This window comes from Ixodes scapularis, unplaced genomic scaffold (genome assembly GCF_016920785.2).
Source record: "Ixodes scapularis isolate PalLabHiFi unplaced genomic scaffold, ASM1692078v2 PGA_scaffold0__279_contigs__length_252992795, whole genome shotgun sequence".
Classification (NCBI taxonomy): Eukaryota; Metazoa; Arthropoda; class Arachnida; order Ixodida; family Ixodidae; genus Ixodes; species Ixodes scapularis.
This window is the reverse complement of record NW_024609835.1, coordinates 215,316,680-215,605,037: the sequence shown is the minus strand read 5'-3', so window position 1 is coordinate 215,605,037 and position 288,358 is coordinate 215,316,680. Positions and strand designations below refer to the sequence as shown.

Sequence of the window (288,358 nt, the reverse complement as noted above, 5' to 3'; positions counted from 1 at the left end):
TCGATCCCTGTTCACGTCTACGCATTTCTGTTGACGCTGTCATGTTCTGGTAAATTTGAGAACCGTCTTTCTGAGTCGAGTTTAGTATGTTTTCCGCACCGAACCTTGTACGCCGAACGTTCCAGAAGTCTACGCGTGTACAAAAAAGGCTCCGCGTGGCAAGCCGCTGTCAGTTTCGCCCCAGCGTTCGACTCTGCAGTCACGCCGACTTCGACGGCCGGGACGCTCTGCTTTCTTCTGTTTTGGGGCACAAGTGTGCCCATTAAACGATTAGTTTCTTCAGTCATTAGCGCCTCATCAATTATATATGTATATATATATATGTATGGCAACTCATATTCCCCACTCCTACTCGCGTGTCCGATTTCACATGACAAAAAGCTGGTGTTCCTGCCTCCCTGTTTGAATCGATATTTAACCTTTTCCCGTAACCTTCGCAATCGTGTATCTCCTGTGCGCCTTGATGACCAAGTGTAAAACCATGTAATTTGATGCATTTTGTAGCGAGACTTACCACACAGTTGAAAGAAAAAAAAAATCAAAAGTGGCAATCCAAGCTTTATGCGTACTTCATGAGGTCACAATTCGTAACCTTCTACCTGAAAACCCTCTTCCTTCCCTGAGATATATTTTTCATAAGGAGATCAATTTTGCGATGAATGTTTTGTTTCAAACTTAATTTATTCCGCATTCCCTTCTTGCTCGTCTTATGTTTTGAAATGTCTCAAGTTAACGAAAGCATACATATTGTACATACGAGGCGGAAACTTTGGTATTGAAACTAGGAAATGGTGCCTTTACAAAAAACTTGAAGACTTGCTCATCTAGGGCTATGGCGTCGACAAGTAGACCCGAGACAGTGAGGCTAGGTGCACTGCAATAATTACCTGAGCCTTTTTTGCAACAAGGTGGATGCAATACTTTTGTTCACGCTTCCACTAGTGAGGATTAAGATGCCCAAGTATACCTGAGGACATAAAAAAATAATGTGACTCTTAGCAATTAAACCTGGGAAACCACAAAAAAGGCGAATGCAGAACAGTGTTTAGGACAATGTCGTTAAATAATTTATGCACAAATAAATTGTTTTTATAGAGTGGTAAGGTCTTACTGGCGTAAGTAATAAAAACCGAAAATTTCTGTTTTTTATTTGTTTTCGAAACACGTGAGTTAAAGTATCACTACAGAGGAGCTTCAGAATAAAAAAAATCGCAGACACAACGTTAATGATATAGCTAACGTTCAATTTCTCTAATAAGTTGACGGAGAGCCGAGCATACCGCTATAGCCAATTTACATTCTGCTGTTTTTAATCCCGGTACATTTTTTTCAGCTATAAATGAGAGCACAAGCATGCGTGTAGTTGAGAGTCGCTTCTATTGTTAGACTTAAAGTATTGCCTAATATTCTTCGTTTTTTGCGATTCAAAAGAAGTACTCTAAAGTTATCCACTGAATAAAAGCTTGGCTTCTGTCATCTGTTACCCTCCCGTGCCAATCATTTTCTTAGAACACTCAAACAGCAGAACAACGTCGCAAAAGTATTTAATACTTATACTTATATTTATTAATTACTCATACGATGCATATATGCCCCAATACTAGGGTCCACTTTTGTTATTGAGAGATATATTCTCACGCTATGTTCTAAATTCGCATTTCCTCTAAACCACTCAATCATCACTTAATGTTTTGTTTGCACAAAACATGAGGAACGCAGAGGCGTGCACGGATTCCGGATAGTTCTCCCCCGTAGGCACGGGCTCCTACTAGTCAACCTCTTGAGCACACAAGGAAAGACAAAGAAATTACGAAGAATGGAGTTCAGATTAGTAATGAAAATGGAATAACCTTACCCTATACAAAAACATACTTTAGATAGCAAACCCCAGAAAAGTCATTTAAGATATACTGATTTTTACAGCCATGTGTTATATCTGGAGAACAGAGACAGCCATTTCATTTTGTGTATTATCGCATACGCATTTCCAAATAACAAAATAAAGTGAAAGTTTGTATTCAAAGGAACACCTTTCTGCATTTAAACAACTTGTCTTTCTGAATTAAAAAAAAAGTTTTCACAAATTGTTTAAAAAAATTAAAATTAAGTTTACTTTCAAATTGTCGCTATTTCATGGCTGTACCTCGCAAACTCTAAGTAAGGCCGTGGCCAAAGAACCATCAATCTGCAGGCTTCATTAATTTAATTTGATTCTTTTGCCACACCTAAAGAGAGAAAAATGTGGCCAACTCAAAGGCGACCGTTGTGCATTTTATAAAGCTACACCAGGGTGTTAAACATAGTGGCACAACGCGGCATATTCTGGGGGCTGAAATTGGCGGTTGTGCTAGAAATAACGAGAAAGTGAACGATAGAAGACCCGACAAAAAAAAAAGTAGTCTAAATGTTCGGTGTGTTCGTTTTGCCGCGACGAGCTGAAGTTGCTGATGCGCTTGCCAAGTTAATTCAGTTTCATACCATGCTTGATTTCTGTGTTTCCCTACAAAGGAAGCTAGAAAACAAAACAAAAAAAAGAATAGGACCCTAACAGGAGAAGTTTTGCTGCTTCTTTGTGAATACTAAGGTGTCGCCACCGGTAGGGGTCCATCGAGACCGCAACTGGTACCGCTACTCCGCTTTTCACAAACGGCTCCAACAGAAGACAGAAGGAACCTTCCTCCACAGATTATTATATTTCCTCTATGAACTACAGTTTATTTGTTATAATTACATACATTTTTTGGCTTTAAAGTTCTAATCTTAAGTATCAGAGAGAGGAACTTTTGTTTACTTTAAATAATTGCAAAGAAGTCTATGCCTCTCACAAACAAAAACAAAGCGTAAATTCAAGTAAAAAATACAATATTGATGTTCATTTTATGTCTGGGTATGGAACGTAAAGCTGAGCACGGAGGGATGTAAAAAATTCTTAAGATGTTGGCAACCAAGAATCATAGACGCCTTCATCGCAAGAGCAATCTCTGAAAGGGTCCTCAGGAACGTGATCTTCTAGCCCAACGTCTTGTGTTCCACCAAAACCTAATGGCTCTGTAAACATGTTTTTCTTCGCCACTAAAAGCTTCCAGATTGATTTATTTCGTTTGCTAGGATACTTTATTGCGTTTCAAATAAAGATAACACAACCATCCGATGAACAAGAAAAAAGAAACAATGTCGCTATATTCAGCGCACATCCGGACTCCTTTTCAAACAAGGGCCCTCCAGCTTGGTAAACATTTTTGTTTCCCGCCCTGAGACCTCTTGCTTTCATCCCCGTCATCGCCACCTCCTCCCCCCCTCCACCCCGTGTTACTCAGCCGTAGGACAAAAATCTAATAAGAAAAATCATTGAAAAACAGAAAACGAAGAGAAACTTGGAGTTGCTATTGTGTTTGGTGTTAAAGCCGCAACCTACAAACGGTTTCATTTCGCCTAGCGCTTTGTGTGTGCCTGGAGCTTTCAACTAACATACTGAGTGAGCCAACCAACGATGGCTGACAACGAGACTGCAATCTTGTCATTTATGGTTTGCATTTTTTACTTTCCTTCAAACAACTGATTTGTGATAACTCTTAAGCACCCCGTTATTTGGTCAATACAATATTTTAGTCAAAATATTAAGTTCTGTGGAGATAACGAAACCTGGTAGGTCCTTCGTCAGTCGAGCAGTTTCTTCGGGCTGGGCTCACGAAGGACCTAAAGGGTTTCAATATAATTTCCATAGCCTGCGACTGCCAAAAAAAAAAAAATCCTGAGCCTCCGAGGGCAATATATTGGTTACTTTTTCACAACCAAGTCCTCATTTACCTTAAGCAGTTTAGTTTGTTACATAATTACGGCCTAGTGACGTGCCCCTGCCGTGTCCGAGGCGAACACCACGGCATTTGCGGAAACTTTCATGACTTATTATTTGCACACTTTTTATTTCTAACTGTAGCGGCCCGACAGTTCTTTCAAAGTCTGGGTGAGTAATTTGTGACTATTACGCTATCGTAGATATCCTGTCCCGTCACGTCGACTCTATTTTTAGCGATTGGGCCCAATTGTATTCGCCGTTTTCATCACTTCCAGTGTACCGTTTTATTTACAACGTGATTTTACATTTTCAGTATCAAAAGTCCTGATGCGATCCTGCATATTTCTAGCGTTCTGCCCCATTTTGGGGATTAATTTCAGACTTCAGGGACCGTGCTAGTTCCGATGGATCAATACAGAAACCGCACAATTACACACTTTTTTGTTCAATATTTTTTTTTGTTAAAATTTCAGTTAATTTTAAAGAAATTCGTGAACGTTTTTGTTTTATTATTTCTTCACAAAAATATTTTCTAAAGATTTATGTTCTTCAGCAGGACGAAGAAAGACCTTCCAGGTTTCTAAACATTTTGTTTTTTAGTCTGAGATCACCACAGAATTTGTAAACCATCTAAGATCAATATTTTATTGATCTTATCACTCGGAAGAGCTTATTTTTCCTAATCAAGTAATTTTAGTGTGTGTTATAGCTGAGTTTCGCAGCGACCTTTAAGTTCAAAGTTCTATCGCGTATAAAATGATATTTGTAGGAGTGATTGTTTCAATCGTGTTAAGGTTTTTAAAAACTTTTTCAGGGAGTGAAGGACCATGGACGAGTGCCTAATATTTTTGTCAATCTTGGGAAACCGAATTTGTGTGATACGTAAACAGAAAGGGTTAAAGCAGAATTGAACCAAATGAAAAGTGGGAAGAAAACGCCCTGTCGGAGGGGAATTGGGAAGGGGCGAAGGCGAAAGATACAGACAGAAGGGGGAGAGAGAGATGTAAAGCGGGAGAGAAAACTCTAGAGGTTAAGGGGAGGTATTGGGAGGTGGATGGGAGGAACCGGTGATGGAGAGAGGGATTAGGTGTTTCACGGAACGTATACTTCACCGCTGAATATAGCTTGGAAATGTATTTGATGTGTCAAATGACCAGTGTGGGTGAAGGGGAAGAACGGTATCGTAGGAGAGTGGAGGACGGATGGGTGAAAGGCTGGGTGAAGAGAGGATAGCGGTGGGGTGGGAGTGTTTGTTTTTCAGGTGACCTATATTTTACCTTTAAATTTAGTGACTAAATTAAATTGTTTTATCGGAAAAGCCTGACAAGACAGTGGCGCCACGGTTCGGCCCGTTGGTCAAGCATTTACCATTCAAGAAAGGCCGAAATGGCATACACAACCTGTGTAGCAGCCACCCTCGTTTTTTATGCATGTAAGTTTGCCTGTGTGCAGCACTGTAGAGACCCTAGTACCACACTTCCGAGGCTCATACTAGGGCCAGTATGGAGCAAGCTTGTGCCAGCCTTGGTTCAAGTTGGCTCTAGCTCGCACCAGTATGGCGCAAGTCTGGGCCGAGGAAGTGTGCTACTTGGGAAGCATGTCGGAACTCCGGACCACATTCGGAGCTAACTTTTTTATACATAAGGCCTGGAAATGGTGCCACCGTCTCTATGTCCGAACGGAGGGACGGATGGATGAGGTAGAAACGTTTTGGATTGTGGATTCTGTTAGAAAAGCATTTTGTGCTTTAGTACTTTCTCAATTAAAAAACTAACATTCGTAGAGAAAACAAATATTTGGTATGAGGGAAATGTGGGTTTGATTCACGCCAATAATAAATTCGTGCACACACAAAACTGATTTCGTCTATGTAAAGCGAACAGGTGCACTCAGTGCTCATAATATAAAACGACAAAATACACGTATGTACGCGTAATTAAAAAGGAATTGCTGAAAATGGAATTACCAATCCATCTCTTCGTTTTTTATCACTTCATTCAGGGTTGACTAGGTGTCAGCCTTGGGGTGGGGGCGGCAGGGTGGGAGGCAGGCTGCAGAAAGTTATGCATGTCAAGGGCGATACGTTACCTATATTGGTTTTGTGGACCTAATATTCTTCATGTTGGCAAAATTTAGCCGTTTTTTTCCAAAAATTATTGGTGGCGTTTGGTTTTCTTGTAAAAACAGTTGTTCTTGTGTGGTTGAAGAGGATGGGTACCCCCCCACCCCCCCATTTAAAATCCGCCAATGCCTTCACCGACGTAGTACAAAGGTCACCTTACTCATCTCTGAAATCTAAGCCGCCAAGAAAAAAAAAAGACTTTTTTTTTTCAAAACAAAATTTTTGTATGATAACAATAAAAAAAAGTTTCTGGTCTGCCGGAAGAAAGAGCACCTCCCTTTATCTGGGGGCAAAGTCGATGTCTTCCTTCGTGTCGTCGCCCTCGTAAATCCGCTGTTCGCCGGCACGTCATTAGTGCTCGGAGAAATGATGTCGATGGTCGTTCATCCGAGCGAATTGGCACAGCTTTCGTTTCCGGACAAAAGTGCGGCAGATTACGGCTCTGTCGACTCGGGTCCAGGAGAAATTGATCCTCTGGAACATTATCGGCCACCCGCCGCGCACGGGACACCCGACGCTCTCGCACAAACTGCGTGTCCCGATTGCTCTGTCTCTCCGGTCGGGCCAAGGACGCTTTCAATCGACCTCGAGGAATCCTTATGGCGCGACTGTTTTAGGATCGTATCCCTAGTTTTCGTTTCCGTTTTTTTTAAATTTATTGTGACATAGAAATATCACTTTGGACGCCAGAGACGCCAGGAAGGTGGTCTTATGTGGAAGAGTCAAATGGAGTGAAACCAAGTACCTGCAAAGCGAGAGCAAAATTGCCGACAGCTTCGCATTCTTGGGCCAAAATACTCCTACAATGGTTTGCCACCTCGCTAAAGATTTTGTATAACCCAAGATACGGGTATGATGTAGTTATGAACTTGGAATTAGGCAATGGAGGTCAGGAAACAGTTTGTACGTTTCTATAACTACGAATGTCCTTGGCTCAAAAAGCCTGAGTAATATTACTGTATTCATTGATCCTCAGATGCTGCAGCAAATTGCCACTTGTGTCTTACAAAACTGAGATGATGTATAATATGATAAAAGCCGGAGCTATGAATATGACATCTTTTTACGTAAGCTGCTCGGTTCTTAATTACCACTCGTCATTTCCTATGCAGAAATTCCTAAAGCTTAAGAAGACAAGAACGCACTCAATAGTGCAAGCGCTCTATGAACGGATAAATGCGCCAAACAAGTTATACGAAAGATTAATTAAGAGAACAGAAAAAATAGGCGTTCTAGCGGAGCATAAAAACAATGAGAAATAAAGCAAACTCTGACAATAAGAGAGCTCGATTGTATACTACAAGCATAAGTTTTTTAGCATTCAAAGCCATCCGAAGAAGATTTGGGACGCAGTAGAAAGCCTTACCTTAACAACGATAAATAGATTTCCGGACGAATTAGCAGTTGATGATGTCTTGTTTTCAAATGAATTACTAGCAAATAGTTAACCACAATATAGCGAAGTATTTCGTCACCTAAAATGTTATAACCTAATTTTTTTTTGTTCCCTACATGTGGGACCGATATATTTACCATGATTCACGTCTTGACTAACCGTACCTCAGCTGGCGAAGATGGGCAAAAAACTGATCCAATTACCGCAATATTTCTCTTGATATCAGCGCCTCTTGCTCGCATCTTTAACGCCGGAATAAGCACTTTTTTCCGGAGAGAATAATATTTGCAGGTGTCTGCGTGTTGCATAAAAGGGGATCCACAAAAAATCTAAATAATTATCGACCAATATCGGTTTTGCCATTGTTCTACTGAATTTTAGTTCGACTTGTAAACGTGAGACTTACCAACTTCCTTAGAGCAAACATCTGACACTGCACTTGCAATATGGGTTTTAAAGAAACAAATCAACAAACATTACGTTGTTGAAAGTTGAAGATGAGACAATCAGCAATATCGAAATTGAGCCCTTTACAGTCGGAACTTATTTGAGTTTTAGCAAGGTTTTCGACACTATCAAGCGTGATATCCTTTTAAGGAAACTGTCAAGGTATGAATTCAGAGGTAAGGCGTGGGCGCTAATTCGAAGTTATCTACCGCAACGTTCACAGTGTAAGGTAATCAATGGCCTGCAGTTTTAGCTTGAAACTATTGCTTACGGGATATACCTCAGTTTCCCTGTTATTTCATCTCTACATAAACATCATAGTTTATCTGCGATACCCACACGACATTCCCATGTTCGCTGACAACATGAATGTTTCTTTTTTTCACATTCGAACTTGATGAGACCAGAATCCTTGTTTAATTAGTGACTAAGTAACTTATAACTATTCTGGCAGTCTAGTGAACTGAAGCTGAGCACTGGTAAAACAAGATAAATTCAATAAACAAAAAAGAAAGGCGTGTACGATTCCCTGTTACGCGAGAACTAGAGAGCAGATCTTGAGGAGGAGGAGGAGAAGGGAAAGTATGCCCGTCTGATTTCACGAGATTGACTTCAATCGTAACCCTCGCGACGTCGCTCGTAACCCTTGTGACGTCACATGTGACCCTTGTGACGTCAATAGTGACCCTTTTGACGTCGCTCGTGACGTCACTGGTGACCTTCGTAAACGTCACTGGTGATCCTTGTGGCATCACACGTGACCCTCGTGAAGTCACGAGTATCACCAGTGACGTCACACGTGGCATCCTGTGTGACATCACGAGGGCCACCAATGACATCACAGGGGTGACGAGTGACGTCACAAGTGCCGCCAGTGACGTCACGAGTATCACCAGGGACGTCACGGGGGTAACCAGTGACGTCACGAAGGCCACGAATGACGTCATGAGGGTAACCAGTGACGTCACGAGGGCCACGAATGACGTCACTGGTTACCCTGATGACGTCGTTCGTGGCCCTCGTGACGTCACTGGTTACCCTGATGACGTCATTCGTGGCCCTAGTGACGTCACTGGTTATCCTCATGACGTCATTCGTGGCCCTCGTGACGTCACTGGTTACCCCCATGACGTCCCTGGTGATCCTCGTGACGTCACTGGTGGCACTTGTGACGTCACTCGTCACCCTTGTGATGTCATTGGTGGCCCTCGTGATGTCACAAAGGATGCCACGTGTGACGTCACTGGTGATACTCGTGACGTCACTCGTGGCCCTTGTTATGTCACTGGTAAACCTCGCGACGTCACTCCTGGCCCTCGTGACGTCACGTGTGACACACGCGGTTACGCCTACGCCAACGCCACTCAATCTGGAAACGGGTACCTAACAGCTGCTCTCTAAAATAAACACGTTAATTATGACATTGGTATCACGTTTGAGGGAACTATTATCGAAAACGTAAGCTCCCATAAATTTCTAGATCTCTGGTTCGATGAAAGCTTGACTTGGTCTTGCCAGGTCGAAGACCTCAGATCAAAACTTTGCCAATCCATTGGAGTATTACGAATGCTTAGGCTACGACTTCTACGTTGCTTAAAACGTCAATTATATAATTCATTGTTGTAGTCTCACCTAAACTGTTATCTACTGATCTGGGATACAAAAGGGAAAGCAAATATTGACAAGCAACTTGGCCTACAAAAGAAAGTGGTTCGATGCTTAGAAAACTTAGACTTTTGCACTCACACAGCTATTTCTTTCTCTAAACTAAAATTTTTTACAATTTAAAAACATTATAACATGAAATTAACCTTATTAACTTACACATAGATGAACACTAGCGATTATATATATATATATATATATACCCGAATGAAAATATGAAGTATTTTTTGCGGTATGCAAAATACATTCCGGAAAGAATCCGCACCAGTTACGGGTGACAAATGATGAGCCTTTTGATTCCGAAATTTTAACCAAGTTTTGAAAAGTTTCCTATTATTCAGCTTGCTGTTCTTCTGTGGAGAGGTTTATAAAAACGATAAGAGTGTACATTTTAATGCTCGAAAGTTAAATATTTAGGCCACTGTTTATCTACTCCCAGACTCACAGTGACTGACTATATGTGTCTCTATTGATTTAAAGGTAAGTCATCTAACTTTATGTTTCTTTCCGCTGAATTTGACTCAGGGTATTTATTTTCAACTTAAGTGAGAAGAGATCTACTGTATCCAGATGCATGAGGTATATTTATGTACATTTTGACCTGTATGTGAACTTACTATTGCTTCTGCGGCTGATCTAACGCAGTTAAGTGGACTGGAGCCTCGTCAGGTAGCTTCGGCAACATTTTGCTCTTTTCTCCCCGACATATTTTGGATGTCTCAAAAACTTTATTCATGCACCCCTTTTGCACCTGCACTGAGTTGCGCACATAATTTAAAAAAAGATCCGTCTTTTTACAGATTATTTTTTTTTTCATATCGCGCAAATGCTTCTGCTTTTTTTCATTCCGACATTACACCGGTTAAGACGATGCACAATTGGTCAGAACAAGCCATTATTGTGCAACGTTAAATATCTTAAGACGTTTGAATAGTGGGGAAGTATTCGTATCATTCAATTTGTTTATAACGGCTGCTAAAATAGGGATGCTTCATCGCGTTTATAGATCATCTCTAAAATATAAAACCGTTTTTGTGGGAAATTCGATTACGTCCAAAATTACCCGCCAATAGGGAGAAACACCCGAGAAAGCACGGGAAGTTCTCAAATAACGCAAGTGCCGGTTCTGTGGTTCTGTGGTGCCGCCAATAAACCGATACCAGAGGATATCTAGACGTCCCATCTATTAGTCTCGTACCTGTTTTGAGAAACACTGAAGGGTTTCAAGAACAGAAAACTGAAATTTTTATTTGCAGATTTATTCTTTGATCAACAGCGTTTCATACAGGTTGAGGTGGCTGTCTTCCGAAGGTGCCAGCAATCTAGCAACCATGGTTGGAGTCTGCCAACCGGGAAATCGTATGCTCCCTCCGTCACCTCGAGTTGCTCACGCTTAATGAGGCAAACGCTTTCTTTCGATAACAAAGTACGCCATATTTGGTTCTTGTTTTATACTTCTACAATCCGTTTCACTCTCTAGTTCCGAAAACTGCCGGAACTTTGATCCAATGAAGCCAACAAAGCAGCTTCCAAAACTGTAGTGTCTTGGCTGTCGTCGTCTTAGGGAGGTAGTCATCCACGGAAAAACCAAACACGCACAATTACTGTCCCATAAACTGGTCTTTTTTTATTTTCTTTGTCTGCCTGATATGTATATAGCCGGGAATAGCAAACCAACGAAGGCTATGAGAGGTGTGAGGGCGCAATTTTGATGTTTTCTTGAGTGGCTCGATTGGATCACACCGGTAACGGTCCGGGTGTAAAACGGAGTATAGACCTTTGCAATAACCGCATTCTGCGCGGCTGTCTTCCTGTACTATACTTCGTTTCAGCTTCGGTCCGAGCGCGACCAATGTTGTGAGCCGAAGGGCCAATCGAAGAGAGCCAAAAGCGCAGCGTCATGGCGTGCTCTCTGCGCTTGATAGGACTAGCCGGCGGAGGAGCGCGCACAAAAAGACGGCGAATACCGGTTGGTCCTATGAACTGTTGAGAGCACGCCATGACGTTGTGTCTCATTCGCTGTTTGATTGGCCCTTCGGCTCATAACATCGGCCGCGCTCGGACCGAAGCTGAAACGAAGTATAGCCTGTGGAAGGCATTCTGAGCGTACGCAGTAGCTCCCTTCCACGAATACAAGACTCCGCGCATGCGTCAAAAGACCAGTTACGCCGCACCGCTTGCCTGGGTGATAAGCGCTGGAATGATCTAGAGACACTTTTAAGCAGCTGCGCATGGGCGCCGACATAACGGTACTTCATGTTTTGTTCCCCTTATTACGTTTACTTAATTTTATCATTACCCTAGCACACCAGGTTATTGCCATTTTAGATTCTCTCGTGTCCTTCCTAGCATTGGTCTTTGTGGAGGCTCGTTGACGCCCGTTTTAGTGGCTAGGTATTACGGTAAAACGAGGGAAGGTTAGCAATAGCGGCTGCAATCTGGTGCGTGTTTCAAGCACTATAGGTGGTCACAAGTTCCCACCTTCGAGCAAACCACGTTTTGGTATTAATGGCGGTCCTCTCATCTATCAAGGCTGCCTAAAGAGTATTAGGAACAGCGAATTCAAGTCAAAGGTAAACCCTGGTTCAAGCATATATCTGCATACAACGAGCCAGCCACAACGGAAACAGATCTGCGCAGTCACGTTTTGTCGACGAACTCCTGAGACAGCGCGGCGGCATTTTGAAAGCACGCTTACTGACCGGATGACGTCTACAAATCTTCCGCGTGCTGCGAATATTGTAGTGGTCTCGCAATCTGCTTCCCAAACTATTCGAGCGAATGCACCCTCACGTGCCGCGTCTTCGACGGTCCGGTAGTCGCTCGCTTCTGCTCACATTATCTGGAGTATGCAAGTGCCGGTTTCCGGATCACCGCAACCTTAATTGTCCTATTGATTCAACCTAGACAATAAAAGCATGCCGATTTGTGGAAGTTGTAAAAGTAGAATAAGCAACTTAAAACAAAAAGAGAATACAACAAGAAAGTTCGTTTGCTTTTCGCGTACATTATGACTTTGTTTATTCGCTATATACGGCCACGTGATTTTGCTTCCCTCCGATCTCAACGAACCTATGATAGCGCTTGTTTTGCTACTGTTGTAGATAAAAGACCATTGGAGCCAGCCTAGAGCACGATAACGCTTGAACGAATCGGTGCAACTTCGTTTTCATCCGATTAAATGAACACAGGCAGTACAGAGCGGTCCTTGTCCGTTATTTCAACACGCCGACAGCCCAAGTCCATGGACCGTCTCAAAAGAACGCGCGTTGTCGTTCGGTAAGCTCTCACTCGTGCGCTTAACCTGGTGGCCTATCTTCTGAAACGACCGGATCCCGACTTCACAGACGGGCAGGCACACCTCAAGTTTCTCGTCCAGAAGGAAGTTAAGCTGACGAACCTCGATAAGCAGATCAACGGCCTCGTGGATGAAAACGGCCTGAAAAACGAGATTCTTGGCACGCTTGAGTACCACATGAACCTCAGCCGTTGGTGATCGGAACTACAGTCGCTCTCCTTTCGATATTTACCACGCAACACACTGCCATCACCAATTAAGAAATACAGGTTGATACAGATGCCTGTATTTGTTGATGCCAGGACTCACGTATACGGTGCAGCAGTCTACTTACGAACTGCTGTTGAGCAGGGGTGTCATACGACAAGCAAATTGATTAGCCGATCCCGGGTCGCACCCATCAAACCAGTGGTGTTACCCTGTTTGTAAGTGTCAGCCTGTTTGCTGGGAGCCTGACTCTTGGACAACGTGATCAAGACACTAAGTATTGACCGTCTCCAAGTGCGAGTTCGGATGGACTCTGAGATCGCTCAATGGTAGATTTCCGGAGATGCAAAAAAATGGAAGCTGTTCGCCTGCAAACGCGTAATCGAAATCAAGTATATCACCAAAATATTTTTGGACGCACTTCCCAAGCAACGATAACCCTGTAGATCTCCCCACGCGAGGAGTTTCACCTGCTTCCTTACGTCATAGTAAAATGTGGTGGAACGGAGGCTCCTGGTTCTCCCAGTCGTCAGCGTATTGGCAAATCAAGGAAACTCGCAGCAATCTTACCGTTCTTCCAGAGACAGTGACATTATCAATCAAAACCTGTCCGGCAACGACTTGAATTGTCTAATCAAGGATCACTTTCTCATGTATTTCAATTGGCTGCGTGGAATCAGCTCTTCGTGTATACTGCGTCGCGGAGTCGTACTTTCATCTCATAAACTCAAGCCTTCGTGGAATTATTCTCTGCTGAGAATGAGTCGATTAATATCGTGCAACTCGAAGATTTCCTGTTTTACATTGCATCGCTACCAAAAAAAAAAAAAAAAAATCGACCACCACCTTCATATCTAAACATCAGTCAGCTACCTCATTTTATCGGCGCACAATGTTTGCTGCGTGTGAGAGGACGCCTGCAGAAACTAAACGTTTCTCAAGAGTTGAAGCACCCGATCCTCTTGCTCGCCAAACACAGTTTTACCGAATCATTAGTGTCGGCCCCACAAGCCCTATTTATTCATGTGGATTTTAGGACAGAATGACTGAGGTACGGGACGGCTTTGTATCCTGAAGTTGCAACTAACCGTCAAGAGGGTTTTGAATTTCTGTCTGTCATTTAGTCGGCGAAGGCGGCTGCCTAAAACTGCTCCAATGGCTCCCCTCCCACGTGACCGAATCACAGAAACTTGTCCATTCATCGTGGTTGGCATCGACTTTTGCGGGAGATTACACGTTCGTATCACCCCTTCGGCTGATGCCGTGGCATACATTGTTGTTTTTGCATGTGGAATCGTAAGAGCCACATACATGAAACTTAATTCTCGCACCACTTCTCAAGCCTTTTTTTGGTTTTTCATTGCTTCCTTTCTCGCCGCAGAGTGCAATATATATTCTACACAACGTCCGAACGCTCTATCACTGAGCACGAAACCTAAGCGTTTTCACCACCGCCGAAGTTCAAAAGTATATGAGTGGACTTCGAATTCAATGGCAATTTATAGTGAAGCGTGCGCCTTGGTGCGGCGGTTGGTGAGAGCGGGTCATACAGACTGTGAAGGCTTCCTTGATACGATGTCTGGAACACATCAGTGTGTCGCTTGAAGAGCTGAAAACAGTGCAGGCCGAAGTCAAAGCCGTTTTTAATTTTAGCCCACTTACTTACATGAGCTCAGAGCCGGTAGATCAACATGAACTGACACCGTCCCAGTTCCTCTTGGGAAAGCACGATCACTCTGCCACTGGAAGCAGGGTCAACATTGCCGCCCTCAGGACCTGAGGATTTTCTCCTGCATGCTCCGCTTACGAAGCGGACAACGGAGCACCTTTGGAAACGGTGGAAAAGAGAATCAGCTGCAATCTGCCCATCCCAACACAAGAAAAACACTCCATTATTTCCGTGGTGATGACGTGGTAATCGTCGAAAACAACGACATGCATTCTCTCTTGAAAACATGGATGAGTGAAGCAAATGTTCTCCGGCAGGTATGTGTGATTCGAGCATTCGCGCTTCGCCTTTCCAGCGGCTCGGAATTACTTCGACCGGTTATACGTCTCTAGCCACCTTTAAGTTGGATCATCGTATTTAGCGCCGCCGGGGCCAGGATGCTGGAGTTAAAATACGGCGAGTGTCAGCCTGAAACACGAGCAAACCTCCACGAACCCGCACAACCATGTTTTCGTTTTCGTATAATGCGAGGAAGGCGGTATGGAGTAGGGCTAGTCCCGTTCTTCACAATAACTGCCTTGTCACTAACCGTTCCCTGGTTTTCATTTATATTGTCCCTTAATTGGCGTGCCACTTCTTTCGTTATGATACTCGAAAGACGCATTTTTTCACACTTACTTGCAGTATTAATTTTTGATCGTGCTTGAGCTGCCTTAAATATGTCGCGTTTCTAAACTTTTGCACTCCATTCTAAAGAAAACGTTCGCAGTGCACTACTGAAGAAGACCTCAGAGTTTTCACTTATATTTTGTCTTCAGCTCCCTCACCCCGAACACTGTGCTGCAGCTAGAACTCATACCCCCAGCACTCGCAGATTTGTATCGCACTCCGGAGGTCATGAACAAGGATCAGATAATTTGTTTTCAGCTTCATCCCTTTAAAACATCGCGACCATGCATTCAGCTCTACTGACGCTCACGGTTAACAGATATCTAAAGCGCGGCGAAAAAACGAAACGAAAGTGGAATGTTTCCTTGTATTCGTTGCTCACGCAGCATGTGAGCGAAAATCCATTAATTTAATTCGGTTAAGTTGCGCGACATATAAACTTGATCTAATTAAACCTTGAAGACAATTTTTTGACTCTTTCATTAACGTGTAGAAAATACAATTTGTAGGTGTTGCTTTTTTTACAGAGGCGTTAAATTGACAACTTGCTAACTCACCCCTCAAGAACGTAACACTGTGGTTTGTATTGTAGTCAAAATTCTCAAAAGACCGCCTTTTGCGTTCTGTCGTTTTTGACTGCTGAGCTTTAGGATGCATTCCAAACGAGCCCTGTAGCTATCTAATGCCCAAAATGAAACCCGTCAAATGCGTCCACTGCCCACTAACTCGAAATTTTCGTCCAGGGTGATAAAAATCGGACGGGCTATGCGCTGTTGCCCATTTTGCTGTTGCCCATTTCCTTTTAGGATCTAGTCTGCGCCGGATTTTGTTCGCGCATTCAACACTCCGTGGTGCACGTCATGGATGTCAATATATATGTCGTACTGCGCCGCTGAAATTTCTACTTTACAAAACATTAACAATAGACCTGTCGCAATCTATTTGGAACTTGCACCTGACATCACTTCCAGTTAAATGTTTTTGAAAATTAAAAATATTTAAGGAAAATAGGCAGTGCGGAGCCTCGCCTGTGGCACTTTCCGCTACATTCCTCATTCATTTACACGCGAGCGATTCTTCATTAGCAGCGTATTTGATATTTGCAAAGCGCAGAGGCAAGCAGATGCTCTTTATTTACGACAGGATCCTGGAAGCGAAATGAGGTTATTGGGGGCGTAATTGGGACTCTTCAACCCATGCTTACTCCGTGTTTTTCCTACCTGAAACACATCTACAGCATCCTCCGGGAGAATTTAGTCGACCGGGGCACTCAATTCAAAAGCACCGGCTGGTCTGAATCCCGAATGAGGATCGGCGTGTAGAGAAATGGATTAGCAGTCGCTGCTCTTCTATGTCCCCGACTGCTTTGGCGAGAGCAGTCACAGGACGCGCGAAAAAAACTCGAGCTATCTGGACAGCAGCCTCCGCAGCGCCATCCTACAATCCTAAAAGCTTCTGCGCGTCTACTTACCCGCAAAACACTTGAGCAGCCAATCTCTGCGATCTGCGAAACCATCTCAGAGAATGATGAGGGGGAACATCTGTTTAGGTCCTCAAAATTAAGCCTGAGCTGTCGCATTACGCAATGCAAGTATGACTCTTTGCGTTGCGTAATACCACAGCGGAGACCTCAGTTTAGGTGTAATCGGATGTTCCGTCTCATCATATGCTGAGCTGATTTTGTAGAACGTAGAGATTGTCTTTTCGAGTGTTTTGCGCCTATGTAAACCCGCAGGAAATTTTTAGAGTGTTTAGAAAGACCGAGCACAAAACCAGACGACAGTTCCACACAAGTATTGCGGTGAGATTTTGAGGGTTAAGTAGCGTTGCATTATGGAGTCGTTTAAGTATCCGCATATTGACCCCGTAAGTGTGACGCCACTGCTCCAGGCAAACCGTTGCTAGGGGCGTTGCTAAGGGCCAATACATAGGATTGGATTTCGTTTCGAAAAGAAACGATCGGTCAAAAATTTGACGCCGGGTTTAAACGTCTAAATATAACAGATACATGAAGCCTCGATCCCAAACTCACTGCGACAGGAGTTTGCCAGGCATTTTTGTTTCTTCCTTATTTGCGACTGCAACTTCCGGTCATCGAGACGTCTCGAGATTCCTGCAGTACACAAGGAACGCAAGCGGATTGACTTAAGTATATCGTCTGCAACAGCTTAAATTGTTTGCATTATGATACAGTTTTGACAGTGTACGTAATATTGCATTTCTCAGGTTTTATGAAAATGAATAGCGTTTGCATGCGATACGCGTTGCTGTATGACAAATATTATCAGAATTGTTGTTATCTGCTAAAAAATACGCGAGCGAAGCATCTGTTTTACACAATATCAAAATCAGCGTGCGGGCCTCTTTACGATTTTACAATGGATGTGCATTGTAGTGAAAAATAAATGATCTTGACTCTTACATCAGCGACTCAAGACCCTAGATTCCGTTTGCATGCTTGCAATATGGGAGCGTGTTTCTTACCTGCTTGTAACCATCACAGCTTTAAAAATTCTCCTCCTGATTTTTCCGTTTTCAGCATAACCCAAATGCCGAAAGGACTGGGAAAAACATCGGGTAAGTGCAAATTTGTTGCAGACAGTCTGTTTTTTTCTTACAAACGAGCACTGAAGCAAATATGTGTCATCAGAACCTCTAAAACCGATTGCTGGCCAGCACACCGACCATGATACGCTTCTCGTCGTCGTTGTGAGATACCACCACAGCAAGTGATACAGCTTTACAATGTTTTCGCTTTCTCAAATATCGCAGAAGCCTCTACGGGCAGGCGTTCCGCGCACCTCCAGCGTCGATCAAGGCTATGAGCGGATATTCATCGCTTCCGAAATCCTACAGAAAGTTGACACCAAGAATAAAATTTTCGTGACTCGTCACCAAGTTCATTCAACAAAGTAGCCTGCTTCATCAGAGATGACCACAGGAACCAACTGGTCTCGCGAAGTCCTTGAGTCGTCTGATAGCAAGAGAAAATTTGTCTTAAAACTTTATCTCGTTCCTTTATTATCGTTGTACGGCGCTGAAACGATATTTTAATATTAGCTAGTGAGAAAACACAAGTAACAATAAGAAAGCACAAAACAAACAGAGGGACAAAAACAGACATGTACAAGCTTTCAGTTTACAACAACATATATTTGACGCCAGCGAAGTCTGCACCAACAACCGTCGGTGGGGAAAGGGGGAACGAGCAAGAGGGAGAAAAGAAGGTAGAGAAGGTTGAGAGGGAAGAAAAGGGGGGAGGGAAGGGAAGATAGCGTTTCCGCATACGAAGCTGATTGACGGCCGAAGGCCGAGGGGGGGTCTTGTTGTTCAAGGTTGTGCAATTGGAGTCCGAGGAAACGCCGGCCTCAGAAACACCAGTTCTGGTTTTGTCAACGAGAGGGATGGGGAAGCAATGTTATTCTTGGTGGTAGTCATCCTATAAGCTTCAATTATCTCCCTCCCATAGCGCTCCCGGTGTCCCCCAACTACTTTGGTCTCGTTGAACAAAGGCGTGCATGCCTGGCACTCCTTACCGTGAACTATAATAGGATGCAATGACCCCTCTGGCTGTGACGCGCATTCAATGTGGTGTTCTCGGAGGCGATCATTTATGCATCGGCCTGTTTGGCCGATATATTCCGCACCGCAGGTCAATGGAATCGAGTAGACTTTTTCTTTTGCGCATCGAACGAAATGAGAGCCGTGTTTTTTTGCACATGCTGGGAGGAACTGGCGTTGTTAACCAGTTTGCACATGGAACCCAGTTTGAACCTGCATTTGAAAATGACCTTGGTGCCAAAGCGGGACGCGAGAGACTTGACGCGGTGCGCCACGTTATGCATGTAGGGAATGCAGGCGATCCTCCCGCCCGGAGCAGCCCGTGAGGTGCGGGGAGTTCGATTTACGATGAGCCTCTGCGTGACAGAACTGAGTAGGTCCATCGGGTAACCTGCCTTGAGAAGGCGGTTAAATTGTGTTTTCACACTCGAGGTTGAGTGGTGACTGCACGACCTGCTGCGTGCAGAGGTGATCAACGAAGTGACCACCCCCGTCTTAACGGACCTGGAATGGGAGCTGGAAAAGAGAAGAACTGGTTTCTCCGAACGTTGCCGAAACGCCCAGCAGATACCCGTCGCAGTCGTATTCAACCTGATGTCTAAGTACTGCAGTCCCTCCTCCGTGGGGTCCTCTCTCTTAAAGTTGAGGCTGCCTGCCGCGCTGAGAAAACAAGGCGAAATAGAATGGACCGGGGTTCCTGTGGGGTGAATTACAAGATAGTCATCCACATAGCGCACTACCTGACACCCGGGCACGATGCTCCGTAGTTCCTCGTCGATTGTCCTATCAACGAAGGAAAGATAGATTTCACTCAGCACTGGTGCCAGGCAAGACCCAGTGCTGAGTGAAATCTATCTTTCCTTCGTTGATAGGACAATCGACGAGGAACTACGGAGCATCGTGCCCGGGTGTCAGGTAGTGCGCTATGTGGATGACTATCTTGTAATTCACCCCACAGGAACCCCGGTCCATTCTATTTCGCCTTGTTTTCTCAGCGCGGCAGGCAGCCTCAACTTTAAGAGAGAGGACCCCACGGAGGAGGGACTGCAGTACTTAGACATCAGGTTGAATACGACTGCGACGGGTATCTGCTGGGCGTTTCGGCAACGTTCGGAGAAACCAGTTCTTCCCTTTTCCAGCTCCCATTCCAGGTCCGTTAAGACGGGGGTGGTCACTTCGTTGATCACCTCTGCACGCAGCAGGTCGTGCAGTCACCACTCAACCTCGAGTGTGAAAACACAATTTAACCGCCTTCTCAAGGCAGGTTACCCGATGGACCTACTCAGTTCTGTCACGCAGAGGCTCATCGTAAATCGAACTCCCCGCACCTCACGGGCTGCTCCGGGCGGGAGGATCGCCTGCATTCCCTACATGCATAACGTGGCGCACCGCGTCAAGTCTCTCGCGTCCCGCTTTGGCACCAAGGTCATTTTCAAATGCAGGTTCAAACTGGGTTCCATGTGCAAACTGGTTAACAACGCCAGTTCCCCCCCAGCATGTGCAAAAAAACACGGCTCTCAATTCGTTCGATGCGCAAAAGAAAAAGTCTACTCGATTCCATTGACCTGCGGTGCGGAATATATCGGCCAAACAGGCCGATGCATAAATGATCGCCTCCGAGAACACCACATTGAATGCGCGTCACAGCCAGAGGGGTCATTGCATCCTATTATAGTTCACGGTAAGGAGTGCCAGGCATGCACGCCTTTGTTCAACGAGACCAAAGTAGTTGGGGGACACCGGGAGCGCTATGGGAGGGAGATAATTGAAGCTTATAGGATGACTACCACCAAGAATAACATTGCTTCCCCATCCCTCTCGTTGACAAAACCAGAACTGGTGTTTCTGAGGCCGGCGTTTCCTCGGACTCCAATTGCACAACCTTGAACAACAAGACCCCCCCTCGGCCTTCGGCCGTCAATCAGCTTCGTATGCGGAAACGCTATCTTCCCTTCCCTCCCCCCTTTTCTTCCCTCTCAACCTTCTCTACCTTCTTTTCTCCCTCTTGCTCGTTCCCCCTTTCCCCACCGACGGTTGTTGGTGCAGACTTCGCTGGCGTCAAATATATGTTGTTGTAAACTGAAAGCTTGTACATGTCTGTTTTTGTCCCTCTGTTTGTTTTGTGCTTTCTTACTGTTACATCTGTCCCAACACGCTCGTCAAAGTCTTCAGAAAACACAAGCTCAAAAATCTTTATTCAACATTTAAAAGTGACATTCTAACCTCTCGACGAGCTCCCATGCATGAGTTCATAACAATTAACAGTCCCAGATATGTTTGGTTTGGAGAATACAGCCACGTTTTAACGTCATCACTTACGTGGTCAATTCAAGGCAGAGTTTATGTTGCAGTTGTTTCCTGAAGTTCCGAACCTGATATCCTTCAGTGTCACACTGAGGCGTGCAATTTGAAGTGCGCGGTGTAAATAGACGTACGGTTTGAGCTTGCTTCAGGTATATAAAAGTAGTTTGCTTTAGCAAGCGAACGACATCTAAAATGAGCTCCGCTTCGCGTCGCAACAGGTCGTCAGCGCCACCGACGGCACGTACGAGGTTTGAGTACTACTTTGCGTTCAGAAACGCCGTCTGCTCTTACACATTACAACGAGAATGCCTCGTCCGATTCCTCCCGCGACTGGGTTCCTCAATATCCCGCCGGACAAATTAATGTTCTTTGGTAGTGAACATCCTACCTGCGACCAGCGTTGCATGGTTTTGTGTTTTCACGTGATTCTTACCTTGCAGGGTGGACTCCAGGGTCGGATTCCGTAACGTCCATGAAGTGTAACTGGAAACAAGATTACACAACGTCATGTTTTTTTTCGTTTTTTTTTTGTATTTTGCCTTTTTGAAGTGCTTGTGTATTGGTCGACTTCCAGTTAACTGAGAAAGAACAAATTCACCATAGTGAATGATTTAAAAAAAAGACATCAGAGGCATTTTTGTTTCTCAATTTATCCTGACGCTGTTAGCACGCTGGCAGATCGAGCACGGTGACGTAGGCAAGAGATGATCGTTAGAGTTTTCTCGAACGAATAGAGGGAATCAAAGTTTTAAAATTTAACATCTAGAAAGAGGTGGTATTGCCGACTCTGGCCCAACACGTTTTGTAGAGTGCGATGTAAGGTATACATACATTACTTAGAAACGACTGAAGCATTGATGGCTTTTATTCCAGAACTGCACACGATATGCACGCAAAATGATTCTAACCGCGTCCCTATTGTCTTGTCGGACACATTAGATATATCCTAGCAAATGGGCGTCAACACACACGGGCCACTAAATCATAAGCTTATTCAGAACCATAGAACTTTGAATTCCCGCCGTTACATTGGTCGTTATGACAGAGCAATGACAGGGCAATGTGCAATGAAGCACATGTTTAAATTTGAAATCAATTTCTAATTTGACGTACTAATTCTGATTGCTTTGAAACCTCCGAAAAGAAGGGGTTTGATTGGCGCCTTTTAGCCTCACTTCACGATTGGCGCCATAAAATACCAATAAATAAATAAATAAATATACACAAAACAAATTCGAAAGGATGTTCTAAAATCAAATTCGGAAATATGAAATTGTTTGTGCTAAGCTATACTTGGTTTCAGCTTCGCTCTGAGTGCGGCCAATATTATGAGCAGAAGGGCCAATCAAACAGCACAAAAAGCGTAACGTCATGGCGTGCTCTCTGCAGTTGATAGGGCCAGCCGGTATTCGCCGTGTCTCAGTGCGCGCTCCTCCGCCGGCTAGTCCTATCAAGAGCAGAGAGCACGCCATGACGCCACGCTTTTTGCGCTCTTTGATTGGCCCTTCGGCTCGTAACAGCGGCCGCGCTCGGACCGAAGCTGAAACGAAGTATAGACAACGATACAAACCCTACGTATGCTATGTTGCTGTTTGCTGATTGTTGGGTGAGTTGGAATTGTACGTGAGAAAACATGATTGCGCTTTATGACGAGGACGAAGAAAGAATAGGCACCAGATAGCGCTCTGTAGTGTCTGTCCTACTTCTAACCTTGTCTTCAAGCGCAATCATGTATAATATGTTCCACTCTATTTAAAGACTTTGGCTTCAATCATAGGTGTCGTGAATGATGATTCATCCTGCGCATGAACTGCCCAGAACAAATGCCTAGCGCTGGCATATTTCGCTCCGCCTTCTTTTCAGGTGATGCGAAGTACATAAGCAATTCTGTCTGACACGCACAGAGGTATGAAAATATTTTAACACGTCAAGTTGCATCGCTGTCTCTACATGAAAACGTTCTTGCCGGTTGCAGAAGCGGATTGCATGTTATCACACACTAAGTGTTCTTGGTTACGTTCGTGATCATTGGCCCGCTCGACGACATGGTGCTGGAGTGGGCGATCATCGGCGATATCAAGAACGGGGCTCAGATCAAGCTTCTCGTCGCCGGACCGTCATCGGCGACGAATAGCTCCGACTCGCTTTCCTCTCATCGGCTTACGGTTGCGCGTGCCTGACTGCGACCATTTAGCATCAAGTGGAGCCAACGTCGGGATCATTCGACTACAAAAGCAACTGACGGGGAACAACGTATCGCAGACCAGCGGAATGCATTCTACCAGACACAAACTTTTCTTGCTTACGGAGATAAGCCTTGCTACCACCCACTACTGCAGAGGTCGGCAATCTTTTGAAGAAGCGGCCTGAGCCGTCACGTAGCCGACACGGAGGGTGCCACACGGCCAGTCGCCAAAAACAGGGGGGGGGGGGGGGGGGGGGACAGAAAAAAAAAAGGAAAAAGGTTGTGGGCAACCTGGCGATTCCAAGCGGTTGGCCCAGGCTGCCCCTCCGACAATCATAAGTGGTCATCTTGACCACGAGGGGGCCAAGGGCAACTGGCCACGCGAGCGGCGCTCCGCCCCTGATAAAAGGCCGTCGCAGCGGATGCGCGGGGGCGGTTGGGATCGCGGCGCAGGCGATAGCGCTCATTAAATGTTTACGTGTTGTTGAACCGGTGTGCTGTGTCATTCTCCGAGACGGGTAGCAGCAAGGGAAATCCCACACTGGCGCCCAGACGTGATATGCTGCTCGTCTGGGAGGATGGCAGCAAACTGGGTTCGTTCTTACGTTTTACATAGTTAATTTTGCGTTCCTGAGTTTGCCCAAAGTTGAGGGGGCGTTTCTTCGGAAGCCCACGTTCATCGACCTGCGCAAGTCTCCACTACAACACGATGCTGTCTACAGAGGACGGCGACAGAAACGTGAGTAAGGACGACCTTTTGACGCTCGGTGCACTCGCGGATAACGCCGCCAGTGACATAAAACCAGACGCTAAGCCTGCAGTATCAGTCCCGGTAGACGCATCATTAGAGGGTGGTCTAGCAGAACTAAGAGTGGCCATGACCATGCTTCTTAACATACAACGAGAGCAGATGATGCGCTCAAGACCCACTCCTGCTGGAAGTACGCCCCCCAGGGACTTCCTAAGGCTCTCGTTTAGCGTTCCGGTTTTTTCGGGGTACGCAGATAGAAAGTCAGTTGCGATGTTCGTCTCGGAACTGCGGGACTACCAAGCTGCGTCGGGAATTGACGACGAATCCATCCTCACCCGCCTTTTGCCGGTTGCACTGACAGACAGTGCAGCACTGTGGAGGCAACAACAAACTAAATTCACAAGTATGTCAGATTTTGAGGCACGATTTAGGATGGAGTTCCTGCCTCCGGATTACAGCGTGCGGATTAAGGACGAGCTGCGCGCGCGCACACAGCACCCGGAAGAGTCACTTATTGAGTTTGTAAGGGCTCTCCAGGGCCTGTACGATATCGCCGACGCCGCGGCACCGGACGCGGAGAAAGTACAACGCGCCATCCGCCAAAGCCACCCGCGTTTCCATCCCCATCTCAGGGGACGTACCTTTACGAATTTAGACGAGATGGCACGGGAGGCGATCACCATCCAGGCTGACATCCTCGCGGAACTAAGATACCGACCCCCTCCACCGCAGAACATGACTCTGGAACCATCATTTGCGTGGTCTGAAAACGCACGTGCACATAGACTCGGGAGAGAACAAGACGATTCCAATCAGGCGCCCGTCCCCCGAACCCTAGATCCTTGTGCATACGAATCACGAACCCTAGATCCTCGTTCATACGAATCACGGAGGTGCAGCGGTTACGAAGGCACGCATTCACAACGCTACAGCCCCTCCTTTGGTCACGATGAGTTCTTGTCCTCTGGACCGGTAACGCGGAGCTTGGGAGAGGAAAAAGAGATCGGGACACCGCACGAAGCCGACGGGCGGGTCACGCCCCGTTGTTTTCGATGCGACCAGCCAGGACACATACACCGGGACCGCAGCGAACGGCAGCGGCCGCCTCAGACACAGGGAAACGGCTACGGCCGGCGGTGGTAGGAAATTTCTACTCTCCGCCGGCCGCGTCAAAAACACAGTCCACGAGATCGAGTCGCCGCAGCCGCCTCCGGGCCTCCCGGAGTCTCACACGGGCTCCGGGGACTGACGCTTTTCTATCGACCCTCGGTGGCCCTCCATCACTTTTTCTTCCTCATAACACTCCTCGTTGTGAGACTCCCGGCGTGTCCGATTTTACATGGACATCCGGGCGCCCAGCTCACACCGTTCGCGGTGTTGAGACTCCCGGCGTGTCTGCTCGTGCATCGACAACCGGGCGGCCAGCTCACAACACTTTCCGTCATGAGACTCCCGGCGTGTCCGCGTTCGCGTCGACAACCGGGCGCCCAGCTCACACCGTTCGCGGTCTTGAGACTCCCGGCGTGTCTACTTTTGCACAGACACCCGGGTGGCTAGCTCATAACACTCTTCGCCGTGAGACTCCCGGCGTGTCGGCTTTCACACCGACACCCGGGCGCCCAGCTCAAACCGTTCGCGGTCTTGAGACTCCCGGCGTGCCTGCTGTTGCAGTGACAGCCGGGCGGCCAGCTCACAACACTCTCCGTCATGAGACTCCCGGCGTGTCGGCTTTCACACCGACACCCGGGCGCCCAGCTCACACCGTTCGCGGTCTTGAGACTCCCGGCGTGTCACCTTTTGCACAGACATCCGGGCGGCTAGCTCATAACACTCTTCGCCGTGAGACTCCCGGCGCGTCGGCTTTCACACCGACACCCGGGCGCCCAGCTCACACCGTTCGCGGTCTTGAGACTCCCGGCGTGCCTGCTGTTGCAGTGACACCCGGGCGGCCAGCTAACAACATTCTCGGTCATGAGACTCCCGGCGCGTCTGCCTTTGCACTGATCCCCGGGCGTACAGCTTCCACTGTTCCCGGTCCTACGCTACCCGAAGCAACTGCATTTGAGTTGGACCCTAATGCGATTACCTTTCAGCCAAAGGCCGGCACGATCCCCAGCGTCAGAGCCGCTTTGAAGTTCTCAACACCAAGTATGGTCGCTCTGGATGGCCGGCCGCTAATGGACTCGCACCAGTCGACGGGGTAGGAACAACCTCACTAAACGAGGAACCGACAGTGCTCATCCCAGCTGTGAGTAGAATCGAATCTACACCCAAGTCTCTTGAACCTCGTATGACTGTGAATGTACTAGGTATACCAGTAGCCGCTCTTTTAGATACTGGAGCAAACATATCGCTTATTGGGGATGCAGTATTTGCGGAATGTAACAAGAGAAAGATACATCTTCGGTCAGCAAACGTGAAATTGCAAGTAGCATCGGGGTCTGTACTGCCTGCTGCCGGCGCAGTCAGGTTTCGAATTTCCTTTCATGGTAGAAAACGAAGACAACGGTTCGTATACCTCCCAGAACTGCCGGTGCCCATGATCCTGGGTAGAGATTTTATTGCAGCGGAGCGGGTTTTGCTCGACTTTGCCCAAGCTGGATATTGGTTGGGTGGCGAAATGAAATTAACGCCGTTTACCAGACGGCAGGATTGTACTCGCGGCCAAGCGTTCTCGTTAAACTTTGCCGGGCAGATGCCTTTACTTCCAGACAGCGTGCTCAAAGCCGTGCAAAAGTGTTCCGGTGAAGACAAACAGAAGCAGCTCCAGCAACTGCTGGAACCCTTCTCGCCGATGTTCACGGAAAGACCTGGGAAAACCGATCTCCTACAGCACCGCATCGAAACCAAGGATGCACCTCCCCGGAGGTGCAATCCGAGACCCATAAGTGCTCACAAGCGCGAACTTCTTGATGCGGCGCTATTGGAAATGATCGACACAGGCGCAGTACGTCAGTCAAAAACACCCTTGGGCTTCCCCGGTACTCCTTGCTCCAAAGAAAGACGGCACAGCAAGGCTTTGTGTTGATTACAGGCGCCTAAATGAAGTGTCAGTCAGAGACAGTTACCCGTTTCCTAGTATTTCCTCAGTAATGTATGCCCTTGGAAACGCGACTGTTTTCACAACCCTCGATTGCAGCCGCGGATTTCTTCAAATCGAAGTTCATCCGGCTGATGTAAAGAAGACCGCATTCATTTGCCATAGGGGGTTGTTCGAATTCACTCGCCTTCCCTTTGGTTTGTCCAACTCTCCCGCCAGCTTTCAACGCCTAATGGACGTTGTCCTCGGTGACGCGAAGTACGAGTTTGCGATGGCGTACATGGATGACGTAGTGGTCTTTTCACGAACATTCGAGGAGCATCTCGTGCACCTTCAGATCATACTCGAACGAATGCGTCAAGCCGGCCTTACGATTCATCCAGATAAAGTCCAGTTGGCATCGCCTGTAATCAACCTTCTCGGATTTGTTGTGGATAACGGAACGCTGCGGCCGAATGAAGATAAGCTGCGCGCAATAACGGAGTACCCACCCCCTTATGACGTCAAATCCTACAGAGATATCTCGGGACGATTGCGTTTTATAGAGATTTTATTCCGCAATGCGCTGAGATAACTGAACCTCTGAGCCGATTGCTCCGCAAAAAAATGAAATGGTGCTGGGGGCAAGAGCAGCAAACCGCATTCGCGTGTCTTTCAAGGGCTGTGACTGAAAACGCGTGTTTAAACCTGCCCGACTTGAATCGTCCGTTTGTCTTGCAGACCGACGCAAGCGATTACGGATTAGGAGCAGTCCTTCTGCAGGAACATGACAGCGTTCTTCGTCCCGTAGCTTTCGCCAGTGATACGTTAACCGGAGCGGAGCGAAACTACTCAACAACCGAAAAAGAGTGCCTGGCAATTATTTTTGCGCTTAAGAAGTTTGACATGTACCTTGACGGCGCTTCGTTTAGCATTCAAACTGACCACATGGCTCTCTCGTGGCTCAAGGGGCTTCAAAACCCTGCAGGACGACTCGCTCGATGGGCCCTTTCGCTCCAGCGCTACAAATACACAATCGAGTACAAGCGTGGAGTGGCTAACCACGTTGCAGATGCGTTGTCCCGTGCTCCACTTCTCGGGCAGGAAATGCAGGTGGATCCCGAGTTGGTGGCACTGGCCAATGCGGCGCCCATCACACCAGAGTCGCGGTGGGGAACCCTGGTGAGCAGAGAGGAGCTCCGAGCGGCCCAGATGTCCGATGGACTTTGTGAGAAGGTGATGCACCAGCTCGCAGAAGAAAACTCAGCCGACGCTGAGAATCCCAGAGACTTGGCTCATACCTGCTCAGCAGCGACGGCATCCTGCTGCGATACATCCCCCAGGCGGACGATGGGTCCAGCGGCCCGCCATTCCGGTCTGTAATACCACGTAAACTGCGTAAGTCATTTATAAGATATATGCATGATCCCGCCTTAGCAGGCCACAGCAGTGGGAGCAAAACTTACGAAAAGTTGTCCCAAATTGCAACGTGGCCAGGTGTGAGGGAGGATGTGATGAGGTACGCTCGTAGCTGCCCGGTTTGTCAGAAGGCAAAACCCCGAGGTGGCCAACCACCAGGTTTAATGCAGTCGGTCGAAAGCAAATACCCCTGGGAGTGTGTTGCCTGCGACGTTGTCGGTCCCTTTCCCCGTAGTCCACGCGGCAATCAGTATTTGCTAGTAGTGACCGACCATTTCACAAAATGGGTCGAAATGTTTCCTTTGCGCAAACTAGACTCTAAGAAAATCTGGGACTGTCTTCTCGAGACGTTCGCGCGCTTTGGCTTTGCCGCAACGCTTATAACAGACAACGCTTCTTATTTTGTTAGCAAGGTGTTCGTGGATGCGTGTAAGGCGCTAAGCATACGGCACAAACGGACTTCACCATACCATCCACAGGCGAATATCACGGAAAGAGTGAACCGTAACCTGAAGCAGATGCTTGTATCGCATACAGAGCGACACAAAGACTGGGACGCGAAATTCGCAGAAATGGCATTCGCTACCCGCACAACAATCAACCGGTCCACGGGTTTTACTCCGGCCCAACTTAACTTTGGAAAAGAGCTCGTGTTTCCCCTGGGAAACGGCCTCCTTTGCACAGATCCTGGAAGCATGCAGCGCACAACCACGCAGTTCGCAGAAGATCTCCGGAAGCGTTTCACGGAGAACCTGCGTGAAGCTCGAGAGAGCCTCGACGTCTCGAGACTGCAGCAGGCAAACCAGTACAACAAGGGGAGGCGAAATCTGCAGTTCAAGGTAGGAGATCTGGTACTGAGGCGAACTCATCCGCTGAGTGATGCTGCTAGAGGCTTCACGGCCTCTTTAGCAAAGAGGTGGGATGGCCCCTACCGTGTTAGTAGCAAGCTCTCCAACCTGTCTTATGAGCTGGTGCATTGTGAATCTGGTGAAGTGTGCGGGTCTACTCATGTCGCCGACCTAAAAGCTTTCTATGAACCCGAGGAGGTAGATGTGTCGCTGGTTCCAGATGACGACTATCCGGACCACCTCTCGGAAGATTCCACACCGTCTCTACCGCGGTACAACTTGAGACGGCGGTGAAGACGACCGGGAGTAGCACGAGTTCTAAGTGTATTATCTTCATGCCCTCTTCGGTGTTTTGGGGGGGGGGGGGGGGAGAAGAGAAATGGTCCGCACTCCCGCATGCACAGTGGGACAGGCATCTTTCGTGTGCGCGGCTACTTTTTCCTACCGCGCCATGGCCTCATGTTGTTTTTAATTTCTAGTTCCTCGTGCCAGACAGCGGCGACGCAGCTCCCATCATCAGACCACCCCCCATGGCTGCATCGGTACTGTCCGGAAGTACTGACGTCGGACCCGTGCTCGCTCATCTGAGAAGACCCTTGCTGACCAAGAAGGAAGGCCCCCCCCCCCCCGAAGACCATCAAAGACGTCCTCTGTTTTCGTTTTTGGAAGGGGAGAGATGTGTGCGCAACCTGGCGATTCCAAGCGGTTGGCCCAGGCTGCCCCTCCGACAATCATAAGTGGTCATCTTGACCACGAGGGGGCCAAGGGCAACTGGCCACGCGAGCGGCGTTCCGCCGCTGATAAAAGGCCGTCGCAGCGGATGCGCGGGGGCGGTTGGGGTCGCGGCGTAGGCGATAGCGGTCATTAAATGTTTACGTGTTGTTGAACCGGTGTGCTGTGTCATTCTCCGAGACGGGTAGCAGCAAGGGAAATATGCGGGCTCCGGACAAGGCCAGTTGGAAGGGTTCCTTGTTGCTCTCTAACTCCATTTGTAGTCCTAGCTTCCGTGTGGTTCTGGGTCTGTGAGGAAGCTACAAACAGTTACTGTATAAAAAAATGTGTGGGCGTCACGAAAAGTTTCATGGAGGCAATGACTACAAAAGTCATAGTGGTGCAGTAATTGCAAATTATATTCGGGACACCGGTCTGGCGCCCTCGGAGGAATCAGTTGGGGCAGTGACACAGACTTCCAGGAAGAGAGCCTTCAAATATTATCGAAGCGAAATAGTGCTATAAGTGGGAAGCTGACTGTTGTCTTGTTCTGAATAAAACTCAGATGGAAAGTCTCTTGCGCCGCAGACTGGTAAAAGTGACTTTATGATGCTGAAAGTAGACAACCAAGCGAAAACAATCGAGGGCATTGCACATTCAATGAGGGCGGAGTCAGTAAGTCATGAACAGTTAATTCCAAAACTGTACAGTCAATAGAAAACAATGAAAAACTAAGCTTGCGAAAATATCTTAGCAGGCTGCAGAAATCGGTGGGATGAGAAAGGCTTTCGAAAACGCGGAACAGTATTCAAGACAGCTGAACATCGAAATTCAGGGCATTCATCCACAGTAAAGGAAAACATCTGGAACTTCTTAGTAACCTGAAAACTAAGCTCGCCCTACGGAACCCGAAAAATAAATATATCGAGGCTACGCATAGGCTGAAAGCAAAAGAAGGCACTCCTCTACCTGTTCTGGTGAGGTTCGCTGAGAGACACACGAGAGACCTTTGTGCAAAGAAGCAGGCGGCTCGTCGTAGCGAGAGCATTCATATCAATGATATCTTAACCAATGTTGTAAAGAGCTCACTATAGAAACCAAAGACATCCGCTAGGAAACAAGCGTTCACCTTTATACGAATAAAAAATATAAATATTGTTGTGCGAGCGAAGGAGGGATCGGACGCTACACATAGTAAAAGTAAAATAAATCTAAAATTAAGTTATCATGGAGTATTCTTTTGAAAGCTTTGATGAGTGGGATGCTTAAACAAAACAGGCGGTGGTGAAAGGTGGCTACGCTAGGACAAAACTAAGTCAAGTACACATAGAATATCACAAGCATCCAAAAACATTCCGATCTGTTGAGGGTGCTATTTGCTGATAGGTTATACTCTTTGGATATTCCAATACCGAGAGAATTAAACGAGGACGAAGCAACTAGTGATTTAGTTGGTTTACCAGCAGTCCATTCGAACTGCCACTAAAGAGGGGCAGAACGGGCGGAAGAGTAATTTTGTATGTTAAGGACAAATGTTTGACCGAAAAATAGAATTCTCAGTCCTAATCTCAGATGTCTCTCATGCAACAATGCATAAAATGGATTTGTCGGATGTGGTATGTGGAGTTTCTACAGCTTCTAGTACAAAGATGCACTTTTATTTTAGGAAATGGCGGTGCTACTTCCTAAATTTGATAAAAATAAATATTTAGTTATGGTGTATGATTTTAACATCAATGTTTTAAACGACTCAAAACATTGTGTTTTCGTATCTTGCAGCCCGTTCTTGTTTTAGACCGAAAATGTAACTCAGGATTATACGCGCGGAGAGTTTTACGGCGATATTAAGAAAATAATGTATTGAGCACATTGATGTTGTAAAGGTGTTCATTATTACACGACCGTCCTCTTAGTTTTTGTATAGGATATATCAAAAAGCCCGTTATTGGATAGGCGGTGAAAAACCATTTGATATAGTAAAAGGAACTACTATTTAAATGAGAGATTTGAATAAATTTCCTTCTTAGAATTTGACCATCTAACAACCTACGACAAAGTTGTAAACAAAGTTTGTGCTATTTATTTTAATGCTACCAAGAAAGCAGATTTTAAAAAAAGGTTCGAGAACGCTAGGATAAATAACGAATTTTAGAATTATCCGATTGCAAAGAGAATTTTCGATGATATGTAAGACAGATCCCGGAGATAACTTGCTAAAAATATTCCTGAGGTTCATAACCTACTAATTGCAAAAATACGTTAAGCAAAAAAAAAAAAAAAACGTATGTAAACAGTTTACAACCTCGATAAAATATCTACAGAAAACGCGGAATCTCGCAAATCAACTAAGTGATCGGAAAACTAAAAATGCAGGTGACTAGGTGATTTAAAGGAATTGTTCGGCAATTTTTCCTGAAGGTCCTTAGCAGAATGTTCTGGCAAATGTTTTTTTTAATCCGTAAGGGCGCTAAAAAGCAATCTACCGGCTGCGAGCCCAGAACTCTTCACCAGATGTCAGCCGCGCGAGTTCAGAGCATCATCCAGACATGAGAGAAAGTGACCTCTTCAGGATCATGCGTTTAATGTTGAATTGAAATTGAAAAACTATGTGCAGATATTTGCTATAATTTTGATAAATTAAAAAAAGCAGTTCACTTAAAACATGTGATGTCATTCTTTGTACCAGATATATCCTGAAGGGATTAAAAGTCTCAGAAATATGGTGAACATAAAAGGTGAAAAAATTAATTTGGAAACTCCAAACCGATAGCTATTTTTCAAATAATGACGTACATAATTTAAAAAAGACGATTAAAATGGTGAAGAATTATTTTCGCGACACTTTCTTCCTAGTAAGCAACGCGCAACTTGGCTTTCAACCAAGAAGTGCAATCACTCTTTTTCTAAACTTAGCAGATTTCTTTAAACACTCAATATTGAAAAGAAAGCACAAGCCCTTTTTATTCACCTGTATAAGGAATTTGATAGCATTGATCATTCATTATTACCAGAAAAGTTCTACAAATATGATTCAGGGAGTCATTTTAGCGTTCTTTCAAAACTATTTTTTGGTTATAAATCAAATGACAAAGATGATGAACAATATTAGCAGCTCAATTTCTGCTACTTCGGTGTTCCGCAAGGTAACATATTGGTTCTAATTTTATTCGATGTTTATATTGATGACTTGGAATTTTTTTCATTGAAGTCGTCTTCATATTTTTTTCTAAAGGCAGACGGAACTGTGCTAATATTACCAAGTAAGTATCATTATAGATACTTATTTGGAGTCCAGAGTTACAGAATAAGGATAATTGTGGATACTTATTTGGTATACACGGAAATGACTACGTTATTTCCATGAATGAGGTGGAAACAAAACGCATCCCTACTGAAAAAAAACATTTGAAATTCAAACTGGTCGACCCGTTTGAATCAAACCTGTCGATCCGTTTGAATCAAATGTGATTATGGGAAACGGGTATCCGTTTGAAACGGTACCCGTTCGAAACGGTACCCATTTGATACGGATGCCCGTTTGATACAGGTGCCGGTTTGATACGGGTGCCGTTCGACCTGGCACGTGACCACACGTTTGAACGTGCCATTCGGATTCGCTAGCCCCAAATGGGTATCGTCTGGGAGGTTGGTTATTTTAAACTTATTTAAGACGTCCCGAAACTGAAAAACGTATTTATAACATGGAGAAAACACGTAGAACAAATGCGCTCGCGTAGGTGCATACAAATGGACAGGAAAACAGACACAAAACATTGTTTTCAATTCTCCTCGAAGTTTATTACCTCTGCTGACGACAAGTACAAACGTGCAAGCGATCTGTGAAATGTGCGAGGCACTTTAAGCTTTTATACAACTGAGGAGATTGCAAAGCAGACAAGAATCGAGGTAATTCTAGACTATACAGCTGGACTTTCGGGGAAATTACTCTCCCGGCTGCCGCGTGAATAGGCGCTGCGTAATTCTACGGATAACCTGGAAGAGTACGCGTAGAAGAGCGGTCAATCGTTGCCAACACGTAGGTTGCAGTGCACTTACCATAATAATAGCGGACTTGAAAGATGTAATCCGTAATATTTGTCGACACGGTCAAAACAGGACAACCACACAAACACTAGAACGTGAAGGAAGGCTCCTTGAAGTTTCAACACGATGCGGCGCACAAGCTGCCATTTGCCGAACCCAGCCACACCGCAAGAATTCCTGACTTCTTTGAAGAATTGCTTGTTGCCGATGTACGCGTAGGACTTTTCGAACATTTGGTGCACATCCCATAAGTTGTCGAGAGACATTCTTATAAGACCGCAGGAAAAGGCGGCAGATCGAAGCAGGCAGGACAAACGAAGTTGCAACGGAAAACAAGCAGACAAAAAACAAACGACTGTCAACGCGCGCGCAGCCGGATCTGGCAATGCTTATCAGCGTGGAGCGTGCCCTACCCTCTCTCTGGTCAGGTGACAGAGCCGACCAGAGAGGAGAAAGGGAGCGACGGCGAGGTCAAGGAGCAAGACACCGGGACACCCCACCCCCCTCTCTCGCAACCCTCTCCTCATGCATTCCATAAAAAAAAAAAAAGAAAACCTGCGGTTGGCTTTTTGTCCCAAATGCAGTCAATGGTAGGGGGGAGGGTGCACGGACCGCTGTACCAACACCGCTGTACACGCGCTTTTCTCCTCTCTTGGAGTTGCCACTGCACGTCGCGTTTGCAGCCTTGGAAAGCAGGCGAAACGCGCGCATTTCAGCACGCACGCTGGAACTGGCGTCGGCCTTGAGCTTAGCTTGCGCCCGAGCCAAAGAAGCACCCAGCACGAGCTCGTAATTTGACTGCTGCAACGGCGGGCGTGCTCTCGCAATGCTCGATGTTCTTGCAGCCAGGTGTTCGCGCGCTACCTTCGCTGCGTCTTGAATTAAAGTGAAACGGACTCTAGAAGTACATTCTTTCATGCGGTCGTGTCTTCTGCGAGAGAGATTCGAGCTGAATAAGAAAATTGAGGCAAAAAAGATGGACAAAGTTTTAAAGTTTTGTGAAAAATATCGGCTCACCAACGTCGCGCGTTTACGTGAAAAAAGAAAAAAAAAGTGTTAGTTTTAGTTGCAGTATAAGCGCACATCAGCGCACTTAAAATATAAATACAATTACTTGCATTACGCGGACGATCTGAAATCAATGAACCGGCGCTCCCAGCCTTCCGGAAACATTGGCTGCCACGGCTGAAACAGCTAGGCGTGCCCAGGCCGCCGATCTGTACGTTCAATATCAAACGGGCTCCCGAGAGCCGTTTGATTAAACCGGTACAGTTTATCGGTCAACGGTCACCCGCTTGTGCAACAGGTTCACCGGTTTGAGCAAACGTGCGACAACTTTGCCCAAACGAGTCGCCCATTTGCCCCGACGAGTGACCCGTTTGCCAAAGAACTGACCTGTTTGACCAAATAGGTGACCGTTATGGCTCATACGGGGGACCCTTTTCAGCCATACGGACGACCCTTTTGGCAAACTGGTGACCGGTATGGCTAAACTGTTACCGGTATGGACCCGTTTATTTTCATACAGGCGCCAAATGTTTTTTTTCAGTAGGGATATGTTTTCGAGATCCACACAAACGCGTTGTATTAGCGCTCAATGTTTTGTTATATTAAACACAATGTAGAAATCGAAACTGCACACCAAAACCATATGACAGGTATGTTAAATATTTAGGTTATCGCGTTGTGGCGTTGTTCCGAAGGAACAACGAACACGAAGTTTTGTACGCAGCCAAAAAACCCTCGTTTATTATTTTTCATCCCTTTTATAGCTCTCTGCACAGGCAGCATTGCGCAGCGATACGCTGGCGCGTGGCCTGTGGTGTAAGATTTCGATTCGTCCATTTTTGTTTCTCAAAATCAAAAGAGTACTTCTAATCAAAACACAGATTGTGAAAGTAAAAAAAAAACAAGAACATCAAGAAATGCTGTTAAATACACTACACAATTATATAATTACTCCATCAAATTTTTAACAACACATATTACTGAAAAACAAATGAGTGCTAAAATTGTCCACTTTAGCATGTTGAATATCTGCAACAATGAGCGGTAAGTGAATATCTCAAAATATGTGCCATTATTAAGGTGTGTTTATTTTATCAGACAAGGCGAAGCATTCATAAAAAAAAAACAGAGAAAGTCATGTTTTCTAGCATTTTTGGTTACCTAACCTCGATGAAAACGGACGATACAATTGCAGTCTTTGTTTATGCACAAGCGAACATCGCACTTAGTGCAAGCGACGTAGCAGCAGCCTCCTGTGCACAACTTGCATCTGTTGCGGCGGTCCATCCGAATGCCCCGATGACGGCTACCATCGCCTCTTATGTCGCGTGGAACTTCTGGTGACGCCCGTTTCACCACGGGAAGATTCTCTTGAGAAGGGCGGCCAGGTGGACGCTTCCTGTACAATACCAAGCTCGTGGCCAGGTCAGCAAGAAATTCTGGCAGAGGCTTTGAACATTCCCTTTGCTGTAGTGAGTGACACTTGTGCAGAAACCATACATTCACAGCAGCAATTTCGACACTGCCAAAATATGTTCATGCACCACCGCTTCGAGCGCATGAAAAACCTGTACATATACTACATCTTGTCTAGCAAGTCAACGCCACTCATCGATTTCTTGTACTCAGGTGCATTTGCTGGACATTCAACTGAAATGTGAGACTTCTCTTAAATATCCCATCTCTTTACAGAGGAGACTGGTTCCACACCAGTGCAGTTACAAAGAAGTGTGACCGGTGTGTTGTCGATCCACTTTACAGCTGTCATGCTTCTGTCACCACATGACCCGACACGTGAATCACAAGCGCCACAATCCTGCATCGTCATTCCCTTCTACTTCCTTAATTTGCACGACTGGGGTCTGCTCTCTCTCATAGTTACAATGTACGAAATACCCCTCCGTGTTAGCTCGCAGACTAACTGCGGTCCCTTGAAAAAGTTGTCGGCAACAATGAGATTGTTGTCTCGGTCAGGAGACTTGAACACAACTGAAGCACCACTCCTACACCAAAACCTAACTTATATCCTTCTTGAACCCCGTAGACTCCCTTGCTGCGTGCCTGGTAAACGTCAAAGTCGTAACAATGTTCAGACTCGCCAGCACAAGCCAGAGCTTGAGGCCCCACTTGCACTTCTCTTTTTTAAAAGGTACTGAAGAATTCGCGACCTTCCTCGAAAAGGTATCGAAATTTCATCGGCGGATATCTTGCATTCCTGAGGTATTTTTAGCATTTTTCCCACAGTTTCGAGAGCCATGGTCGCAGCCTCCAGCATTTGGCTTGTTTCACTTCGTCTGTTGCACCGTCGGTGTCAGCAAAATGCAAGGGTTGGCAATCTTTTCAAATTGATTGCGCAACATTACCTGCGCAACCCGCTAATAGCGGCTTCCATGTTTCTTGTAGGCACGTACATCGTTCATGTCCACAAGTCCCATGCGACGGAAAAAAAAAATTCCTAAGACCGAGGTGACTCTTCGACTGTCATATTTAGGGGTGTTCCATGCTTCCCAATACAATAGTTGTTGGTTTCCTGAACAACGTGTTCTAGCTTGCTCCTCGAAACATATACCTTAAACAGCTGCTTCGCTGCCAGGGGTTCAGCAGGAGGCAGGCGGAAGTCATTTTTGAAGACTTTGCCAACTTGGTCAAACGCGCATTTCTTCTATCTGTAGCGTTTTTTTGCGTAGGTTCTTTCCAGGTCCCCCTTGGGAGCTCCCGTCTCGACATTAGCGTCAATGCTCTCGACGTGTTTATCGCTGCTATCTTTAATGATTGGTTCGCATTCTTTGCTGTTTTTTCCACCCGAGAGGTCACACTCGTTGCAGCCGATGTTGTCCAACAAGTTATCCTTGCCAAGGAATCGCTTTAGTGTTGTCTTTGGCGCATTATAGAAGGCTGAAGATGCAATGACGGTCTGTAAATGGGAAAAGAACAAATTACAAAGAGTGTGACAACATCCCGAAATGACCGTTGAATTGTATTACAAAAGAAATAACAAAATTGTAGAGAAAATTAAAAAAAAAAATATCCTATGTTGCATATATACACCAACCGTGTGAAGTTGCACTCACTGTCCACTTTTGCACATTTACAACATATCAAAAATAAAAAAAAAATATAAAAACTATCCAGCTTCATATAATATTGGGAATGCGAGAGTCTGCATGCGATCCATGTGAAGAACATTGCTAGAGGCTTCTCAGGAAATATAGAGCTCATATTTTCAGTTTGAGATGCTTCGGGGAAGTGTAAACATACCTTGTTTGGAGAACTCCTGCACGGCGGGGGGGACGACATTTTCAAGGAATTCCTGCGGGCACAGCGCTGCTCCTAGTGACAAAATTCTTAACTTTGTGGATTGAGAAATGCCCACTGAGAAGAGCTCTGGCAACATTTTTTCTCAGAAAATGGGCCCGATGTTTGTTTCTTCAGCTGTCAAAGTCTGCGTTGCAGATATGCAACATGGGGCATTAATGGGTCTGTATTCACATTTTTAACATAACCACCAATACCCAATCTTTCACGTGTTCTAGTCATTCACCCATGCCGCTTCATTACGACAGAATGCTCACCGGACTCTCTTGACGTTACACGCGGTTGTCGTTCTCTATATTTATACTGGCTGGGAAATCGTAGCTTTTTCCCGTATTTTTTTTTTTTTTTTTGTTTTGTGGATATAACCACCAACTCTTCCTGTTCCGCACTCCGGTTACCCCGGATGACGTTTGTATCTCGTAGGACCTCGGCCTTCTGACTGGAGCCACAACCTCTGCATTCGCCTTCACGTCCGTTGCACTGTGGACTCTTCGGATCGGGTCCGCTTCACTCAGGTTCACTGGATGAAGTTTGTCGGGTATTATGGGCAGTCTCGTTCGAAGCAGTGGACCCATCGGTATCTCAGCGTTATATCCGGAGTCCGGAGTTACCGATGGGTATTTCCGGACTCCGGAGATACCCATCGGTATCTCCGGAGTCGACCTGTGAGCCTACAACGCAAGGTTCGCAGCAGATGACTTTTGTATCAATCATTTGACTGTTTGGACCATTTGGTTTGCATCCCCATCGGCCTGAGGGTATCGCGGGCTTGTTGTTCGGTGGGAAAAGTTGTACGTTTTCGGCGAACCTCTCAAATTCTGACGACACAAACGGCATTCTGCATTTGGAAAAAAACTGCCGTTTCCGGGACTCGATGACGCGCAAAAACGCTCTTCAACTGCTCGATCCCCGCTGCGGTCATCGTTAAGAAGGCGCAGAAACTTCGGGATTTTTGGAGAGATAATCTAGCAAGAACAAGAAGTCTGACCCTTTTATCTGACGAAGATCGATTCCCAATTTCTCCGACGGAAAGTCGGGAGTAGACAATGGCATCATTTGCTCCGAGCTTTGATTGCCGAATTGGGCTTATACTTCACAGTTACGGACCGTAATGCAAATCTGCTTATTCAAGCCTGGCCACCGGACGCACTCTCAAGCACATATCCGACATCTGTTGACGTCTTGGCTGCCTTCGTAAAACTGCGACAACATTTCCGACCGTGGTTTTGTGCATATTTATCTTGTTACGATTCCAAAAAAATACATTCCCTTCCCTTATCAGAGCTCCGTCCTGCCAATATAGCTGGAAAAAAAAAAACAAAAAAAAAAACAAGGCAGTGAAGACATTCTTGGCCAACGCTCTTGACATAGGCGTGTTAAAAAATCACAAACTTCGTCCATCTTTTGATACTTTTAGTTTTGTCAAAAAGTTATCTCCTCGCTCTAGGTCCCACCAAGCAACCTTCCGTATAGCTTGCGACTTCCGCTACTGAAAGAAAACTGTTTCTGTCTGTCTCGGTGAGCGATACACGGAACAAATCATCTGCTGTGGCAATCAACTTGCCGGGAATGTATACATCTTTGAATCTGTACCGCATGCGTCTCATGCGAAACCTTTCTATGCGATGTGGTAAAAGGTCAACCGGCGTTTGCCCCACCAGCGCCACAAGAGGTTTATGATCGGTTTGGAATACTGCATCAAGCCCTCTTAGGGTATTCGTCAAAATGTCCTGCTGTCCCCGCTTAGGTCACTCTCTTTCTCAACTTGCCCGTAGCGCGTTTCCGCACGCGTCAGTAGTAGTGGTCGCTAATTGTGATAATCAGCTAGTGGCGCCCTCTTAGTGTGAAGAGGAGCGTGCGTGCTCTTTAGAGGACGTAAAATAGGGAGTTCTTCACGAGCAGCCTTCGGTATCAGATGTCTTTTACTGAGCTCAGTCTCACAGGGTGAGTGGTAAGCTCTGAACCCTACATGGTATAAGAAGTGGGGTATGACAAGCTCTGGTGGCACAACCCATTCCACACCCTGAAGGGGCATCGCTTTACGGCAGACTGACGGCTTTGACTTTTCGAACGTGGAACTCTGGCCCTCCTGGCTATCGCAGTATGAAAACTATGCCTTTGTATCTGGTATTTCCGCGGCATTTGGAGATGTGGAGGTACGTCTGCTTCTCTACTGCATGGTCCCGGAGGCCCAACGCTTGCTGGAGACCTTTCGCTGTCCGGTGAGGCGCCATACAACGTCGTGGTACGGTGTTTCACCGAGCACTTCGTCCACCCCGTGAACGAAGTATACGAATCGTCGCGTTTCCATCGGCGGGCTCAACATCCATGTGCATTCCCGACTATCGAAGGCAGGCATCACTCTCAACAAAGGCAAGTGCGTGTTCGGGGTGTCCGAAGTCAGCTTCCTAGGAGTCGTCGTATCAGGAAAAGGCGTGAAGCCGGATCCTAGCAAGATTCAGGCTGTCCGCGTGATGGAAAAGACTGAGGACGTTGCAGCGGTGCGAAGGCTTCTTGGCATGCTAAGCCTAGGGTGCCTTCATGTGCGTCTTGCGTAGGGTGGAGAGTGCCAGCCATTTTGACCCCTACGCTTATTTTTCTTTTTTGTTCAGAATCGCGTGAAAGCTCGTGTCCCTGCATGTATTTGTGGCACTGACTGTGCTAGGCGACATTTTGTTTTCGTTGATTTCTTTGTATTTTACCTGTGAGCGCGTGCTGCCGGCATCGGTTACTACAAAGGGTAGCATCACCCTAAACAGAAGAACATTGAGGCACCCTAGGTAAACCATGTTGCGCGCTTTGTGCCGCACATCTCCGAAGTCACCACCCTTCTCCGAACACTTTAGTCGAAAAGCAACCTATGGGCCTGGGGTCCTGAACAGGCGTTGAGCTGTTGAGCTTAGATTGCTGTCTCGCCAAGTACAATCCAGTGTACACCATGGAAGTTTCGGCAGGTGCCGCTCCTTCGGTATCAATGCTGTACTCCTGCAAGACCAACCTTCTTGAGAAATGATGCCTTCGCATTTAGGGCCCTAGATGCCTTCGCATCTCGGGCCATGACCCCAACAGAGATGCGCTTTAGCCAAACAGAGAAGGAGGCTCTGGCAAGGGCATGGGCCGTACGAAGTTTGGACGAGTTCGTACGTCGTCAGCAGCTCAGTGTGGAGGCTGACCATATGACCCCGGTATCTCTATTTTGCAAGATGGAGTTAGACATGTCGCTTTCTCGCACCCAGCGCCTTCGTTTAGAGTTGATGCAGTACCACTTCCGCATGCTGTATGCGCCCGGGAAACTACTGGCAACGGCAAAGACATTCTCCTGAGCTCCCCAGAAAACGGGATCTAAAGACAAGGAAAAGGACTTCCTTGACACATTTGCAATCGCAGCACTGGAGGACACGTTTGTGACCTTTCACTCCTCCCCGAGGAAGTCAAATCTGCGGAACAGACTGACGGAGAGTGCTGTGCGCTCAAACGGTATTGCGAGGTTGGATGGCAGACGAAGCAGAAGCTGCTTGTCAAATTGTCAATGTATTGGACTGGCCGAGGCGAGCTATCGCTGTGCAAAGGAATTCTTCTCAAGGGCGCAAGGCTCCTCATACCGGCCGCCTTACGACGGGCAATACTAAAGCTGATACATGAAAGGCACCAAGGAGTTTTCAAACGCAAGGCCAGAGCTCTTGTCTCTGTGGGGTGACAAGGCATCAATTCACAAATCAAATACCTGGTGAGCGTCTGTGAGAAATGTGCCAAGACAACAGTGCAGCCGGCAGAACCTTTCATCTCGTCCAGATTTCTTACTCGTTCATGAGACGTCGTCGGTGCGGGTCACTTTCATCGGAAGAAGCAGGGCTTCATCGTTATTGTGGACTAATACTTGAGGTACCCGGAAATCCTGACGTTAAACAGCACCTTGAGTGGGGCTACGATTACGGCCATGAAGACAGCCTTCGCTTGGCACGGTATCCCGTGATCTGTAAGAACAAATAGCGGCCCCCAGTTCGCATCGGGGTTTTTGCGAGGTTTGCACAGGATTCCGGCTTCGAGCACCAAACAAGCAACCCCAGATTCCCGCAATCTAACGGCGAAGTGGAGCGAGCTGTCCCTACCATCATGGAACTCTTGACCAAAGCTGAGGAACCATATTTGCAACTGTTGAGCTCTTGAGACACCCCCGGTGTTTCTGAAGACAGCCCCGCGCAACTTCTGTTCAAAAGTCGGCTGAGGACACGGCTTCCTATAGCTCAAGATAAGAGTCGTCCGCGGCCAACATCGCCCGTTCGTGTGGCAAGAAGGAATGAGTTTTATAAACGGAAACAAGTTCAGGCCTTCAACCATTTACATGCTGCCCGGCAGCTGTCTGGTGGAAGCTGACCACAATGGAGCAGTCCTTCAGCGCAACCTCAGGGGGCTGGTTGCTTTCGCATCCCCACCACCGCCGGTTGAACAACCCGCAGCCGACGGCGTGCGTCAAAGCCCAATAGCGGCTCAGCAGAACAGTAGTAGCGCCCAAAGAGGCCCGCCGGTGTTGACAAGTCTCTATCGGACTCACAGCGGACGAGCAGTGACCCGCCCCAAAAGTTTAGACTTATAAGGGCGGGCAGTTTGATAACGTTGCAGTTTATGGGAGAATTTAGAACAATAAGTGGGTGCGCTTGACCACGAGAGCTATTTGGCGAAAATGCGACCACTAAAAAGGGGGAATGTAGTGGTCGCTAATTGTGAGTCATCAGCTAGTGGCTCCCTTTTAGTCCTAAGGGGGTTGTGCATGTTATTTAAAGGAAGGAAAAGAGAAAGTTCTTCAGGAGCAGCCGTCGGTGTCGGATGTATTTTACTGAGCTCAGCCTGACAGGGTTTGAGAGGTAGGCTCTGAACCCTACATCAGTGATAGAGAAAACTACGCCAGAGTCTGGCGTTCACCCGTTTTGTGGTCTTGTAGGAGTACAGCTCTGATACCGAAAGATGATGCTTCTGCCGAGACTGTTGTCTGTAAGCTTGAGTTGTACTTAGCAACGCATTCCGCGGAGCAGATAATATCTTTAACGCTAGCCAGCGCCATTTCTTGCGCCGGGCCCCGCGCCCAGACCGTGTTTCAATGGAGTAACTACCGTAACGGAGCTGTTTTTGCTAACAGGTGTGGTAGAAGGCGACTGAGGTGATTGGCCATTCCGAGGACCCTTCTCATCTCAAATACATGGTCGGAGACTTTAAATATTTGACGGCTCCAACTTTATTCGCGTCAAATTTTATGCCTTCTCCGCATATGCTTTAGCCAAAAAACGTGACTTCCTTTATGCATAACACAGATCTCTCTTTGTCCAGTTTAACGTTGTACTCTACAGGTCTGTCGAAAACTTTCCTTAATCTTTCACCGTGTTCCACCTGATTATTTCCGTGCACCATAACCGAGTCCATGAGATTGGCCGCACCAGGAATGCCTTCTAAAATTTCCTACATCTGTTTTTGAAAATATTCCGGAGCTGCCGTTATTTCAAGGGGCAGCCTTGTGAAACAGTACCTGTCAAATGGCGTAATAAATGTTGTCCGTTCTTGGCATGGTTTCGATAGTTTAGTCTGGGGAAAACCCGACTTTGCAACCAGATATGCAAAAACTCGTGTTTTGTGGAAGCAGGCCAAGCGTTTATTCAACTGTTGTCAGAACATGCCGTTCCCCACGGACACTCGCAGCTTAGCGCCTGTTTCCAGCTTCAGCGGCGTAGGCGTTGGCGCTGCCATCGCCGTCGGCGTAACCGCGCGGTGCATTATGGGAAATGTCCCATAATGCACCGCGCGAGAACCTCGTGACGTCGCTCCTTCGGGGTGTATTAGGGGACATTTTCCATGATGAAACGCGCTGGGATAAGGAGGAGGACGAGGAGGAGGGTAGAAGAAGCAGGTGATGTCGGAAAGCACCTCCACTATTCGGAAGGGCCCACACCAACTTGGGGAGAGCTTCCCCGCGGTTCCCCGCCTGTGCGCTGCCACCTGCACATAGACTGGATCTCCCACTTTGTACCGAGGGTCTCTGCTCGGTTTTATCATGGCAAGACTTTTTTTTTTTTTTTTTTTTTTCTTGTTTGCGCTGTTTCAACAAGCGCGTCCAATGCCAGCCGGTGTGATATCGCCAGTCGCTGTACGAGCTCGGATCTGTAGTTTTCCAGTGTCCCGTAGTTCGGCGTGGGAGCCGCGCGAGCCAGGCTGGACACAACTGGATTTCTACCGTAGAGCAAAAAAAAAAAAAAAAAGGGCGATTTTCTGGTCCCTCCATGGGCGGCAGAGTTGTAAGCGAACAGCGCGAAGGGGAGCCACAGGTCCCAATCACGGTGGTCATGCGCCACGAAGTTACCCAACATCTTGATAACGGTGTGATTCAATCTTTTGACGGCGCCCTTACACACAGGATGGTAGGCGGTCGTCTGCAGCTTGGAGACCCCCAATGACCCGTACACCTCTTTTTTTAGGCGCGATGTAAAGTTTGCGCCCTGATCGTTTAGGAGTTGGTCCGTCACTCCGTGGAGTAAATCTACGCCCTTGATGAACATCCTAGCCACAGTTTCTAACTTTTGATCAGGCATGGGGAAACCTTCTGCGAATCGAATTAAGTGCTCCACAAAGACCAGGATCTATTCTCTCCCGGCAGTGGTGACGGGTAGAGGCCCGACGGTGTCCATCGCAGTGCGCTCGAACGGGCTCCTGAGCTGCCCGAATTCTCGAAAAGGTGCCGGCCTTCGACCCTTGGGTGTCTTCCGTAGACTGCACGACTTGCATTCTCTGCAGTACTCCAAAAGGTCTCGCCTTATGCCGCGCCAAAAGTAGAGCTTTGCAACTCTTTGTCTCGTTTTACTGGCGCCCGGTGGCCGGGGCAAGGGGCATTATGGTGCACTTGCAGGAGGTCGCCAACCATCGAACTGGGGAGCACCGTCCTCCCAGTCTCTCCTGGTTTTTCTGTTTCAATCTCAGTAGCCCACCCTGGTCGAGGTAGAACTCTCCGTTGCAGTTTTTTTCCGAGGCCACGCAGGCGGCAATCATAGCGCGGAGGCAGGTGTCTTTCCGCTGCTCTTCCTTCACTCTCCACCCATTGGTTGACGGGAGGAACACGTTCACCTCTCTCACCACTGCCCGGCTCAGCGCGCCAGCGTTCTGGTTTGTCTTCGCTGAACGGTGCACGATTTCGAAGTCGTACTCCTGTAGACGTAGGTTCCAACGCGCAAGCCGTGAGTTCTGGTCTCTCGTGCTCATAAGCCACTTCAGTGGCTGGCAGTGGTCAAGATACGGAAATGGCGTCCGTAAAAATAGCAGCGAAAGTGTCTCACGGCCCAGACGACAGCGAGACACCCCTGTTCTGTAGCCCCGGAGGCGTGCTCCGCTCCGTTCAACTGCCGACTCGTGTATGCCACGGGGTGTTCCTGGCCGTCGAATTCTTGGGACAACACCGGTCCCACGGCGAATTCAGAGGCGTCTGTTCCCAGTGTGAACGATCACGAGAAGTCCGGGAATCGAAGAATTGGCGCCTCCGTCAATTTCTGCTTCATGACCTTGAAGGCCGCTCCGGCATCTATTCCCCACGCGAACGGCTTCCTGCCGGCGAGCTGCGTTAAGGGCCGCGCTACCTCGGCGAAGTGCGGCACGTGTCGACGGTAGTAGGTCATGAGGACCAGGAACCGACGCACCTTCGTCTTATTTTGGGGTACCGGAAAATCACGAACACATGCGATTTTAGCGGGGTCCGGCCGTACGCCTTCTGCCGACACAAAGTGACCCAGGTATTTGACCTCGGGTTTCAGGAATTGTCATTTCGACGGCTTGAGCTTGAGACCAGCGGCCCCTATCCTCTGGAAAGCAGTCTTTAAATCCTCGAGATGCTACTCTAGGCTGTTCGTGTAGATGATGATGTCATCTAGATATACATAGCACATCTTACCTAGCAGGCCCGCGAGCACGACATCGGCCGTGCGTTGCCACACAGCCGCGGTGTTCACCAGCCCCATCGGCATTCTGGTCCAATGGTAATGTACCGACGGCGTGTTGAAGGCCGTTTTTTCACGGTCACGAGGGTCCGTTTCGATTTGCCAGTAGCCCGAGGTCATGTCAACTACCGTGAAACGTCGTGCAGATCCAGGCTGGGACAAGGTCTCCTGTATGTTCGGCAATGGATAAGGATCCACACGGGTGACCTTGTTCAGGTCGCGGTAGTCAACAACAAAACTATATTGACCATCGGGTTTCTCAACCAGTAAGGCAGGGGCACCCCAAGGAGACGTGGAATGTTTGATAATCCTTTTCGCGAGCAGTTGATCGTCTTGCCCCTCCATCTCCTCTCTTTTAGAGTGCGGGATTCTGTAGGCTCGCCGGTAAACGGGTGCTGCCTCCCCTGTCAAGATCATGTGTTTCACGGCCTCACAGCGACCCAGGTCCGACCGACTCGAGGAGAACACGTCTCGGTGCTGGTCGATGAGTCTGAGCAGGCTGGCCTTCTCCTCTGTTGTAATATATGACAGGTCAAAATCATTCAGTAAATCTATCTGTTCTATCCGGTTGCATGCCCAAGCATCCGGGTCGACAGGACCAAACTCGTAAGCATCAACGAGCGCCCCCACGACCTTATTCTATGGAAGGCGTATCTCCTAGCACGTGACGTTCACCAGGCGTACCGGAACCGTCGCGTCCTCCCGCATCTTCACGAGTGCGTGAGCGCCGACGACGCCATTTACCCCTAGGTCGTGAGTCTCGAGCACACCAAGCCTTCCCACTACGCCACCCGAGCTTACCTTTCCCTGAAAAAAAGCACTCGCTCGGGGGGGGGGGGGGGGGGGGGGGGGGGGCAGGACGCAGGGCCTCAAAAGAGCCACTGTCCCCTGGGCCCCTCCTCCCTCCTCCAGCTTCTGCTCGACCGTGTTCATATGGTTGGCACAGCTCGGGATCTCCATCCTTTCATTCCCAATGCGCAATTCCCAATGCCCCTCTCTGAAAACCGAAGAGAAGGGGCACTGAGGAGCAAGTCGACGTCCTTTCTGCGGAAGACATCTTGGCCGATGATTCCCGCAAAGGCAACACGAGCCCGTCTGTATATACGAAGCACGCGGGTCTAAACTCATGACCGCCCAACGTGAGCGGGATCTCAAAACATCCGTCCGTATCTAATGCGTCGCCCGTGATTCCTACCAGCTTTCCCGCTCTGTCTCTATTCGGAAGAACATTCTGCCAGTCCTTTAGAATGATCATCTAGGGTTCCCTTCCTCACGAAGCTTACCCTTGACCCGGTTTCAACAAGACAATGAACCTTGGCGCCACCAATTTCGCATGCAGCAATGGGGCTCGTTTCTCCCCAAACATTTACCGCGAGCTCCTCTACTGTCCCTTCTCTGGGGTTTTCAGAGAGGGGCCGCTCTAGTTTCCCAGTTGACGGGCAGCCCGTGTTCCGAGAGGTCTTTGATCTCCTGTTTGTCCCTGGTCCCCATCCTCAATCTGCCTTTTGTTGGCTCGGCCGTCGCGCTGCCGATGAGGCAACGACCGCGCGAAATGGCCAAACTTCCCACATACGAAACAACTTGCCTTGGTCTTTGGCGGTGTTCTCGGTACAGAACGCTTCCGACTGGTTCCAGCCGCACCACGAAGTAACAATCTCTGTTCAAACAGCCTCTTGAGCCTGTCCAAACGCTCGCGCACTTCGTCCTGACTCTTATTGGGCTTCTCAACCCGCCGTACCGGCTGTGTGCCACCGTTAACGATGCGTTCGTCGCGCTCTTCCTTCACCGCGATTTCTATCGCCCCGTCAAACGTCTCGGGATCTCGCGAGAGGGTGAACCTCCTAATTGGGTCTCGAAGTTGTCCAACAAACTGTGATAGCATCTGTCCACTGAGCAGTTGTCTCCGCATTTCCCGTCCTCTTGGGCATCCTCTAACGTGTTTGTTTCCAGGGTGGCATTTCCTAGTACGCGCAATCGACCGGCTAACGCACACACGTCCTTTTCCGCATTCTGCTTGGCCGCTAAGAATTTTGAGAGCTTCACGTTCTGGGGCTCAGTGTCCAACCGCTCGAGGGCCAGAGCTTTGAATGCCGTAAAGGTCGTGACTGCGGCCACACACTCATCTTGCCGTGCGAAGGCGTACGCGGACCCAACCATCTTACAGCGAGCAGTCCCAATGAGCTGGCTATCCTGCCACCCCCCTCCCCCCCCCCCCCATGCTATCGACTTGCTCTAGGATTTGAAAGAATTCCCTGGCGCACACCGTGGTCCCGTCGCCAGTAAACGAGGGGACAAGACCTCCCAGAGCCAACGTCTCTGCACCCAGGGCATTCGGCTGAGCCACCGGTGTCTGAGAGATCGTCTCGCCTCTCGTCTCGGGTGAGGGCAGAAGGGTCTCACCGTTTTCCTCGGCGATTTAAGTTAGAGGATCCCACCGCTGCCACCAATTGTGACGACCCCCGTAGGGGCAGCAGAAATACCTCATGGTAGGTTCACGCTGTGGAGAGGAGAAGCGAGAAGACGATAATTAGTCTTAACGGAATAATCGGGATGCTAACATCGGTGCTGGGGCCGCCTGTTGCTCACCTCTAGCCCGGTGTGTTCTGAGTGTCCCGTCGCAGGGGTCTCTTAGGAGACGAGACCTGGAAGGGCCGGGTCATCGATGTGGCTCTGGTTCGACGGGCAGGGTTACCGAGGAGGCTCAAGATGCGGAAAATCGGGATTTCGCGGATGTCCGTCAATGCACGCCTTCAGCTTGCTCTCTTGCGTTGGCTCTCCCGTTTCACACCACACGTCGCGATCACATTCCCGCCTGTCCTCTCCTGGCCTCCCAAAAACCCATCCTCGCCCTTCGACTCGCTTCCGTCCAGGACCCTCGTCTTTTCCCACGTCAAGCCTGGCTCGCCTCTCTCTCTCATATTCCCTGATGGTTTCCAGTTTTCGCAGGCCCCTTTTTCACATTTCCTGTCCGTGCCCTCCCCGCTTCCGTGTGTCACCCCCAACCGCGCGCGTCCGGACTTGCTCGCGCCGCGTTGGTGTCTCCAACCACCACCTCGGACGACGTCCCAACTCCTTGACCCCCAAGTCGGCACCAAGAGCGGGAATCCCTTTGTTGGGCTTCCCCTTTTAAGACGTGTACTATTTGAGCGTGTTGGTGCGTTTTAAACATTTAGAAAGTGGAGACACATAAGGGACAATACCGACAGGAGAATATTTCAACTTCAACAATAATGAATTTTCGCCTTCAAGCCCAAAGCCCTTTTAAAACTTTCCTGGCTTTGTCCTTTCAACCGTCCACTCTGCAACCTTGCCGCGAGCCGACCTTACGAAGTCAGCGCTGGGTGAGGGGGCGCTTGCCCCGTCCCTCCCGGAGGGCTCGCACATTCCACGACAGGTCGGCGGCGGGAAACCGGAAGGTCACGGGAAATGGGGGAATGCCCGGACAGGACGGCGGCGGAAATCGGAAAGGTCACGGCGGACGGAGGGTTGGGGAGAGGGTCTCTACAATATAAGCTGTGTTTAATGATAGTGGTTTAATAAACCTCGGGGAGCAACTAAAACAGTTTTGTACGTCCGGATATGTGACTTGTATGAAATAATTGGCATGCAGGGACCTACACAAGGCACACTTGATCCACGTCCGGCCAATAGGGACCAGACGCATCGTACAGTTTTCGGACCAATAAAACCTGTTGCGAGTGCGCTCTTGTCTGTTTACTTCCTCGTCGTTGTATTTTTTGCGCTTCTTTAGGTGATTATGAACCAATGGCCATTTCGTTACGTTATTGCGCCAACGCTAGGCGGCGGCAAAACGACGGTACACAAATACCTACTGGATATCAAGCGATGGTAGAAAACTAGATACCTGGGCGATATGGGAACCAATCTTCGGCCGGTATTGGCTGGGCACGGCATGCACGGACAATAAACTATTGTTTACTTTGGCAGTCTGGCATTTGTTTTGGCACTCATGTGGCGGACCAGAGAAAAGTAAAAGCTTGGCATGGTCCGAAATCCCCAAATTAGGCGTTACTTTGGCAGTTAAGGCTCAAGTTCAGCACGTAGTTTGGCACTCCTGTGGCAGACCAGAGAAATGCAAAAACATACAGGCCTATTTGGATACGTGGTTTTGTGCAAAAAAGACGGACACAAGAGAGAAAAACAAGCACGAGCGCAACTTACAACTGTATTGAGGAAACCTTTAGAAAACATACAGATATATCGGTAACTTCAATGCGTCCACGCATGCGTCGTGTCACTATCACACGCTCGGCACAGAAACTTATCAAGGAAGCGTTTTTCAGCATTATACAAACTTACCGAGCTATCGTTCACACATAGGTCGCCTTTCTTTTTCTTAAAGAAGGCTTCCAACAGCTAACGTGCTTTTTGTACCTTACTTCCGCCGAAAATTGCAGTGTCAGAAAAACGTGGCTCACACTTACAGTTCCTGCAGTGTGCAGGCAAATTTGCGCCGTCATTAGTCTTTAAATTTTGAGCATGCTCCTTCAGACGGTAGTTGGCACACCTTCCCGTTTGCCCCACGTATGTCTTCCCACACGTGAGTGGGATTTCTTAGACGACCTCTGTTTTGCAGCCAACAAACGGCGTGGCATGCTTTGTGCTGCATCCTCGCTTGTGTCTGCTTTCTTCAGTAATGCAGGGGCAGAGTTGGCCTAGTTTTGTCGCAGATCTAGATGCAGCCCGAAGAATGCCAGGCCGTTTCTTGGCTGCAAAACAGAGGTCGTCTATGAAATACCGCTCACGTGTTGGAAGACATACGTGAGGCAAACGGGAAGGTGTGCCAACGACCGTTTCAGGGAGCATGCTACAAATTTAAAGACTAATGATGGGGCACATTCGCCTGCACACTGCAGAAACTGTAAGTGGGAGCCACGTTTTTCTGACACTGCGATTTTGGGCGGAAGTAAGGGACAAAAAGCGCGTGAGCTGTTGGAAGCCTTCTTTATCAAAAAGAAAGGCGACCTATTGTATGAGCGATACCTTAATAAGTTTGTATAATGCTGAAAAACGCTTCCTTCCTAAGTTTCTGTGGTGAGCGTCTGATAGTGACACGATGCATGCATGGAAGCACTGAAGTTAACAATAGATCCGTACGTTTTGTATGGGTTTCCTCAATACAGTTGTAAGTTGCGCTCGTGTTTGTTTTTCTCTCTTGTGTCCGTCTTTTTTGCGCAAAACCATGTATCTAAGCGTTCACCAACTTGCCCAACAACAAACTATATTGCAACACAGGCCTAGTATCGCCTAACTAGGTGTATATTTAGGCAACATAGTTTGGCAGTGACAAGCACCATGAAGCAAATCATAAATAGGCCCAAGTTAGACCCTTACTTTGCCACACTTTCGCTCAAGTTGGGCGTTTCTTTTGAGTGCTACTTGCGAAATCAAATGGGGCCATTTTCAAGTCGTTGTACTATTGCAGAACGCGCGAAGCTATCGAAAGTCTAAATCCCCCCGGTCCCTTCCTTCGTTTCCTGTTTCTCTTTTTTATCTCTAGGTTTAGTTTCGCAACGTTTACCGGTTGAGTAGCTAGCTGCCTTATGTTTTGCCGCGTGTCTTTTCTTAGAAAGTAAATACAATAAAAAAGAGAAACCTTCGGTGGCAGATTTATAAAACGATTCTACTGCAAACCTTCTAGATTTTTGTGGTTGCGTAGTTTTCACTGTGCTACAGCCCAGGCTTCTCAAATATTTTGCTCGACAAAAGCGTTTGAAAACATCTTTATTTTTTTCGCAACGCTTCGTGATCTTGGGTTTGGCAGAAAGCTGGAGACAACGGCGCCATTTATTTTGGAAATCCCGGATAAACGTTCCGTGCAAAGTGCGCTAACAACAATATCTCGGGAAAGGCACAGGCACATTTTGAGGGCTGTTGTCAGTTGCAAACCAATCCGACGTGAGAGCTCTGCGTGAAAGCGTACCACAAACACAAACAAAAATAATATTAGGAATCTATGGGTTTCAGAAAGCGCAAGGCTCGTTCGAAATGCGGTATTTAACATGATCAGGAAAACGATGACGTCAACTGATAGAGTCTCGGTTAAATATCACATTATTTCATAAGACTTTATATGTAATATTTTGTTTTTTGTGGTTCTGCTGAAAATTAAATGCGAACTAATAATTTCATTATTAGTGGGAAATTTATCGAGAACATTTCTTCCGCTAAAGATAGGGGAGACATTTTTTTCTGGTAAATGTACCGGAAAACTTTCCCGTTAAATTTAGCTGAAATATTTCCCCGCTAAGTTTAACTTAAAAATTTCACCGCTACATATAGCTGAAAAATGTCCCCGCTACATTTAGCCGAAAAATTTCGCCTCTAACTTTTTCGAGAAACTTTCCCCGCTAACTTAGCGGGAAACATCTCATAATGCAACGCGTGGTTACGCCGACGGCGACGCTGCTCAACCCGGAAACGAGCGCCAAAGAGCTGTGCACTGAAAGAAGTCAATCTGCTTTCTTCATGACGCGTGCACAGAGCTGGCATTGCCACAAGTGTAAGGCAAAATTAAATGGTTTGTAAAAAATACTAGTACCTGCATTACTTTTGGTTAGATATAAACGAATATTTTCTTTTGAAGGCTAAGTGTTGGTAGCGCTGAACACATCATTTAAAACAAACCAATATTTATACATACTGCGAACTCGTTTAAATGGTTTCACGAGCGGAACTACAACAATACAGTCCTCACGCAGGAAAATTAGGCAAAACTGTAATAAAAGCAACCAAGAAAAAAAAAAAGAGCCAACATGATGCGTAGTCATACACCGGTTGTACGAAAACAATTCCGAAATATAAATTTATGTAAGAAGAAGGATTTAAACAAATATTGAAATTTAGAACATTTTAAAGAACTTATTTAATTCTTTGAATACTAAGAGTACGGGCCACGTTAAAACTCGAGTACAAATGTCTGACTACATGAGAGTGCTAATATACAACACACTAGCAAAAGTATATGCGTACTGGATTGCAATATGACCCAGATTGCGCAAAAGAAAACCAGGCTGCGCAAACCGCGCTGCAGCAAGTCTACCGTGCGTGCGTCAGAAATAGTGGGATATCGCGCGCGGCGGGAGGGTAGACGCATTTAAACACCGAGACTACGGGTAAACAACACAACACTAAAGAGTCTCTAACACAGCTGAAATTTTCATTTTCCGAAATCTGGTTATATAGGCACTTCGATACAAAAGAAAAAAAGGGGGAGAGGGTGAGAACCCCAAAGAATGCCACTTTCCACCAATGTAACCTTTGACTAAATACAAGGACAACGGACTCTGCGTCATGCACCTCTCTTATCTTTGACCCCACACTACCCGACCGCCAAACACACTGGAAAGCCTAAGCCCATTAACACGCACACGCGCAAAAAACAAACGACTTAACTTTTTTTCTACCTGAAAACCTACATTAACACACATACAAAAAAAAAAAAAACACTTAACGTTTCTTTTACCCGAAAACCTACAAAGATAAGCCTTAAAGGTCAGAACTTTTCGCAGCCTAAGAAAACGCCGATGTTCGTTGTCCAACCCAAACGACGGCTTATTCACTGCGTTCCCGTGACCTAGTATTGTTAATGACTCTTTTATCAATCGCTTATTGTCATATTTTTCCCGCAACACTACTGAAGTTAAATGCCACAACGGTGCACAGTTCCTTCATTCGATAACATGTTTTGACACTTCGGAGTACGGGTCTTCTTTCATTATACAACGTTTGTGTTCCATCAAGTGCTCATTTATACAGCGTTTAGTCTGTTCAATATAACAGTGGCCACAATCAAAGGGTATCTTGTAAACGACACCCGACGAACATTCTACATCCCTTTGTCTGTGTTTTATCGTGACACCTGAAACAGTCGAGGCAAAAGGGGTCGAACGGCTCAGTCTATAATCTGTAGAAAAGGCAGTGCCAATATTAAACCTGCTAGCTAACGCTTTGATGCTGTGCGAAATTTTATGAAAATATGGAAGGACTACTCGCTTTGAAGGTCTAGGATTTTTCCGAATTGACTTCTTTGGACATACCATATACATCAACTGCCTTAAAATATGTTCCTGAGGATATCCAGCAACCTCGAAACGTTCTGTCAGTCGACGAAGAGAAGAGCCAATAAAATGTGAACATGATTTCTGTACTGCTGAATTAACGAGATTCCGAATTGTTCCCAGTTTGACATGTTTAGAATGGCAGCTATTGAAAGGAAGAAGAGGTTTTGCTGCAAACTTTCCGTAATCTCAACAAAGGCCTGAACTGTTCCTAAGTTGAATATCGAGATACTGTAAACGGTCGTCATTCGGTCTCTCTAGCGAAAAGTTTAATTCGGGCGCTGCTTCGAACGCTACTTTCTCCAAAGAATCCGCTAAGGAGCCATCCGTTGAACAAATTAAGATATCGTCTGCGTACCTCCTCACCATATTTTCCTTAGGGGACCTATGTCTAAAATACTCTATTATATTGGACAGACTAAACGCTGTATAAATGAGCGCTTGATGGAACACAAACGTTGTATAATGAAAAAAGACCCGTACTCCGAAGTGTCAAAACATGTTATCGACTGTAGGAACTGTGCACCGTTGTGGAATTTAACTTCAATAGTGTTGCGAGAAAAAGATGACCATAAGCGATTGATAAGAGAGTCATTAACAATACTAGGTCACGGGAACGCAGTGAATAAGTCGTCGTTTGGATTGGACAACGAACATCAGCGTTTTTTTAGGCTGTGAAAAGTTCTGACCTTCAAGGTTTATCTTTGTAAGTTTTCGGGTAGAAGAAACGTTGAGTGTTTTTTTTTTTGTATGTTTGTTAATGTAGGTTTTCGGGTACAAAAAACGTTAAGTCGTTTCTTTTTTGTGCGTGTGTATGTTAAAGGGCTTAGGCTTTCCAGTGTGTTTGGCGGTCGGGTAGTGAGGGGTCAAAGATAAGAGAGGTGCATGACGCAGAGTCCGTTGTCCTTGTATTTAGTCAAAGGTTACATTGATGGAAAGTGGCATTCTTTGGGGTTCTCACCCTCTCCCCCTTTGTTTTTTTTTTTTTTTTTTTTGTATCGAAGTGCCTATATAACCAAATTTTGGAAAATAAAAATTTCAGCTGTGTTAGAGACTTTTTAGTGTTGTGTCGTTTACCCGCAGTCTTGTTGTCTTTTCAACCATGTGCAATGTACACCAGCTCGTTTGCGCCCTTACTTTTTGTTCATTTACGGTATAGCTTCGCCAATACTGGAAACTCCTCCGAAAACCTATGTGAGCGTCGGCGAACGTAACAGTGGCGCCTCTAGCGGACTCGGAGTCTACGGAAGCAGACGTCGCAATGGAAAAGTATAGGCTCTGCGACGTCGTCGAGCTTTGCGGGCCCCGTTTCTTCGGGCGGCGGAGAAAAGCTCACCGGAGAAAAGCTCATTGGAGATAAGCTCGCCGGAAAAAAGCTCACCGCAAAACCGGCAGATGCGGAGAGAAGCTCACCGGCCTTTGAGCGGATGCGAAAAAAAGCTCACCGTTTTTTTTTTTTCTTTTTTTTTAACTCAGCGGATTTTCCGTCAAATGTTGCAATTTAACACAATTCGCACTTGTCGCTTCATTAACAATGTGTCCACTTTTTTGTAATATTCTTGAAGTTCATTCGGCATATTTACTAATTCATCAGAAATTAGTAATCATCCATTTTGTATGTTAATGAATCCGCAAGGGGGGGGGGGGGGGGGGGGTATAAAATCAGAACATCTTACGCCGTAAAAAGGAGACAACCATTTATTGACAACTGGCAGTGTGCCGTCGGTAGCTCTATCAATAAAGAGGTTTGTTTTTTGCGAAAATAGTATGGAACAGCGGTGTGTGAACCGTTTCAGTTCCAAATAGTGTGTAGTGCCTAATCGATGAGTAGGTGTTTGTTGATGTAATCAGTATCGGCTATGCTGTTTTCTTTCTGTTAATTTCACTAACAAAACCTTAGTTGCGAGACCAGCTTTCTCCTGTCGTGTTTGTTGTCTTCACTCCGTCGTTGACGTTTGAGCGGTTTTCATAATGTATAACGTTTACCAACTCGCCCGATTCACTACCTTACAGAAGACTACTTCTTATATAGGTCACGAGTAACAACGGTGCCAGTGTGGAGCTCTGAAGGTCATGGGTGGCTCGCCATAGAAGGGCACTATCACACGAAGACAACGTGCGGAAACACCAGCACGAACGGCTAGAAAACGTGCTTCTCCGTGAAAAAAAAAAGCCTTAAAGGGGCCCTGCAATCATATTTAAGCATCTACCTTTATTGCGGTTTCCACGTCTCTTGAGGTTCGGGCAAGCCAGCGGGCACGGAGAGAGTAACTAAATATCAATGGGTCATATTTTAACCGGACGACGCGGAAACCTCCCCCACCGACGAGGGCGACCCGCGTTGCTGAAAGCGTGCAATATTTGACGTATTGGGTCCTGGGGTTACTACTGGTCAGAGCCGCTAAAAACTTTTTTTTTTTTTTAGTCGAGATACAAAATATAAGTGTCGCGAACCGTTTCAATTATGTATCAAAGTAGTTTTTGTTCAGTACTTTAGATCAGAAATGAAACAAATGCATTTTCTAAAGTACGCAAACAAGAAAAAACCCGTCGACAAACTCGCCACCAAGCGGCGGAAAAAACGACGCATAATAGAAAGGGCTACTGGGATGAGGCTCCGACGAACGAAGAGCGTACAAAGGTCCCGGATGTACGCGGCGGCGCTGCGGTCGTATACCGGCTCGAGGATCCGACCGGATCCAAGCGTTCCGAAGGCTTTCGGCGCGGGCTTGGCTGGCGATTTGGGCATTTGGCGGCGTGGCAGCGCGAAGTAGCTCCCGTTCTGAACTGATCTTTACCCCGTGTTTGCTGTTGTTTTTGGCCAATGAAGTGTTATGCCGAAATGGTCTTTAATCGCGCAGCAAATGCAATACGAGCCGCCCTGGCCGTCCGCTTCATACAGCCTATAAAACACGTCCTTCAGTGGCGCCCTCTCGAGCCGTCGACACGGAGTGTGGCAGCCGTGAGCGCTCGATGTGCTCACTATCCCTCCTCTAGTTCACGGCCACTCAAGCCAGGACCTACGACGTCATGAAGGAGGTTATTTTCGCTTGTTTTTGTAATTCAAACTTGCCTATAACTTTTAAAATAAACCGAAATTTGAGAAAAGAAAGGTTTCTTTAAGTTACAACGTTTAGTGCGCTCAGGTTGGGTGCAAATTAAAAACCAGTCAAAAAGTTGTTGCAGGGCCCCTTTAATATCCTACGTACGGACTGTTTTATCCAGTTTTCAAAGGTTAACAAAAGCGTCAAAGAGAATTTGAGGCACCGCGTTGTTCCCATGCACTTTCGGATTTTCGGCATCTACAGTTTTGATTTTTAGGTTTTAGGCAGACATTTTTAAGTTTTCAAACTTTTTCCTGTTCTTCAAGTTCATCAAGTTTTGAGTTGGGCTTTCGTTGCCTACAGAGTAAGCCACAGAAAACACTTCCCCGCAATTATTAATTTGGGAGAAATATACCCAATAAGCATAACAGATAATACAAAAAGGACATTTTTTTTTTACAAAGCTGACGAATTTTAATGATAATAAAGTAGGGCTGGGCAATTGATCGATTAACCTTCCTATTAATCGATTAAGGCTTTAATCGCGATCAAATTTTTTAACCGGTTATTCGGTTTTTTAATCGGTACTCAAAAGAACTCCGTTCCCAGCCAGGTGCTATGAGCAAGGTTCAATTCTCGCGCTCGCGAAGCGTCACGTGTTAGAGGATATATATTACAGTTCTGCCGAGGCCAGACGAACAAGACAGGCCCGCAATTAATCCCCACGTGACCGCGAAACTTCACGTGTTGAGGACCGATTACACATCCTGCCTAGGCAAGACAAACAAGCAGAAAAACAACCTGCGAAGCTAATAACGCCATGGTTACTTGTTCCAGTATTCGGCACGTAAAATGTAAGAGTTCACGAGTATGGAAGGCAATATCGCTGGATAGTTTTGGTTTAAAGTAAACTCCAGCGGTGAAGTTTTTAACTCGAAGGAAGTCCACTGCATCATCTGCAAAAATCCGTTTTCGTACAGTGGAAGCGTAAGTTCGCTTTAGTATCGCCTACGAGCGAAGCACCCATGCAGCAAAGACCATCCGCCAAAATGCAAACAATCAACGCCTTCTCCATCGAGGTTCCTTTCTCTGAAAAAAAGAAGAAAGCATCGCCCAACCCCTAACTTCTTATCTTCCTGTCGGAGAATGTGGACACACTTCTTTGTCTTCGGAGCTGGAGCAAAAATATATGAGTCTTTGAATCGTTGAACTATATGTATCCTCAATTCTAAATGTCCTTTCCGCCGTGTAACAGAGAGTAAAATAAGTCTTTAAAGGCAAGACGAGTTGTTGCCATTCTTTTTAATAAATTATTTATAAAAATTAACGCAACCGATTAATCGATTAATTAATCGATTAAAGGGTGACGATTAATCGGGTTAAAATTTTTAATCGACGCCCAGCCCTATAATAAAGTGATATAAGTTACGCATGATCCAACAGCCTACATATAACAATAAAATAATATTGGTGAGCTTTTCTCCTCATACGCTCAGTGGCCGGTGAGCTTTCCTCCGCATCCGCCGGTTTTGCGGTGAGCTTGTCTCCGATGAGCTTATCTCCGGTGAGCTTTTCTCCGGGATTCCGTTTCTTCACCCCAACAGCTGAAACAATTCATTACGGTCAGTTCGCTTGTAAAGCGGAATCCATTGATCGCAGCTCCAACGACAAACACATAACAACGCGCGCACAAACAAAGACTGAGCAGTTTACTTAGAGATCTCAAACTCCACTCAGGAGGATCTCACGCGCGTTTGAAGCGCATCTTGGAAGCGCAAAAAAGGCTTTTAGCTACTCGAACTACGTCGGAAGAGGTTACTGTTTATTCGTTACAAACTGCGTTGTCAAAAGTTCCTACCTGAATAGGTGTGTATTAAAACATGCCCAAACAACATGTTAAAATTACCAGAGCAAGCGCACCAGCTTCTGCAGCATTACAAAAACAAAAGTAACGAGGAAAATGACCGTGAAAAACACTTTCCGATATTTGCAGAAAACATGGGGTTCCTATTCCAACCGAAAAGAAAAAGAAATTGTAAACAGTCGCGAACAACGGCGAATGAAACAAAGAAGTTAGGAGACGATACAAAAGATACAAATCACCCAGCAAAGACCTTCTTCAACAACGACGATTGCACGGGGCGTCGGTTGGAGCATTGAAAATTAGCAGGTGGTGCTCGCCGTTGGTGTTGAGTACACAACAAACTCGAAGCAACACGACGAATCTATTATAAAAAAGAGCTTAATTTTGACGAAAGTAATCCCTGGAGAAGGGGAACAAGAGGGACATAGTCCCTCTTGTTCCCCTTCTCCAGGGATTACTTTCGTCATTCTTGTCCAGCTCGCTTGCACCTTTGCATTTAATTGCTTTATAATTATAAGCTTAATTTTGTTTTTCAGCTGCACGTTACAGTTTTTTTTTTATTTTCTTTCGTGGCATTGGTAGGAACTAGGAAGAAAAGAGAGGAAAGAAATAATGTAGTCCAGTTCACACTGCCTGCTAAATAAGAGTCGCACGCTGGAGTCTGCTTTGTGCTAGCAGTGTTTGACCTTTTTTTGCTTTCCCATTTCTTTTCCCAGTGTTTTTGGAAGGTTGTTTGTTTGCTCGCTTGGCACAGCAGTTCAAGATTACATTCTAGTACTTGTTAACGTACATGTCCAGGCAATCATTGCACATCGTGCTTTTGTTTTGAGTGTCGATCAGCAGCCTCAAGTGCGTTTTCAGCTAAACTAGGGTCAGTGGCGATTTTGCAGCCAGACTTGGATAGTTCTTCCAGTAATTAATTTGAAGTAACTTATTTACTCACGTTTGTTCCGTCTTCGGGAAGTGGAAGAGGGATTTTCCACCATATCACAAGAACTTGTTTTTGCATTGGAGATGGCAGGCTCATGGCTATCTCCAAGCATGCGCTGGTGTATGCCCGAAGGCGGCCGGTTGATCAACCAACGATGACCCATACCAGACGTGACCGCGTACTCAAATAAAATCCAAATAGAAATGCATAACGAGCGCACACTTCTTAATATATTTATGAAGTATCAAAAAGTACCCATATGAAGATTTCGGATCAGAAACTCAATCGAAGGCGAACACGGGAGGTTATCACAGACGACAGTGGAAAAAAGCAAAAGCAATAACAACAAAGTTGCAAACGGCCCTCCAGATGTCCGGGCATGCGTACCAGACTAACCGGTGATAGTAAGCGAAGCAGCGAAGGAAAGGAAGTAAAGACTAAGCCAAACAACGCAAAGCAAAATACGCGATGGTTCGAACGTCAAGTAAACAAAAAAAATAAAAACGTTAAAAAAAAAAAAAAAACATATACGCAGGAGGAAGAAAGACCGCGGTGGCGTAGCGTTGCCTGAAACATAAAAAAGAAAGTAGGCTTTAAAAATAGAGGGAAATGCACAACCGTACAACGAGTGCTTCTTTTCTTTTTTTTTTTTTGTAACTTCGCCTTTATTAGTTTTTGTAATAGCTTCAGATATGCATGTTCACAATCGACTTTTTCCAGAGCCTACTGGCATCGCAGTAACTTGCGTGGTTCGAAATTGCCTTTTGCTTCTTCATCCGGAGACGATCGGGACTAGCCAGCTCACCTATTCGACGAAACGGTTGTAAGCAATTCATTTATAAGAAATTGAAATTTCAACAACAAAACAAATGGACCGATCTGAACAGTAAAATTGAAAGGTAGCAATGTTCTAGAATTTTTTTTTTTTTTTACATTGCCCTTTTTCATGAAACAGGCCGAAGGTACATTAATGTTTTGTCTGGCTTACGTAAGTTCTGACAGAGTGTTTCTTGCGGAGAGCTCGAAAATATCACTCTACAAGTTGTAACATCATTCCCACGTGCAGAACATGTCCTTGACTCATAAAGTGGTACCATTTTTTTAAGATTAAAAGCAGCGAATACTCGTCACAATTTTGTTTTTATTGGTCACCCCGGACGAAGATAGGGAAAACCATAGAGTTGTGGAGAATTCGTCTGCTAGTGGAAACTCCAAGCTCGCCAGGGGCGCTGCGACCACTTTTCGCCCGCAATCCGCTGGAGTTGCCAGTATTAGCTTACATGGTATTTGCCTTTACCGCCGTTTTGACCCTCCACTCGCTGTCTGCAAAAACGCGTGAACTGTACTGATTGGTCACTGTTTGCGCATTCTAAATCATATCGCTGGCCACTCTCTCAAAAGCCTAAAACTCATGGAGATTGAAAGCAGCTCAAACATTATTTATATCCAACTTATTGCAAATAAGTCGCAGAGCTTGGGATTTACTATAATTGAAGAAATTAATATCACCGCCTTCAATGTGCAAAATAACCAACTAATATATCAAAACAGGCATAATTATGCGTTTATATTTCACAAGCGGTGTATGGAACCCCTGTTTAAACTTTATTTAAACTTAGCTCGACATGCAATATCAGAGCGAAAAGACAAGGACATTTTCTTCAAGGTAAGCTGACCTAGAACTTTCTTTAAGGGTTACACATGTGGCTAAAGTATTACACTGTGACGGATCTCACCGTTTTGTTTTTATACTGGGCAAATGCAATTATCTCGAACCCATTCTGCGCTGCGCATCTTCTTACTTCTCGTGATGCGTGACGCAGCCGTCGTGCCGGCTGCGTCAAGAATTAAATACTGACATCATCTTGAAATCTCAACATAACAGCTTTCAAGGGCAGTGCCCTTGGTAGGCCACCAGCTGATCCGCATGGGCAATACCGGCTGTCCGTCAACTTTGCCTATCTCAAAGTCGATAATTATTGCAACCTATTCGTTGCGAGAAAACATGTGGTTTTGACTTTCTTGTTGACAGCTTCTCTGCGATTTATCGGCTGTCCTCAATCAAAGTGTCAGGATCGCTCAACGTAAAATTGCCGACATTTTGGTCAACGGGTACCTTTTCTTTTTAGCAAGTTTACGCTGGAGCTCTAGCGCCTTTCTGTGATGCTTTACTACAAACGCGTGTGCATCTTGCAACCGTGCGATTAAATCAAATGCAAAGGCTGGAGTAGAATTGCACGAGGGTGCTCCACTGACTCGTTCCACGTGTGATTCCCAAGAAAACTGGAGTTCTTTATTGCACGCGTGTGCTCCATTGTGACGCTTACACAAATCCTGATGGAAAATACCGCCTCTGCGATTCTCAGGTCCCAATCCGTGAGCTCATGACAGTGGGACATAAGCGGGATAATGCCTCTCAGAGCGCACGACGCAAGAGCCCCGGCGGGAGAGCGCGCAAACACGAGAGCGCAGCGACACGAGAGCGTTTGCGATTTGACCACGCGATACGAGGTGGCGAACGGGCTTGGCGCGCGTCACGATTGTGTTATCAGGCCCGATGGGTAAATTGTAATATGGCAATCGTTTTTTTGTTTGTTTTTTTTAACAAGAAGGAATTGCTACATCCAAGACAAAAGTTTACGACGCGTTTGAAAGGTGGCCAAATACAACCATATGCTCTAAGTATCATCCCGTTACTCAAATCTCTCCGGGACTATTTTGTACGGGATGATTTCGACAGTTTTCTTTTTTCGCTTTATGCCATTGTCGTGGCAGGGATAGTCGATTGGGCTAATGTAGACAAATTGTGATATTTGTTGTTTGTAATGGGCATAAAAACATGGTGATAGCCATACCTTGGGTTTATTTGGGGGCATTTTCATGTCGTTTGCTTGTAGCACGCAATCAGTACCCTAACACAATTCGGCTAGCAAAAACATAACACGAGGCTTTATTTTGAGTATACTAAATATTATTATAATTATGGTTTCTTAACGTAGCTTCTCAGAAGAAAACAGGAACATAACTGCCCCAGGAATAGCATGGGGCCTACAGAACACGATCTCTTGAATGCTGCTCTCTTCTTTGACTAAGGACGTACCCCTAGGTAGCTGTATGGTTGGAAATGTCATCCTCTAAACTTTCCACGGCGCATGAATGCACTCCCGTGATGCGCGCTATAATGTCACGAGATCTCGTGTCCCAGCGCTCTTGTGTCGCGGGCTCTGCTGTCGGTGCTCTCATGTCGTGCGGTCTTGAGTTATTCGGCCACCATGAGGCGCTTCTTCACAGTTGCATTGTGTCGTTCAACCAGCTTCACGGCTGATCGGTATGGTACAGTGTATCTGTCCTTGATTCCGAGATGTTTCATGGCGGTCTTCCACGAAGATTTGCCTCTTGTCCCTTGAAATAGTTTTCAGCAACCCAAGGCGAGCAGAGGACCCAACCATTCGATTCAATATAACCTTGCCGGTAGGAAATCTTAAAGGGACGAGATGAACCTGTCCACAACCGTCAGCAGATACCCGTGCTTTTGGGGTGAACGAGACTGCAACCGTACGAGGTCAATACTCAGTTCAGCCATATCTTCACGGCCAGTTTGCTTGCTATCAACAGACCCCTCAGGTGTATGACGACGTGGCTTCAGCATCTGACAGGACTTGCAGCAGTGCACATAAGGTAGGTATATCAGCGCATTCCAGGACATATATATTGCGCTTGTACAAGCCTTAGAGACTTGAGGTATTCAATTAGGCTGCTTAGAAGATGGTCGTGGTAAAGTTGAATTACCGCCTGAAGCATATATGCTGGAATCCATACAAGCTGATTTTCCGAGGCCACCTGGTAAAACAACCCGTCTGGTTGAAGTTCACACTCAGCCATGGATTGCACGTCATGTGCCTCCGCACAATTTTGTTGAAGTGCTCCCTCTTCCAAGTTGTTGATCACATTGGCAAAGTATGGGCCTCTTCGCTGTTTTTTGGTCACTTCATCAACTATGCTTAGTTAGGTGAAGTCCAAGTCTTGTACCAGAGCACTTCTTTAAAAATAAATTTCGCCATCGGCCACCGGCACATTGAATAGAAACCATTCCTCAGCCCCGTCTACAAACTCCAGAAAGCCTCTTTCAGTTGCCAAGGATGACATATTCTTTCTCAAAGCATTGCCAGGTATATTTGCCGTACCTCAATGGTCTTTGATGACACAGTTTAATCCTGGGAGCCGTTCAACTCAACAGTGTATCCTGCTGGATGTGTGCTACCCAGCGTAAACATCCTCTTTAAAAAGAGTTGTTGGCCTGAATTTTAATTTTGTGTGCTGCAGGTACCGCCTGAATGTGTTCACTGCCCACACCACCGTCAAACACGCCCATTTCAGGACTGTGTAGCATTTCTCCGCCTTCTTTAGAGTGCTGCTGATGAATGGAAGTTGTAGAAATTTCCCACTAATCTTCTGAAAAAGTGCGGCTTCAATTCCCATAGCTCTGGCATCTGTCTAGACCACAAAAGTCCTGTTAAGGCCTGTAAGTACCACCATAACATTGTCGGTAAAAATGCATATAAACTTGTGGAAGGCACGTCTCTGAATATCTGTTCAGGTCCACCGGATGTTAGTTTGAAGAAGAGAAAACACGGGCCACGCTCCTCCAAAAACATGGGGAAGATCAAATATTTTTTTTAGATTGCAGGAATTAATTACAATAGCATTTTAAATCGCGCAAATGAATATATAGTTTACTTCAATTAGAAGGGGAATCTTAATAAGATTGTGATTAGTATATTACCTCGTTGTTTGTGCGGGATGTTCAATTATAACTTGAATAGCTAAAAAAATATTGGAAGCGAGTTGGACGAGTTGTATGTTTGCCATATATTTATTAGTCTCTCCCAACATTAGACGAGTAGATAATCGTTAATGTAGGTGTACGAAATATTTAAAATATCTTAACTTCGTAATGATTGGTTTTAGAGGTCGGAATTGCAGTATTAACGGCAATCACTGTTAGAGGAAACCCCCATACGAAAAAAAAATGTTAAAAAAATGGTTATCATGTTTTTTTTTATATTAATCTACAAACTTCCGCGATTTTTCTCCCAATCTGAGAATTTCGCTTAAAAAGACGTCGCAAGCCCTGTACGCAAAGACGCTTGGAAGGGTGACGTCGTTTCAATCATGTCGTCACCATCTCGGCAGCGTCTCCCTGGTGGGTGCAGAGACGACACAATTTGCGACGTGAGCTAAACGACTGCGTTAGTAAGCGCCAAGGTAGACAGGGCTTTATGCGCTCTTTTTATGCGGTATTTCTAATTGGGAAAAGAAACACTGAAATTTAATTAATAGTATCTAAAAAATCTCCAAGCATTTCGCACGATCTTTAAATTGGTGTAGTTTCTAATGGTAGTTACCGTCAATACTGCAATTCTACGATTACCCATAAAACCATTATTTCGAAAGCGGCAAATATTACAATAAACCAAAAGTGAAAATGATTAAATAGCATGAGGATTATACTTTCATTTAATAGACACCAAACCTGACAAATACTCGGTGAAAATGGGACTCGTCTAACTCTCTTGATTTTGTGTTTTAAATTTGTCCGAATTAAACTTAAACAGCCTTTGACGTAACATTTGTTTTATAGGATTGTGATATGTATAAATATTTCGTTAGTGTTCACATAATTCTACATCAGTATCATAAATAATCCAACATTATGACACAACTTTTAAACCATGATCATGGTTGACTTCGACGTAGCGAGCTTTAATTTGAAGTTGTTTTTTTTTCGGGATAAAAAAAATATTGCTCCCAAAAGAGTTTTACATAATTTTGTACTTCTTGAAATCAAGCGCTCGGACAGATGCTAAACGCCTCACAGGGAATGGAACGAGTTGTGTGCATACAATTTAAAAACATACAGAATATCTAGAAGACTTAGAAACTTGCAAATGAAACTCCACAAAAACACAGCGGAGAAATGAGTTGGAAGTCTTCGTGTCCGTTCCCCCTTTCTATGTATCTTCCTCATGTCTATTTACCGTTACCAACACGCTCGTTTTGTACTTAACTGAAATGAGTAGGTTTCTTGATTTACTCTTCTCCGGAGTAATGTAAGGAATGAGAGCTGTAGAGCAGTGATAATTATCACCATTTAATATGTATGTATATATATCGCATGAAATCACGTCAATGCCAGCTTTCAGTCTTAATTTAAAATATTATAAAAAGTTTTAGATATGCGCCGGTTGCAAATTTAAAAGAACTAGCATTTCAAATTATTCCGAATTTAATTTTAGCGGGAGAGAGGCGCGATACTGCTAAAATAGCAAAATTGTCTTGAAATAGAAATAACATCTTAGAAAACTGCCTAGGCTTTGATCGCCCATTGCAAGATGGGTGTTACAGCTGGAAGTGTATCTCTAAAACACAGGCCAGAAAGAGTAATCATATATATATATATATATATATATATATATATATATATATATATATATATATATATATATATATATATGTGCAGATGAATGAACCGTACTTAATCCAATGAATCAAAGAATCAAAGTTTCCAGGAACCCGCCGAAAGCCAAAAATTGGCGGAAACTTTAATTCTTTGATTCATTGGATTAAGTACGGTTCATTCATCTGCACATATTCGTTCATATCCTCCTCGGAGACCACGTACGATGGTGTGAAGTGCCCGTGTTGTATATATATACATACACACACATATATATATATATATATATATATATATATATATGTGTGTGTGTGTGTGTGTGTATATATACAGGTGAGGCCGATTAGTTTCAGAACAATTGACCGGGAAAATGTAACAAGTCAGAGATCCGTACTCTCGGAGTTGCTATGCTAGGAGTTTACTGTATGTGTTACGACAGTTCCGCCGAGAGGCTCGGCTTCGTCAGATGTGTGCCATCTCCTGACGAAGCCGAGCCTCTCGGCGGAACTGTCGTAATGCATGCCATAAACTCCTAGCATAGCAACTCCGAGAGTACGGATCTCTGACATATACATATATATATATATATATATATATATATATGGGTGATTTCATCTCAAATCGGGCAGGCTAAAAGTGTCTAATTTTTAATTTTCACGAAAATATATATATTTTGGGGGTATTTCTCAAATGAAGCAGGGCGCAAACCGCATGTTCTCCCGATTATTTGTTCTCGAGTTACAAGCCGTAGAAGACGCAGTGGCAGAAACTAGTGTTTTTGCCTGCCGTCGCAGGTCGCGTGTTTGACACCCTCTGCTGACGCTATTGTTTTCTCTACACCCTTTTAACGTTTCCCCCTCATTTAATAGGTATTATAAAGATACCTTGATGTATTCAAATATTTTTAGGAATTTTATTGTTCTCTAAAACACATGTCAAACTCGTCACTCCGGTCGCTTTTTGGTCAAATTTAACAGGTCATTACTTTGTCTGTACTTAAGGTAAATTTTCTTTATTTGGCTCTAAAGAAAGCCCAAAGCAAGCCCATAATAGACCATAATAGATATAATAATATCATTATGATCTGTCGTATAGCCGCTCCGCTACCTTCAGGTAAACGTTGTAAGAAATAACAAATGTTGAAAATATTGAGGACGATTCTCTGAAAAACCCCATTTTTGTAAATTTTTATTTTTTAAATTCTTTTAGACATATTAGTCGACTACAAGAAAAAACAGTCTAGAAATGTAATATTTTGGTTGTATGTCCTCTGTTTGAGCCGCAATCGCGTGAAATGTGTGAACCTTTGTTATTTTTCACAACGTTTACGTGAAGGTAGTGGAACGGCTACTCGGCAGATAATATTGATATTATTATATCTATAATGGGCTTCCTTTGGGCTTTCTGTAGAGTCAAAGAAAGAAAATTTACCTTAAGTACAGACAAAGTAATGACCTGTCATATATGACCGAAAAGCGATCAGAGTGACGAGTTTGACATGCGTTTTAGAAAACAAATTCCTAAAAATATTTTAATACCGTCAAGGTATCTTTTGATATCCATTAAATGAGGGGGAAAAGTTAAAAGGGTGTAGAAAAAACAATAGCGTCAGCAGAGGGTGTCAAACACGCGACCTGCGACGGCAGGCAAAAACACTAGTTTCTGCCACTGCGGCTTCTACGCTTCGTAACTCGAGAACAAAAAATCTAGGAAACTTGCGGTTTGCGCTCTCATTCATTTGAGAAATGCCCCTAAAACATATATTTTTTTTCGTGAAAATTAAAAGCTAGACCCTGTCAGCCTGCCCGATATGGGAAATTTTATCTCAAATCGTGCAGAATAAAAAAGTCTGATTTTTAATTTTCACGAAAAAAAAAATATTTTGGGGGTATTTATTAAATGAATGAGGGCGCAAACGGCATGTTCCCCAGATTTTTTGTTCTTCAGTTACGAAGCGTAGAAGCAGCAGTGGCAGAAACTAGAGTTTTTGCCTGCCGTTGAGGTCGCGTGTTTGACACCCTCTGCTGGCGCTATTGTTTTCTCTACGCACTTTTAACTTTTCTCCCTTATTTAATAGGTACTGTAGAGATACCTTGATGTATTCAAATAGTTTTAGGAATTTGATTGTTTTCTAAATAACATGTCAAACTCGTCACTCCGGTCGCTTTTTGGTCAAATTTGACAGGTCATTACTTTGTCTGTACTTAAGACAAATGTTCTTTCTTTGGCTCTACAGAACGCCCAAAGCAAGCCCATTATAGATATAATAATATCATTATTATTTGCCAAGTAGCCGCTCCTTTACCTTCACGTAAACGTTGTGAAATATAACAAATGTTCACAAATTTCGCGCGATTGAGGCTCAAACACAGGACATACAACCAAAATATTACATTTCTAGACTGTTTTTTCGTGTAGTCGACTAAAATGTCTAAAAGAATTTAAAAAATAAAAATTTACAAAAATGGGGTTTTTGTGGAAATCGACCTCAAACGTTCAACCTTTGTTATTTCTTACAACGTTTACGTGAAGGTAGCGGAGCGGCTAGTCGACAGATCATAATGATATTAATATATGTATAATGGGCTTGCATTGGGGTTTCTGCAGAGCCAAAGAAAGAAAATTTAACTTAAGTACAGACAAAGTAATGTCCTGTCAAATTTGACCGTAAAGCGACCGGAGTGACGAGTTTGACATGTGTTTTAAAAAACAATCAAATTCCTAAAAATATTTGAATACATCAAGGTATCTTTGTAATACCTTATAAATGAGGGGGAAAAGTTAAAAGGGTGTAGCGAAAACAATAGCGTCAGCAGAGGGTGTCAAACACGCGACCTGCGACGGCAGGCAAAAACACTAGTTTCTGCCACTGCGGCTTCTACGGCTCGTAACTCGAGAACAAAAAATCGGGAAAACATGCGGTTTGCGCCCTCCTTCATTTGAGAAAAAAACCCAAAACATATATTTTTTTCGTGAAAATCAAAAATTAGACCCTTTTAGCCTGCCCGATTTGAGATGAAATCACGCATATATATTCAGTATGCGTAAAATTTGTTCTAAGTTTCACACAAGCCATATGGCACATAATAGAAACTCGTATCTTGGCAGAAATTCGGCAATCCTAAGTGCCTAACTTATGCCTAATGCGGTTTTGCTTGAGGCGTCAGTTACTGCAAGGGGATTTTTCTTTGGCGCACTTTCATGGATTTTCTTTGACTTACATTATAAATCGCCAAACAGCCAGCCTTGAGCCAAAGATGCCACGTAGGAACAAAATACCCAGCAGTGCAACCTAAATATTGCCACTATAGCGCTTTAGGCCAAAATTTTCCACATGAAAACCGACCCAGGTAACTCGATTACTGGATTCAAAACTTGTTTTTTTTTTATCTGAGAATCTAGGATCTTGAAAAAACAAAACATGCCACGCTTGAGCCCAGCTTGACCTTCTTTGGCCAGAGTTTTGATAGCTTGGCCCTAATACACCAAAAAAGTGCCGGATTAGGACAGCTAGCGCCTTAGTTTGGCTCCACTTCTGGTTGTCTCTTTGCTCTGTGGCAACTCTCGATTTAAATTGCTAGACAAGTTGCAGATTTAGGCTTTTCTGCTTGTTCTTTGCTCCATCTATAGAATAGTTGGCTCAAGGCTGAGCCTATATCTTCCTGTGAAACGTGTCAAAGAAAACTAATTAAAAAATAAACAAAAAGTAGTCTGGCACTAACTAAACTCATGGAGCAAACTCTATTGGGCCTGAGTAAGACCCCTTTGATTGCCAAGCTTGTGCCATGTCAGGTGTATCTTGAGTGCTACCTTGGGAGCAATTAGAAGTTAAGCCGAACTCTGGCACTTTCTTGGCGATTTCGGCCCGAAATTGCCAGTGACAGCCAAACTACCTGTAGTAAAGTGCAACTTTGGTACTTAGTTGGCAAATAAGGGCTTAGATGCCCACAAAATGGGCAAGTAATGCCAACCTTGACTCTAACCTGGCTTTTTCGGACTTTATAGGACTCTAAATTTCTCTAAATTTGAGACTTTTTAGTGTCGGGTCGTTTACCCGCAGTCTCGGGGTTTTTTCAACCATGTAAATTTCTAGACTGCTGCGTCGCATAAGCCACCGTGTGCGGCGTGAAGAAAACAGAGGAACAGCTGGTGACAGCGTATCAACGTCTTTATTCGGTTGTATTCCGCAATATATAGTTTTCTGAGCGGGAGGGGGATACTGATAGGGAGAGGGAAAGGGGGAGGAGGAACGACGGGGGTACCGACTATCTCTGGTGTCGGCGAACGGAAGAAACGAAGCCAGCATTCGCGGGAGTGACAATGCAGAGATAAAAAGCTAGTGACAATACAACATAGACAAAGAAAGTAGTTCTGACATCTGGAAGCTCCACTCTGGATAAGTCCTGCTGATGCCAGGAAACAGGAGAGCAGGATCAAGGCAGGAAAACAGGGACAGCGTTTGAGTCAACACTTTGACAAAGCACGTGAATCTCACGATGTCATACCACTTTCTCTTTAATATGTCCAAGACTCCTAGGCGTTTGTTTTTATTTCATCTGCATTAGTTATGAGCGTGCTCCACCGAAATGGCACAGCAGAGCAGCGAGTGGACGTCCCTCGGGGCCACTATTTTGGCGAACAGGGCGTCCCGCAGACCGGGGTTTTTGCGTTGCCGACGTCAGACAGACAGAGGATCTCGGCCCCTCCCCGCCATCTTGTCAACAAGGGCGTGCGACAGGCTGCACATCTCTTGCTGCTCGTAGCATCCCAGGTACCCCACGTAGGCTCTCCCAAGTACCTTTGCCTTTGGCCTTCGGCCGGGAGTGGCATCCGAGCAGGCGTCCCTTACGGGTGATGTGCTTCCCGTCCGACAGTGTCTGTATGTTGATCGTGACTCTGCTCTATCCGGACCCGGAGTCCAGACAAGCGGCGAGACCTTAATTGCGACGCTAGATGTCATACTCTCGCTCACCGCTTGTCCGAAGAAGGTGGCCAAATCGGGATGTATGCTGTTTATTCTTCAAGCCCGGTGCTCGGCGGCTTCCACAGCCATGGCTGAACTGACCTGTTCCCCCCGCCACGCGCTTGTGCCCATTTCCTTCACCCCGCGCATGCCCTTCGATCACCCTCCACATCATCACCAATGTTCGGCATCCAAAGTCCTGACAATATGTACAAATATAACCATTGTCCTCCCCTACTGATTTTTAAATACCAGTCCTCTCCCAGCCCTTGATTGTTATGAAGGAAGACTTTTGATTTAAGAGGTGATAGGATCGGTGTTCGTGGTGCTGGACCAACCGCTTATTTTGAAAGATGAGGTCTCTGCGTGCGTTTCGAGAGGTCGTCACTGCAGTGGGAGGAGTTACGAGGGAGAGAAATAGGATGATTACTTGCATGAGTCGTATAAATTTATTGTTTGCCTTTAAGTATGAATTGCAGTCTCTTACTACTAATATTGGTGAGGATCCAACAGTGCTTAACGCAAGTCGACCAAAATGCACGGAATCTTTAGCGAGTACTATAAGCGAGACATATAGAGCCACCACTAGCAAGCCATTGTCGAACTTGGCTGCACAAAGTAATCCAACTTCGTCTAACATGCCACATATATCAATGGGTAAAGCAGACAGACCCGTACGCATGTAACGGCCACTTGGCATACCAGTACACCACGTTCTCATACGCGTCTGCCTGTGATTTATGATGGGGGATAGCACTTGCCTGCACAACGGATAGCTGGCATCTCCTCTGGGAATCCTCCTCCTCCACTCATCCTTCTCTTCTATTTGAATGTTTATTGATATATGTCTTACTGGTTCTTACATGTCCGTTGTTTAGTTCAGAAAAATTATTTCGTACATAACATGCCCTCTTTGAGGCAGCCGTGTGTCCAATTTCGTTATCACTCGTTTAAATTTATTCTATACAGGTATTCGACGAAATAACCCTAATAATGTTTGCAGATATCTGTTTTGTTCGCTAGTGCAGGCATTTATTTAAAATTCGCTTTTTTAACTCAGATTGCTAAAGTTTCACAAGTTTGTCCCACGCTTCACGCTGTGCAATAATCTAAAGCCAACTAAACGCTGAACGGTTTTCATGGGTGTCAGCTGGGCTTAGTGAGTTAGCGCAACGATCTGGAACTGGTTTCTTAATGTATCGATATATCTATATCTATATATATATATATATATATATATATATATATATATATATATATATATATATATATATATATATGTATATATATATATAGGTGAGGCAGAGTAGCTTGAGAACAATGGACCGGGAAAATGTAAAAAGTCAGCGATCCGTACTTGCGGAGCTGCTATGCTAGAAGTTTATTGTATGTATTACGACAGTTTCGCCAAGAGGCTCGGCTTCGTCAGGAGATGGCATATATATATATATATATATATATATATATATATGTTGTGCACGCTTCTGCAGTGAGCGCTAAAAAAAATTATCACGACTGGCCAAAGGCTGAAGCTAAGAAATTACTACGCAAAGCGCAGCGTTGCTCCGAATGTACTGAGATCGGGAGAGCGAAATTGACCGGACCGTTGCAAATTTGGGAAATCGAAGTGCGCTCTCGGCAGATATCGCCTGATTGCCTTTTTTATGTAGATACTGTATATTATGATGCCTTTCAGTTTCGCGTCCTAACGCACCAACGACGTTAAAGCCGCGGATAAAAATATATCCTTGATTTTAATCAGTAGACCCATCGGGGTGGTTCTGATTTGAACCCGTTCGCATTTCTACCTTCTCGTTTTTACCTTCTCATTTCAACCCAGCGTAAAACAACTTTTGCGTTTCTCCCTTTCTCATTTAAACCATTCTCAAAACAAACTTTCGGGTTTTGACCCTTCTCAAAACGACTTTTCTCATTTTAACCTTTCTCATTTCAAATTTTCTCAAAACATACTTTCTGGTTTTGACCATTGTCAGAAAGACTTTTCTTATTTTAACCTCTCTCATTTCGAACCCAAAATAATCCAACATCACGATCTCGCCATCTTTCTTCAGTATTTATGGCGAATTCGGGTAATTAATTGCCTTCGAGCCCTTGCCAGTGGCACCGGCGACCAAAAACGCGCCAGCGGCGCATCACGTGACCCTCTCCACCCGAATGCAAAGCACAATGAACAGGCGTTTTTTTTTACTGTGTCGCGAGTGAGCTCTGTTAACTTCTTCTTCGATCATCCTATGGTACCCTGAGCACGCTGCATACGCCAACAACATAAATTACGACTCTTTGAGATGTCTGTATACAGAAGCGGCTTCACAAAACTTTTCAAAATATTGGCATTACCACAGTCCATACAGCTGATAGAATATTTCCATAAACTTCGTTTGGATTTTCGATTAACTGGTGCCACGGAGGCTTGCCAGCGTCGCTTTTCATAATCTGTTTACTGTTAGTAGAGTGTTTTAGTAGATCGTTCCCATGACTCCGATAACGATTCCCGATACTCTGCCACCGCCTCCCTTGCGCCTGCATTGTATCGTTATCGGGGCTATCGGGGGTATTAGAACGATCTACTAAAACTGGCTAGTACCTTTGTTGGAATCCTCAGTCTTCTCATTGCACCCACCCTCCTTGAAATCGTAATGCGTGTTCAAGTTTCAAACTGCATCACTATGCATACTTTTTTTTTAGCGGTGTAATAACTTGTTATTACAGAGTTGTAAAATAAAGTGATGTATGATGCAGCCCCTGTCTCAGAGCAAACACACCTTGCTGAGGCTGGATACATTCTTCCAAAAATGTTGACTTTCTTTGAAGCATAAATTATCTTTCTATTCGTTTTTTTTGCTACCTTGTCTCAGAGCACAAAAGGGTGCCTGTCTCGATGGCTTCCTTTGCCACTCGAACCCACTACTTGCCGCCTCAGCGAGCATTGTTTCGTTTGGTTCCCTAGCTCGATTCGGATGTGACGATACCGGATACAGTCTGGCAGACAAGCTGCCCGACCTCTTGGCGCTCGGGAAAACCTCGGCTGGTAAATTGCCGGTACACGCCTGAGAAGAGCAACCCGAAAAGCTTGCCCCCTCCAGCTTCTGACTACGCGAACGCCCTTGCCGAAGATATGGGAAAACTTGTTGTCGGGGAAAATGACCACCCGATTTGGCCATTAGAAGCAATAACACACGACTAGCACAATGATCCATCCGCTCCACACGACGACATCTTAACGACATACAGCGACAGAGGAGTAATGAAGTATCGAATCTGCGCTAGCACTTTTGAAACCACGTCACAATGTGACCGCGTAGCTACGTCAACAGATTCGGGGTGGCACGCAGGCATAAGGAAAATTGTTTCATGTGGTATGCAAGAGATGGTGCCGCTTCGCTTCATCTTCAACCTTCATCCTCAACTGTTTTTCTTTCTTTCTATGCCTCACTACGGTGTTGAAATGACAACGGGCTCAAATGAGAAAGGGTCGAGACGCGAAAGGTTAAAACGCGAAGGGCGTTTTGCGAATGGGTTTAGACGAGAAGGGTTCAAATGAGAATGGGTTCAAATGAGAGGGGTTTAAATAAGAAAGGGTCGAAACGCGAAAGGTCAAAACGAGAAGGGTGTTTTGCGAATGGGTTCAAACGAGAAGGGTTCAAATAAGAATGGGTTCTTTCGAGATACACCCGACCCATCGTACACAGTCATGCATGAATGACGAAAGCGGGAATCGGAAATTCTTTCGATTGAAAGCACGCTTTCTGAATGGCTGCCGCCTGCCGACCTCCAGCGTGTGTCAAACAAAACTGTACCTTAGTGGCAATGTTGTTCCCGCTGTGTTTGCGCGTCTGCAGCGCCACGTGTCACCCCCCTCGCCGGTCTGGCAAGTGCTCACTTGTGAAAAGTTTTTGCACCAAAGACTTTGCATCGATATTGTTTCTGTGTGCTGCCAAATTTCCAAACGCAAAAACATCAGCGATCTTGAACTATTTGCGATTTTTTATATATATTGATAACGTGCACTAATTTTTTCGCGACGCAGAGGTGGCGCGGCTTGTGTCATGGCCTTAGGACGGACATCCACGTCAACGCCTAGCCCATTCCTTACCGGTAAGGACGTCCTCGCAATGTCGTATTGAGCTCCGTATTCTTGCAGACAGTTCGGCGCGCCGCTCAACTTTTTGGAAGTATAAAATACAGCAGTCTTATTTTATATAATTTGTTTTCTTAAACCTTCTCGTTAGCTATAAGCTCAAAAATTTACTCTATATGCGGGCTGCTACGTTTAGCATAGAATTATAAAATCCAATCTCCTTGCTCTGAAGCGTCATTTTTGCAGGTTTCCTGTTGAATGAGTATTAGGTTTAAAATTAAAATTTTAACCTTGGAATAAACTCAAATAATAAAACAGTGGTTACCGTTGTTTTCATAATTCAAATTATAACATTCACAACTCAGGTAATTTATTTCCAAATATGGGAAATTGTTTTCGTAGTGGGTTATACTAAAGACGAACGCCGAAAAATTGATAAAATATTGCTCTTTTTCAATGTATTTTGATTATAAGGTAATCCAACTATACATCTAAAGATGGCTCATTTTTTAATGAATCTACGGTCGCTTTTGCCTTTCGTTCATGGTGTTTTTAGAACACAAAACTAAACCTGTGCTCTACCACATGCATATGCACAGATAAGAAATAAAAAAAAGTAAGGCAAGGTTTGTAAAGCCGATCGGCAACTATCAAACAATTATGCTTCTTCAGATTTTCCACAAGCCCTATACGTCTTTCTCAACACCATTTCGCCAACTAAAATATGCCCGCAATAATTATCATTCAATAAACACGCAATATTTCTAAAATTATTTTTTACATTCGAAATTTTTTGTTAATTGTCAATACTTTATTTTCAAAAATCTGCACAATTACAAGAATAAGTGTGTTGTCTTTTTTTCTGATAAAAATCGAGAAATGACTGTTAAAGATTGCTGTGTTCTGCATTATTCTAAATAGTTAAACCTTTTTGCGATGCTCACTTTTGGTATGGGCGGTAATAAGCAAAAAAGAAAACATGCGCAGGAAAAACCTTTTTTAATATTATTTATATCATGAAAAGAAATCATAATAATCCTTCTTTGGCTGTCCATTTTCGCCCCTACTTTTATCTCGGCACACAGCTCTCGCTAGAAAAGAATCTAACAATTATTTAAATAAGCGAAACCAAAAGCAGCTCATTGCTTATTCAAGCCCAACACCGTCACGCTCAAAAAAAAAAAAGTCCCATGTCCTGCACTATACTTGGCTTCACACTGTCTGAGCGGAGCCGACGCTACTATCTCATGGACCCAATCAAGCACCATCGAAAATGCGCAGTCAAAACGCTCCTCGTCTGTCGGGGTTTTCTATCACCATTTCACACAAATAACGCACAAACTAATGTCAACGATAACGACGTGCTTGCGTCATTATCAGGGATAATGACGCAAACACGGAAAGAAGACGAACGTCTTAAGAATGCACATTCGGCGAGCTCTTGATTGCCTCCGTCGGATCAGAGCGTGGGCTAAGCTCACATTTAGAGTGAAGGGAATATGTCCTAATAACGTTACCTCCGGTTTAGATGATTACCCGTGAAACTACAAATTCAGGCCTTCGAGGTCTTTATGAGGGCGCAAATTGAACTCGCTCTAGGAAGAAATGTAGTAGGGCCAGTAGACGAGGTTAAAGGCCAGGAAGAGCGCCGGAAATGCAACCCGGCTCAGTTGGTCGATCCGCTTGGCATTCACTTTGCCGTTGGGCCGCAATCCATGGACCGTGGTGCGCACTTCCGCATGGCCCGATTTGTCGCACAGCAGCTGAGCCTGAAACGAGAACGGTCGATCGGGCGTCAGCCGGAGTGGAAATGCTTATCGGAATGAGAGCCGTTGTCGAAAGTGAAGCCGAGGGTTTAATTAAGCTGTCCAATAGTAGCCCCAAAATTCCTGTTTTTCTTTGTTTCTTTTTTCTTTTCTGTCGAGGACGTTGTTTTTACAAAGTGGATAATAAAATTGTGTGTGTGTGTGTGTGTGGGGCGAAGAGAAGGGCATCCGACGAAAGAGAAAACCCTAGCGGAAGTGCATTATTCGGCAGAGACGTCAATAATGATCGACTGTGAAGCCAATCAACTTCCCCTGATCCTGTTCAAGTGAGCTGTTTTTCACCTCGTTTCGCTGGATTGAATGGTTAATAACTTTTTAGACCATTTTTGATACTCGTAAGTTCAATAGATAGATTGTTCTATTACATTACCATAAGAAGTGTAGAAAAAATGTTCAAAAATAATAAGTTCGATCAAAGTGGCAGAATTGCTAAAAACTTAAAGGATTACATACCACAAAACATGATGAGATTTACTAATATTTAACATAAGAGTTATTCAGAAAAATAAAAGCCATGTTGATGTTACACCAGGTATAAAGCAACTTGTTAGTGGAGAGAGTTAAAATCGAAAGTTACTGGGACAAGATCTGTTTCATTTGACGTGTAAAGAATAAAATGCAAATAAATATATTATTTTACTACCTTTGCTCGCTCAACAATAAATAAATTAGCCAAACTCAAAACGCCCAACCCATCCAGGATGAATTAGCACACACACGTGGATTATTTATTGCGAGAGTCGAGCTTACGAGTATGCTTAAAAAAACAACAACAATTGTTTTGTGTACGTACAGCGGTATCAATCTTCGGGACGTCACTCGAAGCTTCATTCGAAGTTACCTGGAGCATAAACAAAGAAAACAAGTGCGTGAAAGACCAGCAAAACAAAACAACTCTCCTAACATTCCGCAGGGTGTGCTCGAAAGCATTATTGGCGTAAGAATTTCGAATAAATAAGACAATACACTGAGTGCAATAAAACGATGTACAAAGGCACCTTTAGGTGTTTTAATTATTGTATTAAAATTGCTGATTAAATTATTTTTTTTTTGTTTTTGAAACTTACACAAGTTTCAAGAACAAACTTTATAATTTAAAATCGTATTTTTATGTGCAAAGGGGGGGGGGGGGGGCCGATGATGAAATCTGTCTGGTTGAGGCTGCTACTCATACATGATATAATATAAAAACGGGAATGTTTTACTTAGACAAACACCAGAAACAAATCCTGCAGTTCCAACTGCATGTGGTAAAAGCTATGAGAGTCAACATAAACTGAAAGATTGGTTTCAGTTTTCCTTTTTATGCTTAGGAAACGTGAGAAATATTATGCTTCTTTTTGTTCCCGAAAACCCCGTGTCATAAAATTTGAGAATTATAAATGCACCAACTAAAGACGCTTTTGTGAAAGTTGTCATTGCAATCTGTTAGTTGTTTTTTTACACGCATTTCTTTACGCCCAAATAGCTAGCCGTCAGTAGGACCCTGTACAGAATGAAATAAATGACATAATTTTTTGTTTCCATTGAATTACGTTTGCTTTAAAATGCTTGGCAGGAATATTAGCGTACATGTTTGTAGCCTTATTTAAATATCGATTTCTTTACCACTGTATTATTTGGCAGCTCCATAACTGCCGATGTTTTTCCTGCCGTATGGTAAAAATCCCCATGATAATAGTGGGGTGCTGTCATTGTAAATAGGAATATATGACTACACGAGATTGCAAGGACGTTCATGCTTGATTTTGGGAACACGTCAGTCAGTGAACAATAGCCCCCCCCCCCCCCCCCCCCCCCCCCCCGGTACTCCCCGCGGTGACAAAAATGCATTTTGCAATCCACGGGTTCCGAGAAAGGTGACGTCATTTGACATTGCTGCCAATTATTGAAACCTCGGCTATTGATACGCTGATGAATCATGCCCACTCATAATATCACTGTAATCTCACAATTTTGCTAGCCAATGGATACAAAGCCTTTTTAAAAGTCCATATATATATCACCGCATTTGACGCCTCTTCTCCACGACAAAAACCTCGAGAATAAATGTTATCAGCACATAGCGCTATTATTAACACTATTCAGAAGATTGCACAATTCAGTATGAAAAAGCATTGTGAGAAAGGAATAGGAGCGAGAACATATGCATCCTCTTTAGCCTGAGACTTTACTGCAAAATGTAGGGCGGGCATCGAGTAAAACTGTATCGCGATTAATCGCCACCCTTTAATCGATTAATTAATCGATGAACCGCCAGTGTTTATTTCCATTCATAATAGTTTAAGAAAAGTAAAAGTTAAAATGCTTGTCTTCACTGAATTTGGGAACTGCAAAATGTAAGATTTCGGATTTTACAACAAGCTTGATTTGTACTTGAGAACAGCCAAAAACACCCACACTCACAAATTATTCGTTCGGCACCGCAGAGGCCAAGAGCTTCGTTGATATTCTCCGGCAATAGTGAACTCTTGATTGTTCACATATGTCTCTGCAGTGCTAACCGAAGAATCACACGGCGTTGAGGAAGCTAGGACACGTATAACGTTGTCCGCTTATTTGGAGTGGCAAATCTAGCCCCTACGGGCTAGATCGCCACCTCAAAATTTCCCCCAAAGTACGAAAATTCCGAAATTTCACCTAAAGTTCGCCCTCATACAGGGATACTTGTCCACGTCACCGAAGTGAAAGCATTACTTTTTTTACCTTTTTTAAATAAATTTGATGAAGCGGCTAAAATCTTAATCGCGATTAAGCCATTAATCGATTATTCACTAGGTTAATCAAGAGCCCACCCAACAAAAATAAGAAAAGGGAAAACATACGTTGGCTTTAGCTTGTATCTGCCTTATATACAGTGACGGGCAAAAATGTAAAGTAATAGTGTTTTGGCAGGGTCACGTGGAGTGCAGTAAAAAAAATCGTTATTCCTTGAAACAATGTTTTTTTTATGAACACACATGCAAAATACAAAATTAATTTTAATTCCAATAATCTTTTATGCTCAACTTGATTGTTACATTACAAAGCTTTGTGCATAAAACATTTGGCAACTTCAGAAAAAGGGCCAGAAACAACTTGCACAACAAGGCACAACGCGACGTCCATCGCGTACCCCACCCCCTCATCCTAATATACTGCACAGACCTCGTGTGCTAAATTTACTTACGCACTAGGATTATTACGAAGTGCGGATTTACATGTCACAATGTACATCATCGTGGTCACCTGGCCTACTTAAAATTACCCTTTTCTGGAAAGTTAGATGTGAATGGGCTGTCAAGCTTGCTTGAGCTAGAATTGAGCCATGGTTTTATAAGTAAATTCAGAAGGGCAAAGTTTCTTACAGATTACTTATTTTTCGCACGGAACGTATACAAGCAATTGTAATAAGAAAGACATAAAAACGCTGTCCAGGGTTATATAAGGTTGAGCAATCATAGAAACGACGGAATTTTAAGGTTGCTTTGACTACTCGAGAAGCGTTTTTGTCAATATCAGTCACAACTGCTACGGCAGCAGCCGCTACTGGAATTACACAAGAAATAAAGATATACCATAATGAATAGAAATCCAGATTTCACAATGTATACTCGCGAAAAAGGCCAAGGCTGTAAAAAAACGGTTGTTAAAAAAAAAAAGAGCAATGAAGGTGACGCAACACTAGATGATATCGCGAGAAAAGTTCATTCTTCAAAGAATTAGAGGGCAACATTATGCCACGTCCTGAAGTCCCGAGTAAGAAATTACTGGGCTCAAAGGGGAGCTCTGATGATCGCGTGAGCTTGAGAGGTTCCGCGATCCAAAATGTAGAGAGAAATGTCACCCAGAAGTACGCCGGTGCACCACACTGCACCAATATTGAGTGGGTAAAAGCGGGATATAACTTGAGTGCAGTTGTGTGACATCTATCGTCTTAACAATGACAGCTCTTTATGCGGATTGAATCGCAAGGTCACTCTTTGCCGTTATGCAAGTACAGCACTCATCACACCTCCCTTTCTTGACCAACACCGTTATTACCACAAAACACAGGATGGACGAAAGAAAATACATAAATGAAGTATATTCAACCGAGAACGCGCAACGGTGGTGAGATGTGTATCTCTGCTCCGATCGGCGTTTCGAGCAACCGAAACGACAGCGACGGCAAAGTCACCGTGAGAGTTGTTCGCCGTGTATAGCGTACCAAGCGGTGGAAAAAAAGCTTCGTGAAGCAATCATAATTTAGGTCTGTTCGATTTGGCCAGAAAGTTCGGAACTAGTTCTGTCCGAGTTCAGAGGAGTGCAGGAGTCGTGCAGCAGCGGCTCAGAACCAGTGCAGCCGCCGCGCTAGGACTGGCACTGTGATCGGCTTTCCGAGTGGAAGCCCAGAGTGTCGTCTGCATCTGTTGGCTCTTGTTTCTAAACGTCAAGTTGTATGCTATATTTATTTGTTCGTGGGTTGATGAGACAATTCGTGTTTCCTTAGTTTTAAAAATAATAAGGGAACCTTTTCTGTGATTATTTTTTTATTCGCGTGTACTAAAAACGTTTTCTGCACGAAATCTGTCTCTGTCTGCGTTTTTAACGGCCGTTCTGTTCCTCTCATTTTCATAAGCGTTCGTGTCCTTCACTTTCATTTAGCAATAGTAGATTCATTCCTAGTCTCTCGAGTCTCGCATTTCTACGATATGTTCGTGGCATCGGGATGATTTTGCGTCGGGAGTCACTGGCGGCAGCGCGCGGTCGATAGCGGTCACATCGAAGACGAAGGCCAAACGATAGCGCTTTGGCCAATGCAGTTATCGACGGTAACTTTGGCGTCAAGCTAAAGCGTTTATGCTGATTCTCAAGAAAGAACTGCGTGGAACTACCAAGGCAATGCCGATTCTCGGCGTCGTTTTTCCCAGGAACGTTAGTGCGCGTCCAGATACTAGCGGACAAAGCACGTACTATTATGCTCAGCTACGGGGCATCCGAGGGCCAATGTACTAAATCCCAGACCTCTGCAATGTATCGGAGTCGTCAGTACGCATCCAAGAGCAACTGAAGGCGGGGACTATCAAGAGTGAAATACCTTTCCCTTGCCGGTAAGGAAGAATATCAACACTGTGCATCCCCACATAGCATCAAAAACAAACAATTTACGTGATCCAGTATTTCAACACTTACCACAGGGAGCCAAACATACACGAGCAGGTGCCTAAAACGCTTTCAGAATATGATCTCAATTCCGCGTCCACTGCGGGTACGTTAATATTATAATTGGGAGGAAATGCAACCTCCATATCGGCGTTATTGTTAAACATCGCAGACATTTGAGTAAGAGCTGCGAAAAATTGCACCGCGAGCAGAGACGGACGAGGAGTGTCGTCTGCTATCGCCGTCTGCTCTTGTCATCTGCTTCTACACGGACGCTGAACTGACTCTGGAGCCGGTGCAAGATTTTGAGCAACTGGGTCTGAACTCGTTCATAACTGGGATGAATCGAACGCGCCAGTGCAGCGGCCGGGCAACTTCCGGTTGAATCGAATGCACCAGTTCCTGCACTGCTGAACTAGTTCAGCCAGTTCAGACGAATCGAACAGACCTACTGTCTTTCTTGCAGTGTTCCCGTCGTTGCTCTCGCATTGATTGCTCTGGACCCAACCGATACATATGTGGCAACCAGCCTTACAGAACAATAACCTGAATATTTCTTTGCACAGCGGGGAACTGAATGATGTATTGAAAATACAAGTGTCTCCAAGCGTTCTTTTAAAGTATGATGAAGAATTGAATAAACAAAATTGTAACAAGGATGGCTTGATAATATTAGTCTTTGAAGCCGGATTTGTGGTTCCGAGGCAAAACCTCGGCCCGCGGATCCCTAGTCGCGATTTGGAATCTCAGAACCTGTCAGACGCCTATTGCCATCAGAAGGCTTGAACAGAAGGTTTATTGAAAGCCTTTTGTTTAATCCAGAGTTCGGCAGTACGTCCAAAAGATTCCTAAGTAGCCAGAATGTCGTGTTTCTGCTCACTTCGTGGTCAGCGATGGAAATATTTTTGTTTGGTACTTCAAAACTCCCAAATCGCAAACTTGTTTTTCTGGTAGTGCATTATATGGACTCGATGGTTTGATTTTTCTTGTGCGGCACATTCTATATCACTTACGACGGGGGAATATATTTCGCCTTGAGAACAAAGATATTGGGTATGTTTGACATGGTCACAGCTGTCAGAGTTCTGAATGGCATCTACACTTATTGACTACATAAAATGTAAACTATCTATAATAGTATATTTGTTCTAGAAACTCGCCGAGAAAAACTGTTCGGCAACTTATGGGTCTAACTTTACGTCAAGTGTCACATTTAATAGTGAAATCGCAACAATGCTGTCCCGTCTTATTGGCTCAAAGCTTCGCGTAAACTCCCATAAAAATATTGTTTTCTAAACAACAATAACACATTACATGCTCATACATTTAGGTCGTGGGATAACTAAAAGTATTCCAAAACGCTCTTATTTTCCAAATACCTTTTTTTTTTTTTTTAAACGATCAAATTATGTTATGATTTCCTGGACGACTGTTTCTGCTACAGTAGGGAGATGAAGAGACGTTTTTAAAATGCTTCCGAACAAAATTTTACAAAGTCCCTTATTTAGTTAGAGATACTATGAAGATATTTTGGAAATTCTTTTTTTTTTTGTTAATTATTTCGCAACTCAAAACCGAAATGAGAAATCAAGTAGTGGTGACGTGCTTGGGAACCGGAGTGATGACTCAAAGTTTCCACCGTGCTTTCTTAGCACACCATAGAATGGAAAGTTGGGCTAGTTGTTTCGAACCCATTTTGAAAAACAGCCGTCCTCGCGTGATTTTTTCTGTATGTCTTCTTAATAGATAGTTGATAGTCAGCGGCTCGTCCTGTGTATTCTCTCCTTCTTGTCCGAATGTTATTTGCGCTGTTTTTAAAAATGAACACCATAGAACTTGTCATTATCAATTGATATTAAGTGTGTCACTGCACTCGTTGGCCACGAACGTGAGCTAAAATATTTGTCGACGAATTTCTAGTTGACAAAAGCATACCCCCGAGTTACGCATTGCTCGTGTCCAACGCGTGAGCTGGGTTCGGCTCACGTGCTTGGGGATCGCTGATGCATCACAGTGAAAAGGCGCAGAACTTTCGAGAGAGAATAGGTACCAACTAGTTCACTATATTTTCAAATTTTGAACCGAAAACGAGGCTTTAGGTTTTATTGTGATCGGGTATCAGTTTTAATTTGCCGCACTAAACGATATGCGATTTCTAAGGTTCGAATGTATCCAAGCCAAAATTTCATTTTATATTCCGTTTAAAAATGCAAATAGACTTCAAACATTATTCATCACCACAACGATGCTTTGTGGAAATGTCTATATTGTAATTAGATGCATCTTTAAATATTTTTTGAGTAATATGTGATAATTTCGAGGGCCACTCTAGCTTATTCTGGTGAGATTTTTTTTTTTAATTTGGTGTAAGAACAACTAATAAAAAAGAAAATATGCATGGGTGGCAGACAACGTCACACCGGACAGACAAGATACAAATGAATATTCTGCTTCAAAGAGCAAGCTAGAGATCATCCCATGGAATACTGCATACATCATTTACACACTCAGAATTTTAGCACAGCTCGTTGCTATTCCAGCGTCCTTTCTTTAGGCGTCTTTGAACACACAAAATCGTTACTTGCGGTATTACGATAAAAACAAAATATCCTGAAATGTCCTAAAATCACCGACCGATGTCCTCAAACAGCATAGAGTTTAAGCTGCCACTAAAAGATTCACCAAAAGGGAGGTGAAATAAAGATCGCAATATTGTGCGTCAAATAATCCAGATAATAAAAGAGTTAATCAAATATATCGTACCTGGGAACAAAGAAACTTGTTCGGTAGCCGCCTCCAGAGGTAGTTAACAAATGTAAACTCTAAGAGCGCAGCGAACACGAAGGAAGTGCACGATCCAATCCACACGTCCATGGCCTTGATGTACGACACCGGAGGCAGGTTCCCCTGAATGCCAGCTCCTTTAGACGAGATGGTCAGCAGCGTCGTCACCCCGAGTGTCACCCTGGCTGGGATGGCGTCCACGTCGAGCCAGAAGGACACCCAGGAAATCACCACGATCAAGGTCGTCGGGAGGTATGTCTGAACCATGTGGTAGCCCAAGGAACGTTGCAGGAGGAAATCTGCCTTAAGGCAGCTGTATTCCCCTAGATGGGGGAAAAATAAGGAGTGACAATTGAGTGTTGAATCGCTTGAATGCACAATGCACAGCTTACATTTAAGAAGGTACGTGACCAGAAATAACAGAGTGTTCACAACAATATCCTGGAAAGTATATAGTTGCCTGCTTTTTATGAGGAGGAAATCATTTTGGTCATATGTTCCAGTGTCTGCAGATATTATGTCGGAAAGCATTTCGCATATTTTTGTAGCGTCTCCATTTACCTACATTCATTGAACTTGTATTATTCACATTCATTACTTGTCCTCGAGAATTATATGCCGTTAATAACTTAGATTGTATAAAGTTTCTAGCATAACGACTTTCATTGTAATCGTAATATGTAATCAACTATAAATGTATGGTTTCACGCTGTCTCTGTCTAAGCTCTACGAGCTCCTATTGTGAGAACGAAAATAAATAATGTTGAGAGTTTAATAAGTCAACTTGCTGGGACGTTCGCTTGAGACTCACTGAAAAAAAGAACGCCATGGGATTTGGTTTTAAATATTTCTGGAGAACTACGCTGACCATGATATAAGTGTAACTAAAAATGTGTAGGCTCCACAAAAGTTACTGAGAAATGTTCAGCATTTGTGTGATTATGAGAATATGTTTCAGTGTAGGAGGAAGACTAAATTTCGTTACCTTAAAGGGGCCAATCCATGATATTTGATAGTTTGCAATTTTATTCAATCACCTTATCAGTGCTTCGGGCAAGAAAGAGAAACAAATAGTATCCAGGATGTATTAGCAAGTCATATTTTAATTCGATTAGGCAAAAACAGCTCAACACCACGTGGCGCTATTATCTGTTGAATACGCGCTACTGCGAATACAGTCGCAAAGTTGAAAAACATTGCTGTGGCTTAGCTCGGCTATGCCAGGATATACGTAGCGTGAGCTTAAGCAGCTCCCGTGCAGCGTCAGGCTTGGCTACTGCGCAACGGAGGTGCACAGCTGGGCACGCGGCGGCGCCAGTGCGTCTGCCGCGGCTATGACGTCATTCTCTGGAATGCGAAGACCGTCGAGGCGCGCGCGGTGGTGACGGCGGAGCCCGCGGCGGCGGCGGCTCCGGCACGCCAACTGTGCGCTGTGTGACGTCACTGCTCCTCGTGCTTGCGCAGCACGGAGCATGGCTCATTATGCGAGCCAGGCGAAACTGGTCAACCTCGGCCAGTGTAGCACACGCTCCAAAAGAAATCATGATTTAGAAAAGTCGAACAATAAAATGTATTTGATTTAAACAATATCGATTTTATTTATAATAAAGCTATATATATTTTTAAACCAAATAAATTTGATATGAACCAAAGGTATTTATTTAAATCGCTGTTTTAAAGATAGCAATCCCTTACTGCCGTATCTAGAGAGAGTTTCCGAAAAAAGACAACCGTGTTTTTCGAGCTAGGAAAATAAACTATCAGTCGCAGAATGGTCAAACTCCCTGAGATGGCGACGCTAGAGATTGGGATAGAACGGAAAAGTTTGAGAACAAGACGTTATTTTCATCAAAATTAATTTGAGAAAAAACTAAATTTTGTTATGAGCGACGACGTCAAAACAAGAACTGGCATTATATATGGTTATAGTCAGCGAGGAACGTCAGGAAACTAGAAGAACACGAGACACATGAGATATACTGATCTCACAACTCGATATTTCTCCCGAAGAGAAAAAGAAAACAAAATTACATAAAACCAACAGGCACTTGCACGTGACACGATAACTCCAGAGCGCGGTGGCGACGGCCCTACACATCTAAACGCTTGAAAAAAAAAAAAAAAAAAAAAACTTTCATTTTGGGAAGAGTAAGAAAAGGATGGCTCACGCAGTGCTCTCCCAAATCTTGTAACATATACGCGTCAGAAATTCCTCTGGAGATTTTTTTTCTTTATATCAAACAATGTCCTAACTTACATGATGTGAGATTGCTTACATTTATGTAAGCAATCTCACATCAGGCACACAAATTTGTTTGTTGAAAAGGACACGAAGAGGAATTTTGAAACGAATTAAGCAATTAGTAAAGAGCCCCAGGTGCATGTCGCTAAAGCCTTGTTTGTAATGCCCGTCTAGGAACCCTGACTGTTAGTGACGGTGCCTGTCTCGCCTCTGGCCACCACGAGAACAGAGGGGAAGGAGGAGCTCCCCTTTAACTGGGACTCTTTGTTCATGTCCCAGAGGTCGCTAGTGTCCATTTACAAGACAACAAAACAATAACCCTTCACTCAAAATTTGTACAAAAGCAGCTTTGGAGCTAGTTGCGGTGGCTCGATCGCTAGCGTACTTCGGTGGCTGGAACCGCTAGGACATCCCGTTGACGTCAGCCTCGCCGCAGCTTTCCTCGTCCCGAAACAATCTACGTCGCATTGCGCCAGATGTCAAGTGCTCTAGGCTAGCCGCTCTCCGAGTGCTTTTCAGGGTGTGCCGTTTATAACAAAAAATACAGCCATCAGGCTCAAAATACAAACTTGCGATTGTAATTTACTGATATTGTGGATCAAATTCAGCCCATTTATGAAAATAACGGGTATGTTTTAGGTTTAATCAAAGTATCCCTTAAACGCCTCCTCGATTGAGCGTGCTGCTTTGTGTCATGTTTTCCGCTTAAGAAGAAAAAAATATAAGTATATATGTCCTGCGGGAAATGATCGACACGAAGCAAGACAAGCTAGACGGAACTTGCAAATCATGCAGTCTTACCTATATGAAACTTTTCCTTGCACAAAGAAGTGTTCACTTTTTCAATTTCGAACTGAGGTAACTTCAAGTTGTCAAAGAGAACCACCGGTTGGCTTCCGGACCACTCCAGCAGCAATTCCTCGGTCGTCTTGGAAACTGCATGACAATGAGCAGGGCTGTGCGTTTCAGTAAAACGCTCAGGGTAGGGGTAACAGTGGAAGGGCCTCAAACCATTGCGTACATGAAGCAATCTCGATGCTGCAAACTTGGGAGTCCATCGGGTACCGGTACAGATCCATCATGCAGGAGAAACGGAGCTTAAGCCTGTAGACGCAAATGAAAGGGATTATTCAACGGCCTGCTGCAAGACCCCCAAAAGCTTTGATTGAATCCGCATTTGTATACAATGAAATCGATGGCTGCGCAATTCATTGCGTCTTTCCTTTTTTTTATTTTGTCTGCCTTTCATACAAGAATTGTTTACAGGCTTGAAAGAAGAAGTCGTAGGCACTGCAATCCACGATTCAGATCTATAAAAACATAAAAAAAAGGAAAATTAAACCATGCCGATAAATAAAAATATACTTTTCGTTTAGAATACGTTTCGTAGTTATAGACCGAGTACGATTTTTTTATTTAATGAATTGTAGCAGGATCTGAATGCATGTTCAAAATGAACGTTTTTACTCAGAGAAAACGTAATTTCCCCAAATCCTCCTGAACCCTTTTTAAAGCATTTCTGACTACAAACCATTTTTATTTTCAATTTCAGTGAGCCTTTTATTTACTTTTCTTCCCGCTGTTTGGAACAAAAAAATAGCGAAATTTTGAGCCGCCTTTTTCAGATACAAAATGACCCTCAAGGACAAATCTCCTGTTCCGAAAATTTGATGAGCTTTCGAATCGTTCGTTTTAAAAATAGTTAATGCTCATATTTTTTTTTTATGAGTTCCTGTTGTTTTAAGTTTGTGATATATTTGCTATTAATTAATGACTGAGTTCTGTCGGTACGTTTTTTTGCGAGATGTGGATTCAAAAAAATCCCACGCTTTTTAAATTACCATGGAAATGAATGCAATGCCCTTAAAATACTTTTTACGGATGGCATTACCTAGATCAGAAAGCCGTCAAAACGGCGATATTTTGAGCTTTACAGGAGTATGTTCTGAAACAACAATTAATAAGATATATTTTTTTTAAATATAAATATATCATCTCTTCTCAAAACTTAAAAATGGTAGTACAACGGCAAGTCAGCCTTTTGAATTCATACCCTGACTGGTCGAGATAACCGAACCTAGGTTTTCGGCCGCCATAGATAAACAATTGATTTCAGAAAGTTGAAACTCTGACGGACTCTGACGCTGGCGGTGGGGAAAAGATGCCAAACTTTGAGAACATAACGTTACTTCTATATAATATATATATATATATATATATATATTATGAAATAACTTTTTAGCTTCGGCTTTTCGAGTAGAACGGGATGTCTCAATATAAGCGTTCGCTTGTTTCCGAGCCCTGCAAGTGTGTCTCCGTGGCTTAGTCCTTGGCGTGTCTGACTCACAAACGAGGGGTCGTGGGCTCGATCCCGCTCCGCCCGATATTCTACGATCTTTTTTCTTTAAGGCTAATTAATTATAATGCAATTAAATACAAAGGTGGAACCAACCTGGACAACAATGACGAAAATTAGTTCTGGATAAGGGGAACAAGAGGGACAAAGGCACCAGCCACTAAGCTGTGTTTGGAGGTATGTGTTTGTACTTTGTCCCTTTTGTTCACCTTCTTCAGAGGTTATTTTCGGCAAATGAATAGCTTATCGACCAACCAGAATTTTCTGGTCCCACCGGCGCCTGCTTTTCAGCGACATGATCTCCCTAAAGCTAACGCCTTATTAAATATGGTACCTTTTTAGGGGAAGCGTCCACCGCAGACTAATCGAATCAAAACAAGACATTACATTGTGGGTACCTGTGGCATTTATTACATAAAAGAAACAACTAGACAGCAGAGCCAGAATAATTTCGTTTTTTGGTGACAAAATCGATGCACTAATCTGTGTGTCATTCTACGATGAACTAAAGGCCAAAGCCAGAGGGCACCAGGTTTCATCTCGTTTCACGTTAAACTATGGTATTGAGTTAGAGGTGGTCTAATAATATTCCTTTTAAGAATCCCAGTTTTCGGGGCTTTTTTTTTTGTTGCAATGTTAAAGGTGTCAGTCACTCTGTGCTGTTCAATTTGAACCACTGTCCTCCCATCCGCACCAGTGATCCAAGACGCAGGCACCGACACGTGCATCTTTACGAAATGGCTCGTGATTTGATCTGGCGGTCCCTAGCTTTTGCCGTTAGTCTATCGTAGGTTGGGACGAAGTATAAAAAAAAAATTCCACGGGCACCCTCGATAACGTGCCTTGGTTTATTAAAGTTAGATTTATGTTGACGTCGATTCATAGACGCATTTCGTTTTTCGCTTTTATAGTTGACCCAGGTCAATCCATGATTCAACAGCTTTCGCATCCCTTTCCCGACGCTAGTTCTTCGAGATTCTGACAGAGTTTTAGCTTTCTGCAATACGCAGCAGCTTCATTATTCGTGCTGAAGAACAGGATTACATTTTCTTTAGTAAGCATGGTATACTATGTTAATTATATTTTTTTTGTTATTTTAAATAGCCTAGTACGAGAAGGCGGTAAGTTATTTGCTCATTATTAACAGCAAAATATATATGAGAAGAATATGTGCGGTAATATAAATACGGGGTTTTCAGTTTCCGCTATCGGGATGGTATCTGAGGAAAATTGTTTGTAACATCATTGCCTTCAGTAAAAATATTTGGGATCGAGCGCACTTAGTCAAAACACACAATAGAGCAACAAACATGGAGACAACTTCGAAAGTTATATCTCCCAAATAACGAGAAAAACTACCACTTTGAAAGACACCTTCGTTCAATAAGTTTGCTATTTTTATTCAATGTAACGACGCTCATAATATAGAATATCGGATGGTTCTTCGAACTAGATAAGTAAAGCGGATCATAATTGTTTTTTTTTATTATTGGCGTTCAGAACCGGATTTTGGCGCTGTTGAAGAATGCAAGACGTTTTTCATTTGTCTGGTGTCATTAAAAAAAAAAAAGATATTGTAAGAAATGAACGCATTGCAGTTCAGCGAGTGCGTTTAAAATTATACAATATTATGTTATGTTTATAAAAATAGAAACTATCGACAAATGCCGTGGTTTGAAATCTTCTCAATATTGGTGTTGAATTTGTTTTGAATCCTGAGGGGTTGAATAAGGTTTTTATTTATATTGTTCTGCCACCATTAGAAAGGCATCAGCTGTTAGTAAATGCGACCGAATTAGTAACGAGAAGCTTTACTGATCAACTTATCGCCATATCAAAAAACAAATACGTATAATGCACTTCTTTTTTTGGAAGAGAAAAACACGGTAACAAGGGACAGGCATGAGTATTAGAGAAATCATAATTTATATTCTTAGTGTAATATCGTTTAAGTATGGAAATGTCTTGACCCAATAAACGCTTATTGCCAAATAAGGTCACAAAAGAACATGTCAGGACCACACATGTGTATATAAGAAGTATAATGCACTGATAAGAAGTTTCTTATAGCTTCCTATATCATCTTATATCACTTTATACGCCCTTATAAGGTTTGTATGATATGTATCTGAAGCTACTTAATCATATGCTTTAAATGAGCCAAAAACTGTATATTACATTTCAGATTTTAAACTAGAGGTTCTGATGTAATATGATTGTGTTTTACAGCTCACTATTTATCGGCTTCGACATGCTAGACTCAGCGTCCTGAAAACGATGCTCGTCTGCTATTCATAACATCATTAATATGGTATAATGACGAAGAGGGTGTTGTTGATATTTGCATAACAGAGTGGGGTGGTATGTTTGGTCGTATGTTGTGATGAATAATTAACACCAAATTATGTTACTCTCGTCCACTGTAAAGACGACGTCAAAGCTATTTATTTCCAAAAACTTCACAGGTATCTAACAAGGAACCCAGATTTGAATATTTTGTATATATTGAAGAGCACGCCGAAAGATAATGTGGCGAAAACCACCATTCCACATTCCATCGAGTTTCAAGTAAAACAAAAAAGAGAGGGTATATACTAAACCTCGTTGCCTATTTCACCTGTAAATAATAATGACACGATATCCTGTAATGAAGGTTTAAGATGCTGGAAGTATGCATTGTAAGCTAAGCAGCTTGCTCCAATACTACTGAAGTGACTTTTCTTTTTCTCAGTGTACCTTGTTCTGGCACCATTCGGGACAACTATCATCGATTCTCATCGTCTGTCAGATGCACATAGAAAATGTAAATTAAATAACTACCAGGGCATTAAAAATTACATCATAAGTGAATGGCAGTAGAGCACTTCATTCGGCAATTGAAAGTTCAATCCTGAAATTGTTTAGTTAAAATCATTGAAAAAATAACCAGATATTCTAATTTAGAATTATGGACTACTGAGTGTATAAAAGCTCACGAATTGTCTTGTCCACATTCTAAAAATGTGGGAAAAATATCTATAATTATGTCTTCCCTCACTCTATTGTGCAATTGTGTTTTCACTATTCGTGAGGAAATAAGACTACAACCCCATCGGCCCCCCTTACATTTTATTTCACATTTGTGATAAAATATATCCTTTCTCGCCAATATTGAGGACCAAGGATGTAAAGGTTACCATCGAGATGCACCTGCGATACCACTTCCAGTTACTCATAAAAATGTAGTTGAGGTGCGTATCTAGATACACGCTGAAGGAGCCTCAATGCATATCTAGATACGCATTGAAACTACAGTTATTTAAAAAGACATGTTGTATTTTTTTATAAAAACTGCAAATAGTAGCGAATGGTACCAAGACTTCGACAAAAAAAAAGGTCGCGAGGGACGTCGGTTGGGTACGAGCAAGACGAAGCTTTATAGATAAGAAAAGTATATTGTGGGCTTTACACATGATAAAAAATAAACATGTGATTAATCATGTACTTGATAGAATCAAGACTGGATTGAAAGATCGTCGTGAAATATGCTAATATACTTACGATCTATATAGGGATAAAGGGAAAGATAACATGGCCGTTTAAAGGCCAATGTTGCAGATGTGGAACTTAAGATAGCTTGGTTCAGCGAAAATTGGAAAAGCAGACAGCCGGTTGCATCCAGCAACAATCAACAACCGACGTGCCAAAGAAGGTCGATGTATGCCATGTCTTACTAGTTAGGTTAACCTGACAAATTGTTAAAAATCGCTTAAGATATTCTGTTTTACAAAATCATAAAATATACCGTCTCCGTGTCGAAATGTATTTTTCCAAATATTGAAAAAAAGCAAAATAATGCCTATTCATTTAGTAAGGGGATACAAAAGCACAATTTCGAAACAACTGCTTTATTGATGCGTTACAGTGTGTAAAATAAAAGTAAAATCCTCTGGTGGATCTTTAGGGAACGCGTTAGCATGACATTTTGGAAACGCAACACACTCCCCCTTCGGTAAAAGCTAACGCTGACCGCTTTACTTTTCTGTTATGGCTTATTTTTGGCTTTCACTTTTGCAATATTTATTTTTTACTGCCTATTATTGTTTTTTTCCGGCGCCAGTGTTAGCGTTTCTCAAAGGGGGACGTGTGTGGCGTTTCCCAAAGGTCATCATAACGCATTCCCAAAGGATACACCAATAGATGTTCCTTAAATGATTTGCCGCCTATTTGTAACACACTCCATGTGTGCACTAGCCAAGACATACGCGCCCCGCTCACCTGCATGTTCAGACTCGCCCCAGCATCCGTACGCCCATTGGCTTCTGCCCCGTGACGTCACATCCCTCTACCCTTTGTCCCTCACTACTCTCCTCCTCACTACGCGACGTGCTTCCCCTTCCACTGGTTTGTCCAGAGACGGACGCCGTCAGTTTTTCCCTGTCATCTGAATACTAGCGCTAACGCACTCTGAAAAAAAAAAAAAAAATGCAGTCCCTTATGGACCTTTAGCAGCCTGTTATCTTTTCTTATTTCCCTTCTCTATTCGCCTTTAGAACTAGTACCTCGTCCAAGTTTTATCTGTTATAGTTTTTCTTTTTTTTTCTATGCTCTGTTTGCCTTTAGAACCAGTGCCTATACAAAGTGTTTGTCTGCCATCTTCGACCGCAGTTTAGTGATTGCGGAGGTGGTGCACGCGAAAAGCGCGCGCCACTGCCGCAATGCTCGGAAGTGCCAATTAAATATTAAGAACACGCGTTTTAATGGCGGCATGAGTTTCAACTCGACTTTTAGTAGGCTCGTTGGTTTATAGTTGACCAATAAAATAACGCAAAAAACAAGGTCAAAAAGGCACACAAACGACAAGACTCGAGCTGACTTTCAACTCTTTTTTTGCAACATCAAAACAACGATTAGTATACCAAAGCAGCGAGAGAAAAAAACAAAAAAAAACAAATAAAAAAGTAAAAAAATGAAACAGCTATTTACCACGTGTCAATCCAATGAGGTATCACCATAAAGAGAGTACACTTTTGTTAATGAGGCACACCAAAGGCACGCTGACGAACTTGTCTCCAGCCTTTCTGATAACAAATCGCTTCCATTATTTATTCTCATGACATGTTATGTGCTCTCTTCAAGAACTTTGTCATTTTCAAAAGCGGTTCACACACACAACGCTTGCAGTGCTCACCAGGATTACTCCCTAGATAGCTTCGTACCGATAGACTATGTTCGCGAGCTCTGTTATTGGAATATTGACCTGTTTGTCAAGTTGTAAATGCGGGCACGACTAAAAGGAACTTCATACGCAACCCCACTTTTGCAGTCAGCGTTATAAAGGCACGTTTTTTTTTTTTTTTTTTTTTTTTTTTACGGTTTGAATAATTTTACGCCCAGTAAGCGATAGACATCTTTTGCCAAGTTTGCAAGGAGATTTTTCTTTCAGCACACCTTCCAGCTACCTTTTCAAGATTCCGCGAAACGATAAACATATCAGGCAAAAGTGTACTAACTTTTTGTTGATATATGAGTTCTGTTTTTTTTTTCTGGGACCCTTTAACGTGAAAGGGGAAGCGTTAGCGTTTACCAAATTGAAACGTAGGTGGTGTTTGCAATGTTATTCATAAGAATTCACCAATATCTCCTTGAAATATTTTAACAAAAAACTGATCATGAATGCTGACAACCATTGACTTCGTGTTGAATTCCAGGAGGGTTAGCAAGTTTTCACAAATTAATGCCAACCTATATTTCAATGCTTAATCAGCAGAAAAAAATGTCCAATGCGCGAAAACACACGCCTACATGTATAGTGACTGACTCAAATTAATTTTAGCTGTGGCCGCATTCATAATGAAAAAAATAAAAAAAAACAATTCGGCCCTTCAATGACGGAGCTCGCGAGCATAGTGATTCGGTACGAAAAAGCCTAGGTGGTCATCTTAGTAAGCACTGTAAGTGTCGTGGGTGTGAACCACGTTTGAAAATGACGATGTTTTTGAAGACAGCAAAGGACAAGTCAGATTGAGAAATGATTGGGGCAATCATTATGAGGAAGGCATGAGAGCAACGTGTTAGCATGTCCTTAAAATGTGTCACTGAAAAAGAAACACCTTTTCTGTACGTTCTTATCTGATGCAATTCGCACGCAGTGGATAAGTATTTAAATGTATAATTTTTATATTTGTTTTATTTATTCCTTTTTTTTCCTCATCCGATGGTATATATTGGTTGGTTTTACGTTGCAATGAACTCAGTTGGAAGTAAGCACCACTCCTCTCGTGTGTGTGTCTTTTTGTCCTTGTCAGTTTGCGCTATTATACTTGTGTCAAACTACAACCTTGATACATTACAATTTTTTTAAGACAGTTTAGTGTATTGTATTAGCACTTGCTCCCACAAAAAGCTTAAAAACAACACTTGAAAAATAAAAAAAAGCTCTCTCTCTCTTTTTAAAACCACTTTGCTCGTCTCACAAGGCTTTTTTCATACTCGAAGCTCACATGCGTTCCTTTTAAGTGTTTACACTTGTGTTTGCCTTGCACCCCCCCCCCCGCCCCCCCCCCCCCCCCCTGTTTATTCACTCAACCTTAAATTGTCGATGACAGACGGTAGAAATTATGAAGTTCTTTTTTTTCTTATTTCTTAGAACCTAACGAGGAATGTACTTCGTTTCTACTTTTCGGTAGCGCCTACGACGCTGTGTTGAGTTGACGATCACATGCTGTATCGTGCTGTCCAAACTAACGTGCTGGTTCAGAAAGCACGGAAAGCAAATAAGACCGCCTGAATATATCTCAATGTTATTACCTCTGTCTGACTGTCGCAGGCATAAATTTGTTTCTGGGTCACTCAATATAAACAAAAAAAAACTACATAAATAAAAGCATAACAAAATAATAATTGTGTCTCTAAGGAGGCTTTAAGTTGTTTCCAGGTAACTCAAGTTCAATTAATAACTAAATTAATGCATAAACATGTGCCCTTTGGCTCTTCCTCAGAGCATGATGACCTAAATTTCTTACTTGCTATAGTTCGGCTAAATAACCAAAAAGGTAATTGGGCGCAGAAACTAATTTCACTAAGTTACAACTTGTTGGAAAATGTACCTCAACTCCAGGTTGACGGAAGGAAAAAAAAAAAGTACCTCGCTGTGAACGTTAGGTACAACAAAAGTACCTAGTTACCAAGTTGCAGTTGCTTATACCTCGGTACTTTACAACACTGCAAAGGGCCATACATTGCAAATATTGCAATGTCTCAAACAAACATTGTTTTAATATATTTGTTTTATCATTTTCAAATACATGTATAGGATCATTCACCTGAGCATGTAAAGAATTTCCCCGGAAGGATTGATCCGCACAAGGACATTGGGCACAGTCACATACTGGAATTCGGCGTGTTTGGCGTTGGCAAAGAACACTTCCGGCTTCCAGATCATTTGCACCAGTTTCGGGTCATTCAAGTCGAGCGGACGAGATAGCGTGGACTTCCGAAGCCTCTCGTCGATCCACGCCTGGCGCAAATATAGATCCACCTCGTAATCCTGCAAAAAAAAAAAAAAACACACTTCAACCGTAATCCCTGTCTTGCCGATTCATGCTAATTCACCCGCCAGACAGCTTTATGAAATTTAGTGTAACACTAGTGATTGAAAACCTTCGAACCGGTAACATCACACGACTTAAACTTTATAATTCCCATCCTTGTCTTCGTATCGTTAAGGAATATGCAAATTACTTGTGGTTTTCAGGAAGCAATTCACGAAAAAAGCGCAATCAATGCGTCAGTTGACGCATAACGGAATGTTTTGAACCTTTTAAATATAGTCTATCAAATGACAATAGATTGTAATAATTCCTGCGAGCGGTCGGATGAACGAGAATAAATTCTCGAATTTAGTTATGAAAATCACTGAAATTAAAATATGTTAAGAAAATCATAATGACTGTCAGGTGAATAAAACAAAAAACAGGACTCTTCTCATTATGTTTATTATGCCTGTGCCTGAATGGTTCTACAGAGAGGTAACTGAAATAATGATTGTAGCCCTTCCATAACCATATATGACTGTTGCGGGATGCACATCCTCCACGTCTGTTCTATGCAAAAGGATATTTTCGCTATATTCCTAACCCCGAAAAAGGACAATCTGCGAATGCGTGTTGTGCCAGCATATATAAAAGTTTCGGTCTCCACATAAAGACACGACAATGTATCATATGCGTGAATGCTATTAATAAAGTATGATAGCAATCCGGTGGTAAAATAGTAAAGCTTTTGTTCTGTTTAAAAAAAAAGAATAAAAAATAAAAAAATAAATAAATGCAGTGCGTTCTGCTTTTTGTTCCTCCGTCAAAAAGGGGTTTGTTAGCAAATACACTGAAAAATATTGTTGCATATTTTTACATCCTGTAATATACTTGTTAACAACATCTGTGGTTAGGGGTCCAAGAGTTGCTTGCTTATCGATGTATAATAAAAAATACTGAAATTAACCAATATAAGAAGTATTTTTATAGATGCTTCTTCTTGTATATATTTCTCAGAACTATTAAATTTACTTTTATTTATTAATTAGTCAAGGAATGTTATATTGGTTTGTCATTTTTTTTAACCTGGAAATGACATAGTCTCTAATACACGATACACGTATAGTTGGTAAGAGATCTGACTTCCGGCAAGCGAAAATTAAAGAATTAAACTTCGAATTTTCAATGAAAGTGTATAGATCCCGGTTCCGTTATTACCAAAAAACACGGAGCCCCAACGACAGCCCGAGGATGCTTCTTGTAAACATTTTGCTATCAGAGAAATACCTCTAAACAAATGTCATAGTAAAATTTGAATACTCAACTTTTAAAATGTTCCCGAGGAATAGCTATTATAATGCATATGCGGCTTCAGGCCGAACGTATAAAATGCAGTATAATGCAAACATTTGCATTGACTGTTGCACAGCGGAATGACATGCTTGAGCTTTAGAGCGGAACTCCTGGGCGCCCATTCCCGGCTTGATCGGCGACGCCGTCGGCGTAACCGCGCGTTGTATTATGGGACGGTTTTTATAATGACGTCACACGTGACGTCACGTGTGAGATTACGAGGGTCACGAGTTACATCTACGTGTGACGTCAAGAGGGTCATGAGGGTCACGAGGTTTACGAGCGACGCCACATGGTGCCTACATTTGGTGGGAAATTTTCCCCCTAAATATAACGGGGAAATGTTTCCGCCAAATTTAGCGGGCAATTGTTTCCGATAAATTCCACACGGAAATTTATCCGCCAATTTTTCCGCTAAATTTAGTGGGAATTTTTCCCGACAAATTTAGCAAGGACATTCCCCCCCCCCCCCCCCCCCCCCCAACTTAGTGGCGAAATCTCCCGATAAATATAGCGGGGAACTTACAGAGAAATTGTCCCACAATTTCCCGTTAAATTCTTATCTTTACCCTTCCCTCCTTTCCGTACCCTTCCCTCCTCCTCCTCAAGAGCTGCGCTCTACATCGACATTACTGTAGATAGTAACCGTCTTTCATTTTTTTTTTCAAACGTCTAATGAGAAATCTTAAGATAACAACAGAAATCTAGTTTATGGCAAAGTTGAGTGCCATAAATTACTAAGTATAAAATCTTGATTTTAGGAAAAATTAGGCCTATTATTTTAGAATCATGAAATCAACCGTATATTACAAAAGACATTCTGCGTTATTAATACAGCATTGATCTTTTGAAAAAAATATAATCAAACCAACAAAGAGTATATGCAGTCGTAACAAATCTAGCTACTGTTTGCTTCTAATTCACCCACCAGTTAATTAAAAAAGGGGGAGGGGGGTAGAGGGGAACATAAATAGCAATAGGCAACAAATACACTAAGATATTAATATAATAAAGCGCCTTGAGGAATGCGTGAATGAGAGCTGAAAACATATGTTGAATTATCTTACTGGCTATAGTTTTCCTGATGCGATATTTTTTGTTCAACTACTCCCTCCTATAGAGCGGTTAGACGTAGACTACGGCGGTCTACCTCTCCCACATTATCAAGTTTCTGTTGTTATTAACGTAAATTCAAGTTCGTGCATTCTGCCGGAGGCGCACTATAAAGAATCCCTCGATCTTGTGAAATTCGTATATCGGGTAGAAGGGCAGGTTTACGTACGATTAGTCACGGAAACAACAAAACGCGCTCAAGCAGTTAGAGGCCCCGGGAAATTTGACGGCCCTCTCGGTAGGGCGCAAGTCTGAGGAGCAATTAGGAAGAATGCACTCAAAGTCTTTGTAGTGCATTGGTAATAGGATTCTATTACGCTCAAAACTACTCCGTTTATAACTAGCAGGGGGAGGCGCACCACCGGCCGGTTTCACTCATTGATCTGTGACGGTATTACTGACCCTCCACGCGTCTACTGAAGCGTGCGACTGACATTTCACCAGCTATTTATATTTTACTGTTCAACTCTTTGCTAACATATATTTCTTTTTACGAAGCAGGAACGTGTACCGATTTTGTCAGCTCTCTTTATCTATCGTCTAGAAATGAAAGTAAATATTACATAAAATATTTGTTATACCACTGACACGTCAAAACAGGTACGAAGCCATATCCATTTAGTTCTTAGCCTATAAAATATATGCCATTTTTGCTCGAAGTTCATTCAAAATAAGCCGATAGTGAAAAAGGGCCAATAAGTCAGTAGGAGTGCGTATCTAGGACCGGCGACTAATTTTCTAGAATTAAGGTATTGTAGAGTCGCAGCTCTTAAAACCTGCTTCACTCAAAAAGAAATCATTCGTGCTCAGAATTAAAACAATGGTCGCGCCACAGAACCGAGCACAGTGAGCGCGAGTTGCTCGTGCAGACTCTCGCTCTGGCTCGCTCAGTGGATCTCGGGAGCCGGTACGACAACAATAAAAAGAAGAAGAGATGCCTTTCGCCTAAGCTCCGGGCCGGACGTCTCAAATTCTTTTCCGGCATTTTCGAACACCGCCGACAAATTGGTGACCCGGACGTCCGACCAACATGGACCGGAACACAGGCAGCTCTTCCAACGGCGATGGAACCTTTTCCGCCACCCAGCTCCGCCTTCCAGCTTTTTGGGCGAAGAATCCTCGGGCCTGGTTTGCGCAAGTGGAAGCCCAGTTCCACTTGCGCCGCATAACCACACAGGAGTCCCGCTACTACCATGTGGTTTCTGCCCTACCCCCCGAAGTGGCCGATGAGCTGGATGACGTCCTGGCGCTACCTCCTCCGGAGAACGCCTATGACCACATTAAGGAAACCATCCTCGCCAGGAAGACAGCATCCGAGGCATCGCGGATACAACAGCTCCTGACCACCGAGGAGCTGGCCGACCGGCGACCCTCCCAGTTGCTTCACCGCATGCGCCAACTTCTAGGTGAGCAAGCTCCCGATCAGAACCTCCCAATTCTACGGGAACTGTTCCTTCAACGCTTGCCTCAAGGAATCCGCATGACCCTTGCACCAGCTACGGACCTACCACTAGATCGCCTCGCCGAGATGGCGGACCGCGTTGCCGAATATGCTGCGCCAACCTTGTCAAGCGTTGCGGACAACGACCGCCAGTGCTGTTCTATCCGAGCCCTTGAGGCCCGCGTGGATGCTCTGACAACCGCCATCGCAGAACTCAGCACAACGCGTAGACACCCACATCGTCCGCCACGTCGTAGTCCGTCTCGACGCCGCAGTTCTTCTAGACGACGCGATTCTTCGCAACAACGCGCTAGCAATTCCTGCTGGTACCACCAGAAATTTGGCAACCGAGCTTTGAAGTGCCAACAGCCATGCAATTGGCAGGGAAACGCCCCGGCCAGTCACTAGAGGCGGCGAGTGACGTTGGCCCAACAGCAAGCCGTCTCTTTTTCATCACCGAGAAAATCTCAGGAATACGCTTGCTAGTTGACACCGGAGCGGAAATGTCCATCCTTCCGCCAACGCCAGCTCAAAAACGACACCCATTACCCGGCCGCCATCTAGTTGCAGCAAATGGCTCAAACATCCCTACCTTCGGAATGCGCTCTGTGACTTTGGACTTGGGGCTACGCAGAATTTTTCGGTGGATCTTCACCATCGCCGACGTTACGTACCCTCTCCTAGGTTCAGACTTCTTGTCGCACTTCGACCTAGACGTCAGCGTGCACCACCGATGTCTCATTGACAACAAGACTCGTCTCGTTGTAAATGGCGTAGCCACAAACCAGACTTCCCTTGGGATCAAAAACATCCTCCCAGCTTCAGGATTCGCAGACATCCTCGGCGCATTCCCGGAAATTACAATGACCTCCAACATGGCAAAGCCACCGCAACATGGGGTGACGCACCACATCATCACCTCTGGCCCGCCTACCTTTGCACGCCCTCGACGCCTATCTGGCGAACGCCTCAGGATAGCCCGCCAAGAATTCGAGCATATGCTCGAGTTAGGCATCATCCGACCATCCAACAGCGCTTGGGCAACGCCTCTACACATGGTGCCCAAGAAAGATCCGGGCGACTGGAGACCCTGTGGGGATTACCGGGCACTCAACTCACAAACTCAACCTGACCGGTACCCATTACCCCATATCCATGACTTTACTGAACATCTTGCTGGAACGTCCATCTACAGCAAGATCGATCTAGTCAAGGCTTACCATCAAATTCCAATCCAACCAGAGGACATCCCGAAGACGGCCATCACTACTCCCTTCGGCCTATTCGAGTACATCCGGATGCCTTTTGGATTGCGAAATTCCGCCCAGACATTTCAAAGGTTCATCCACGAAGTTCTATCTGGGTTACCTTTCGTGGTTGCTTACGTGGATGACCTGCTGGTGGCGAGCAAGTCACACGAAGAACACAGCACACACCTGCGCTTGCTCTTCGAACGACTCCGCGACTACGGTCTTACCATTAATGTGACGAAATGCGTTTTTGGCGTGACATCCTTAGATTTTCTGGGGCACCGCATCACAACCACGGGCATCGAACCCCTTCATTCCAAGGTGCAAGTCATTCGTGACTACCCACAACCGCAATCTCTACGCAAGCTGCGGGAGTTCCTAGGGCTCATCAACTTTCACAGGCGCTTCATTCCACACTGCGCTCAAACCATCAAGCCCCTTACCGACTTGCTCCGCGGCCCCAAGAAATCTTCGACGCCAATACCATGGACGCCAGATGCGGAGGTTGCCTTCACCGCGGTCAAGAATGCCCTGGCTGAGGCCACACTCCTTGTGCACCCCATGCCAAACGCACCAACGCGTGTCATGGTCGACGCGTCCGATGTCGCTGTAGGAGCAGTGCTTCAGCAATACGGCGATCATCAGTGGCTCCCACTGGGTTTCTTTTCACAAAAACTCAACCCAGCCGAAACACGGTACAGTACGTTTGGACGCGAGCTATTCGCAATCTACGCGACCATCCGCCACTTCCGGTACTTCTTAGAAGGCCGAGCTTTCCACGTACTCACCGACCACAAGCCACTGATCTACGCATTCGTCGGCAATCACCACTCCTACTCCACCAGAGAAATTCGTCACCTGGCCTACATATCCGAATTCACTACCGATCTCCGCCATGTCGCTGGATCCCAAAACATGCCAGCAGATGCACTTTCCCGCATTGACGCTATCTCCTCATCTCCTGTTGTCAATTTCCCGGAATTGGCCTGGGCTCAACAGGAAGACACCGAGCTACAAGATCTACGGGTATCCTCCACATCCCTTCAACTACAGCCCGTCAGATTACCACTGGCCACCTGCGAGATCATCTGCGATGTATCTACATCCACACCACGACCCTACATTCCCGAAAAATTTCGGCAAGCTATCTTCCGCACCGTACATGATCTAAATCACCCGGGTATCCGTGCTACGCAGCGTCTCGTTACGTCACGGTACGTCTGGCCCCGAATGAACTCTGACATCCGTCTGTGGACGAAAACATGCAACAAATGCCAACGCTCTAAAGTGTTTCGCCACACAAAAACACCAACGCACGCATTTCGCCCACCAGATGCCAGGTTCGATCATGTACACATTGACATAGTAGGACCCCTACCATCATCACACGGATTTCGATACATACTCACATGTGTGGACAGATTTACGCGATGGCCAGAAGCCGTTCCGCTCGCCGACATCACAGCGGAAACAGTCGCTCACGCCTTCATCTCCATCTGGATCGCGCGTTTCGGCTGTCCGTCGACCATTACAACCGACCGCGGCCGGCAGTTCCAATGTGCCTTCTTCACAGTCCTCACCAAGATATTGGGTGTCAGGCACGTGCACACAACAGCCTATCATCCCGCTGCCAATGGCATGGTTGAAAGGCTGCATCGACAGCTCAAAGCAGCGCTAATGACAAAAGAAGATCGAACCCATTGGGTTAATCACCTTCCTCTTGTTCTTCTCGGCATTCGTGCCACTTTCAAAGCCGACATCGACTGCACCTCAGCTGAACTCGTTTATGGAACCACACTTCGATTACCTGGAGAATTCCTAACCTGCATACCATCTGAACCAACGGACATCCCATCATACCTTCAGGAGATGAAGACATTTTTCAATTCCCTGCGTCCAGTCTCACCTAGACACTCAAACTCTCGGCACATATTTATTAGTGACGATCTCAATACATGCAAACATGTATTCGTAAGAAGGGACGCAGTACGACCACCTCTCACGCCACCGTATGATGGTCCATTTGAGGTACTTTCGCGAACGGACAAGACCTGCACCATCGACATCAACGGGCGCCACGACGTCATCACGCTGGACAGGGTCAAGCCAGCATACTTGGCCTCTACAGTGACAGCCCCCGTCATTATCCCCGTTCCACCACCTAGTGCAACAAACACCACCACCACCTCCCGTCCTCCACACCCGCCGAACAAAATCGTTACGTGGAGCTCAACAAAACTTTCTGCTCCACGCAACTAGGGGGTGGATTCTGTAGAGTCGCAGCTCTTAAAACCTGCTTCACTCAAAAAGAAATCATTCGTGCTCAGAATTAAAACAATGGGCGCGCCACAGAACCGAGCACAGTGAGCGCGAGTTGCTCGTGCAGACTCTCGCTCTGGCTCGCTCAGTGGATCTCGGGAGCCGGTACGACAGCAATAAAAAGAAGAAGAGATGCCTTTCGCCTAAGCTCCGGGCCGGACGTCTCAAATTCTTTTCCGGCATTTTCGAACACCGCCGACAGTATATATACGTATATTAAATCGCCCGTTGTTGCTGTTTTCACTAAGGTTTTTTTCTTCTCAGTTGTATATATATATATATATATAGTGTACCCCTGACATTTCATTTGTTTACATCCGTTCTTTAAGCTAGTGTACTGTTTTTTTTTGTAATCAGGTTCGTTAAAGTGTGGAGGAGCAGAAAAAAAACATGAAGGATTTTGACAGCCATCTAAATTTGTTAACAAATGAAGGCTTGGCGTACTTACCAATACGGCGCATTACATACTACCTAAACAGGCATAAAAAATGAATACTTTTACATATTTGTGTGCAGTTACCTCCATCATTATGTTCTCTTATCAATGAGAAATAGATTATGATAGCTGGAAGTTATTCAAATTATACCCCAGTCACAGAAATGTTTAACATTTCGGAAGCATGACCCAGCGGCCGACGTCTTTGGCGATATGTCGGACACTCAGGATCGCAAAAAGTCCATAGTCACTCAAAAGATGACAACGGCAGGGAAAGGTTGCAATGATAATGCAATTAATGCAAAGGTGCAAGCGAGCTGGACGAGAATGGCGAAAATACCCCCACCCCCCCCACAAACACACTCACACACCTTTGTCAATCTTGTTCCCCTTCTCCATAAATTATTTTCGTAAAATGTTTCAGAAGTTGTTCTGCTTTCCAGTGCGTACCTTCTTCCTTCGGTAATGCTTGGGTGTCCTGTGAGCCTCAAGCGCGCACGCGCTGAGAAGGAATAACGAAAGAAAAGCAGCACGCGCGGAAGGAGGGCATTCAAACAGACGTCTTGACGTTATCACCTTGCGAGTGACTACACAAATATACATTTGTAGCCCACTCCACTAATGTAGCAGGGAAATGTGAGTACGGGTTGTTGGACCTCTACAATGCTAGGCCTTAAATTGCTTTCAAGGTCGATATAAATTAACGATATTCCCATAGAGATATTAGATTCCATGCCTAAAAAAGTTAGGTATTTTTATATGAGCATAAATGCAATAACTGCATATATTGTTGTTAAAATCTACTGGGAAAACTGTGCCTAGAGAACGTAGAGAACAGTTGCAAAAGAAAGAACGCGAACACGTTAAATTTAAAAATAAATAACTTAAGTACTGGGTCTAAAAATGAGTAAATGAAACCAGAGATGCAAGTTGAACTCAATCACTGCTTTGGGAGAAGATAACATCACAGCAGGAAAGACCCTTAAATCCCAGCGGATGTTTTCCTTTTATTATAACGACTGTATCTCTCTCTCTATATATATATAATTCTTATTTTCACGGCAGGACTTTTTTCTATCCAAACAAGATATGCAAAAAATATTTCCTAACAAAAAAAGAGATGCTAGATAGGTTTTCGTGATGCTGTCGTCTTACCCTCGGAATGCATCTTCCGCCTCTGTCGCCTCACCGATAATATTTTCAACAAGTCAACAAACGGGTCCCCTATGTTTACATGTTCTTTATGTCAACATCCCAGCTGTATAGAAGGAAAGGCTGCAATCCTTGTTACTCTAACGAGGCACTGAACCAGAATCTTTTGAAATATGACATGCGTCGGGATATCAAATATCTGCTGAATTATCCTGCACCCTCAAAGCCGTCTGTTTATGTTATGCCCGAAATCATAGTTTACAGTGTGTGGAGGACGAACAACATCTGAACATAGCTGTTCGGGTGTGTTTCCTTTAAAACTCCTGTGACTCATTTTGTCAGTATTTACGCCAAAGGAAGTTATCACGCTAAATTACGGATTTTTGAACCAAAACGGGTCGAAATGTTGCATTTTTTTTTGCGCTGTTCGTTTATTGAACACATAATATATTACACTTGGACGGTGGGGTTTGTGAAATGTTTGAATAGAATAAGTAAACAAGGCCAGAGAAAAAAAAATAGCCAATTCTACAGCAACTACACTTGCAGCAGAACTCTGGTTTGCTATTGGCGGTTGATTACATAATTAACAATCAGAGGGCAGCAAATTTACGGTTGAGGCAAATTTGTAGAAACAAAAGGGGTGATCAGCTATGAATGCGATATCACTGATTGTTGCACACCGCCGAATTTAGCGGGGAAACTGAATTGGTGCATAGTTCGTAATGTCAAAATTTTCGCTAAAGTTTGTAAAGAAACTCCCCACTAAATTTAGCGTCGTCCTTTAGGACGACGTTAAATCCTTGTCGTTCCTGAGATAACATTAGAGGTCGTCCTAGACGTCGTTCCTCAGGACGTCGCTCAAAATAAAAGACGACGAGGAATTCGTCCTTGTCGTCCTCCGGGACTTTGTCCTCGACGTCGTCCTTAACGTCTTCTAAAGCGATGTCGAAGACAACGTCAGAAAAGACTTCGTCCTCGACGCAGCCTAAAGGACGACGTCCTTAAGCGCGACGTCGAAACATTTAGAACGACCTCTCATACGACCTCTGGGGCGACCTCAAGGACGATCTCTAGGGACAACCTGTAGAAAGACCACAAGGAAGGCGTCAAGGACGACGTCTTGAACAACCTATAGTACGACCTTTAGCGTGATCTCAGGGATGACCTCTGAGACGACCTATAGGATTACCTGAGGGATGGCCTCTAGGACAACCTCAAGGACGACATCTAGGACGACGTCGAGAACGACGTCGTGGGGTACGACGTCGACAACGTCTAGGAAGACCTCTATAATGTCCTCTAGGACGACGTAGAAGACGGTGCCAAAGTCTTTTGAAGAGATTGCGGATGTGAAGGAGTGCGTACAGCCGCTCCGCATACGGGCGGCGCAATGTTGTGCAAGAACAGTGAGCTAAATTGGCCTACTGCGCATACCTACTGCGTATTGGGAGGCCAGAATATACTTAGCTCAAAATTTTGATCAGTTGTTCAATAATGGTAACGCTCTAAAATACGAAGAGGGCTGCACGCGATGTGCATACATCCAGACCGCGCGCACGCGTGCACGGCTCTGAAGGTGCCAAGACATTAACAAGTAAGGTTGTCAAACTTGTCTCCATACGTCTTAAGGCTACAGAAAGTAAGAAATTTATATTTTTATGGCGGTTTAAAAAACGGTAATTGATTTTGAGCCATTTTATTCACTAAAACTAAAGTTCTTAAATGTTTTCATTGAACATTGTCTGACAAGAGTATTATAACAAGTTGGTACCGGATGATCAATATGATGAGCTCTAGACGCACACCCGTTATTTGCATGATGCTTTATTGAAATAGCTCTACACTGTATCTTTGATCATTGCATTTTACAGAAAAGCGCGTAGGATTGTTCAGCGTTATATAAAGAAAGATTCGTATGCAAGCCTGTAGTTTTTTGTTCTGAAATACAACTTAATGTGTCTTCCTCTCTCGTTGCAATAAAAATCGCTGAAAAACCGATAAGAAACGCATATAGGTGTCTTTTGTTACTTTTACTTGTTTTCAACTTTTACTAAAATTGATGTCCCGGTAGAACATCATCTACTCCGCCTAGGGGACAAGACATTCGTCTCTTTTTTTCTTACGTTCATGACTACACTGTGGTGCAAGTTAAGAAAAGCAGGACTACCTCCACAGGCAGAGCTTTCTCTCTTCCCACTATGCGCCAAGAAAATGTGGCAGAGAAGGATACGAAAGCACGCAGCAACATTATAATGCCGAACTCTGTTTCGAGTGATTAGTGGGTAGGCCTAAAGCAAGCTACCTTTGTTTCCACTGCACTCGTCGAAGGCATAGAACGCGGAACGCCGCCGTCCGGAGTTTGGCTTTTGCATTCAAACGCGTTTGACATGTGCAATAGAGACAAAGAAAGCTAGCTTTAGGCTTACCCACTATTCATTTCGACCAGAGGTCGGCGTGTTAACATCCCCTCCTCTCCCTAAGTGTCACGGCGCATAGCGAGAGAATAAAGCAGGCAAGGCGAGAGAGGAGGCAAATCCACTCGGTTCTTCTCCAGAGTGTGCTGAGCGAGAGGTAAAGAGCGGATGGCTTTGCGGTGGGTGGCGATTAGTTGTTCGAACGACGTTTTAGCGAACGCCTTCTTCATCCAAAGACAAGTTAGCGAATGGTCGGCCACTGCAAAGCGACGTTTATGTGTAGGCCAAGGGTGGTTAATACTTCTATAATAAGACGCCGCAGACTCTCGCCGCGAAGTGGCGTGAAAGGAGGCGGGGGGGGGGGGGGGGGGGGGGGGGGACCACGCACAACCAGCAATTCGCTAAAACGTCAGTTCATTCAAATGACCGCAATTGGCTAAAACGTATTTTGCTTATGTGATATGAACCCCTCGGAGTGTGAAGCTTGTCCTGCGCTTCCTAACCTGCGACCGGGCATGCTGCAATGAGTTCAGCAGGGGGCTGCAAAGCCGTCGTGTGTAATAGGGCTCTTCTTTTGAACCTCCGTTTACTTGGACAAATTAAAATATTTTCATATTCACAATATGCAGGCAGTGTTCGTCGAACTTGTGCGGAGCACGCGAATTGTCTGATCAATTGGAGGCGCCATTAAGGTAGCTGCCGAAGAATGATAAAATAAAACACTCCTCAATAAAAAACAGTAAAAAACTCAAGTGAGCTAGGCCATGAGAGCAACCCCAAAATTTCCGTTGGACCGTGGACGACGCGGTGATTTCTGTTTTCGGACGGTTTGTACTTTTTGCTGCTTCTCGCGCTAAGCCTCACTGATAAACATTTTTGCTTAAGGAATATTCGTTGGCTTCTTATGTCAAGATTGTACAGCATCGAGTTTTATTGAAGATGTGCGAATAATAGTGATTTAATGCGAATAAAAATGGGCCATCTACACCCTTCTCAGTTAAAGAAGAAGTAACGGGATATTGGGGCTTTTGAGAGTGTTGGAGTTATAGAATGGATAATGCACTATCTGATTTACAACAGTATTGGCATACCTGCACTTCTTTTGAATACAGACATTTTTAAAGTGCCGATTGTAGAGGATGTAGGGTTTAGTAAGCTTATAGAATAGCACAGCAGGAGTAGCAACAAAATAAATTCTAACAAAACTATTTTGTTCCCACGGATTGTGCTTCGTCTTGCGTGTTGATTGTCGTCCCTTCTTAAAGAGTGTAGCAAGGGACTTTTTCCCCGCACTGCGCTAGATAGAGGACCGTAAAAATTGTAAAGGTTTGTATCGATTGTTCATTACAAGCATAAAGTTTCAACTGATACAGCCATTCAGTGACTCTTGTGTTAGCAGTCATCGTGGAACCTTCGTGTGAAAGGTCGCGGATAGTGCATACTGTTTCGGCGGATCAGCGAGCAGTCTATTCTTCTCGGATTATTCTATTGAGTGCTTAGTCACAAAGTTGTTTCTAGGCTTCCGCCAGGATAGTGATCTGATCAACTTACCACGAGTTTGCCCCTGTACGTATGCGTTTGGTTAAAACAGTATATGGTGTAGGTGCATTTCTATATAGTGAAGAGGTAAAGGCTATTCATGCCTTCTTCAAAGAAAGTTTCCGCCTGAGTTCCCAGCCACTTCATTACACCCAAAAAACAATCAATGTCCACAAAGGTTTTTTTTTTCTTTGTTTTGCCGTGCACATAATGAGCGCCTGTTCGTTTATGTGTTCTGAGCATCTTAACTCACGGCGCTGTCGCTCGTGCATTTGTATGCAGACAACTCATACCGTCCCAGGTTAACTTAGGCGGCAATGAAGAGTTTTTAGGGAACCGTTTTTGCACGTCCGATACGGTACTAGGCCCTCCGGTATGAACGGCGCACGCGCTACCGCAGAAGACACGCATATGCATAGATAGTACCGGGGGGCCCGTCGTTCCGTATAGAATATGCAAATCCTGTTCTCTAAAACTGTCCTTTTTTTTCTTTTCGCTTGGACATATTGTCATTAATGAATAGGTGAGGAATCAAATATTAAATGAGAAAACTGGAATGTTTAATGGGCCGAACTTGTGCTTAAAACAAAAAGGGAACAGAAGAGAACAACAAAGCGTCGTGAGCGTCGAAGTCAGTGTAACAGCAAGATCAGCCCCTGAGGCGAGACTGACTCCGAGTTGCCACGCGGTGCCCCTTTTGTGCACGCGTGGGCTACCGGAAAAATCGGCGTAAGGGTTCGGCGTGTACAACATTTTAACCTCGAATCAGCAAGACGGTTCTCTAGTTTGCCAAAACATCACATTACAGAGTCAGCAAAAACTGTAGCCGCCGCCACAAAGTAAACCCTGGCATTATGCTTGGAAGCAAGCGCGATAATCGTTAGGCCACGGGCGCCTTTTTCAAAATTTTTTATTACAATTGAGCCACGGGCGCGGTGAATTCTTGGTCAGCTGGGCGCGCGGCAATATATAATCACGCATTGTACCTCGCACGTTTCAGTAACGCCGTTTGAACGCTCTATATTCGCTGACACACATTATACAAATTGCAATGAATAATTGAGACACCACCAAATTATAGTGAGCAGCTGAGTGCGTTTCTGACTAAAGGGATTCTGTTTTCGGGCTATTTAAGGATGCAAGTTTAAAAAAGCACCCTTGTCTGGCATTTTGCGAGAAGTTGCTAAGAAAGTTTTATAGTATTGTCTTCATTAAAAAGGACCTGCCTACACTCTAAAGTTAAACATATTTAGCAAAATTGAAGAAGTCTTCCTAGACAGCATGTTGAAAAACAGCGCGACTGTGACGAGAACAAAAAGACGAAGAGAGCACAAGACAGCGCATGTCTTGGGTTCTTTTCGTCTTTTTGTCCTCGCGCCAGTCGCGCTCTTTTTCAACATAAACTCTTTACAACTTGCCGAATTATCTATCCTTATCCTCCTAAACTGTTTCCTGCTGACCATTGCAGAGAAAAAATAGGGGCACCGGAAAAGCCTAGGAATATATCGGCATTAAGTTAATACATGTAACGTTTGTTGGTTGTGTAGAGGTTATCTGAGGCTTATTGTTTTTCAACTTCCAATACCAAGGCTGCCTTCAATTATAAAATTAAGCTAAGCCACAGCTGACGAGGAAAAGAACACCAAATAGCTCCTTTTTCTTTAATATTATGTTGTCGGCGGGACTTGTCGCTTCACATAATCTTGAAAATAGGAGTACCACGGCTGTGGTTGTCGCATCGATCATTGCCAGCAGCACTCGCACAATACAGCATGATATATGCGATGGCCATAGCTCTCGAAGCAATACAGTCTGGACATTTTGGTGTACTTCGGCGGTCTTATTTGATGGCTTTTGAACGCTACAATGTCACTGATTCGTTGGGAATTCAGTACGAGTATTCCATAAAATTACGCCTTCGCAACAAGCTCGCATTCCTTGCGCGGGTCTTCCAGATTAACACTTTTCTTCTGAAGACTTTTCATATCAAACACGTAAAACGTAACCCCGGATTAAACTTACAGCCAAAATCACTAAGGCTAAAATGCATCCAAACGCAGTTCAAACAGGTGGAATTACGTATTATAACAAATAACAATAATTGAGTCGTGCTCACGGAAGATAAAGCTCAAAATATAATTTAATTATGTTTTTACCTTAGCTTCTAATGTAAGATATTTGATACTTTTTAACTAAACAGTAAGGTGTTTGTTTGAACTACATGTTATAAATGAGGTGATGTGTTAGATTTAGGATTTCGATTCATTAACAAAGAAAGCTATCTTAGATTAATGTCCCCGAGCAATGTTTCCAAGCACATAGGCACTTGTTGCCCTACATAACCTTTTACGGGTACCCGTTCAACGGTACGGGTAACCGGTTGGGAATTTAGCTTAGCGGTATAACCAAACTGTTAACCTGTTTGATAAAATTGCTCATCTATTTCAAGCATTACCTTCGGTGCTTCATTTAAAATTGGCCAGAAACATTGGCGACTTCCCGTAATAAAGACGGACTTCCACCGGAGGTGGTCTTTTAGTTGTACATTAAGCCTTGTAAAATATAAAGGTGTAGCTCCGTTCGTTTGAAACAAAAACTGAAACATCCCCTTAACATCATTAATAGAGGACGCCAATAAAGTTGACAATGTTGAGTAAAAGTTTTCCTTACGGCGTCATTTCCTGATTGACGCAGCAAGCAGACGATTCCACTCAGTCAAAAGTACACGAAATGTCTTATTCTTCTTACGCCTACTTGGAGATAGCACTGTAAGCTCAAAACGTAGTTGTCCCTATCATCGGCAACGACGTCCGCAGCCAGCCATATGAAGGGAAATCTTCTAATCAATCAAAAGGCACGCAGAAACGACAGGAAACTTCACAAGCTATGATTCGTCGACTGAAAGAAAGAGCGTTTGAAATTCAAATAGGTTCATACGGGCACCCCTTCAAAGGTACCGCTAACCGGTTTGAAATTTCGGTTAGCAGTATGGCCAAAGTGTTCACCTGTTTTATAAAACGGCTCACCTATTTGGCTAATTCATCAAACCGGTAGGCCGTTTTGTTATATCGGTGCCTTGCCGCCAGGGGAGAGAGGGAGAAAGAGCGGGCTCGCTCTGCGGGTCACTTTGCTGGGACTTGATGTCGCTTGGATGTGTCACCGATGCGCCGTGCCGACCTCCTTAAAGAAGACTCCCGGGACATACTACAATGTAAGCCGCTCTTTCTCCTGATCGTCACTATACTCCGTTTACCTCTACGACGGACTTCAGCGGACGCTATGTTCCATCTCAGCCAATCCAGCGCTGTAAACGTATCGCGCAACTAAGCGTCACTATGTCTCTCCCAAGGGTCATACGGGACAATCGCATGGCTTTCGATTGCCTCCGATGAGTTGTAGCGTTCGATGTGGTCCTCCCTAGGATAAAACACTGTATATTGTTATTTTTATTACATGTAATCGAACCAATAAGCACCTCAGCTTTTCCTCCACTTGTTTTTTGCCGATGTGCTTACATGCGAAGGTTGCGTAAAGTAGGGGCTGCAGGCATTCGAACTTGACCCAGCTGTTAAAGGTGATCTGCTGTGGGGTCGCGCTTTCGAGGTCAGCCGCCCCGACCAGCTTCCTCTCGTTACCTTCAGAACTGCGCAATTCAAACCAAAACAACCCAACTCCTCTCCGTGGCAAAAAAAAAATAATAATAACACAATATAAACATGTGAAATGCCGCGCATTTACACAATATTGGCTTATGCATACGCGTATACCCTTCGTGTATGCATTATGGATTCCTGCAGTTAACTCTAAGCTGGCTGTTATATTAAGTTTACCCGCTGTAAAGAAAGAAACCTCAGAAACTCGTTGCTTGCGTGCGGTGTGTCGATCCATTTTAGATTTCATCCACTTGGGGCCAGAGCCGTGTATACAGAGAGGTTGGTCAATGGGAGGCGCGGGCAGAGCCAGGGCGTGCACCAGACGCAGAAAGTGGGCTTCGCATAATTTCTTGGCCAACCAGAAGCCTAAAAGAATTCCCTAGCGGTGGTAGCGAGCAACTGTTTTACTCAAATGTATCTGTTCGTATATGGTTTTAATAAGCTAGTAAGAGTGAGGTGTAGTAACACTTCGTGGTTGGAAATAGGGTGCACGGGACGTTTTGATTATAATCATGCATAAATATGTAAGAAACGAATGCGCCGCACAACTCTGTTTTGCTTGGACAGAGTGTGACAATTAGACGGTAGATTCTCGGCCCTCGGCACTTGGTGTACGAACTATGTCGATCGTTCCGCTAGTCGCACTCTTCCAGCATGACTTTTGGATGACCGTGATTGAAACATCACGTGCACCATATATTCAGTCACCGAGAGTTACTCCGATGCACTTACAAAGTTTTTTTGTCGCGACCACCGCCAGGGGATTATTTTTGGCTTCTGGTTGGCCGCATTCAAATTTCTGAAGACGCCCTCAAACGCGGCCAGCCCGCTTTCGGCTAATGGCGGCCCCTCCTCTGTCTCCTATACGAACCAACGAATGGCCCAACTCTCTGTATATACTTCTCTGCTTGGGGCTAACAAGGGTTTTGCACAACCCGAACAGCCTGCTAAAACGGGTGCCTTATCAACCGAGTACACGTTTCGAACGGGAACCCATATCAAAAGAGTACCTGCATACATAATACAGTATGACCTGAACGGGAGGGCCTGTCTGCAAGCCATTCAAATTTCCAACGGTGTCTTTCGGAAAAGCCACCACTAAAATACAATAATACTTAAAAAACAAGCGAGCTGGTGATGATTCATGGTAATAAAACTCGAGACTCAGGAACACAGAAGAGAGACGTTGTGTTGTGTTCGTCCCCTTCTGTGTTACTAAAGTACACCTCTGGCGAAACTTGCTGATCTCTCCAAGCAAGAGAGCCGAGTTTGCGGCCAATTTAGAGCGAGCCCTAGGATTGCTAACACCCTAGAAGCATAGCTAACCTCCACTGCTCCGCAATTCCGTCCCTGACATATTTGCGAGCGGCTTCTCGCAACCAGCAGGTTGCTGACTTCTCCTTATTAGTTGCAGTCGCATCACAATTTTTAAACGGCTTTGTCAGGTGGTGTTTTTTTTTTTTTCTTTCTTCAGTATGCTTCTTTTTGTTTTTCTGAGGCAGATTGGGGGTCTATTTGTGACGCGTATTTTGCCTTAAGTTCTTACTTTCCCTTTTGCTAGTGTATCGGCTTGCTGGAAGTCAAGTGTCCACATATATATATTCCATCACCTTAATCCTGCGCAGCGCAATCAGTCCCGTGCATGAACTTACGTCTGCAAAAATTGTGAGTGTAGGAGCACTTAGTGAAAAAGACATACAAGATTAGGAACGACCTTATATTCAAAGTTACTTTCAGCACGAAAGGCAGTGCTTAGGACTGATTGCTTTAATAGCAATCTTTCAACATGCATAACCAACTCGCCTGCATCGCCACATTAGTTTGCTTTAATAGTTTCGCAGACATTAAACAGTCGTTCCGAAAGTAAAGACACACAATGTTATAAATTTTGAGAAAACTGAGCTTGTGCGTTTTGTGATGAGCGAGGGGAGAGAGGGGGGGGGGGGGGGGGGGAGACAACTGCGGGGGTAGAGAGGGCACTCTACGACGGTGAGGAGAGGGATTTGCATGATAAGTGAGAGGGAAGAGATGAGAGAGAAATGTACAAACTGAATGGGTGTGTCACGTGACAAAGAAAGGGGAGGTGAAGGAGGGAGAGGAACGGCACCTTAGGAGAGTGTTTGAGATAAGCGTCAAGGGGGAGGGAGGAAGAGGTAGATAACTATAGGAAGCTGGAAGGCACGGTTTGAGAGAAAACGGGAGGAAAGGGAAAAGGAATGGAGCGGGAAGGGCGGAGAGGAACGGGGTAAAATTGTTGTTCTGGAAGGTGACCTGTGTTTCCCGCTATATTTAAGTTACAAGTTAAATTATTTTGCAGGTTACGTGTGATCAGATTATGTGACGTGAATTTCTCCCACTAAACTTTGCAGGGAAACAAGATTGCAGTTTAGGTCAAGCTACCTCAATTTCCCCGCTTCCTTTCGCTGTCAAACTGTGTTTGTGCTTTAGTTATAGGACCTAAAGTTTCACTCTAAATTTAGCCTTGGAAATGTATTGACGTATAGGTCACGTGACGAAAAATCACTACTCGGTGTATATGTCACGACACGTTAGGTCACGTGACATGAATTTCCCCGGTAACTATAGGGGAAAATACGCGGATGGCCAGACTGACAGGCCCACGCCTTAGATTGGGAGCTTCCGTAAAAAAACACTTTATGCTTCCAAAAAATTGCGCTTCGATCTCTGTCCTTTGCACCGCGACATTGCACCTTTACGACCAAGTATGACAGTTTTGAATTTAGTTATAAATTTCTAAAGTGAGCATGTGTAATGCTCTGTTTCGCGCTGAAGTCCCGTGCACCAATTCACCGGGCGTCTAGAAATTAGACAACACTGCGCCTTGCTGTGGCATCAGTGGTTAAGGATAAATAGGAATTTAATCGTTTCACAAAAAGGGCCAAACGCTAAAATTTACGACAACAAAGTATTATAAAATTATTATACTTTAAACGGTTTTATTTTTGCGGAAGTAATATTTCTCAAAATTTGCGAAGTAGGGAGTCCAAGAATAATTCACTGTCACACCATTTAACGATTCTGAGTTAAATTTTACGTGTTCGGTACCTTGAGGTAATATATTCTCTTGAATGTATTACCGCTAGGATTTTTTCGTGTTTTTATTTTTTTTCAAATTCTAATTTTTGCGAAAAATTAGATCACAGCAATCATTACAGTTTTTACAATTCCTAAAAATATATATATATGTATTGTAAACATTTTGGGCGGCAAATATATAAAGGAATATTAATGGTGTACTAAATATAAAGAAAATCGGGATATTATCAAATTGGTCCTAGCATGATAACACTTAAAAATGCCTTTCACGATAAGTTCACGATATGAATATTAATTAATCAATATTCTAAACATAATATAAGTATAATCCAAGCCAAAACAAAACAAAGAAACAATAAAAAATATTATTTCAGTTGTGACCAGTACTTAGAAGAGCATGACAGTATAATCTCACTTGGGCTAAGGCTGCTCGAAGTAGAATGGAGCTTGCTCTAGCGTACGTGGCTAAGTTTTTATTTCTTATCAGCCCCCTCTCGATGTTCGTGCACTGGAGGGACTCTACTACAGGGGAGGCCATTTCTAGTTTACCGGCATGACTATGTACCGCCCGTATGCCATACAGCTGCCAGAGAGCTGACGCCAATGGCAGACGAGAAATACACTTTAATGCCGGAAAATTCTGTCATGCCAAAACAACAGCAAATTTCTGAAGAAAAAAAAATTCGGAACGTTATACCGAGAAGGCGCATGCGATATGCCCAAATCTATTTTTAATTTATTCAAGCAATCTACAACACAGAGGAGAGCGAAACCCGCGGTCTTTCTCCAATACGTACTCCATCTTTTCCACTTTTTTTGTTTGTTCTGTCCTGTCTTGAGGACATCTTTTTGTCGTCACCAAGGATTGTTAGCATACAAAAAGCGATAGCACCCCCCCCAAAAAAAAAACAAAAAAAAAAAAAGTGGAAGCCGTTTACAAATCCCTGTAACGCCGAATTGGAGCGCAGCTCTTGAGGAGGAGGAGTGAAGGGTGCTGAGGGGAGGGTAGACCCCTCCCCCTTCTCCTCCTCCTCCCCTCATTCTTTAATATGCTCCGGGGGGGGGGTGTCACGTGACTTCGGGGAGGGGGTCACGTGACCTCGGGGAGGCGTGACCTGGGGGTGACCTCAAGGCCACGTGACCCCAAAGGTGACCCCCACGTGACCTTGGGGTCACGTGACCTGGAGGGGTCACGTGACCTCGGGGGGTCACGTGACCTCAGAGGGGTCACGTGACCTGGGGGTCATGTGGGGTCACGTGACCTTGAGATGACCTTGGAAGGGGTCACGTGACCTTGGGGGTCACGTGACCTCGGGGGTCACGGGACCTTGGGGAGGCGACCACGTGACCTCTGGGGTCACGTGACCTCAGAGGGGTCACGTGACTTGGGGGTCACGTGACCTTCAAAGGGTCACGTGGGGTCATCTTGGGGTCACGTGACCTTGAGATGACCTTGGAAGGGGTCACGTGACCTCGAGGGGTCACGTGACCTTCAGGGGGTCACGTGACCTTGAGATGACCTTGGGGGTCACGTGACCTTGGGATGACCTTGGTTACGCCGACGCCGACGGCGACGGCGACGGCGACGCCGACGGCGACGCCGCTCAAGCCGGGAACGGGCCCCTAAGAGCTGCGCTCTAAAACGCACTAATAGCATCAGCGTTCAGTGCGGAAGCTTCAAGACAGCAAGCAATGTAGCCTCCAATTTTTGCTTCCGCGTTTAACAATACACATTATATCCGGTCCTGTAAGAAAACTGAAGCCTAAACTGCGGGTGGATAAATCAATAGCCATGCCACAATGGGTTCTGTCGGGATCCATATTTACAGCAACAGTGACCCCCTTGTCTAGAGCGAGCGTGATCATTGAGCCTCAATCATCGGAAGTTGTTAGAAAGGGGACTCAAGTGAAGTCTCTTTTTACCTTTTTAGGGCCGCTGAGCCGAAGGTCTATCAAGACTAATGTAAAGCATCATGTCATCTTTTTTGTTGCCATTACCTGGATGGCGAATCTTCCATTCAAATTTATATCTGGCAAATGTTCTACAGGTAGGTGATATATATTTTTTTTCAAGGTGTAATCTAAATGCACGGAAGGCTAAATACAACTCTGCAAGAATTTCGCGTTTCGCGTGTCTATTTTGTCGAACCTTAGAGGATGGTCTTCGAGGATAATTTTTATTGTAAATAAAATTTTTTTGTCTGGAGTGTAATTTTCTTATTCTTGAGTTCTAGAATGCGCCGTCTATCGGAATTTAATATTTTCCTATATTTTCGTAATAATTCGTAAAAATTTAATCTGCCTTAAAAACTCTTAAAACCTCATAAAGTCATCTTAATTAGGAGCCATAGTGTTAGAATTCTTAAAAAATAATAAAAAAAACAGTTTCTCCTTTTGTGAAAACCACAATAATTGTGGTTTTCACAATTATTTTTGTGGTTTTCACAATTATGTTCACAATGTGAAAACCACAGTTTTCACATTGTGGTTTGTGGTTTTAGGCTTATTATTCATAACAATAAATAATAAGCCTAAACTTTAAGCCGAAACTAAAGCTGGTGCAAACGCATATCCTTAAATTGGTAGTATATAGTGGAATGTTTTGGTCTTACCTTCCCTCTCCCCTAAAAAAAGACTAATTAAACACATCCAAAATAATCTAAAATAAAAAAATAACCGGCGGCAACTCGTCTGATAAAATAAAAGGTCTAAATGAAGCTCATTATTACAAACTTGAATAAATCACAAGATAGATTTTTTTTCATTTCTTTTTTTTTTTGCGAGGGATACAACGTTTACAGCCAATAGATCGTAATATATTAAAGTACAGGGTGATTCACGGAGCCGCCAGGCTCTTTAAATCGACCCCGAAATTCGGTTTCTTAACCTATCACGCAACGACTTTGTGCAGCGTTGCCCACAGATAGTGATTTATTTTTTTTTTTTGTGAAATTTGCAAAGAGCGAATTTACCTGAGGAAAAAGTAAAGAACGAAAAAAGGCTTAGCTCTTATGGAAACGCTGCGAAGCCACCGGTCTTCAAGCAACACGGCGCCGTTTCGCAAGGGAGACAAGAGATGGCGCAAGTGGTCGCGACGCCAACTGCCACCAACGAACGAGCATACGACGCTGAGAGCCGGCGTTTTTAGCAGACGAGGAACTGCACTTCCTTGTTGTTACCGCGCCTGTTTTTGTTTCTGCGACTGTCACCGCCTGCGGAACGCGCCCCACTTTTGAGTCGAAAAGATTGTCGGCTAAAAACGCCGACTCTCGGCGCCGTATGCTCGTTCGTTGGTGACGTTCGTTGCGCCATCTCTTGCCTCCCGTGCGAAACGGCGCCGTGTTGTTGGAAGACCGGTGGCGTCGCTGCGTTTCCATAGGAGCTAAGCTTTTTTCTTTCTTCACTTTTTCCTCAAGTAAATTCGCTTTTTGCAAATTTTACACAAAAAAGAAAGCACCATCTGTGGGCAACGCTGCACAAAGTCGTAGCGTGATAGGTTAAAAAACCGAATTTTTCGGTCGATTTAAGGAGCCTGGCGTCTCCTTGAATCACCCTGTATATAAATTCGGTGCACTGGATGGGACGAACCTCCTGACCCTTAAAACCAGTGATGTCAAAGTCATCTAGATTCTGTGGAATCAACTGAAACGAAATATTTCATTTTCTTTGAGCATAAAATTCATATTAGGCAAACAGCGATAATTCCATAATTTTTCTCGCGCTTCCGTTCATCCGGTTCCCCGCAATATCTAGCGGGGAGATTTACCTCACAATAAGATGATGGTATCACAGGGAACCACAACTTTGCGCCTTGATGTCATGCCACGTGGCTTTATGTTACGCAAAATTAATATCCCCCAAATTTAGAGGGAAGTTGACGTCGCATGAACTGATGTCATATCATCTTACATGACGTAATGCTATGAAATGACCCGAAAAATTGATATCCCCTATATCAAGTTGTGTTATGTCGCGTGTCATATTGTCATAAATGACAATTTATGAGGCGACAAATGGATAAAGGAAACCAACCATTTAAGGGGGCTAACTTTTGCCCCAAAAACAATAGAACGCTAGCGTTGCAGGCGGCGCAACAGCAGACTCGAGCGCTGGGGCGAGACCGACTGCGGCAAGCCACGCGAAGTCTGTGGTCTTCAGGAACGAATCCCGGAGAAAAGCTCACCGGAGAAAAGCTCACCGGAGGAAAGCTCACCGGAGATAAGCTCACAGGAGAAAAGCTCACCGCAAAACTGGCGGATGCGGAGAAAAGTTCATCGGCCATTGAATGTATGCGAAGAAAAGCTCACCGCTTTTTTTTCTTCTATTTATTCGGAGGCAGTTGGATTATGCGTAACATATAAATTTATTATTATTAAAATTCTACAGCTTTGTAAAAAAGAAAAAGTCGTTTTCTGTAATATTTGTTAAGCTTATTAAGTATACTACTCCCAAAATATTTATTGCGGGCGAGTGTTCTCCTGTGGCTTACTGTCTAGGCAACGAAAGCCTAACTAAGAACTTTATGCCATTGAAGAACAGGAAAAAGTTTGAAAACTTAATAATGTCTGCCTAAAACCTAAAAGTCAAAACTGTAAATGCCGAACATTCGAAAGTGCATGCGCAACAACGCGGTCCCTGAAATTCTCTTCGAAGATTGTGTGCCCTTTTGAAAACGGTCAGTAGGAAATCAAGGCTTTTTTCTTCCACGGACATGCACGTTTTCTAGCCGCTCGTGCTGGTGTTTCCACACGGTGCCTTTGTGTGATAGTGCCCTTCTACGGTGAGCCACCCATGACCTTCAGAGCCGCACACTGGCACCGTTGTTACTCGTGACCTACATAAGAAGTAGTATTCTTCAAGGTAACGAATAGGGCGAGTTGGTAAACGTTACACATGATGAAAACCGCTCAGATGACGACGACGGAGTGAAGACAACAAACATGACACGACGAATTTGTTCTCGCCACTAAAGTTTTGTTAGTGAAATTGACAGAAAGAAAACAGCGTACACTGATTACATCAACAAACATCTACTTATCTATTAGGCAGTACACAATATTCGGAGCTGAAACGGTTCAGACACCGCTGTTCATATTAGCTCGCAAAGAGCAAACCTCTTTATCTGACAGAGCTACCGACGACGCACTGTCAGCTGTCAATAAATTGTTGTCTTTTTTACCAGTGCATGATGTTTTGATTTTATACTTGCGGCATCATTAGTACACAGAATGGGTGATCACTAATTTCTGAAGAATTAGTAAGTATGCTTATGAACTTTAAGAATATTACAAAAAAAGGACATATGTTTAATGAAGTGACTAATGCAAATTGTGTTAAATTGCCTCGTTTGACTGAGAATCCGCTAAGTTAAAATAAAATCGGTGAGCTTTTCTCCGCATCTGCTCAAAGGCCGGTGAGCTTTTTTCCGCATTTGCCGGTTTTGCGGTGAGCTTTTCTCCGGTGAGCTTATCTCCGGTGAGCTTTTCTCCGGTGAGCTTTTCTTCGGTGAGCTTTTCTGCGGTGAGCTTTTCTCCGCCGCCCCTCTGGAACAATGGGTGTAGAAATTGCGGCGCGTAGTACATTCGGACCTCGAACAAGCCCCCAACAGGGTTCTCGAATTTTCCAGAACGTTACATTTACAGAAACAATAAAAAGGTTCATTCGCGGCCATCCATCTAACCTCGAGCCTTTGCGTGAGAGCCAAGCGCAATAACCATTGGGCCAAGGGCGCGCTTGGTCGGAAACACGCGTGGCATTCTTCCCCCTTTAAAAAAAGCATCGTCTTGATGCAGCGTGCAAGGAAACAAAACAAAGCAAAACAAACAAAATGAATGATAAAATATGGAGTGTGGTAAAACAGTCCTATCAAGCGTAGTGAAATAGACCAAGAGACGAAAAAGAAAAACTATTAATACTTTTTGTCTTGATTTCTAACATAAACATAAGAAAGAAAAATCGGAACACGTATATAAAAGTAAAAGGCTAGCCGTCTGGGAAAAATTGGAATACAAGACTGGGTCGGGTTTAACAAGCCCAGTAACTCTCTCTTCATTTATGTGGGTGTTTTTGAAGGATATATACCTTTCATCACTGAAAAGCAAAAAAACAGTAATACAATTCGAAAGGTGAACGACGTGATCCAAAAGTATTCGTTTTTTTACGATTTCCATAAGCTTACAGCGGCTAGTAAGCAGTATTGTATTTCAGTTGTAACCATTTAGAAGATTCAAGGCGACACTTACCATATTGGATGGATTTATGGATCCGAAACTTCTTATGTATATCTCGCAGGTTACTCTGGTAGCAATGCCTGCAAGGCAACGCTTCACTATTAATTTCACGAAAGCGTGCAAACCTTGCTAGTACGGACATATTGAAAAACTTACCCAAGTGACTGCTTGGTAGTGCTCTTCGGTCGTAATTCCTCAGTAGTTCGTCCAAAATATCCAGATCATCGGCTTTTGAATGGGAACTTCCTCTGTAAGCAAAATTTAATATGTAGAGTTAAAAAACCAATAATTATTTGTAGTGGGAAAATTGTATTCATATTTCTCTAACGAATTTAGAGCAATATTCGTTGCATGTTAAGGTATAAAAGACCTATCTGAAGTAATGTCTGAAGCATAAATAAATATAACCTCTTTTAAAAAGAATTGATGACTATTTCACATGTATATTTCTAAAACAGTGCATTCTCTTGAATATTGATCTTTTGTAATAATGCAGGACACATTTTCACCCTATCATGTGCATGCTCTTTTGTAAGGGTATTTAGTGGCTAAATCTATTCTGCAAAACATTCTGCTTGCAAATCTGCTGATTTAGAATGGCTACGCGGTGATTGCCTTTTAGTCTCAAATTACGGGAAGGCCAGGAATGCACACTGCTGGCACGTAACTCCAAAAGAGCTTGAACCCCAATTTTTAATCCAGGACACAGATGCAATTGAATCTTCTGGTACACAGCGAAATCGCATCCCAGAGCTTGTTCCACCGCCTCTTAAAATACGATTTTCTGCCAGTAGACCTCGAGCAAAGGCCCACCTAACAGTTATTAGACAACCAATGTCAGAAAATTGTCTTCATGTAACCAACAACATGAATATGGCTTATATCATTGTACGTGTACGTTTCTATGCTAAAAGAACTGAGCGAATAGTAGTGAGACTACTTTCTGTTTTTTGCATGCGAGGAGGCAGAGGGGCAGCGTTGTGTTGATGTGAGGGAAGGTAATACATTCACGTGTATGAACCTGCACTTGAAGCGTCTTAGACATTTGTGTTATATCGCTGCGAGTGAAGGCTTCTCATACATGTGGTCATGGCGGATGAAGATTCCATAGAAAATCATGGCAGAAGTTCGTTATTTCATTTTGAATTAACCTTTAAGAGCAGTCACTGCACTGATACACACGTCATATAGCTCGGATTTATCCCGGTGTGAGTTTTGGGAATTTTTAACACCACAAAAAAAAACGAAAAGCTACACCCAGGTATGCTCTCCTCATTTAACGAAGCAAACAAAGTCGCGGCTGCACTGCTGAAATTGAAGGCACGAAGCATTCCTTAATATATTTGAATATCTTTTTAAAGATTGAAACCGATATATTAAGTCTGAAGGATGATAATTAAAATGTGATTAGCGCTCGTAGAATCACGCAATTCTCAATAAAATATCGGTCTCATTACATTTTATTTGGCCCTCGTACAATGTTAGCATGCTGCGACATCTGAGTGTACGTTTAGGCGCACTACAACAAACTAGATTAAATAACTTACATGCATGCCTGAAGCATTCAAGTTTTTCCAGTGTTGTGCAGTAGCGCGAAACAAATGCGTCATGTCAGTATTTTAGAATTATATTTTATATGTATTCGTGCATTGCAATATAATCTATCAATGTTATTTGTATTTTGGTATTAATATACATAAATGGCCGTATTCCTTGTATCCTGAAACAATCAACGGACGTTGCATCTCATTATGATTTGTGGGTAATTCTTTATGACTAAAAAATATCAAGTAGGCATTTTTTTTAGTAGGCTGGTGGAGGGTGAAATGAAGGGCACGCCTGTGCTTTCTTATCATGTACAGAAAGATCAGTTATGTTATAATCGTTACGTGTGACCCCTCCTCTTCCAACTAAATTAACACATGCTTCACGAGATGATTCAGGTGGCATGCAATTGTAGATTTTCAAAGTTCAAAGAGTCCGACTAAACGTGTTTAGAGTACAATGCGGTGGTGCGATCAAAGCAGTGATTCGAAAAAGGCGTTGCACCGCGACAGTTAAGAAACAAATGATGTTATAAACACGCACAAATAAGAATTTAGTTTCCTCCAAATGTGAAATAATTGTCCGTGGGCCAAAACAAAATCAAGCAATATCGAGTTTCTGAAAGCGTATGCCGGCCGGATCGCCGGACGCGGGAGGGCGCCTTTAAGGCTCTGTTATACTCCGACGTAACGCGCGCGCAAGCGAACGCTGGCCGATGTCGGCTACGTCACGTCGGTCACGCCGCGCGCGTCAAAAATTCGACCTCTCTATTAGCCCCGTGATGTTCGCGTGGCGCCGTCTTGCGGCGAACTGAGATGACGTCACGGCGAGGAGAGAATGTTTCCCCGACTCGCCCCGCTCGCCCTGTGGAGACTGTGACGACGGTAGCTGTCGGCGCACTTGTTTCTATTGAATTTTGTTGTGCGTGTTTTTCGTAGGAAGTGTAAATGTTTATATGTGCCTTTATTCAGGCATGGCCTGTAGCTACAGGCAAAACTGCAACCAACATTTTAAGCATGGTTGACAGGGCAGGCAACGCATGAATCGCAGCTGGTATATGAAAATAAAGAAATATGGCCACATTTGCAGGAGCATCACTATAGATTTACATCTCGCACAATAAATGCTGCTGATGGTCTGAATGAATTGGCAAGTTATGTATGCTATTTTTTGTATTTCTGTTTTTAAACAAGATCGCCGAAGCAGAAAAACTGCATGCTGCTCGAGCAACATGGTAGATTCAGTCTGGGCCATGGGGAGAAAATCACAAGTAAGACAGCCCAAGTGCAGGTGCAAAGTAAAAAAAAAACAAGGAACATTTATTATATACCTTGCTCGCATTTGACCTTTGCTGGATTCGCGTAGTATTTCAATGGACTACACGGGTGGTATCTGTGGGCTTGTTTATATCAACCCTCAAGTAATGTATAACAAATCTAAGCGAAGGTGTCTACCTCGTTATTAGTCTTTTAAGCCCTAAAAATGAGATTTTACTTAAATAGAATTGTCCTGAGGCTAATATACCAGGAGCTTTTCTCACGCAGACTGTCGCCCTTCACAGGTTCCACATTTTCTGCTACTAGTGCTGCATCTACCACTGGACGGACGTTCGAATGCTTGCTTTTACTCCTGTTTTCCTTTGTTGTCAGAGTGTCCAGCCGTAGGGAGTATAATTGGAGGCTGAGGAAGCTTTTGGGGACCTGCAGCAGCGTCTCTTTTAATTGGGAAATCACAAATCCCCAATTGTGCGTTTTCTCTTTTAATTGGGAAATGACAATTTCCAGTAATTGTGCATCTTCTATGAACTATATTTGCATACGTGTATGAACTATATAATTAATTCACGAAAAAGCTACATTTATTCAAAACAACCCTGTTTTACGAATGTTTTAAAGATCATCAGACGCAGGGCCTTTAAAACAACTGCGAACCAGCGCATGCAAAGTGGCAGCGCAGAGTCGAAGTCGCGAGCTAATTTGCCGACCACCCAAAGGCCCATGATATAAATGTCACTTTAAATGCCTTGAAAGCGGGATGTAATATCGTCCTAAATCATGAACATCCAAGGAACAGAATTCCAGCGTCTGAAACACTTGCGCCACCGCTTCACCGACCCCTCGCATGATTGCGTTGTGTCGTGTGGACGGGCGGGGAGGTTCATCGGTGGAATGGCCTCCGCCGATAGCGTTCGCGATTTGTAACCCAATTTTGAAGGTAAAAGGGACAAGCAGGCTTATAAAATGTACGGAAGCACGTCAATATCGGCCTAACTCAACGTCTTGTACACCGGGTAAACGAAGTCCAGCTCCTCGAAGAGCTTGCGGCACACAACGCCAGCCAGAAAACCGGTGCTGGGAAGCTAGCCGACGCGAGATTGCGGAGCGGAGTCCTCCTCCTGACGTGCCGGTATACCTCACCCAATCAGGGCGCGGCGACCGCAGCGACGCTTGTGTTCGCTCTCGGGGCTAATAGACCATTCCATTTAGCGCTCTCTGGGCGGCACCATTTCGTTCGACCGCAGCGCCCTCTCCACACATCCGGGAAGTTCAGCGGGTTCGGCGGGGTAAAACGAGAGAGAGGGCACGCGCCCGACTCCACTAGCAGACGACAAACCGGGAGGTTGCCGTTCTCCATCTTCGGGCTGTATCGGCGGGCTCTACCGAACATCGAACTCTCGCTCGTGGCCGCCGTTGTGAAGTGGTTCGCGTTCTTACAATAGTTGTGGCTACTCCAAAATCACCCTATAGCTCTCTGTTGTTCTATTTTGCTAAATGATCAACTAGCTTATCTTTTTTCCGTTACTTAAATAGCAGTTGAGTCAGCCGGCAGTACTACCCTCAACGACTGCGTGTATTGCGGCAGGAGAGCACGTTTTATTTATTATTTCAGACTTCCACTCATGGTCGCTAAAGGCCTACACCAGTACGAACTTTGTATAGTAAAAAAATACAGCAACCAGATTTACTTTTCGTCAGCTGCGCTGGTAACAGCGCAGTTGAACCCTGTGAGTCTTTATCTAGCATCATATTACACGACAACTGGCATACCGAAATCAGTGCATCTGCGCTTGAAAGTTACACAATGACGCGATTTTAAACAGAGTTTGCACGCCAGCCGGACGCTAGCTACAGCCCACTCGGCGGAGCGGTCGACATGCGGGGTGAGAGGAGGAGTGCATTTTTTTTTTCTCTTTTACCCTCTCTGCTATGACCCTAGTGGAACGGTCTATACTCCTGCGGCCCTGGCGGCTCCTTTGGCGCGCGTTGGTGGGCCGCCGGCGCGGTGCATGCGCAGAATCTGAATACGAGGGCACGTTTCCTGCGAGGGTGCGCCACTTCCGGTTCCTTTTCGTTTCGAATAGCAGACGAAAATTCTCGCGCTTCTTGAGTGCTGAGCTCGAGCAATGGCGTGGACGTTCCTTGCGCGACGAAAACTCGCGCTTGCACTCTTAATGTACCGCACCGCCTGCGCCGCAAGCGTAGGCGGTCAATGTACATAGGTACATCTTTGACAAGCTCACGGTCTACGGTACTCAAGCTTCCTTGTGTCGTAGAAACACGGGTGAGGAGGAATTCCCTCGATCAGCTTCTCGACGACCCAGTCCGATTCTTCAAACATGACGCCACACAGAGTGGTGCTCCTGTCGTCTGCTATTGCTCGTATTCGCCGCACTTCCTGCGCGAGGGCTGCGGGAGCCAGCGCGTGAAGCATCCTGGTCCGGCTTCGCTGGCGCGGCCGGCGCGGAATACGGCATGCTCCATTTTGGCGTCGAGGCGGTCAGGCTGCGTCGAACGCCGCCGGTCGCGTCGGTTACGCCACAACGCCGGAGTGTAGAGCGTGGGGTTTTCGCCAACGTGACGTCGCTGTGACGCGCTCGTACGCGCTCACGCGTTACGTCGGAGTATAACAGAGCCTTAACAGATCCTTTAGAGCGCGCGACACTACAGCGTCGACGTTAGAGCGCGCGACACGCGGGCGCTGCGACTGTAGTGCGCTTGACACTAGAGCCACGGCCACTCGATCCTCCCTGTTGGTGCGGCCTGGCGATGTCTTTCCGAAAACAAAAGAGCGCGCGTGAGAGGAGAACTTCTGCCATTTTCCGTGGGGGCGCTGCACATCGGTGAGCGGTCTTGTGAGCTGAAAGCTATACATGTTGTACCGCAGAAAAGGCTGTAAGCGCGAGCTCCTTGCTCTGGGGCAGATCTCGGTGGCACAAGCTCTCGTGCAGTAAGGGCAGCTGTCAACGCTATGAGCTCGCGCTTCCATCCTTCGCTGCGGTACAACATACCGCTACCCAGATAAAATATCTGCCTGTCATTGGCGTCGCCGATACCGAGGCGCTGCCGCGGTTGCAGAAAGCAGCAAAACTCGTTTCCCCCCCACCAATGCACTGCTGTGCTCGGCGAAAATATTGTGTCACTCTGCGCTCGCGTGTGTGGTTTGTGTTGGCATTTTGGAAGCTGCCGGAAACGTAAATGCGCGTTCTAGTTCTGAGTGCCAGACGGCGATGAAATGTGCCAACTCCACTCGTGAAACACGAAATCCTGCAGCTGATGAAGTACAATGAAGTCTCTTCCGAACTTGAGTTCGCACGGCTGACTTACATGGCTGGCTACTTGGCCTTCGTTTGCGAACAAAAGGTGACCATTTTTATTTGTAGAAATTCTAATTTCAAAGTAATTAGCTGAAACATTCAACCTGGCAAAGCAATAAGAATTTCTCAGTGAAAGCAAGGAAGGCTAATGTGTAGAACCCGCTAAACTTTGCAGGTGACGTGTCCTGAATGCAAGCGCAACTTAAGGGAAATGCATCACATGACGAAGCATATCAGTCCATGTTTAGCCTTGACCAAGGAGGACTCAGCTATCCACGACCTGAAGCTGTCTGGCTGTGCAAGCTCGTCTGCGCCTTTGTCGAGGGGGCTCTATGTCGGCAGAGATTCGTGGTTGTGGAAGGATTTGCAAGGTCCTCTCGAGCGCTGTGCTTCCACACCTTATGGACTGCCCGCTGATGTGGTGTGTTAACTGCCGAGACCCCTACTACGGCGAAGAGCTATGCGAGCTCTTCCTCGGAAAACTCCTCATACCTTTTTTTGGCAAACTGGGCTGGTGACCTAAACAGCCCACTAGAGAATATATTGAGGCTTTCGCGGAAGCCTTTCCCGAAAGGTACTCCGCTTGTGAACTATATGACTCCCTTGGTCTGTTTCGTGTGAACAATGAAGTTTATATTGCTGAAGTTATGCACGCGGAATTTTATTTTATATTGTCCTTCACAGATGAATAAATGGCACAGCTCGCGCGTGCTCGAGCATCGGTTAAAACCGGAAATCATACGGCCTAGCTATATCTAACTATAACTCCTATATTACAGTGGTAATAGAAACGGTGCAACAGTTACGTTAACAAGAAAACGAAAATTCTTTCATAATGCCAGCAGAATGGAGCTTTAACACGCAGCCTCCAGGTGAGTGAGCTTTTCGCAGAAAGAATCATGTGTTTTTATTCTACACAGATTTGTCCCATCATTCGTGCAATCTGGCACTCGTTTCAATTGAGACTTGCAGCTTCACGAAAAAAAAAATCTAAATAGCCACACCGGGCCGGGCCCGGCGTACTGCTCCTCTCTCACTATATTTCGTCTTACCTTAGCATGGACTGACCGCGAACGCTGTGCTAGCGCGAGCGGCTAGCCTTTACTGCCTTGACTGCAGCACTCGCTGCACGAGCGCTTATGCAGCCGCCGAGGCTTCCTTCGAAGCAACTATCTCGCGCTTTTAGCATGCGCGGCTAACAAGTACATACTAACGTGAAACGAAGTATAGAGTTCCTCGATATGCTCCCCCGAAAGGAACTCTGTCACCGATAACGAGCGCCACCGCTGGCGCTGCGGGGTAAAGTAGAACTATCGCTCTCACCGGCGGAGTGTAACATACGGCAGGCCGCTCCCAAGGGGAGTCCTAATCGAGTGGCCGTGCTAGAGCGCGCGACACGAGAGCGCATGACCAGTTGAGTGCGCGACAGGAGAGCGCACAACCAGTTGAGCGCGCGACACGAGAGCGCACAACCAGTTGAGCGCGCGACACGAGAGCGCACAACCAGTTGAGCGCGCGACAGGAGAGCGCATCCCATTTGAGCGAACACCGTGAAACGTGTGATGTACCCCGGCTCCACAGACAGAAGAAAATTGCGCGACTTATCGGATTGAAGCATTGGTAATTTTTGATTGATTGAATATGCCTTTAGTAAGAAATAGGAATAAAACGGGTACGACTCTCTCTAACCAATTGTTAACTGACATCGGAGAGAAAAGGGGGCAGGGGAGTGGGCTGGGGCATATAGGTATACCGAGAAAGTTCGCAGTTGAGGGGAGCAGCGAGTCTAAGATTTCTTCACAGTGCTGCGGTGCACCTCTTGGATATACTATAAATAGTTTACTTTTTGCTATATTTCCTCTATTCTTGACAGCCATTTGGGCTGCGATCTATTTGGTGGCTATTTAGACGTCCCTCGCATAAGATTAAATGGTATTCCCACGTCCATGTCCGTAATGAAGACAGCCCACCGCTAAAAAAGTATCAGTTAAAAACTCATCGAAGGATAGCTCAGCGCCACTTTATCAAATGCGCATCTTTCCAGTATTTTGACAGATACAGGGAAACCTACCCTGCAAATGTGTATATACAAAATCAAAGAGCTAATTAAGCTAGGTCAGCGGAACTGTTTTTTTCTGCAAAAATGCACCCTAAAGATTTTTTTCGTCAGTTTTTTGTAACGTTTCTGGGTTTGTCGGACGCAAACATTTCGTTGACTCATTTCGTAATGTCATTGCTGAATTCCGCGGCATAAATCCCTGCCAATTTTACATAAAACACGCGATGCCCGAACAAGTGGTCGGTCCGGTTGGGCCACTTCCGCTGGACCGCTTCAGCGCTCTCGTGACGGGTGCTGTAAGGACACTCGAGCTAATAGGGAGTTTTAGTAGACCGTGTTTCCCTCTCCGCTAACCCTCCGCTACGAAGAAGCCGCCACTGCGCCTGCGTGCCGATGGCCTTGACTGTAAAGTTCAGGGTAGTGGAGGGGATTAGCGGAGCTGGAAGTACGGTCTACTTAAACTCGGTTTTAGTAGACCGCGTTTCCGCCTCCCCTACCCGGAACTCTACAGCCGAGGCCATCGGCACGCAGGCGCAGTGGCGGTTGCGTGCCGATGGCCTTGCCTGAAGAGTTCCGGGTAGCGGAGCGGCTTAGCGGAGAGGGAAACACGGTCGACTTAAACTTGGTTTTAGTAGACCGTGTTTCCCCCTCCGCTACCCGGAACTCTACAGCCAAGGCCATCGGCGGGCAGGTGCAGTGGCGGTTTCTTCGTAGCGGAGGGCTAGCGGAGGGGGAAGCACGGTCTACAAAAACTCCCTAACGTCGCTGCGCTCTCGAGTCGCCCGCTCTAACGTCGCAGCGCTCTAACGTCGCGGCGCTGTAGTGTCGCGCGCGCTAACGTCGTGGCGCTCTACTGTCGGCGCTCTGGTGTCGGCGCTCTTGTGTCGTGCGTGTTGTACAGCCGCCGGACGCCATGCAGTCTCGATTTGCAGGGACCTCTTCAATGATGATCGTTGCACTCATATTGTAGCTAGACTTCTACGTTTATCTACGTGTAACACAGAATAAAGTGGATGATCTCTAATTTTCGCCGGGTTCGCGTTCGAAATTGCTGTGCTTCCCGAATAAACATTATAGGCTTAACTTTCTTTTCATCGCACTTCTGCTACCATAATTTGAACTTGGAATTTTATGTGCTGGCACGTCCGACTAACACATCATCATACATACTTCACACGCGAGGTCATCGTGAAATCTGATTAAATCTACATTTGGCTCGTCGTGCAACTTATCGCTTTTGCCGGTACGCGATGAAAGATCATCCTGCTCGTCAGACCTACGGAGCTCGTCGGTGTAGCGCGTCGTCCGAAAGCCGTGTGCGTCCACGTACAAAGTCGCCCAATCGAGCGTTGTGGCGTGCAGACGGAAACAAAACTGAACCACCAGAACAACGCAAGCCACACCAAAAAGAACGGCACATTCAAATCATAGAAATTCGTAGATATAAAGTGTCCCACACGCAACCCTTCGGATCTCAAAATTTCGACTCCCAAAAGAAGCGTTCGCGCGAGGGCTACCGCTCAATGCCCTCGTGTGCCTGGGCGCCGCTTCGGCGGTCTGACTGGTTCCGCCGCAGACAGGCAGCCCTGTTTGTATTATATCAGTTTTTTTTCTTACCTTTTGCACATTAAAAACATGTTCTTTTTAAAGGGAAAATTCCTATTTGTCCCATTACGCGAAGAAACGGCGGCATTGTGTCCGAATGATGGTCACACCATTATGTCATCGAGCCCGCGCCTCGGAAATAAAACACGTAGAAAAGCAGAACAACGCAGATGCTTGGTCATGGAAGCCGGGGGGGGGGGGGGGGGGGGGGGGGGGGGGGGGGGGGGGGGAAGCCGTCGTGAAGCCGGCGGGGTTCGCAGCGCCTGCGCATTGGGGGTACCGGGATGACATCGCTGGAGCGCCGTGTGGAAGACGTGGTGCACCGCTTTTAGGAATGCGGTGTGTGTAGGGATGCTTCCGCATTCCTACATGTAAGAAATCTCAAATGTCTCTGCCAAATTTTAGACTTGCAGCATATTTTTTAAAATTTTTTCTCGCCTAATGCTTTTCTTTTAAATTAATTACGATAGTTTACGGAGTAAAACATTTTATTTCGAGGGCATAAAAAAAGTGAAGCCGTTTACAACTCCTTGTAAAGCGGAATTAGAGCGCCGCTCTTGAGGAGGAGGAGGGAAGGCTACTGGGAGGGGTCAAGTGACCTTGGGTGGGGGGTCACGTGACCTAGGGGGTCACGTGACGATGCCGATGCCGATGACGTCATCAGTAACGATGACGATGCGGATACCGATGACGTCATCAGTGATGATGCCAATGACGATGCGGATGCCGGTGACGTCATCAGTGATGATGACGATGACGATGCGGATGCCGGTGACGTCATCAGTGACGTCACTGATGACGTCATCAGCGATGATGACGATGACGAAGCGGATGCCGGTGACGTCATCAGTGATGATGACGATGACGATGCGGATGCCGGTGACGTCATCAGTGACGTCACTGATGACGTCATCAGCGATGATGACGATGACGATGCGGATGCCGGTGACGTCATCAGTGATGATGACGATGACGATGCAGATGCCGGTGACGTCATCAGTGACGTTACTGATGACGTCATCAGTGATTATGACAATGACGATGTGGATGCCGGTGACGTCATCGGTGATGATGACGATGACGATGTGGATGCCGGTGACGTCATCAGTGACGTCACTGATGACGCCATTAGCGATGATGACGATGACGATGCGGATGCCGGTGACGTCATCAGTGACGATGACGATGACGATGCGGATGGCGGTGACGTCATCAGTGACGTCACTGATGACGTCATCAGTGATGATGACAATGACGATGCAGATGCCGGTGACGTCATCAGTGATGATGATGATGACGATGCGGATGCCGGTGACGTTATCAGTGACGTCACTGATGACGTCGTCGGGGGTCACGTGACCCCGGGGGTCACGTGACTTGAGGTGTCACGTGACCTTGGGGAGTCACGTGACCCCCGATGACCCTTGGGGAGGGGTCACATGACCTTGGGATGACCTTGGGGTCACGTGACCTTGGGATGACCTTGGGGGTCAAGTGACCTTGGGATGACCTTGGTTACGCCGACGGCGCCGCCGACGGCGACGCCGACGCCGCTCAAGCCGGGAACGGGCCCCTAAGAGCTGCGCTCTAAAATAACCTAGCAGCTCTTGCCTACCCTGGTAATCGAACATTGAGTCTTCTGAAGACGCCGCCAGCTAAAAGCGTTTAACACGCAATGGCACCTTCATACGCTGAGCTGCATTTGCATAAACGGAATAATCTATATTTCGTGGCAACAATTTATTTCCTGAGTATCTCGAACGACTAATGAAGTAATCACATTAAAATTCCATGAGCTCAAGTGTCGTTGGAGGGCTCTTTAAAAATAAAATATTTTTTTGTTTTCTCTTTTCAGACTTCTGATGTAATGCGTTACATTTTGACGGATTACTTCTAATTCGTTGCATACGAAGTAATTTTGTAAGTGCCGCGTTACTTTCTTGCGGCAGTAATTTGGAATGTAATTTCGTTACAAAATATGGTAAAGGATTACTTTTTTTACTCGTTAGTTTTTATAAATATGAACACAACACAGAAACTGAAGTATTATGAGCACGTAATTCAGCAGAATAAATATAGCAAGTTGAACACATTTAAATAGAGATCGTTGTAAAAAAAAATATAATCCAAAGAAAACAAAAACAATGTTTTGTCTGACCGGTGACTAAAACATTCCGAAAAACGTGAAAAAAAAAAAAAAGAACAACAAGACTACGCCGAGCAGACCCAGTCTCCTTTCATCGCCCTCCATTGTGTTTTTCTTCCTGGGCAGAAGACAGCTTTTTTGTTTACATGCTTTTCCGTTTTACACCGCTTGATGTGCCTGTTTCAAAAGGGAGCTTTTGTAAATCGGTTCCTTAACTCCGATTCTCCTAGCGGAGCTATACACTGATTTTAAGCATGCGCACAGCTAGCTTTATCTGCAGAATTTCAGGAATCATTCCCTGTCGCCATAAGCTAACGGGATGGCGGGTTCCTCTTAAATGTAATACAGCATTTTTTTTATAAAAATGCCATGAGAGCAGAAAAGGAAAATAGCCTAGCTGCAAATTATGTGAAAACATCAAAATTGTTTTTATTCGTTATAAGTGTATCGATAAAAAAAATAACGTGAAAGTAATTTCTAACCTAACAAGTGAAGTAGTAAGTTAATTTTCAGCGAAAGTAATTTGTAGCGGTAATCTATAACTTTTAAGATTCGATCATTTGTAATTGTAATCCGTTAAATTTTTTTTTTATGTAACGGACTCATGTCGGCCTCGTTTACCGTTTTTTTTTCTAAGATTGAGCTTTTCTTTGTGATTTAATGCAATGTCCTTTTAATTTGATATAAGATACGTATATTTCTGAACTTACAACGCTTTCAAATATTAGGAGCTAATTCCATACACATGCACAAAATACTTTTAGATTCGTTCAAATATAAAATTTAGAACGATAAGTTACATGTGTGCCTCATGATTAAGTAAATTTCATTCGAACGACACAAGCCAATAAAGGGCAAAATACGCGTCGTTATTTCGCGTACTTGTACATTATATAGATAGCAATACTTTCAGTATTGCATACATCTTTATTTTGTTCTCTTTTCGGCTTGACGTGACAGGCGCCATATGTATGGTAATGTGCAGTCAGAACAGGGCTGAGCTGAGATACTCCAACAAAGTATTCTAGAATATAACTGCTGATATTCATATGTATTTATGCCAAAATGCAAATATTAAGATATATCTGTCCTTCATGTGTTGGAATATCCTTGAGATACTTCGGTAAAAAAATGGCAAACAAGTATTCCGGAAATGAGACACAAATACACACAATAATTTTTTTTTTTTTTCGAAACGTGTGAGAAGTGGAGGATGGAGTTTGTGGCGAATGTAAATTTAGTGCTTGTATTCCCCTCCTTGTGTCGGTTTGTGCACCTGCCTTTGACTGAACAGGTTTTGTGCCGGAAAAAGTTCCTTCTAAGGTTCTCTACTCTCCATGACTAGTGGATTCCTCCTCTCTACTGGCCTGTTTTAGAGCGTTGCCTTTACGACAGCGGAAAAGGAAGAGGGCTGTTACGGAAGATAATATCCTGCTACTCTCAAAAGTGGCATTATTTTTTTTAAATCGCTTATTATTTTATTGGCATTGACAGTCTGATATTTCATGCAACCATATCTAAGGACATGCCTATATCTGGCACACTATTGCGAGACAAGCGATACAGTGCAAACGTACTTCACTTCTGAAATACCAATACATTTTTCTAAAGTAGCTCGATCCAGAGGGATAAACACACAAAAATATCTCAAATATACTCTCGCAATGCATCGCGATACAGCTGCTGCCTGCATGCACGGTTTGAAAACGCAGTGCAAATTTTGTTCAAAATATATTGTACACGGCTAACTTCAATGCTCATCGAAAGGTGAAGCTTGGAAGAGGAATAGGAATATTTACACAATATAAAACCACCAACTTCGTATATCTCTTAAAATTATAATACCAAACGAGGTAATTGATTATCATAATTGACGTAAATGCGCCAGATTACATTTTCCTACCTTGTGCAGAGTTCATGTGGTGCACCTAACGCGAACTGTGGAGAGCTTTTCATAATACATGGAAGATACGGCTTGGTTGCGCTGCACGCACCTAGTACGAAAATAAAGTGTTGAAGACGAGATATTCGAATCGTATACTTGCGGATTTCGATTATTGTAATCTTAAAAGGAGGATACCCCAACTAAAAATAAAACAAAGTTGAAACGTATAGATGGTGCGTGCAATTGTTGATTTCTAGGAACGAATGCAATTGTATGTGTAGCCCATTAAGTTTGCAAACGCCTTTAAATACTTATTGTGGGTTCTGATTAGCCAAATTTCCTTGCTGGCATTGATGCACATTGCTAGGAACTTTGCCATGGGACAGCTTGGCAGCAGTGCATATGAATAACAGGCGCTACTCTACTGCGTATTGATCCAGTTTCCCAGACCAACGCTGATATCTGGTGTCGTTTGTAAAGCATTTGCTGACAGAAGAAATCAGCTCTTTCCTAATGCCGGCAAGTACACTGAGCAACATGATTATACGGATTATTGCACAATGACTACTAATCCATCTGCATTCCTAATGCTAGCTTCGACGACGCCAAGGAAAGTTATTACAATTGTTGCCAGCTAAAAAATAGTGTGGCCGCCGGTGTCAACGGAATGAAGACACTGTCGATTAAATATGCAGCAGCTACGCTATTACTATCTGATGCAACAAACGCTATGCTTGTAAGTGGTGACTTTGCTGACGAAATAAATTAGCAAACGTTCGTCCAGCATATGTGAAGCAACAGATTATCGTAATAACAGACAAATTTCTTATCTGCGAATATTCTCAAAAACTTATGAACGCTGGCTCAATGATACGTTAACTTGGTTTTTTCATAAATATCACATAAAAACGAAAAGCAATATGGCTCTCAAAAACATAAATAAACGGAGCAAGCACTTCTAGACTTTAAGGACAGAATTGCAAGAAACATTGAAAACAAAGAGCACACGCTTGGTTTCTTTTTTTTTTTAGATTTTAAAAAAGGGCTTCAATACGGCTCACCATAATACCCTACTAGAAATAGCTGGAGAGTTACGGTATAAGAGGAATAGGGCTAATCTGATGGAAAATTATCTAAAAAGGTGTCACCAGTACAACACAATTAACAACATAACATCTACTAAATTCAGAATACGGCACGGCATTCTTCAGAGCCCCAGTCTAGGTCCTTTAATATTTATAGTTTACGTGAATCACATAACAATAACAACAGGCTCCGCCGGGTTAATTATGTATGCGCATGACACAAATGTCTTTTTACTGGTTTGACAGGCGAGTGCCTATAAAATGCTTGTAATGCCTTCCTTATTAAATTACCAAATTGGTTACGACTTACATATACTGAAGCTAAACAAAAGCAAGACAAAATGAATCATATTTAATCCTGCGAGTAAGAGAGACAACACCTCTATTAATATTATATCTGAAAACACCGTTATAAACCAAGTTGTAGAACAAATGTTCTTGAGCGTCTGGTTTACCGATGACCACAAAATGTCCACCCATATCAATACACTGAAGACAAAGCTGCCTCGAGTTATTGGTATGTTATACAGAATGCACAAGTTAATAATTACTTGAATTAAAATGACGTTATATTATTATCTCTTCTATTTTAAGATCAGTTGTGTTTTGTTGGTTTGGGGTACGACCACCGTATCTAACTACAACAGAGCAGGGTTGGGCAGAAATACTCAAAAATGTATTTGGAAATACAACTACTAAGATACATTAAAATAGTAGCTAAAATACTGATACTGAAATATAACAGTAAAAGTGTATCGCGATACGTATCGGAAATACATTATAAATAGAGGCAAAATGTATTTGGAAATACAAATACAGGAATACATTTTAGGGAGGGCAGAAATACAAATACTGAAATACTGATACTGCAATACATTTTTAAAATTTGTTTGAGACGCCAAATGAGATGAAGATTGAAGTTCGAAGTGGAAGTTTTTGATGCTTAAATTACTTTCCCGTAGGCTTGGCACTTTGCCTTGACGGGAGTGATTTCGGACGAGGAGTAGTCTTCAGAGGGCTCAAAAAAAAAACGTTCCATCAAAGACTGACCGCAGTCCCTTCCCTGACATCCTGTCTGTCTGATGAGGAATGCGAAAAGATTTCGACCTCTATATAAATTTTATGTTAGCCAAAATTCCATCAAAATGTCACCATACCCCTGTCCAATAAGGACGCCCCTGTCAACATTCATCAAATGACGTCACGGTGGAATGAACTGGTATTCTTTATCTGTAGTGTGGCCTTGAACATGAAACTTTACCGAGCTGTTGTACGAAAGGACGATACGTGCAATTCGTTGTAGGTTACCTCGTTGAAGATTATGCAGGCAGTGTCATTTGGAATTTTCGAAAAAAGGGGGCTACCTGAAAGCATCCTGGAACACATGTCTTCTGTTACGGTTGATAAAACGATACGGTGGCATTCCTGCTGTGAAGTCCTTCCTACCCAACCTCCGCCACCGACGCATGAATTGCAGTCCTCAAGTTTCGTCTTCCATACTCCAGATAGAGACCTCGTGGATTGCGACCTGATATTGCCGGCACAGGTGCGAGCTCTCCGAGAAACAGCGCGCTCGAGACGAGTCGCAAGTGTACAAAGTCTTGGTCGGCACAGCGAGGCAACGTCTGACCTCCGTCCTGGGTTTCGGATCACCAGAGCAGCGGGTCACTTTCACGTCGGCTGATGACGTACCCCTGAGCCGTGCAATATTACAAGCGCAGCTGCAGACGCATTCGAATATGTGTTGAACTTCACTGCGTGAGTCATCCTACTATTTTAAGTCAACCACCGCCAGGCTTGTGCTGCAATGGATTGTGAATCAGCTTTGCCGGCTCGGTGTACTGTGCACGCCAGGGCGAGAGAGACGGTTAGCAGCGCCAATTGGATGCCAGCAAAGAATGACTCAAGAAATTCCTACCTAAAGACCTGCCGCAGAAGATTCTATGATTACACTCCTGGCACGCCGCCTGGTTCGAATCCCCGACTACGCAACGCTTCTTAGAAGAGAGAAGAGGACGCCTAGAAAAATAGTTTGGAGAATCGGAAAGAACCTTGGTCAGCATGGTAACAATGCCCCAGCATCTCCTTGACCCTAGTGCCCTCAAAAGTAAAAAAAAAAAAAAAAAGCGCGTTCGAGTATTTTTTTTTTTTGAGGGGGGGGGTGTATTTCTGAAGAAATGTAACGAAATACATTTTACCCGGATCGTATCGTGATACAAGAAAACATTCAAAATGTATTTCGATACAGGAATACAGATACTGGTGAAAAAAAGGTATCGCGATACAGAAATACAGATACAAAATGTATTTCTGAAATACAATCGCGATACATTTGTATCGCGATACTGACCAACAATGCAACAGAGGTAGTGTAAAAAGAAACCCGAGTACTTGACCATTCTTTGTTAAGTATATTATATTGATCTTAAAAAGCAGATATATCGCTTCAAATTATTTCAATGGATCAACAAAAGCAATCTCTGTTCTACACACAGACCTCATTCTAGCGCCTACAAATTAGAACACCCCAAACGTAGAATCCCAAGCATACGAACAAACTATGGCCGGCAAATGTAATGGTACATGAGTACCAAATTATTACATTTCCCCGGTGTTAAAGTGAATTTCAGTGCCCCTTTTCCAAGGTTCAAAAAAGACTGCAGGCGAGCTCTGGTGGGCACTGATATCGCATATTTATCTATTTGAATCCTAATGATTGTCTATCTATTCATACGTATTTTGAATGAGAGCAGCTTTGTTTTGGTTTAGCTTGTTTTCCTTTGCTTAATAAATCCTTGTTTAAAAATTTTTGTAGATATGTAAAAATTCGTGTCTATTTTAATTTTAATTTTAATTTGATTTTGTTTCCCGGGTTACGAAAGGCATGTCGCGCCACATTCTTCAAGACTGTGACGCGTGTGTAGTTGTTTGAGTTGCATCATTGTAGTTTCATGTGTTTCTCAGATATTTATATACTGATTGTTCCTATTCGTTTTCATGACAAACGCTGCCTTGTTATTTATTATCACTGTAGTTTGTTTGTAATGTGATTTCTGCTGTATGAACTGAAGGGGACAGAGGCGTTGTCAGGCACCACGCCTTTATCTCTGCCCCCTCTGCGGGTAAATTAAAGCCTCAAAACAAACATAAAAAGAAACTGAACGCTCGCCGATTGTCTGGCTGTTATTCTGGAGTCGTGAGACCTAAATCTCGCTCTCATATGTACAATGTAGTTATATTTTGCTCTGCCTTGCTGGGCTCAAAAAAATATGTTGCAGATGTCTCGGTGACCGAATTCAACACTCTCCTTGAGATGGAAAAGAAAATAACCAGGAAATGGCAGAGCTATGCGCCGTTAACAAATATCAAACTAGGCAGGGGGACGTAATTTGAGGTGTTGCAGAGAAAAACAATAATAAAACGGAACATAACGTAGACGAGTGACCTTATGCCACTACCGGAAGACCAACCGCAACACACCAAAGCAAGAAACGCTTCTTCGCGCCGTTTGCACATTGGTCGGGTTGTGTTAGCAAAGTACGTAAAAAGGAAAACTGGAGGCCATCAGAAATGCAATTAAGAAAGGAGCATGTAAAGCAACAGTGTTGTGTATGTGCTTACTTTATCTCTCCATAAAACTTGAAGAACGAAGATTGCAGTTCGACGTTTAAGTAAAAAAAAAAAAAAAGAAATGTATATTTTACTTGTTTCGAAGTTCGAAACAAATGTACCTAAATATATACCAGAAATATTTCGTTAACAATTCACAAATACGGTGTCGGGGTGCATAACCCTCAACCTTACAACCTTTGCGTTATATTTACGTTGACGTGTCATCTGGCCCCAGTTGTTCAATATGCAGCAGTATATTTTATCGAAAAATAGAATTTCGTCCTAAATTATTATGCTGAGCAAACCCTGATCATATATGTCGGAACAAAAAACCCTCAAAACAGATGTCAGGATGGCTGCTGGGAGTGAAATATCCGAAAAGACGCACAGTAAAAAAATGTCGTTTCAAATGCAAAAAAAAAAAAAAAAAAACAGCCAGCGGAACACGCGAAGTCGGTAGTTTCTCCGAAACAAACACCATTCGAGAACCTCGCTCGAGCTTCAGGAACAGACGAAAGCCGTACGTCAAGCAGAAGTGAAGAAAAGAGGGCTTGTAAAATGGAGGACATACGAAGGGCGTGTGCTTGTAAGAGGCAAAAAAAAAACATTTTGGGGGAACTTTCCAGGCGTGTTTGTTCCGTTTTATTTCCTTTTCTAGCAGCCCCTGTCATGACTTCTCGTAACTCACAGTGTTATCCACCAAGGAGCTCCTTGAGCTCGAAAGCCCAGAAACGCAACTCGGAGGGGAAAATAAATAATGCAAAGATCGAGTTTCAGCGGCAGCTGTCCGAATTTCTCGTAAAGAATATAAATGCGGTTTTGATCCGTAATCATAGTTTAGCCTTGACGATTTTTCTTATAGAAAACATCAGTGTTGTATATACTTGTCTACATTGTTTAATGTGCAGCTCAGAAGCAAACTCTGGCCGTATTGCTTCGTCCAAACAAAACATACAAAACCGAAAAAAAAAAAACGTTGGGGCGTAATTAGCATGAACAGCGACATTACATGCAAAAAGTGTCCAATGAAGAACCGTCGGTACCTAGATATATGAATACAAAGAACGTAACACTTTTAGAAAGAGCTTTTGCCGTATCAACATAACATCATTCAAGATAATTAATGCTCGTCTAATTATTACATAGGTCATGTTATTTTCAGGAAATGATAGAAAACCATAACGAACAAGGAGCTTGGTTTGGTTGCCTCTTTAGTTGTATTTTCAATAAGTAGCCACGCCTTCACTTTCAACTATTTTACTATATCAATTGTCATGTAATAGATTGGAAAGTCAGCAATAATTTATATAATGCGCGTACTAATTCACGATTTAGACTAAAACTAATAACGAGTGTAATAACTAGTCTAGAAAATATAGTTTTTTACTCATTTTATGGCGTATTGGGGCGACTGGAGCCTTCACTTGAGTTCGCCGAAAGCTTGCTCTTGCTCCTCTCCCCACTGGAACTGCACGCCGTCTTTCGTCAGATGCGTCAGCGGTGCAGAAATTTGTGCAAGGTCACGAACGAGACGTCTGTAATAGGCGCAGAGCCCAAGGAATCTTCGAACTGTCTTCTTGTCTGATGGCTTCAGGAACTCAGCGACAGCGGACGTCTTTGCGGGATCAGGGCTTACACCGTGAGCACTCACGACGTGGCCCAAGAATTTCAGCTCACCATAGGCGAACCGACTGTTGGAAGGCTTGAGGGTCAGCCCAGCAGCCTTGAAGGCCTGTAGCAAGGCTCACAGTCGCCTCAGGTGCTCGTCGAATTCGCTTGCGAACACCACAACATCGTCGAGGTAGCCGAGACAGTTTTGCCATTTTAAGCCGGCAAGGACGGTGTCCATAACGCGCTGTAAGGTTGCCAGCGCTGTGCACAGCACGAACGGCATTACTTTAAACTCACACAGTCCATCCGGCGTGACGAAAACTGTCTTCTCACGATCTCGTTCGTCGACCTCAATCTGCCAGTGCCCGCTCTTCAAGTCCATCAACGAAAAGTATCGGGCGTGGCGCAGCCGGCTCAGGGTGTCGTCGATGCGTGGCAGCGGGTAGACGTCCTTTTTTGTTACGGCGTTCAGTCGGCGATAGTCCACGCAGAACCGAAGGGTCCCGTCTTTATTTTTCACCAGGACTACCGGTGAAGCCCACGGACTGCTTGAGGGCTGGACAATGTCGTCGTCGAGCATTTCTTGTACCTGCTGCTGGATGGCTTCCCTTTCTTTCACGGAGACCCTGTACGGCGACCGATGCACAGGAAGTGCGTCGTCATCAGTAATTATCCGATGTTTCGCAACCGTTGTTTTGCGTACCTTCGACGACGCGGAGAAGCACTCACTGAACTCGGCGAGAAGGTCACGAAGTTGTCGTCGTTGTGGGGCTGGGAGGGACGGGTCGATGTTGAGCTCTGATGGCGTTATTCTCTTGGGCTGCGTCGGAGAGGCGTCTTCTGAGATCACGGCGATCGCGGCTGAGTCTTAAATTTCCTCGACGCAGCCCACAGCTGTACCCTTTGTAAGGTGCTGCGTCTCTTGCCAGAAGTTGGTGCAAGGGCTACGGTACGCCCGTCCTGGAGCTCCGTTACGCCTCTTGCAATGCCAATCCCTCGTCCGAAGAGAAGTTGGACGCTTCCTTCCAGCAGTGCTACACCGCAGGTGGCTCCTTCGGTCCCAACGGGCACAAAGACACTCTACAGCGGCGGCAGGTTTACGTTGCTGGCGAGGACTCCCACTGCAGCTAACGCCGGTTTGGGATTTTCCACCGATGGGACAGGCTTCCGAAGCGTCAGCTTCTTTACCGCAAGGTCGATGATGGCGCCGAATTCACACAGGAAGCCCATTTCGAGAATAACGTCCCGCGTGCAGTCTTGTAGAACGACGAACTTCACAGGCCATGTTTCGCCGTGAATCTCGACGCGAGCGGTGCATCTCCGGACTGGTGTAGTCAGGTGTCCTCCGGCGGTTCTTATTTGTGGTCCATCCCACGGCGTCATGACTTTTCAAAGGCGGCGGGAGAGCCTCCCACTCAAGACTGAGTAGTCTGCTCCGGTGTGCACGAGTGCCGATGAGTCGAGGCCGTCGATAACAACGTTTAGGTTGTTGGACACCGAAGCAGGAGCGTCGTTGTGATGCGTAGCGTCGGGAGAGTGGGAGCGCTCTGTCGTTCTTGGAGGCTCTTTATGTCGGTCGTCTTCGGCAACTCCACCTCCAAAGGTTGCCGCGCCTAGTTTCCTCGGCGAGGAGCGAGGGTCGACAGGCTTTCACGTCAGGGGTCGGTGCATCGGCGAAGCTGGGCGTCGTGGCGAAGGCGATCGGAACTCTCGGCGGGATGCAGGCTCGGCGGATTGAGGTCGTCGCAGGTACTCATCGATCTCCCGAGGGCGTTCACCATACCGGGGGCGCGGGTCGCTTGGGTGGAATCCGCGCAGCCCCAGTCGTCGGTAGGGGCATCGGCGGTGCACATGATCGGCCTCGCCGCAGTGATAGCACCGCGGTCGTCGATCGGCCGTGCGCCACACATCCGTCTTCCTTGGCGCCGGTTGTTCAGTGCGGAAGAACTGGGGTTGCCCTTCCACACGTCGGAAGGTTTGTGGCTCTCGTTGTACACATCGAGGTGGCGTCAAATACTGCTGGGCAGCTGGCGCCGGTCTTCGAGCTACCGCGGCGTAGGTCAAAAAGGGCTCCTCGGGTGCTGGTACGCTGGCAGGAGCCTCAGGTTGGAATGCCCACTGGACCACCTCGCGGACAACTTCGGCTATTGACACCCAAGCAGGCTGGTGGGTAGCTGGCAGGAGCTTCTCGATTTCCTCCCGGACGACGTCCCGGATGATCTCGCGTTTGTCCGAGGTGTTACTGCTGTACGGCGAGGGGGCAGAGAAGCCAGGAAGTCTCTGATAGTGGGAGGCGCGTGCTTGAAGGGCACGTTCGATGTTAGTTGCCTCGGTGATGAAGTCTCAGACGGTGATAGGCGGGTTCCGCACAAGGTCTCCGAAGATGGTCTCTTTCACTCCTCGCATCAGGAACCGCAGCTTCTTCTCTTCAGGAGCGTTTTTGTCGGCTCGGTTCATGAGGCGGAGAGCGTCCTCGACGAAACTTGTGACGCTCTCGTTTGGCCCTTGGCTTCTTGCTTGAAGAAGTTCTTTGGCCCGCTGATGTCGCTGCTGGCTTGCAAAAGTGCGTTGAAGCTTCGCCCTGAAGTCTTGCCAGGACGAAATCGATGATTCGTGGTTCTCGAATTATGTGCGTGCCGTGCCTTTCAGAGCGAAGTAAACGTTCTGAAGGCACTGCTCCGGAGTTCATGCGTTATGGCGAGCAAGCAACTCGTTCGTAATGTTGCAGCCAATCTTCAACGTCCTCGTGGACCTCCCCGTGGAATGGCGTCGGAGTCCGGAGTGCGACGGGAAGGTATACGCCGGCGGCGGCGGACGGGTTCTGCGACGACTGGTTTTCCATCGTCGGCCTCGTTGGCTGCCTGGTCCGGGGTGGCAGAAGTCCGTATTCCGGGGGTAGACCTTGGGTGCGGCGACTGGATCGGGTCTCGATCTGCTCTTCGCTTGGTCCTCGGGAGGCTGGGTACGGACTTGCACTGCGGGAACTCGGATGGGAGCGCTGCACGGGCATGCGATTACCCCGCACCTCCACCAAGATGTAACGGGTGGTGACCAAACAACAATAGATAAACAGGAAGAAATAAACGTTTAATGTGGCGAACTTGTGCCAAAAATAAAAGAGTACAAAAGATAATAACAAAGCGTCGCGGGCGTCGAAGTCGGCGAAACCGCAGGATCGAGCGCTGGCGCGAGACTGACTCGACAAGGTCGCGGGCGGCCTCTTATCTAAGGTGAGTCACTATCTCGAACATTCGGCGGAGAAGGTTCGAGCGTAGCGCGCTCGGGGCGAGAATGAACACACACTTTCTGGAACAACAAAGGCAGGGATAACTGATAGATGTTACGTCTGGAACAAGAATAAACGAGAACTTTCTAGAGGTTCGCGATCGAGCGTTGCTTTCTCAGCCCTGCGCGCGGCGATATAAATAAAATGTAAAGCACTTAGTTAATGATAAGTCACCTGCTTCCCGTTACGCCAAAGGCTCGCACGGTATTGAGAGCCTTTAAGACTCCTTCTTAATAAAACATAAGCACAGTCTAAGCTTGAATATTCCGCCTCCATCTGGGATCCCGATACAACCTACCATGTCGACTTACTTAAATTTATTGAGAAAAAATCCGCATCTTTCATATGGGCTAATTATAACCGCGAAGCAAATGTGACGTCAATAAAAAACACTTTATGTCCACCAAATCTTGCACATTGCCGGACAATTGCTAGCATTTGCTGTTTTCAAAACATTTTCCACCACTACTCCACTTATGGATCAGCTAATAATCTCACCATCATTCGTTTGAGCTCGTCCTGATTACCATCACAATGTAGGCGTTCCTTTTTGATGCTATAACAAATATTTCGGATATTTTTAGTGCGGAGCTTTTAGGCGCCCGTTTCCGGCTTGAGCGGCGTCGCCGTCGCCGTCGGCGTAACCGCGCCGTGCGTTATGGGTAAATCTTTCCGAAGGGACCCGAGGTCGTCCCCAAGGAACCCGAGGTCGTCCTGAAGGAACCCGAGGTCCTTCGGGAGGACCTCGGGAGGACCTCGGGAGCACCTCGGAAGGACCTCGGGTCCCTTCGGGAGGACCTCGGGAGGACCTCCGGTTCCTTCGGGAGGACCTCGGGTCCCTTCGGGAGTTGGTTTACAGGTCTGTTCGTAGTTGTCTACCTTTCACATTGGCAGAGGGTCAAACAACTGCACAACGGACGATATTATATCTTATGGTCTGAAATCTGTAACGCTTAAAGGGACAAATTTCAAACAAAAAACAACCGCACAAAACACTGTTTTTTAGTAATTTCGTTGAGTATTTCGTGTATAGCGTAAATTACTTAGGGACGCTCCCATTTTTTTTAATATTTAAAATCATATATTCGTTAATAATCGATGTACAGAATGCACCACGCTGCAAGTGCATGTACATCCAGTTGAAGCGCTGGTGCATTCGAAAACGTTGTACTGAACACCGGCAAAGTGAATCTTACGCTTTATATTTCAAGAACATTCGGTATTGACTATTTTATTAATTTTATTTATTTCGGCTATTTTTTTTGTTTCGTTTTCATTTTTGTGGCATTTGATTTTTCTTTTCGATTCACGCACGTAAAACAATGAGCAGGTTTAAAATTTCGCAAATTATTTGTTTTAAGTAATACGAATTGCTTCTCGATTTGCGTAAAATTTAAAATCCCGTGCAGGTGTCTCCTAATTTGCGCTGAAGAAACCCGTACTTAAGTTTTCAGTTGTGTGAAGCCTTTAAAAACTGACTTAATCCTGCATTTCAGAAAATCTGCAGAATCACATTTTTTGTATGGCTTGGGTAGATAGATTGGGAGTTCAAAATCATAGTCAACGAACACTGTCTTGGTGCTCCTAGAAAAACCGTTCGGTTGTTGAATACCTTAAATAGGTTTTATTTGTATAAAATAGTCAATGCACCTTCGGTTTTCAGTGGTTCAATTATTGGTTGCCACAAAGGAATGTTACATTGCCACTTTTTACCAGCTAAACATTGACGTCGTCTCCAAGTGCACGGGTCTACCTTTCCTAAAATATTGTTAACTTGTGTTTAGACAGAGGCATTCCCGTGGTAGTATTAACAAGGAGGTTACCCGCACAAAAATGTCAGATATCGCCCTGACATATTTTATTTATGCCTATATAAGACATTACAAGGAGTCAAATATGACAATATACCGCTATATATGGGAGCAAATACGGACAGGTATCGCCATATAAGTGGGCAAATACTGCCACATGTGGCCATATAAGTGCGTAAATACGGCCATATAACGCCATATAAGGTTGGGCAGTATCGCGATACAAATGCATCGTGATTGTATTTCAGAAATAGATTTTGTATCAGTATTTCTGTATCGCGATACCTTTCTTTCACCAGTATCTGTATTCCTGTATCGAAATACATTTTTAATGTTTCTTTGTATCGCGATACAATTAGGGTGAAATGTATTTCGTTACATTTCTTGAGAAATACACCCCTCCCCACAACCCCCCCCCCCCCCCCCAAAAAAAAAAAAATACAGATCCGAAAGCTTTTTCTTTTTTTACTTCTGAGGACATTAGGGACAAGGAGATGCTGGGGCATTGTTACCATGCTGACCAAGGTTCCTTCTGATTCTCCACACTATTTTTCTATGCGTCCTGTTCTCTCTTCTGAGAAGTGTTGCGTAGTCGGGAACTCAAACGAGGTGGCGTGCCAGGAGTGGAGGCAGAGCATCTTGTGCCGCAGGTCTTTAGGTGGGGGTTTCTTAGATCATTGTTTGCTGGCATCCAAAGCCCGCTGTTAACCGTCTTCTTTGCCTTAGTGTACATAGTACACCCAGCCGGCAAAGCTGATTTACAGTCCATTGCGGCACGAGCATGGTGGTGGTTGACTTGAAATAGTAGCATCACTCACGCAGTGAAGTTTAACACATATTCGAATGCGTCTGTGGCTGCGCCCGTAATATTGCACGGCTCAAGGGTACGTCATCAGCCGACGTGAAAGTGACCCGCTTCTCTGGTGATCCGAACCCCAGGAAAGAGGTCATACGTGGCCTCGGTGTGCCGACCCAGACTTTGTACACCTGCGATTCGTCTTGAGAGCGCTGTTTCTCGGAGAGCTCTCACCTGTGTCGGCAATATCAGGTCCCAATCCACGAGGTCTCTATCTGGAGTATGCAAGACGAAACTCGAGGGCTGGAATCCTTGGGTCGGTGGCGGAGGTTCGGTAGGAAGGACCTTCACAACAGGGATGCCACCGTATCGTTTTATCAACCGTTACAGAAGACATGTGTTTCAGGATGCTTCAGGAGGCCCACTATTCTCGAAAATTCCGACTGACACTGCCTGCATGATCTTCAACGAGGTAACCTACAACGAAAGCACGTATTGTCCTTTCATACGACAGCGCGGTAAAGTTTCATGTTCAAGGCCACCACCTACAGACAAAGCATACCAGTTTATTCCACCGTGACGTCATGTGATAAATGTTGACAGGGGGGTCCTTATTGGACAGGGGCATGGTGACATTTTGATGGAATTTAGGATGACATAGAATGTATATAGAGGTCGAAGTCTTTTCGCATCCCTCTTCAGACAGATAGGATGTCAGGGAAGGGACCGCGGTCAGTCTTTGATGGAACGCTTTTTTTGAGCCCACTGAAGACTACTCGTCGTCCGAAATCACTAGCTTCGAGGCAAAGTGCGAAGCCTACGGGAAAGTAATTGCAGAATAAAAAACTTCCACTTCCAACTTCAAGCTTCATCTCATTTGGCGTCTCAAACAAATTTGAAAAATGTATTGCAGTATCAGTATTTCTGTATTTGCATTTCTGCCCTCCCTAAAATATATTCCTGTATTTGTATTTCCAAATACATTTTGCCTCTATTTAAAATGTATTTCCAATACGTATCGCGATACACTTTTACAGAGATATTTCAGTATCAGTATTTTAGCTACTATTTTAATGTATCCCAGTATTTGTATTCCCAAATACATTTTTGAGTATTTCTGCCCAACCCTGACGCCATATACGCGTGCAAATACAGCTTATATCATTGTATAAAAGTTAAAATACTGCCATAAACGACATATATGGGTAAAAAATATATGCCCTGATAAATGATATCTGGGCCCGTTTCGGTCGTGCTAGCAAAACTTCATATGTACTCGCAAAGACACTAGTTGATTGATCTCTATTGAATCAGCGTCATGTGATTGGTAAAATATTGTTAACACCCTTAAAGTGAAGTTGTTCCAGATACCTGGACCAATTGATCAATTGCTTGTTTTGAAGATCGAAAGACAAATGCAATTCGGTTGTGTTTGACTTTTGACATGACGAAGTGCATAAGATCGGAAAACGAGTTACCCAAATAATGAAATTTAGATCGCAGCTCTTAGGCGCCCGTTTCCGGATTAAGCGGTGTCGGCGTCGAAATCGCTGTAACCTCCTAGCTAAATTTATGGGGAAATTGAACTGGTACTGATGTGATGTGACGTCAAGATTTCCCGCTAAATCTAGCAGTGAAACTAATTTTGTTCATGTTTCCCCGCTAAATTGAGAGGGGAAACACAAACCGTTAGCTTGCTGAAGATGCAAAACGCTACTTCGTCGTCTCGAATTCTTTTCCCTTTGAACGGCTGCGAACCCGGTGCGCTCGGAGTATCCTATGCAGCATCTTTCAGAAACCGTTCGCGTAGCATCGCAACCTTCCGTTTGCGAGCGTCGGCAATTCATGGTGTGTTGAAAGTCAGAAGATGTGCTGTCCGTGGTGTCTTTAATGTGTAACTCTTTCGTAAAAAAATTGAAATTTAGCAATGCGAACCTAACAGTGTACACATAATTTTAAATTTATTGGTAAAAAATATATATACATATTTATTTATATACTTATTTTTGGACATCGTGCGCAAAAAAATAGCCGCGCTAATTTTTTAAATTAAAAATTATAATTCGCATCGTCTTGGGTCACTTTCGAGCTCGACAGCTTGTTTGTAAGTTCAAAAGCAGGACTTCATAGAGCTGTAGTTCACTTGGTATTGACAGCAGGGTAGACGCTATGCATGTTTTAGGCCAATCGTGTCTCCGGTTAGGGTCACGTGACTACAGTCTAGAAACTGATGATAAGGCAGAACACGGCACCTGCTTGGAGACCAAGGCCACACATAGCATTCACTGCAGTATCAACCTTTGGTACAAGTGACAAATCCGCTCGTTGTGGTTCTTGATGACCCCCAGAAGATAAGCCTTTTGTGTGTGCGCTCCCGTTTCGGCTTTTCCTCCTCTTCCTTTCTCTCTCCCCTTAAGTTGAAATCGTGGTAGAACGTGCGTGGTCGCCTGGTTTGACGGATGACGCATTAACCGTTATAAATCTCGGAATGCGTTCTGCCGGACCTAGTTTGGGGTGTGTTGCTCCCTGCGTTGCTGATGCGGATTTCTGCTTCTCCAGTAAATTCGAAAACTCCTACCCGTATATTGGCAACAAACGATTTCTTCAAAGAAGCCCAAGAAGTTTCTGTGACGCCTTTAGTGTTCGGTTTTACAAATGACAGCTTGTGCTACATCGTCTGGAATCTTCACGGACACCTTCCTTCTCGTTTTTTTGTTTGAGATATGGTTTTGCTGTGGCCGTGTCGACATATATCTCAGATGACACAATTCAAGACCCGTCTCGTCACCGTAAGTGCGCTGCAACCTACTTCGCGACAATCGATCGTTTTCCTAAAGGTAGTCTTCCAGATTACCTCGAGAATTAGGCCGTGTCTATTTCCTGGCAGCTGGGAGAATAATTTCTCAGAAATTCTAAAATCATGTCACAATTGCAGGTAAAATACTGATTGTTTTATTCTCTGGTTTTTCGTGATAACACGTACCACCGCCACGTTATCGTGGATACACGTTTCATCGACATTCGGTAAGCGAATGTCGACAATCCTGCTTTCCCTGGGAATTAAATGTTGAACGAAATCAAGAGTGGTGTAAAGTGCAGCTCATACAAAAATTAATAAACGTTGGTACATGCTCAATGTCCAATAGGTCTTTTTTTATACATATCAGAAATCATTTTTCATAGTTATATGTAGAAAACAACAATACATATATAAAGGTAGCCTTATTTGATTGGGACAAATCTGGCCTGATAGGGAGGCAGATATAGCCCTTTTTGGCGGACTCAGAAATCGGTATATAAAAAATTGGGCATATCTGGCTAGATATGCTTTAAATAAGCTGATGTGCTTGATATGGCTTGATATGCCCAATTTTTTTATATAACCATATTTTTTTTATATATATGGGTCCAGATATGTCCTTTTCGTAAGCATATCTGCACTTGTTACGACACGTTGTTAGGTTTTGTTCCTACCTAAAAATAATATTTTATATTGTTAGACCGACCTTTTTTTGCCTTTTATGTTCGTAAATGTGCTCTAGAAGCCGAGCGAGACACGATGTAATGAATAATAAAACAATTTAGCGTTTCGGCTCCTTTGCGGTGTGCATCTTCAGTAAGGTAAAAACCAAAATGAGAGCTGCTCTATTTGCTCCAAAGTTCAAATATCGAAATATAAAATTTGTATGCCAATCCGACAGGGGACCAATTTTTTTTTTGTTTTTTTTCGCCAGCGATGAGTCTATCTCGCGTTGGTCGCTCCGGATGAACGAGGACTCTAGTAGCTTTCTCAGTTCCCTCCTTCGCTTCTTCACCAGGGTTGACGCACTGTCAAAGTCAAAGGTGTGGCGGGTGGTCTCTGCGTTGTCGACGAGTTCGCACTTGAAACGGTTTGCACCCGTGGCATCGCTTCTATTACGTAGGACTCGTTACATAATTTGCACTGTATACATGGTAAATCACCTGTGTTAACGTCTGCCAATTTCGTTTTTGCAGTGACCATGCTTATTTTCGTGCTATGCCCAAACTTTAATGAAAAATATCTGTTTGCGCGCCCGGTGTACTTATTCCTGAACAATATAATCGATTGAGTCTAGTATATCCATATATTTAATAGGATATTGTATATGAAAATCGTCCCATGCATTTCGGCCTATTCAAAACGGCGGGGCATAGACGCTGACATCGGTCGTCCCAATAAAACTATATTTCTGGCGACGCTTTGATGTACACGAGGAAGCAGGTTAACATATCACTGGCAAGGTTGGTATCTAGTGTGTTGTTTCCTTTTGTGTTTTTGCGCACGGAAATGTTGGTGTAACGCATAGAACAAAATAAATGAGTTTAGTTGACAAGAACTTATATAACTCAACACGTCACATGAAAGTGAACACGACTAGCCATTCGTGTCCATTCTTTCTCCGCTTTTGCGTTACTCTTTCGGGATCACCCATCTGATTTCTTGCGATTTTCCACTTTAGGCTCGCGAAATTCTCTCCTTCCCCTGACAATATATATTGCAATGTTAGCGTTATGAAAATGTCCTTTATGAAACTATTCAAACTACTCTTAAGGGGATGAATTACCACACCAACAGAATTTCAACTTAAAGCATTCAGGGCTTCTTCGGAGCCATTATGAATTCGCTCTATTAATCTGGAATTCACAAGTGAAGATGTTGGACCTTTTCTGAACTGAGAATTAGCACGTATAGCCATTGAAACGAAACAAAGCATACAGCAACCCCAAACCGGAGTATCCGCTTAGGTTAAATGTATTCGAGACTGAATCATCTAACGCTTGGTCTCTGTAGGGCTGTCATTTGTGGATTTTATCACGACCTAATATGCATTGTGCTGAATTGTATTAGGTTTATATAATTACAAGAGCTAGGGTCACTGGCTTTCACATGTCGCACATGTTCCTGTAAAACAAAAACGCAAAAAAGGTAGAAAAACAACGTATTCGACTTTTCAAATTTGTTTTCTACCGAATTAGCTTGAACTTATTTGCCAGTTTAAACACCCTGGTGAACTCTTCGGATGCGGCGCTTGTATTTACTTTGTGGAAGAAAAAACGCGGAAACAAAGAAAACGTGAAGAGTACCTAAGTATATACCATAACCTTAAGAATTTTCTTATTTTCAATCCTGCTTTATTTCCCTATAAATCATCTTCAAAGCACCGCTTCAAGCAAATTTAGACACTAAAGATGCAAAAGAAAACTAACGCTTATTTCAATTGAAATAGGGAGATAAAGATCCGTTGCTATGGTTCTAAAATATTTTTGTCACCAAACCAGATCTTCAATGAGATAGACATGCTTGCTAGCTCTGAGTCAACATACATTCTTTCATAAGTTAATGATTGTGCCGTTAAACTGATAAAATGTTCGTATATTATTACCAATTTCTTGTTGGTGGAACAAACGAAGGAGCAGTCAAGAAAAAACATTTCATAAGATAAATAAACAAAAATGTAATATGGTTCCACCGGGACGAGACCCTAATTCTGAAAAATATCGCAGTTGCGCTACGGGCTGCTCGGTCGACCGATGCCACCCCAGCGAGCGCTCGAATTACTTTAAAGCAGACTTGTATCGTACGCATTACAAGTAATCATATTACTTGTAATCAATTACTTTTTGGAGAAATTTTGTAAGCAGTAATTGCAAGAGTAATCTGAATAATTTTTGAAGTAATAAAAATTACTTCTTCTGCCCGTTACTGTTTTCCACGAAAACCCGATCCCCCCCCCACACGCCTTTTTTTTTTTTTCTGAAACGACCAAAATAATATTTGCTTCCTTTTTCGAACAAGGGAAAAAAAAATTTTTTTGCTCTTCTGTAGGCAACGAGGTCAATCCTTTGTATGTATAATTTCAGTGGAATGTCCGTTTTTTTTTTTTTTTCCGAGCTGGGACTGGGATTGGGAAGCTTCAGGGAAGCGCCAGTGCGTGACAAAGGCCCTTCAGGGCGAAGTTTGAGGGAGCAGAATGTTCGTTCAAACCGCTATCCAGTAACTTTAGTTCAAACTAGCCCCCTCGCACAGATACACAGAAATAGAAAAAAACAATCCTGCTTACGGTACTTACTCGCAGCCCATAGGAGAACCAGAACCGAAGAATGTCTAAAGCGGATGCAAAATACAACAAAGCCAGTTCAAATACACGTCACGATCCCATATTTCCCCTGCGTGGTCTTTGTGACGAGCAAGGTTTCGAGGTTGGAGGTAGTTCATTGTTATGATCGCTGAAGATGTAAGCCTTCAGACAATAAAGTAATCGGAAAAGTAACGGTTACTTCTTTCAGTAGTGTCCAATTACTTTTGCTGTCGAGTAATCAAGTAATCTAGCCGTATACTCTTTAGCGCACAGTAATAGTAATTGAAATCGATTACTTTTTCTTACTAACGAGTACAGGACTGCTTTACGTGAGTTCAGTTTTGGAAATTCTTAGTTCTACAACAAAGTTTACTGATGTGCGGTGTGCGTAAAATATAAGCAAAAGGATAACAGTAAGCGTGTTTTTCCTAGTATCTCGTTTTTTCTTTATTGATTTAAGGCAATGAAAAATGCTGTTGTAACTCTGTGCATAGAAAATAGGTATAATACGTTTTATTTTTATTTTCTCGCAGGCAAAATTTTACTGTTCCGGAGCACATTTTTTTAGACCTCAACGTCATCTAGGTGCACATATATCTGCGTACGCGGAACAACATTGTCAGGTTTTTTTATAAATCAGTTCACTAATTAATAATTTGCTGAAGTATAGGCTTACGGCTTTTCATAATGTATAATAGTGACGTTTAACTTGCGATCAGGGTATATACATGGGTTATAATTGGAATTTAAGCTACTGGATCTACAGCAAGCGTTGAAGTTCTAAATGTCAATAATTGATGGTAATAACATAATGTTAGAGTACTGTTCTACACCATTTATGCCAAGAGACTGCACGTATAACGCGAGTTGATAGGGTAGCAGAAGGTTCAACCTGACCTGCGTGCTGATGGCTTCATGGAAAAGGAGCACGCGGGACATCGCGTTGTGCGCTCGAAATAATGCGCTCGAGGCAGTGTTTCTTTTTTTTTTTTGACGCACTGACATGTTCATAGGAAAAAGTCGGCTGATTGAATAGCCTTTTTTTCGTTTCTGAACAAATTGCAAGCAACCTGATTTAATACGTTAATAAATAACGAAGTCTTATCGAATATATGCATACTACATTTACGTGTACATGTCCAATGCTGACTCATGGCCCTTGTGGAATAAACAATTCACAATCGAGGTTTAGTTTTCGATAAACAATTTAATATACAGAAAACGTTGTATTTTCTGGTAAGTTTTCTTTTTTTTTTTAACCTTGAAACAGTTAGTTTATTTATCGAGTCTTCTGAAGTAAATTAAATATCTTGTCCTCCAGAGCGTTCCTATTCATAGTGAGGTGCAAATTGCTCCAGACAACCTCGTAACATCATACAGATAATATAAAGAAAGGAATCCTGTCCTTCGATGCACCGCTTAAATTAGATTTCCGCAATCGTCGCTTCGAGCACAAAAGAGTAAAGTTTACTTAGAGTAAATAGAGACTAGTGAAAGACTACAAAGGAGTTCATCATTTCCCGTCAGTGTTCTGTTTGAGACCTCTTACTGAAGGAACTGCTCGCCCATGTCTCTTTTAAGTGCTCCACCGAGAAATCGGAGATTGCTTTGGCAGTTCATTATCTTGTTTTGCAAAAAGCTCCCATGATTTCATCAGTCTATGTATCTGGCCCCGCGGGTGCCCGGGAAAACTTCCACAAAATATACGGAATGACAAAGAACGACAGAACAGGACAAAGGGTTTCGTCCTGTTTCAGCCTACCTCCGTTCTTCTTCTTATTTCGCTGTAGTTTTCGTTTACGTGATGAACCAACCGCCCCCCCCCCCCCCCCCCCCGCTTTACCGCTGATGCCTTCTGTTCTATTGCAAAAGCCACCTCGCACTGCACTGTCAAACTGCAAGAATAATTCATCACATGCTTTACATATTTATAATAGTTGATTCCTGATCAAATAATAATAATAATAATAATAATAGCTTTATTTACCATGTATAAGCATGGTGGGGGCTGTGGAAAAAAGCTGTCCAAGCAGCTTGACTGGTCCTCAGCCCCCCTCGGGTACACACAGTGGCGACAAAGACATTTAAATAGAGCACAAGAAATTATATAAAAATACAAGGCACTTTCATCATAACAATGACCAACAGACAACTATCAGCAATGCATCAAGCAAGAGCAACACTTGCCTATAAAAGAAATCGGGAAGTTGTACACAAGAAAGGGAAAACTGTCCAAAATATTCTAAGATGCTTCAACACAGTATATATATATATATATATATGTATATAAATATATATATATATATATATATATATATATGCATAAATACATACATACATCTAGTTGGTTAATCGACATACAGTCATGTCTCGTTAATATGGACCCCGTTAATCGGGACACCCCGCAATATGGACGAAATTTTCGGCGACCGGTCTCCCGCTATGCAATTCTGTCCCGATAATACAGAAACCCGCAGTCCGGACTATGGACGGCTATTTTGGGGACGAAACGGGAAAATACACGCATTTTTGTCTCGTTAATATGGACACGTGCCCACGAAAAAAAAAATATTAGTGACCCCAGTGTGTACTACTCGGAATTCACCATTGCCTTTTTGTTCCCCGTCTGGTTACTTTGAAGGCGAGTCCACATACCCGACAGAAGAAAAGGTTAGTGAATCGTAGAGGTCACAGTTTGTACCCGGAATTCACTATTGTCCTCCGCCCATGAGATAAGACCTGCGCGCCTGAAGGTGGTCGTTTTTTTTTTTTTTTTTTTTTGTTTCTTGTCTTTCAAGTTTAAACGTATGCCATCTCCTTCCGGGTTGGCATACGTGATGAATCACATTCGTTGTGCATAAGAGGCAAGAGGCAAGGCTGGACGCTTCTCCGGTCATTTCGGAGGTGGAGACGATGACAGGTGTTAAGCGTAAACGGACAGAGCTTTCTGCTAAGCTGAAAAAGGAGATATGCAAATTCAAAATTGAAACCCCTTCAGCGTCTGTTCAGTACGTGAAAGAGTGGAGTGGAAAAAACCTTGGCGTTGATCTCGGAAAATCGACAGTCCACGCAATTCTAAAAGAATCAAAGAAATGGATGAGCGTTCCCACAGCCAGCTCCAGTTCCTGCCGGCAGCGACCCCAAAGTTTGAGAAGTTGGAGGAGGCCGTCAACATCTGGTTTGCGGAAATGCGCTCCAGAGGGGCCGCCGTCAGCGACGAGATGCTGCAAGAAAAGGCGAAGGAGTTCGGCACAACGATGGGTAAGTGAGTTCTGAGCGTATCTTTTTAAGCACTAAGTTTGAAAATGTTTTCTCAGAATGTTAGGCATTCCTCCCCAAAAATGTTGTTTCTTCTAATGATTTTTCTAGTTGCTCGTTCTTGTGCAATTACGAATCTACGTTAAAATAACTGTTCTTTATTCAGTGATTTTATTTTAATGTCTGCAATATTCACGTCTTTATGCAGACATTCATGACCTGAACTACTCAAGGGGTTGGCTCAGCAGGTTTAAGAAAAGGCATGGAATTTCAAGCCACCGTATTCATGGAGAGAGTGGAAGCGTGGATACAGCCGCCGTTGCCAGTGCTCGGAAACAGCTTGCGGAATTTCTTGTTCAGTATCTTCCTGATGATATTTACAACTTCGACTAGACTGGCTTTTTTTACAAGTTGGGCCCATCTTCGACTCTGGCATCCGAACCTGTGGCTGGAAACAAGCGAAGCAAAGAGAGAGTCACGGTGGGATTCTTGTGCAACGCGAGCGGCACCCACAAGTGGAAGCCCATTGTCGTGGCAAAAGCGGAGCGACCACGATGTTTTGGAAATACATTTGACCCGAACATGTATTGCTCTTACAATTGCAACAAGAAAGCATGGATGACAGGAAAGATATTTGAAATCTTGGCAAAATTCGACCGCTTCTTGAAGGCTGAGAAGAGGAGGGCTGTTTTGTTGGTTGATAACGCATCATGCCATTCTGTTCGTGCGGACTATGAAAACCTTACCTTGAAGTTCTTTCCACCCAACATGACTGCCAAAATACAGCCCTTGGACGCAGGAATTATTCGCGCGGTTAAGGCACACTACAGAGGTGAACTTGTGCGGCACTACATCGTTTGCGCGGAAGACAACGAACCGCAAACTGTTGACTTGAGGTGGTTCCTTCAAAAGCTGAAGAGGGCGTGGGACGCGGTGAGGCCTCAACCCATTGTGAACTGCTAGCGTCACGCAGGTATTCTTGTTAACAGCTCTGCTATGGAGGTGGAGGATCCGATGGATGAACTTCCGCTCGCGGCCCTTCGTGAAGCTCTTCGACAACTCGGGGAGAAAAACCCAGATGAAGAGGCATCGGCATTCTTGGATATAGACGAAGAGACTAACAGCTGGGAGCCTATGAGCAACGAGCAGATCATGGAGCTTGTCAGCGAATCCGCTCAACAGGGCCATCAACTTGTCGAAAACTTTGCGCCGACACAAACAGACGATGAAGAAGAGAGACCAACCATTACTCGATGTGAAGCTCGCCGTAGCTTGGAGACAGCGATCGCCTACCTTGAGCAGGAGGGGGACGGAGAACGTGCACTTCAAGTGGCCGAAGTGTGACGCTTTTTGGACACTAAAGTGGGATCGAAAGCGTCAGTGCAAACTCATATCTCCTCGTTCTTTGGCGAAATAAACAATGCTTTTTTTTAACAATTGTTACCTAATGTTTGTCTTTTTGACCTTGATTCGTTATTATGGACGATTCACATTATGGACGACTTTTCTGGGGAACGGAGGCGTCCATATTAACGAGAAATGACCGTAGTAAATACAGCGCAACATCAAAAGGAACCCAATCATTTTGCTTCTTTAATACTTTTAGAGCTTAAGCGGCGTCTTGTTTATTAGACATGGTAACAAGGTAATTATTGTTTAATATATATATTTTGCGTGAGAGTATAGAACAGAACCGTGATAGCAGGAAAGTACGACTGTACGTTAGGAATTTCACTCACGTATCTTACAGCCATTTGGCAATCAGAATTTTCGGCATAGCACACACGTTGTCCAGCACCTTAGACGGTAAAAGTGTGTTATTCGACAATAACCATCGTTGTCAAGTGAAAAAGTAAAACTTCTTGTTCACACTGAGCGTCACGGGCCTTGCACTTTTTGTAAAAGAGTGTAATCGTCCGGACACCAGGTAAAATAGGATTATATTTTAAATCCAGTTTCCTACGAGCAAGGCACTATCAATGGAGTACATAAAAGGGGAAAAGGCAAGGTGACGCGCCAAGGAACGACGTGCTTTTGCGAACTTGCGGATTCGTCAACCAAATATCTTACTCAGCAACTTTAGACGTTACTTTGTTATACAGACTCTGCTCAGGAGACAGTTTATCGGTGCATAGTTAAGTTTCCAGAATTTATATATGGCTTAATTACTTGTTGCCTCCAAGTGTTTCATGAAAGGTAAATTTTCTAATATTATTTTAAAAAAAAACATTAAATATGAATAAACATTGTTCAGCAGATTTTTGTTTTTTTTACATTATTTGTAATTCTTTAATACGATTAAATATTAGTTGTTTTAAAGGGCCCATGAAACGATTTCTGGGTTGGTATAAATCATTTTAGATTGGGATTTTACTAATAGCACATCGTTCAGTGGGCCAAAAGAAAAAAGGTAGAAAGTCAAAAGCCTGACTTTCAGTGCGAAAATTTGAAAACACAACGGACTATTTCGTACCTCCTCCCCTTCGTAACCTCTTTGCCTTTTCACTGTGATACATCCGCGGTCCCAAAAGCGCATCATCGGGTCCAAACTTACGTCACAAGAAAACGGACCTCATTTAGTCCGTTCACCCCTAAGCTGACATTGTGTTGGAAGCTACGCGCTTGCCGGACCAATCAGTCACCTCCGTTTCATCACCTGACCTCATTCTCTGCAGCCACATTTGCCACGCTCACGTGGCAAAAATGTGGCTAGCCCAAGGAGGACGTAGCTTTCACAGTTCTGTCAGCTTAGGGGTGAACGGGGTAGGGAAAGAAACTTTTGTCAGAGTTTTGAGCGACGGGCTAATCTTCTAGGGGGACAATGGCTCTCTCCGAGCGAGAGGGGCCTCGCTTCTTTTCGTCTTCTTGAACTGTTTGGTGGAATGCGCGATTTATGAGTTGAGGAGGAAAGCGAAACAGGAAAAAGTTGGAAAAGCGTTTCATGACCCCTTTAACTTATGTCCTCATTATCTTTACACTACTTTTGAAACTGTTTTATCATCATCTACTGAATACCTCTAAAAGCTTTATTAAAAAATGAACTACACAAACCGCTCCTAGTGTATTTGCAATGCTTAACTTACGCGTATATTGTATAGTATGATATTTTACTATTTTTAATTCACTAATTGAGAAAAAGTTATTGCCTTGCCCTAATTACATGCGCAGAATCCACAAATTCCGAATGTGGATTCTGCAGGGCATATGGAATGTGGATATATGTACAGTGCGATTTAACAAAAAAAATGTTTTAAGCAAAACTTGACACAAAGAAATATATATATATATATATGTGAATATATCTATAGTATAATGCTATTGATAGTGGTGGCCCCTAGTTTAGATGTTTAAACTGAATATTACCCAATTAATTAGCCAAAAAACACTAGTGAACTTCTGAAATATTCGCCTTAGCTGACACATTTCAATTAAATCGTTGCAGATCTGTGAAACATGTCACGCCTTTCGTAAAAATTGAGACATATTAACCTCTCTTGCATTTTATTATCTGGCAAAGGTAAGTGTTAAGGCGAAGGGATACCAAAACAAACACGCAAAAGAGCGACGGGAAGTGACGTCAGTCTCTGCAGCGGCTCCCTGTAGCCAAGTATTGTAAACTAATGTGACAGCGTGACTTTATCCAGGTGTCACGTGGCCGGAGATATGGCCCACCACTCACTGATGTCATCTAGGCCGTCCAGCTTTCGGCGACACGGTCGTAGTTTCGGTATGTCAGACCCCAGACAACTTAACTTGGTCACTGCACTGCGCCGACGAGAGTTTAATTTACAGACATCCATCAACTGCGATAGCAGATTAGGACAACTAGAAGCAAATGTATGGTTAAAATGTGTCAAATAAGATGGACGTTTGAAATGTGAATTAGATTCTTTTAGGTAACTAGACCATAAAAAAAATCCCTGCGGGTGTACTTGCCCGCAAAACTCTCAAAAAGCCAATCTCTGCAATCTACAAATTCAGCTCAGCGAACGATAAGACGGAACATCTGTTTAGACCTGAAAATGAAGTCTGGCATTGCGCAATGCAAAGTGTGATGGTTGCGTTGCGTAATGCCGCAATGCAGAGTTATTTTGATGCTTAAATAATACCCCGCCTCATAATTCGCTGAGCTGATTTCGTAGATCCCAGAGATTGGCTCTGCAAGAGTTTTGCCGGTACGTAGACGCGCATTGATTTTTTAGAAAGCATGTTTAAATTTAAAATTTTTATTCGTAAACTGGTATGGCACGGCTGTCAACAATTTTAATTTGACCAATCGATTTTTGTATTAAAAAAATGTTCTAAGTTGTGGGGAAACAGCCAGCATATACACAGTGTTTTAGCTAAACTGTGCTACGTATTCAAATATTTTCTGCACGGTATGCTCATAGAAAAAGTGCAGTATTGCTCATATTCCTATTGAGCTGGTCCAATACGCTTTGGCGATGTGCCTCACTGACTAATCAATACAAATCAATTAACAAACATTTACGTATTAAAATAGCGCGAGTTAAAAATAAAATATCACGTTATAAGTGTTAATTCGTGTTGTGTATTCCACGTATCTATTAGCTACTTTCGCATATTAAAATATGCATTTACTTTTTTCAATAGGCCTGCGAACAATACTGTGCCTGTATTTTTGCCTGTTTGGCAAAATTAATTTTGCCTTTTTGGCAAAATTAATTTAAATATAATAGTGCAATTGATACAAATGGCAAGCGAGCGGGACAAAAATGACGAAAACAATTCCTCGAGAAGGGAACAAGGAGCACAAAAGACAAACAGAGACCCTTCATTTGCAAAGCAGAATAAGGAAAACCTTGGACCGACAAAGTTCGCACGAAAAAGGTCGTACAAATTATTTACTCTGCTCCGTTTCTCTGTGTGCCTCTAAGGTGCATATATGGACGCCGAAAAGGAGTAGATTGAAACGAGATGACATTATTTTAATTTTACCACAAAAAATGGCCCTAGGTTTGTGGTAATTTAATACTTAAGATAAGCAGGAGTGCCTTATTATGTTTAGGCTTCTTCCTTGCTGAATGGTTTCTCGGTGGTCTTATTGCTTAATGACGCGATCTCGTTGAGTGAGCAGCGATAACAGGGCACTCGCGTCGCGCCACCCCTTGTGTTCCTTAAGCTGTAGGTGACTGTATCCAAGCAACCGATCGAGAGTCGTAATATCTTCGAAGTTGCCAGATCGCTTGACATTCCTACTCTGGTCATATATCCATCTTTCCGCTCCTGCCGCGCAGGGGAATGCAGCGCCATTTTAACCGAATGACAACAGAGAGTCTTAGGGAACCGTTTTTTCACATTCCATACGGTGCGATGGGCCCTCCGGTACAAACTGTGCATCTGCTACTGCAGCAGAAGACTCGTACATGGGAAATTCGTGCCGGAGCACCCATTGTACCGTCTAGGATGAGCAACAACGATTCCCTTAAACGCTTTATTGAGTGATCGGCCTATAGATCATCTTGCGATGCCGGCTGCCATGCGTCGCGCTTGCAACGCGCTGAACTAGCAGGAGCGCGCGCTGATAGGCCGACTAGATAACGGATTCGATGTGAGTGACACTAAACTTTATCATGTTTCAGGGACACTACACGTTTTTTTATATATAACCGGTGTCACTTTTGCACTCCATCTGTCGAGGATTTTAAGAAAAGAGTTGTCTTGATGGAGTTTCCAACTCTGAACTACAATATGATATTGCGGCGTTCGTGGTGTAGTTCACTGCGCACGCGGTTGGCCCTCGGAGAAACGGGTTTGGAACCCGGCTCTGCCTTGTTCTCTTTTCATCAAATCAATGTTCTTCTAAAAAATTCTGCACCATTCTTGGCTGCTCTAGTGCGCTCCGGTTCATACCATATCCGAACATATCTCGCCTGTATTGACAGTGGCTACTCTGTTCCACGGGGGCCGCCATGTTTGTTTTTGCTTACGCCATGACACAGTAGGGGCGCTGCGTTTTTTCGAAGACTCCGCATTTCAGAAACCTTCGCACACATCGTAGTGCAAGAGCGTCAGTAATACATAGGCACGAAGCTCGAAGAACAATACCGACGGCATAAGTGCTCTCAAAAGCAAAGCTTTTTTTTTTTTTTTTTTATGAACGTTTTTTTTTTTACCAAGTGCCTAAGTTTGATATTATTATTTTCCATATTTTTATCGCTGGGGTTTAGTGTTTCGGACGCTGCTTTATAAGAGCAGCGGGAATACCGCTCCTGGATAACACTTGCCCTTCCATGCCTACCGCTGAATATATGGTGTTTCTGATTTAATTTAGTTTGTACGCACGAGCGTCCTATCATTAAAAGTTTATTTTTCAGTTTTAATTTGCTCCCCGATTTCCCTCCCTTACGATATTGGCAATCGCGTGCGACTGTTTATACTGATGTTATAAGACAGAAAAGCCTGCAGTATTTCTTACCAACAGTCTGATTCAGTTGCTGCGTTTTCTTGTTAGGAAGAAGACGTTCATTCTTTTTATAAGGATAAACGATTGTTAAGTTTGAGAAAAACATGGGTTTACAGTGATTTGCTTTCACATATATGTTTTCGTACAATAGTAGAGTACACAGTGTCTCTAATGGTAATTGTAATTATTGGGCCCACCACGTACTTTAATCTGGGCGTCAGAAAACCATTTTTTAAATCACACGCTCTACTACATGCACTTTTGTTTCTCAAGAGATATACACATGAATGAAATCGGGATGCCCTACTTAAGTTTATTACTGTCTTATGCAGTTAAAAAGAGAGTGCAGTCGTAAAAAGAATTAATGTATATTTACAAAAAATAACATTTCTAATAATAATAAAAAATCATGCTGTGTCAGACATATGTTAGAACAATAAATGTTTTTCACACATCAAATTATGAACTTTCTGACACGGAACACATATATAAAATTCCTCTCCCTAGCGAAACACCGAGTCTAACATTTTTACTATCTGGATTAATGAGCCGGAAATATATCTCGAAATTACATTTTGGAAATCTGGTGTTCCATACTGGCAGAAAACTAAATAATATTTTAAACGTGAAATCTGGATCGATGCCCAGAGGGTTTCATGTTCCTACTTCAGAGATAGTCAAATGTTATTTTAGGTTTTTCAGTAGGGTTATCTTAGTTATGTCGAATAATTATTATCATAGCAAAACTATTTCTAGATAACCACTTATCCGACATGCAACTGTAAATCAAATCCAATTAGATTATATTTAAAGCAACATTTTTAAAACGTATTAGTGTCCTAGATTTTCGGAAATCAATAAAATATAAATTCGGTCTTATTGGTACTATATTTTATTACTAGAGCAAGGTGGTAGTAAAATAGGATATATATCGTGTGTTTTGGTTATTTAGGCTTGATTTGTAGGTTCTGGTAAATTCCTGCAGCAAACAAACTATGTGATGTTTTGACTTCTCTATATGTATAATGTCATTAAAACATTTTTTTATATCATAAGCCCCAACTGAAGAGACCTCATTGGATTTCCAAACCATGTTGGCGAAAGCACAACATAGCTCTGTTGCGTTTTCTATGAGTAACTTTAGAAGACCACCGAAAATAATGAGGGTGTTTCTAGCTTATAGGCATTCGCTACAGGCTTACTCTTACCGATATGGGTAATACATGGCAGAATACCGCTTGGGCACGTAATATTTCTGCAGCAGGCAGTTCGGGTAAACTAATAAGTCAAATAACACTCTCGGGCACATTTCATATTTATCGCCTAGAATGTCTCAACAGAAAGAGCAAGTATGATATGACTTTTTTATCTTTAATCATTGACCTAATAAAACCTATGCTATAAAACTTGATTTAAATTCTCACCAATAAAAAGTTGATAAACGACGCTGTGTTTTCATCTCTGATTTTGCAGACCGAAAAGACATTTCCCTACTATGCTAATTGAATTTCGCCATACATTCGTTTCAAAGAATAGTGATCCTGGCAAAAATATCATAACTTGATTAAGATTTACTTGTCTTAGGGACCGAACTTTGAACTAATGAAGTTTTGCTCCAACGCGTTTGTTAAGAACAATGTGTTTTGTTCCCCAACAATGAAGGAGAATTCCGAGTTTTCCGGTTCTTTGGTTCGCCAGATAATTTTCAAAGTAACAGACATGAGCCAAATATGTCTCGCGAGAACCAAATAACTAGCTATAGAGCCTAATTCTTGCATATCCTTGAGAATATACGTCCAAATATGCCAGGTGATATCCAAACTTCCAGGCAGTGAAGCCAAGTGGGGGCTCTTTATTGAAAAAGTAGTGCAAACATGCCCGGACTAATGCCAAAGGATGCCAACCGAAGTTATACCTTGGTTTCTTTTTTTTTTCGAATTTCAAGGAACATAATTATTAGTCATAAAACAATATTTTGACACTTAGATCTGTGCTATTTGGAGAGCTACGCTTGCAAGCGTTGTATTGCAGGGTCAGGAGGCCCAACCCTATAGAAAAAAAACTCATTTGTATGAAAAATTTATGTGTCCAATAAACAGATATGAATCATACAAGATATATGAGAACATATTAAACGCATATAAGGACAATATACGGACTATATAAAATCTATAGGAACATATTATTACGAGGACAAAGATGTGGTCTGGTAGCGATTTTGAGGAGAGAAGAAAAAGAGGGTCATAGTTTTTGCTTTGCTGGAAACGAATACTGTCACCTCTATTTTCTACCATCCCAATCACCTGTAAATCAACCCCATTTTCACCGTAACACCTTTTGGTGCAGGTGCGGGGTAACAGTGGTCGCCGATTTGGACCTGCGAAACCGACGTCTCCCGCCTCCGCCCAATATGACCAGTGCGTCCGGCACCCCACCCGAAGGCGGAGCTACTAGGACAATTCCACCCCCTGTACAGACGCAACCTTTGGTCCTCGCCAAGCCTCGGGTCCCTGGGCCTTTCATTGGCACGGGTGAGCAAGAAGTAGAAGAATGGTTAGATCTCTAAGAGTGAGCGCCCACAACCGTTGGGACAACACAATCATGCTCGAAAATATACCATTCTACCTGAAGGATACGGCTCTCACGTGGTTCCAGACCCACGAAGAATTTACATCGTGGGATATGTGCAAATCTAAATTGAAAGACCTCTTTGGTCATCCAACAGGACGCAAGCTCACTGCAAAGAGAAAACTGGCATCAAGGGTGGAAACATCCACGGAGTCCTATGTTACAGACATCAAGGACGTTTTCGCCCTTTGCCATAAAGCTAATCCTGAAATGCCCCAGCTTGATCGGATTGCCAATATCCTCAAGGGAATTGCGGATGGTGCTTTTCAGCTTCTGATCATCAAGGACTGTACGACTGTAGAAGATGTGCTCAAGGATCGCCGTCGGTTTGAGGCGGCAAAAAGTAGTCGAATCGCACACGTCAGTATCCTCGCATCATCATGCGAGGATACTGATATGACGTCAACCAAAATAACAAAAATTGTTCGCCGCGAACTTGAAGCCATGATGCCGTCGGAGACCGTTTCCCCTTCTTCAGACTTGGCAACGAACGCTTTATCGATCTCGGTCGTGCAAAGCGTCGTCAGGAAAGAGTTGGACAGGCTTTATGACTCTTCTCAGCGTTCATGGTGCCTCACCCCACCGGAGGCACATGCCCGTGCAGCCGACTGCAGCAGCTTGGGTTCACCAACTGCTACACCGGGGTTTATACCACGCCACCGTCGAGACCCTGCTGAGTGGCGCACTGCTGACAACCGTCCTATCTGCTCCAACTGCAGCAGGGCAGGCCATGACGCTCGCTACTGCCGCAATAATTGGAGCGCACAACAACGTCCATTTTCAGCTATAAGCCGTCGCCCGTACAATGATCAGTTTCCTTCTTTTTCCAATCGCCGCAATTTTCAAGATGACACACTCCATGCCCCGTCGCATAATCATCGATCGCCGTCTCCATACCGCCTCCAATCCCTGTCGTATGTTGCCCGTCGCACTTCGTCGCCGCCCTTCGCTTCAAGGCGCTCGGAAAACTAAGCCATGCAGCCTCAAGAGGTGGGGCTGCATTCCGCGGATTGCCCGAAAATCCTCTTCACAGTACTTTTGGCACCGCTCGCAACCGAATGCTCATTTATACTGACGGAATACCGACGCATGCACTTGTGGACACAGGCGCCGCTATTTCCATAATGAGAGAAGATTTACGACGACAATTTAAAAAAAAAAATGATGACCCCACTCCACACAAAAACTCTACGAAGTGCAGACGGTTGAATTTATCTTGTCACTCTTTATGTGCGGTGCACGCATTACATTCGATAGCGACACGGCATTTTATTCTTTTCACGGTACTGACGACGTGTCCACATCAAATCATCCTAGGCTGGGATTTTCTTTCTTCATACGCACCCTTTATTGACTGTGAAAAAGGAAAAATACAACTCGGCGGTTGTGACACATGTGAACATTCTAAACCTATTAAATATAAATTATGTTGTGCCGAAACTTTGAGAATTCTACCACTTGCCACTGTCTCACTAGACGTCACGACAAACCTACCTGCAGAAAGTGGTGATTACGTAATTGCACCGAATATGAACATCTTGTTATCGAAACAACTCGCCCTACCCCACTCAGTCACCACCATATGCATTTGCACGGCCCATCTTTGGATAACCAATATTGGTACGCCTACTCAAACCTTAGCTAAGGATACGACCGTAGCTACGAGCTTTCCATCTAACCAATGTGATATTTCAGTTGTTTCACAAAACGACTCTCAAGCTACTACTTCGCAGCAATTGCAGTAACCTGGCTCTTTACAATTCACAAATATGATAGACGCGAAGTTGCACCCAGACCAAAAACAAAAACTCCACACTCTACTTTCCAGATCTCACGACATTTTTGACCTTGAGCATCGTCATCTTGGCCGAACTGCTGCCGTTACCCATCGCATCGATACTGGTCTGGAAGTCCCCATTCATCAGCGTCCTTACCGTGTCTCTGCGACCGAACGCCGTATTATTCAGCAAGAAGTAGACAACATGCTGGCTAAAGATATTATTCAACAGTACTCAACCCCTTGGTCAGCCCAAGTTGTCCTCATTAAAAAGAAAGTCGGGTCTTGGCGCTTTTGCGTCGACTACCGCCGACTGAACAAAATAACTAAAAAGGGCGTTTATCCCCCCTCACGCATAGACGACACCCTCGACTGCTTACATGGAGCTGAGTACTTCTCGTCCATCGACCTTCGAGCCGGCTACTAGCAGATCAACGTAGATGAAGTCGATAGGGAGAAGACTGCTTTCATCACTCCCGATGACCTTTTTGAATTTAAAGTAATGCCCTTCGGATTGTGTAACACGCCAGCCACGGTTCAAAGGATGAAGGACCGTCTGTTGAAAGGCTTAAAATGGATCGTCTGCTTGTGCCACTTGGACGATGTAATTATTTTTTTTTTATTCCTTTTCATCTCACCTTGAACGCATGGCGCAAGTGCTGCATATCTTTTGAGACACTGGATTACAGCTCAATTCATCCAAATGTCAGTTTCGCCACCAACAAGTGAAAAGTTTGGGACACCTTGTCGATAAAAGCAGAATTCAACCGGACCCTGAAAAAATAAACGCTGTTCACAATTTCCCTCTACCTCAATTGCCGAAAGACGTCCGAAGCTCTTTAAGACTATGTTCTTATTTTCGACGCTTTATTGGACAGTTTGCCCTGATCACTCAACCTCTCACCATGCTTCTCAAGAAAAATCAGTCTTTTATCTGGCGCAAATTACAGCAGACATCTTTTGCATACTTGAAGGCAGCACTTATATCACGCCCGATCCTCGGCCATTTTGACGACTCAGCAAGTACAGGTATTCGTGCGGATGCCAGTGGCCATGGCATTGGAGCCGTCCTCGCGCAATATCAACACAACCAGCAACAAGTCATTGCCTATGCCAGCATACTGCTTTCTCCAGCGGAACGGAACTACACAATTTCAGAAAGAGAATGCCTAGCCGTCGTATGGTCAATCACTCAATTTCGTCCATATATCTTTGGTCACCCTTTTTGCGTCGTCACCGATCATCATGCATTGTGCTGGCACGCTTCTTTAAAAGATCCAATCGGTCGCCTCGGACGATGGGCACTCCGCCTGCAGGAATACGATTGTACCATAGTATACCGATCTGGCAAATTACATCAAGATGCCGACTGCCTATCCCGCCATCCTGTGGACCCACCAGATATTAACTCTGATGCGTTCGACCTTCCGGTACTCCCCATCTCTTAACTCCTTAATCTCGCACATGAACAGCGTCTTGATCCAGTCCTCCAAGGCATCATTAACGGCGTGACGGCTGGCACAAATATTTTGTCTTGCGGCCTCTATCGTCTCCATTATCAAGTCCTTTACGGTCAAAACTTTAGACCTGACGAACTACCCTGGCCCCTCGTCGTCCCAAAACAACTGCGGACAAGCACCCTTCAGCAATTACACGGACCTATGAAAAAGTAAAACAATGGTTTTACTGGCCCAAACCCTGTCGATGTGTCAAACGATAAGTTTCTTCCTGCAACCTCTGCCAGCGCCGGAAAAAGCCACCTTCCCGACCAGCCGGACTCCTGCAACCACTACACCCGCCTAAAACCCCATTTCAACGCCTGGGCGTGGACCTACTTGGTTCTTTACTTTTGTCATCGGCGAGAAACCGGTGGATATCAGTGGCAGTTGACCATACAACTCGATACGCAGTAACGGGAGCACTTCTCACTAGCACTGCAGTCGACATAGCTCAATTGCTTTTACAAGAAGTTATCTTAAAGCAGGGAGCGCCTAGTGGGCTTCTCACCGATCGAGGACGCGGCTTTCTGTCACGAGTCGTGGCAGAAGTATTACAGTCCTGTTCTATACTTCACAAGGCAACCAACGCCTATCAGCCTCAAACAAATGGATTAAGTGAACGATTTAACCGGACACTCACCGACATGTTATCCCTGTACGTCTCTTCAAACCACACCAGCTGGAACACAGCACTGCCTTTTATAACCTTCGCTTATAACTCTTCCCGTCACGATACAACTGGCTTTACACCTTTTTACCTCCTCTTCAGCCGTGAACCCTGGTTAATGCTCGATACTCTCGTTCCTCTACAACCTGATGCTTCACTTACCGCCTACACAACAGATGCAGTCAGTCACGCCGAAGAAGCCCGGCAGTTAGCAAGAATTCGCACCCTTGATTCTCAAGAACGCCAGTTTGCGAGCTACGATCAGAGTCACAGAGTCGTTACATTCTCACCTGACGACTTTGGTTTGCGCGGAACTCCGCAACGACGGGTCGGACTAGCCGAAAAACACCTCCCTCGTTACACTGGGCCTTACCGAATTCACCGCAAAGTAAGCGATATCACCTACGTGATTGAAGCATTCCACCGAAACGACACCGGCCGCAACAAACAACGGCAAACCGCCCACATCCTACGCCTCAACCCATTCCTTACTGAGTGACACCACGACCGCCTTCAACTCAACAACGGGGCGTCATTTTCTGTCTGGGGGGGGGGGGGGGGGGGGGGGGTTGTAGTATTACGAGCATAAAGAAGATGTGGTCTGGCAGCGATTTGGAAGAAAAGAAGCGGATCAGCAATTTTTGCTTTGCTGGCAACGGATACTGTCACCTCTATTTTCTACCATCTGAATCACCTGTAAATAAACCCCATTTTCACCGTAACAATATAAAGAACCCTATAAGAAACTCGTAAAAACTTTTTTAATTTTCTTATATTTGTTTTTATTTCTTCAGATATATCTTATATAATCCTTACGAAGTTCTTGTTCTTATATGGTTCTTATATCTTCTATGTATCTCCTTTGATTCATATGTGTTTATGGACAAAAGACATTTCTCATACAAATGAATTTTTCACAAGGGAAAGTGTCAACTGTCGCGAAACGTTGTACTCCCCCAACAATTCTAAGATACATGGCTATGTAGAGTGGTGCTGAACATTAACAAGACTACTCAAATACCCAAGGAGCATATCGGTTTAGATTCTCAGTTACGTGAATGGACATACCCAGCCTACTAACCGTGGTGGGAGGAGGTACACGGGCTGCTCAATTGGCTGAGCAAGGTAAGGCTATCTACCTATACAAAATAGAAAGCATTATATCTCTGACGGTTTTGGTCGGTGTGAAAGTTTTTAAGTTGGCACCACAGATAAGCGAAATACTCGCGAAAAATTGTTTTTAAATCGAAATTTAAAAAAAAATCCCAGTCGCATACAGCTAGAACAATTATCCGTCATGTTGTACAATAAAAATTGGCAGAGAACCTTAAGACTTTTCACGTCTAGAAAAAATTCCTACACGCAGCGCATTCCTACAGGCAGAGCTCCACGTAATCCTTTTTCACACGGAGCTCCGGCGGAGACATCAAGCTTCCCCACTGAGCAGGTGCGGCGAACCCTGCCGGCTTCACTACGGCTTCTGTCGCGAAGCATCTGCGTTGATCTGCTTTTCTTTGTGTTTTATTTCTGAGGCGCGTCCGCTTTGACCTTGAGCGGCGCGTGCTTGATGACGTAATTTTATGACCGTCTTTCGCGCACAACACAAACGCCGTTTGGCGTAATGGGACATGTAAGACTTTGGCCTTAAAATATTAAGGCAAAGGTGGTCTTGGAAGTCCTAATATCGCTCCTCAGCGAAGGAGATTGCGAAATTTTTCAGTTTGAATGCCAATGAACCAGTGAATAAAGAAGAAACATTAACAAAACAAGCCACATCCTGCGTTTCTCAAGTTATTCTTGCATACATCAAACTTTAGAGTTTACATATATAATGACACAGGGAACAGTGTATTTGAATATAACTGGAAATCCGAAGAGAAACAGTTTATTTTATATATATATTTCTCTTTCAAAAGCATGTTTTGTAAACGTTGGTAGTAGCTATGCCTTTAAGATAATATGTGTCCAAAAAAGCCAATGCACAAATGAATAATGAAAAATATTCACTCTAATCAAGGCTTAGAATATAATCTCAAGTTAATGCATCTTAATCTGGACCAAACAGACTGTGCAGGGCCGAGCAGACTTTCCTGTAATACACCAAATTGTGATAAAGACTAACTGTTGCTAGTAGGTGAGGACGTGCCGCCGCCGTTTATGAGGTATTTGTGATTGTCAGTACAGAACCCGCAGGGAAGAAAACGCAGGTCGCATAATTAGAAAAGTTCTATGTAGAAAAGTTTTCATCAGGTAACTGTCGTGAATCAAACTGTGAGAAACATAAATGCAACCGGAAGTACAAGCAAATGAATAAACTCCGCGTCTGATTTCCCTGACATTATATATATATAGAGAGAGAGAGAGAGTGCGATCCACTTATCACGATAATATGAAAACCCTAAAAGTCTATCGATTTAACCGATTATCCTTGTATCTGGACTAGATACAGGTGATTTCAAGTCTAGATACTCTAAAAATGTATCGTTATAATCGGTACATCGCTATAGGTGGTATCGTTATAAGTGGACTGCGCTATATATATATATATATATATATATATATATATATATATATATATATATATATATATATATATATATATATATTGGGACCAAATATGCCAGGAACCATGCTTTTGACATAAAACTCATATCGCAAGGATAGATTTGGTGGCGTAGTGCGTTAACTAGCCGTCACCTGCGCTTTGAATGGGGTGGTACCAACTGGCCTTTGTCGCTCATTACTTATTTCACGCCTAAATTGTTACACAGACGTGTACTTTGAAACCTGTGAAGATTATGTTAATGTCAGTCTGATACACCTGGCAACAATACACGCTTCTTGTTTGCGTAGTTGCAGCAGGCACCGGGTGGTTCTGAAGACAGGAAGGTTGGGGCGGTATTTAGAGTTTTACAGCGTGGTCCTCGTCATTTCATCTTAGAAAGAACACAAAGTTATACATCTTATAATCATGAATGACCTAATTCTTAACCCGTCTATTTTGCATACTCGATTACGCTGCGTTCAGTCGGGAAAAAGTCCGGCGTACTCATCGGAAGTCGACGTTGTAGGAAAACTGAGTTCGCAATGTCTTCGAAAATGGCCGTTACTGGGCGTCGGAATGCCGAAGGAATCGATCATGGGAGGAATGCGGCTTCATATCTTCCCTAAATAAGATGTCGCCTACTATAAGTCATAATGTGAAGTTTTTGTATTTCTGTATTTCTTCTTCGCAGTACGTATGTTTGAATCGTGACTGCCTTGCTTTCCTCGGTCAGAAACGTAATCAGACGGTATGAAGTACACATGTAGCACGCCAGAGTGACGCCTAGCTTGGCACAACGTTGGCAGTCCTAGGGGCCTAACTTGGGTATATTAAGGATTTGCCCCAAGACGCTAGTTTTCCAGTGTTCTTTTCTTTGGCGCATCGATGCCATTTCTTCAGATCTGCACACAATGGCCAAGGTGCCAGACTTTAGCCAAACATCTTTGGCTAAAGATGTTTGGCTGAAATCTGGCAGAACAAAATAAAAACAAAATAACCAGAAGTGAACCCTAAATATGACGCTTGCTTAGCAACGTAGGCCTAAGAGTTGCCGTAGAAAAACAAAATAACCAGAAGTGACGCCTAACTCTGGAACTTGTTTGACAATTTAGACCCAAAGAAAGCGTCGCACAATCATATAGGCTATACCCTGATATTTGAAGCAGGAGTTTTGGCGAAGTCCGTGCAACGTCCATCTTACTTCTCACCTTACAAATGGCATAGACAAAAAAAAGCATAACGTCTATTAATCCCCACAATTTCGGTTTATTGAGTGAAATTCGATTCTTTGAAACTTTAGGAATTTCGACTCCTTCCAACACTGTCTTTATGCAAAAAAAACAAGTATATCATGAAGTTAATTTTTTAAATTGTACAATTTAAAAATTCATCGCTCAGTGTGCTAGGTTTAAAAATAAATTAAGCAAATCAAGGTTGCAATACAATTGTATTTTTAGTCGTAATGCTGGATATGAACAGTGATCGCGAACATTTCCTGTTGCTTGGAATTGAGGTCCAGTTTTATCGCGCATTTTCGAAGAAACATTACCCGGCCGATACAAAGGAGGGTCTTTTGGTTAGAAGCTTCTGCTTGAAATAATGAATTGTAGCGGGGAAAAAATGATATTAAACCGTATGCCGTCACATTGTATGGCGTTAGTCTTATTGTTTCGCGATTTCGGAAATAAAAGAAAAGATACCGCGGAACATACCTTTTTGTGCACATAAAATCAAATTTAGTAGTGCAGCAAAACACACTGCAACCTAAAACACCACCAACATCGTTATTATGTTCTGAAAAAATTCATTTTTCGGTAAAATAAACGCAGTATTAATACCCAAAGTCTTGGTTCACGCCAAATTCCATCAATTTATTTTAATACACAGTTTGTTCTGGCAATGCAAATTGTAGTCACTATTACATTCCTGCGGCTAGATTGGCACACATTTAATGGAGAGGAAAGCAATTCTTAAAAGGATAGATCTTAAATATATTTCAAGAGCGTTGCGTAAATTCGATTTATACAGGTCAACAAAAGCTTTTGGTAATGGGCAGCGCTCTTTGTTCCCTTTCCTCGACTTCCATTAAAAATAAACTTGAAGACAAATTATAGGTCTCGGCATTCATGTGTGAATACGGATTAGTTTCTGGCATCTATAAAATATTTCCGTATCCAAAGTAAATTATTTATTCCAAATATATGCTAAAAAAAATTAATTAGAAGAAAGAAAAAACACGAAGAAAAAGCTTACCAGATAAACGCGTGAAGTCGTCTCGAACTATATGCGTGTCTGAATAAAACAACTCTGATATTCATTTTAATCTTAAGCAGCTGCAACAGCATAGCAGATAACGTCCTTGGAATTATATACGGCTATAAGTGTACTCAATTATTATTTCAAAGATCTCGAAGTAGTTTAAAGAAGTTCGCACGTCCATGGTTGGCAGAGTTTATCCAGAGATGTTAGGTTGGCAAAACTCGTGATCAAAAAGGTGATCAAAATTTATTCGTTTCTTTTTCAATATGGGGCGAAATTGATACCAGGAAGAGCAATTTCATTAATTTATAAAAATGTGGAGTCAGTGACGACCGCTGACGATCTCCGTTTTATTACCACGTAAAGTGTGTAGTCGTGAGGTGCATTCAGATTCAAATTTTACTGGAGCGACCGACCGTGCATTTGTTTCAACGGAGTGATAGCGTAGACGGAATTGAGTCAGCCACGTGGTCACGTAGGGACGGGCCCATTTCAGTCGCGATGGGAAAAAAAGTAACCTTCAAGCCTCAGCATATTTTAAAGTAATGCCCTCGCAAAAATAACTTAGTTTTTAACGTATTGTTTTACTAGTGGCCTAATAGTGAGCTCAGTATAAATAAATGTAAACAGAAAAAAAAATATTTCCGCTGAATTTAAAAAAAAAAAGCTACCTTACGCCCTCCGCACACTGGGATGTAAATGCTGTCACGAGACCAATAAGTGTTACTAATGCCGCTCAATTAGCGTCCCCCAAAACAAAAACAAAAACAAAACAAAAAACGCGCGGAGGAGCGTTTTATTTAAGTTTTATTTTCACTGTAAATAACATCAAATTAACTGATTCATGTCTGTATGTTTATACAGCCTGAAGTTATTCTGCCTCAACAGGCGACTCGTCTCTCAGCTACAGCTGAGCAATTTAGCCAGTGCAGTACAACCGGCAGCTTGGGGTCCTTAACGTGCACCACGCAGTAGTGATACACGACTGCATGCCGGTACGATGCTCATCCAGAACGAAACGGGCAGGGGTGCTCCGAGCTGGTGTGCATTTGCCATATGTGTACATAATATGTTACTTGTAATGAGTCACTTCTACATAGTTCCTTCTTCAGTCACAAGTAGTGTATTTAGTCATGTTTTTAGAAAATAAATGAATAAAAAGTACTTAGTTTGAAGGCCAAGTAACGAGTAACGGTCTCACGTTACTTTTGAGAAGTAACGTTTACAACAGCCTTGTTTGAATTCTAACCTGTGTAGGGGTCTATTGTGACAAAGGCAGATCTACAATAAAAAAAAAAAAAAACTAAAGAGTATGACAGCATAGTCCCGCTTATCACTAAACACGTCTGGCGAATTCTACAGCTGGGAATATCCTTCACCCAGCGAACACGATAAGGTTCGTTGGTCGAACCTTATAGAATCGTGTACAGACCGAATGCAAACACGGAGGTTGTCAACACGGGACGGCGCAGAACCCATTGTCAGCTTCGAATTTCGGAAGCAAAAATAACAAAATAGAAAGAGGAATCTCTGATTCATCAGCTCTTTCTGGAGCGCAACACTGCCATTCCTTCGGCCTCGACAGTAAAAAGACTCGTCAACGTCGCAATTGATGATTTCTAAAAAAAAAAAAAAAAAAGAAGACGGAAAAAAACTGATAAAAACATGGGACCCAGGAACGGTTTATTTGCAGTGCCTACTGAAAAGGTAACTCTAAAGCATTAAACAAATTCAGTTGCATATGTTGTCGTAAAGGAGACAAAAAACTAACCAGTTCAATTTCTGGTAAAGTAACGCTTTTCTTGACAATTAGTAACATGCACGTATTTAGTTACTTTTTGAGCGCGTAACGAGTAACAGTATTTAGTTACATTTTTGGGTAACGTGTGCATGTCTGACTCTAGCTCACTCGCCCAGCGATCTCCTTAAATTACATCCCTCGCTCGGGGTAGTGTTAATGGAAAGATAGGAAGAACCAAAGCTCTGTATATTAGTACCAGCCGTCTCTCTTTTCCAAACAATGTGTCACATTAACTAATGCCGCATATTCTTTCTTTTCAAATTAGCAAGATTTTAATTGATAAGGATTTAAATTATTTTTATTTCAAAAACAAAGTAGCCGGCCATAGTTCCAGCCAAGCATACACCTACTCAACACCAATGATCCGGGCGTTCCCCGTGGCGGAAAGAGTCATAAAGATAAATGCAGTCTAGTTCTTTAGGACAATTTTCCGCAGAGCTTTATAATGTAGTCGCTGAAATTGCGAAGTTGATAGCGGGAATTACCCCTTGGTCCCAATTTTTGATTGCGGCTGAAGAATTTCACATCAGTTTTGACTGAGCAGTCAACTCATGCTGGTGGCACTTAAAGCCTCGGTGTACAGTAAGGTGCAATATCACTGCTGTGACAAATTTAACAAACCCCTACAATAACTGTACATTATCGTATATTCAATATTTCGCCTATCTTAGCGCGTGGCTATAATCAGCGTCATCAGCACATGTATATATATAAATATATACAGGGTGTTTCAGAGAACTCAGGCCAAATCGCTCCTGCGAAAACTACTTATCGCAACGAAAAAAGGCTTTCGTCGTTATGGTCCAGTGCCAGGGGCCCATTTAGGAAAATTATTAAAATCCGGATATTAACATGTTAAGTATCTCTGCGTAATTAATTTTTTTTAATATTGCGTTTAAGGGCATGTTTGTCAACGTGTTTTTCACTTCCGTATATATATATATATATATATATATATATATATATATATATATATATATATATATATATATATATATATATAAGAAGAAAAGAACCCTTAGTGAAAACAGCAACAACGGACGATTTAATGTGCGATTATCGGTTGTTGCTGTTTTCACTAAGGTTTTTTTCTTCTATACACACGTCTTCGGCCCCCCGCCACCATGCCCGTTGTATAGATATATATACATATTGTTGATTAAACCTTAGCTGTTTGTTGCTTTTCAGCGTGAGTTTTTCGCTTCCGTATATATATATATAAATATATATATATATATACGGAAGCGAAAAACTCACGTTGACAAGCAATAAACCAAACAGAGGCTTAATCATCAATTTCACCGTGAGACTGGGCTTCGTCAGGTCACTGTATATATATATAGCGCAGCCGTAGTAATATTGAAGAAAAGGTGAGGGAGTGGTTGTTAAACATATTTCACCAAAGTTAGGGGAAGAGAAGGGGAAAGAAAGCTGGCGAAAAATTGGGCCAGGAGCGGAGATCGAACCCGCAGCCTTCGCCTATTCGTGCCGACGTCTTAACCGTTTAGAGCATCCGGGCCACTAGTTTCGACGGGCTCGATTTTCGACCAACTCTCTGTTTACGCTTTGTTTCGAATTCGGTTAAGATGGTAGCGGACAGCGATTGCTGATTTAAGGTCCATTCTAGTTCCGAGTTGCGGCAGTGAAGTGGCACGCCGTTTCATCTTGCAAATATCCAGAAGGCACATCTTCTACGCTATTTAATGAACCACTCCTCTCCATGGGGAGAAGTGGTTCACTCTCTCCACTTTTTGTTTATTATATATGTATATATATATATATATATATATATATATATATATACCGTTTTTTTTTTTATTCTTTCAGATTTGTTTAAAAAAAGTCGTAAAAGCTACACTTATGCGGTTTGTGCAGGTGGGTTATACGGCCAGGCGGACATTTTGTGGGTGGTTACTCTTTGCTATAAGTCGGCTAATTAATTAAAATTCGTGAATTAACTTTTACTTAGTGAAATTAGACATATGGTTCCAACTAAAAACTTGTAGAGCATCATCGAAAACCACCAAATCAACTATTCGTAAGAGTTTATAACGCCGGGGAAGCATTTTACGGCGTTCTGTAGAAGCACTCCATTTGGACGCGTTTCTAGATTTCGGTTTCTTATCGGAGCGCATCTTAGCGCCCGCGGTCCCGTTCCCCGGCGGTCGCGGCGCGAAGTCACCGGCTCGCCTCCCACGTAGAGTGGAGGGAATTAGGGCGCACGTGTGTTGCGCCTCTCAGCCACTGGGGAGTAGGACCGCGGGTGCGGTGATGCGCTCAATAAGGAACAGAAATCTAGAAAGCTTTCCAAATGTAGCGTTTTTACAGAACGCCGTAAAATGCTGCCCCGGCGTTAAATCCTTCCAAGAGTAGTTGATTTAGAGGTTTTCGATGATGCTGTACAAGTTTCTATTTGGAACCATATGCCTATTTCCACTAATTAAAGAGTTAATTAACGAATTTTAATTAATTAGCCAACTTACTGCAAAGATTAGCCACCCACATAATGTCCGCCTAGCCGTGTAACCCCTGCACAAACCCCATAAGTGTAGCTTTCACAGTTTTTTCTAAAAGGTATTCCAAGTAAATTGAGCCTACATTAATACAAATATGTTGGTGCATTCCAGGAAGATGAAACCAAACGAATAGTTTGTGCATTGCATGGAGCAAGTTCGGCTATTTTTTGTATTTTGCCCAATCGACTAATTAATTAGTATTAAGTAATGAATTTCTAAAATATTCAATTTAGAGCAAAAGTTCTATAGACGAAGCTATGGACCGTCCTCAAAAACATCCAATTCAGTGGTTTTTATCAAGAAACTTCTTACACGGTTTGTTTTTCCGGGCTTAAAAAAAGGTGCCCGAATTATAAAGAAACACACAAAAAGCGCTAATTTGTTAACAGCCCCCAGTTAACAGCGCTCAATTAAGCATGCAGGTCTAGTTTATTCGAGCCATGGCTGAGGGCGCTCCAATACAAGGTAAACCAGAGCAAAGTCACAAGTTTTTTTTTTTTTTTTTAATAATTTGAGCCCTGTTTTTTTAAGCTTATAAAAATGTAAAGCTGTCTTGATAAAAACCACTGAATTGGATATTTCGGAGGACGCTCTACAACATTGTCTTTGGAACGTTTGTTTTAAATCGAATATTTTAAAAGTTAATTAATTATTCTTAATTAAATATTGAATTGGACAAAATACAAAAAAAATATTGTCTGATTTGCTCGAAACGATAAACAAAATTATTAAATTGGTTTCGTTTTTTTAAAGTGCACAAAAATATTGTAAACCTTGGCTTAACTTACGCAGAATACCTGATAAATATATTTATAGATATATATAAAATCGGCAGCAATATAGTAAATTTGTCAAGCAGAAGTCTCACAAGAAGAGGTAGCGATTCTTTCAAAGGGCCTCAGCCTCTTCCTGCAACGGAAGGGTATGACGAATTGGCGAATTCCAGTTATACCACAACGTGGACAACTTCTCCCGTTTTCGAGAGTTTTCACGAATGCCCGAGTGATGGCGGCTGCCCCCTTACCTCAAATCCCCAAAAAAGCACTGGGCACCAAGCAACTAAAGGAACAAATACTTACATATTTATATAGATGTAGTACAGCGGGAGATTATAGAGCCATTTCAGAAAAAAACGGGCTCTGAAATACAACCTTTTACTCTACAAAAACAATGGCATCAAACCGCTTAGCACCAGACTCGACAATGTAAAGCTAGCCGACAAAGGTGGTGCCATAGTTGTTCTGAATATGCAGGGCTACATTCATGAAGGATTCAAACAACTAAATGACCCTACATTTTACAAAAAGTGTTCAAGTGACCCAACATCGCGAATCAAATTTCCTGTTAGTATACTGTCCCACTTGAAAGACAAAGGTGCCCTGGCACCCCAGGCCTGGCCGATTCTACAGGCTACGTAAGATACACAAGGAGAAAAACCCTTGAAGGCCAATAGAGTCTGGCATATGAACCATGACCAAAAGAATATGAAGTTTTATTGACACATTGATTGAAGAAATCTTTTCAACCTTTCGGTCATTCCTAAGGGACACCACCCATTTCATCTAGGATATATCTGAGCTAACAATACCCACATAAACTGTAGTAAGGTAGTACGCTGGGGTAGTTGGTATGCATTAAAGATGTTGAAAGACCGCGCACAAAAAGACAGAACCGACGAGGTAAGAAAAGAAGAGAAAAAATGCGTGTACTCACAACTGAAATGTATTGCGCGAAGAAAAGGAAGATGAAGCAAGATGGACAGAGGCACCGACAGGTGGGCATACAATTCAGACACGCCTAAAGGACCGCAAAAATGGTGTCTTTTCGCTAAGCACAACCGACGGTTGACTAACGCAGTTATCGCCACCCCCTATTGGTATGCGCCTCGAGCACCTCGCGTGTTTGTTTGTCTTTGTACCATCCAATAATTGTAAGAGATGTACGTGTTCTTCATCGTCTGACCAAACCTCAATTATTGAATGGTACGAAGAAAATCAAACACTCGAAGTGCTTGAGGCGTATACCATTTCCATTGTAGCTTTAGGCGATAACTGCGTTAGTCAGCCGTGGGTGGCGCTTAGCGAAAAAAAAGTAGCCGTTTTGCGGTCCATTCCGCGTGACTGAATTGTATGTCCACGTGCCGGTGACTCTGTCCCATCTTGCATCATCTTCCTTTTCTTCACGCCGTACCTCTCAGTTGTGAGTACGCACATCTCGTCCGTTCTCTTGTTACAACGTCTGTACTGTCTATTTGTACGCGGTCTATCATTCTGTTCCACGTTAATTTCTGGTAACCTTGGACGTGATTGCGCTGTACATGAACATTCCGCATGATGACGGCATTGCAGCTGTAACAGGAGCTTATGCGAGCACCCAAAATTCTTCCACTATTGATTGTCAGTCCTTAACCAAATTATGGAGCCTCGTGCTTAGATGAAACCATTTTCAATCCGAAGATTAACATTACTTCCAAATTAGCAGGACTGCCATGGGCACAAGAACGGCTTCAAACTTTGGCAACATTTTCATAGCAGAGTCGAAAATCGGTTCCTCGCAGATCGTAAAATTCAGCCATATTTCTATAAAATCTATATTGGCGACATATTTATGATATCGACCAGACACAGAATACGAACTCAAAACAACTCTTTCGGAATGCTATTTTGCTTATTCCTTTATTCGGTTCACCCACAACGTGTCGCTGCGGGCGATTAGTTTCTTGGAAATTACTTTCAAAATTTACGATAACAAACTTCCCGGTAAACTCTACAGAAAACCCGCAGACTTACAGCAATATCTTAACTACGATAGCTGCCACCCCCGCCATTGCAAAAATAGTGTGCCCTACTCTCAAATGCATAGGTACAAACGAACAAAACTTCAAAAAGAGCGCAGATAATCTAACCAGAGCACTGTTTAGGCAAAGTTATCCGCCAGGCGTCATCAACAGTGCTATAGAAAAGCTAATACACTAGACCGAACGAACGCCATCAACATGAAAAGCGCTCGAAGCTCAGAGAGTAACCAATATAATTTAGTGCTAACCTACGGAAGTAACATTCCCAACATAAGCAACTTCCCACACAAAATGTTTAGTATTTTCTCACAAAACCAGCTCCTTCAAACTGTCCTTCCGCAGGCGCCACGCGTCGTCTACTGTCGAAGAAAAGGCCTTAAAGACATATTAATATGATCCAAAACCACGCGAAAAGAGTTCCTAGGATCTTCGCCTTGCAATGGGCCGCGGTGCAAAGTTTGCAGCCACATGACGGAATCCGAGAAGGCAAAAAGACAAATTCGAACTTCCCCGTTTCGATTGACAGATATTATATATGTAACACAGCTACTGTTGTCTATCTGTTCACTGCCGGGTACGCAACATGCAGTATATTAAAGAGACCGATCTCCCCTTTGGTCTAAGATGTATCAATCACTAGTCCCACCTTAACACAATCGCCAAACTCCCGCTCTCCAAATATATGCGTCTCGATCAGCACCAGATAAACAAAATAGTGGCAACTATTCTTCAATCTGGATTCAGTACTGGACGCGAGAGAGAGCAAAAAGAATAGAACCATATTAAAAAGTTTAACACGCTTCGAGCGGGCATTAGCCAGAGCTTCTGTCTGCTTAGCTGCTTGCATCTTGAACTGGTAACCTCCTCAGAACCTCCACATTAAGAGGAAAATGAACACACGTATTCGCCTGCCTAGACATCTCCCCGCTCTGGACATCCTTACAACCTCGAGGAATGTATTCGCTCTCGGCTGCGTGGGGAGGCGGGCGGTGGGGAAAATAAATATAAACTAAAAAAAATGGAGGGGGGGGGGGCGTTCCCCCCTTTATATATATATATATATATATATATATATATATATATATATATATATATATATTGTGAACGAAGAGGGGAGAAAGAAGAGGGGAGAATCACCTTCTCCCCTCTTCTTTCACAATATTACTACGGCTGCACTTGTCAATCTGCACTCATTCCCATTATATATATACATATATATATATATAAGCTTCCCAGGGTCTCTGTCTTGCGTGCATGTTAGTACCGCACGATCATTTTCGATAAACTGGTGAGGCCAGCGCTTGCTCAAACATCCGCGAATGAGCCCGTGGAGACTGTGACTGGGTGAACGATGGAGTCATCTTCAATCAGCACTTGATCACGTCACCGGTTGATCTGGATTTGAGTTTTGTAAGTGAACGGGTCCAGGTTTTTGCTTTTTTTTTTTGTAGTTACCGTTCCATAAAGAGAAAACTGATGTTGTCTCCGTCGGGAATAGACATGAAGTATTAGGTCTAGATAGTACTTACTGAAAATGCATAAATGGTTCCACGGCCTCTTGAAGTAGGCGGTCAAAAGGCTCTCCCAGGATGGCAAACAATACCCCTTTTGCAATTCCGTTTGCAGGGGCTCATTGCAATTCCTCCTTTTTAAGTCTATTATTTACACCGAGGACCAAATTCTACTTCACATAAAGTTTTTCCGTAATAAAGAAGTAGATATTGTTGTGTCTTCGACTTTAATTAATGAATTGAAAGCTTTTCTGTACCTGCGACCAAACGCCCTTCGTAAGTTACGGGAGCTATCGACAGTTGCAGCATGAGAATTCGTTTCTTCTTAAGTGACAACGAAATTTGCGACTCAACGGAACGAATTTGAGAATGCCATACTTTAAAAATGTCGACCATCACCACATTTTTTTTTTGTGAATATGCGTTCATTGAATAACGAAATCAAGCAAGACGAATGCGCCTTTGCCTTCATTTTTTTCGTTTACGTGTATATTCGTGTTTATATATTCTAACATTTGAGTCCGTTCTCACTTGTGTTGAAACCGATTATGCCGCGGTGGGAATTCCTCAATAAAAACGTCTTTTTAATACACTGCGGCTAGTGAAGCAAAGTACCACATGTTATGAATTAATTTGAAGGTGAAACAATATTATTCAGTTTTAAGTAACAACAGTTTTAGTTTTAAGTAACAACAAATGTTTACTTTTAAGGCGCTAGCCATTATTGGCATGATTTTCGTATGCGCACGTCATGACACCTAAATAAAGATAAAACTGTCTCTTTATGTAAATTAGGCAAGCAATCACGGTATCCTTTCAGTGTGACGTTACACTGTCACGTGCGTTACGTGACGTGGCACAATTTATTAGTGGAACTTAGCGGAAATCATTCTTCGCTAAATTCACCGGGAAAACGTGTCCGCTAAACTTAACAGTGCATTTTGTTTCCGCTAAATTCAGAAACTTAGCCTTACATACTGTCAAACAGCCGGGTACCGTCACAGCGTCCCGTGATATCATGGCGCGACGTGTCGTCAGAGTGTCACATGATCAGCGTCCGCTAAAGTCACCAGGGCTGCGTCCGCTAAATGCAAATACCGCAATGTAGCTGTGAGGCAGTTTGCAGCCTCCAGGCATTATATTGCCTCAGTTCATTGCAGGAGAGGGCAATAACCAACATTTTTTTTTTATTTGTCCGTCGGAACCAGCTTGCTTCTCTGGATCTCTTTACCTATGTTTAAAATAATTTATCAGCCGCTGCCGAGACATTGGGAGCCACCCTGACGCAAGGACCACCTTTGCGCATAAAGTCATCCAGCTGGACACAACGTGCAGCTAACGAAAAGAAGCTAAACATAATCAACAAAAAGGGTTATAAAGAGCGCATCACTTTGAAACAACCCTCAGCAAACTTAGCTCGAGAGGGTTAGATTGAAAACTGTGCAGAAATATTCACCACTTTTAAAAAAGGTATAAAAATAAAAATAAACCGAATTATGACAGATTTTATAAAGGCTGTAAAGGAAGCAACAGCTTGACAGCTTCCGCATTGAATTCTATCGTCGTAATGAACATAAAACTTTGAAAACAAACGTAAAAAATGAAGAAGAAAAAAACAGTACGTTTTTTTAAGGATATTAGAAATTCCGATAGAAACAGTTCCCTACCACGGATAATTATTTCTGACGAGTGACGCCCGCAGATATTGAAACGATTATATTTTCTCGAAAGGGTACAGAAGTTCTGAGCGACTATGATAGGCATAGACAATTTAAAATTTCAATCGGGGAAGTCCTTTCGAAACATCCACGCGAAATTCAAAACCACGTTCTTGCAGTAAGGAACGAAAACAAGACATCGGCTGAACCTGAGGCCTTATGTTTTAGGGATAATTTCAATGATAACCAACGATCATACATGGGTAAATTACTCTCAAAATGTAAATTAATTACAATTACAATTACTTAGCTCCAAAAGTAGTTTAACTACAATTACAATTACTACTACGCAAAAGTAGTTCATTGCAATTACAAATTACTTTTTAAAAGTAATGCAATTACTTTACAATTACTTATTTCTGAGAGTTACCCCCCACATAGGGCCATATAACTGTAAACGAGTTATATGGCCGTTGTATAACTGTCACGCATTGTACTTTCCTTTTATGAAGTTTGTTAAATGGGTTATAGAACTTAATAGTTTGGAGTAATGAACTCCTGCGTTCATATATTCTCAAAACATAAAAAATGGCGACAAATTCACAGGTGCGAGGTGAATCTCCTTAGAGCTTATGCAAATGGTATCCAAGTCAAACCATGAAAAAATAAACTTAAAAATAAAACAAGGAAACAAATATGCGACAGTACTGGTATCATAAAACTCACGTAAAAATGGCTAATAAGAGAAACTTGTAAACGACGTCAAACATTTAAAGGATACGACAACTTACGAAAACATTTCAGCCACGATGATTCGCTGCCTCTCCCTGTCTGTGGACTTGTAACATGCCGGATATGGGTAACCGTAGCACACGAACTGTGGTCGCTTCCACAAAACTAGTGTCGCAATAGCAGCAACTCTATTGCCAGGGATTCTGGGTTAATTCAGTGCGCGGTAACACCCAAAAAGCTCCTGAGATAAATAATAAATTTAGGATCGTCATGTAGCTAATCATTAGGATAGCAATGATTGTATCGATGTTATGCGTCTCCAAAAGAAGACCGATTTGAATTTAGCATGGCAAGAACCTCGAAAAAATCATGATACACTGCAAACGACTTTATTTTCGCGAATTTCGCGAATCGCCTACAATTCGCGAAAAAAAAAATGTAAACACATTGGAATCTATATCGCGACCGCAACGCGTCGCGAAAATTAGAATCCGCGAATTATTCCAAAACTGCGGCCTCTTGGACGCCTCGATTTCACGATTTACTTGAGCGTGTTTCAGCTGGAAGATATAGACGAGCTATTATTATTATTTTTTTTATAACTGTAAGTATTATTCAAAGTAACAAGAAAGTTGCCTACCCAAGTGTTTCCGGAAATTGGAGGTCGCCTTTCGGTTTATTGAATTTGTTTTCAGAAACGGTCCGGAGAGTTTGCTCCTCACGATTATAGTTTTTTACATTGGTGCTAATCTGTTTACAGAATTTTTCGCAACACGGCCCCGGCAGCCTTTCCTTTTCCATTGTAGATAAGACTGTTGCAGGGTTTCAATGCAAAGCAGCACTGCGCGCCTCGGGGCGGTTCCACAGGCCAAGACGAGAGGACAACGCGTGGAGAGTCACGATAGAGGTGTAAAAACAAAGTGCAAGCCAAGCCCTCTATAAAAAAAGAAGCCTTCAACGAACAACAAATGCAAAAACAAGCTCCCTACAGCTAAAGCCGCGGTTTGTAAGTTTTGGAATCACGTCCAATCAGGCTGACAAACGGTTGAAAGGGTTAGGAAGAGCGAACACTAAATAATGAAGATTTATACAAAAAGGTAAACGAGGATTGGGAGAAGGAAGAGCAGTGTAGCAAGAACAGTTGGAAGTAAGGCAGGGTGAGTCGTGTTAATGAGACCTGCTGCTTCTTTGCTTCTTCGCCTCGATGTTAGGGTAGCACACTGATCAGTGGGGTAGCACGACTTACTGTTAGTGGTATCAACATACGAGATAGAGGAGAAGGACGTGAAAAACTCATAAAGAAAAGAGAATAATTTCATGAACAAAAAAGTTCCAAACTTGACGGAAATATGTAAGCGAATATGCTAGCGGCGAAGACGCGTAAGGGAACCTCGAACCTCCCCGCCTCGACCGGATGATGTGATCGGAGCCAACCAGCTCGACTTCGACCTCCGATGCCCCCGTGTGGGAATGAGAAATAAGAAAGACCTCTAGAAGCAGGAGCAACAGGAAGCAAACGAGACGAAGAGTCAGATTCAACTACGACAGGAACGAAAACGGACGCGAATGTAGCCCTCATTTATCAAATTATTTTTCAAATTCTTCATTAAATCGTTTTACACTCTACAAAATCTTCCATGCCGTTCTATCCCAGCCTCTCTTTCCCATCCCTCTTTTCCATTTTTTTTAGCAGGTTGGGAGACGCTCTCTCCCCTGTCGCTTTGGCTGTGTTGTCGTCTCCGTGACCAGGGGCAAAAGCGCCGCCGCCACAAAATCTTGCAAAAGTAATTGTAATTGTGCCTGAAATTTAGCAATTACTGACGCTAGAAAGTAATTAAATTACAATTACAATTTCTTTAAGCCAAAAGTAATTATTACAATTACAAATTACCAGGAAAAGTAATTAAATTACAGTAATTTAATTACTGTAATTAAATTACTACCCAAGTATGTCCAATACCATAAAAAAGTTTTAGCCGTTTTGCTTTTTTTCTGTAAGAATGGCAAAAACGCCCCCTCGGTCAATTGTTGACAAATTTTGACAATTAATTACTCGCGATCTACTTGGGTTACATCGATAATTTTTATGTCGACGGAGAGCCCAAAACACGTTCTTTATATGATTATAAAATGACTCGGCTGTATAAAATATTCTTTGCGGTACGTTTACGTTAATGTTATGTGAAAACCAAAAAGTACAATTTTTGAAATTGATTTCCTCAAAAAACCCATTTTTTATTTTTTTTATTTTTTGGTAAACTGTAGATGTGAAAGGTTTCTACGCGAAAATCAAGTCGAGAAAGTGTATATTTTGTTTGTATGTTCTATATTTAAGCATAAATATCGTACAAAAACGTGTTTTTACGGCTCGAAATGGATTTGCGAATTGCGCGTTTACACAAGCTTGGAAATAGTTTTTTTCTTTTTTTCGACGTTCCCGCATAAAAATGAAATACAGTATTTCCACCCTGTTATATTTATTGATTATTTAAATTTTAGTATAGGCGGCAAGCTACATCGGAGGAGTTCCAAAAAGAGAAAGCAACACTTCTTAACAGACCAGCAGGTATCGTAAATTTTTAACGTGTAGGAGTCGGCAGACGTCGTCGTATTGATTCGGGGCCTTTATTTGCCTGCATGAACGTCCCGCCCTTTCGGAGCCAGCAGATGACCACGACCTTTCGCGCTCGTTGTGTTAGATAGGACGGCCCGTGACAGTAAAGCGAGCAGCGCACCCTGTGTCACGAGGAGTGAAATGGTACGATTGTGTCATTGACGCGGCGAACAGTGAGAGCCACCCAGGAGGAGTCAGTCAGAGTATTGCACAAGGGAAAGCAAAGGAATCGTTGCCTGAAAGGATGAGGACACCACGGCCTTACAATATCGACGGTCAACAACTGTTCTGCCAGCCAAAACAACGCTGCGTGCGCGCTAAACCCGGCGGCGCGGGACAGAAATCCCGCAGACGCACACACGAAGATGGGCCGGTTTCGTTAGGGATGTGGCGAAATTTGAAACCAGCCATCCGTGCATGCGTGAAACGATACCGCCTGTTTGCCCTAGCTTCGAGCGCCCTATCCTTACCTTGAAACGGCCGTGCTCTCTCTCTCTCTCTCCGGGGAGATCCGATAGCACCGAAGGGTTATCTGTTAAACTTGAGGAAGAAAACGAGAAGGGACTGTTTAAGTTTAATTATCCCCACCAACCCGCTCGTTCTGTCCTTATAAAGGTTATCTCTTTTGGAAACAGCAAAGCCCGGAGACTGACATTAAAACGAGCGTGTTGGTAACTGTACTTGTGTTTGTATTCTACCCGGAGACTAGTTGGGTCGAAGTCAGCCTCCTTGTCCACTGTAACCGTTTGTGAAGAGTGGGCTTCTCCCCATATGAAAAGTTAGCGCCGGCTGACGTGTTCTTTTGAAAAAGGGAAGTGTAAAGAGGAAGTTTGAGTAACTGCAGAAACTACCTCGAAAGCTCCTTTCCCGATATGAAGCTTAAGGCATAGTCTCGGTTACCTTCTCGCGCATCGCTGCTCGAATCTATTCATTTTGTTTCGCACAGCCACTGTTCCGCACAGCCGTCGTGGATGTGCGTAATAGAGGGAGGAACAAATTGGAGCATCATCTGGACGCCGTCATCCTGCCAGATTTCAGTGTCGTGGGATCGACTCGTGTGTGTTTCTTCGCCCCGCTGAACTTTGTTTCTCGGGTGCAGTATTTTCTGAACGTTCTTTTTTTTTAATGTTTTCTTACTAACTGTTTGTTAGCACTGTTCAGCTGTTGGGTTTATTTCGTCATGGCGTAGCTGCCTGGCGGTGATGTAGAGAGCGTGTTCGCACGCATTTGGTTGCGTCCCGTTTAGGGAATGCCCGGAGGAGTTGGTTTTGTTCTTGCCACGTGCGGCTGAGTTTTCCCGTCTTTATTAAATTATTGATTTTTTTTTTGTTTTACCTTTACGTGCCGTCGACTTCTTTGCCTGACACTCCACCAGGCGTGAACCTATCGCCGTGCCACCGCTCGAACCTAAATACTTTATTTTTTTTAACGCAATTTTCGTTAAGATCGAAGTTGGGCAATTTAATTCTTATTTATTTATTTTTATTTCCTACGCCTCTCCATGACACACTCTCTGTGTGTTTCGGACCGTTTCTGTGTCACCACTTTTGTGTATTACGGAAGTGAAAGGACATTCCCTGGTGACCTGTGCGATGTGCGGTCAACAAACCCCCAGTGTTTGGTTTCGGAAAGAATTCTATATAATATATCGACGATGTGGTGACTTTCTTTGTCTTATTAGTATGACAGCTAATAGCTAGTAGTGCTAGTTTAGTGTGAAAGGTTTATAAATCGAAACAATACAACGTCTGTGCCTTTTGGTTATTGAAAGTCTACTAGGCCTGCAGATTTGGTTAGATATGTATCTCGTGGTTCCCGCTCTTATCAAAACATACATAAATATTCAATACCACAAAATCCGTTTATAATTGATTACAAAATGCAGAAGAAAATTCAAGAAAACTTTTTCACAATTCATAGAGACGCATGGGTCGCTATGTCTGACTTAGGTCTTGCAAAACAAAGACGTCTTTTTCCGATATTGAGGCCTAAATATAAATCATACGAACAAAATATACACTTTTTAGGCTTGACTTTCGTGTAGACAACTATCATATCTACATTTAAACAAAAAATAAAAAAAATAAAAGATGGGTTTTTTGAGAAAATCAATTTCAAAAATGGTACTTTTTGGTTTTTGCATAATATTAAAGTAAACGTACCTCAAAGAATATTTTATACAACCGAGTCATTTTATAATAAATATAAAGAGCGTCTTTCGGGCTCTCCAAGGACATAAAACATATTGGTGTAACCCAAGTAGATCGTCAGTAATTAATTGTCAAAGATCGTCAGCAATTGACCGAGGAGGCGTTTTTGACATTTTTACAGAAAAAAAGCAAAACGCCTAAAATTATTTCGTGGTATTGGAACCTTTTAAATGTGTCAACAGAGTGCTTGAAAAAAGGTAATATAATGTGGACTGAAAATCCATGGCGGAAGATCAAGCGAAACATCCGACCCACGACGGGTGTGAAAAACACTGCTTTTCGCCGCGGCCTCTTTAAAAATTCATAAGTAGAGAACAAAAAATCCGACGAACTTGCGGTTTTTGGGGACTGCGGTTTTAGAAACGGCGCCATAACGTATATTTTTTTCATCGAAATTAACAATTTGACCCTTTTTGCCTGCACGATTTGAGATGAAACCACCCATGTATATATATATATATATATATTGGTGATTTCATCTAAAATCGGGCAGGCTAAAAGGGTCTAATTTTTAATTTTCACGAAAAAAAATATATGTTTTTGGGGCATTTCTCAATTGAAGGAGGGCGCAAACCGCATGTTCTCCCGATTTTTGTTCTCGAGTTACGAGCCGTAGAAGCCGCAGTGGCAGAAACTAGTGTTTTTGCCTGCCATCGCAGGTCGCGCGTTTGACACCCTCTGCTGACGCTATTTTTTTTTCTACACCCTTTTAAATTTTTCTCCTAATTTAATAGGTATTATAAAGATACCTTGATGTATTCAAATATTTTTAGAAATTTGATTGTTTTCTAAAACACATGTCAAACTGGTCACTCCGGTCGCTTTTCGGTCAAATTTGACAGGTCATTACTTTGTCTGTACTTAAGGTAAATTTTTTTTCTTTGGCTCTACAGAAAGCCCAAAGCAAGCCCATTATAGATATAATAATATCATTATGATCTGTCGACTAGCCGCTCTGTTGCCTTCGCGTAAACGTTGTAAGAAATAAACGTTAAAAGTTTGAGGTCGATTTTCTCAAAAACCCCATTTTTGTAAATTTTTATTTTTTAAATTCTTTTAGACATAGTAGTCGACTACAAAAAAAAAGAATCTAGAAATGTAATATTTTGGTTGTATGTCCTCTGTTTGAGCCGCAATAGCGTGAAATGTGTGAACATTTGTTATTTTTCACAACGTTTACGTGAAGGTTGCGAAGCGGCTACTCGGAAGACAATAATGATATAATTATATCTATAATGGACTTGCTTTGGGCTTTCTGTAGAGCCAAATAACGAAAAATTACCTTAAGTACAGACAAAGTAATGACCTGTCGAATTGGACCGAAAAGCGACCGGAGTGACGAGTTTGACATGTTTTTTAAGAAACAATCAAATTTCTAAAACTATTTGAATACATCAAGGTATCTTTATAATACCTATTAAATGAGGGGGAAAAGTTAAAAAGGTGTAGAAAAAACAATGGCGTCAGCAGAGGGTGTCAAACACGCGACCTCCGACGGCAGGCAAAAACTCTAGTTTCTGCCACTGGGGCTTCTACGCTTTGTAACTGAAGAACAAGAAATCTGGAGAACATGCGGTTTGCGCCCTCATTTAGTTGATAAATGCCCCCAAAACATATATTTTTTTTCGTGAAAATTAAGATTCATACTTTTTTATTCTGCCCGATTTGAGATGAAATTTCCCATATCGGGCAGGCTGAAAGGGTTCAGCTTTTAATTTTCACGAAAAAAATATATGTTTTAGGGGCATTTCTCAAATGAATGAGAGCGCAAACCGCAAGTTTCTCAAATTTTTTGTTCTCGAGTTACGAAGCGTAGAAGCCGCAGTGGCAGAAACTAGTGTTTTTGCCTGCCGTCGCAGGTCGCGTGTTTGACACCCTCTGCTGGCGCTATTGTTTTCCCTACACCCTTTTAACTTCTCCCCCTAATTTAAAGGGAAGATGGGGCACTTCTACATTTGAGAAAAAACGCTTGAATTGCGTTCATTTGGCCTTTAGAATAACAGATATCACAATTATATTTCAATGCGACGCGCCGGAGAGCCATAAGAGCAGTTTGAAAATAGGGCTGAAGCCCCGCCTCCCTAGCCTTGGCAAGCCAAAAGATCCGTCGATGACGTCACGGACAGCGACCATCTTTCGCGTTTTTCTCGCGTTTAAAAATACTTGCGCGGCAAATGGTTTTGGTATTCGGGTTCACGAGGTAAAAATACACTAGAATTCACTTCTAACTCATTTTTTTCAAGAAGCTCCGTAGCTTCCCTTTAATAGGTATTATAAAGATAACTTGATGTATTCAAATAGTTTTAGAAATTTGATTGTTTTCTAAAGAACATGTCAAACTCGTCACTCCGGTCGCTTTTCGGTCAAATTTGATAGGTCATTATGTTGTCTGTACTTAAGGTAATTTTTCTTTATTTGGCTCTACAGAAAGCCCAAAGCAAGCCCATTAGAGATATAATAATATCATTATTATCTTCCGAGTAGGCGCTTCGCTATCTTCACGTAAACATTTTAGAAAAATAACAAATGTTCACACATTTCACGCGATTGTGGCTCAAACAGAGGATACAACCAAAAATATTACATTTCTAGACTGTTTTTTCTTGTAGTCGACTAATATGTCTAAAGGAATTTAAAAAAATAAAAATTTACAAAACTGTGGTTTTTGAGAAAATCGACCTCAAACTTTCAACATTTATTTCTTAAAACGTTTACGTGAAGGTAGCGGAGCGGCTAGTGGACATATCATAATGATATTATTATATCTATAATGGGCTTGCTTTGGGCTTTCTGTAGAGCGAAAGAAAAAAAATTTTACCTTAAGAACAGACAAAGTAATGACCTGTCATATTTGACCGAAAAGCGACCGGAGTGACGAGTTTGACATGTGTTTTAGAAAAAAATCAAGTTTCTAAAAATATTTGAGTACGTCAAGGTATCTTTATAATACCTATTAAATTAGGGGAAAAATTTAAAAGGGTGTAGAAAAAACAATAGCGTCAGCAGAGGGTGTGAAACACGCGACCTGCGACGGCAGGCAAAAACACAAGTTTCTGGCACTGCGGCTTCTACGGCTCGATACTCGAGAACAAAAAATCGGGAGAACATGCGGTTTGCGCCCTCCTTGATTTGAGAAACACCCCCAAAACATATTTTTTTCGTCAACATTAAAAATTAGACACTTTTAGCCTGCCCTATTTGAGATGAAATCACCCATATATATATATATATATATATATATATATATATATATATATATATATGTATATATTTATATATATATCGGTTGGAATGGTATTTAACTATTCGGTCAAACTGTAATTGATTTATTCAGATTCCAAACGTAAACAACTCAAGAATACTTATTCACATGACTAAACGTCTGGGGCGTTCAACAGAATAAGACGGTTTTAAGGAAATGCTAAAATTATATGTGATATTTACTTTATTATACCCAGGCAATGACAATCACTGCGAATATTAAGATTGTTTTCAGGAAAAGCAGAAATTTATATTTTTGTGAATATGGTCTTAGGATCTAACGGAAACACTGTAGAGCCGCTGAATAAGATGGATGCGCCTCTAAAAGTTTAATAAATGTTTATTGTTTTTTTTTTATGATTGTCATCTATAATATTTCCACGGAAGATTGTCATGTTGGTATTTGCTCAGCTGTCGGATATCCGCAAAGCGTTATGGCTATAGAAAGTTGGGGATTGTAGCTTATAGGTTTTTGCATTCATAGTTAAAAAAAATGTTTCTCGATGGTGATCTTAAATTGATTAAAACATTTATGATTGGCAACCGTTAGTGAATTTCAGTAAGATATCTTAAAACACAAGGTAAGTTTTAGACAACTTAATAATAATCTCTATTAGCACCTTCTTTCTATTCTTGTACTGGGAGTTCGAAATAAATATATTTTTATAAAAGCAGGAGGAACGTGCAAGAATATATATATTTCCCAAAATGATTTTACTTTCACGCACTCGACTAAAAAAAAGGAGCCCTAACCTTGTCATGGTCCGTTCAGGACACAAGGTCACTATCACAGTGCCACTGCAGATGTGCAGCCCCATTCCGGATTCAAGGTTGGACCATAATATCTGTTCGGTTTTGCAGGGACAAGAGTTTGTGTTTCCCAATGAGTGCATAAGCCCTGACTTCGTGGACTCTCTTAAAGAATAGGGAGGGAGGAAAGCTCAAGTTTTTATATTACCCCTGCACTTAGTTGAACCATGGCACATATCTGACAAATTTCTGACGGTGAGGGCTTTAAGATGGGCAGAAAACGAATTTTCGAAAACGAAAATTCAGTCATTTTTGCAAGTCAAGCTCCGCTGAGTGTATACTTGTTTGAGAGTTTTGTCGAGTAACCGTCAGTGTTACCAATTGCAAGGGCGCCTTCAGAATTTGGAAGAATCTGGAATCTTATCGCCACGTACAACTGAACAAAAACCTCGTTTTGGTACAGGCGGGTCATTTTACTGCTAATTTTATTAATGTTCTGTTAGGTCAGACTAGTGGAATTGCTACTGAAAACAACTACTAGACGGCTCCCTTTACTTTGCAAACTATTTTTAACTATTTTGTTGATACTCACCTTAAAAAAATTCAGCATCAGAGGCACTTTCCTAACATTATTTTGGTATTCTTCAGGTCACTCATTATAATTTATTTCAATTCATATTTTTAGTAGCACTTTCATTTTACCGTAAGTTGCGACAATATTGCATAATTTATTAAAATACAGTTTGAATTATGCTGAATATTCCTTTTATTCCGGTTGTTCCATTAAAACTATTGTGAACACCATGAGCAAGTCGGGACGCATATTTAATTTGTATCTAATGGCAGGATATCTTTTTCGGACATTTAGTTAAAAAAATGCGCCTATTCTTATTTGGCTACCTAAAAGACACATCAGACCGCTTACGTGTAGGAATGCAAAACCATTCCTACACGCAGCGCATTCTTACAAGCAACGCGCGACGTGTTCCTATAGACCGTTCAATTAGGGTCATAGCAGAGAGGGTAATAGAGAGAAAAAAATGCCCTCTCCCTCTCACCCGCTGTCGTCTGCTCCGCCGAGTTGGCTGTACCTAGCATCCGGCTGGCGTGCAAACTCTGTTTAAAATCGCGTCATTCTGGAAATTTCAATCGCAGATGCGCAGATTTTGGTATGCCAGATCCCTTGTAATACTATGCTAGATAAAAAGACTAACAGGGTCCAATTGCGCTGTTACCTGCGTGCAAATAAAAAAAAAATAATAGGAAAAACTGTGTCAGATTCGCCGGTGTCTCCGGCGAAAAGTAAATCCGGTTGCTGTACCTTTTTACTATACAAAGTTCGTACTGGTGTAGGCCTTTAGCGACCATGAGCGGAAGTCTGAAATGATAAATAGAAACGCGCTCTCGCGCCGCAATAAACGGAGTAGTTGAGGGTAGTACTGCCGACTGACTCAACTGCTATTTAAGTAACGGAAAAAAGATATGCTAGTTGATCATTTACCGAAATAGAACAACAAAGAGCTCTAGGCTGATTTTGGAGTAGCCATTACTATTCTAAGAACGCGAACCACTTCACAACGACAGCCACGAGCGAGAGTTCGATGTTCCGTACAGCCCGCCAGTACAGCCCAAACATGGAGAAAGGCAACCTCCCGTTTGGTCGTCTGCTAGCGGAGTCGGGCGCGTGCCCTCTCTCTCATTTTACCCCGCCGAACCCGCTGAATTTCCCGGAAGTATGGAGAGGGCGCTGCTGTCGAACAAAATGGTGCCGCCTAGAGAGCGCTAAATGGAATGGTGTATAGCGCATGGCGCTCCGGCGGTGGCATCACGCTCCACGCCTTCCCTGACGACGCATCTGCGTTGCTGTGCGTTTCTTTTTCTTTCATTATCCTGAGGTGCGTCTGCTTTGACCTTGAGCGCCCCGCCGACTTTTGTGACGGAGAATCTGCGTTGCTGTGCTTTTAGCCAGTGGGAATTTAACTGCCTTTTCGCTGCCACAGACGCTTACAGACAACGCCGCCTTCTCTCTATGGGACACTTGATGCTTTCGAATTAAAAAAAAAACTCTGGAGATTAGAGGTCCATGTGCGTCATTCAGCCTTGTAATTTCCAATTAGGAGCCAGGCCGCCATGATTGGTGCTCATGCTCGAGCTTTTCGCCATAGTGTATTAATTAAAAACTGGTACATTCCTTGAACTTGCATATGTAGTTGACTAAATGTATATATATGCTTTATTTGTGGCCAAGGATTACAGGTAATTCATAACTAGATATCGTGTTTTCAGTTGAGCATGTGGCTGAACCCCATAGCCAAGTTGTAAAGCAGTTAAACAAACACATTTAAGGGACGGCACAAGCGCATCATTGAAATTGTATCTTTCTTTTTCTTCGCTGTATTTCCTTTGATTATTTACTGCTTTTCCAAAGAAAGCGAACCGTGCGCACGGAAGAAGGAAAAAGCAATAAATAATAAGCCCAGTCAAAGGGTGCAGAACCAACAACGCAAGGCTCACAAAAAGAATCCCGGGACGTTATCTCTGAAAACGACTAAAGGCTTGCCATGACCTCCATCCACAACAATGGCGAACCGGTTAATGATAGTGCTCGCTCTTATAGCCCATGAACGTTTAGACGCACTCTATTACCCTCCATCATTCTGCTGTCCTCTCAGTTCAGTGTCCTACGCGGTTTACTTTTCACGTAAAGAAAGCGACCGCTAGAACGTACGAAACAAATAATGTTCTAGCCAGTACTCACGGTCCCTCTGGTTGGGGAGGTCTTGGAACGAAATTGAGTGTCCCCAGTAGTGATCAATTTTCTCGTGTGTGAAGGTGCCGGGCGGCTGTCTGTTTCTTTTATAGTTCCTCCTTTAACGCTAAGAGATACCCTTCAGTCAAGAGAAATATTCCAGCTACGTGGCTTTACTTTCGTAACTGTTCATTTTGTTCCGCCTGTTTATAAAATCGGAACCCATTGCCAATAGAGGAACTTCCGTGATGGTGATTGCGGGATGGCGTTTTCTTAAGACCCGACAGTTCACCGTTGCGCAGGATGTTTCTTTCTTTTGGTAGAATTCCCTCCACCGGTTTCTTTCTACAGGCAGAAGTATTTCCACAATTAAAAGTTTCAGCAGCAATAGTCCCCCATCAGCACAGAGCCGGAATTTTCACCAGTGTTTGCGCAATTTTTTTAAAATTAATGATGTCAAAATATTCTACTCTTGTACACTTAGGCTTGCATGTGCTTCATTGGTGCAACCTTGTGATATATTAAAGATAAAGTTATTTTAAGAAAAAAAAAATAGATTTTAAAACGCCTTTGTGCACACGTGAATGCAACACCATAAGTCACTTTTTTTTATCCCATCTCTCTGAGAGCAACCGTAGTTAGAGTATTCTTATTGCCGACACGATACACCCAATTATTAAATGAAATCTTGGACCACAACTATACTAAAGCGATAAAAACGCACTGTGTTATAGATATCTTATTTTCTTGGTGATAATTTTTGTATTATTAGCGGCTCAGTATCTAATATATTTGTTTGAATTTCATCATTTTTTCTTTTAAAAATAACAACTAAAGTAGTATGCGCTCGTTTAAATCAGAATAATTTAGTTGTCACTTTTCAGGAAAGCTAAGAGAGTTTACCGAAATGGACGTCCAGCGAACCTTTTGCCATAGCCTCACCACTAATATGGTCAAATCACATCGAATATTTTCTAGCCTTCAAATAGCAATGAACATCCTGATATAGTGTCTCCTCTGTTCACAATCAAAATACACAGTAAAAACAGGAACCATAGAAGGTCACCCACCACATTTTGGAAATATATTTTCTATATAAGAACAAACGCGCTGCATATATATATATATATATATATATATATATATATATATATATATATATATATATATATATATATAGATTTATATATATAAACACACGCAGTTGAGTGAAACGTACTTATTCCAATGAATCAAACAATCAAATTTTTACGAACCCGCCAAATGCCAAAATAAATGGCGGAGGCAGGATTTCAGCTCTCGTGGTGAGCACTCCAGTCGGGTGTGCTGGCCGCTACACCACTCCACCTTCGCTCTCTGGTGTTTTCTATCTGCCTATATATGCGCTACAATAAGAAACCGAAATCTAGAAACGAGTCCAAATAGTGTTTTTACTGAACGCCGTAAAATGCTGCCCCGGCGTTATATCCTTCTAAAAATAGTTGATTTAATTGTTTTCGATGATGCTCAACAAGTTTCTATTTGGAACTATACGTATGTTTAATTGCACTAATTAAAATGGGAATTTACAAAATGTACTTAATTAGTCGGCTGATAGTCGCGACTGTCTCCTTATACTATGTCCTCTTGGCCGTATAACTCACCTGCGCAATCGCAGAAGTGTGGCTTTCGCAACTTTTTTTGAAAACATATCTAAAGAAAAACATATATATATATATATAATCTAAAATAGGCAGATGAAGAAACTGTACATAATGGAATTTATGCGTGATGATTCGCATGCTCAAGGAAAGAAAATAAGACGACGGAACCAGGGCTGACACGAAAACGGCACGCTAATGATTCGGTGAGCGACAGCCTGCGGCCGACGGCCAGTCAGGGGTGCTTGGGATAACGACGCGGATCTGGACTGGGCTGCAAGTCCCTGGAAACCAGGAACCCGCCAGACCGAGCCAGATTATCCAAGGCGGCGTAGTAAGGAGATCTCCCTTCGGAAAGTGTCCGAGAGTCACCGACAGAGCCGCCCGTCAATACGAGGTCCATTTGAACAGGAGTTGGAAAAGAAAATCCAGACACCCGAAGTTCCACCGTGAGCCTTTCGACATTTACTTTCGCTCTGATAAACAAGAAATCCGCCGACTCTCCGGCGTCGAATAATCCTGAAGATCGCCAAAGAAGAAACCGAAAACACGAAGCCCCCGAAACCCAAATGGAAGGAAGGAAGAGTCAAAACAACCATGTGCGAAGGCAAGCTCGAGACAACCGGAGAAAAACAAAAGGGGGATTGGAAAGGGGCAATTTTTATTTATTTTAATAACGACGGCTGACCAGGCGTGCCCTGTGCCTGAGGTCCCATTCAGATAGATTTTTCACCTTTAAATGCTATTTCGAGAAATACATGTTTTTAGTTGGTAAGTCGATTTTTTTTTTTATTTATACGGCGGTTTTAAATTGACAAAGTATGCAGCGCTAACGCAGAAACAAAGAGCAAAAAGATTTTCTGTCTTTCTTTTTTTTTTTGCCGCCTTACTTTAAAATTAGTGCCCGTCAGGGTCCCACACGATGTTTTATTTGTTAGCTAGCGATGGCCAAAAAGAGGGTAGAAATTCCACTCGGTCATTGTAATCTCCCGGCATGGACTGCGGAGGCAAAGTTCCACGCGCAGCGTGGGCGTGGCTGCCCACCTCGCTGCCTTAAAAACATGAGCCTGCCTCAAGTATGTAAATATGCGTCTATTTATGCGGCGCTTGCTCTTTGCAAGACACTTTATAAAAGTAGACACGCCAAAAGACAAAAAAAGGGGAATATTTAAAAGCAAGGTAAAAATGATGGGTTAGGGAAACGGGTTAAGGTAACCTACTGCCTTGATGGGCCAACTCACGGCGATCGTTAGGATTGGGAGCGAACTTTCGACAAACTTGCTGTTTGGCGAGGCGTCGTCGTTAAGTCACTCATCTTGTTCAACCATAACCGTTAGTCACCCGCTAGTCGCCAACTAAACTAGCTTAGCCCTTCCACTAATGTTTGTTCCCTAGTCAAGTGGCAGGGCATATTGACTAGTCGCCCAGTTCAACTGGGCGACAAGGCATTTTCCGTTGTTGGGGCGCCCGGAACGCTTATTTAGATGCGACTATCACCCGCCGCGTGGTCATTGAAATCAGTGATGAAACTATTCATTAGTGATGCTAGTCATGGTTTTAGAATACGTCTGATGTACACATTACGCATCACGTCAATTCACGTGATCACCTAGCACATCACGTTATCTGGTGACCAAGAGTTGTAGACGAACGCTGCACACCGCCAAGTAGTTCAGGTGAGGCATTGCAATGAATAACTCACCACGCAGGTGACCATAAACTGTGAAGATAACGCACCTTCACTGTCGATTTTCATGTCGCTTTTCGTGTTACGATTTCACGTTAACTCTTCCTTCCGCAGCATTTCTTAAGACGAATGACGCGTTAGAATCCTCTTTGGAAGATAACGCGCTACCCGGGGACACAATGTCGTTCTAAGAGAATAAAGTGCTATTAGCCCTCAGTAGTTTGCGTGGCGCCCCTTACGACGAACCGGGGTGACGTCACGGAGAGGACAGAATTTCTGCCTGGCTCGCTCCGCTCGCCCTGTGGAGGCTGTGACGACGCTAGCTTTCGGTACGCTCGTTTCTATTTAATATTTTTTCGAGCGCGTTTTTCGTAGGAAGTATAAATTTTAATATGTGGCTTTATTGAGGTATGACTTGTAGCTGCAGGAGAAACTTCAACCAACATTTTAGGGATGGTTGACAGGGCAGGCTACGCATGAATCTCCGCTGGGATATGAACATAAAGATATATGGCCACAAATGCAGGAGAATCAAAATATATTCACCTCACACACATTCAATGCTAGTGATGGTCTGAATGAATTTGGAGATATATACTTTTTTGTATTTGTTTTTTTTTTTAAAAAACGCCGAAGCAGAAAAAGTTGTATGCTGCTTGCGCAACATGTTAAGGATAAATCTGGGCCATAGATACAGAATCACAAGTGAGACAGCCCAAGTACAGGGATAAAGTAAGGAAAGAAGGAACACAGGCATATACAAGTTATTTGTTTATATCTGTTTCTATTGATCGCATTTGGCCATTGCTGGATTGGGATTGTATTTCAATGGACTCCACTGGTGGTGTCTGTAGACTTGTTTATAATATCACTCAAGTAGTGTACAACAAACGTAGGTGAAGGTGTCTAGACTGTTATTAGTACCTTAAGCTCTAAAATTGAGATTTTAGTTATATGAAATTGTCCTGAAGCTAAAATACCAGAAGCTTTAATCATGCAAACTGTCACCCTTGACAGGTGCCACATTTTCTGCTATTACTGCAGCATCTACCACTAGACAGACATTCGAATGGTCGCTGTTCCTCTTATTTTCCTTTTTTGCATGTCAGAGGGTCCAGCTGTAGGGAGTGTGGAGGTTGAGGAAGCTTTTGGGGAATTGCCGCAGTGTCTCTTTTAGTTTGAAATGACCATTCACACTAAAACAATGCATTTTCAGAATACACAAGGCCGGATTGAAAGAAGAAGGTTAGGGTAAAGTAAAGATATTCTAAAGTACGGTACATATTTCGGGTAGTTCAATACATCTCATACAGGCAACTGAAGGCTATTCGGCCGTTTTTCTTCCTGCCATAAAACTATTTTCCAGTAGTTATGCGAGTTCTAGAAAATGAAACGTGCCAGCATACATGTGCAAACTATATCTTTAATTCACGAAGAAGCAAAATGGACGTAAAAGAACCCTGTTCCCCGCGCACTTCAAAGGCCTTAAGACCGATGGCCTTTAAAACATCTGCGAACCAGCGCACGAGTGGCAGGCGTAGCGTCGGGGTCGCGAGCTAATTTGGCGACCGCCCAAAGGCCTTTGATATAAATGCCATTTAAAAGGCCTGCAAAGCAGGATGCAATATTCTCCTAAATCTTGAACATAGAAGGAACAGAATTACAGCGTCTGATAGTGTAAAACCCTTGATGTTCGCGAGCCCTTCATTTTCGCGAATTGAAAAGTTCGCAAAATTTAAGGAGAGGCAAACATTTTGGTTCTTAAGAATTTCATTGCAGGCGTCTGGAATTCGCGAAATTTAATGGTCGCGGTTATGTTCTCGGTGACAGATCCGCAGAAATAAAGGGTTTTACAGTACACTTACACCGCCGCTCCACCGACCCCTCGCACGACTGCCCTGTGTCGTGTGAACCGACAGGGAGGTTCATCGGTAGAATTGCCTTTGCCAATAACTTCCGGAGTTGTAACCCCTTTATAAAGGTAAAAGTGACAAGAACGCTTATAGAAAGTACGGAAGCACGTCGGTATCGACCTAGCCCAGCGTCTTGCACACCGGGTAAACAAGGTCCCGCTCCTCGAAGTGCTTTGCGGCACACAACGGCTAAACCAGAAAATCGGCGCAGGAAAGCCAGCCGGATGCGAGATCGCGAAGCGGAGTCCTTCCCCTAACGGTCACGGTGCACCTCGCCCAATCAGGGCGTGGCAACCGCAGTGACGGTTGTGTTCGCTCTCAGGGCTACTAGTGAATAGTGATCAGTTTTCATACGCATGAAGGAAAAACAACACTTTATAAATACTATATGTTACAATTTTATCTCATGCTCGATTTTTGGAATAAGGAAGATTCTTCAAATTTATTTGGGGCGTGAACGATTTCGCTAATAGAGAGTGGCTTGAGCGAGTGTGCACTAGCCAGAAGTGAATTGGAAGCTCTATTGCCGATGTGATATAGTATATTAACCTATTTTAAACAGGAAGAGCCTAAAAAATAAACTTTACGATAAAACAGAGTGTCTCTGAAGGTCTTCAAGCAACAAGACTTGCAGGTATGTAATTTCTCATGCCTCGAGCATAACTTACCTAAAATTACTAATAACTATTTTAACAATTTTTTTTTTATATTTAAGTTTGATTCTTAGCTGTTTTGTTTTTATATATGTAATTGAAGTTTATGACATTAAAGCCACGCGTTTACTCGCGGCGACCGAACAATTTTCTTTACGTGTCGTATTTGCCTACGCGAGAACAAAAATAATGTTGTCTTACCTTTATGATGCTAAATTATAATTAAAACGTACGTTTACCGTGTCATGTACTGACTAAAACCAAACTATTAGTACAAGACTAGATCCCTATCGGACGCCTTAGACACTGTTCACGTAATAACATGAACGCTGCATAACGCACGTTCTTGTAATATGACTTATTGTTTAAGAATATTGAAAGTCGTTCTAATGCCAATTAAAATTCCAAATGCCAAGGGTGCATATGCTTATCTGAAAAACGTTTGGGGGCTCAAGTGTTGTGCACGTCCTTTTTGTGCCCCCATTTACGGTTTTAGTATAGTGCCGAATATTTTTCCGAGTGTTTTAAAATTGAACTAATGCATTTCTGGGGGTGCACGGTCTGGTGGCTTACAATTTCTCAAACCTAATTCTATACATTCAAATACTGTATTCAGTGTCTACAACCAATATTTGTATGGCACATTTCGCCACATTCGCGAAGACTGAGGCACAAAAATTGTATCATAACTTTTTGTTTAACGAACAACCCAGGTGTTGTGTAGGAGTACAACATAGGCTGGTGTCGTTTTGTATGTAGAAACGCTTGTCAAAATAATAAAGTTAGAAATATGGGAGAGTAAGATGCTAGCTGTCCGACGAAAATATTTGGCGGTAGAGGTTGGATGCAACTTGAGCATAGTTGTATCTTAACTCGAAAATATGAAATATTTTGCACTGGTCAGTTCAACATAAAAACCGCAATTAATTAATAACAGTTTTTGGTATTAAACTATTTCATGGTTGACCTACCAAGTTATCAAAGGAAGACGCAACCTAGCCGAAATAACGTTTTTTTTTAAATAATCTCGTCCACTGTCTATCTTGAAACCAGGGCTTCTTCGTGATCTTCAAATACTTAAGCCTGCAGTATTAGCATTTGCGTTTCCAAGCCAAATTTGTCTGTCTATCTTCCATCCGCCGATTTCTCCGCAGAGTTTATAACAGAAATTGAAATCGTACATAATTATCCACGTATTCAGGTGGACACGTTGCTGCACCGGCAGGAGTGGCAGGAAGCAAAAAAAAAATGAACGTCAGTTGGCGCCACGTCAGTGGACGTCAAATTATGTTGTAGATTGTCACGCTGTCAGGCCGTGGTGGCAGTGGCTGTCCCGCACCTCAGAGAGTGTCATGTGACCTAGTAACGCCAGATTCCATGCCATCAAAAAGTTACGTGAGACTGCCAGTCTTCACACTGCGACGTTACGTCAACTCACATCACACGACCACATCACTTCATGTCACGGTGTCATGGGGTGCTGAGTCACGTAAGTCACGTGCTTCACATCGTGACGTTGCGTGACGTCAAAACGTCACGCCACAATGTGTAAGTAAACTTGATGTCACATTACCTAAGGTGGGCGAATACTGGCTTGAATAGATTGTCATCATCCATAGCTTCAGCTCTCTAAAGAGAGCCCGCATTTCGTCGGTCTACCCAGCACTGTGAAAACCACGGATGAGGAAGCGCTATACGTTCGGACCGCTCTTTGACCATCTCGATATATTACGCTGGGACTTTGCATCGTGATATTACGTGACGTAACGGTGTCACGTGACATTGTCTCGGAAAATGTGACGTCAAGTGACACCATGACTCGACACCCAGTCGTTACGTGACGTCAGGTCGCAAGGCATTCTGCTACTGGGTAAGACTACATTTGACACTGCGGCGGCAGGTAAACTAATATCAATTAGCAGACACTACTGTAAAACCCTTTATTTTCGGGGCCCCTATTTTTCGCGAATCGGTCACAGATGACATAATCGCGATCAGTAAATTTCGCGAATTCCAGGCACCTGCATTGAAAATCTTAGGGACCGAAATTTTCGCGCGCCCTTAAATTTCGCGAATTCTTTAATTCGTGAAATTCGCAAAAATTGAGGGCTCGCGAACATTAAGGGTTTTTAAGTATTTTTAGTGTCGGCGGAACGCGATCATAATCTGATCATTCCCGGTTTTGCCGCTGCAAGCTTTGCCCCTGCCTCACTAGTGGTCATTTCGATGCGCCCCCGAGTGTCCCTTGAGCTTTATATATATATATATATATATATATATATATATATATATATATATATATATATATATATATATATATATATATTAATTGTCTGCTATAGCGAATAGCGATTATGCTCATCATGTTTCTAATTGAAACCTTCTGTTTATTTTTACTAAATGAAAAGTTACTTAAGGACGTTTAGTTAATTACCCAACTTATCGCAAAGATTACCCACCCAAAGAATGTTCCCCTGGCCGTATAACTCACCTGCACATACCATAGTAGTGCATATTTTACGAAGGGTTTTAAGTAAACTTTTTAAAACTAATATGGAACACCGGATATATATATATATATATATATATATATATATATAGTAAAACCTCTTTTATCCTTTCCCGGTTTATACGTTCAGGAGTGGTGGCACAGCAAACGTCCCATAGAGTTGCGCTGTTCTTTTTTCTGGTTCATACGTTCCCAGATAACACGAATTCCAGGAAAGTACGCTCACCGTTCTGCCAAATGTCGATCGGATTATACTTTTTTTTTGAAAATCGATGTTTTAGTCGCATCTTCGGAACTCCGAACATCCGGTCTCGACGAACGAGCGCCGAGGCAGACACGGCACGCGTGCGCGAAGCGGTCTTCCAGTGCCCGCTGATAACGCCGCCGCTGCGTCTAATTGTTCTCCGCAACTTCCGAGAGCCGTCGGGGTGCGCAATGGCGTTCCCAGAACTCGCAGCGCGGTTTTACTGTCTTAGCTCATTTTTCGAATAGTCGAAGAATATTTTCCAAGAAATAATAACGAACGATACCGAGCTCATACTTTACGCATCTCGATTTCAACTCCGGTGGCGGAGTACTAACCGCTCGTAACAAAAGCGCGTCCATCTGATGCTGTCATTCAATTTCCTCTTGCCAAGTGCTGCCACTGGCGAAAGTGGCACAGTTGCCGTCGTAACGAGCAATCAAAACAGCACCCTGAAAATCGAAACCCGAAAACGGCTGTCTACCAATCGTTCGCCCGTACGAGAGCATGTTAAGTTGAGACTTTCAGTTGTGAACACCGGAGCAGTACGTTCGCTTATGACTTTTCAAGTGTTTTCAAAGTTTACACGTGATTATGGGTCACTGTCGCAAATTCCAGCAAACTTTTTGAGGCATTGTTCAGAGGGCTGAAAGCACCAATTGCAAGACAGCACAGGAGTAACTCTAGACTAGAAAGTACTACAAGCAAGCTTACGAAGGAGTAGTAGCGGTTGCGCGGTGGTAGTAAATGAGCAAATCTGGCTTTTCTTTTGTTTCGTTCTTTGCGTCGGCAGCCTTGGTTTCGCGTTCCGTCCCAAGCCCGTGCCTTTTTGGTTTCGTTCTGCGGTGGCGTCGCGAAAGCGGAAGCAGTTATCCCCCAAGAACGAGTTGAACATTCTTGCTGCCGTCGACCGGGACCCGAAGCGAAAACTGATCGACATCGCCAAAGAAAGAGCTGGGACTCCCGGCCTCGTCGGTGAGCACGGTCGTGTCTAAAAGAATGAACATTAAAGCAAACACGTTGGTTTTCGGCTCGGCTACTGAGCAGGCCCGTGGAGCGAAGCACGGGGGGCTGGAAGCTGCTTTGTTGAACTGGCTCAAGCAAGCACGAGCTTCTTGACTAAATTTTAACGGCAGTATACTTCGCGAGAAAGCCATGGAGATCGCCAAAATGTTTTTTATTGACGAATTCATTGCGTCGAGCGGATGGATAAGTCGGTTTTGAATCCGGAACGGTATCTTATACCGTCAGGTGAACGGGGAGGCGGCCAGCGTGAATCCGGCAGGCGTTGAGAACTGGATTGCCTTGCTCCCGGGAATCGTTAACGCCAATCGCCCGTGCGACGTGTCTCATGTGGACGAACTTGAGGTTTTTTTATTAAGGTTCAGCCGACGAAGTTTCTAAGTTTGAAGGAAGAATCCTGACACGGCGGCAAAGGGTGGAAAGACAGAATAACTGTGCTGCTTTGCTGCAACAAAGACGAAACGGAGATGATCACACCATGGATTATCGGCAAATAGAGGCAGCCAACATGGCTGAAGAACATCGCCAGACGTCCTTGAGTGTACAAGCATAACACGAAGGCCTGGATGACTTGTAGTTTGTTCGAGGTATTCCTTCGCTGTCTCCACAGGCGCCTAGGCTGCAAGGATCGAAAGAGACAGCTGTGCCTAGATAACTGCTCGGCGCATCTCGAGGATACGACGTTCCTGCGGAACATTTGTGTCGTCTTCCTGCCGGCTAACGCGACGAGCCATCTGCAGTTATTAGATGCGAATATCATCAAGAATGTCAAGCACCTGTACAAAAAGTGCATTGTTCAACTCTTCCTTGCTCGCGCGTCGCGAAAAAAAGACTCTGGGAATTTGACGTTGCTCGACGCGATGCACGATCTAAACACGTCGTGGGAGAGTGTGACACAAGCCACGGTCCGAAACGGCTTCAAAAAGTGCGAATTTTACGCTTGCCAGAGCCAGAGGAGCCGGAGCTTAGCACGACCGGTGCCGCGGAGTCCTGCGCGAGCGACAACCCCGACCCGTATGTGAGCGATGTGGACGACATGGAAGAGGAACTCCGGTCCACTGGCACCGACGTCACGTTCGGCGAATTCGTCGCAACGGATTTTAACCTCACAACATGCGACCCACAAACTGTTCCGTACATCATGCCAGAGATTCGGCAAGGTGAAGTGTCGTGGAAGGGCAACGACGAGGACAAAGAGCTGGAGAGGCCGCCGGCAGCTACGTTCGCCCAGGCCGTCGCTGCATTGGATTTTGTGCGTAGCTTCTTCGACCACAGGAGCAGCTGCGGTGCGGAGAGGAGCTTGCAGACGTTGGAGAAGGAGCTTTTCTTTAGCAAAAGGGCAAGGCATTCGCCAGCAGAAGTTGACAAACGCTTTCAGCAAGTGAAGCGCGGTATAAAACGCTGTTCAATCTCATTCTTGATTAGTGTTTTTTTTTGTGTGCGTTTGAAAATGGTTAGTGCGGATCACACGTCTTTCCGGGTAATACGTATATATATATATATATATATATATATATATATATATATATATATCCCCGCTCCTGGCACAATTTTTCGCCAGCTCTCTTTCCCTTTCCCTTTCCCTAACTTTAATGCAATAAATTCAATAATCACCCTCTCCCCTCTTCGTTCACAATATTACTACGGCTGCACTTGTCAATCTTCACCCATTCCCATTATATATACGGTGCAGCCTGTCCCTATGGGGAGGAGTTGTTCCCTAGATATCTTGGAAGACGGGCCCTTTCCGACATTTGCCAGCTGAGATGACGTGCCACGTCACTGCCACATGTCGGAAATAGCGCGGGCCTTAAATCAGCAACGGTTGTCGTCTACCAAGTTAAGCGAGTTTGAAACTAAACAGTACAGAGAGAGATGGTCAGAAATTGAGTCCGCCTAAAACCAGTGGCCGGGATGGTCTAATAGGTTAAGGCGTCGCCCCGGACAGGCGAATGTTGCGGGTTCAATCCCCGCTCCAGCAGGAAAGAGAGCTGGCCCAATTTTTCGCCAGCTCTCTTTCCCTTTCCCTAACTTTAATGCCATAAATTCAATAATCATATTCTCCCCTCTTCGTTCACAATATTACTACGACTGCACTTGTCAATCTTCACTCACTCCCATTATATATAAATATATATGAATACAGTTTTGTTTAATATTTAGATATATGCCTGAAAAAAGTCGCGAAAGTTACTTCTATGCGGTCTGTGTAGGTGAGTTATACGGCCAGGGGGACATTATGTGGTGGATAGTGTTTGGGATCACTCGGATAAATAATTAAAATTCGCGAATTAAATTTTTAATTATAACGACTTGAAGCTCTAGGGAAACTTGGGGGCGCACCAAAGTTACCACTCGTGAAGCAGGAGCAAAGCTGGTAGTGGCAAAACGCGAATGACCCGCTATTTGCCACTACCAGCTTTGCGCCGGTTTCACGAGTTGAAAATTTGGTGCGCCCCCGAGTTTCTTCTGAGGTTCATGTCGTTCCAAAAAGAGTTGATTTCGTGGTTCCCGATTACGTTATCTAAGTTTCTAATTGGAAGAATTTGTCTATTTTCACTAATTAAAAAGTTAATTAACGACTTTAATTAATTAATCGACTTATCGAAAACATTATCCATCCACATAATGTACCCCTGGCCGTATTACTCACGTGCACAAACCGCATAAGTGGGACTTTCACGGCTTTTCAATAAAGATATGTAAGTCGTAAACAAAAACACACTAGATATAAATAAATGAATAAATAAATAACTATATATATATATATATATATATATATATATATCACTATACCTGTATATGCTTAACCTATTTCTTCTAAATATTAATAATTACTCTTTAAAATGCGAAATGCAATGGTGGGTTCATTTTTTTTTTCATATTACATGCTTATATACAGAACAGCCAACACTGCGAAAGCAAGGGGACTTTGCCGAATGTCGCCAAAAATGCGTAGGTTCGCCACGGCAGTGGACTCTCCAGTTGGGAATTCAAACCCTAGGTTCGACAATAGTTGAAATTTTCCCTAGTTCAAACCTTGCCAGAGCAGGGCCACTCGATCTCGAGCGTCTACGGTCAGGTGTGTCGTTCTTTTCCTGTAGAAGTAAATCTCCCTAACAGAACACCCGCGTCAACAGAGTACAATAACTGTCAGCGAACTTTCAAGGATTCCTTCATACGAAGTGCTGTAACACGCTCGCCAATGATACATAGAAGGGTGCTTTCTATAATATAGACTTCGGGAGTCCGCGGCTATCAGTGCTCTAGCTACGAGGAAAACAAGAACGACCAGCGTGTGACTGTAGCAACGGAAAAAGGGAGCGGCCGTGCCTGGTCATACATTTTAACCTCAAGTTGAATAGCTTACAATTATCAATATTCTTTGAGACTATTTAAGGATCCATCAGACAAGTTAGTGATTACAATAAAAACAACTCTTTTAGTTATTGCCTTATGGATTGCGAATTGAGGCAATACAGCTCTCAGTGCCACGTAACATCTGAACTGAGAGGCGGAGAGGAGGGTTTTGGGAAACATTCAAGGACTCGCAGTGTATTTGAGTTCCACGGGCATTCCGAAAGCTCTCAAGCCCAAAGCCGTTTATAGAACCTGCGAGTAAGCTCGCAATGCTGGCTCGGCCCGCTGCTATCGGCATGCGCTGGTCTGTGAATTATATAAATTCCTTCCGTGTGAAAGTCCGATGAAATTCCCGTATAAAACGGGCATTCCGTGAGGACCGCCGGGAATACCAGGCGGAAATGAATATCTTAATAGTGATGTAGAACTAAATTTCGATATCCATTTTTTACTTACAAAACGCCGCACACGGAAATGAGAAATAAACAAAACTATATCCCTAAAAATATTTAATGAAGTAGAAGGCAAAGTTATGACATGCAACAAAGCCATAAGTAGATGCTTTCGAGTTAATGTGAAAATAATTTATATAAATATACACATTTCTGTTTTACTTCGGCTGATTTTAGTAGTGCGTGGCTATGGTATGAAGCACAAGACACCATTTTGGAAAAATATTGTTCTCGCCTCTCCGGAGGCGCTGGGAGCATCCAGGCGCCGCAACAGGATTAGCTTAGACTGTCGATATATCGACAGTCTGAGCACGTTTGTTGGGAGCATGCCGGAAGCGGAAGTGCACTTGAAGGCCCCCATTAAAGCGCGCTACTCGTTGTACTAGGCGAATATATTTTATACCTATAAGAGATAGAACGCCACACTGGAGTCCTCACAATGGCAAGTGCTAAGAATTTCAAATGTACTTTTTAAGTTTATACGGAAGCGTCATCAGGTTCGCTTCTAGGTACCTTCTCTTGTTTCAGCGTAGCGTATGACTCCTTAACATTGGTGTAGTCAGTCGCAAGCTAGAAACATCAAGACAAGGTCCTACAACAATGCTCTCCGCCCCTTCAGCAGTAGCGAAGGAGGCGAGTTGAGTTCGCCTCCTGTAAAGCGTTTGTTCTAATTCTGTGGTAAAGGGTGGAGAGCTCTGTGGGTGAAGCTTTGCCTGTTTTTTTTTTTTTATCTCGCAACAGGCTTCCGAACTTTCGGTAGATCTTTCATTTCATTCTTGAAACCTATTTTAATTTCCCAAATAACTGAGTTTCTTTCACTTCTGCTTTATGCAGATGCTGGTGAAAAGTAAACGCAACATTTTGGCGAAAGTTGCAAAGCCTTTATATACGGCAACAGCGCCAAGACAAACAAAAGGGCCACAGGCAAGGTCCCTAGCTTGATACTTCGTGGCGCACATTAGCTGATCATCTATTTCATTCAAACTTTTGTTGCAGTCAGGATGGTACTCCACAGGCGGCCCAAGAAACAGTACAAGTTCTTAATGCGAAGCGCAAGAAATGTTTATCTGGATCTATGAAAATATAGGCATGGAACCAGCGCAAGAATAGATTGCTCTACGTGTGTTAACCGTTACAAAACCTCGTGGTGCTTTTCTGGTAAAAAGTTGTTAAAAAACGTCATCAGAAGCTATAAAATGTCAACAGCGTTTCATGTGTCGTTCTCTGCTTTCCGGTTGAGTATTGATCGAATATTGATCCACTTTTCACAATAAACAAACGGACTTTCTGTCGCCTCCGAGATGTTTTTTTTTTTTTTTTTACACTCTTTCGATTAAATGGTTGAAGCTTTTTATTTGGAAAGATACAGCCGTCAGAACAAAAAAGCGCTTTATACCATAGCTAGTTTATCAACAAATATTGGAAGGCACACACGGCTTTTCAGAGTTGTCCAAACTGGCAGAAAAAACGCCAAAAAATATCTGCGAGCTTTTTTTTTTATTCTTCGGAACTCGCTTCTTTATATAGTATCTGCAAGGTCTACACGCACTCAAGAAATACACACAAAAACAAACACAACAAAAACAAAATTACAGATGTTTATATTTTGTTTGATTGTAGGCATGAGGGACCAAGGGAGCTCAGTGGAACCCCGTAATGCAACGCGCGAGTTGTTTGTTTTGACGTGAAATGTTCCTTGGCCAGTTTATACAGATTTCGCGAAGCCGCATTTCGTGCAGCCGTGGCCTGTGACGTCACGTGACATCAGTTTTCGCGCTAAACTTAGAGGTACAAACTGCGTGACGTGACGTCAACACCAATTAAATGGGAACGCTACAAAACAGCACGCGACAAAACAGCACGGTCAAAACAGCACAGCGTCAAAACAGCACAGCGTCAAAACAGCACCGCGACAAAACAGCAGGCGTCAAAATAGCACGCGACAAAACAGCACAGCGTCAAAACGGCACAGCGACAAAAGAGCACGTGCCAAAACAGCACAGCGTCAAAACAGCACAGCGACAAAACAGCACGCATGTATAGCCACTTCAAGTGCGTTCTTCACCTCTCTCTGCGAAAATAATTTCGAACCTCCTTGAGTCCTTTCATTTTTTGTCGCTAGGCTGTAAGGGATGGGGGCATACTTGAAGAGATTCGGTAGTTAGAGGTGATATCGTCGCGTCGATGTTGACCGCGTTGTCTGGTCTTTTTTGTAGGACCAGCAAAAGCGGAAAAGTTATTGGGAAAAAGTAATCTATAAGTTCAAGTTATGAACCGTCTTGTTTGCAGCGGTTGGGTAAGGTTACGTAGTACTCGTCGTTTCAAAATTACCACCTAAGCGTAAAACGCCCCCCCCCCCCCCCCCCCCCCAAAACAAAAAAAAAGAAAGAAAAAAAGCGGGAGATGCGCCGATTACAGATGCATTGATAGAACCGGGAAGATAATGCCGAGCGTATTCAAGGTGTACCATGGACACCGATTCTGCGCGGTTCATTCGCTGGGAATAAAATGTCCAGGAAACACGTGGCTGCAGCTTGCTGGCGAGAAGCTGTTTTGAATTAAATTCACAGATTATTTCCGATGAAGGCCTCGATCGAGGGCAAACCGGTGAAGCAGAAACATGCCACAGCCTCAATGCTGCGGCCGTACAGCATGGGCTGAGCACACTGTTGCCGCACACGCTTTCTTTTTTTTTTACAGTTAACGACAACACTATTTCGTCCGATTAATTCGTTTTTTTTAAGCTTTTTTTTTTCTAGACGACATGGTTAGCAAACTTGCGCGTCAAAATTAGCAGAACTGCTCGAGGAATAGCCAGAATGCGCACAAGCAAAGGCTTCGGTACTGCCCAGGGAGCCTTCATGTGCCCATCGACTACACCCCCCCCCCCCCCCCCCCCTCCGAACTCGCTCCCCAAGAAAACGGATTTGACAAATTGGCCCTCGACGAGTTGGGTTTCGACGAATTGGCCTAGACCCTCCATTTCTTTACAGTTGCTACTTTACAGTGCCTACTTAACTACATACGCTATATATAGGGTTCAGCGTTTTCGGCTTAAACCGAATAAAACCGGTAAAAGTACGCCGAATTTTTTTTTAGTTCGGCTTTAACTGAAAAAGGTCAGTATTTTCGAGGGAGTTCGGAGAGGCAGGCAAAGGGTGGGGGGGGGGGGGGGGGGGGGATTATGGTATGACTTATTACTGACCGTATGCCACTCCCTTTCGCAGTTTTCAGCTTGTCTCCGAGATCGGTTCAACGTTCAGCAAAAGCTCCGGGGGCCCAAGGGTCTTCAGGACAATATCTGGGTTTTTCACCTGATATGAATTTGGGTGCCGAAATCTTTGTTCAAAGAAAAGAGTTTAATCGTGAACTGAACAACGAAAATCAAGGAGGTCCGTAAATGCCGCCCATTTTTAACACCCCTAACATCCGTCTACTAGAGGAGGGCATACATATTATTGTTTTATTGTCGTTTCTGTGGTCGGCGCGAATTTACCATCCCTCGCAGTCGTGAAAATGGGGGAAAAAACGCATTAAGTACAACGCTTGCAAATTTCTGGATTTTGATTTTTGCCTCTACGACCGAAGTGGTAGTGAAGCTCATCTACGTCCAGTATACGTACAAGTACGAACACACGACGATAATGTCAGATCACGATAGGGTCCCAGTGCGCCTTGCAGAACAGGTCACGTCGGCTGCCACAGACAGCAAAACACCTGGTTTACTCACTCCACATTTTAAACAAACGCTTTTGAATACTGCATTCTCGTCAGTATACTGGTTTTCGTCAATAAACCAAAAAGAACCGAGAAGTTTATGAGTCTACAAATATTCACCGCAATAAACCGAAAATTTCTGTTTGGAATAAAAACCGAAAAAGGTACGCCGAATTTAGAAATAATAAAAACCGAAAATGCCAAAACCTAGCTATATTGCCAGTGTCCTGTTTTGACACAGTGCTGTTTTATCGCGGTGCTGTTTTGACGCCGTTCTCTTCTGTCGCTGTGCCCTTTTGACGTTGTGCTATTTTGACGCCGCGCTGTTTTGCCACGTGCTATTCTGTCGCTGTGCCGTTTTGACGCAGTGCTGTTTTGTCGCGTGCTATTTTGACGCGTGCTGTTTTGTCGCCTTGTTGTTTTGTCGCCTTGCTGTTTTGACGCTGTGCTGTTTTGACGCGTGCTGTTTTGACCGTGCTGTCTTGTCGCGTGCTGTATTGTCGTGTGCTGTTCTGTCATGGTGCCCAATTAAATATCCCCGCTAAATTAAGCGGGAGAAAATACGTCCCATGATTTTGTGCAACGTGACCTAGGCACAAATTCATTCGTCAAGGACTGAACACAAATTCAATTTCAGTGCTAAATTTAGCGAGGAAAATGTCACTTAATTTCAAGCCGCAGTTTCGCCGCAAAATTTAGCCGGACGTTTCACACCACGCGACCTTTTACACGATTTTAGTTTCCCTGCGAAATTGAGCAGCGGAAATGAATTGCTGTTGACGTCATGTGACATCCATTTTTCCCCTAAATATGGGGGGGAGACTGAATGCGCAGTGTTGCATTATGGGACTTTGCGGACCTACATACCAATTCAGTTTTTCCGCTGTTCTGAGCGGGGAATTGAATTGGTTTGCAAGTCCGTGTCGTCCCATAATGCCACTCTCGCGTTTAGTCGTGCCGTGCTCGTAAAGTAAGCACGAGTGATTGCAAGCCTGCCAAAGATATCCTCGCGTGTATGAGGCTCTTGTTTGAGCATAGCCTCCTTTATTTTACAAAGCCTGTCAAATCGCAAAAACGTCTGGTTTGAGGCTTGTAGCTCTCGTTTGTTCATGTTGTTTGTCTCTCCAGTGAGACTAGGATCTGCGCTCTAAAGCACCATGAGGCACTCACAAAAGTTAATCGCGATCTTCTTGACTGCTTTATGGACCAATATACCCTACATTTTGAAGGTAATCATTTTGCCGTGGCAACTCAGCATTTATTAGGGTTACAAGTATCACATCTCCTCCTCGGAAGTCTGTCAAACGAAAAACGTCGTTTAGACGTTCGTGAACTATCTCTTAGTAAAAAAAGAATTGGTACAATGAATTCTACATTGACCGAGTCGCTAAAACAACATCCACAAAGGCGGACCCCTTAAAGGTATGTTATCGCTTCTCTGCACAGAACCCCTCAGGACGAGACGAGTCAGGGTAGTTGCTCCACTTTAATGTATTAATTTTATTGTTGCTTTTTATTAATAACTGACTAGTTTAAAACGGCAAGTAAAGTCACTATAACCACTCACACAGTGAGAACGGCAGGGCCTGTCTTTCCAACGCCTGGGCACGAGCACTCGCTACATACCTTCAGCCGTCTTTTGATCGCGCGCGCGCGCTCCATGTGCGCGCGACACTGAAGCGCTGTCAAGGGCAGGGGACTCGCGCTGGACGCGGGTAAACTGAAGCTCCTTCCTCTCACCTTGTTGGTGACTAAAGAAAAACATATTGTAAACGTTTGCAACATTGTCAATTATATACAATATTTAATAAAAGGCCAACAAAAAGTATGCAGCTTTTCTATTCATACTGGCTGCAGAGCGCAACTGAACATCTTCAGCACAACGTAAAGAGAACGTCTGCATTCTTTTTGGTGACAATGTCAGCAGAAATTCAGCAGAAAAAAAATTAGCGTCAACAGAAAGTCAAAGACCTTTCTTTTGATTCAGTCTGCAAAAAAATCAACAGGAAAATTGCAACACAAAATCAACATAATTTTCGTTCACCATGTCGCCAGGAAGTCAAAGACGAAATAAAGTGATCATAGTCCGCAAGTCAACACGTATTTAATAAAATGTCAAAAATAATTTTCGTAGAGCTAATCTTGAAATGTAGAGTTTTTTTTTTTTTTTTTTTTCCTCATTTTTGGCGTTTCTTTTTAATATTGTGACGATAAAGGCGACGACGCTGGGACAGTAGCGTGCCACACCATCGCGCGTCAAGCTCCGCGCACACGGCCCGGCCTTCATAAAATCCTTTCTATCTCATGGAGTGGACTCGTCTTTGTCATTTGCTGCAGGCCACACATCTTCGTAACATTTGGTGGAGGTGCGAGGTACTTTATCTTTCGTTCTTTGTCATCATCCCGGACCATGGTTCGAGCGGTCCTCCGGCGCAGCCGATCGAGCTCCAGATCATAGCCCCGCCGCACAGCCCCCGCCCCGCGAACTACTTGAAATGCCAAAGTGACTGTGAGGGAGATGTTCAACGAATGTAAGCTACGAGGGTTTTTATGAAGAGCGCCGTCGACAAGACGAACTATGGACGAGATTGAGATACACACACGCGTTTATGGTCCCGTGCCCTACCCCAGCCCCGTCTGTGTTGATAGCGGTTAAATGATTTTTTCAGCCCGGACCGTGACATCGTGGGACTGTGGCTGGCACAATGATCGGCAATGCTATGGTGAGAGGCTGAAAGTTCAAAACCATTTTCATCCTACGCGGCCGATCGCAGTCTATCGTCGATCCATCTTTCTTCGACCTTGTCTTCTATGTTTGTGTGTGTGTTTTCAGTTTAATCTCGTGTTTCCATCATTCATCGGCCGGGTCGTCCTCTTTAAAGGAGGGCGAAATGTGACGAAAAAGCCGACGACGGCTGGGGCAGTGGCGTGCCTGACCATCACCCGCCGTACTCCGCGCGCACGGCCCGGCTTTGATAAAATCCTTTCTATCTCATGGAGTGGACTCGGCATTGCCATTAGCTGCCGGCCGAACATCTCCGTAACAATATATATGAAAATGTTAGAGAATTGATGTGCATGAATTTCTATCACATTGTTACAACAATATAAAAAAAAAGAAACTTGGGGGACGCTTCAGCTTCGCCTAAAGATAGGATCGTGATAGCGTTATCGGCCCCGTTCGCAAAGCCTTCTCATTAAAGCCGTGCTGGATCCGAATACGTTCAAACTTGTACGCTTGGTCTAGTCGGTAGCGTCATGTGTTTTAATTGAACATTTTCCGCCAAATTTGATGGGAAAAGTTTTCGCTAAAATCTGCGGTAAACTTTTCTGCGAAACTTGATAGGAATATTTTTCTCGAAATTTGGCGGGAATATTTCCGCGAAATTTGGCGGGAAAAGTTATCGTTAAATTGGCGGGAAACGTTTATGGTAAGTTTAGCTGATAATTTTTACACCAAATTAAGCGTGTCAATGGGGTCATGACGTTACAGTCACGTGTGTCGTCACACTTGGCTGCGCGTGTTGCATTATGGTGTTTTTTGATCCTACCGACGCCGACGCCGACGCCGTATATTTTCCACACAGGAATCGCGTTAAAATAATGTCCAAAGTTTATTCAGGTTTAAGTTACACTTGGTCTTTTACTCGTCCTACTCACCAAAAAAAAATATATATATATATTCTTACACCCCTTCTAATATATAATGCACCCGAAAGCTTCAGTTCGCCGTACTGCGCACTCATGTTGAACTGACTGTACCAACAGTAACGAGCGGCTTAATAAACGAATTGTATAACTTATTAAAATAGCTAATGTAAGTCTGGCTGAAAAAAAAGCAATTGGAGTTGTCTTAGCCCTACTCAACGCCTCAGTTTTTTAGTTTTTTTTAGGAGTCTTTGTTTTGTAACGCTCTCCGCAAATCCCTATGATACCTGCATCTCTACAATCAAAGTCATCGGCCCGCAGGCGCAGTAGCGGCAAATTCATAGAGGAGGGCTTGGCGAAAGTTAAAACGCGGGCTACAAAAACTCGTAATATCTTATATCGCACCGTATGAAGCCTCTCGTCAAAGTTGAGGTTGTCAGTTTGGCGTAACTGTTCTGAACCTCGAACTGGAGTTTTGGGTTGGGTTATATATGTGACAAATAATGTAATTGCTACCCCCTTCATTTTAAAGTGTAATCTTGTCCACTTAGAAAATTGTAGCACGAAGTACTATAGAGTACAATGTAAACACATGAGGCAATACCACGCGCGGTAGTTAAAATATAAGTCAATTCAAAGCTGGTGATTCATTTATTTTTTCTAACAAAAATCTACATGGGGCAGGTTTCTCCTCCAGTGGAGCAATTGTTGCCAGATTAGTGGAAATATGTCAGGTGTTATTCGCTCACACATATGCCCACGAGCATTGATGTCTGAAGCACATTTAATCAGCGCGACGCTCTTTGCTAAATTGTATTGCTGGAGGACACCCTTAGGACACGGTGTAAGTAAAATATGTATATATAGGTGGGGACGGCGCACGCGTCGGCAGCTGATAATGTCCTCTCATCACATTGGTTGCTAGCGGCACCCCCATTGACACTTCGTTACTTGGCTAGTGGCAGCCTGTCGCGGGCACGGTTTTCCATGCTTCTTTAATGGCAAACATGCTTGTGTTTAAAGTAATTTTAATGGGTGCCCCACATCATGTAAACCTTTGTACTTGCGCTACGGATGTTGCTTAGACACCGTTTCGTCACTGACCCTATTGTTCCGTGCCTCCACGGCGGCGATAACTGTTCTATGAACGCGTTCAAGCTAAGAGATCTCTAGCCGGTATTAAAGCCAAATGCCCGTCAAGATCCGAGCAGACGTACCGAACAGAAAGAGTCCGCGACCGGTGCTCCGGGCGAGAGCAACTTCTTGTATATTTTGTTCGATCTTTTTTTTTTTATTTTTGCTATCATTTGGGCGGCGGAGATGCTGCAGAGTTCGGCTACTCAGGCGCGGGGAATTAGGATTTTGTCGGGTCGATCGCGTAGAGCGTTCACCGGGGTGTATGATCTCGGCTTTATATCTTTTGCACCATGCTCTTAAGCCCATCAGCCATGGTAACGAGCCCTGTAGCGACATGGGTGACATGACACACAAACTCTGTAGCATACACTAGTGGTGCGCATCGGTAGACGACTACAGAACTTTAGCATTTCGCATGAGACTACAGGCGCAACACACTCGTCCTGATCAATAAAATAACCGAGCGAAGATATGCATTCCCTTTCAGTCTGTTCTTTCATTCCCGGGGTGCTATAATCAACTTAGTTTTGTGACTTTCCACAGACGACGCTTGTTCGTTTTCTTACAGCGGCTGCGCTGGCGATGCACTAAAAGGTTTTCGCAGTCAAGAATAGCGTTATACAAAAAAGGCTATAGAATGGCAACCACACCACCCCGAAAAAACAAACAAAAAAAAAACTCAGGTAATTATTTTGGTAACATTGGACAGGTTGGCCAATCTACTGCTAATCATAGCATTAGCGGAGAAAAGGTATTTGATACAAAATTGATTTAATGTATTTGAAGTACAATTAATTCCCATTAACAGTAACCTGAAACGTACATATTAACAAGGGAAATTGTCCAAGCTTAGAATAGTCCAATAAAATTCAAAATATTTTTCAGCTTTTTTGGGGGATGTCATTAATAATTGTAATATACTGTAAACGACTTAATGTGTGCGAGTGCAAAGATTTGGCACTTTATAGCAACTTAAAAAAATTGCAAGAAATAAATCACGCTATTGTAATACCCTTTGGTAACAAACACATTGTCCACCACTCCAAATAGCGAAATTTTGTACCCGAGAAATAATACCGAAATTTACACTCAGCCAAATTTGCGAAATATTGTGCCCGCGAATGTAAAGTCATTTACGCATTTGTTTCGATCTTATCAGAAAGAGATGAAGGCCTGCGTGGTGCAAGACTAGTATATCGTAACTAAAAATGATCACAAATATGAAACTACGCCAGCAACATAAAATCGGAATTAGGTCTACATGGTGTTGCATAAAAAAAAATAAAGCGGGGGTAGTCATAATTTTTTTTAAAAATTAGAGTGGAATTATTTTAGTCGGTGTGGTAAAAATCGCATGTAGTTAGAAATTACGTGATTACGGCTCATATACAGTGGAATGCGGAAGCACACAGGCGAGTCTGCGCTTCCATCGAAACAAAGTATCACCATAACGCCGGGCATGAAAAAGGAGCACAAGACACATTTTGTCGTATAATAATTACTCATGTACCATTACAGTAAACTATTCTTATTCCTACCGTCGAGTGTCTCGAATGGGTTAAGTTTATATAATTGCGATAACTTTATTTTTATGAATAATCTCACAGGCACTGCGTTTTCCGTCACGCACGCATATGTCGAGTGTTTCAAGCGGACCTTACGCAGCTGGAAGGTCCGCTTGCCGGAAAAATCGTCGCCTGCACATGGAAACCTGCAACAACCACTGCATGGGAAAGGAGCAGGTTGGTTTTTGCCGTGTGAAACTTCGAGGCACAGCTTTCTTAAAAAAGAATGGAAGCAAAACAAAAATGGACAACTTCACGGTTAGAGGGGTTCGCAGACGACCGATTTCACGATGCTATTTATGTGTGGCGCCGTCTCCCTATGGGCGCAACAAGCAGACAGCAGTATCCAACGTATGCTCGCTGCGTCAGTCGGGAGATGGCGCCCTAAGTAAATAGTGTCGGTTCGAAAGCCAGTATTACGGAGAGTTTCCAACTGCTCCATTGGAGTCACATGTTTTATGGGCCCCGTTTTCATTACGAGCGGCGGGTAGGTAGCAAAAGCGTTGATCGTCTGCTAGCGCCTCCGCCTTTTTCTCTGCTTTCCATCTCGACACGGAATAACGCAGCGCATGCGCACTGGCAACCATTCTTTGGAGGAGGCGCCCGCGATTAAAGATCCAGCGCTCCCCAAGCTTCGAGGTTGACTTTCTATTCAACCTCGACTTTAAAGCGTCGCTAACTCAGTCGTCTGCGAACGCGCGGAACGTTAACTGCAAAGTTTTCTATCTAATTTTTTTTTTTTACGTAAAGAGAATTGTGGGGCTTGACATTTAACACCGAAAAACTGACCTGCTTTGTGTACTTTCAGTGAACGTTCGAGCTTTCTATGTGCTGGCGCCAGTGTTTTCTGCTAGTTTTGCAGCTGAAGGTCTGCTTGGGTGACCCTATACTAATTTTACGAAGGCGGTACAAAAAGCCTAATATACCCGGCACTATGCATGCCTATACGGAGTTCGAAAGAATTTCGGAGGCCAATGTTGTTCACGCTACATGCCATTCTAAAATTCGGGATGTTAGAACCGCTGATTTCAAAATAAGATTATGAACTCCCAAATATAAGTTACTATATTTGAGCCGCATACGGGAATTTTACTTCTGAGTCATTGAAGTAGTAAGCGCGCCTTTAGAATTGGAAGTAATTATGTACATAAGAACCGCTAATTGCCGCTGTTCGCGGAAACAGAGACGAAGGAGGACCACTTGTTTTTCACGTGTGTGATATCACACATGTGAAAAGTAAGTGCGGTATCACATGTGTAATATCACAGATCTGAAAAGCAAACAAACTTTAAAAGTGCCTATATGTGCTAAATTAAATCCGGACCTTAAAAAAAAAATCTAAAATTATTAAGAAGTTTGTTTCGGTGTTTATTGTCTGAAATATTTTGAATGGAAGTAGGAGCTTTTTACATCTACGCCCTCCAATTTTGATGGTATGTAAACTGAGAACAAAATATTACATTCGCACAAAAAAAATATCTATACATATTTTTCTTTAAAAATTCCACGCGTCGCTTACAAAAAAAAAAGTAAAAACATTGCTTTCAGATTTTTTAACTCTTTTATTGCGCCTGTGCGGTATATGTTCGCTCGCCCTTGCTTTCTGGGTTCCGATGACCCTCATGAAGCGAAAATGATGGCGCAAGCATTTGTATTTTGTTCCTGATCTTTGCATTATTTTATATATGCTTTGCATAAGGACAAAAAACCCTTTAAACTGAAATGGAGCAGCAGTGTCGTTAGGGGAAAGGAGCCTCTTCTAAGTAAACGCGATAAGCCACTTCATAACGAAGAAACTTAAAAAAGTGTGGGCTATTCAGTTAGACCACGCCTATTTAAGAATTTGGCAAAGTGCCCTGTCGTAGTGAAACTTCTCACTTTATTTTAATACGGTTCTTATCGAAACAACGGAACCGTCTGTAAGTAATGAGACTCGACGGCGTCTTTTGAATTGATTATCCCGCACTAAAGCGGGGAAAAAAAGTGCAACACAAGTTAAATTGCATGGTGACGCACACAAAATTAATGCGGAACAAATATATATGTCTGCAGGCTACCTGGATCTGACCAGAACCCTTGTCAGAAACATATCTTGCTTCCTTATATAGTCATAAGTATATTTAATACGTTCTTTTTTGTCAGATGGCACGGTAGGGCATATTTCTATCGTTGTATGAGTATCGTGATTATTGGAGGGACATATTATACTGAGGTGGATTTCTTCTTCAGTAGACTACGTAGGGATGTTCTGAAATGTGTTGGAGACGAGAACTTCTTCTCAGTATTAAGGACTTGGTGGATTGAAACATGTTGCGTAGGAAGTTTACGCTGTGTTTACAAAAGTCTATAACCATGGGATAGTAGAAATATATATACGCATATATATATATTTATATATATATTGTGAGGGTGTTTAATGAGATTACTACAATGGCAATGAATGGCCAAAAGGGAACTGTTCCGCCGGTTGAGTGTGATCCACATCTCCCTCGGTCGACCAGGCGCGTGCCCCGCGCCCGTGCCGACACCTCTCCTTTATCTTCCTCACAATATATATATATATATATATATATAACGTTTTACGTCTGTTGTAAAGCATATCTTCAGAAATAATATTAATCTCGACATGTGCGTGGTTTATTGTTGCTAAGTTACGAATCCAAGCGTTTTAACATTTTTAAGCTGCCCCAGTTTATTATGTTGAATATCTAGTGACATCTAACTATCAAAGGTTACTTTCCGAGGAAAGAAATTGTGTTGCTCAGGGTAAAATTAAAAGAAAAAGTAAATTATGAACATAACGGTTCTTAAGATTAAAAAGAACTGCCAAAGTGATCGAGACATTTTATAACCACAACATTTTTGTCGTGCCATTCGATACGATAAAAAAAAATAGTTTTCAATACCGAGGTGTCACTGAGGAAATCATTTAGGAATAATGCAGGAGCCCATTTCAGAGGCTGCACCGCCGGCAACGTTGGAAATCGAGAAGGCAACTTGCGAAAGACGAATGGCGGACTGTGTCCCTTTTTCTGACACATCTCAAACTGCCAGACATTGCTAGCGTAACAGAACGGGTTTTAAATTAAAGAAAGTGAATAATATAGGATTTGCGTGTTTTTTTTTGGTATTTATGAAATATTAAATTTCGGTATTAAACATCGTTTTGAAATTAACAACTTGATTGTACACGACAATTTTGATTTATTGTGTTCATCCATTTTTAAATCTTGGTTTAAAGTAAAAAAAAAACTTTTGGTTTATTCTTTTCATAAGAAATAAGCATAAAATGTATATGGTGTTCGTTGGGGTCCTACTCGTTTACATTACTATGAGCGTACAAAGCACACTTTAGTGTCATGAAATCATGTTAACATTTAGAAAAGGTATTTCTGAGTATAAAAATATTCATTTGAAATAACGAGCTCTATCTCTATAAACAATACATATATAACATGCACATTAGCTTTTCGAGTAATATTGTGTGCTTGCCGGAAAGGTTGGCGTGAATTATTTTAAAAGAGAAACAGAAAATTAATCATACATTATGAATAAGATGCGTAAAATCAACCGCCTCGTTTTATGTTCCACCAGAAAGAGGAAGCTTGCCCAAGACAGACACGCGATTCACAGAAAGACCACAACTCCCGCGAATATAGTAATTTATCTATAAACTATATACTATTATTATATGGAAGTATTGTTCATAAGAAGCGCGCGCTTTCGTAATTACGGGCTGCGATTGGCGTCATAATTCAATACCACGGGGATCTCCAGGAGTGCAAAAATGATCTACTAATGCTCGCGCGTGTACCAATGAAGGACTCAAGTAACAATATGCACCGCAATACAAGTGACAATCAATATCTGGAGACCGGGAAAATAATCGATGCTTTTTTTTTTCTTACGCAAGATAATATATATCCTCGCAAGATACTGGATGCACCGTCACAAAACGTATGATCATGCCTATTCCAATGATTTATAACACCTGCAAAAAAAAGTGCGTTTACACGGAGTGCGGTTTTTAATGTTTTAGTTGTACCAATTTTTTTAAAATTAAGTCGGGAGAAGTAATATTAATGTGGCTTTCACTCTTTTTTTACATGATTTGAAGAACATTATATGGCAATATATATATATATATATATATATATATATATATATATATATATATATATATATATATATATATATCAGTGTTAGCAGCCTAATATATGTTTATATCACAAACTTTCAGGCAGTCGTATGTGAAGACTGCTTTATTTTCTGAAATTCGCGCAATCAGCCCGTGTTCCGCGATACTCGTCCGCTTTTTTTTTTGCCGTTTTATTAGTTTAATGTAGAGATGTTCGGCTAAGTGCCCATTTTCTCGGGTTTACCTCATTTGAGTGGAAAAGAGGGCGGATTAAGTAGAAAATTCGGGGCCGATGTCTCTCAACACGGGCTGGCTACGCGACTACTTAAAAATGAAACAGTCTTCGCATACGACAGCCCCAAATTTTGTAATATAAACATAGGTCCTAATTACACTAATTAAAAAGTAATTCAATGAATTTTGCGTAATTGGTCTGATAAGAGTGAACTTATATTCCCACCTAATTTCCGCCGAGCCATGTAAACACGCGTTGAAAACTGCATTCATAGACGTTTCCCCATGCTCTCTCCATTTAAATTGTGGTGCACCTAAAAAAAACAAAAAAAGAAAACACCCTGCATTTGGAGTTTTTATATATTCGACCTTTGAATTTTATTAAACGCGCCACCTATTGTGAATAACGAAATACATAGCTTTTAGAACCAGTGACTTCCCAATAAGTCTTACTCATTCACATCTGGAAAGGTTTACGGATCGAAGTGTTTCGAGGTCTAATAAACAGCTAGCGCATTTGCAAAAAAGAAAAAAAAAGACAGAAACGAAATATGAGAAGAAATGTGTAAAAAAAGGCTTATCTAGCCTTATAAAAAAAAGAAAAAAAAGAAACTTATATTAGTCTAGGATATGATTCATTAAAACACGTCTAGTAACTCGGAGAGACGAAAGGAAAACACGGCGATGAAATTCGAAGGGCCGCGTCCCTCATAAAAAATTGAGAGAAGTGTCTGGCACACTTGGCGTTCATCTTCTCGAGCGAGGCACTGAAACCATCCCGATACCCACTTCATTTTCCTTTTCAGTGGAAAACGAAAACGTAGAGGTGCCATACACCACAAAGCCTTATTCTTTGTGCCGCAGCGCGGGTTGTAAAATTAAATTAGAAATTCCAGGACACTTCACTTGCTCGTGCAACTTTTTCAACCAATTAATAATGTGGGGTTCACCATAAGTCATATATGTGACCATTCCCGTTGAATGTGTCTCATGGTCCAAACTTTAATTCCGTGTTACGAGTGATGAAACACATCATTATCATCATCATCAGTATTATCAATTGACTGTTTTGCGATCCATAAAAAAAGGCATTACACATCTTGAGTTGTCGATGTCCCCTGAATGATGTGGTTTAGGTTATGATCAATTTAACGTACACTGCGTCATGACCCATTTGCAACCTCTCCAAAATTGATCCCGCCATTTGCCAGCGAGAGTCGACCGTCGAGGGCGCCTCAAAAATTAATAAATCGATTACTTAATGCATACATTTATTACGTGTGCTGCAGTCAGAGCTTTCTAATATACAAGGGTTACGAGGGAGCTAATGCAGTTGAGATAGCACTGAGGCTTGTTATATTTTATGTTTACCCTTAACGATGGCAGGGTTCTCTATACTCGTCCATATAACATCAAGTAGTATTTGTTTATATGAAAAGTGTAATAATTCTAGCGTCTCTGCTGTCAACAAAGTACCTTCAAGAAGCACGTCCCTACAGGCTCCCTGTAAAGGAATGAATACTTTGGTATCCACTATCCGCAAGAGCCAGCAGTCGGCGAAATGACTAAAAATATTTTGACCCGAAATGAACGCACATCGGGAACATCTTATTATCACCAAATAGAGAATTATCCGTACATACACGGCTTCCCGAAGGTCGAAAATCAAGTGATTTGTCCCCTGAGCTTGTGTTCTACATCTTGAAGATTACACGCGTCATTGCATCTCGGGAACGCAGACAACGTCCGGGAAGAGAGGCCTGAGCAGCCCATTCTGTAGTCACTCCCACGTAGAGGTGTACGGGGAGTGGCTTTGTTCACGCTTCTCGCTCTTTCACGTTCTGATCCGCTAACGCTGAAATTTTATTGACTGCGCTTTGGTAAGAAAATGCTGGGACTCTACAGGCTTTGCCTTTCCCTTAGAGACCACCAGAAAGTCGGTGAGATATCCGGCGGTCGTGATTGGCCAGCGCCACAGTTGAACTTTGTGGTGACCAATCAAAGCAGCCGGATTTCTCGCGGACTTTTTCGCCGAGTGCCCAGATTAGAGCTCCTGGAAACTCCGGCGGCGCGGGGTAGAAAACTGATTGCACCGTCCCTAGCGAGCCTGGAGTCTGCGCAAGAGGGCGAAAAATCTGAATGCATTGGCATCGCCTATCTGAGCAAGAAGAAAACAAAATTAAAACATCGCGACGTTTTCTTTTATATTTTTTAATCTATTTATTATTTCATAATAAAATATTTGTTGACTCTTTTAAAGATAAGTGTTTTTTCTTGGCTTTTCTGTGGCACTGTTCAATTTTTCACCATGCAAATATTTTGATGTTACAGTTCATGTAAGGCACGGGAAATACGAATCTATCTATTAAATACATAAACATCCAAAACGTTCAAAATTTAGCTACGCCTCCACTCTAGTGTTCCGATTCGTCAATACGTCTTATGTTTTGGTGTCGAAATTATCGTTTTTTTATAAATGTCTTGCTTATACCTGCCTAGTCGAAAAGACAATCTGGCTGATACTGGCGACAACATCGCAAACTATAATAATAAAACGCAGCAGAAAGCTCATTAGAATATATTCGCTACCGCGACGTCCGTACGCGGCTTGCAGACGAATATGGATATGAGATCTACGGTCATTAACGAAATGAATGTGCATGTCCACTTAATTGACAAAAAAAAAACGGACGTTGAAGGAATACTTGCCACTTTTCAAACATGCGAAGAAAAAGAGAGTTAGAGCGCGAATAAAAATGAAACTCGTTTGAAAAATATTACAATTTAGGCGTACCAGTTTGCCTGTTCGTTGCTCAGCTCGTGCGTGTTTACCACCCCAACCCCCTTATTCAAACTCTATCACGTGCTTTTGTTTCTCCTAGACCTCTATCAATCACCTTGCGCGCTTGGCCGCCTCGTGATCGCGCGTTTCCTGCGTCTTTTCTATGTTGCCTTTTCATCGCAGTGCAATGCCCCAAAAGTTCGCATCTCGAAATATTTTCTCGCTTTACGCACATATTCAGTCGATGAATAACTTTCATTTCGCAGGATAAATGCCAGCACTCGGAGGACGGTATTGCTACTGAGGCCGTTTATCTAACTTTACTGTACGTCTTTCGTGGTTCAGACGCCCATGAGCCCGCGGCGTGTTTTTTGCCTTCTGCCTTTCTGTTCGTGTTTTTTTTTTTCTGAATCTTATTGCGCAGATCCCGGGTTAAGAGCCATCGGGCTGTTCAGTAGTAATATCGGTTTGCTATGCATGTTTTTAACTTTTTTTTTATTATATTGTTGCTTACAAACCTTAGTCGTCTGCTATGTTACGCACGTGCTCTTTGATTTTGTTTCTCTCGACGCCGGGGCATTTGTGTCGTAAACAACTTTTTTTTCATATTGTTTTATGGCGGCGGATGCTGGCGGTTTTGTTTGCGATATATTTTGATTTTCGCAACCGACCGAGTTTGAACTTGGGTCACCTGAAACAGTATCTTTCTATTTGCTTAGTTTATGAAAACTCTCTAGTCAGTTTTACTCTTGATACGATTGAACTTTCGCGCGCGGGCATGTTTCCGGGTCACTGTCCGTGGGTCAGTCGACCTCGGTCTATATAATATTCTCAGATTTCGCCCATAGTTTTGTGCTCATCCATTCTGACAACCTCGCGAATAAACAAACACGTTTGTGTCTAAGGCAGCGAAATAAAAAAGCAAATAAATTTGCGATGCGCATCAAAGACCTTGAGCTCCTCTTTTTTTTTTTTATTACACTACTGAGGTTGTTTTTTATTTTATTTCTTCCTTTTTTATTTTTTTTTATTCTTTCTCTCTTTCTTCTTTTTTTCTCCCCTTAAGCGCCGAGCTCTGCCGGTTCATACTCAGGCTTTCGTTTGATACCACGCAAATAAAAAACCAAGGCAGATTTTTTTTGTTTCGCACAAGCGTTCCAACGGTTCTTGCCGCCGTCAAAGATTTTTTTATCTCCAACGGCGGTGATTAGCAAGACACACTAGAGAAAAAAAAAACACAGTTATTCATAGTATATCCTATCCCACATCTGAATAAACAAACAAAAAACGAAAACAGAAAATATTGTTCTGTATACTTTCGCATTTGATAACAGGCGCAATTTGTATTGCAAGGAGCGGAGGTGTGCAAGCGAGCTGGTTAGGAAACATAATATATTCCCTTGTTGCAGGGTTTAGATTATGACAATTCGCATGTGTTGCAAAAAGTAGTTTATGTTTTCGTGAGCCGAACCAAAAAATGAACACAAAAACTAGAGTTACAAAAAGAATTAAAGGACGTGATAATTTTAAAACATTAAGAGAGCGCTGACACTAAAAAAAAAAATAATAATAATAATACCCGCAATCTGATGGAGCCAAAGTCGACCGCGAAGAGAAGGGAATGTTGTCCGCTCACTATTAATTACAGTTTAAGCTGAATGTTATACAATAATACCACCAATATTACTTGTGAGGGGGTGGCACACCAGAGTCATAAGAATGAGTAGGTTCAGATGCTTACCACAGTCTATCTCGTTCAAGTTCACGCGAGAACACGCAAGTGTTCTCGCGTGAACTTTACATTAAACGCCTGGGGACTATAGGAGATGAGGCGCTTCTTACGGTCACTACTATTGGCACTTAGAGAGAAGTTCCAAGAGAGTTCAGAATCGGTCAATGGCAACACTAGCTGAAAATAAAAGGCGAGACTTGCGTAGCGGGAATATGGTTTTACCACGTGTCAGGTAAACGTTGGGGGATTTGAGCTCTTCCTTTCGTCCAGGTGCATAGCGAAGTTAAGTTAGTAAAAACGCATAAATATAAAACTTTATTTCGTAGTAAAAGACGCTAGAGTTAATTGGGGATTTCTGTGAAATCAAGCGTAGCATGACTAGAACATAAAAAAATTCGTAGTAGGTGTGATGGGCGATTTGTTAGATCGACGGAGATGTTCGCAGTGCCTATCGATGTAAGCACAAAGCCGTAACACGAAGTTCAAAGCGCGCGTTGAGAATTCTTTACCATGAGATCAAAATAACTTACAGTGATAGCGGCTAGTGTTAACTTTCCCGGAGAATCGCATGCTCGTCCTTCGCGAAACCCCCACGCATGTCAACAGCTAAGACATTAATCCCACGACCGTTCCCAGTCACCGCCAGGTTTATAAAAAAAAAAAATAGGTCTGTCCGTCAATCAGGATTCAAACTTGCTACATATGGGTGACAGTAATTGATTTTTATGCAGTCAATTGCTCTACGAAGAGAGCTATCGACGAGACAAATTTCAGGAAATAAAAGGCGGTGTATATATATTATTATTTTCTTCGCACGAAGCTTCTCAGAAGGCTCGGCGTCCGTGAAAAAGAAACAACTGGTTAAAATGTAGTGACATTGCCACGCACGTCACTGAGCGAGCGCGTCCGTGGCCAAATGGTTACCGTCGTTGACGGTCGCGCGGAAGGTCTAGGTTGGATTCCAGCTAGTCCACTGCCTTTTTATATACTCTTTCAACTTGGCGTTCTCATAAGTTCGAGACTATTCTCGTCTGATCGAGTTCCGAATGTTCTACGCGCCGAATGGCTGAATGTCCCAGAGACACACTCGTGTAAAAAAGGTGCACCGCGCGGCAAGCCGAAGTCACTCTCGCCCCAGCGATCGATCTTACTGTTACGCCGCTATCAACGCCCGCGACGCTGAACTCTTTCCTTCTGTTTCATTTTTTTTTTTTTGCGCACAAGTTCGCCCCATTAAACGTTTTGTTTATTTCAGTTATTTGCCGCCCTATCGTTTATCATTAGTGACAAGATGGCTGCCAGCACGTGGGGGTGTTTTGTTCTTATCAATAATTTTATTATTCCGGATGAATCTTTCGGAGGGAAGTATCAATCAAACAACGAATCACACAATCAATATTTGTTTTTTCCTCCTGCAAGCCAACAGCTCGATAGCCTACTGGCTTAAGCACGCACACTTGAAATACACACAAAATACAGCGTTGCCAAAATAAAGAGTTGTGAAAAAAAACATGCAAGCACACAAACGTGTATTTATGCAAAATAAGACACATGCATCAAAATGATCGTTTTTCAAAAGACAGGTTTGTTCTAAAAATATCGACGTCAGTAAATTGCTTGTTTAAAACATGTTGGATACGCGAAACCAGTGATGCGTTTCGAATGAGGTCTGGGTAAAATACTCTTGGATTTCTAGAGTTCGCTCTAAGTGGAATGCGAAAGTGAACACAGGTGAGGAGAGTAGGGCTGTCTATTGCATTATGAATTAGCCTATGTAAAAACTGAACATCCCGAATAGACCTTCTTGTACCTAAGGTGCCTAATGTTGATTTTGCTAAACTCCAATTGCATTCATAAAAACACTTTCTTTCAAAATATCTGTCGTAAATGATGCGCACAAATCGCTTTTGTGCATGTTCTATACTTTCACTTGCTGTTATAGACATGCAGTTCCACACTACAGATGCAAATTCTAGTTTGGAACGCGTATGGGTACTATAGAATCTCAAAATACGGTGATCAGTGATAAATGATCTAGTTAAGCGAGACATTATTCCTAGTCTGCGTAATGACTGGCTAATAATGGAGTTTACATGAGAAAGGAAAAAAAAATGTGGTCGTCCACAAGAACACCTAGGTCTCGCATCTGCGTGGTCCGACAGATCGTTTAATTTTCCTGACCATATACATAGAAAAAAATTTGACGATTTCTTGACAGCAACATGACTTTTTTTGCGCAGATTTCAGAAAAGATTGTTAGAACTGCATCATTCTACCACTGAACGAAGATCGTCATGCAGCAAAGTACAGTCAGTGATTGAGGTGACCTCCCGAAACTACTTCACGTCATCTGCGAACATAAGTAATTGAGAGTGTTTAACGGACGACAAAAAACCATTTATAAAAATACGAAACAGCAAAGGCCCAAGGTTTGAGCCCTGACAGACTCCTGACATAGAAATGAATGGAGGAGACAAGATGCCAGATACCCTTACACACTTCTGCCTTTTATGAATATAACTCCTAAACCAGGTATTGTACTAAGGACTGAGGCAATAGTCCCTGAGTTTCAACAATAGCAACTCATGATTGGCCTTATCAAAGGCTTTGGACATGTCCAGATATATTGTGTCTACTTGGCCCCGAGACTGAGTAATTGGAAAAGCAAAATTTAAAAATGTGCACAGATTCGTTTCGGCGGATCCCCTTTGATCCCCCCTCCTTTGACGAAACCTTTGACGAAACCGTGCTCTACAAGAACAACCTTTCTTTTAAAATAATTATACAAACGATTGTACACCAGCTTCTCAAAAACCTTTGAAAATGCATTGAGAAGGAAAACCGGACGATAATTACTAACATCACAAGAATCCCCTGACTTGAAGATCGGGACGACTATCGAATATTTCCACTGATTTTGAAAGATACCACCCTGTATAAATAAGGTGAACACTTTTTTAGAACAGGAGCAAAACATTCGGCACATCCTGTTACAACGAGGTTGGGAGTACAATCTGAACCTGTGGACAGTTTAGAATTCAGCTTTCCAATAGCTAAAAGCACTTCGTGAACTGTGAATCTAGTAAAGGGTAAATAGTCACCAAAAGCAGTATTACAAGTTACGGGTAAAGGGGTGTTGACATTAGAAAAGCATGAGCTGAAATGATGCGGAAGCAACTCACAAACAGATTTTGGGGACGTTTCTATAACTGACCCGTTGCTCAGCGTTATATTGTTAGAGTCCTTCGTGGTGTGCTTTTTCACATAGCGCCAGAATTCATCTGGTCGCTTGTTCAGGGTACGCTTCATCTGCCTGCGGTAGTGATATCGGTTGCTAGCAAGAAGCGTTTTTGTTAGTTCACGACAGATGCTAAATTTTTCCTCCCATAAGCCGAGCCTCGTTTTTTATGCAATCTGTGGCAATGTAATTTTAATCTCAAGTAATATTGTAAATCTTTGGAAAATTACTTAGATTCTCTGGGCGATTGGTGCGCTGGGTAACAAACAAGTTCATGGCATTATTGACTACCGCAGTGAAACTATTCACCATGGAATCTACATCAAAGCGTTGTAAGACATCAGTCCAATCATATTGTTCGAAATATTTGCATAAACTAAAGTAATCGCCAGCGCCAAACGCGTACCGTAATGCACCAGACGAAACCCTTGACTTTAGAAACATAGAAAACGAAACCGTGAGGGGAGGATGATAAGCATGAGGGTGACCAGCGGATCGGCTACACGAGCCACTTTCGAAGTAGGAATGTTAGATAAAACCAGATTAAGAATGTTAGCGGTACAGTTCGCGAACATGTTGTGTTGCGCAAAATCGTCAAAAATTCTTGAAGTTTAACAAACAAGACGCTTTTTGACGTATGCAGGAGCTTTCACTGTTAATACGACCATTAATCCAGTCAACTTTTGGTAGATGAAAATCCCCGGATAGTTGCACGCGATATTTAGTAACCTCCATTTCATTTTCAAGAAAATTAAAGTGGCTTACAAATAGAGCCGCATCTGAAACGAAAGGGAAATAATATGCTCCGATTCGAAAGTTGAACCCGTCACCAGACGGTCTCTCGACCCAGACGGATTTTTGATAGGTTTCCAAATCATTTCGCCTATGTGCATTCAGTGATTGTTTGCAAGCTATCAATACACCACCTCCACATTTTATACCGGAACAATTTGTATGTATACGTTTTTAATTCTTATGATACAATTTATAGACAACATTAAGTGGATTTGTATATTTAATTACTGAATAGAACCTGTGTAGAAAAACCTTGTCATATTAATCATAGCACCCCATGTGCACATTCGTTTTACTTTACTTGATGTGGCGTTAAATCAAAGATAATGAGTACTCTGACAGGCTGTGTGCTAATAATCAATTAATTATTACGCATATATTTGAGGACGATTAAGTGCGCATTTTAAAATTTACTTTAAAAAATTGTCTTTTCGATTTTACAAATTCATAATTCTATCTAGTACATACCTATTTTTACAATATTTCGATGATTCTTTAGACTGAAAAAACGAAGAAAGTTAAAAATTCCCGTTATCAGAAACTTAGTGTGGAAATGTGTAGTTTTGGAGTTTACTCTCTAATACAAAATTTTTTTTAGTTAAATTTCCTTATTTGCTATAACTGTATCATGTTTAATAAATATCTACTTGTTTGAGCTTAAATTTAAAATATAATTTATATTATATTTTGTGTTCCATTTTACCATAATCCAAACCAGGTATTTTTTTATAAAAAAGTGAGGTTTGGGATTTGTTACCAAACGTAAATAAAAACAAAACCGCATTTTTTTATTTCCCACTTTCACTGTAGTTAAAAAAAAAAAACATGTAAAGCGTCGTTGTGTCGTGTGGAAGACACCTGAGCCTAGCGATACGTTCCTATTCTCTGCGCTGAACGACCGCTCAAATCCTCAAAATTTGTCTTTGGTCCTGTTTAAGTAAGCAACGAGATAACAAAAAATATCACGCAAAAACGGTTTTCACTTTTCTTCCACGAGAAAACTGTGTCCAATATATATATATATATATATATATGTGTGTGTGTATATATATATTGTGGGGATCTGTCCCACTGCTCGCCCGCAAGAAAGACGCGTAAGTCAGGACACAGCAAAAACACACCTTTACTTCGCTCAGGCCAGGCTTCGAGTCCCTGCCGCCGAGGCCCTCGCGAGCCACGCACGCGATCGTTTGAGCTCGCGCCCCGTGCCCGTCGCACGCTCCTTTCGGTCACCGCAGCGCCACTGCACACTCCGCATGTGACCGACAGGAGCGTGAGTTGGCACCCCGTGTCAACTCATTATAGTAGTGCGAATGAAACATTGTTAGATATTTTCTTTACAAATTTATCCGAGGAACATGCACATGCGGGTGACATAGAAACGAGAATAAGTGGCCATCTCTCTATTTTCATACGTATATCTCTAGATAACATCAAGCGCAAACAATTCTGTGCGGAAATTTCAAGTATGAAAAGTCTCGAATTTTTTTCCTAGAACAAATTAATACAGCAGACTTAAATGGGGTTCTGCCATGGGTGTTGGTAGATGTGGTACACGAGAGTTTTTTTGAAACGTTTTCCGATATCTATCTATATATATATATATATATATATATATATATATATATATATATATATATATATATATATATATATATATATATATATATATATATATATATATATATATGGGTGATTTCATCTCAAATCGGGCAAGCTAAAAGGGTCTAATTTTTAATTTTCACGAAAAAAAAAATACAAAGAAAGAAAATGTACCTTAAGTACAGACAAAGTAATGACCTGTCAAATTTGACCGAAAAGCGACCAGAGTGACGAGTTTGACATGTGTTTTAGAAAACAATCAAATTCCTAAAAACATTTTAATACCATCAAGGTATCTTTATAATACCTATTAAATGAGGGGAAAAAGTTAAAAGGGTGTAGAGAAAACAATAGCGCCAGCAGAGGGTGTCAAACACGCGACCTGCGACGGCAGGCAAAAACACTAGTTTCTGCCACTGCGGCTTCTACGCTTCGTAACTCGAGAACAAAAAATCTGGGAAACTTGTGGTTTGCGCTCTCATTCATTTGAGAAATGCCCCTAAAACATATATTTTTTTCGTGAAAATTAAAAGCTGGACCCTTTCATCCTGCCCGATATGGGAAAGTTTATCTCAAATCGTGCAGAATAAAAAAGTCTGATTTTTAATTTTCACGAAAAAAATGTATGTTTTGGGGGCATTTCTCAAATAAATTAGGGCGCAAACCGCATGTTCCCCAGATTTTTTGTTCTTCAGTTACGAAGCGTAGAAGCCGCAGTGGTAGAAACTAGAGTTTTTGCCTGCCGTCGGAGGTCGTGTGTTTGACACCCTCTGCTGGCGCTATTGTTTTTTCTACACCCTTTTAACTTTTCTCCCTCATTTAGTAGGTATGATAGAGATACCTTAATGTATTCAAATAGTTTTAGAAATTTGATTGTTTTCTAAATAACATGTCAAACTCGTCACTCCGGTCACTTTTCCGTCAAATTCGACAGGTCATTACTTTGTCTGTACTTAAGGTAAATTTTTTTTCTTTGGCTCTACAGAAAGCCCAAAGCAAGCCATTTATAGATCTAATAATATCATTATGATCTGCCAAGTAGCCGCTCCGCTACCTTCACGTAAACGTTGTGAAAATTTACAAATGTTCACACATTTCGCGCGATTGTGGCTCAAACAGAGGACATACAACCAAAATATTAGATTTCTAGACTGTTTTTTTTTTGTAGTCGGCTAATATGTCTAAAAGAATTTAAAAAATAAAAATTTACAAAAATGGGGTTTTTGTGGAAATCGATCTCAAACTTTCAACATTTGTTATTTCTTACAACGTTTACGTGAAGGTAGCGGAGCGGCTAGTCGAAAGATCATAATGATATTATTATATCTATAATCGGCTTGCATTGGGCTTTCTGTAGAGCCAAAGAAAGAAAATTTACCTTAAAGGGTAACTGCAAAGAAAAAAAAGTTTTTTTTTTAAACAGCCTAATTGGGACAAGCATGTCACAAAACAAATGTTCCGCGAAAAAAATGATTTTTTTATCAATATTTACGCCACAGGACGTAATTTAGTAGAGTCAGAACCTCTCCACATTTGAAACTCCCGCTCTTTCGACCCCCGCGGAAGAGGAGTACGCCCCGCCCCTCACTCTCCTTGCGTTGCGGAGTTGAACGGCGCAGCGTCTCGACTTCCGGCAAGATCTGGCAGCTACGCCAGGTCGTGGTATTGTGTATTGTTTTGGTTGTTATGGTTTGACGCGGTTTGCGAGCACATGTAGCGAAGACGTGACCGGAGAAGTGCCCCTGTGATGTTCCCGGAAGACGGAAAGTATCGTTCGTAATCGTCGTGCGCGCTTTGAAAGCGAAGGGAGTCACAGAATCCACGAGTGCGCAACCACAAGCCAAGGTTCACGACAGCGCTGCGTTGGTTTCGGCGATCTCGTTCTGTTTGGTGCAACACGGCGATGCGACAGAGCTGGAACGTTCGTGGTGTGTGTAATGCGGTGCTAACACGGAGCGCAAATTGGTTGTTGTGGAGTTGACGTTCAACCAGATAAGTCCCGTCGTCGTCAGCTGATCCAGTCAAACTGGTCCGGGAGGACGCTGGGAGCGTTTTGAAAAGTAAATCTGCATCGTTCTGTTTCAAAATGTGGAAGTGTCCCGACGCATACCGTGAGTAAAAAGCTGCGGGCGTTTTCAACAAAATTACGTCGTTTTAATTGAACAATGGACTCCGAATTGTTGGCCTAAATCTGCCGTTTTTATGCTTCGTGTTGGACTGCGTTTGCACAGCGACGTGTTGCATCGTGCGGTGCGAATAAATTTGGGCACGATTTCGTACCTGCCTACAGATGCATGAACTGAGACCATTTTTACGTAGTGGACATAGTGCTTTTTTATTTTCTGTCTAGTCGCGGACGTTAGGTGCACACGGGGCGAATCTCGACGGCCTCCAGAGCGATATGACGACAACGTAACTAGACACGTTGGTCGCTACGCGAACGCCCGATTGCCTCCAGCCAAATAGCATTCCTTTCGGGGCGACATGGCTGCTGGGAGGCTCACTGTCGGGATAACGCATCTGACATTTCCGAAAAGTCAGCATTTGCACGCGCAAAAAAACAAAACAAAACAAAACAAAAAAAAAGCACGCTAAGCAAGCAAAGTGGAAGACGAAAGAACCGCGCTATGAAAGCCAAAACCCCGCGTCGCTTCCTGTCACTAACACCTGCGACAGCTGCTAAACACACACTACTTCACTTCAAGAAGTACCTGGGTCAGTACGAAACGACGACACACTGATCACTTCGGCGAAACGATTAGTCGAGGTAGGCGAGACAGGCGGGAGCAGAGGCTTCGGCGGCCATGAAAGAATGGCGAAGCTTCTGTTTGTATGAATCCAAACGGAACTGCCCGTCTTGTAAACCTTTTGTAAAGAATAATAACTCTCATCACATGGGTTATTCTTTAAACGTAAAAATATGCCGCTCAAAAGGAAATTGCAACATATAACAAAGGTTTAACAACCAAGATCTAAGCTGTCAATCAAACTCTTAGCCAATGAGAACCTTTTGGGATTGACGTCACATAATCACAACTTAGTGGCGCGCGATTAAAAACGGAAGAAATAGCCGCAAACTAAAATGAGTCTCACGCAATAAATATTGCTGTAAAAAATGTTTTTTCTCGCGGAAAAATTGTTTTTTGACATGCTTGTCCCAATTAGGCTGTTTTAAAAAAAAACTTTTTTTTTCTTTGCAGTTACCCTTTAAGTACAGACAAAGTAATGACCTGTCAAATTTGACCGAAAAGTGACCGGAGTGACGAGTTTGACATGCGTTTTAGAAAACAATAAAATTCCTAAAAATATTTGAATACATCAAGGTATTTCTATAATACCTATTAAATGAAGGGGAAAAGTTAAAAGGGTGCAGAGAAAACAATAGCGTGAGCAGAGGGTGTCAAACACGCGACCTGCGACGGCAGTCAAAAACACTAGTTTCTGCCACTGCGGCTTCTACGGCTCGCAACTCGAGGACAAAAAATCGGGAGAACAGGCGGTTTGCGCCCTCCTTCATTTGAGAATACCCCCAAAACATGTATTTTTTTTCGTGAAAATTAAAAATTAGACCCTTTTAGCCTGCCCGATTTGAGATGAAATCACCCATATATATATATATATATATATTTTTTTTTTTCAGATTTTGAGGCATTATTTATTTTTCGGCACGATTTGAAATAAAATCGAATTTAAGAGTCTTTCAAGCTTGTTTACCGTCATACAACTTTCGAAATGACACGAACAGTAATGTGTATTATATTATACAAAAAGAAAACATATTTTGAAATGTGCATTAACTAAGAATGTTTCCTAAGGCACAAATGCTCAATGAATAAAATTTTACGAAAAACGACAAGAAAATATTCAAATGACGTGTAACTGTTTGTGCTCGAAGTGCACTTAAAATGTTTTTTGTATTTAATTTCAATCAAGAACTGGGAGAGCACATTGTTCGTATATAAGGAAGAAGTTAAGGAAATGTCGAGGCTGATTGTACACATTTTCATTGTAAAATAAAGCAGGGACAATTGAAATGACAACGAAGTGCCAATATGAAGCTTCGTGCTAAGTATAGCAAGGAACAAAATATAGACGAGCGGGGGTTTTCGCGGTGCAACGAAATATCAAAATGGGTTCGCTGAATTTATTTTTATCTGCGGTGCTTGACGTTTATGGATGTGCCTGCTTGATATGCCAAACTGTATGGGCTTCTTTCTGTCGAATATTTTCTGATTTGGAACTTCGGTTCTCTTCCAATACCAGCTCAACGATACGCACTTCACCCTACCTAAACACAATCCGAACTTCAAGACTATTTATTCTACAAAGTTTGCCCTATTTTACTACAGTCTCGGGTAAGTTTCCACATATTCAACATCCACCAGCTCGCCTGCACGCTCACTGTTATAAAACGTTTTTTTTTTTTTTTTTTGCTAAATCTGGATTGTTATAATATAACCAATATTCTCATACCTCGTTCGCGATTAGTAATATATTTTCGTCCCAAATTATTATAACGACTATATGGCTCTTCCGAGAAAAGCTTTTCACTTCTGGTAAGTCGCGTTCAACATTGTTGATGAACAACGCCTTCCTCTCTCCCCATCAGTGTTCATTCAGACGCTCGGCTATTGGCGTCGTATTTTGTGTTTCTGAAGCCCACACGCATATCGGGCGGCTCGGTGCACTACATAACTCAATAAGTTAGATATGGGGCTGTATTTCGGACGTCTAAAATTTGTGCCAATTCTACTTGATCTTCTTTCAATGCCGCCCAGGTCGACTTCTCAGTTGCCGGCTCATATTATGTAGGAATAAAACCGGTATGTCTAAATATTGAGCACCTGCCAGTAGCCTCTTATGTCCCCCACTGCTCTTGCAGGCGTCATTAATGACGACGCTAAACGCTCAAACAAGCTGGAAGACGCTGGCAGCGCTATAAAAATGACAGGGCTAAAGTTTATCGAAATGGAGCCCGGCGATGATTCTTACCGGAAGTATGTCACGTGAACCACCCTAAACTTTTCAGCTCAGTTTTAACAATATATAAAGTCGAATGGCGCGTATTTGTAAGGGCAACTGAGCGAACCCTGCATACCTCGAGAATTAGGGCGGATAATGATTTTCCTATGATCAGTTGTATCTGCGATGAAGTTGAGCGCTATATTAATCCCGCCGTCGGTGAGTCCGAATGCGAAACAGGCGGTCATTTTTTAGCTACTTCAGCTGCATTACCATTGTATTTTAGCATTATCATTGTACTTTAGGAAAAAAAAAAACAGCTTCGTTCTGTAACCTTGGTCACACGATGGCACGCATCTTTTATGTAAAACCCTATTCTTGCTCACCAAGCAGAGACAAGATCCGAAGCACAATTTTTTCTATGGCTGAATGCCTTTTGTACTTCAAACGTTTTGGGATTATTTGCAACCCAATGTGCGTGCACTCAAAAAATGTTCGTACAGCTCGCTTCCCGTCAGAGTATACAGGAAGCCAGTCTTTGATAACCTCAGGAGGAGGCACCGCAAATGATAAGGTTCAGAGTGCTCTGTTCACATGAACAAGCTCATCTTTCATAAATTGTATCCCTTAACATATATAATAAATGTATACGGGCAAAAGGTAGCATTCAAACCTTGCGTTCAGCCCCCTCCTTCACTGCGCTCATGCGTTGATCAAAGTAGTTGCGAAGATAAGGAAATCTATACTCTTTTAAGGTCTGGAGTTGTGATGTATGAGCAGTAATTCATACGACGCTGTAGGAAGGGCCACGCTTCGCATGAGAAAGCAACTGACTTTCTTAAGTATGAGCCGGTTGCAACGGCTGCTTATCATCATTATCTAGGGCTTGCTTTTACGAGACCTGTGACACTAGTGATTGCGTTCTGCTCGTCTTGCACAGTCTCAGAACGCGCACGAGGTTATCCCGAGGAGACGCCAAACGCTACCCATCTGCCGCTCTGCCGAGGCTCTTGTTGCTCTTTAGCGTGTTTGCCGCTTGGGGGTGGGTGGGAAATCTACTAAAGAGGACACAATGCAAAGACCTCCTCCTTTAGGTGGTAGTGTCTGAACCCGCTTGTTCCGCTTCCAATAAGTGCATGCTATATACTGAATCGGATATTTTCTATCTTGTCTTTTGATTCAGGCTGACACACCGTTAGTCCACTGAAAATATAACCGGCGATTAAAAAGAGGGAGCAAGTGTTTTTACATCTTTTCTCTTAACCGAGCGGAGCCCGTGGAAGCATAATTGTTCAAAACAAAAAGGCTGTCGTGTCAATAATTTTAATTATTCATTTATATATTTTCACACTCTCGAGGCCCGGAGTCTGTACGTAGACGAGTGGATGGTACAGATGAAAATTTTGGGAAGCTTCTTGAAATATTTGGCGTCATTGATGTCCAAGATAGAGGCCGGGAGGTGATTCCGATCGCAACATGTTCTTATAATAAACAACTCAAAATAGATGTTCGTTTGACATGTCGGCGCGCCTACTTCACTCTGGTGATCGAGACGCGGTTGGTCTGGCTTTTCTGGCGTTGCTATTCGTACACGCTTTTAAATAACCATCGTATCTAATGGATTTAGAAATAAAGGAACAGCGCAGTCCTGAAAGCGTTATTTTTTTTCAAAATTACATTTGCAAACAAGGCTTGAATGAGCTGCCGGATGTCTATCTGTATCTCCTCGATGTATAAAATTGAAAAACAATAAGCACTGCCAGCTGCAATTTCCTATGTAAACCGCGCTTAGCGTTCGTCAGCTCTCGTATAAAACCACGCTGAACGTTGCTGTTATTATAATACATATTGCGAGGCTCTAGAAACTCAAATGGTGGTAGTCAACAACATTGCTACACCATCAACCACCCGGATCGGAATCGTTCTGGCATTTGTGTAGTGGTGCTTACATCTGCCTTAGAAGCGTGATTGTGAAGCCTATTTTCAGTTGGTTACCACAGCACCACCTGAAACGGACGAGCGATGAAAAAACATGTATGTATAGTTTCAAGTCAACTTCCAGTATGGTTAGGTCGTACACACTCTGGAAGGAGGTATCAATCTCCATTTACAAAGTAGATATATTTTAATAAAAACAAACAAAACGGTGAAGACAAATGACTTACGTGAAATCTGTCGAAACATAAAAAATATCAATATAAATATCTGTTGCACATTCTTTGAAAATAATTTTAACACAATTCGTAAACTTCTGAACATATCCTTCCATTGGCGACGACGCTTAATTGGCTCTCAGACGAGACTTGAACGTGTTTGCCTACACCGGAACCTTCTGACCTTTTTAAGCCAAACGCCGTTAGGGCAATTGCAGGATGGTCACGTCCTTGTAGTTTTTCGGGTTGGTCGTGGCTGTCACTTGTTCACCAATTTAACAACTCTCTTACGGCCAAATGTCATTCCACTTCGCGTGTCCACGTAGATCTAACTTACACAAAATTAGCGCAAAACAATACGTTTACACCATGCTCATGGCTTGAAGTGTGACATAATTTTTTTTCTATATTTTGGGTTGTACGATTACCACAGTCAAAAATAAATTAGTTGTGATCGTTTAGTGCTTTGAGTTGTAAATGCCTGCCCATAGAGCTAATTGATTATTCAAAAAACCTTGCAAAAAGCGCTAACTTTAGCGCCGGTGCTGCATTTGCTAATACTATTGTGCCTCGAGAGTGCCTCCCGGACTGATGTGTTTAGCGTCCTATCCCGTTCAACGTCAAAAGTGGTTCGGAAGTGCCAATAAATGACATCACCGAAGTCGGAGTATACTGCGGTTGGATGTGGCTATCCTGGCGGTTAATCGTGTAAATGCTGATGAAAAGCTCGAGCGAACGCGATTGTCGCTGTCATCGCTGCGTCCCAACTCCTGGCTGCCGAAGCGTCCGTGGACTGCCGCATTGTAGAGCGACGTGCAGCAGAACAGGCTTTTGCCACACCCACCACCGCTGTTGGGACACCGCCAGGATCGCGACCGACGACAGCGTGACACTTACATGACGTCATCAGGCGGAAATCGAGGGACCACTTTTTTGGACGCGCTAAACACACCAGTCGGAGACGCCATCATGGCACTATACTAATATAGTGATGAAATAGCAAAGCTCTATGTCTTCAGTGGCGCTAGCTAGTGTTCCGTACCTGAAGCGTTGCAAGGTTGCCTAAGAGCGTCTCTGAATCCGGTGACCTATTCCCGTCGGAGATGAACATGATCATAATGTAGAAAGGGAGGACGTTCCCTAACAAAGAAGTACATTTGTTCCTAAATAATCTGGTTTATATGCATATAAAAATAACCATAAATTATTAATTTTACATAAAGGTTTTTTATATGATCTCAGCGAGACCATATAGAACGCTAGAGGAAACTACGAAAACGCCATGTTACATGGCTCATGGAATTGTCGGTTAGCATCTGTAGGTAATATTGTGTTGTAATTGTTTGCTTCCTTTTTTAACGATTCGGCACAGTTCGCACAATTTCTGAATGGCTTGTTCTTAACTTAACGCATGAGAGGCGTTAGTCATCTTTTATTATAGGTTGATGCCACGGCGGGGGTCAGCCACAACTTAGAGGAAGTATTTTTAAAGTAAGTTGCTATATATCATAGATAATTTGAAGAAGTCGTCTGACGCTCCTTGATCTGGAACCATCATAGGGGCACAGCATCGCATTGGAAACAACAGTGTCAAAACCTATTGTTCCCGTACAGGTTTTGCTGACCGCTGTGTAGGCATCAACGCTGCACTTTGTCTGGTGCGAGAACAACATGGCTGCGACGTCCTTTGGATTACCTTGTAGCAACTATCCTGTACAAATGAATCAATAACAACCCGAATGGAATCAATGATCAAAACGCCAGTCTTGGACTTCAACGAGTACGGCGTCGGGCAACCCGGAACTTTTTCTAGCAACCAGATTGACACATTGCCACACGACTGTCAGTAGGATCAGCTGGGCACGGCATCGCAATGTAAAGAACGATGTCCAACCTTATGGCCTTTGTAGAGGCTATGCAGACAGCTGTGTAGGCATTAATGCTGCCCGGTCGTCTGGTGCGACACCAACCTGACTGCGACAGGTTTTGCATTATGTTTAAAACTACTCAATGACCGTTCCAGCGGAATTAAATATAAAGACGACAGTCTTCGTCGTCAACATTTATGAAATCGGGCCACCATCTTGACCCATGTCTACATAAGTATGCCCGTCAACGGGAGCAGTTTGGGCACGGCATCGCGCTGGAAACACCGATGACCAATCATGTTGTGTTCGTACAGGCTATGTTGACTGCTGTGTACGCATCAACGCTGCCAGGTCATCTGCTACGACACGAACCTGATTTCTACAGTCTTTGGATTATATATAAATTACTCAATGACTATTCCAGCGAAGACATCTGGTCAACACCAGATGTCTTCGACGGCAACGTGTACAGCATAGGTCCACCATCTTCACGCATGGCTACATAAGTGCGCATGCCAACTGAAGCAGTTCGGGCACGGCATCGCGTTGTAAACACCAATGCTAAAGCCTATTGTCTTCGTTCAGGTTATGCTGCCGGGTGTGTACGCGTCAACGCTGCCGGGTGATCTGCTGCGGCACCAACCTGGCTGCAACGGTCTTTGAATTATCTTAAAATTACTCAACAGCTGTTCCAGAGGAGTCAACGATCATGTCCCAGATTTGACGTCAACGTGTGCAACATCCGGTAGATATCATGACGAATGGCTACATAAGCACGTCCGTCAACGAGACCAGGTGCGGCACGGCATCGAATCGGAAACCACAATTTCAAACATTATTGTCTTCGTACAGGTAAGTTCTCTATACTAGATGCTACCGGAGTAGATACGACTATTCAATTGCAGAGCAGTATTGTAGGCGTTACCGAAATAAAGTAACAAAATAAGTTACTCGTTACTTCAGAATGAAAGCACCCCGTTACCGACCTACGTTACCACTAAATAAAAAGAACATGGTAGGGTTACCATTACCGTTAAAACAGTAACTCAATGTACTTTAGCGTTACTCTTTTAAATTATGAATTAACAGGTGTTCCTTCCGGGCATTACAGGTATGTATAATCATTATATTTAAATAAATATTATTTTCCTCCAGAAACTGGACATAATTATATTATCTTGATTACAGTTGCGCCGGCATACTAACCAGACAAACAAAACACAAAAAAAAATGCGAAACATGCCAAAAATGTATAATATTTTGGGCCTGGAAAACGAAACTATTGTCGTGTAATTTGTTTGTCTTGAGAAGCATATGTAAAATTAACTACGCTGCACAGTACTCAAAATAAGTATCGTAAGTGCGTTACCCATTACCATTATGAAACGGGAACGAGCACATTACTTCGTTACGGCCAACGCTGTTGCAGTGTCGTGCCCCTACGAAGTATCTGATTGTCGACGTCATCTGTTTGTGTTAGTGGCAGATTGCTATCACCATTTTCCTACCCTTACGGACTCTGCAAACGTCTGGGGACATTAAGTTTAACCCGGTCCAAATGGTGTGGAGTGACAAGGGGCTGCAATTCCGAACATTGTCACGAGAATCAATCTTGTTTAAGCCAAACCCACTTCGAAATCAAGAGGCTTCAGGATGCCCCATCATCAACAGACTTGGCAATAAACTTTCTAACACCAAAAGGTATTGTACGTGAAGCGGATTATAATTCAATGAATAATCGTTCTGATGCCAACATAATCGGCCTTAAAGCTTTCTGTAAACATATATCGGACATATAAAAATATACGGACGGCGTGATGACGCTGAGAAGACAGGCAGAGATCTAACTGATTGTTTTTTGGTTTCCGGACTTATAACATGAGTCGGAGATTATTCTTTTCAATATTTGCGGGGGGTACCAGAGAATCGGGGTTGGCCAAATTAATACGGATCGGGCACACAAGCTTAGAAATATTTTTTCCTAACAAAGAACGATTTATCACTGCCAAACTCCTGCACTTGGAAAATGAAACAACGACTACATTATTTTGTCGGAGTTTTAGATTAAACGGTTTTGAGTTTACCGAACGGGAAGATATATCACCATCTCACCGCTTTGCTAGAAATTAATTTTTTTTTTGTCACTGAACGAAATATTTAAAGCCTGATTTCATAAGTTATTCGTGAATTTTGAATGCAATAAATATGGTGTGCCTTCAAAGTTTGTTATAGAAATATCTAGGTATCTTAAATTTCTAAAGCTGTTCCACCTTGCCCAGCCGGGTGCGCAATAATACAAATTAATTCGGGATTCACTGTTACATTCAGTAACATTGACAGTCTCATACCGAAGTGGAATGAACTCTGTGCGTGTATATTTGGTAATAGTTCTAGAGTTGTTACCTTGAGAGAGACCTGGAGTAGGTGAGAGCGAAATTTTCTTCGATAAGAAGCAGGCTGGCTTATATCCTTGCGACAGTTCTTTTGAACGAGGAGGAAGAGAGCTTGTCATAATAACAAAATAAATCTTCAGTTTGTGTTAAAATATGCTCTGATTGAGAAGCTTTGTTATATGCGCTACCTCAGCGTTTAGGCTAACTATGACTCTGCGCATGCTATCAAGCGCGGAATCGGAATTCCGATTGATGCACCATTTTTCACTCCGTTTTGAATAATATTCACAATTGCTAACCGTATGCTTATTTCCTAATTTTTGACAATTTCAGTATTACAAAAATCAACTGGAATAAGTTCACCACGCTCGGATGAAATAACGCTAAAGAATGTCTTGATGAGTTTTTGAACAATTTTACCCGAGCTCTTCGTCATTTCACCTGTTGGTACAGCATTCTCAACATCGACCTCATTCACTCTCTTGAACTTTAACTTTGAAAAAGTGTTGAATAAATTGATGGTCTAACTGAACACAATATCTTACTTATTAACCTGTACGTTCCTAAGAATACGCGAAACCGCACGGTTAAGTTTATCCCCGAATACAACCAAGGGAATTACGACGAAATAAATCAACATTTGTTGCTTTTTTACCTATCTTTCGCCAAAGACGTATCCTTGGGATAGAAAAAAAAAACGGTTTACAATTTAATAAAAAAAATTAAACAACCTGTCCAAGCAATTTGTAACCCCGCCATCGTACATGGTGATGGAAACAACGGAAACAACCCCAAAGTAATAAAAACTTCAGCTCATTTAACAGTAAAAAGAAGGGATTGCGCCTAATAGTGGAAACAAGTTAAGATGGCTTAGTCCAAAACAAATACTTCACCTGTGTAAAAATATATACCAAAGGTATCAAATTACCACAAAAAATATTTTCTCCAAACCTACCCAAAAGCCTACAATATAATACCCATAAGTTTTACAAACATATACTCGCTTAGCGAAAACACTCATTTTATTCAGCTTCAGAATAACAACGGAGGCGCTGTTTCGGAGCTACAGTGCGACACCGTATTAAATAGATATTTTTATCCTGTGCTCACCTGTGAAAGCAATAATGATATTGAGAGCCTGCCGCAGTCTAAGTGGTCACCGTATTAAAAAGTTAAAACTTGCTTATGTTACACGCCTGAAAATACTAACCTCAAAATTTTCGGCAAATGCCGAAGGTACGAAGAGTGTCTCAAAATTAATGTTTTCTTCTTCGTTGCAACAAGGTCGTTTACGGATGGACTCGAAGCCGGGAAAGGCCATCCCGATCTTTAAAAAGCAGTGAACGGGCACTTGCGTTTAACTACTGTCCATCTAATTAACATATAATATTGTTTTCTTATTTCACAGCTAGAAGAATACTGTGTTTAATCTCATTGGCGTGGGTTCCGAAGGAAATGCTCATAGTAGAACCAATGTTTAAAATTGATTTATGAGCTTTTCACTAATTTTTAAAATCAATCCAGCAGATGCTTTGTACTTAGACATCTCGAAGGTTTTCAATAAAGTTCCTCAACTTTGCATAATGGCTAAACTTCCTTACATCAGCCTTGATAATCTTATCGCCTTAATAATACTTTTTTTTTTCTCTTACGAAATTTACTGTGGCCAACAAGTCAAATTCAACTAAAGTCACCTCTCGGCCCCCAAAAGAATCTGAACTTTTTCTGTGAATATTTCTTATATTTAATAATGATCTGCCTCAACCTACCATTTGCAGCATTCACCTCGTAGCGAAGGGCTGCGTGCTGTCTCGGAAAAAAGCTTATTTGATGACCAACTCCGACTGGAAAGTTAACTCCAAATAATTCACTCATGGGACTCCAAATGGCTCTTGTCATTAAAGATGTCAAAATGTAATATAAAATAAAAACACATACTTTTCATTTTATATTGGCTTTAAACAATTTTGCTTCGTTCCTTTCTATAAGTATATTTACGCTGGGCTGACAAGTGATCTAGTCTGAATTGACCGCATTGAAACTATAACGGCAGAAGCTTCACGCACTTCCGTTGATCACAAATTATGGTCAAAAGCAGCACCTTGTCACCTAAGAAAACATGCCTATGGAACTTATGTTCGGTCAAAATTTTAGTGAGCATAGTCAATCTGGGTTCGACATCATGTTTACCTCATTTAGCATCTTGAGTTTATATACACGTTTGCAAGTCCGGTCTGAGGGCGCCGCCATCTTCCTCAGTGGGGTGCGCTCTGGGGCGCGGCCGTAATCCGATTACGGCGCCTTAGCAATGGTCCGTAATCGTATTATGACTCGTCCAAGCGCACCCCAGCCAAGCAAGATGGCAGCGCTCTGAAGCCGGACTTGCAAACGTGTATAGAACCGAGCAACATGCATTATTATTAGTGATTAACATCGAAACACCAGTGTATTCTAAATGTCATGGAATATTCAAACTCCGAACATACGCTGTAAAATTTCTCATTTAGATATTTTACAAAAACAAACAAAAAAAATATTGCCACTTAATTCGCGTTGTTCGGTACTGCTACATTCTAGCAGTGCATCATCACGACTAAATAAATCTTGCCATGTTTCGTCAACCAGCGGAAGCAGTAATTATTGTAAACTATATGTTTTCCCAGTCTGTTGAAGGGATACTTCAACGAAATTTGAAATATTTCTGTCGTGTTCAAAAATAGGTTGAATATGATCCACAATATCCGTAAATGACAATCGTACGTTTGTATTTTGAGCCTGGTGCCTGTATTTTTCGTTATAAACGGCCCACTCTGGCAAGCGCTCGGAGAAGGCCCAGCGGAGACCTCGTGACATCCAACGCAATCGTGACGTAGGTCGTCTCAAGACGAGCAAAGCTACGGCGAGGCTGACGTCGAGAGGATGGCCTAGTCGTTCCAGCCACCGAAGCGTCTGCTTTTGTGTGAATTTTGAGTGACGGGTTAATCTTCTGTAATCTTGTAGGGGGACAATAACGACTTCTGCGACACACAAAAGGCATTCTCGGGAAGAGGGGAGTTCCTCCGGCCCTACTTCTCTCGTCGTGGCCGGAAACGAGACAACCTCCGTCACTAGCTGTCAAGGTTCCTAGACGGGCATTACAAGCGAGGCGTTAGCGACATCCACCAGGTGCTCTTTGCTAATCGTTTAATTCGTTTTAAAATTCCTTTTCGTGACTTTTTTAACAAGATACTGGTATGTTCGATATGATGCTGCTTTTTTGAACACATATAGACCAAAAAATGAGCGCCGAAATTTCGTTGTAGTATCCCTTTAAGAATGAAATGACCTGACATCTGGATGCGTGGCAACAAATAACTCCACCTTGTTTGTTAACAACAAAACTTCGTTTTCCAGTTAATTAGTCCCGTTAATAATTTACTTATTTATTTATTTGAACATACGATCAGTCTTTTACGGGACCAAAATAGGGGTGGGATATAATGAACAGCCCAACAATCACAGTCTGCGGAGTCAGCCGTTACACCAAATTTTCACCGACACTGTTTTTGTCCTTACTATTTCATTTGGTTGTTCTTGTTGTTTCTTTACTTCATGCTTCAGCCCCTTCAGCTGCCAATCACATCGTTTTGTTGATATCGTTGTCAATGTTTATTTGCTTAATACGTCAGCACTGTTAGCTGCCATCTAGGGTGTTGTTTTGGAAATGCTTTAAGGTAGAACTACATCTTTTTTCGTGCTTAAAAGGGGGTACAAAGTGGCGAGTCGATATCACAAAGACTTAGTCGCGGAAGTGACGACTCTCCCTCGAACTTGGTCACGGAGGTGAGGTTGGAAATTAGATTAGATCCCAACGCAACGCTACATTTCCCTCTTTCATTTGAATCCACAGTCCTTGCGTAATGAATTTGATCATCTGTATGCATTTTTTGCAGAGTTTCAACTTTTCTTTTGACGTTATCACGTTAACAGAATTATTGCATGCTACAGAAGATACTGTTGGAATTTTAAGCGATTATGAAAAGCTTAAGTTATGTGGAAACTCAAAAAGAGAAGGGGGAGTTTTGGCGCTAGTAATAAATGCCATACACTGCAGTATGATAGATGCTTTTTTTTTTGGCCATTACCGAGGACTACAAAGTTTTTACGTTGCTGCTCGCGCATTCTGTTTTTGCGTTGTGTATCGCCATCCTCGTGGCAGCATATCTTTTTTTTTAAAGGTATCTATATACTCTATTTACCGGTGGCAACAAATTGAAGCTTATTATGGAGGGTGATTTTACTATCAATATGCCTCTGTCATCAGCACAGAAATTAGAAGTTCTCACGCTTTATCCGCCGCATGGTTATATTTGTACCATATGCCAGTCAACTCGTTATAGTAGTGCGAATGAAACGTTGTTAGATATTTTCTTTACAAACTTATCCGAGGAACATGCACATGCGGGTGACATAGGAGCGACAATAAGTGACCATCTCTCTATTTTCATACTTATAACTCTAGTTCTAGCTCAAGCGCAAAAAAATTATGTGTGTGCGTAACCTTCATTACCGTGACATATGTATGAAAAGTCTTGAATTTTTTTCAAGAACAAATTAATACAGCAGACTGGAATGGAGTTCTGCCTTAGACGTTGGTAGAGGTGGCACACGAGAGTTTTGTAGAAACGTTTATATATATATATATATATATATATATATATATAACCCCTCTCGGAACGTAGTCCAATATATACGCTTTAAAACATTTACCTCCTTTTTACGATATATATATATATATATATATATATATATATATATGTTTAAAAATCACAGAGTTCATAAAACGCGTAGAAAAACATGGTTCTCAGTTGAAATATTATAGATATTATGAAAAAATGCAGTTTATAGAAACTTTATGCCCACTTGAGATCCGGATGTGTTGTCAAGTTTTAAAATGCCAAGATATAAGATAACAAGTGAGCTACGGCGGGCTGAACGGTCATGCTTTTATTAGCTCTTCCGGAATGAAAACAAAAAGGATGTATCATGGAAGAAGTTAAATTTGATATTACATGAAGGACGTCAGTTTGGAGAAGCAACCGAACTTACGATTGGAGGATATTAAAAAAAAAGGCAAAGTTATTGCAGGCGCGTTTTATGATAATCTTGTGGACTTTGTTAATACCCTTTACTCCTCTGAAGTTTCAAAATTTGTAACATTTCTTTCTGGCAGCATATTTCTTTCTCTTACTACCAAGAGAAAAGTTATAAAAAAATTTATAGGCCAAAAAAGCAGCAAAAGATCCGATTCTCAGGACCGTAAAATGTGTTATAAAGTCTACTGGTTTTTTCTAACTCATATATGTAATGTGCGTATTGAAACTGGTGTTTTTGCTGCGTAAAATGGAGATAGCAAAGGTTTCTGTCATATATAAGGAAGGGGATAATTACGACCTTAGTAATTACTGGCCAGTCTCCATTTCACCAATATTTCCAAAAGGATTGGTACAAAATTATATATAAAGACTTTGCACTGTCTGGGAAAAATACGCGATTATTAATTCCCGGGAGCACGGTTTTAGGAACGGGTACTCGACAGAGTTAGCTTCATTGAACCAAAAATATATAAATTTACACAATATTAAAAATAAACTCCTTGCATTGGGAAGCTTCATGAATTTTTGAAAGGCCTTCGATGGTATTAGTTATAAAACTCATATTCAAAAACGAGCTGTATAATATTCGTGGAATAGATCTTCAAATATTCGCCAGTCACTCATAGTTTCCCCTTCGAAGTGCTGTAAAAAATTGCCATCGTTCTGAGTCCGCGAAACTTAATGCAGGTGTTCCACAAGGCAGTCTATCAAGGCCTCTTTTATTTAACCTCTATATTACCGACATAGCTAACATTGACGATGAAGAAAACATGATCATTTATTTAGGTGATACTACTGTATTTTTTGCAAGGTCCGGTATTGCGGACATTATAAAGAGAAAAATTACATTTCTTAAAATGCTTTATACCTGAACGGTCCTGAACCCTTCTGGGACAAATAGTAATCAAACGAAAGCTGTTGTAACCAAGTCGAAATGGCTAAAAGATGAGTGGAAATCAACTTCTCCCCCAGACCCGCATGGTACAGAATTTGAGCAGAATGTCAAAGTTCTTAGTATTATGTTTAATGAATACATGCAATCGAATGGAAATGTTCAGATGATAGCGAAAAAACTATCGATGGTGGTAGGTGTAATTTGTAAGCATAGTTAAACCGTACCTGGTATGGAGGAATGCAACTTCTGCGAATACTCATCGCACTCATAGATTTCAGAATAAGGTAATTCATATTTTGTGTAGTGAAGCACATGACAGGAACACGGCACCGTTATTCAATAAATTAGAAATTGTTCGACACATGAACCATTACAATACGAACTTGCCCTAGCATATAAATCAGCCACAACCCACGCAGGGAATAGTCTCTTTCTCTTCCTTCTCTTCACTCACAAAACACCTAGTATGACACGCGCTATGCCGACGCCTAGACGGTCCAGCGCTCGTGAACAAACTACGGAATTCAGATGGTGAGATGCCAGCTACCCAAAATGTTAAGCTATTTTTTATCGCGGGATATTACCTTTCAAAGCTGTTCCAACCAAGACATACTATCTTTACTAGTTTCGTCAGAAATCTGATTATATACCGTTGAGAGCAGTTTTGAATGCCTCTCAATTTATGCCACGTGACAAGACGTTACGTGATATATACACCAATTTGTTTTGCCCGCTAAATTTGGCGAGGAAATATATTTCACGTAATATGACGTCACGTGAACTATAAGAAAATTCTTCCCCGATAGATTTAGCGGAAAAATATTCGTCACGTGACCTGGGCACCAGTCAGGCTTTAGAGCGCAGCTCTTAGGATCCCATTTCCGGGTTGAGCGCCGTCAGCGTTGGCGTAACCGCGCGCTGCATTATGGGACGCTTCCCGGCTAAATGTAGTAGGAAAATTTCCCAGCTAAACTTAACGAAAAAAAATCCCAGCTAACATCAGCGGGTTAAGTTTCCCGCTAAATTTAGCGGAGCAATCGACGTCACGTTTTCTCAACCCGAATTCAGTTTCCCAGCTCAATTTATCGGGGAAATTGACGCCACGACTTCGTGTCTCGTCACCCATGAACAAATTCAGCGGCAGGAGGACAGGAGGAGGAAAGGAGGAGGACGGGAGAAGGAGGAGGACGGAAGGAGGAGGAGGAGGTGAGGAAGTGGGTGCGAGAAGGAGGAGGGGTGTGTACCGAGGAGGAGAAAGGCATACCCGCCTCCTCCAACTCCTAAAGAGTTGCGCTCTAGCTTCGCATTAAAGACATTTGTGAACGTCTCATTGTTTTACAGATACACTCTGCCGCCTTATGTGATGCCTCCGGAAGAAGGGCTTTTAAGGGTACAGCAAATTGATATATGAGTGCTCAGAGTTTTTGAATAAGTGTAAAACGACTTCGTATAGAGACGGGCAAACATATGCGTAGTTACTGCATTTCATTGCAGGGGGGATCAATGGCCGAGTCGATTGGAGCACCAGATCGGGAGCACGTGGAGCGAAAGCTTGCGCTGCAGAACCCAGGAATCCTTTTTTGGGTCCCCTCCCCTGCGTGTTGCTAAAAAACGATGCATACATCATACTATCTCCATATACTGTAGAACATAAAAAGAAAGCAGATTATCGCGCGTTGCCCAGTGTTCTGAGGCTACGCACCCGTGAAAGATAGCAGCAAACTTGGACATACAGTTCCGACGATTGAAACGCGAACGACGGAGCAACAACTTGTGCTGGTGACGGCACTCAACAGTCGTCAGCGGAAGCTTTGGCACAGTCAGGGGTGCGCTTTCAGAGCAGTAACGGTACCAAGTGGCCGCCACTTTCAGTAAATTGAGTTCGCGCCGACTTGTTTCAGCCTACCACAACATGGAGCGCTAAACGTCGAGTCTTTGTCGCCCTGACCATTCGACACCAACGTTCTGAATGCATTGAGATGACGCAAAATAGTATACTTTTATCTGTCACACGCTACTCTGTGAATCGTCACATCACTGCATATTGATCTTAGGATAACCTTCTTTGTTACATACGCTATCGCCAAGCCTTAAAACCTGCTGTGACGCATTAACAACTTTGCGATTAACACCGCGTGTAGCAGGCAAGGTGAAGCTAATTGGCTCGAATTTCCTCTATCCAACGGGCCAGCCGCTGCGCAGCGTCACATCCTTCGAAGCTCATCACATACTGAGCGAAAGCTGCCGCGGTTGATCATTGATGTTGACTCACACAACAATGTTGAGACGCAGTTGCTCCGCAGTTCTCGTTCTGTTTTTGGTAACTGTACATGACTGCTGTTTTTGGTAACTGTACATGACTGTTTTTGGTAACTCTACATGAATAATACAAACTGAAGTATTGTCAATGCAGGTCTAAGCAAGCGAGGACAGACAGCGTGTGTACAGCTATAAAATACCTAGCTATTGACATCGACAGAATGATTCAAGAGATTGGACATTTTATGATAAAGTTACTCACAATGCTGCAATATGCGCTGTGGCCCGGGCTTCTAACCGTGTATGTACATCTGTTCTTCTTTTTTTTAATTGTTGTTGCATACCCAAGAAGGTTAAAAACCGGGAATCAGTGTGATATGAAACACAAATGCCACCTCTGCTGTACAATAGCTTTACTAAGTAGTGTACCTTTAGACAAAATGTCTTAAAGTTGTGTTTGTTTTGAAGGAGAAATTTAATAGCGAATGATTGAGCATACAAAAATGTAAAAAAAATGCTCCAAAAACAAAAATGCGCGGTGAAAGAAGTACCCAACACTGAGAATCATTTCCTCAAAGAGCGTTGTCACTCGCCCATACTTACGCTCACAGTAAAAGGTGTCCTTTATAGCTCCACGATTTCTCGCAGTACGGGAATAGATGAAACGAAAAGTCATATGTGTGAGTAGAAATTGAGAATCATAATCAGGAAGATCACAGAACATATGTGTGTCAGTGCTATTTCACACTGTGGAAACTGAGTGATAAGTGTAGGGGGGTGATTTGGGCCAGTTTGTCCACATGTAAGGAGAGCAGACCGCCAAAAAGAAAAGGGGTAAGGCAAGAGGAGCAGAACAAGGCTGTGCCTTCACTTTACTTTGTCCTTGTGTTCTTTCTAAACTATTTTCTTTGGAGTAATGAGTGTTCCATAGATATATGAGCTACCTATATATATATATCACTGGTCATACGTTCGCACTCACGAGTAACTAAGCATGAAAGTTTGGCCAAATAGCCGTGGCGGTGGATCATATATGCGGGATACCATATGGTATAGTTCACTGTGATTACATAAGTGCTCTTCCAGTGTAGGCACATATATTGGTTAGAAGACTAATTATGAGTAAGGTGTAATTGAGCTGGGCGATTTTACATTGAATTATTGTCACGGCAATTTTACGCTGTTGGGACTCACTTCCCATCTTTCAGGAATGTTTTGGATGTTTTTATTAATGCTCACCATAAACATTTTTATTTTGACCGCGAGTTAAAATGAGGTATCTGCCGATACACACATTCAGCCTGAACGAGAGGGAAGAGATAGCGCAAGCAAAAAGAAAATCGATCCAACTTTGTGAAAGAGACTTCGATCGCTCTTCGAGGGACGACAAAATCGCTTACTCGTATTTCCCTCAAGAAGTGTAGTGGAGAATGTTCAGCTTTGTGCGCAACATTATTGTTTTCTTCCTTTATCTGCTAAATTAAAATATATGTAGGCAACTTTTAGGTTAGTTATACTTTTTGTAACGAATACTTTTATCATTTCAGACGCCAAAGCATCGTTTCTTTACCCGAAAACCCAATCTTCTTAGAACTATATAGCGTAGCGTATGAAGCAAGAACGAAACTTTTTTTTTCTGATGTGACGAGGAGTGTAAGTACACAAACTATATGACGCATATAAGGTTGAGAGGCAAAAACTTTCGAAGCCAATAGAAGGCAAGTCTCTTTCCCCTTCTAAGATACTGAGGTGGGCTAGTTGGATATGCATGATATAAAAATTAAGTAGCCCAAAGTTTAGACAAAGAACAAAGGACAAAACACGTAGACAGGACCAGCACTAACTCACAATTGGCGTTTTATTTGAAAAAAAGAGAAGGAAACAGCATATAAATACACCGAAAAAAGGAAGGAAGAAGATTTATAATAAAAGAAGAAAATTGAAAAGTATAAATAAATTGGAAAGAAAAGAAAAGAAAGGCAACAGCGTAGCTAAATTAATTCCGGGTAATATATTGAGGTTAAGAAAAAGTCTATACCTAAAAGAAATAAGAAGTTGAAAAGACTAGAAATTCCCGCTGAATCAACCTGAAGTTGGCAACTAAAGGTAAACTAAAGGTAAAAGTAAAAAAAAAATGCTGCACTCACACAAGCGTCTTCCTTTTCCTTGATGGTTAAGGCCTCGTACATTTCTAGTGAAGTTGTGTCTCGGAACCGTCGTAGGATTGTGATTTTTGTCAGGATCGGTTGGCATTTACAGTCTCTAACATGTACTGCATGATGCCCCGCTGGAGTTGATTTCAGTAATGTGGCGTGTTCCCGCAACCTGGTGTTGACGCAGCGGCCTGTCTGACCGACGTATATCTTGCCACAAGTGATTGGTATTTTGCCGCGAGCGCAGCTGACCAAGCAAACAGCGCGCTCGTGGCCTAATGGTTATCGCGCGTTCCTTCCACGCAGAAAACCAGGGATCAATTCCTGGCCGCGGGGACGCATTTTTGTTGACTCGTACGTAATGTTCTGGCAAATTCGAGAGCCGTGTTGCTTGTTGCAAGTCAGAATGTTATACACGCCGAACCTTCTACGCCGATTATTCCGAAAGCCCACGCGTGTACATAAGAGGCTCCGCGTGGCCGATCCGCAGTTAGTTTACGCGCCAGCGTTCGACTATGCTGTCACGCCGACTTCGACGCCCGCGACGCACTGCTTTCCTCCGTTCCTTTTTAAGGGCGAAGCTCCTTAGGGTCCAGCCTTGTCCGTCCGTCCATCCGTCTGGCGTCCGTGCTCACATAAAGAAAAAAAAATGTTTGCGCAGTCAACAGCATTCGAACCTGTGCTTGAGACCCCAATAGCTTTCTAGTCCATCGCCCTAACCATTCGGCCATGACTGCGGGACGAGTCGGGACTGAGATGTGATAGGAGAAGGCGCTGCGGCCAAATGCGTATATAATCGCATTAAGCCTTCCATGCATTAGCTCAACGTTTATAGACGAGAGTGCACTGCGGTCAAATGCTTAAATGCGTATGTATCCACGTTCCATACCACACATTCCCTTTCTGGTATGGACCGTTGACTTAAGCGGTGGAGACGCGTTCTCACGGCTTCTAGCGGATCCAAGCTGATCCGCAACAAGAACCACTGGCTCTGCATTTCACCGACCATAAAGCAGTAATAATGAAGTCGAAACGCAACCCGTAACTCAGCACCCCATGAGCAATAAAAATAATCAGCACCATCAGCTACCTATGAACAATAAAATCAGTATCATCAGCACCACCAGAGCTTCGCCCCAGTCAACATTATTCACCACGTGGAGATGCAGTCATTTTTTTTTTTTTGGGGGGGGGGGGGGGGGGGGGAGGGCGGGGGGGGGGGGGCACAAATTCGCCCCAATAAACGCTTCAGTTTCCCCAGTTATTTTTGTTTCACCTTGTCATTCGTGACATTTCGGTGGAGGTGCGGTGTACCGGATGTCCTTGCAGCGCAGCCCTCCGAGTTCCCCCAGTACAAGGCCGAACCCAAGCTCCCGAGGACGCGACGAAGATCAGATCGAAACCCGATAAAGTCGCGGCACCCAAAGTCTACACCCGGAACACGAACTTCTGCCACCCAGGGCCAAGCAGCCAAAGAGGCCGACAATGGTAAACGAGCAGTCGCAGAACCGGGCCGCTTTTACGATCATTTACCTACCCGTCGCACCGCGGACGGCTGCTTCTTTCCACGACGAGCAGTACGAAGATGTGGAAGACTGGATTGACTAGTACAAACGCGGTGCTCGTTACAATGGCTGGACAGATGAGCAGCGCCTTCACAACGTCTATTTTTCACCTGAAGGGACCGCCAAGCAAAGGTTCGAAGATCATGAATCCTTTTTTTGAAATCGTGGGGCATTTTCAAGAGCGAGCTGAAGGACACATTTATCAATCACAGCCGCCGAGAGAGAGCCGAGGATCTACTTCGAACCAGAATCCAGGGCCCCAACGAAACCATCACTGGCTTCGTGGAGGACGCTCTGCTCCTGTGCGCTCGCGCCGACCCTCGGGCCACAGAAGAAAAGAAGCTGCGAATCCTCATGCGGGGCGTCAGAGACGACATCTTCGGCGGACTGGTCCGTAGCCCTCCGACAACAGATCAAGATTTTCTCATCGAGGCAACAAACATCGAGCGTGCTCTGCAAGCCCGATCCAATCACTATCAGTGACTACCCGGCCTCGCTGCCCTCCGGTCGTCTAGCGGCGACCTTGGCTCGACCACCCCAGGCATTCGCGAGATCATTCCCGACGTCGTCAGGGAGGAGCTCCGAAAGGTGCTACCCGCCGCTGACTGACCAGATTCGCTCTCCATCGCCGAGGTCGTGCGGGAAGAGGTGCAGAGAGTTATTCAACCAGAGGCTCCCATCAGCGTAGCTGTCCCCGAAGAACCCACGCTAACTTACGACGCAGTGGCTCAACGTGCCACCGCTTCCTCCTCGCGCCTGTCGCGCCGCCCCGACGTCAATCTCCTGCGCCACAGCACGACCGACGGCGCGACGACCAGGTCCAGTACGCCAGCCAGGAGCCCCGCGCACCCCGGAAGACCGACGTGTGGCGAATGCCCGACCGACGCCCTCTCTGCTTCCACTGCAGGGAAGCAGACCACACCTACCGCCGATGGAAATACCGTCGACTCGGCCTGCGCGAGTTCCACCGGAACGACCCGTGCCCCCGCTATGGTGAACGCCCTCGGGAGATCGACGAATACCTGCGAGTACATCAGTCCCCCGAGCCTGCGTACAGCCGAGAGTCCCGGTCGCCGTCGCCACGACGTGCGGCTTCGCCGATGCACCGACCCCGACGTGAAACCCTGTCACCCTTCTCTTCCCGCCGGGGAAACTAGGTGCGGCAACCCATAGAGGTGGAGTTGCCGAAGACGGCCGACGCCAAGTTCCTTCACGAACGGCGGAGTGCCCCCATTCAAACACCACGAGTAATATACGAGGCCTTAACCATCAAGGAAAAAGAAGACGTTTGTGTGAGTGCACCATCGGTGACACTAACTGACAAGGGATAATTTTACCTTGGGTTGCCATCTTGAGGTTGATCTAGCGGAAATGTCTAGTCCTTTCACCTTCTTCTTTCTTTAAGCTATAGTCTTTTTCTTAATTTGAATATATTCCCCGAAATTGATTTAGTTACGCTGTTCCCATTCTTTTCTTTTCGTTTATGCCTTTCGATTTTCTCGTTTTATTATAAATTTTCTTTCTTCCTTTTTTGGGAGAATTTATACTATGCTTCCTTTTCTTCTTTTCTATTAAAACGCCAGTTGTGATTTAGCGCTTCTCCTGTCTACACGTTCTGTCCTTTGCCCTTTGTCTAATCTTTGCGCTATTTATTTTTTATAGCTTTACTCTTCTTTCGTGGGGTGCGTCAGGTTTCTGCGATGGCGCCAACTCAGCGGATATACCTCACCCATCGGTCAATACATTGATCAAACAAGAGCCCCAGCCCAACTCTGACAAAGTATTCGTCTCCAAACTGTGTCAGCCCTCTGTCTCGCAGTGACGCGTTTAGAGCTTGATTGCACGGGTCTTCCTGGTAGATAGATGTGTCTATGTCAAAAATCACAGGGAAACAAATGCATTGTGTTCTTCGTGAAGCTCTGTTTGTTTTTTTATCTAACGGGGTAATTAGGATGCCTTTAAACGAAGAAAAATAGTCAGTTTGAAAATTTTCGCTATAGATATAAAATTATTACGTTTGATTTTTGTCTACGAACTGGTGCGAAAATTACTTCCGAGCAACATATATAAACTATGTACAGGATTTACTATTTTTAAGGGGATTTCGATTACATATGACGATTTTTCGCGCCACTGACGAGATGGGGTCTTTCAAAGGGCATTTCATTTTTCCTTCGTCATTGGTTATATATATGTGGCAGAATGCAATGAACGGAATTGCTGCCCACTCTGCTTGAAGTGCGAGTGTTCCCCTTATTTCAAAAGAGTAAAAATACTGCAAAAGCATATGGCGAACTGGTTGACCTCAATGGCACTCTCGACACATAAAAATAATGCACAAAAAACGCGACAGAGATATATCGCGGGTGCGGCCAAGCTCCACTCTAACAGACGGTATCTTTTCGGTCGGTGTGGAACAAGTCGGCCGTGAGACCTCTGCTTGTTGTGCAAAGTGTGAAAGCCGTTAACAAGCAAAAACACGATACCCTTCCCAGCATTCAATTTCCCCCTTCGAAGGACGTGTACGCGTTTAGAAAATATCGGTGAATAACTGACAGCTGCAGAAAAAGCAAGATACACATTTGCTTTATTTTCTCGTCGAGGGGCGCGAGCGCGATCCAAAACTTCGATCATGCAATGCTCATGTTGAGCACAAAAACGCTCTGCAGTGTTCGACCGTTCACGAGCCACGGTCGATTTAAACCTTTCCAACATCTCTCAACCGAATGTGACTAATCGTCTCAAACAACCGAAACACATGTTTAAATAGACAAATGGTGCAGCTCGCGCTGTCGGTGTTTTATAAAAAGATTTAAAAGTAAATTTATTGTACAATCTCGTTTTCCTTGTTTCCTTTTCTAAAATTTATGTCCTCCAGTGAATATACGTTTTTCGAACCTTCCCAACAGCCGAAGAGTGCGCGCGAGTGTGGTTACACTCCTTGCGCGTGCTGACATCTGCATCAGTAACTGTTCTAAAACACAATACTAATACTATTCTTTTATTCGTAACACGCCCCAGAACAGCCTATTGGTCAAAGTGTGGTGGCACACAAAAAGTTCAAAAGGGAAAAAATACAAGAAACAGTACGCAATCTCAACCCGACATTACCTCCCGAAATTAAAACATTTCACAAATCAGAAACTGAAAATATGCATAACAAGTAGTCGACATTGAAACGGCATCGCACTTTGCACGCAAGTTCGTCCGGGTTAAGCAGCGACATATTTCTGTTGTTTAGTTTGAATTCATTATACACATAAGGGGAGAGTGCGCAGCGCGTATATCTAATACAAACGCAGCATTATCCTTGAGGGCTCAAAATTTTGCAAAAGGCTAATTTTGCCAGCATTACGTTTGGGAACAACGCCAAAAAAACGTAATAACGCACAACCCAAGCGTGACCGAGAAATATTTGATTTGGCCCTTCACGTGCGCTACAGAACTTGAGAGCTACTACCTTAGTGCGTAAAAGAACAAACAATGTAACGTGTGCCCACCCAGGGTGGCGCTGCAGCGACTCAGCCCGCCAGCACCGGCACGGAACCATCCCCCAAATAGAGCCCCGCACCATGACATTTTAATACACTTTTGCGCGCTGGGCAGACGATCTTGCTTGTCATATAGAGGTCATTGACAGAATTCATACTCAATCACTTTGCAATAAACAAATTCTGTATTTTGCTAGCCGCATGTGCAAAGAGAGAGCACTCATACGTGAAGTGCAAGTTAATATGCTTCTTTTAAAAGGTCCTCGATGATGTCAGAACGCCAGGCACTTATTGGGTGATTGAAAAAAACATATATAGTGGGTAGAGTTTAAGGCATCTATATCATTGAGCTCTACACGCTTTCCTTTGAATCAAAGCCAATCAGAGCTCCCCGTCGTTCTAACGTTACCACAAGAAGCAGACGATTTGCTCTCCGCATACGATATTGAGAGGAAGCTTGAAAAATGACGAGTGCTAGAAAACATTTTAACATAAAAATAATCTTTTCGATCAAGACGTTAAACATAGCTCAACATACACGGTGCGACTCTTCAGATTTGAATTTACACAAAACGTTTTATTTGTTTTTATCCCTCGCCTTTCACCATCCGTAGATCACAGTCATAAACTCACCGACTCGTCTTCAGAAATCAGATGCGCGGTCATGTATTAGCCTGCATGAAAAGTAGCTGTGTGATCCAATTCACGGTGGCCTTACGCCATTAACGCCACTGAACAGGCGCCACTAGAAATGATATATTGCAGCATGCAATATATATTGTGTAAAGCTGTTTATTTCATTTTTTTTTTTTTTTTTTTGTTTCGCAGATGCGACGGTTTCGTATTGCGCTCTCGTGAGATTAGGCGCGCTCACAACCTGTCACCTGGATCTAGGGTTACCTTATCACGGCTGGGACGTCACGGGAAATGCTCATGCGATTACTCTGTCGGATCGTGTTTCGGGAAGGCTGTTGCCACGGGATTACGCATAGTGGAAACACGGGCATCTGGATTGAGGGGATAAGCATACTTGAGCTTTCGCCAGGCAGCAGTTCGACGGAACAAGTAATCTTGTGAAAGGAACGCTAAGATAGTAGTCGCTTTTCCCCAATGCACCTTTCCCTTATCCATAGAGAGAGCGAAAGGGGAAGCTGATTGGAAGAATGAGAAAGAAAAGCATCTTGAGGAGCCCTCAACGGCCAGCCATTGTTTCATTATGAGACCCAGAGAAGCTTAGCCAGGTATTTCTGCGATATGTGGACTAATATTTTGATGCGGCCTAGTTCGTCCTCTTCTGATTACCTCTTGGTTCTTTGTGCTGGGCATACAATAACCGAGATATATGCATCTGGCATGTATTGCCAAACTTTCAGCATGACCCTTTTTACTTGATCGTAAATAGAGACTACTTCTGGTATTTAGTACACGAATCTAGAAAACAACAGGACGAAAGCTACGCACCGAAACCTCAAATGTATTTCCGCTGGAACCCTTGAAACACACTTTTCCAAATGCACATTTTTTTTTCTTCTGACAACATGCCTTCATTCTGACAACATGCTTATAGTGCTGTCATTCTAAAGAAATAATTAATCAGATATTGATGTAGTATTTTTTTTATTTCCGGCAATTTTAAGAGGGAACAGGAACATTATTCTTCTATAGAGGATAATTACAGAAGAGTACTCTTTATAATCAGCTCCCTATTATTTTAAAAATAAAAAACAAAAAAACGTTATCATAATTTTCCAAGTTATTGTCAACTTTCAGAACACAAACGTTTTAAGGTATGCCTAATTGTAATTTCGATTATTCAGATTTGAAAGATATAACATTTAAGACGTTCGATATAGCCATCCGGTGCTTTTCATATGAAAACAAAGTTGGATTTATTTATTACTCAGTGGAAGTCTGAATTATCATTTTTTTTATTAAATTTGATTCGCAATAGACGCAGTCTTTATAAAATTAATATAAACCGTGTTAGCTTGAAAACGTCTGAACGGTACAACATCCGCAGCTTCTCTTGTGAAGTAAACATATTAAACCGGACCTCTATTTATCACACAATAAAACAAGTATACAAATTTAATATGTCTTCATTATTACGAACTCGTAGTTTTTCAAAATTTTCACTTCATGAACCCTTCACTCTGAACATAAAATATTGAAATCTTAAAAAAGAAAACGCTAGCTCAACAGGAAGGAGGTATGTATCACTTGTAACACAAAATACGCATGATGTGTCGATAAGTTTTGGGCTCTAAAAACACAACATCTCACTGATGACATTTTGAAGAGCATTTCAGTCCCTTCTCTCATAATAGCGTAAAGAATTTGTACTGTCACTGATTTCTGTCGCGCGAAGTAGAGTCCTATAAAACCGAATATTTCTATGTTCCAAAGACTCGTCCGCATTTCGTTCCGCACATTGCGCCCCTAATGACACATTAGCGGTAAGATTTCAACGCCACAACGGCGGGTAACCATAAATTACGACATAAACACAAAGGGGGCGGGCACCAGCGCACAAATATAAGCCATTATGCTGCCACCGACCGAGTAAAGTTTATCGAGCCAAATTTGCAAATATCACTTTATATACAAAAAATAGAAGCACTTACCCTGGTACCAGAGGAACCACGGACGAGCATAAAATCGCTGTCACGAGGGCCACGCCGTTCACTCGAAATGACACGCTCATGTTTTGCGGACCGTCCGTCGAGAGCTGAGCCGAATGCGGGAGCCGGCAGAGACGGGCACAAACCCTCTGTTGGCGGCCCCCAGGCCCAAACCGCGGCTGCCGAGATGCGTGGCGAGAGTCCCATTTTCGTCATTGGATGCCGGGCGCACCCACTCTCTTCCCCTTTCCGCTCCTTTCCCTCTTTCCTCACTCGCTCTCTTGTCAGGGCTCCCTTCTCCTTTATCTTGCCGTTCCAGCCTTTGTAAGACTACAACGTCGGTATAGACTTCTCAGCTGTAAAGACAAAAAATAAATACATCGGCGTTGTTTAAATTAGCAAATGCAGGCTATAAGCAGAACCCTGTCGAAGGGATTGTATGCTCGGTTAAGAAAATAAAACACGGAGGAGCGGAATAAGGCTGCAGTAACAGAGGGGAGAACCGAGAGAGGCGTGGGGAGTTGATGGAGGAAAACATTGTTTGAGCTTGAACGAATTTCGAAGTTTTGTTGCCGAGGTGTTCTTGACACTGTTTATTTGACTAGATGAAAGACTCTGCGTGGAAGATTTAGACGTGGACGCGTCGAATTTCTGTGAAAATGTTCATTTTTTAAGTGAAACTTTGAGTCTTCGTGAGAGCAAAATCGGTGGCATTGAAAACATAAATAACAGTGAACGAAAACTCTGACAGTGACAAGAAACGTTTTCACGCATGTCGGTTGCTGACATGGGGCGATTTCAGCCAACGTATGATGTCTAGCTGCGGGCGGAAGAACGCCCTGGTAGTTACGGTTTGGTGCATATTTTGTGCTAATCAATATTTATATTGGGGGAGACCAAGAGGCAGAAAGATTTTGCACGACAAATACGTGATTTTCAAGCTGAGTTAAAGAGAACTACGCCAGAGCACACAGTTTTCAAGATAATATAATGCAGAAAATAAGAATGGAACAGATGAAATCTACCAAAGTGAAAACAAAAATTAAGTTCCTTGTTGAGAGTAATGCATGGAGATCTTAACTCACTTTCGTTTACATTTTGAGGTAAAAGTGTAGAGATATTTATATGATACTTTGATGACGTCTTAACTAAATTTATACTGATGGGTGCTTTGGATTTTGCACATTTTTGGTTAGTTTGGGTGAATTTCCTCATTGCCTTAGGAGTGAATATTGGGACGGACTATACTTTCGCTCATTGTTTAGCCGCAAGTGCCTTATCAATACGTGTTAGGTATGTATTTTTATTTAAAAACAAACAAAGAAACAGCATTAATTTTTATTAGCTTTCTCCGCCAGTATTATATCTCTCTACTGTGTGCGTATCTTGAACGGGATTGTATTTTTACGCCAAACGATATAGACCTAAATTAGATCAACAAGGATTGGGTCTAAAAATTAGTTTGTGGTATTGGTGATATAAAGGTACCTTTTCAAACATATCTTGGTATAAAATTTACAAATATTAGTCGCCGACACCTTCAAGTTTCTGCAACTCGGGCCCCGAGGACTAAAATACCTAATTTGTTTTGAGAAAGGTTTCAACGAGTCTGCAAAATGAGCACCGTTTTTATTATGTAAATAGAAGTTTTCCAAATTATCCATTGCCATTTGTCCTGCATTCCGAAGTGTTTAAAGGTGCATATATGTTAAAATTAAATACCCGATAAAGTTCAAATCAAATCAAATGAGTTTATTTCCACCTTGTAAAAATACAGAAGGTAGGGCTGTCGAAAAAAAGTGCGCTTAGCTGCTTGACGACCCCACAGTCCCTGTATTAATTGCAAGTAGGAGCACTACAGTGGGAAGAATGAACATGCATAAAAGGATAATGACAATGAAAACGCAAAGGTATATAGGCATACAAAACAAAAATCATACTCCCATGGTTAGAGACATTGCAGGGCGTTCACTGTACTTAGAGGAGAATGAGTCAAAATGCATAAGCTGATAAGCGTTCAATAATGACGGAAGTGTATAAGACAGGCATTTTCTGTAGTTCAAAAGAGGTATAGACACTACCCAATTTTCTCCATGTCTTGTAGTATGGTTGAATTCTGTTATTTGTACTTGTGCCAGATTACATATAGTTTTTATATTCCTCCGTGTTTCCAAGATATACAAATTGATATTTATATATTTTGTTTGCTGAGATCACGTGCACTGTAAACGAAAAGTAGCCCGGATGGGGGTTTTAAAGAATAAGATACCGATTAAACTCCCAAGCCTAAAGCATTCACTCCCGCACATGGGAGTATAAAAACTAGAAACCACCACTTTACTCTGGTCGCTAAGAGACGAGGTATAAAAGCGACAACACCTGACTTTACTCCCATTTTAAACTGGAGTTCTTGTATGACAACCCTCCGCAAGACGAAATCGGAGTTGAAAATACTCCCATCCGTCCACCCGTCTGCGGGAGATCGGCCGCCATTGACGCAGCCGGCGTTTCCCCCGTCCCGCTCAGTCCCGGCTCTGGCACCAACGGGTTTCCCGTCGTGGAAGAGGTCGTTATAATGGGTCCAAGACGTTTTGGGGCTGGTTTTTGTCCAAAATCCCGACGCTCTCGAACAACAAATATTACACCAGTGAAAAACCAATCACAAAATACGAACTTTTCGCTCAATCTGGCGAATACTCAAAAGTTGAGGGTACTATGGGGAAGCAGAAGACATTCCAGCTCTTTTCGGGAAGACTCAAGTATAGTGCAACCATTGTGTGTTGTTTTAAAGGCCCTTTCACACGATGCATTTTTCTGGCGCATCTTGACTCGCGAAACGAGTTTCGTGAAATGAATGCGCCGTCTGAACAGGACCGAAAAATGTGCGTCTGCATCTCCCTAGGTTTTCACGAAAAACACAGCCAACGGCCTCTCGAGAAAGCTTTCACGCGATCTCAAAAGGATAAGCGAGCCGTTGGCGGGGCCCAGTGGCGGATTAAGAAGGGGGGGGGGGGGGGGGGGGGGGGTACGGTCTGTCCAGATGTTCTGACTTCCTCTTGATTTGTGCATGTGTAAAAATTCGCGTCGTCAACGAGCCCGGAGAGCGCTGCCCGACGGCGGTGACTACCCAGAAGCCCACGCGCGAGCGCCCCGTTCGGGAATTCGGGGCAGCTGGGGCCAGTGTGGTGCTCGAGGCGCTCACTTCTGCGATCTGAATCTGCCGTTCTTGCCGCGTGTCGTCTGCTGTACACGTTTTACCATGCTGGTGTGCATTTCTAACGTTCGTGCGGTCGACTGGGCGATTGTGCGCGTGGACGTGGACTGCTCCGAGGATGTGCTACCGCCGTTAGGGCTATCTGTCTAACGAGCCCGGGCCCATAGGCCTAACAGCCGGTGGTGGTGGGGGTGGTGTGCCGGCGAAAGCGGGAAGCTCCATGACGCGTCAAAGGTAGAGTTAATTAGAATTAACGATGACCTCATGTGTGTGCTATATTTTATCATGTGCTAGTCGTACGTTAAGGCAGCCGTTCCCGATCGATACAAGCGCCATCGAATGTACGGGAACGGAATTCGGGGCAGCTGGGGCCAGTGTGGTGCTCGAGGCGCTCATTTCTGCGAACTGAACCTGCCGTTCTTGCCGCGTGTCGTCTGCTGTCCACGTTTTCCCGTGATGGTGTGCATATTTAACGTTCGTGCGCTTACTGGGCGATTGTGGACGTGGACTGCTCCGAGGATGTGCTACAGCCGTTAGGCCTATATGTCTAGCGAGCTCGAGCCCATAGGCCTAACAGCCGGTGGTGGTGGTGGTGAGGTGCCGGCACAAGCGGGAATCTCCATGACGCGCCAAAGGTAGAGTTAATTAGAATTAAGGATGACCTCATGTGTGTGTGCTACATTTTATCATGTGCTAGTCGTACGTAATGGCAGCCGTTCCCGGTCGAAACAAGCGCCATCGAATGTACGGGAACGGTGGACCCAATAAAACATTTTAACCAAACCGGCCAGAAATTTTCATCTGGAGTGTCTCGGCTAGGTAAACGACAGTAGCGGTCCGCGATGAAAGTGGGACTGAATTTTTGCATTGTTTGTAAAGGTTCCGTGAAATGCGCTACAATTTCAAACGCGTACGTTGTGTAATTAGGCTTCGTCCGCTTTATTCGGTGTCAGTTTCTTGACTCGCCGGACAGACTGGCCATCTGTCAGAAAGAGGTCGCTGTGGAATATCGATTTCATCGAAGCATTCCGGCGGAATCACCAGAGTCGCTTGACACCACTCCGGAAAATCCGCCAAGCAGCTAGTTTCGACAAACCCGATAGTGTGATTTGTGTTTTGTCACATTTGTGTGAGACTTTGGAGAAAATAAATGCTGGTCTGCATTCGTTATCCCCCAACATTTGTTTGTTTTCGATCTGCTAACCACTACCCCGAATCGTTGTTTTGAAGCGGGTCCAAACCACGGGAACGAAAAGGTACCGACTGGGAATTCGACATACGGTACGTGTAAATAGTAATACGACGCGGATGCCGCGAAGACACGCATGCTCAAGGTGGCAGCTCGTCGGGGTGCGCTGGCTGGCCGGGCTGATAAACCAGACAGTGGCGTAGCCAGGTCGTGTTCAAGGGTCGAAACACCTTCGAAATTGCATGGTTTTCCTCTTTCCCCCTTTCCCTTTTTCATTGTCAGCTTTTTTTTCTTCTTTTTTTTTCTTGTTTTGTGAAGGCATTAAAAGTCCTATGTGCTTCTCTTTCTGTTCGACAACCCACTACGGCGAGGGGCCGGAACATTCCAAAGCAAAACGAAGATGACAACACTGTCCGTGGACTGCGTGAGCGTGAGAAATAGAAGTCCGGCTCCGGCTTTCCGAAGAGCTCTCGCCAAACTCGACAGTGTTATTAGCAACCTAAGCCTTCTTCGGGCTCGCAGGTGCGGATGACTCCGCTCCTGACGTAACATAAGCCGCGAAATCCTGACCTCGAAGAACGCTGGCCTCGCCTCGGAGAATGCAGGCGGCTTGAATAAAGTTCCCCTACTCTTTGAGCCTCAAGGACTCCACGCCACTATCAGGGCAGCGAAACAAAATTTCAAAATAGCAATACTTTGACTTTGCAAACCCTACAACCCTACAAACAGGACGACAAAATAACAAACAGCTTAGCTTTCTTTTTTTTTTTTTTTTTCGTCCCGTCTTTTATTTGTTTTGGAAGCATACCAAAATGTAAAAAAAAAAAAAAAAAAGCGGGAGAGAAAAGAGGCAGCATATGCACCGTAGCAGCACTTTGGAATGCTCATAATTCTTTTGGTTTCAAAGCGTACCGAGGTTACTTCTTTAATCACTGCAGTGGGTAATGTTTATAATCTTGCGTTCAACACGTGAGTCGTGAAAGTTCCTTTACGTATATAGACTCTCAAAAATTAATTCAATAGCCAAAGCTGTCGCCTTGACGCTTTTTTAAAGAATGACTATTGACCTCCAACTTCAAGCGTGCCATCAACGTCTCCAACAGAGTCGGCACATTCACGTCAGGCGGCATCGTCCGCCCTAGGCGAGAGCAATGTCATGGCCAACGACGTCGGTTTCAATGTCGCAATCCTCGGGTTGGGCCAATCACCATCCTGTGCGGAGCATTCGTTTCATTAAACAAACTGTCTGAGGAAGTTCTGGTTTGGACACAGATGTGAAGGGACCGCACCGCTTAGCGCGTGTCACCGGTAGAGACAACTTGCCTTGGTCCCCAGGTCTTGTATTCTAATGTCAACCGCCTGCTGCAAATCCTGGCCACCATGCCCGTTAGCGCCGCTGAGGCGGACCGTTCGGTCTCGAGACTCCGAAGACGGGAGCCATACCTGAGAGCTTCAACGTCCCCGGAGCGCTTGCTACTCCGTTCTTAGCTCAGACCAGAAGCTCCGCCTTCAGCGCGAGCTCGCTGGCTTCCGCTGTGCTTTGTTTGCGCGCGCCTGCGCGTTCAAACTTGTGCCAGCAAGGGCAGAAAGCTCGCGCTGAAGGCGGAGCTTCTAGTCTCAGCTAAGGGTGAACGGAGTATTCGCGACTCCAACTAACTATAGGTGGCGCCACTCATTTTCCAAAATGGCGGCTGTAGTGAGGGTCGGAGATGCGTGCCGCTGTTGAGCCTGTCTAGTGTGCTGGCTTTACTGAGCGACACAAATTATTTCTGCTGATACGAGGAAGCTAGGGTGTTATGGGCGCAGGTCGCCTCTTTACCCTAAGAACAAGAACCGCGTTTAGCGTAATATTTATGCAAGGTTGCGCGTTTTAATTCTGGAGCGACAGCGAAACTAAGCTCTATTTTGGATTTACTTTTTCAGTATAGGTTTTAATTTCGGATTCTTTAATACCTCAAGATGTGTATCACATCGTAATTATTTAGTTAAGTTGTTCGCCAAAACTTTATTTTGTGACATACATGTTTCAATCCAGGCTGATATTTGTAGTTGTTGAAAAAATCAGTGCTGATATTTGTGCGTTCCCGCTGCCTTTTCTTGCTCAGATAATTGCCATGGGAAATAATGAACTGTGGGCCTTTAAATGACTTTTTGGGTATTTAGATTATTAATTGGTTTAGCATTATTCCCAGCACAAGAATAAGAGAATAATTCCAATTTTCACAATATTTCCACAAGCCGTATAAATTAATAAATCCTGTTCTCACTGCAACAACCCGAAGACGGAATCTGAGTCAGACAGCTAAAGTGTGTGTGTGTGTGTGTCTTATAGCAACGCGTGACGCACTGTTTGTCTATCTTGATGTCAGAGTTTTTCATATGCTAAAATCAAAACAAAATTATACTTTTCTGAAAAGACTATTATGGTTAAATGGCGAATTTTAGTGATCTTGGCGTTAATTGGGGTACATTGCCGCGATTGGTATTAATAATAATATTAAAATTCAGACGTCTTAATACGTAATTTTTTCAAGCGTTGCTTATGATCTAATTTCAAACGCGCGAACAAATATGGTAACCAAAAGTGTGCTCATTATCATCACTTGTGCCAATTACAGCATTTTTAATTACCAAGTAATAAAATAAAAATAGTCCACAGTCAATGAAAACATTTTAGCTAATGTGAGAAATCTACGTAAAATTACATTAATTGTGGTTAAAGTATATTTTTTTATCAAAGTCGCGACTTTTGACAATCGGCACAACGTAAGTCGCCGCCAATAAATATTCTTTCAGACCAAATGCCCAAAAATATTTTTTTTTATTATTATTAATATTTTTATAACATTTAGTTAGTTTAATTTTTACGCTCCGTCGTTTTGCCTATCTCAGCCTTTCCAGTTCGAAAGAACGCCTACTTGCTTGCACGTCTGCTCACTGCAGCACGTTTCGTTGGCGTTGGAAGGCGGTGAAACAGTAGTGAATTTTAGTATTGCGTATACGAGGGAACACAAGCCCTGCGTATTTGCGTTAGCTTTGCGTGTTCCACACTGCGCGTGCGCGGAGCCCAAAATTGCGGTCTTGGATGGCGCATGGCGATGAGGCGCACGCACAACGCGGGGCTTGCAACTCTAACGCAAATGCACACCGCTTGCGTTTGCTTCTATGCGCAATACTAAAACTCTCCAGTAAGGTATACAATCCCATACTGGCTGCAGCACTACGTTGGGACAGTGAAGAGTGTTGTTCGCATTCGGAAATGACATTTCGCGAGCCATGATCGCGAGCAGTTCCGCCCTGCCCGCTGAGCAGGAGAATTGGGGGACCCTCACTAGAGCGCTTCCCGTTTCCGCCGCGGGAGGGCGAGCGTCGAGCTGGAGACGCGAATAGGGGTTGCGCTTTTGAACATTCACGGGAACATCCAAGACAGCTCCGAGAGGGTCCTCTCGCTTCTTTCGATCGACCGACAGCGGCTTCCACTAAATGTTTAGACCCCACAAAACGATAGAAACTGGTACTTTTCTCTGCCACTTTCTCGTAAAACGACAGCGAAGAACGGAAAAAACCCGAAACATGACCACAACACGATCATTTCTGAAAAGTGCGCGCAGGAACAGTGAGCGTGACGTTTCACTTGCTTGTTGCCCCGGTCAGTGCGCATTGGAGTTTTTATGTGTAATCGTATTCTAAACTTCGCTATTCTTTGGCACTCTTACGTAGTTTTCAGTCTTTGGATACCCTAGTGTTCCGCAGAGAAGGGAACGCACCGGAATATTTTGTGAGCCTGTCTGGACTTTTTTGTTCAAAGCGCATTATTATATTTTACGATTGCGTGTTTTCGTTGTTCCACAGTAAAGTTCCCCTCTTTAAAGATCGGAGGGACGAAATAAAAAAGGTTGAATTCTTGTCTTCTGAGAAACAAAAAAATAGGAACTAAAATTGTGTTTGCGGGATTTCTTTTCCTCTTTCTTGATTTTTTTTCTTCTACTTTTGAATGGTCTGGGCAAAGGAAAGCATCCCCTGAAAACATTACCTGGCTACGGCACTGGCGGACTGCTTTCTAACTGTTCGCGTACCGGATCGCCGTCCAATGCTCAAGAAGGACAACGAGCTGGCGTGTTATCTCCGATGGGTGGAAAACGCACCAACCTCGCCGTGCCCTTTTATTTCGATATGGCGTAAAATGTGCGTGAAATATCAACAGGTAAAGTGACAAGATTTGGGCACATAAACAAATTCAATCATACTGTGAATTAAAGTCGTCCATCTTTATATTTAATCCCGTGTAGGTATGCCGCGAACTTTTTTCGACCGAAGTTTCGATGATCGATTCAAGTGGTTCAAAAGATTTCGAATTTTCGAACTTTCCATATCAAGAAATTCGACGGAAGTCGAATTTTCGAACTTATCAAACTAAGAAGTTCGACGCTTTCCGAAATTTCGAACTTATTACCCGGCAAAATTCGATGCTTGTCGAACTTTCGAACTTGATAGACTAAAAAATCGATGATTTTCGAACTTTCGACCTTCTTGCACTAAAAAGTTCGAAGCTTTTCGAACTTTCAAACTTCCTACGCTAAGAAATTCGAAAATTTACGAACTTTAGAACTTATTAATCTACAGAATTCAAAAATTGTCGAACTTTCGATTCCTGAAACGTAAAAGGTTTGACGAACTTCGAGCTTTTAGGGTAAAAGTTCGAAGTTCGTCGAACTTCGAAAGACCGGCGGGCGGTTTTGTTTGGGTTCAAGCAGTGAGGTACATTCGTAATTTTTTTTTTCGCAATTTTACATGCGTTGCCGCATTCCTTGCGAAAGACAATGCCGTTTATTTCAATCATCTGGCATGCTTGGTTTTAAAGAAATAGATTCCCGAAGGAGCGAGGAAGGACGACGGGTTTTTGACAATTGTCGTTCGTGCCATATTTAAAGCGCGCTATAGCCGAAGCTATTTATGGTAGAGATGTTAAACCTTTTAAGAATGATCTATGTATAGCTTAGGTAAGTGTCGTCTTAAGATGTGATTATTGTTGTTCAAGACGAGTTTCGAAGAAATATCAAAACATATACCTACGGGCAATTATGCCCTAAACTTGGTAATTTTTTTAGCCTACATTCTTTGAGGTATCGCAGTTAAATTAACACCAGAGACAGTACATATCATTACCATCTGCAGATTACAAGATAATGTATTTCTTTTTTTTTCCCCCGTTGAGGAACAAATCAACTCATGGGGGAAGATTTCTAAAATTGTTCAAGTTCAGCACGTCATAAAAAAAAAAAAAATAACACACATATTTTTTTCTCAATTTGCGTTTTTGGGACGTGTTCTTTTTGGCCTGTCCACATTTTGGTGGAAGAAACTTGTTTCATAGTTCTGGGCCTCTGAATATGCAAGAATACAACACTTCCGGCTGGTTCTTGTTAGTTCTTTTTTCTCTCCAGCTTTTTATTTTTGCATTTATTGTTATGTTTATTTATTGATTATTTTTTTACCAATGGCACAGTTATTTAGGTCGAAAAGACATAGCTTTCAACTACCGAGCCACCGAGCATGTGACGAGTAGTGCCTTCGGACAACGAGTTTCTAACAATGACCATCTACGCGATCTTTTATGCACTGAAGAGCGACAGTAGCTATACATATGCATAAATAATTTCAGATTAAAATAAGCTAGACCATGCCCTCTTTCCCTGTATTGTTTTCTTTAACAGTCCGAAATATCTGGGAGGGGGGGGGGGGCTGGAGCATCCCCCCCCCCCCCCCCCGTTTTTCCGCTTCCGACGCCACTGGTATTGTAGAACGCTCCTCGACTTCAAGTTGCATCAGCTTCTGTGCTTTTTGCTCGGCGTTTCTTCCGCCCCAGAAAATAAACCTCCAAAGCAATTACAAACAAAAAAATTGTCAAGATGCAGGCAAGCTGGTGTATGTTGATCATGATGCAAAACCCCGAGACTGGGAATGAAATTCGCAAGAAATAGTGTAAGAAGAAAGAAAAAAAGGGACAGGACAACGTCTCAAACTCAGCTGAGTTGAGTTTGAGACGTTGTCCTGAGCTGAGTTTTCAGCTGAGTTGAGTTTGAGACGTTGTCCTGAGCTGAGTTTGAGACGTTGTCCTGAGCTGAGTTTGAGACGTTGTCCTGTCCCTTTTTTTTCTGTCTTCTTACAATTTTTCTTTCAAATTTCATTCCCAGAGCTGAGTTTGAGGCGTTGTCCTGTCCCTTTCTTTCTGCCTCCTTACATTTTTTTTTTCAAAATTTCATTCCCAGTGTCAGGATTTTGCATCATGTACAAACTAAACTTACTATATGCCAGCGTCACTCGGGCGGCGTTCGATCGGATTACTACCAGCGTGCAAGAAGGTAGGGGGGCAGTTTGCCTGATCACTTCAATGTTTTTCTGAGCCTCAACCACCTGCCTGCCCCCGGCCGTTTCGAACTGGATGAGTATCGTTAAACAGTACGTTCGTAGGATAACTACTTCGTGATGCACGTTATTGACCACCCCGGGCTGGCGGTCACAATTACTGATCTATTGTCACACGTCACTCTGCACTGGCAAATATTCCAGCACATCCCGGACACTCGTCGTCTCATTTAATTGCCTGACCAACTTCGCGCAGTCTAAATATCACACCCGAACTTTTCCAAACCTGATTTCGTGAAAACCAGTGTGGCGTTAAAACGTTATTTGAAACTGAAACTGGTCGCGGAACATGAAAACCCGACTTCGAACTTTGCGCACTTGGACATAAAAAAAAATCTTAATTTTTTTTTTTTTTTTTTTTTTTTTTTTTTTTTTAAATTTAGTTTTGAAGGAGAATTGAAACCTTCGACCGCTTCAAACTTCATGTAAAAAGAAAATCGAAATCTTCGAATTTATCGACCATTGTCGATAAATTCGATTCGAAATTCGAAAAGCAATCGAATAAATTCGAAAAGCAATCGAAACGTTCGAATCTCTTGAATTTCAAATTAGGGAAGTTCGAAATCTTCAAATTTATTGAACCTCAAGTAAACAAAAATTCGAAATAATCGACCCCAACTTTTAGAAACTGAAAGCTTCGAACTTTTCGATTTCGAAACCCCGCGATTTAGGAAAGTTGCGAATTTTTCGAATTCAAACCTCCGTACGATCGAAAATATAGAAACCTTTCGAATTCGAGCATCAGTTCGGGTCGAAAATATCGAAACCTTTCGAAATCGAACCTAGGGTGGTTCGCGGCATCCCTAATCACATGCAAAAATAAATATGTTCAAAAACTCATTTGCAACAACAACAAAAAAAATTGTATCAAAGCGATAGGCAGCATTATCTCCAATCTACCTTTCAAATTCAGGTTCCGATGATTTTAGTGGTTTTAAGTGCTATTTGTATCCGATAAAGCGATTTTATCTTTTTCGGTTTTGAAACCGAAACCGAAACAGGGTGCCTATGGCAGGTGGCGCTAGCTATTGCCCAAAATCTCGCCGCTCATATCTTGTTTTGATTGGGCATCCACAACTCTGCTTTCGGAGGCGAGTCGTCGGGTGTCATCGTCTTGTGCCGGCGTTCGTTGCTTATTTTTTACTTTTAAGAACCTTAATAATGGGCGTTTCTTACTAGTACCTTGTTCAAGAGTGTCAAACGGTATCTCGGAGACGCCGCGTCTAGTCATTGACCGTTGGCTGGCAGCGAGAGGGCTACGAAAACTTCAAACGGCCGGTGAGCACAACTCTTTTCTTTGTTCAGAACGAAGTGTTACTTTTGCCGTAAGCTTGCTAAGCTATGCTCTAATCTTTAGCCCCTTTCCCTGGCGAATCGCGAGCGCTTGTTTCGCACTTGGACTCGTCTTCGTGGTTGTGCGACGGCACCGCGTTGTATCGGATCGCCTACTTCTGATGCTCGTAACGGGGCTTGTAACAGTACCGCATCCCTCAGATGTCCACTTAACTTTCTATTGCGAAGTGGCACTGGCACAATCAGTTTCGTGAGTGCCACAACATCGCCAACAGAAATATTGAAGCTGAAATGTTGCGAGTGATTTCCGAATAAACTACTCCGAAAAAGGCAGAGAACTTCTGTGGCTCGCTCGACGCGCTCCGCCACTTTCCCACGTATCGGTTGGAACTAGAGTTTTAGTAGATCGTTTTCAGAGGCTCTGTACTGCTACGGGCGCGCGCTTCAGAGCATGCATCGAAGTGGCAGCGCGAGCTCCCGCTACGAATTGCGTGGTCTGAAAACACGGCCGCTCGCCGAGCGCTCTACCGGCTCCAGATTTACCAGCGGCACAAGAATCCGCCCGGCGAGCGCGTGCTATTTGCCAAGGGTAGGGCTACTAGTATGCTTGTGACCTGGGCCGGTTTGCTGGATAGCGACGTTGTGTTTGTCCTTTACCTGTCTCGGCTTTCAGTATGTCGAATGCGCCAAGCGACTGAGAGAGGGGAAGAGACGAGTGCGCGAGGACGTCAGAACGCTGAGCTCTGGTCGGATTGATTAGTGGGTAGACCTAAAGCCAGGTACCTTGGTCTGCACTGCATGTGTCGAACACATTCTGATGCAAGAGCATAACGCCAGACGCATTCTAGCTCGTTCGACAAATGCAATGAAGACAAAGGCAGCTAAATTTAGATCTACCCACTAATCATTGAAACGAAAGCTGGCATTCTGATGTCCCCACGCTCTCTCATTTCCCCTTCTCTCTCAGTCTCCTGCCCAGTATTGTTACCTTCAATTACCGTTTATGTCGTCCAAGTTTGCCACGTTTACATAAATCAGACTTGAGTGCGTAGACTTTAATTATTCTCAGAATTAAGCCGATACGCCAGCATTCACCTTAAAGGGGCCCTGCAATCATATTTAAGCGTCAACCTTTTTTGCGGTTTCCACGTCTCTTCTGGTTCGGGCAAGCCAGCGGGTACGGAGAGAGTAACTAAATATCAGTGCGTCATATTTTAACCGGACGACGCGGAAACCTCCTCCACCTACGGGGGCGCCCCGCGGTACCGAAAGTGCACGAAATGTGAGGTATTTGCTCCTGGGCTTACTACTGGTGAGAGCCGCTAAAAGCTTCTTTTAGTCGAGATACAAAATATAAGTGGCAAGAACCGTCTCAACTATTTATGCAAGTAGTTTTTGTTCAGTATTTTAGATCAGAAAAGAAACAAATGCATTTTATTAAGTCCGGAAACCATAAATGACCCGTCAACATACTCGCCACCAAGCGGTAAAAATGGCGGCGCATACTAGAAGGGAATAGTAGGATCAGGCTCCAACGAGTGGCGAGCGTAGAAAGGTCCCGGGCGTATGCGGTAACACTGCGGTTATTTACGGACTCGAGGATTTGACCGGTTCCGAGCGTTCGGCACAGGTTTGGCTTGCTGTTTGGCCGTTTCGCGGTATGGCAGCGCGAAGTGGCTCCTGTTCTGAACTGATCTTTACCCCGTGTTTGCTGTCGTTTGTGGCCGATGAAGTGTCATGCCGAATTAGTGTTTAATCGTGCAGCAAGTGCAATGCGAGTTGCCCTGGCTGCCTGCTCCTGCAGCCTATCCAGAACATGCTTTAGTGGCGCCCTCTCGAGCTGTCTACGCAGAGTGCGGCAGTCATGAGCGCTCGCTGCGCTCGCTACCCCCCTCTAGTTCACGGCCATTGAAGTGGCCAAAGACGTCACGAAGGAAGTTATTTTTTGCTTGTTTTTGTAATTTTAATTTGCCTATAACTTTTAAGATAAAGCGAAATTCGAGGGAAAAAAAAGTTTCATTATGTTACTATGTTCAGTGCGCTTAAGTTCGGTGCAAATTAAAAACCAGTAAAAAAGTCATTGCAAGACCCCTTTAATGCTCAAGTCCTATGCTAAGATGGCACCATGTTGTGTCGCATCTCAGAGTTAAACCAGCATTTCCAACTCAAGCCGAACATTGTAATCACATTTTCTTTCGGGTGTTCCGCATGCGGTGGCCTTTCTGATAGCATAAAGATCTTAACCACTGTCTTTGATGCTCTGCAAGAAGTTACAGGATGCAAGAAAGCGCTGAGGGTTCTGGGCATTGCCACTCTAGAACCGAGGGAACAATACTGCACACGACATGGCGAGCAAGATCGTTTCCAACGGCTTTCAAGACACTACAGCTACTTCTATCATGGTTGGACCACAAGGACGAGAGGTTCCAGTGCAAGCAGGAGCAGCACTGAGGTAGGAACTACTTTTTCTGCAGTACCAGCACTTTGAGCTCGCGACTCCATTCCTGCTTACAACTTACTCTATGGGCTCCCTCCGATGCGCAAGGCCAGAGCGGGTGCCGCCCTCGCCGAGCAGCTCAGCTATTTGCGACTCCAGCGAACTATAGGGGCGCGCCGGTCAGGCAGTATGGCGGGCGAAAGGAGGTTGCTTTCGTCGTTCAGCACGCTGACCACCATAAATTCTTCCACTGCAGCGTAAGATCGGTGTTACATGTGAAAGCAAAGCGATTTTTCGACGGTAAAAACCTTCTTCTAGTCAGTGCATAGGAATGACACGGCGGAAGCATAACAATAATTACTGGAAGCAATGTTTGTTTCTATGCTGCCTACGTGAACCAAGCAGCGATAACAGACGACAGAGTGGAAACGACCTCCTCTCCTGAGCTTCTCGGTGTTGCCGCTACGCAGCGTTGATTTCGCTGGAGTCGCCAATATTCAGCTCTTTTACAATGGCAAGAAAGGTTTTCGTTTCTTCTCGAGAGAAACTTACGGAGGGACACCCAGGATTGTGCCCACTTTTTTTCTGCTGCCAACAAGACAAGACTCACCGCCTCTATGTTCTCAGCTAGGCACATAGCCACGATTTTGATTGGGGGAGGGGGGGGGGGGGGATTGGTGCCCGCTTTTTGCAACCAACTCTGCCAATACTGAGTTGGCGGCAAAAGGAAAAGGAATGCTATACTCTAGCTCTGCAATGCCTATACAGTTACTCTATATCTGGACTAAGCGCAGCGCTCGCGTTAAACCACAAAACTAAAAAAAAAAAAAAACAAGATCGCAAGAGTGCAAAGACAGGAAAGGACCTTGAGACAAGTTGAAAAATGTGTCATCTCGGGATCGTCTTTTTGTTAATTTTATTTCTTACATTTTGTAACAAGTCGTCGCAGACTGTCACCGCGAAGCGGCTTGAATGGGTGGACCGGGTAGGTTAAAGGGATACTGAACCGAAATTTGGATTTCGCAAAGTAAGGCTGCAGAAGTGTTATACCAGATGCTACGAACTCCAAAACATCTCTCGTACATTGATATCTCAAACGGATGGCCGTACTTTTGCAAAAAGAAAGGTGCGATCAAGCGAGTTCTTTGACGTAACTGTCCTCCGGGAGAATTTGAGAATGAGGAGAAGCGGGCTCGCTTCTCTCCTCCTCGCTTCGGTTCACCAGCTTGGCGGGACGTAGCGAGGAGAGAGAATGGGAATCGTGACGTGCCTTGTCTCGTCGGCCGGGTTCAATCGTGCACTTCTTTCCCAAAAAAATACGGCGATCCGTTAGATATATCGCCGTATGTGTGGTATTTTTTGGTTTTGCAACTTCCCACCTATCCGCCCGGCCTTGTTTACTTAGCTCGAAATCTCGGTTCAGTATCCCTTTAACACACGCCTTAGTGTTACGTGTGCGACATAGTGGTCGTCCCCCACTGCAGTGGCATGGACAGGGAGGAGGCTTATGGGGCTTCAGCCCTCCCTCCCCTGGTCATTAAAGATCCCAGCCTCCTCAGCCAGCCCCCCCCCCCCCCCCCCCCTTTAAAAAAATCTATGCATGGCACCATGAAAGCGGTGAAAGTGGCAAGTTATTTTCTTCGACAAGGAAGGGCGCATGGGGGTAAATTACCTTGCGGCAATTTTAGGGATTATTATGGCGCAGTATTTGCTTTAAAATGTCAGGGAAAAAGTATATTTTGGCTTTTAAAAAGCTGCATCCAGTTAACATCTGCGACGATTTTTCCTGCAGCGAATTGCCCTATGACGAATCGGCCTATTCGACGAATGAACCGCCGACGAGTTGACCGTCGACGATTTGTCCTAGACCCTCACCACATCATCTCAGCTGCGATCTACAACGCAGGACGACATTGCATTCCTATAGGACAGGGGTCTCAAGCACGCGGCCCGCGACTCGCTGGGACGCGGCCCGCAGGCAACTGGCTACGCGTTACGGTTCCTGTGCGCTGGAAATGGCATGCGCCAAGTGATCTCATCACGCCGATTCATTTCCACTCGAAAAGTAGCTCTGCTATTTTAACGTATTCACATAGTTTAAACTTATCTGTGCTCATTTGCCCTTTGTTTCGCTTTATTTTTTTGCTTCCCGGCTTTTTGTAATGTACAACAATTACGCTACTGCTGCAAGTGCGAACTATTCGTTTCAGGATACATCTCGGCTGCGCGAACTCTCAATCAGCAGGAGTAGCTGCCAAAGATAAAGCTACGAGGTCGGGACTAGATCCATCACAGTATTTTCTCACTTTGTTGTAATAAAAATCGTCAGGAAAGCAAGGACTGTCAAATTAACTGATTGATCTTTTAGAGACAAGTTGGGCTTGGTGAATTTCCGAGCAAATTAAGCAACGAAAACGACAGTGCAATTTCTCTCTTGTTCCATTAAAAATGCTAGCATGCTGGCGGGGCGGTGTCATTTTAATTATTGATATCACATGACGTGAGGCCCCAAAGTAGTCATATAAACCAATCAAATCTAAACATGTCACTGGCAAAACTGTGAGTTGCAAAAAGCATAGAGGACGAGGTCTTCTCATTTTTAAAATCTTCTAACTCCCCCACCCCCCCCCCCCCCCCCCCCCCCCGTTGCTTTGGCCGTCGACCCTTCCGGTATGGTATACACCAACTCAACTCTCCTACGTCACGCCGCGGTGGTGGCGCGCCGGACGCACTTCCGGTCTGGGGCGGTGGGCAGAAGTCGCCGTGCCAGACATGCATTCCTGTGTTCCTTTGGAAGAAACGAGACAAAAAACCTGCCTTCTCGTCAAAATGCTGCGATGGGGGCTGTACCAAGAGAGTCTGGAAAGGTTTGACGATCAGTTTTCATGTGTTTTTGCCCCCTCCGTTCGTCCGAGGACGTGGATAGTAGCCGTGAAAGGGGCGAACCAGACGCTGTCGAACTACGATTGCGTGTGAGGGCAACACTTTGTGGTCGCCAGATGTATTTGCTTTGTTCCAACATGAACGAGAGAAAACCGCCAAGTTGTCCGGATTACCCACGGGTTCCCCCAGTGCGTCTTCAAATTCACACGGCCGCCTGATCGTTCGAACGTTCGCCTGCTCTTTCAAACTCGTCTGCTCGTTCAAACAAAAGCGGCCCGTCGACCAAACTTTGACCCGGTGATTGCAATAAGAGGTAATTGCAGGCCTCAAAAGACTTATGTAGGCTCGGTGTAAACAGTAGATACAAGATGTTGATCATTGGTACCGGTGGCCATCACCGACTTGTTACGCTTGGACTGTTCCCGCTTCCGATTTTCAGTATCGACGTCGATCATCTTCGTTGCCTTCTACACTTTTGCAGCATGAGCGACGTCGCGACCGAAAATAGCTAGAAGAATCTCATCATGGTTTTGGCTTCCATTCTGCGGCGTTCATGCGAATGAATCGCCGCACGTCAAATTATTTACGGAAAGTTTAGCGGCATAACGAGCCTTGATAATTTCGCTGAGGCGATTAAAGTAGTAAGGCATTGCGATGAGGACGTAGAATCGACACTTCCAACGCGAAAAAGAGTATGCAGACTCACGCAGACGCCGACAACGTGACATTCGAGTGGTTTGTTGACGCGGGACGGCGGTGCTTCTTGCCCGCACTCCATTGCGCATCCGTTCGAACTGTCGTCTGCTCTTTCAAACATCGCTGCTTTTTGTCGTCAGCTCGTTCAAACGACAGCGGCCCGTAAACCAAACGTTGACCCGGTAATTGCGATAAGAACTAAGTGCAGACCTCAAAACACTTTTGAAGGTTGGTTGGGGTGAGTAGGCTAAATGTAAACTAGATACAAGAAGATGTTGATCATTGTTACCAGTGGCCATCACCGACTTGTAATGCCCGATTCTACTTGCGGTTTTCAGTATCGACGTCCACCATATCAGCTACGGTCCACGCTTTTGCAGTCCGAGCGACGTCGCGACTGAAAATAGCAAGCAGAATCTCATCGTGGGAGTCAGGCTGTAGCGCCCATTCTGCGGCGTCCACGTGAAATGAATCGCCGCACGTCACATCATTCACGCAAAATTTTGCCTCGTTAGTATTTCTGAAGCCGCTCAAGTAGTCATACATTGTCAGGAGGACGTAATATCAACAATTCCAACGCGAAAAAGAGCACGGGGACTCCCACCGACGCCGACAGCAACGCAATTCAATGGTTTGTTTATGGGCGACGGCGGGCTTTTTGCCCACCATCTACCGCGCATGCGCGACGCCGGTGGCGTCCGCTAGGGGCGCTCCGGTTTGTTTGTAAACATGAGTTGGTGTATATCTGGCCCTCAGACTCTAATGAGTTTGAGACCACTGCTATAGGAGGTGCGTGTCAGAAACGTTTAATAGGACCCAACAAGGTGGGCAATAATTGCCTGCAACTTGCGACGCGCAAATGTTTCTCGGTGAAGTTATGGAGTGCGAAGGTCAGTACACGAGACCTCTCTTGCTTAGGCGACGCAGGTGGACATTACCAGTCGATTGCTTCCGTTGCATTCTCATATTTAAACAAATCTAAAATGTTACTGTGAACCAAGAAACTTTTTTTCTTCTCAAGTTACAGTATTTTGTGTGCAAAATAAAAAGTGTTACTGTATCTTTGTGGCGTTGCAAGCACGAGGTGCTTAGGCCTTTCCGTTGCGGTGTAGAAACGTTATTCTAAAACACCCTGGCACAGCGCGCGCTAACGCATGCGCTAAATTTAGCGCTAGCATGCGCTCGGTCGCTCCGGCGAAAAGTAAATCCGGTAGAATAAACACAAATTCGGGACGAAAACAGACGCATGCAACTCTTTCAACTCTCAACGAGATTTATTTCGTCTCCGTTCAAACGACGGCCATCGAGCAGGTTCAGGGGAGGGAGCAGAGAAGGAAAAAAAGGGGGGGGGGGGGTTGAAAGAAGAAGAGGGGGAAAAAACAGGTTATTCGCGGCCTTCCCTCAAGGCCCCTGGTCCCTTCCGCCCAGTTCAGGATGGAGGAATTTCATCTCCCCTGTCGGAAAGGGCTAGAGAAACCGAAGCAACGTTAGTGACCGAGCTCTTGATGGCGTACGATTCGGCGACTTCCCTGCCAAATCTCTGCCGGTGTTCTCCCAATACGTGCGTACCTTCGTATCTGGGCGAACAACCGTCGCACTTCATACGGTGTACGACTATTGGATGCATGGAGTCGTCGGGGGGGTTTGCTCACCTCTCGCGAGTGTTCCCTCATGCGCTCATTTAGGCACCTGCCGTTCTGCCCTCTATACCCCCCCCCCCCCCCACACACACACACACGAAAAAAGGATGGTATATACCACCTCCTTCCTGCACTTAACAAACTGCTGTCCGTGCTTTTTGTTGTATTGGGTCACGGAGGGTAAGGTATTCACCATTCTGCACATTTGTTGAAGCTTTTGCTTGCAGCTAAACACTACCCCCATCTCGAAGTGATAGGCAAGTCCCTTAAGGCGATGTGCGGTGTTGTGCGAGTAGGGGATAACTGCAAAATGTTTTTTACGAGGAACAGGTGCGGCTGGCGGTGCCCGGGAGGCAGTGATCAGCCTTTTTAGTGTCTTTGCCACTAAGTCTTCAGGGTACCCTGCCCTCTTTAGCCTCTCTGTCTGTAGAAGCACGCTGTGCGCGGTGAGATGGGGGCACGACCTGGTTCCAGAGGATTTTAGGAGTGAGTTCACGAGACCCCGTTTTACTGCTTTGGAGTGGGCACTCGTGAAGGGCGGACCGGCTTTTGTGTGCGCTATCTGAACTCCCAGCATATCCCATCGGGGTGCATCTTCAGGTGCAGGTCCAAGTATTGAAGACCGTCTTCAGACGGGTCTTTTCTCTTGAAGGAGAGTCCGGTGGGTCTCGAAGCGAAGACCTGAATGACAGACTCGGGAGGGGTCTGCTTTGGGTGCACGATCAGATAATCGATTCATACTGGAACACCCGGCTCTCCGGTGCGGTCTCCTCCATTCAGCTCCTATGCACAGCGCGCACAGCGTGCTACAAACAGAGAGGCTAAAGAGGGCAGGGTATCCTGAAGACTTAGTAGCAAATACACTAAAGAGGCTGAACACCGCCTCCTGGGCACTGCCAGCCGCTCCTGTTCCTCGCAAAAAGCGTTTTACAGTTATCCCCTACTTGCACAACACCGCACATGGCCTTAAGGGACTCACCTATCACTGAGCAAACCCCCCGACGACTCCATGCATCCAATAGTCGTACACCGTATGACGTGCGACGGTTGTTTGCCCAGATGCGAAGGTATGCGCGTATTGGGAGGACACCGGCAGAGATTTGGCAGGGAAGTCGCCGAATCGTACGCCATTAAAGGGACACTGACACCCCCCCAAAATTTTTTTTTATTTTTTGCCAGGCGCTTCATTATGGTGTCGGAGGACTACCCAATTAATATTTTGCAACAGAGTAGCGTATTTTTTTAATAAAGCCAAAAGACGCAATTGCTCGAAACCGAAACCGAAACCCGACGGAGGTCGGAGAAGTGGAGAGAAGAGAGTGAGTGGCGGAAGTCACGTGGCTACACCCGACCGTGCGTTTTTATGTTTTTGTTTTTCTCCTCTCCGGTAGCAGACGACACGACATGCGGCGTGCGATGCGGCGTGCGGGAACTGCTCGCCGTGCGATTATTTTGCAGTTATGTTTGTTCCGCTCGTTGTTCTGTACTCCAAGATGAGTTGTTTTGTACATTGAGGAGTTGGAGACGAGTAGTGAGTGCCCGTGGCGAATTTCCATGATCGGCTCCGAAAAGAAT

The 288,358-nt window shown here is 43.6% G+C and overlaps 1 protein-coding gene and 1 pseudogene across 1 annotated transcript; both read right to left on the bottom strand.

Moving 5' to 3' along the window:
* Nucleotides 1–36,280: 36,280 nt before the first annotated feature.
* Nucleotides 36,281–37,376, bottom strand: LOC115311499 (annotated as a pseudogene).
* A 39,239-nt stretch (nt 37,377–76,615) lies between these two features.
* LOC8039823 (glutamate-gated chloride channel) lies at nt 76,616–267,196 on the bottom strand. Its single transcript, XM_029970175.2, has 9 exons — nt 267,009–267,196; nt 123,803–123,894; nt 123,659–123,726; nt 97,477–97,700; nt 88,838–88,920; nt 88,618–88,752; nt 85,554–85,897; nt 78,460–78,507; nt 76,616–77,609 (listed from the first exon to the last, which is right to left on the bottom strand). The coding sequence occupies exons 1-9, from the start codon at nt 267,086–267,088 to the stop codon at nt 77,436–77,438; spliced, it is 1,248 nt and encodes a 415-aa protein (XP_029826035.2). The 5' UTR covers nt 267,089–267,196; the 3' UTR covers nt 76,616–77,435.
* Nucleotides 267,197–288,358: the final 21,162 nt, after the last annotated feature.

Bases quoted from the DNA above. Each gene is read 5' to 3' on its own strand.
- LOC8039823 (XM_029970175.2), bottom strand. From the start codon at position 267,088: ATGAGCGTGTCATTTCGAGTGAACGGCGTGGCCCTCGTGACAGCGATT. The intron at 97,701-123,658 runs GTAAGTGTCGCC...TTTTTTTTGCAG, and splicing joins CCATAAATCCATCCAATATG to GATTACGAGGTGGATCTATA. The intron at 77,610-78,459 runs GTACGTACACAA...TTCTCGTTTCAG, and splicing joins TCCCGAAGATTGATACCGCT to GCTCAGCTGCTGTGCGACAA.